Source organism: Megalobrama amblycephala, linkage group LG3, assembly GCF_018812025.1.
Source record: "Megalobrama amblycephala isolate DHTTF-2021 linkage group LG3, ASM1881202v1, whole genome shotgun sequence".
NCBI classification, from domain to species: Eukaryota; Metazoa; Chordata; class Actinopteri; order Cypriniformes; family Xenocyprididae; genus Megalobrama; species Megalobrama amblycephala.
Window position 1 is genome coordinate 18,892,066 of NC_063046.1, and position 267,658 is coordinate 19,159,723.

At 37.0% G+C, this 267,658-nt stretch overlaps 9 protein-coding genes and 2 long non-coding RNA genes across 26 annotated transcripts; 5 read left to right on the forward strand and 6 right to left on the reverse strand.

Moving 5' to 3' along the window:
• Positions 1-13,713: 13,713 nt before the first annotated feature.
• On the reverse strand, positions 13,714-30,043 carry slc17a6b (solute carrier family 17 member 6b). Its single transcript, XM_048184432.1, has 12 exons — positions 29,277-30,043; positions 27,589-27,844; positions 26,919-27,037; positions 24,749-24,863; positions 24,210-24,297; positions 23,794-23,880; positions 23,290-23,432; positions 18,627-18,776; positions 17,897-18,029; positions 17,574-17,684; positions 16,651-16,778; positions 13,714-16,321 (listed from the first exon to the last, which is right to left on the reverse strand). Exons 1-12 carry the CDS (start codon positions 29,360-29,362, stop codon positions 15,980-15,982), a joined length of 1,758 nt encoding a protein of 585 aa, XP_048040389.1. The 5' UTR covers positions 29,363-30,043; the 3' UTR covers positions 13,714-15,979.
• A 781-nt stretch (positions 30,044-30,824) lies between these two features.
• On the reverse strand, positions 30,825-71,322 carry ano5b (anoctamin 5b). Of its 2 annotated transcripts, XM_048184433.1 has the most exons (19): positions 70,986-71,322; positions 60,705-60,766; positions 47,334-47,441; positions 46,063-46,131; positions 43,682-44,086; positions 41,470-41,585; positions 41,122-41,256; positions 40,467-40,572; positions 40,329-40,389; positions 39,431-39,582; positions 37,796-37,870; positions 37,472-37,700; positions 36,930-37,108; positions 36,738-36,835; positions 36,469-36,599; positions 35,646-35,851; positions 35,257-35,459; positions 33,694-33,799; positions 30,825-33,093 (listed from the first exon to the last, which is right to left on the reverse strand). In XM_048184433.1, the coding sequence occupies exons 1-19, from the start codon at positions 71,059-71,061 to the stop codon at positions 32,863-32,865; spliced, it is 2,748 nt and encodes a 915-aa protein (XP_048040390.1). In that variant the 5' UTR covers positions 71,062-71,322; the 3' UTR covers positions 30,825-32,862. The 2 variants fall into 2 exon arrangements, with proteins under 2 accessions (XP_048040390.1, XP_048040391.1); XM_048184434.1 differs by lacking the exons at positions 60,705-60,766; positions 70,986-71,322 and adding an exon at positions 55,224-55,348.
• Positions 71,323-72,292: 970 nt separating this feature from the next.
• tssc4 (tumor suppressing subtransferable candidate 4) lies at positions 72,293-75,056 on the forward strand. 7 transcript variants are annotated; one of them, XM_048184439.1, is made up of 4 exons: positions 72,293-72,352; positions 72,695-72,819; positions 73,092-73,155; positions 73,331-75,056. In XM_048184439.1, the coding sequence occupies exon 4, from the start codon at positions 73,411-73,413 to the stop codon at positions 74,296-74,298; it is 888 nt and encodes a 295-aa protein (XP_048040396.1). In that variant the 5' UTR covers positions 72,293-72,352; positions 72,695-72,819; positions 73,092-73,155; positions 73,331-73,410; the 3' UTR covers positions 74,299-75,056. The 7 variants fall into 7 exon arrangements, with proteins under 7 accessions (XP_048040396.1, XP_048040393.1, XP_048040400.1 ...); XM_048184436.1 differs by having other exon boundaries at positions 72,294-72,352; positions 73,092-73,110; XM_048184443.1 differs by having other exon boundaries at positions 72,294-72,352; positions 72,695-72,802.
• A 304-nt stretch (positions 75,057-75,360) lies between these two features.
• Positions 75,361-89,984, forward strand: ano9b (anoctamin 9b). The gene is made up of 24 exons (XM_048184435.1): positions 75,361-75,658; positions 78,577-78,633; positions 78,952-79,083; positions 79,168-79,313; positions 80,862-80,911; positions 82,349-82,407; positions 82,528-82,613; positions 82,694-82,828; positions 82,971-83,064; positions 85,686-85,746; positions 85,828-85,910; positions 85,997-86,101; positions 86,966-87,130; positions 87,225-87,261; positions 87,372-87,483; positions 87,566-87,623; positions 87,778-87,875; positions 87,969-88,165; positions 88,367-88,519; positions 88,633-88,780; positions 88,918-89,034; positions 89,173-89,266; positions 89,357-89,469; positions 89,605-89,984. The coding sequence occupies exons 1-24, from the start codon at positions 75,632-75,634 to the stop codon at positions 89,645-89,647; spliced, it is 2,370 nt and encodes a 789-aa protein (XP_048040392.1). The 5' UTR covers positions 75,361-75,631; the 3' UTR covers positions 89,648-89,984.
• An 870-nt stretch (positions 89,985-90,854) lies between these two features.
• On the forward strand, positions 90,855-121,614 carry LOC125264767. Of its 2 annotated transcripts, XR_007184118.1 has the most exons (6): positions 90,855-91,172; positions 98,204-98,357; positions 98,635-98,764; positions 98,861-98,906; positions 100,569-100,660; positions 120,604-121,614. It is a non-coding gene; the product is annotated as an uncharacterized LOC125264767 (long non-coding RNA). The 2 variants fall into 2 exon arrangements; XR_007184117.1 differs by lacking the exon at positions 98,861-98,906 and having other exon boundaries at positions 90,986-91,172.
• pkp3b (plakophilin 3b) lies at positions 93,235-126,018 on the reverse strand. 2 transcript variants are annotated; one of them, XM_048184445.1, is made up of 14 exons: positions 125,891-126,018; positions 124,795-124,942; positions 120,579-120,673; positions 115,955-116,595; positions 114,332-114,455; positions 104,046-104,250; positions 102,593-102,767; positions 100,935-101,052; positions 100,538-100,702; positions 98,605-98,784; positions 98,181-98,334; positions 97,546-97,741; positions 96,230-96,317; positions 93,235-94,025 (listed from the first exon to the last, which is right to left on the reverse strand). In XM_048184445.1, exons 1-14 carry the CDS (start codon positions 125,918-125,920, stop codon positions 93,984-93,986), a joined length of 2,361 nt encoding a protein of 786 aa, XP_048040402.1. In that variant the 5' UTR covers positions 125,921-126,018; the 3' UTR covers positions 93,235-93,983. The 2 variants fall into 2 exon arrangements, with proteins under 2 accessions (XP_048040402.1, XP_048040401.1); XM_048184444.1 differs by lacking the exon at positions 125,891-126,018 and having other exon boundaries at positions 124,795-125,236.
• A 2,086-nt stretch (positions 126,019-128,104) lies between these two features.
• On the reverse strand, positions 128,105-160,644 carry cd81a (CD81 molecule a). The gene is made up of 8 exons (XM_048184446.1): positions 160,402-160,644; positions 152,960-153,074; positions 132,872-132,969; positions 132,471-132,545; positions 131,210-131,326; positions 131,004-131,093; positions 130,832-130,915; positions 128,105-130,739 (listed from the first exon to the last, which is right to left on the reverse strand). Exons 1-8 carry the CDS (start codon positions 160,465-160,467, stop codon positions 130,677-130,679), a joined length of 708 nt encoding a protein of 235 aa, XP_048040403.1. The 5' UTR covers positions 160,468-160,644; the 3' UTR covers positions 128,105-130,676.
• A 2,541-nt stretch (positions 160,645-163,185) lies between these two features.
• kcnc1a (potassium voltage-gated channel, Shaw-related subfamily, member 1a) lies at positions 163,186-218,806 on the forward strand. Of its 5 annotated transcripts, none has more exons than XM_048184450.1 (4): positions 163,186-165,275; positions 201,426-202,263; positions 212,239-212,424; positions 213,046-217,530. In XM_048184450.1, the coding sequence occupies exons 1-4, from the start codon at positions 164,706-164,708 to the stop codon at positions 213,171-213,173; spliced, it is 1,722 nt and encodes a 573-aa protein (XP_048040407.1). In that variant the 5' UTR covers positions 163,186-164,705; the 3' UTR covers positions 213,174-217,530. The 5 variants fall into 5 exon arrangements, with proteins under 5 accessions (XP_048040407.1, XP_048040405.1, XP_048040409.1 ...); XM_048184448.1 differs by lacking the exon at positions 213,046-217,530 and adding an exon at positions 218,077-218,806 and having other exon boundaries at positions 163,201-165,275; positions 201,426-202,356; XM_048184452.1 differs by having other exon boundaries at positions 163,297-165,275; positions 201,426-202,356; positions 215,307-217,530.
• Positions 218,807-226,598: 7,792 nt separating this feature from the next.
• On the reverse strand, positions 226,599-236,642 carry tph1b (tryptophan hydroxylase 1b). The gene is made up of 11 exons (XM_048184453.1): positions 235,641-236,642; positions 234,868-235,002; positions 234,271-234,454; positions 234,083-234,180; positions 233,879-233,946; positions 231,915-232,111; positions 231,641-231,776; positions 230,092-230,218; positions 229,895-229,990; positions 228,378-228,511; positions 226,599-228,291 (listed from the first exon to the last, which is right to left on the reverse strand). Exons 1-11 carry the CDS (start codon positions 235,728-235,730, stop codon positions 228,117-228,119), a joined length of 1,440 nt encoding a protein of 479 aa, XP_048040410.1. The 5' UTR covers positions 235,731-236,642; the 3' UTR covers positions 226,599-228,116.
• Positions 229,327-230,036, forward strand: LOC125264771. Its single transcript, XR_007184119.1, has 3 exons — positions 229,327-229,487; positions 229,724-229,775; positions 229,901-230,036. It is a non-coding gene; the product is annotated as an uncharacterized LOC125264771 (long non-coding RNA).
• A 3,863-nt stretch (positions 236,643-240,505) lies between the features above and the next one.
• On the reverse strand, positions 240,506-247,838 carry mns1 (meiosis-specific nuclear structural 1). Of its 3 annotated transcripts, none has more exons than XM_048184455.1 (10): positions 247,684-247,838; positions 247,269-247,478; positions 243,290-243,417; positions 243,091-243,193; positions 242,785-243,014; positions 242,431-242,647; positions 242,231-242,338; positions 241,507-241,764; positions 241,253-241,378; positions 240,506-241,122 (listed from the first exon to the last, which is right to left on the reverse strand). In XM_048184455.1, the coding sequence occupies exons 1-10, from the start codon at positions 247,684-247,686 to the stop codon at positions 241,015-241,017; spliced, it is 1,491 nt and encodes a 496-aa protein (XP_048040412.1). In that variant the 5' UTR covers positions 247,687-247,838; the 3' UTR covers positions 240,506-241,014. The 3 variants fall into 3 exon arrangements, with proteins under 3 accessions (XP_048040412.1, XP_048040413.1, XP_048040411.1); XM_048184456.1 differs by having other exon boundaries at positions 247,269-247,482; positions 247,684-247,837; XM_048184454.1 differs by having other exon boundaries at positions 247,269-247,493; positions 247,684-247,833.
• Between the last annotated feature and the right edge of the window lie 19,820 nt (positions 247,839-267,658).

The window sequence follows — 267,658 nt, forward strand, 5'->3', positions numbered from 1 at the left end:
GCAAACCCATATCACTTTAATCAGATTTATGTTTTCAGCAGCGTGAATACTGATGATATCTAATCTCATTTTAGTTTGTGCTAGAAAGATCTCCACTGCACAAAACAAGCCAGAAAAACAGGAACATATTCTTCTGATCCCTCTGGTCCTGATGCAACATCTCGACTTTCTCTCTCTTTCGCTCCCGCTCTGTGTGTACAATAATACGATTACTTGTGAGCGGTGATGGGATCAAGTGTAGCTGTAATGTTATTATCACATGATCGAGAACTAGCTATCAGTGCATTATCAGCTTTCATCATCAGGTCTGTAACAATGTCCAAACGCTGGAGCCTTATATAGGCGAACAAACACTCAAGTTAAACAAAACAGATGCCTGCACTTTGTAATTATTGATCTGATCAGAATGATCTCTCTCCCTACTTTCTTTCTCTCTTTTCATAGTCGCCTCACGTTTGTGTTCTTGCACAGTCTCAATAATTAATTGATTTTCTTCTATTTTACAAATATTCCATGACAACCACATTCCTTCTTTACTACTATAAGCATCTCTGTCTCTATGGCAACCTTCTGTCCTCTCTAAAGATTCAGAGAGAAAAGACACAGGACAAAGAGACAGAAAAAGAATGAGATGGAGAGAGCCAAGGCCAGACGGATGTTCTGTCTGGTATGAGCGTACACAGCATCTCATACAGAGTACAGGATGACAAATTGTAATTCTCTCTCTGTGTCTCTTTCATATTCACTCATTTGCAGTTCTATCTATCTATCTATCTATCTATCTATCTATCTATCTATCTATCTATCTATCTATCTATCTATCTATCTATCTATCTATCTATCTATCTATTCTATAGATGCAGGTGTTTGGGATAGATGTCAGTGTGGTACGATATAGCCATGCTCAGTGTTTCTGCAGCCATTCCGTGGGACAACATATAGGAAGAGAGAGCATATGGAATTTCATTGGTTCAGGTATGGTTGGTGGGTGGGGCTAGAAAGCCCCAGCGACGACTGCGTCAGAATGTGCGTCAAATTCTCACGTTTCAGAATAGTAACCTTGAGGGAGGGGGTAAATGGAGGAGCTATTTTTCTCCTGCATGAATTTGATATCACACTACTCAAAGTTGAATACACACAAACCCACGCGCACACATCCATACTCGAACTATCATTGTTGTAGCAGTGGTATACTTCTCTTCCAGTCCATGCAAGCAAGTGCGTGTGAGTTCTCCTACACCTCTCTGTGTGACCTTGATTTGTTCATTGAATCTGGGGACGGCTACATCTCTTGGGTGCTGTAGCTGAGGAAACAGGTGTACGTGTCTCCAGGTTCAGGATGACTCATCACATGGACATACAGCCACATCTATTCCTCTTTACTGAAACATTGAAATACATGAACTTGTTCATTCAAACCTTTTCTTAAATAGACTTAAAGGGTTAGTTCACCCAAAAATGAAAATTTCTGTCATTAATTACCCTCATGTCGTTCCACACCTGTAAGACCTTCGTTTAGCTTCGGAACACAAATTAATATATTTTTGATGAAATCCGATGGCTCAGTGAGGCCTCCATTGACAGCAAGATAATTACACATTCAAATGCTTAGAAAGGTACTAAAGACGCATGATGTGACTACAGTGGTTCAATCTTAATGTTATGAAGCGACAAGAATACTTTTTGTGTGCCGAAAAAAAAAAAAAAATGACTTTATTCAACAATATCTGGTGATGGGTAATTTCAAAACACTGCTTCATGAAGTTTTGAAGATTTACGAATCTTTTGTTTTGAATCAGAGGTTCGGAGTGTGTATCAAACTGCCTCACCGAGCCATCGGATTTTATCAAAAACATCTTAATTTGTGTTCCGAAGATGAACAAAGGTCTTACGGGTGTGGAACGACATGAGGGTGAGTAATTAATGACAGAATTTTCATTTTTGGTGAACTAACCCTTTAAAGGATGTTAAAATAATTCCAAAAATCAGTTAAATACTCTATATCAGTTTCAGAAGTGTGTCTGTCTGTTCCATCCAGGGAATCACAAGACCAACAGGACGCACACAAAGACACAAACATGCACCTGCTTAGACAGGTAAACCTGCATTGACATAGACTGTCTGTCTGTCTGTCTGTGTCTCAATATGTATCCAGACTTGTGTGTTGTGTTAGATATAAATCAGCGTTTTTTTTTTCTCCAGAAAGAAACATGACAGCTACTTTGATCAGTTAAGCAGCTCTTCTGACTATCTGTCTTCCAGTCTTTCTCTCTCATTATCTTACTATCTGTTTATCACTCAATCTGTCTCAAAGCCTTCCCTCTTCTGTTGTTCTGCCCACTTGAGTGACAGTTAGCTGGTTACATCCAGACTGCTGTATACTGAAATAATTGGCCAGAAAGTGCTGTTTAGACCAGTCTATCTGCAAAGGAATGAGTGACAGACAGTAGCAGTGCAGTGAACATTTGTGCACACAATATTGGAATGGAAAGATAATTATCCAATGATCAAAACAATAGAAACAGGAATGGAGGTGTAGAGCAGTATATTAAACGCTGGCTAGAAAAACAATGTGCTGAGTGAGAGCATGTGTGTGATAATGAGTCACCAGCCACATCACCTCGATCACACCATACTGCGGTGTGTGAGTCACCTATAGGTAAAATGACAAATGAGTAAAGGTGTATGTGATAAGTAAGGACAGACCTCTATCAGGTTTATCCAGATAGTTTTCTCTGTCAGGATTCATTCAGGACAGACAAACCTTTCTTAAAGGGGACTTATTATGCTCTTTTTGAAAGTCTCGATTGTGTTTTTTTGGGTCTTCTAGAAGAGGTTTCCATGCTTGAATGTTCAAAAAACATAATATTTTACATTGTTGCAGCACCTCTCTTCCCAGTCTGTCAGTAACGCTCTCTTAGTTCTCATCTCTATGAAATTCCTCCCTCCTTGATTGGTTGGCTGGACCAGTGTGTTGTGATTGGTCAACCACCTTGCCCCTTTTTTGCATATGCCTTATTTAAATTAGGGATATTGTGACATGTACACTTCCAGAAGAAAAATGAGTTTTTACAAATGTGAAATTAGAAATTAATTCTGAAATTATGGGACTTTGAAAATAAAGACCTTGCAATATCAACATTTCCAAAATAGTCATATCCAATTAAGCATATTTAAATCTGCTTAAACTAAATATCTGTCCTGGGAGTGCAGGGCAAAATGTGTTTGCTGATAAACAGCCCACACCTCTTTACTTACTCTTGGTCATCATTACATTTTCTTTATTTAGCTCAAATTGCTACCAAACTGTCCTCACTTTGCTAGTTCTTTGAAAGCTGGTTCCAGATCTAATGGTAATGGCATTATCTAAACCCAGCTGGATGGTCTCTCCAGATTTTTCTGTATTCCATGACATGTTAACTAAAAGAAGAGTGTTAAGGACAAGCATTCTCCCGAGAGCTTTCTAAGATGTGTGCTCATACTTACAGATTTTATTTTCACTTTTAGGTTTTTACAGGGTGTGTGATTTAGCACTCTTTCACTGTGAAACCTGCGTAAGCACAAACACGCACGGGGAAATGCTATTTAAAGAAATATTCCACAATAATGTGTATATGTGTGTGTTTTTAAAAGACACATTAGTAAGAAAGCAGTTAGTCAGTTCATCAGTGCATTAGACAGCAAGGTGCCATGAAGAAATTAATGATGACATCAAACCCGAAAAACCAGCAGGTATCATAATGTGATCTCTCACTTCCCGCAAAACACTTTAAAGCATTGGATGTATTCCGACAGCATATTCAAATGAAGAAGAACATGCAGATTAATTTAAGCACAAAAAATAATATCAGATTCTCGTTATTTCAGAATATTACTCCAAAATTAGACACATGCACAAAGTCATCAATCAGAGGAAAGTTTGTGCCCTTTTTCCTTATTTTTCCACCCTTTTGTAAGCTGTCTTCTCATCTTCTCTCTTTCTCTCTGTCATCACTCTCTCTAATCTAAGAGCTTTACTTCCCCTCTGTCACCTCTGTGTGACTAATCAAATCTGCAGAGGAGGTGTCTACACAACAGGAGTGAAATCAATAATCAGGCCCATGAGGTGGGGGAGTCAGGGCACCATGTGTACATGTGTGTTTTTGTGTGGGTATATATATTTAAGCAACAGTGGGGGAAAAAAAACATGAAAGATATTATATCTATTAACTAATCTATGTAATATAACTGTATTTATTCAGACATATTTAGATGTAATTTATATATTTTTAAAATATTTTAAATATAAGGAAAGAACAAAACACTAAACCTGGTATTTATCTGAAAATTATTTGACAAAAAAGCCAGATGAAGCTCCAGTGGACATGACAGATTGAGCACAATATTATATCTACAATGCAGTTCTTATTCACAGAGATTAAAGATGATTAAACCAAACCATTGAAAAATGATTGCACAAGCACCAAATAGGTGGCGATATGCACTGATAGCCATTAAACAAAAGAAGAAGAAATAAGAAGTAAGGCACACTTTTTCTTAGCGTCCGTTTCTATGGTGAATCATCGATTCGTCATTCTGTTGTTGAGAATGTCTTGTGTGTTAACAGTGAACATACTCTGGGTTGACTGAACCTACTCCCGGATGCGTTTTTGGAACCAGCATACCTCTAGTAAGCAAGGTTTGGGTTAATCAACCGAGAGTTCAGGGTATGTTTGACGGTAAGATAACCTTGCTTTCTGGAAAACCCCCCAGATCTATTCGCAGCAGTTTTACATTTTATCAACAAAGACGCCAAACAAAATCCTTAAAGGGTTAGTTCACCCAAAAATTAAAATTCTGTCATTTATTAGGCCTCATGCCATTCCACACCCGTAAAGGCTGATTTATAGACCTCTTTGGAGCAGACGTCACAATTACGTCACTTGCAGCTGCGCGCGCATAGTGGTTGCAGAAAAATAGCGTAGCAATTGGAGGAAAATGTGCAAAATCCACAGAATAAGAGAAAAACGTTTTGTTGTGCCTCTGGATGTTGGAATCGGAATGCAAAAAAAATATAGTCTTCATTTTTAAAGAAAACCATCGTTGAAAACGTCCTTTGAAGCTAAACGGAGACGTTTCACAGACTGGACTGATGACACCTGCAAGGATTAGTCTACTATTAAAGCAGGAATTTGATGTAAACAGTAAGTCTACATAATATTCACATATACAGTTCAGAGGACATACATACATAGCAGTTACAGCATGAAATAATATTTAAACCTATAACATTTTACATAGATAACTTTTAAACATAGTCTATACAATTTTTATTTCACAATTCTGACTTTTTTTCTTGCATTTGCGTGTTTATGACTCCCAGTTGGGCCATTATAAATCGCAATTGTGAGTTTATTTCACAATTCTGAGGGGAAAAAAGTCAGAATTGCGGGATAAATTGCAATTCAGAAAACGAGTATAACGAGTTACAGGATAACGAGCATATCTCACAATTCTGTTTTTCTTTGTAAGAAATGTGAGATATAAACTCAGGTTTGTGAGAAATAAAAGTCAGAATTGTGAGATATAAACTCAAAATTAACTTTTTTTAATTCTTTTATTTCGTGGGTTCCATAGACTGCTACTGCTCAACTGTCATTTTCTGCAACCAGGTAGGCTCCGCCCATAAAAAACGTCATCGCTGTTTGCAAACACCAAATTGGTCTATACTTCTGCGTCGAGTGTAGCACGCGTAGCATACGACGTAGCCTGACCTGCACCTCTTCAAAAATGTAACAACGCGTCAATTCTACATGGACCGCAAGCGCTCTGATTGGTCTGCTAGACCCCTCCCTCGGGTCAAAAAACTGTCGCGGAGCACTCGGAGAAGAGCGAGCACTTTCAACTTCACTATGAATGAAAAACAGAGAATATTTTTGGAGAATATTTTTGGAGCGCCAAAAAAAACAAAATAATGACTTATTTAGTGATGGCCGATTTCAAAACACTGCTTCATGAAGCATCGGAGCATAAATGAATCAGTGTGTCGAATCATGATTAAGATCGCGTGTCAAATTGCCAACGGCTGAAATCACGTGACTTTGGCGCTCCGAACAGCAGATTCGACACACTGATTCATCTGTGCTCCGATGCTTCCTGAAGCAGTGTTTCGGCCGTCACTAAATAAGTCGCTATTTTGTTTTTTTTTGGCACTCCAAAAATATTCTCGTCACTTTATAATATTAACATTGAACCACTGTACTCACATGAACCGATTTAAATATGTTTTTAGTACCTTTATGGATCCTGAGAGAGGAAGTCTCCATTGCTCCCTATGGAGGCCTCATGGAACCATCGGATTTCAACTAAAATATCTTAATTTGTGTTCTGAAGATTAACGAAGGTCTTACGGGTGTGGAACAGCATGAGGGCAAGTAATAAATGACAGAATTTTCATTTTTGGGTGAACTAACCCTTTAAGATAGCCTACATATACTAGAAACAGGAACAGAACAATCGTGAAAAATATGACAAGAGCAGACAATGAACCAAAAGAAACACAGAGCTTAAATACAACCAAACCAATTAACAAAATGAAAGACAGGTGCAACTGATAATCAAAACAACTAGAAATCATAAACAAACATTTCAGTTTGTTTATGGTTTCTAGTTAATTTGATTATCAGGAAACTGAAGTAAAACATGTGACAAAACCCACCCAAAACAGAAACAAACACAGATCACCCATAACATTTGGCATATGTTATTGTGTTATCACAAATAAAACAATTGACTCCAAGCACAACTATATGCAATATGCTTACAAAATCTTTAACCAATTTTTAAGAATATTTGAATAAAGGGTGAAGATGTTAATTTTCCTAGTCACTTTTTCCCCATCACTTTTGACCACTATATATGCACATATCTTCTGTTTTTTTTTTATGTTTTTCCCCCTTTTCTTTTGATTATTTTAGGTATTTATTAAATTATTTATTCTTTTAGAATGCTCTGCTCTCTCTTGGAGACCATTTTCAGCTTTTCTGTATTTTGTTTTTGATACAATTCAAGCTTTTTTCTCTGATGTTTCTGTACATGCATGTTGACAGGAGTCCACAACGCTGAATGACTGAAGTCTGTATGTCGACGTCTTAATGGGATCTCAAGCCCTCTTGAGGCCGGTCTCTCTCTCTCTTTCTTTTAATGAGATTTTACAGCCAGCCTGTGTCACCCTGCCATGCTGCAATAGGGGTCTGATGAGGAACAAAGGAGTCCTCATGGCTCTGAGTATGGGGCACACACCTCCCACTCCTCTCTTTCCCTCTGTTTCCTCTCTCTCTGTGTCTCTTTTCCTCTCTCTTTCCCCCTTCACTCTGTTGGTTCCCATCTGGTGAAGGGGTATTGTGAGAGCTGAGTAAATAAAGCCCAGTCTGGCAGCATTGACACACACACACATACTCACCACCACACACAAAGAATGACTCCACTAATTGATTGCTAATTCTCTCCCTCTGTCATTAATTTTCGTAATTCTGTCATTTATATGTGGAAAAGTTCTCTTGTTATGAATATAACTAAAAAAAAAATATATTTGACCAAGTGGGGAAAACAAGTAAAACATTTGTTGAGCATTTGCAGTTTTACAGCACTTCAAAATATTAAAGAATTCCACAAAATGTTTAAAAACATACATAAGGTGTATGGTATTGCATGAAATATTGTTAACTGATGCACACAACATAATGCCCATTTCCTATGCACCGTCTCCACTGTGTCTTGCCTCTCTGTGGGACGCACGTCTCATTGTGGACTGGTAGCCAGCTCTGTTTAAAGGTCAGGCTTCTCCCCTGAGTCCTTCAGTCGCTCTCTCTTCTCTCTGTCACTCACTCTGCTATTCAAATGATGGTGAGGAGCGCCATTGCATATAGAGATGCACAATGTACCACATCAGTTAATGGCTGATATCAGTTTTTAGGTAATGACTGAAATTTGATATTTAATTGTGCATCTTCATTTGCATTATCAATTACATTTGCAGTCATCTATTCATATAAATTAATCTTTAGAAGAACACTAGTAATTTAATGAATTTAATATTAATGACAACTGTACATTACAATATGTTACAGTCTAAAAAATGCTAGGTTAAAAACAACCCAAGTTGGGTTGAAAATGGATAAACCCAGCAATTGGGTTGTTTTAACCCAGCGATTGGGTTAAATGTTTGCTCAATGTGCTGGGCAGTTTTTTTTAACCCAACTATTTAAAAAAAAAAAATGACTATATGGCTGGCTAAAAATGAACCTAAAATAGGTTGGAAAATTAAAAATCAGACACATAACTATAAAAAAGGTAAACATTTATTAATAAGCAATTTAATAAATGATAATTGTTTAATTATTATTCATTAAACTTATTTATAAATGTTAATTTATTAAACATTAACATATTTTGGGTTCATTTTAAGTGAGCAATACAGTAATTTTTAAACAATAGTTGAGTTAAATAGAACTACCCAGCAGGTTGGGCAAACATTTAACCCAATTGCTGGGTTAAAACGACCCAATCACTGGATTTGTCCATTTTCAACCCAACGTGGGTTGTTTTTAACCCAGCATTTTTTAGAGTGTACATAGCCCCTGAGATGGAGGAAAAAATATTTGTCAATGCTTTTGCTTTCTCCTGCAAAAATGTAAAGTTTCCTAGGAAAACGCAAAACATTTGCGAGAGAACGCAAAAGCATTGACTTATTATTTTTCCTCCCATCTCATATTTTTTTCCACCACCATATCCCTTTAGGGGCTCTGTAGCTATCAGCCATAATATTAAAATAATTATCATCTTATCCTTATTGCAGAAAACTCTATTTTCTTGTAGAATTTCTTAATAATGCACTTTGCAGAATAGTGTTAATAAACACAAGGTCATTCATGATCTCAGGTTGTGCTTTCAGTCTTGCTAATGCTACAAGACTTCTCATGCAATGCATTAAAATGATAAAAAATAGTGCATTAAAATGATAAAAATATTCTGCAACAGATTTCAACAGATGAATCTGTTGAATAATGCACAGCAGCAGATATTCATGTCCATAATCTGCTGAATTTTTTCAGCAGCTGTAATGGCTCCCTCTTTCTGTATCAAGACTTCTCCCGCCCACAAGATTTCCTCTTCCAGCACCTGAACATGATGTGAATCTTGATCACAGGATGTGAATATGAGACGTCAGCATGCAGTACTGACGCAAAAACCCACTCAAGGCTATAGACAAACACACACACCCCTGCAGTCAGGTGGTTTCTGGGTGGAGCTGAGTGGGAAAGCCCAGATTCTCCCAATGTATATGTTTAATTGAACAGTTACACTTTGAGATAGTGGTACCACACTCACCACATAAACAGCAACATAAATACATTAAAAAAATATTCATTTGCATTTGCTTATACGCTCCTTTGCTGGAATAGATGAGAATTTAATGACTGTGGAATAATTGATGAGGATACTGAGAGCTGGGCCAGTGGGGGAAGGGACTTACTCGGTTTTAATATGAGAGCTCATTCATTCACTGTTTTTCCCCCTCACACATGAGATGGATTACATAGACATCTACCCTCACCTCTCCCTCTCTCTCCCAGTGGAGAACGAAACATTGGATACGCCAAGCAGTCGCCTGCCCCTGTCCATGAGGGGATCAAGGGATATTTATGGGTTGAGGCGAGTCTTCAGGGTCCTCGCGCATGCCCCTGTCATCAAAGAGTGATTCCAGTCTCACTACACCACCCCTCCACGCCCCAAGAGACCACTGCAACACCTGCCCCCCAATCGTGGATGCACACCCGCCCCCACACACCAACAAAAACACATACACAAGCAGAAACGCACAAGTTTATGTTTACAGTGATGCTTCTAAATAAGTATTTACACATGTTAATATTAAGCTATTATGCCAGGATAGTCTGTGCACGCTCTCGTCTTTATTCTTAGTGTGACGTTAGAACAGAGAAGCTTGAATGAACACTAAGTGAGGAGGGCGTGGACTGCGATCTGTGCTGGACATCCATGACGGTTACGGCTGAGAGAACCAGAGTAAACATGAGTAATAGGGTCACAAGTGATGTCTCATTGTGGTTGTCTAATTAGCAAAAGCAATAGCTCAACATGAAACCTGCTTACAAATGAGTTGTCAAGATGAAGACTGGTTACTTTATTCTTGGGTTTACATTCATGTTTTAAAAATATATGAATATTATTAAAATATTATTATAGATGTACTGAAATATTATATTAAAATAAATTATATTATAGAAGTTAATAATTATTATTTTTTTAAAAGTTACTAAATTTAACTATTGTGCTATTATTAAATGGTTAGTTCACCCAAAAATGAAAATGACTCACCCTCATGTCGTTCCAAACCCGTAAGACCTTCGTTCATCTTCAGAACACAAATTAAGATATTTTTGATGAAATCCGAGTTGTATGTGACTTGTCCATAGACAGCAATATAATCAACACTTTCAAGGTCCAGAAAGGTACTAAAGTCATTGTTAAAATAGTCCATGTGACTGCAGTGATTCAACCTTCAACCAGTATTGGACGATGCTGCACACATGAGCTACACGACACATGCACGTGATGCTGACGCAGGAGCCGGCCAATAATGAGTTGCCGTTCTGAAGTAGAACCTGGTAAGCGCTGGACGTAAACAACGTATGAGAATGATACAGAAAAGAAGATAGGTGCGTTCCATTCGCCTGTAAGTGGACTGCGAAGTGGACTTCACAGGGTATTTCGCCATCTTAAGTGAGATTCCATTCCGAAGGGAGCGAACATGTTCAGTTCGAAGGGCACTGCGAACGGCATAGGGAATAAGGGAACATCGATACATCACTTCACAGGAAGTACAGAGGTAAAATCCCCCAACTGTCATTGCGCACCGCGTGACCAGTCAGAACTACGATGGAGAAGAGCCATTGAAAGAGTTTTTAAATGGCTCTCAGATTGAGGAATTTTCATTGAGCATTCATACATTTTGTTATTCTTTTACAAAAGTATTAATGGTTATGACAATGAGTGTAACATTTGCATATTTTATTGTATGAATAGGCATGACAAAGTAATAGTGTTGAAAAGCAGCTGAGTCATTTTTTATTTTACTTTATTTACCTCAGAAGTGTTTACTATGTGGCTGCGCGTGGAAACGAGATGAGACCCATGGATTAAGAATACATTTCTACAGTTAACCAAATGAGAATTTATTTTCATATTGCATGACAGTTACAGCTTCAAATATGTTCAGTCAATTTTGAATTAGAAAGTAAATTAAAATATCTATTTATTTATGTTATAGAGTACCCCATGGATGACGTGTTTTTGTAGGCCAACCCTGAAGTTAGCGGCGCACGGGTTCCCTCGGTTGAAAGCCTATGCATTTTTCCCATAGACTTTTGGAAAATCGCAGAAAATAAGCTCTGTGTTTAACAAAGGGTTATGGCACTTTCACATTTTGTCTATCAAGATAATCTTTACAAGTTAACACAACATTTATAGATTTTGAAGCCTAAAGATATAAAAGGCTAACAGTAGGCTATAAATGGACTACAGCACACCATGGTCGCGGATCAACGTCACCACCAAGCTTCCTCAAACTTTATTTAGAAAACAACTTTATTTATAAACATGCTCGCTGATTATGATCTGTGCTGTTATGAATACTTATCCACTTTTTCATGAGAAATGCTGTCCAAATGTCCCGTTTTTAATGATGACGTCTAAAGTTCCCGCCAAAGGAAGTAGTCCCTTTTAGCAATTTGTTAGCAACCGCCGTTTTTAAGACACAATAAAGGTTTAAAAAATCACAAGTGGGTTATAACTGGTGTATTTTATGTCATAGATCAAAACGTGAAAGTATTTAGAGGCTTTGTTAACCACAGACCTTAATTCAGGCGATTTAGCAAAAACCCATAGACTTCACGGCGTTGGAACCGGAAGTCCTAAAATGCTATCTCGCTTCCGGGTTTTGCCTACAAAAATGTGTCATCCCTGAGGCACTCTATATCATAATCTGAGCGACACCGTCGTTGACTTTCTTTGATGACGTTTGCAGGGCGTTCCAAATGAGCGATTATTGTCAGCGAAGTCCACTTCATCGGATATACCGTGCTAAGGGAGTAGGGAGCAGTGAACAGTGCGTAGGGACCCTGTCGAATGGAACGCAGCTATTGTTGAATAAAGTCGTTATTTTTGTTTTGTTTTTGCACACATGCCGCACAAAAAGTATTCTTGTCGCTTCATAAAATTAAGGTTGAAACACTGCAGTCACGTCAACGGTTTTAACAATGTCTTTAGTACCTTTCTGGACCTTGAAAGTGGTGGTTATATTGCTGTCTATGGACGAGTCATATATTTCATCAAAAATTTCTTAATTTGTGTTCCAAAAATGAACAAAGGTCTTACGGGTTTGGACCAACATGAGGGTGAGTAATTAATGACAGAATTTTCATTTTTGGGTGAACTAACCCTTTAAAGTCTCCAAATAGTAACGTGTGCATCTTTGTTTGTGGCCTTTGAACAAAACCTCACTCAGAGCAATTACACGTCCACACTCAATTGACAAGCTTTCAATTACGTTCACCCGAGTGTGAACGCATTTCTTCAGTCAATCTGATAATGTAAATCAGCTGCTGAAGGAAAGGTTATCCAATTAGTAACTGACTTACACAATGTAACAGAGAGAAAGGGTAAAGCTGGACGTAGTCCAGACTGTGACGGTTTCCTACAGCTAGACTGTAGCTTGACTTTGACTGCTGTAGTGAATGCACAGAGCCACTGGGCTGTGTTCCAGGCTGTGGAGGATGTTTGTGACATCTGAAACTCGTAACTCGTACAAAAATCCTTTTTTCCTTTGCTGTATACTCCAATATAATAGCCAAATAATTATCTCCCGATGGTTTGTATAGATAGATAGTTAGATAGATAACGCTGAGACATAAAAATACTGCTAAGGTCACAACCTCTAAAGCTAGTGGGAAGGACATTTTCTGGCCGTGTCTGGCAGGCGAGTGTCTCATTTGCACCTCTCTTACTGTGTGATGTTCTGCAGGGATGCGGATGTGTCAGAATCAGAGGACTGTGGATTTTCATCTATCTGAAAGTACTGGCATAGGCTCAAACAGACTTAGACTGTCCATATAACCAAATCGACCATACTTTTGTAAAAGATCAAATGTTTGAGGGAAATTTGCAGGCACTGGATGCTAAAAAAAATTCTAAACTTAGTTAATAATACCATTCAAAATATTCATTAAAAAAAATTTTTTTTCTTTTTTTTTTTGCCAACGATACACAATACTGTATCTGAGGGCAGTAGGTTTCCTGCATGAGTGATGTTGATGAGTCTGAGTCTGAACACATCCTCTAAACAGCTTCTAAGTGCAGCCCCTCCTTCCTGCCTCCATTAGGAGGTTTGTGTGGTCAATAGGTTTTGCTAATCTCGAGGGGCACTTATATTGATTTTACTAGAGCAGGGAAAGGACACAGATGCTATATGACTGACAGATAACCAATGTTGGGGCTAAAAACTTGGATATGATTTACCAACATGCAGACATGTAACAGTTGGACAAAATACATTGTGCTTGACGACTGTAATCAGACACCAACATACTGGCAGTAAATTTTCCATAATTTGGCCTGCAAAGCTTAATAGAGTCACAGTAAAAGAACACAGGCGAGTACAATTTTGTTATAATTTTATATAAAAAAGGCTATATAGAGCATTTTAATTTCACATCAACAAACCTCTCCATTTACAGTAAGACAGCAAAAGGAAGCCATATATTCACACTTCACTCATAGGCAGGAAACAAGAATAAGGTACCTCAACATCATCAGGCAAATTACTGTCATTTTTGAAGATATTTGAATACCTTTACACACAATCCTGGTGTCACTGAATATTGTAACAGTAATGGGAAAATGCAAGGAGAAAAGAGGGAAGAGGGGAGCAAGGAAGCGCTTCTCTAGCCACAGACAAAACACAGACCAGAAACAATGGGGAAGGACAAAAAGAGAGGATTAACGTAAAAGATACCCGACAACAACATACTCTCAAAAAGCAACCACTGGCAACCATACAGGACGACTACAGAGGTGCGGCCACCTGCGGGAGCTGAGGACCCGGTAAAAGTTTCACACGGGAAGCAGCTGCAGGTGACACTTAAGAATCATTCTCTTCTGGTGAGTGGGTCCAGCACACAAACTCTTCACAGTAAAGAGAGTTGCACTGGACTCTTACTAAATCTAAATATATTTTCATATATATATATATATATTTATATACTTTAACAGTAAGTAATTGTTTAATCTTTTCTTTTCTTTTTTTTAATTGTCATCACAAAACATTTAAACCAAAATGATTACAGTTAAATGTGCTAACGTGTTTCATATTTTTGGATGAAGTGACTGTTAAGTAACTGTTACCATGGCTTTATTGCTTTGTACATTGAATATGGTTATTACCTGCTGCTAGGACTATATCAGCCCTTACACAGGTTCTCCCTTGTTTTCCCAATGGACACTTTTTACCCCCATCCCAGCTAAAATCCCACACTACAGGTTACCTTTGGTTAATTGTGCAAAGAAATGGACATATCAGTAACAGTTTAGTGAAGTAAAAGAACATAGTTATAGTAAAATAATAATAAAAAGACAAAATTTATAAAAACAAAAACAATTTTATCCCATGCATAACTAACAATCACAGATGTCAAAATGGCATGGAGTTAAAAGAATGGAATTTAAAGAGTCTGTAGCTTTGACACTCTGTGCTTTTGCTTTTTGTTGCTCTTGCGATAATGTTCCCAGGCATTTCCAATTATCTAAAATCGAACCCCTTCCCAAGTTTCATCTATTACATCAAACACCAAATTCAACAGCACCATCCGATTGAAACAACCTGCTAAGCTTGAGAAACATTTTTTTTGTTGCTTTTATGTTATCATCTAATAAAAACTGTGCTTTTTTATCTGCAGTGTCAAAGACCAAAGTCCTCTTTAATCTCTCAGAAACACGACATATACGATGGACAAGTAACACATCATCATGAGTTATAAACAAACTCGCTTTGTTGTGCTGTTCAAATGACATTGTACAGCTCTCTCAGTGCAATCAGAAAAAAAAAAAGACAGTGGAAACCAGTTGCTTGGTTGGAATTCTCTACAGCAGTATTTCTCCATTGATGACTCCAGACAGGTTCATTATCTGAGCCTCAGTTCTGGAAGCCAGTTGCCGGACTAACTCTAAAGGCTTCTCTATTTTGCAAAGGCTCAGAATAATGAGGTGAAAAATGTGTGATTGCACTTGAAATGAAGTTTCTCTTTTTTAATACGTAGAACATTTAAAGTTAACCAATTTTGATATGTAATATCTCCTTTGTATAATTGACACATTTAAATCCATATTTAAATGTAAGATTTGTTCATTTAAATTTGTGCAAACAACCAACAATTTTTAGGGTTTTGTACATGTTAATCGATAAACTCACAGACACTACAAAATCTACAGTGTGGGCATATATTTTTTATACTGTGCTGTATGTAGAGCGGCTCAAAAAGTATCTGGATGTTTAAGTCATAGTTAAAATGTATAAATGTCATTACATTAGATTTTTTTTTTAAAGCTAAACATCTTACAAAAACAAGTTTGTTAGGTTGATGATATAACGATATATCATATACATTATTTATATGTAACTACATACATATACATTTTTTTTCTTTTCAAAATGAAGACACTTCAAATGGACACTTCATACATCCACTAAAGAAAAGCTGATTTGCTGCAGATTGCACTTGGTTTGATATCTTGTTATTTAATGCAATGGAATTTATACGTTTTTCAACTGTGACTTGTGTCCAAGTGTATCCAAATCCTTTTTTTGTGCCACTGTATGTTTATGTGTGCATCAGACTGTGTGTGTGATAGTGTGTATTTGCAAGGTCTAAGAGTAATCCCCACCCTGCCTGTATCCATAACCCTCTTCTTCCACACCATCCTGTACAAACACCTCTCGTTTATCCCATCCTTCTGCCCATCCTCCGTTCAACTGCGTGGTGGCACCGTAGGTCTTGGCTGGACCTCCCAGGGCACCGTAGCTCTGGGTGATGTCCCCCGTTTCCTCAGCCAGCTCATCTTCATCAATGAAACCACACTTCTCGTCACTGGTCAGCTCCGGATCTGCCCACGGCTGCTTCTCCCCCGAGGCGAAGATGCCATAGAAGATTACACCACCATAATGCACCAGGGAAGCGATAAGGAACACATACTGCCACTCTTCTCGGGTCTGAAAGGATAAAAGAGTTGTCAGGAATTCATTGACGTAAAGAAACTCACAAGAATAACACATGAAATAAACATGCAGGAGCACTTTTGACAATCAGTAGGGAGAGAGATCTAAAAATTTGTCATACAAAACCTTTTAAAATCACAATATAATGTATATTTCATATACATAATAGAAACAAATCAAGATAACAAATATGCTGTGCTGCTCAAACCACTTAAGTGTTCTTCTTATAGCAACATCAGCCATTCAAGGCATTATCCATCCAGTCCAAACATACAGCACTAGAATTCAAATGAAAAAATCCTGACAATTCAAAGTGGTCTTACCTTGTGTTTGGTCATGGCACCCACTATAAGAGGACACACCATTCCTGACAGAGTTCCCACTCCATTAGAGATTCCCATGAGGATACTGGCATAGCGAGGAGCGATGTCTAAATGATTGACATTAAAACCTGATGGAAAATAGAGGTTTACATTTTATTAACATCTGACAATTGTGACAAGTTTTGGCACTGCATTAATTACAACAAACCAGGGATATTATCATTAAAACTAAAACCATTAAAAATATTTTCATTACATTAAACAAACATTAACTGAAATAAAATAAAATATAAAAAAACATTAACTTTATCTCAGCTAGTTTCCAACATTTCTCATTTTCGTGAAGTTGAAGTATAAAATAACTAAAACTAAAATCTAAGACTTAATAAAATTATATAGACTGATCTTATTCAAAATATGAACACAAACTATAATAGTATATCAGTGATACTAAAATAACACTGCAACAAACAACATTACAGAATAACATTTTCAAACACTACGTTCCTGTTCTGTACTGTTCTGCATCAAGAGTGCACATTTTATTTCAGTATCTCTAACATGATGTTGGATATTCAGACTAAAAATAGAAAGAGCAGCCATCTTGTAGAGCAGAGATGTCTCTAGCTCCTCCCTCACTGAGAGCTCTGTCTGGATGTGCTGCTTGTAAGGCTGCTCTCAGGGGACAGTGTGTATGAATTATTTAAAAAGTCCAGCAGAACGATTTATTCCTTCCTAGCTGCAGTGGAGGAAGAGCGTGTTTGAGTGATAAAAGGAGAACAAGGTATTTTGTTAAATAAGGCTGTTCCCTGGCTGTGTATGGTTGCTTTTTATTGCTGCTTTTTCTGGTCATTGTTGTTAATAAACGGCAGGTTTGCAAGGCAAAATATTAAATCAGAAATATTGTTTCCCCAAAGACTTGCCTGATATTGCAAATCCACTGAAGCCGACAGCCAACACAAGGAATGAAATGGCCATCCCTTTACTGTGAGAGTAACCAACAACCAATAATAGAGTGGCCTCCATACCAAAGCCTGTCAAAGGTAAAAACATGTGGATGATCAATTCACTAAGCTAAAATGGACAAATATACAACAATAAAAATATATTTAGTGGATATACTGAAAAAAGTGTGAATATTTAGGTTGATGAAAAAATCTCATTTAGTTCATATGGATTTAACCAAAATTGAGCCATGGAGGAGCTGTATGGCTCTGTGTGTGCTCCTGCAATAGGCTCCACTCACCTCCGCAGTTCATGATCTTCCGAACTGTGGTAGTTGACAGGATGTTTTTGCTGCGAAGGTAATCAGCTATCTGTCCCCCAATGGGTACTATAATGGTCATCACCAGATGGGGCAGGGCTGACAGCATGCCAACCTGAATAAGACAGCAGCCGTCAGGCTCAGAAGCATCTTATTGAAAACACACTACAGAATGAAAGCATTGACCAATGTTTTTCATTTAATAGAGAGAAAAGTCCAAAGTCTCATATAAAATAAAATTTAAATTTACATGGTCACAACCATTATGAAGCATTTATAGGAAATACTGGATAAACGTGATAAAAATAAATTGACATAATATTACTGTAATATGCAAGGCATCACTATTAAATAGTATGTTAATTCTATAACTAGATGTAAAGACATGATTGCAGGTTTAACTGTAGGAAGTGAGGAAACAAGAGCAAAATAAGATGCAAGCACAGACTTAAATCACCAATAAATGATTAATGAATAATTCATCATGAACTATTCACAATGAATTATTCATCAACCTATTTTAGACCTTAGGGAATGACAAAGGTCACCCATTTACTGATGCACACTGGAATTATAGACAAAAATCTTATGCAACTTAGACACTAAGGCTAGCCATTTTGACCCAATTGCTGATTAAATAATTGTTCATTTTTTAATCAGTCATGCAGTTTGTATAAAACAAATACCAATTTAAAAGGTAAACTGAAATTACCTTGCTAATCTCAAAGCCAAACACCTCCTCGAAGTATGCAGGTTGGCTGATGAGCAGCAAGTAGAAGGTCCAACTCCTGCAGAAGTTGGCCACAATGATTGCATAGACAGGCATGGATGTGAAAAATTTCTTCCAAGGTGTCTTGTATTTCTGTGGGAGAAATTAGTATTGCAGCACATGGAGTGAAGTGTTACAATAAAACCCATACTGCTAATGATTTTATCTGTCATGTCTTGATGCTGCAAGCATTAATCAACATTTCTGATTCTTGATGTTCTCAGGGAGTGCATTGCATTTACACCAAAGTCAAAGAAATCAAAATAGCTGACTGAAATTTTATAGAATCAAAACAACTGATGTGCAAAACTTCTCTGATATGTCTTTGTTGGTACTTTAAACTTTTAATTATTTAATTAGATGTCTTCATATGATGACAAAATCACTTTTTAGTGACCTGTAGTGACACTAAATATCTCAGCCTCTAAAATCTTAAAATCCACAATAGATTTGCAAAATAAGTTTATACGTAAAAAGCATAATTTTTTGGTGGCCACACTTTTATTTCCTCATTGTTTTCAACACATCCTTGACTTAAAGTGCCCCTATTATGCTTTTTCGAATATTACCTTTCATGCAATGTGTACTGTATCTGTCTGTGAATGTAAATGATCTGCAAAGTTGTGAAGATAAATAAAGTTATAGAAAGAATTGACTCTGAACAGCCTAAACGAGTCATCAGAAATTCAAATCCATGTTCTACATTGTCTGCCTGAGAACAACTTGACTCGGCCTCAAACACTGTAGCTTTTTCGTATGGTTCGTGAGTTCACACTTACATATAATTAAGTAGAGTAAAGGTTATGCGTATTTGGCGTGCTGTCCGGGGGGAGGGCTCCAGAGGTAAGTCTGCTGTATATATACCTCTTATCGCTAATTGAGTTGATTAACTGAATTCTCTCCACTCGTGTTAATTAGGATAATTATCTGAATGTGCTCCTCCCAAACTTTATTAATAAAAAATAATTTAACATCATGTCGAGAAGACACTGTCCTACTCTGTGAAAGTAAATTTGTTTTATTTTCACTTCTGAATGATGAGGCTGTGAAGAATCAGTGGTTAATAGGGGTGTGACGAGACCAGTATCTCACGAGACGAGACGAGACTCGAGATTGAGTTCACGAGACGAGACAAGATGGCGAAATACATGACTAGAAAAAATATTCTGCAGGTGTATTTGAAATGTTTTAACTAATCATTTTGTAATGAATGTCAATTCAGTTCTACTTTCTGAGACTGAATTATCATATGCAGTAAAAGACAACAATACTCAAGTAATGTTAAAGGTTTTGCCACTAACTCAACTGACTGACTTCTCTTCTGTATGATTTCAGTCTCTTCAGATCTTACTGTACATGAATTATGAGCTTCTACAGCTTTTGACCTCCTAACTGAACTCCTCTCCACAATCTGATCACAGAAATAAAAACAGTATAAATAAAAATTGTAACACTTTACAATAAGGTCTCATTTATTAACATTAATGTATTAACCAACATCAACTAACAACAAGCAATATATTTGCTACAGTATTTATTAATCTTTGTTAGTTGATAAAAATAGTAATTCATTGTTAGTTCATGATAGTTCACAGTGCATTAACTAATGTTAACAAATGAAACCTTATTGTTTGTACTAGTAAATAATAAGAAGAGAAAACTGTTATTCATTTTTATGGTAACACTTTACAATAAGTGCAACCATAATCGCACTCTCTCAATATTCAAAGATCAAATAAGACCACATTTTTCTTTGATACAGAGCTGAGAGATGGTTACAACTACACTGCCCAGCCTAAAATAGCTTTCATATTGAGAGATAACTTATCTGTATTCATCAGTGAGCCGCTTTCAAAATGCGGGGTATTGAAATCACGTTTGAATGCGCGCGCGCGTTTACTTTCACTTTTAAACGGTCGCGCGTACTCTGTAAATGTGGAGCGGCGGCGACCGTTATCCAACTGAATTAAATGTTTTTTTTTTATTTAAATACAAAGCAAAAAGACAGTGGAGGCAAAATGTAAACGTAGCGGTGGCATATTCTTTCCTAATCATCCTAACACTCTGTCATGGCAACATCACGAGACTACTTTTCGCCTCGACGAGAAATCTCGTCACAGTTTAGTCTCGCGAGATCTCGTGCCACGAGATCTCGTCACACCCCTAGTGGTTAAAATTAATTTTTTCAACGATACCACAGCAGTACAATCCCAATCTTTTGTTGTGTTCTCGTCATTTTACTGTCAACTGTTTCTTAAATTTCGGCGAGTTCAATGTGGGATTTGTAAAACACTTGCTCTTGAAAGATGGGTCAGTACCCAGTTTGGACCAGCTTGCTCTTTGCTGTCCATACATTGTATACAATCCAACATGGCTCCGGAGCTGTAATTCAGTATGCGCTGTACATTGTAGACCAATCACAACAGATTGGGCCATCTGACCAATAAGAGTATAGTAGGCTCATGGGTTTAGAGAGACTGAATATTCAAACTACTTCGAATGAATCTTTCAAAAGAATCTTTGGGAAATTAGGTGATTTAAATGTATAATAAGAGAAAACTTTGCATGCATGTAGGGGAATCCCAAAGCAATATTAAGAACCTTAAAAATGGCATAATAGGGGCACTTTGAAGTTCAGCTATTATGCTTTTTCAAATATTACTTTTCATGCAGTGTGTGTAATATAGCTGTTTGTGAATGTAAAAGGTCTGCAAAGTTTGAAAGATCAAAGTGCACAACAAATAGTTATTGTGTCTTGAAAGAAAATGTGACCGAAGTCAAAATGAGTTATCACCAATTCCAGTCTCACTTCCGTAACATATCTACGTAGGTTTGTAACAAATTTGCATAACACCAGCCTATGGTCTTCACTGCCGCGAACAGTGTCTACTTAGTACTTTGTAACAACATGTGGTGTTGTCAACGTGACTAGAAGATGCTGTTTTCTGCACTGAAAATCCACATTGCATGTACTTCTAATGGATGAGGACCTGTGCTGGAATTGATACGGTAAAACCGACACCATTGTTACGGTTCATGTATACAAGAGCTGAGGTAGTTTCTGGAGCTAAATTTCAGATATGGTAATAGACGTTTAGTTTCCGACACTCACTGTAAGCGGTAGACCAATCACAATAAACTGGGCCGTCTGACCAATCAGAGCAGAAAAAGCTCTTGTAAAGGAGCAGTTAAGAGAGACTGAATCCTTTATCGAGCCATTTCAAACACTGTGAAAAAAGAGGTGATGTGCAAATGTAATGTATATTATGAGAAAATTAAACTGGTTTTGACCTTGGATGCATGTAAAGCTATTGTAGGAGACCTTAAATAAAATTAGAAACCTTTAAAATAGCATAATAGGAGCACTTTAAATAGTTTTATGGTTCCATTTACCCTCTATCAAATTGCAAATCACTCAAAACCAGTTTTTAAAAAATCCCAGTAAAATTTACGGTAAAAAACCGGCAGCTGTGGTTGCCAGAACTTTACCGTAAAAAATACAGTAGCAACGTAAAAAAAATCTGTTAAATTTACGGTAAAATAACATATTTCATTAACTGATATAATGTTAATTTACCAACCTAATGAAGTACTAATATCTGTTTTGTAGTCAGTCACCAAACACAGTGGTGATAAGAGTCACATGATGAATCAAAGTTCATCACAAGCAGCTTTTCCACAAGCTGAGGAGGACAATACTAATATATAGAAGGTGCACAGAGTGTCATTCACACACACACTAAACACCATCATGGTAACATGCATGAAATTTTAAAAATGCAATAAACATTAATTTAACAACATTAGATGTAACATAAAACCATAATGTACATAACTGATTAGAAAAATGAGAAAAACTAAGAAGAAACAGAGTTATTTCAACGAAAATATATCAAATGTGAAGTGTCAAGCAGGGAATTGTGGGAATGTCAATTTACGTTTTTTCACTGTAAATTTTACAATGAATTGTTATTTTTCACTTCCAAAAACGGTGAATTTAACGGTATTTTACCGTAAAATTACATTAAATGTACTGTTAGATCTATTACAGTTATTCACCGTATATAGTACGGAAACTTTCTGTAAACCAATAGACAGTTTTTCACCGCAGCATTTTTACAGTCTTTTACTGTTAAAATCATGGTCATTTTTTACAGTGTACAGCAATGTCATAATTTGCTTGTCTCAGCTTGTCTCAGCTCTCTCCATCAAAGCTCCCAATCTTAAGGAAGATCAGAATCTTTGTGTTAATTTTAGTCTGATGTCAAGTGAAATGGACAATGCCATATCATTATGCTCTTTACTGTTAAACTCTAAAATCTTTCAAAGCACAACCATAATATGTGAATTAGATTTGTGTCAAGCAACAAATGAGTATTAGAATTACAGATCATTATAGAGTGGTGCTTAATTATAGGTTTGCATGAGAGGGGATGTTATTCCATTAGTCAAGCCGTCTCTTCTTAAAAAGAGGACTTGAATCATTCAGTCAAGCATTTTGTGCTGTGATATTTTCTTCTGAGCCATCCAACTCCACAATATCCCTGAGATAACCCTGCCTATCCAGCCAGACGTTTGGAGTACGATTATGTTTGGGGTCACTCACTTCTGCAGGACCTAGCAGCTTAGCGCTCTCTCCGATGCTCTCCTCAATGAAGCAGCGTTCTTCAGCACTGATGGTGGGATGTACGGCTGGGCTCTCATATGACACCAAGATCCAAAACATATACCAGAATATCCCAAAACACCCTAAAGAGAAACAAACAATTCTTAGATGCTGATCTTAAAAGACAACATCATAAAATTATGCCAGATAAGAAGCGGACAGGAAGATCAGCTGACTGAAAACTCCTCATATAACTAAATTACAGTTCATTGCTTTCCAGACAGAGTGTACTAATTCTTGGCAGAGGGACAGGCAGATTCAGTGTCAGCACAGAGGATAGACACATGGCAGCATCAGAGGAAAAATCAATACTCAGCATCAGTGAGTTAATCCATACTACACTTACTAAAATACACTCATCAAGACCGTTAAGCACACTCATACAATGATGCTTTACACTATAACCATGGCTCATACATCATTGTGCACACAAACCACTCGTACCATAGACATAGAAAACAGATGACCAGCCAGTGTACTGCACCAGGATCCCAGCTAGAGGCATGGCAATGACAGCTCCAGCATAGGAACCTACAGAACGAGAGAGGAAGAGAGCCATGGGAGAACTCAAAAAACTCTGAAATAAATTGTCTTTAAACAAAGAAACAAAAAAGCTTTCTGAATGTACTTTCAACTGCTGAATATATGCATTAAAACAACACAGGAAAGTACAGTTCATGCATAAATAATGTTTCCTAGAGTTCTTGAGGATAAACAACAAATGTATATTTAAATTTTAACATGCACACAATAATGAGGTGCCAAGATAGCAACTAAACAAAATATGATGACGCATGGTTTTCTTTAGTGTCCACTGACTAATCTATATTTGTTTTAAAGAGAATAAAGATGGAAATTACCACAGAAAGAGGTTGTGGCTAGACGGCTTCTTTCCAGTGGAGGGGCCCATTTACTCCAGATCCCATGACAGGCTGGGTAGGTCACACCCTAGGGAACAATAATACTACACATCAGTTTTATATCACAAAGAAATTTGCTTAGACAGATTTTCAAATTATAAAAATGTTACATCACATAATTCTATTTAAATTCATATTAATATTCCATTGGTTATAAATAAAAGGTAAATAATAATATATACATTGTTGCCAAGATGGAAGTATAGGCACATGTGCCTCTAGATCAATACAGCTGTGCTAAAGACAAAGCCTGGGTTATAATTCTCTATATCCTCAGGCCATAACTGATTGTTGCAGGACTGTGGACTTTCTCTAGTAAGGATTTCCACAAATGGCACAAATAGAAAATTATCCACCACATTATGTAAGTGTCCACATTTTAGATATGAATACCTATAGAGGGTTATGATAGGCCTATTAGATCGTTATTAGCAAACAAGCGATTAAAATCAAATGAGAGAAAAATCGTATTTTCTTACCTCTACAAGCCCTTGTAATATCCTGACGAATATGACGCAACCATAGTGAGCACGTGCAGCTGTGGGGATGAACATATTCAGTGTGGACGTGAGGAAAATGGCTGCGCCAAATACCCTGAATAACAGATGGAAACATGTTTTCATTATAGAATGAAAAAAACATAATTCTTTTATTTTTAGGCTACATTATTTCTCGTTTTTAAGGCTGATCTATTCAGCTACGTGCAATTCATATCTTCTTTCTGCGTTCTGTTCTTTATTAATTGTAAAAATGAAAAAAAGAAAAAACAGGGATATTGGTCGCGCGGGGTGATGCCAGCACCTACGGCAGCAGAAGAAATAAGGGCTTCCATTTATTTCCAATTTTCCTGACGTCTTGTAGCGCTCGAGACCCTCTCACCTCTCTCCCACCGGCACTCGCTAATCGGATTGAGGGAGTTCTCCTGCACGAGACTCGCTGATTCTATTAGATCTCAATCTCGTCAACCATTATGAACTGAGAACTGTTGTATAATTTCAGCAACGACAGTTATGTCAAAGATTTGACGTACTGAGTTAATAACTATAATTGCACAGCATTTTAATTTGTAGATTCTTGGTTTAAAAAAAAAAAAAAAGGTTCGTTCACTGTTAGCCAATCATCAAACATAGATGTTTTAGTGAAAACACATTGCGTCCAATGTTCAAAATATTTCCAGGTACCGAGATGGCAGTATTATTTTTGATAAATTGTTGTGTGATATATGAGGCACGGCCAAACCCTCTGGCAACATGTCCGAGGCTGGTTGCCATGCCCCCCTCATTGAGCAGATTAGACACGGTTTCCCCCGGGATCTCATTAACAGGTGGAGAATGCCCCACAGACCCGCTCCCACAGTCTAATCCTACAACTCACACGACGGGTCAGCGTTCAGTCTGCCACTCACGCAACACTGGAACACAAGCAGACTGATCAACCATAGCAATGAACTCTCCACCTCTCTGCCTGTCTGGAGCGTTGATTTATTTATTTGATTTCCTTTCACCTTGAAAGCTTGAATAAAAATAGTATTGCTAAGGTTTATATTATAATAATAAAATTACAGCACTGATTTATTAGCCTATTTTCCTTCTTTACAATTGACCATTGCCTTCAAATAAAAACGTTTTGAGACGTTTTCCAAAATAAAATGTTCGTATTAGAGATCTTTCTCCTTTCTTCGTTTTTCTATGACAAAATTGAATCAATATGCATTAAAATAAAGCATAAAATAAAGTTAGATATAAAATTTATGCAAATAATTTCACACTCAGTGCGTGTCATTTACAAGTCTTTAAACAATCAATCAGTCAATCAATCAATAAAACATAGGAGGTTGGGTTGAACTTGTGCTAAATTAGCTCCTCCCATCATCCTCTTCTTCTTCCAATGACAGGTACAGATTGAATAATAGGCTACACGGTAGTCACCACTATAGGCTTATAGCTAGTTCCTGTGTAGTCCTCAAACAAAATGAGAAACGCACCACGTTTCTCAAGCCAATCTTTGCAGCTCGGTTTTGCAAATGCAAATTCGATTCCATTGTTTAAATATTAGGTTTATTTTAAAATTTATATTTTTAATGTTTTATGACTAAAACTATCCAATAATTATTTTTCCTATTGCATTCAATAATGTTTAATAAATTTAAACGTCTCGACAAGAGAACGAAATTCCTTGTCAGGCAGTATAGGCTTTCGCACCGCTTTCGTGTTGGCTTGACAAACACCTGGAGATGCTGGCGACAGTTTCTACCTTCAGCGGAGGCAGAATCCTGATATATGCTTAAACTCTATGCGAACCTGCTGCTTTGAGACGACACCTATGACATAAGCTGCAATGATTTTAATGGCTTAGTTTAGGGACAAACATATGATCCATTTAAAACGTAATAATATAATTTATCAATAAAATAAAGTATAATTATAGAATATTTATTTTTGTAAACGTGTTAGCTAATAATTAATTATTAATGTTTTTTCGTTACCATTAGGCTTTTACCTTAGTAGGCCTATCTTATGTTCTATTGCAATGTGGAAAGTAGCCTAATATAAACCAAATGCGACTTTAAATGCAATCAATTACGGTAGATAATAATACGTCTAATGATAATAATAATCTGAATAAAATATTATATTTCTAATGATTTACCTGTTTGCCGCCAGTCTAGAGGAAATGTATCCTCCGGGAATTTGTGTCACAATATAACCCCAGAAAAACGAGCCATGAATCATTCCAACTATTTCCGGGTCCCAGTTGAACTTTGCCTTCTATGGGAGAGAAATAACAGAAAATATCAGGTTGCTAATCCTGTCTGCAAAAGGAGAGACAACTGAAAATGTGAATATCCTCATATGCGCGCGCGTTTCCACACACCTCTAATAACAGGTTAAAATATAGACATTCGTTATTTGTGAAAACATAAAACTTTTATTTTTGTAAACCCATAGCAAACAAAATATTTATTGATTATTGTGCACAAAAAATGAAATGACAAGAGCGAAGGATTAGTTTCCAGCTGAAGAGTTAATCAATTTGAGGCCGATATAACCAAGGTCAATTTTTTTGCATGAGTAGCCTACTTGTTTTCAATATTTTCCAGGCTAGTATGTGGGGCCTTTTTTTTCTAACAAACACAAATCATTATGCTTTTTGAATATTTCCTTTATTATATTTATTTTCCATAAATTGATTTCAGACGGAGACTGTGCATGTGTGTGTGTGTGTGTGTGTGTGTGTGTGTGTGTAAGCTGTTTGTGGGGGTGTCACTAAGCTGACGTGGACATACAGTATAAAATCCAAGCGTGCCACGCGCACAAACCTCTTTGATGACGATCTTTCCGTTCAGGTGAACGGTGCTGTTGTTCACCATGCTCACTATTGCCACGCCTAAGTTGCACCGAATACCGAAGGAGATGCAGAACCCGAGGCCGCTCATTATGGCGATGATGTAGCGGCGCGGAAGTCCAAAGCACGTGCAGTCGCACAAAGGTGGCTTTTTCTCGCTGGTCTGTGTAGGCCGTCCATCCTCGGTCAATTCAATGTTGTCGCCAGGTTTTTGCCTCCTTTCTAGCACTCTGCATATGTCAGAAGAAAACTGTCAGACTCCTTGTAGGACACTAACAGCAAAACGACTGATTCCGGAAGAACCAATTATTAGGAATTGTATCCACTCTTTTATTGAAGCAACAATCATCGTTATGTACAAACGAATCAAAATATTATTCATTTCATTTAATTTAGATATTCTCACTGGTAGGCCTACTCTAAACTGCACGGACAGATTTAGACAATAGTTATTAAAATGGCCTGCAGGAATAATTTGCATTATTTCTTTTTTTTTTCCCCCCACAGATATTTTTTTTAATGTAAACTCCATATAGGCTTCGTGTGCTGCTGTAAAGCGCACTGTACCGCATTGCAGCATTCCCTTCACCTTCACCTTATTTACATTCACACAGCTTAAGGTCCACTGATATTCACTAACACGATATTAATATTATTATAGGCTACCAGTGCCATAGGTATCCAAAAAGAGAGTTAGGTTACTTGCTTACATTTATTTACTATTATTTAATGAAAACACATAGGCTATTATGTGAAGATAGATTCAATAAATTAATGCGCAAAAATGTAGATTTATATTTTTTAAAGAAATAAAAAATGTCATACATTTCGATTCATGCATATGATTTCATTAGCACATGTGACGGAATTAAATGCATTTCATTTTGTAATATTTTGCACGTATAAACTGCATAAAATGCACATTAACTGCATTATGATTGTCAATTCAGTTTTTCAATTCCAGTAGACAAATAAAAGAAAATGTCCTAGTATTCTGGAAAATACTCAGAAACTACAAAAATTTCTATGCGTAAACGAAAAATGAAATATGAGGAGACGTGTGTATTAGAGGCAGTGATGGGGGAAAGGTAAAGAACAATTCGTTCATATGGTCGAGGCGGTTGATCTTTCATCCCCCCTTTTCATAGATTACAAAAAGTTTTTATTTTGAAGTTTTTATTTTTTAAAAGACACGCGCACAAAAAATACCACATTTCGAGGAGCAGCTCTAAATAATTATTTTCTCATATGATTTCAGTCGTGGTCTTTTTGCAGGTATTATGTGAATGAGAAGAAACACTCAAGGGGATTCTCTAATTGAACGATTACTATCCAGTCGAAAATGCATTTTAATAGCCGGATTACAGTGACAACCTTTAAAGATTAAAAAAACTTGCATGCTTCCATCCCCTCCTCCCAAGATTATGCAGAATTACATAATTTTATGCACGTCTCAGTGAGGCGTGACGCCAAAACCGACTGGGGAAACTCGTTATTGAACAGATCAAACTAGCAACAAATTCGTGATTTTCTGTTCAGTTATAGCTATAGTTAGAGTTTATATGTAGGCTATTTAGAGGCACAACACGCACATATGCAGGCCTATATTAGCCTATTATTATAAAATAACTAAATCAATTGGATAATGTTAAAATATCTTACTTGTACACGTGCCCCAGTGTCTTCCCCGCTAGTTGCTTCAGCCCCTCTTTGCTGGGCATAAAACCAGGCTCCCTCTGAGTCTCCATGTCCAAATGTGATAATCCCTCGTTTTTTCCCGGTAATGTTAAAGTACCATGTCACAGTGTGTGATGACAGAGCATACCGGACCGATACCCAGCGGATCAATGATTCAGTAAGACGGATGAGGAAAATTCACGACGGTGTTCACAGGGCGAAGAGAAAAATCCGCCTACACAAGAGAGATATCAGAAGTGGTCTGGCTCTGTCTACTCATAATTATAAACTCAAAAACTGCCCTGCGCGCGATAAGGGCACGCGATGCCATCTCAGATTTGAGTAAACAAATTAATGTTCGCTTCAAAACGAGTTGAAAAAACAAATAATAATAATAAAAAACGATGTATGATCAAATAAGAGGGAAAAGGAAAAACTGGTCCTGTTCCCTGTCAAAGTGCAAAGTGCAAAGTGACAGTTAAAGGAGGTGAAAAGCTTCCAGCACCAAGGTCAGCGACAGTCTCGCGTTCAGAGCGGCGCGAGCTCCCGCCGCCACTCCTTTGCCAACTAGCAGTGTGCTGTGCGCGAGGCGGATCACTCCCGTCAGAGTGCCAGCAGCGGTTCACCGCTTTGGGAGGGGTTAGAGAGGGCGGATAATGTAGCCTACACATTCCATTCACATTTTCTTTGATTTTGTCCTTAGATGCAGTGAATTATGTTCCACGTGCGGCAAATGATAGTTTTTCGAGGTGCATATGAAAGACACGTGACGTGACATTCGAAGTTTCTACATTTGTGCTTTATATACCTATTGCTTGTTTTCCATCAAAGGCCGTGCAAGCCTCCTGGGGGCGGTGCTATGGAAACCGAATGAGGGGTGTTTCCCCCCTCCAAGTGCGTGTGCTGGTGTGAAGGAAAGCGTATTAATAATTCACACATACATCGCAGTCCCACTCCCTCTCTCTGTTTCACTGTCCCCCACAGCAAAACATAAAAATTGCTATTGTCTGTACGAGTGCCAAATTCGTAGCCAATACAGATCATTTTGAATTTAAGTCTGTTTCTAATGACATTTAGAAAGACATTTTGATGTTACTTTGATAAAATCGTAATTATTATTTTGATATCCTGCTAAATCAGAGCTCTACGTAGGAAATTAACTGCGCTGCTGCGACACTGTGCGTTCTTGAAAGCGGCACACAACAGGTTGATGATGGCGCGCTAAGTGAGGCGCAGGCGCCATCTGGTGCTCATTTACCGTACTGCAGAGGACGAGTATGAGGTCTCTGCGGAACAAAAGCGGGCGTTTCTGTATTTGTGGGTGTTTTCAAACTGGTGGGTGTTTATATATCATGCAATGAAAATGATCCCCTTCACCCGACCCCACCCCTAAACCCTACCCACACTCTGACATGGGCAAATCAGGTAACGCTCTCAAAAACGCCCCTCTGTTTATGGCCTCGCCCATCAATCATTAATGTCCTACAGAGACCTGTACTTGCAGAGGACGCCCAACAAGTGCTAAACACGTGATATACTTCAATCACTTTATTTTGGCACGTTCTAGTCATTGGAATGCAAACAAGAATTTCTTTTAAAGTCTTGATTCATGATTATTCACACTTCCCTTTTCACACGGCTTTCATGCAACTCATTCTGTAAACATTTGTAGGCCAAATAAAAATACACATACACAAGTATCATTGTCAAAGAAAATAATTAAGGCAAAGGCATGGATGACATGGTCTCATCTGAACACACAAAAAATCCTAAACTAAGTGCAATTTTTATTATTATTTTTAGATATTTTTTAAAATATCCCTGCCACATTCATTAAATAGTCACACTAATTATGTATATTGTGTATTGGTTTGTATAGCAACAGATAATAATCAGAATAATTCTGTAAACTGTAATTGTATTATCCATAAAAGATTTTTGAAAGACAGCATGAATCACTCAACAGGCTAAAAAAAAAAACAACAGAATTTATAACAGATTTCTGTGAAATGAACAGGTATGGCTCAATGTTGTGTACACGTGTAGTTGAATTGATAAGACACTTTAAAAACAGAGTCAATCACCTGGGACATAATATTAACATTGTTTTCAAACTGTTCCAAGTCCATGTAAAGGATGGTTGGTGCTGAGTGAATAGTGTTCAGAATGTAGTAAACAAACATCTGAAATGTTGATGGGGCAGTTCAAAATTTTTAAACCAAACTCTCTTTGCACCAGGTCAGTAATACAGCAGGAAACACTTGATTTCTTCAATTCACTCACTTCAAAACTGATATAATTTTTTTTTTGTCCTTTTGCATGTATAAACCAACAGGTGTTATTCTAGGTCTTACATGGGAATCTCTTTCACTGAATTAATTTGTCCCATCATTGCCGTAATATCAAATGTAGTTATCAGAGTGAATATCTCACTGATGCACAGAGAACTGATTACAAAAATCTGAACTAATCCTGTTAAGTGCATTTGTGCAGAAATCAGTTACAGTGAAAAAAAAAAAAAGACTAGTTCTTCTAGTCATGATTAAAAAGCCTCATATATACGATATGTGCAAACATTGACAGACTCTTGCAGAATGAGGTGATGCATAATGGCTTGAGTTTCTGTATCAGAAAATACATAGCAAGTCATTACAGAGCTTAATCTGGTGAAAACACAATTCTTCCACAATCCATCCTTCCAGCCATATAATAAATCAGTTATATGATTACTCTGAAGTAATAAATGCATCTTTGAAGAAAGCTAATAATAATAATATTAATAATAACAAAAAAAAATCATCACATTTTAATATTACACTGAACAAAATGTGTGGGTGACCAATTTTCTACAAGGTACAGCATTAATTAGCAACAATAAAATATAAATACTCTGAGAAACATGATAATACAAGTACTACAGGAATGATTATGCGATTCTGTGTTTCTTAAGGGAAAATAACCACAGTGGTAAAATCCACTGGATAAAAACAAATATTAACTTAAATCTCACATGCCCCCCAAAAAACAACAAAACAAACCCCCCGATATATCAGAAAATGAAAAGCAAAAAAGACAATACATACAGTCTACATGTACCTCTTTCACAGTCAGACATACAGGGCAAAACATGCAGATTACATCTGCAAAAGAAAAATGGAATGGCAACAAGCTGGACGTACGTAAAAGCTTTATTGCCTTCTAAAAACATGTCATATCTGATTATTCTTAAGTTGCCTTCGCAGCAACTTGCTCTCGAGGCAACATGAGCAGCATCAGGTTGCATTCCAGAGGGATTGCTGTTTAAATCACTGTGATCCGTCTCCAAGCCTTTCTCCACTGAAAAAGTGCAGTTATATAAGTGCACCCCGGACATGTAAAAGAAACTGTATTGTTCTCCTATAAACTGCAAGCAGAAAAAAGCTGCAGATTTGTTTAACTGTTAGGCGTGTGGTTCCTTGTAAAAGTTCTGGCAGTTGTTTTTAATAAATGTTTGAAGAGGTCCTGAAGATCTGATTCCTCCATGCTTTGCAGGGTACAGTGCATTTGCGTAGTCCTGAGGACTCAGGGATGTTCAAATACATTCAGAAACCACCTGGTGTTTACTAGGACTAGAGGGCAGCAGTGAGGCTGTTTCTGTGGACAGGCAGAAACTCTGGCTCAGCTGCATCTTGAGTTTCTCCACTTCGTAGTTGTGCAGATATTCCTGAACCAGAAAGCGTTCGCGCTTTATACGTGCTTTCACGTCTGACGGCACATCTGGAATCAGCCACGCCACGAAGAATTTCACCACAAATACAACGTGCTGAGAAACGAGGGGAAACAAAAGGAACAGTCATCATGTGCACATACTGCAGAACCAAATTTAAACAAATTAAAAGCCTGTTAAAGCTTCACTAAGATCAGAATACTGCTGTGCTAAATCATCATATGCAGTTCTAATCATCCAAGTTTCAGTGTCTCTCCAGTCTTCACTGTCACATGATCCAGAAATAATTCTGATATGCTGATTTTCTACTCAAAAAACATGATTATTATTCAAGTTAAAAACAGTTGTGTAAACCATGATGCATTTTTTCCAGGATTCAGTTCCAAAAAACAGCATTTATTTGATCAATTTAACATGTTCTTGCTAAATTAATTTCTTTAAAAAAATAAAAAAAAATCTTACTGACTGAAACCTTTGATTAGTAGTGTAAGATACTGAACATAAAGATTACTTACTTTCTCTTACTTGCGTTTCCTATTCCTTACTTTACCTTGCTTATCATAGGCTACTCTATTAAAGCTTATATCCCAATACAAAAAATAAGTTATTTTAAATTTTCCTGCATATTCCACTTTATTAATTATAGATTACGTCAAAAACAAAATTAAGAGTAGATTGGAATATGCAGCTGCTTACTTCCATAATGATGATGAAGGCTAGCTTAGCAGCCAGGATGTGCCAGAACTGCATTGTGTGTGTGTATTGCCTCTTATGGCCGGGTGGATATCTGTAGTCCCGATAACTGGAAAAAAATAAATTCATCATGCTGTTCATTTAGTATATAGATGTGTATGTCTAATACAGACTATAGTTCTGTCATAACAACTGGCATGGGAATGGATATGACAGTATTGATATGTTTGGTCTTGGCGGAATAGATCTGCTACTCTGCTGCTGCTGTTGAGCAAGTATGTGACTTGCTACTGCTGTACAATATAGCATACATGAATTACCCATAACAGATCTATACAGGTGGAGCATGCTGCACTGCTACAGCGAATGCTAACCAAGTATTTGAAGGATGAGCAGCGAGCTCATTGGCTATTGATACAGCAGGAACCAATCAACTGTGCCATATTGAGAATGATGTAATTGCAAGCAGACTGAGTTAAAGGGTTAGTTCACCCAAAAATGAAAATTATGTCATTAATGACTCACCCTCATGACGTTCCAAACCCGTAAGACCTCCGTTCATCTTCAGAACACAGTTTAAGATATTTTAGATTTAGTCCGAGAGCTTTCTGTCCCTCCATTGAAAATGTATGTACGGTAGACTGTCCATGTCCAGAAAGGTAATAAAAACATCATCAAAGTAGTCCATGTGACATCAGAGGGTCAGTTAGAATTTGATGAAGCATCGAAAATACATTTTGGTCCAAAAATAACAAAAACTACGACTTTATTCAGCATTGTATTCTCTTCCGGAATCCTTTGATTCCATTGAATTGATTCCATTGAATCCTTTCATCTGTCGGCGTTGGTAATGCACTTTTACGTCGCCGTGGTTGTTTTTGGCGATTAGGTCATCCGCGACATGCACATTTATGCACCATTTTAAAAAATATAGCAATACCAAAATACAAACAATGTAGAATAGCTTGAATACAACGTGCGTCTCCCTCAGACTGTAAACGAAGCTCTGGCGCACCAGATAACACGCCAGCAGCGTCTTACATCAGCAGCGTCACTGCGGAGTCGTGAACCACACTCCGGAGCAGAAGGGGGCGGTAATGCACCAATAAGCTGGATGCCAACCGCCGTAAAACAGGAAAGAAGAAGAAGCGGAGTCGTGAACACGGATTGACAACAGACCCGGAAGAGAATACAATGCTGAATAAAGTCGTAGTTTTTGTTATTTTTGGACCAAAATGTATTTTCGATGCTTCAAAAACTTCTAACTAACCCACTGATGTCACATGGACTACTTTGATGATGTTTTTATTACCTTTCTGGACATGGACAGTCTACCGTACATACATTTTCAATGGAGGGACAGAAAGCTCTCGGACTAAATCTAAAATATCTTAAACTGTGTTCCGAAGATGAACGGAGGTCTTACGGGTTTGGAACGACATGAGGGTGAGTCATTAATGACATAATTTTCATTTTTGGGTGAACTAACCCTTTAAGGATCTATTAGCCTGTACCATCTAGAGTTTCATGACAGAACTTTGTATTTCCCACTAGGCGATAACAAACCTGCATGTTGTGATGGTAGAGCTGTTAAACCAGGATGGGTTTTCTCCAGGTTCGGGTAGGTTATCTTCAGGGATCTGAGAGATGTTGTAAACGGAGAGGCTGTTGGTGATGTAACCTTCCATAGTGGGCTCGGTGCCTGGATGGTAGGCGTACAGATAGACAAGACGAGGAATCATATCTGAGGTGAATGCCATGATGAAGGCCTCGAGTGCAAATGAGAGGAGAAAAGAAATGACAACAGATTTTAACTATGGTGGAAACAGTGCTTGATTTCACTAAAAATGAGCTTTTATTTGCTGACCAGTTAACTATATTTAGACTGAGCAAGTTAAGCAAGCCACATTCAATTTTACACAAATAGAAAGCAGAACAAAACAATTTGCATTTACATTTGTGACAACGGACAAGATGGCCACCACATTGAGGATCTCTTCCCATGCTCCAATGTTGCGTGCCTTTGCTGCCACTGGCCTTCTAAACTGTGTGGTAAACTTCCAAGCATCGACTCGCACTTCTAGGATGTTGTTGAAGAGGGCAAGAAGAGGGGCCAGTGGAAAAGAGGCTACGAAAAGTGTTATGAAGCCAAACTGGATCACTGTTCAAAACACAGGAAAAAAACTGGTTTAAGTGATGAAGGACTGAAAATGCTCACAGAAAACCCCCTTTTAATATTTAATATGCACAACTGTTCAAATGTTTGGGGTCAGTAAGATTTCTTAATTTTTTTCGAAAGTCTCCTATGCTCACCAAGGCTGCATTTACATGATCAGAAATACAGTAAAACATCAATATTGTGAAAAATTGTTACAACTGTTAATGTTATTTATTCCTGTGATGTAAAGCTGAATTCCCAGCATCATTACTCCAGTCTTCAGTGCACATGATCCTTCAGAAATGATTTTAATATTCTGATTTGGAGCGCAAGAAAAATTTATTATTATGATCAATGGTGAAACAGTTGTGCTGCTTAATATTTTTGAAATATTAAAAGAAAATTCTAATGAACTTGAAGATTTGTAATAAAGTAAAAGTCTTTACTGTCACTTTTGATCAATAATTTCTTTAAAAGTGTATTATAAAATATAGTATGATTTAGCACAACTACATAAACTATAAAAATAAATGATCTTTCATTCCATTTAAAAGTAATTCACTAATGTTTTGGTATATCAACACCAAATAAGTCCAGCATGTATACGAGTAAAATCGTACCCATCTCCAGATACTCATAGAAGAGTCCAAACTGGCTGAAGTTCTGCAGATCATGGTCCTGCTCCCATCTACTGTATGTACTTTCTGGATGACTCCGCCCTTTCCTGCTGCCCCACCAGTTTCGGAGAAGTCTGTGACACAGACACATTACGTGTTTTCTTGGATTTGAAAATTGCTACATTTTGACCTTCTAAAAATACATATGTGAAATAAATATGCAAGCATAAAACAAACACCAAGTGCTGGAAGTCAAAGTTTATAACTCTTACGGCAGCAGAGCCTCCTGGACGTTCCCAACCATCTGTTTTCCAGCCATAACGATGAGCAGCTGTGTGGTCAGCTCAATCAGACACCCCCCAGGGGCACACTAAATATTAAAATGCATGTTGTAACTACTTATTTTGAGATTCACCTGAAGAACATTAGGTCCTCTGGAGTATTGATGTTTCAGACTGTCTCACCTCTTCATTTCTCAGAGAGGTCCACTTTCCAAACATATAACTGTAGTTTCCCGGATAACCCACAAACTTCCCTTTAAAGAAGGCCACATAGAAGCAGGAAGAGTAGTAGTTCACAAACTGGAACATAAACATCTTCATGGTCAGCTTGTTCTCGTACTCCAGATGGGTCTTGGGGATCTCTGAGAGTTAAAAATAGATGAAGTTCATAAAATATTTTCCATACAGCTTAGCTGTACAGATGAACAAATATGTGAAGGATCATAATGTACAGTCAAAATGGTCATTATCGGAAAATAGGCACCCCTGTCTTATTTTGTGATAGTCACAGTCTAACTGTACATTATCTAGCTTAGTATACAGCTACTCACCAAGCAAACAAACAAACAAATAAATAAAGTAATTTATTACAAACTGTACAAACAGTGATTTTCCAGAGCTTGAGATGCATTTAACATGTCAAACAAACTCAATGAAATATATTTTGAAACCAATATTTTTAAATATCTTTTCTTGTGTGAAATGAGGATGTGGTTTTCGCTCACCCATATCAGTGATCCAGATGGCCACTTGCTCATAGAGGAAGTTGAGGATGAGGATAATGACAAAGTTGATGCAGGAAGCAGTGACAGAGGTGGCAAGTTGAGGGGTGATGAGAGAGCCCACCAGCTGGATCTTACTGGTGGGGCTGTCCTTCATGACGCTGGCGAATGCTGCATAAACCGCTAATCTGTAAGCGATCACCCCCATTATACAGGCCACTATCAGAAACGTCTGATAAAACAGAGAGAAGGAAGGACTTTTAAACAGATTGAACTTTGTTTAAATTAACTGGCTAGCAGTGTTTAGGAAATTGGTAGGAAACTCACCCAGAAGAGAACAGTTGCTCCCGACAGGCAGAATCGAGCACACTTGCTGGGGAAAGAAAGATAAGGCTCCATTTCCTGTTGGAATAAAGAGTGTGTCAGCAAGCCAAGTGGCACAATTACTATTATAGGTACTATTACAATTGATATATAAATTAATTTGTAATGAACTCCAGAATTCTCAAAGTAAACATGAAATCCAAAATTACCCCATTTACGTTATCAATTCATGTTCTAGGTCAGTGTATAACAGGACTCTTCTGCTGCAGACTTGTTCAACTGTGTTCTGCAGACTTCAGTTCCAACCCTTATTTTAGACACTTGTCTGTGATTTAAAAATAATTCTGAACACCATGATTATCTTGTTTAGGGTGTATGCTAAATTTAGTAAAACACTGGCTCTCCAGGACTGGAGTTGAAGAGCCTAAAGCAAAGTATATTGGAATATTTGAAGTTTTTGAGTACATTTACACTACCATTCAAAAGTTCCAGGATTCTTTGATGAATAGAATGTTCAAAAGCTTCACAGCATTTATTTGAAATATAATTTTTTTGTAGCAATATAAAAGTCTTTACTGTCACTTTTGATCAATTTAATGCATCCTTGCTGAATAAAACAATTACTTTTTTCATTTAAAAAAAATGAAGTAGTGTAAGTAGCAAATCATGACCAAGACAGCATGTAGAGTTTTGAATGCTTGAGAAACAAAATCTCTGACATAAATTTGAATTTAAATGAAGTATTTGTGACATGGAACAATAACTAAAATGGATGACTTCACAGCAGAAGACTCATCTTTGCCATGTTTATGATGATGTGTGTTACTGTTAAATGATGTGGCAAAAACCGGTTCGGGCAGAAGACAAATGCAAATATTTACTTGGATCATGCAAACTATTTCAAAGATATCAGGCAGATTCTCAGTGCCGAATCAACATGTGTCAAAGACTGTAAGATTTAATAAGAGTTAACTGCATGCATTTGCAATCTGATAAAGCAGTATGCTTGAAATGTCCTGTTAACACAAACTCTTTGAAGTGTTCAGGTTTCATTCTTCACCCTGCTCTTCATTTTCATGTCTCCAGTTATATTCTCATTTAACCAATTCTACCAATATTCTACTTCTATGACATTATATTCTACTTAGATTCTGTCATAGATATTATTACAATTTAAAATAAATGTTTTCCATTACAAATTTTAAAAAATGTAATTTATTCCTGTGATGGCAAAGCTGAATTTTCAGCATCATTACTCCAGTCTTCAGTGTCACATGATCCTTCAGAAATCATTCTAATATGCTGGTTTACTGCTCAAGAAACATTTCTTAGTATTATAAATATTGTGCTGCTTGATATTTTTGTGAATACCGTGAGACATTTTTTTAGGATTCTTTGTGGAATAGAAGGTCAAAAGAATGGCATTTATTTTAAATAAAGATCTTTTATGTCACTATACATGCTTTACTATTAATTTTGATCACTTTAATGTGTTGCTGGATAAAAGTATTAATTTTATTAATGAGTTATGATTAGAGTCAGACTTATGATTGTTTGAAGGGTATGTTGCTCCAGGACTAACAAAGGTTGCTGAAGCAAGAACAGGTTCTTAAATCACACTGTGGTGTTTTCCAGTACCTGCGTGAAGCGGTTGAGTCTGCGGCCCGTGCACTTCTGCTCATACTCTGGCCTGATCTGTAGCTGCTGCTGTTCCTCCTCAAAGTCCACAAGGTCCCACTCATATTCCAGACGGGCCTGCCGCCGTTTCCAGAACTCTAGGAACAGAGTCACTGCAAAGCACCCAGTATCATTTCTATCATTTCTATTTAAATCTAACCAGCCTCACCCATGCTGTCACACAGTGTTGTTCTCTCCTTATTAAAATAATTGTACTTAAAGGCCTGGTTTCACAGACAGGGCTTAGATTAAGCCAGGATTAGCAGTAGTAGTAGTAGTAGTAGTAGACATTTAAGCAGCTTTTCTAAATGTGCTTCAGAAAAAAACATTACTGGTGTGCATCTTGAGACAAAACAAATGTAACTGACACATTTTAAGATATGTCAGTGCAAGTTGATTAAGACAGCTCAAACATGCATGTTAGTCTGGGACTGGGCTTAAGACTTGTCTGTGAAACCAGGCAAAATTCTTACAAAATTTTAGAATATTTTCTAAATGATGAATACACAGTGCACTGGGTGCAGGAATATTCACACAGCGCTGATTAACGAAATCACTGCTTAAGCAAATCTCATTTTGAGCCCTGTGTGAAATTAATTAAGCATTCGGTAATGAATCATTAGCATGCACCACTACCCTAAAGTGATTACAGATACATTTTCAAAAAGCATACATAAATTATTCTCCTTCATTGCAGATTTATTTAGTAAACAAATTCTGTGACCAATTATTTGACAATATGAATACTTCATGCACAGTTACTAATCTCTCATTAGATCTTGAGTCTGGCTTGAGATATCTTGCTGACCACTAGATGGACCTATTGAGCTAGTATTTTAAACAATAGAAGCGCGCTCACCCCAAATGCCCATGAACATGGCAAAGAACACAGTCCCCTCGTTATCAAATAGATGGGATTGCTGAGAAAAAAAGGCATCACAAATGAGGAAAATCTGTCTATGATGAAGAGACAGTGCATCTAAAACTTCTTTCTCACCCAGGAGGACACGCATGTTGAGTTGAGTTTCCAGTAGCTGCACTTTTTATCACAGAGCGGACACATGACAATATTCCCTCCAATGTCTGGGTCACAGATCTCCTTACTGAAAACAGGGAGGGGAAGAGAGAGAGATGGATAGAAATATTAATTATAAGAATAGAGGTAGTAGAAAACGCTATTACCACAAATGCTATTGTTTCACAAACATCTTTAGTTCTGATGATAAAAACAAATGTATCAAGCCTCTAGAGTCCCCCTGTCCTCACATTACATTATTGTATGTGATTGTATTGTATGGCAAATCTTAACACACTGACTCATTCTTTTCTCATTTTCAAGTAATTTGACGTTCTTTAGACAGTGAAAAACATATGACCGATATATATAGCTGCTATCAGAGGTTACGGTCTACAAAAGAATACAGTTATTGCATCTCATTCAATATAACAACATTTAGTGTTCAACTGCAAAAACACACTCTGTACACACAATAATCAAGAAACAAAGGCTTTAACAGTTATCTGCCACTTTTAGTTACAAATAGCAAAGGGCTATAAAAAAATAATGCATGTAACCACACAGTATGGGACTCCAGAGGCTCAGGTAAAGATGTGTGTTCATATGACCCATATAACCTGCCAGTGCCACTAACCTTGTGATGTTGTCATCGTAACTGAGTAGGCCATACACAAAACAGATCACACCCATGACTGCAGCAAAAAACAGCATTTCTGTGTAAAAGCCCAGCCAGGCAAAGTAGATACCAATCTTCTCACCATAATACTTCCTATTAGAAAATACAAACAGGAAATGCAACGCTATGGTTTGATATCCTGCACTATAAATGTGAGGTTAATTATGCACTGCTTTGTCTATACTAATTTGTAATCTTGTACTCAGCAGTCTAATTAGAATGCATAAGACTATCTGCTCCAGATTTGGTAATTACACTCTTTTTTAGATGTCATGCATGTATACAGAGTGTCTGCAGCGTCCTCACTTGATCAGATTGAGTGGCTGCTCCTTGTAGAAGCAGAGGAATCGAGCCCAGTGCCTATACAGGTGATACCTCTCACTCTCACACTGCACATCTTGGGCTTTCTTCCAATACCGACACTGAGGAACAAACAGCAGATAGATGTTAACCAAAGACATACACAAACATTTAAAAAGGTCATGAACTGCATTTTTTAAAAAATGTATTTTATACATTTTCTCTGAGGTCCACATATAATGTTATCAAGATTTTTACATTAAAAAACATCCTAATTTAGCAGAAATAAGCTATTAAATTTCTTGTTTTTGAACCTCTCATTCAAACACTCTTTTGGTGGGCGTGCCGCATTCAAGACTTGGAAGTAAACGCCCACTGCTCTGATTGGGTAACAGATTTGCATATCAAAATCATTATAACTTTTTGTTGTAATTGACAAAGAATGACTTGCGGTGTTTCGTTTAAATGGAATTATGAATGATTGTACATTGTTTGTTATTCTACTTTATCCTTTTCGATAAAAAGAAAAATGTTCACATCGTCATTGTGCCAAAATCATTCTTTGAAAATCTGCTTTGATAAAACTTTAAATAATCAAAAATTATTTGTTATAAAAAAATATGAAAGGAAACATTTTATTTAACTTTTGTTTAGAATTTTAATGGATTCAAAATTAACCGCTCACCCTCCGACATTACTTTAAGTTTGTCCCATGACCAAAATGGATAGAGGTGGGAAGCGTTCGGGGGAGTAGAACATAAAAAGGAAAGGGGAAAATGATAAGCTTATCATTTTTATCACTGTAAGTTTTCGCCAAGTTTAAACTGGTGTCACGCCAGTTACACTTTTTCTGTAAATTGAATAGGGAAGGTGTAGGACGTAGCGCAAGCTTTTGAAACGGCAAGAGTTTTCTAAGCTAGATATTTTACTTCATAACTTGTTACATTTTTTTTTTTTTTACTCGAAAACATCGCTTCGCTTCAGAAGGCAGGCCTTGGATGGATGGATTTGGATGGAAACTCTTTCTTTAGCTCAGACTCGTTTGGTAATGACTTTATAATGGTCACTGCCATTATAAAGCTCAGATGCGTCAGGATATTTATTAATATTTCTCTGATTTTGTTCATCAGAAAAAAGAAAGTCATATACACTAGGATGGCTTGAGGGTGAGTAAAGCTTAGGGTAATTTTCATTTGAAAGTGAACTAATCCATTAATGGGCACTTGATATACATTCGAGAGAAACTGTGGAAATCATTAAAAATGTAAGCTTAGCCTCTCACCACCAAGCACAACCTTATTGGGCTTTTCACCTCATCCTCTATTAATGCAGACAGGAACGTTACTACGTTTGTACGTAACACATGTTCAGGGGGTGCATTAATGCACGGGCTTCCATGGGCTGAAGCCTGGGGTGTAGGCTACTGGCTGCTCGAATATGTTTTAAATAATTCAGCATATTTGGGGATAATTAGGAGGCCATGATAGACAGAGGCCAATGGGCAAATTTGGCCAGGATGCCAGGGTTACACCCCTACTCCTTTCTGGGATTTTTAATGACCACAGAGAGTCAGGATCTCGGTTTAATGTCTCATCCGAAGGACAGTGCTTTTTGACACTTATACCCCCAGTTTCACAGACAAGGCTTAAGCTAGTCCTAGACTAATATGCATGTTTGAGCCGTTTTAACTGAAAGCAACTTGTACTGACATATCTCAAAGTATGCCAGTGCCCTTGTTTTGTTTCAAGATGCACACCAGTAATGTTTTTTTCTAGTGAAAGTTTATAAAAGCTACTTAAATGCCCTAATTGAACTAAGGCTTAATCCTGGCTTAGGCCAAGCCCTGTCTGTGAAACCGGGCCATAGTGTCCCCATTATTATTATGGGCAGTTAGGACCCACACAGACCACAGGGTGAGCACCCCTGCTATTCTCACTAACACCTCTTCAAGCAGCAACCTAGTTTTCCCAGGAGATCTCCCATCCAGGTACTAACCAGGCTCAGCTCTGCTAAGCTTCAGTGGGCAGCCAGTCTTGGGCTACAGGGTGATATGGCTGCTGGCTCAAACTTTATGGAAGATGTATTCAAAATCCACTGGAATGCACAATCAACTTCTGCTAGATAACATTAAAAATGAATGGAGCTCTAGATGGAGCTATACCAAAGTGAAAACAAGTCACAGCACAAAAATGCAAAAGTGCATAAATCTCTCACTCACGTCATGAAGGGGATAAGCTGAGGTATAAGTGCCGTTGTTCAGCAGTCGTTTAATTCCTGTCTTATCTTTCTCTTTTCGGTCTTCCTTGTAGTAAGCGCAGCGAGTCAGGATGTAGTACACGATCCTGTTGCGTGTGGAGGGAGGAAAAAACGTGTCCTTATCATCAATGAGGAAGAAGTCAACTTTGCTCTTGTCAAAAGGTGCAGTGAAGTAGTCCGGCTCTGGCCTCATGATGTTGTCTGGCAGACGAAAAGGGTTAGTGAGCCACTCCAGAGGAACTTCTCGAGCTTTGGGAATATCGCTCGCTTTAAAGGGCACTTTGATCTTTAGCACATCTGCATAGGTGGCCAACACCTCCCATGGAGCGTGAATCTTCAGATAATACGTCTTACGATCATCTGACTCCTGCAGTGGGAGATTAAATTAAATTATATTTGGTATATATATATATATATATATATATATATATATATATATATATATATACACATACACACACACACACACACACACACACACACACACACACACACATATTAGGGCTGTCAATAGATTAATTTTTTTTATTTCAATTAATCGCACACTTATCATGTACTGTACAAAACTGTATTTTGCAGCATTTTTTTCAAGGTAAATTTAGATGTCTTTCCAAAATAGGACACCAAATAACCAAATGATATTTCATATAATTCATACATTTATGTAGGCTACACTAAAGCACCCATAAAAAAATAAAATAAAAAAACAACAACAAAGTTTCAGAATACACAGTGTATAGTATGTGCAACAGCAATGAGCTTGTTTAAATTTTAGACAAGTCAAGTTGCGATACTGAACAGGACCACATGGAGATGCCAAAAAAAACCTTAAACCAACCGCCTTGACCTGCATATATACTAAAGTGCACAGCAACATACACCGGACAAATCCAAACATTATCCTGAAAAAAAAACAACGTGAATATACTGAAATGTGTCTGTGCATAAATACGTGAGATCAGTGCGTCGAGAGCGCTCATTCATGATTTGTTTGCACATCAATATAACAGACTCATGCATGCTGCTGTACGTCACCACAATCTTCTTTACTTTGATTACAATCCTCATCCATCAAAACTTTCATAGCAAGAAGCTGGTTTGCTTTATCCAACCGAGAAACATAGTTTTCATATCATCTGGCCAAACAGCGGTGGGATATTTCGACGTTCCGTTCAGACAGGAGCAACGCGATGTCGGAGGGCTAGCGCTCTTCAGATACAATGACAGAATATGACAGAGAGTTTGTGATTTAAAGAGAAACAGACACTGGAATGAACAATTCTCTCTGCCATCTCTGATATAATCAGCATGGACTTTAAAGGGATAGTTCACCCAAAAATGAAAATTTGATGTTTATCTGCTTACCCCCAGCGCATCCAAGATGTAGGTGACTTTGTTTCTTCGGTAGAACACAAATGATGATTTTTAACTCCAACCGTTGCCATCTGTCAGTCAAATAATGCGAGTGGATGGGAACCTCTACTATAAGAGTAAATAAAACATGCACAGACACGTCCAAATTAAACCCTGCGGCTCGTGACGACACATTGAGTGAGGTCTGATCGCGCTCTGACAGCGGCAGTGATGTCTTGCGCATATACTTCAACGAGAGCTAGACATCACTTCCGCTGTCAGAGCTCGATTAGACCTTACTAACGAGTGCTGAACGCAGTTGGACATAGTGGTGTATTAAAGTTAAAAAATGATATAAATACTGTTCGGTTTCTCGCACAAACCGATAGTTTCGTGTTTTAGGACATCAATGTGTCGTCACGATCCGCAGGGTTTAATTTGGACTTGTCTATGCAAGTTTTATTTACTCTTATAGTAGAAGTTCCCATCCACTAGCATTATTTGACTGACAGACGGCAGCGGTTGGAGTTAAAAAATCATCATTTGTGTTCTACTGAAGAAACAAAGTCACCTACATCTTGGATGCGCTGGGGGTAAGCAGATAAACATTAAATTTTCATTTTTGGGTGAACTATCCCTTTAAGGCCCCATTTAAGGTCATCTAACTGCGTGACGTAAATTACGTTATGACGCAATTTCACATGCTTCTGTAACTTTTTCGCGTTAAATGCGCCAAATTATTTTAAAACGTTAAGGATTTTGAATTAATCGCATGCGTTAACATTGACAGCCTTAATATATATATATATATATATATATATATATATATATATATATATATATATATATATATATATAGATATATATATATATATATATATATATATATATATATATATATATATATATATATATATAAAAATAAAAATAAAATAAAATAAAATAAATAATAGAAGTGCATGATAGGGCATTTGAGGCTCAGAACCTCACCGATTTATCTTCAGTCTCCAGCTCAAGACCAGACTTTTCCAGGTTGGCTTCAAACTCTCTTCTTCTTTCCTGGAAGAAAGACCACACAAAAACATAAGTTTTTATTTTAACTTTATCATTGCACTATACCATTCATGGTCTCTTTCTCTTTTTTTATCAATAGTAGTTTTAAGTCACCAATTCATTCAGCTTTGTATATGGGAACCCTGAGGGTTGTAAACAAGCTTTGGACTACGTCTTTAGAGAAAACTCGTATTTCCCACAAGCACTGGTGAGCTATGGCTACCACATCTTATCTTATGGAACACCATCTCAATTGGTTGACTCAAGGGATATGACCTTCATTAAGCAGAGAGCCTGACCGCGCATCAACCTCTGCATACAGGAGAAAACAGAGGATCAAACAGGTTCACCAGCGAACCCTTCAGTGTTCTTGGCGATTGAACTGAATGAAGGGTCTGACGAGAGAGAAGTGGTTGACCCCTGCTCTCATTTTATGTAATCACTGTTCGGCATTCAGTTTATTGTGCAACAGCTTCAATCTGACTCTGACTCACTGCTTCTCACTGTGCCTTATGACCCATCAGACATCTCACCCCATCTCACCACCACTGCACGCCTACGTACAGGTCCCATCAAACTATTTTTGTACACAGTGAGCAATATTAATCATCAGTCATTGTTTGATTGCTTAACAAGGCCAAGTACATAGCATTTTGGAGAGAAAACACAATTAATTAAAATTCCTGCATCAATAGTAATTACAGATGATGGAGCAGTAACAGAACAAATGAATGAAAGAACAGATCTGTGGAAAACAAACAATTAATGAGAGGAGCAGGAAATGTATGCATGAGTCTGTGTTTGTGTCATTGTCAAAGTGTGCATGAAAAGGAAATGAAAGAATGTAGAAACACTCTTTGTATTTATGCTGGCTTCATATGATTTTGAAAGACTAAAAGAAATCAACTGAATCAAAGTTTTTTCTCATACACCTGTGGGTTTACTCATATTTATGAGTACATCACTATTTTCAATAATGTTCTTAAATGATTAATTCATTAATATAAGTATTGGGGGATCTGCACCACATTTTGCAACCTTTTTTAGCATTAAAAACATTATCATAGATGAGGTATATTCAAGTCATTTTATGAGTGAATTGCATTATGCATCTTTGAATAAATTAACACATAGGGCAAATAAATGACTGTCATGTCTTTAAAGTGTTATTAATATTACTATAAAACTCATGTATATTAGTATCATACCGCTTTTTTGTCTCCCTCCTTGTCGTCAACGTAGGACAGGACGAAATCGATGCGCCGTACACCATCCTTGAAGTACACAGAGTCCCTGTTCTGCTCAAACTTGTCTATCTACAGAAGAAACATTCAGAATATTCAAATCAACAACATTCCCACTCTCATACACAACTACATGACCATATACAGCCTTTGAGAGTTGCCTTCTGTCACAATAAACAAACGTGACATGACACATGAGACTTTTTATTAACAGTGCTTATCTTTTTATTTGACAAAACCCCAATGGACCCATTATATCAGTGGAGGTGATGCTCATGAAACATACTGCTAAATCACTTCAGTGCTCAGGGTATTAGAGAGCAGAAATTTACTGCAGAGTAAAACATCATCCCACTAACACAGCAGAAATAGTATCATGACAGCAAGAGAGGCTCCAGGAAGAGCTATAGTGAGATGTGCAGAGAAAACCACAGGTACAGTATGAAGAGAGCAGTTGATTTATTTAACTAATTTCATTCAAAAAAGTGAAACTTGTATTCATTCATTACACACAGACTGATATATTTCAAATGTTTATTTCTTTTAATTTTGATGATTATAACTGACAAATAAGGAAAATCCCAAATTCAGTATCTCAGAAAATTAGAATATTATTTAAGACCAATACAAAGAAAGGATTTTTAGAAATTTTGGCCAACTGAAAAGTATGAACATGAAAAGTATGAGCATGTACAGCACTCAATACTTAGTTGGGGCTCCTGTTGCCTGAATTACTGCAGCAATGCGGCGTGGCATGGAGTCGATCAGTCTGTGGCACTGCTCAGGTGTTATGAGAGCCCAGGTTGCTCTGATAGTGGCCTTCAGCTCTTCTGCATTGTTGGGTCTGGCATATTGAATCTTCCTCTTCACAATACCCCATAGATTTACTATGGAGTTAAGGTCAGGCGAGTTTGCTGGCCAATTAAGAACTGTGATACCATGGTCCTTAAACCAGGTACTGGTAGCTTTGGCACTGTGTGCAGGTGCCAAGTCCTGTTGGAAAATAAAATCTGCATCTCCATAAAGTTGGTCGGCAGCAGGAAGCATGAAGTGCTCTAAAACTTCATGGTAGATGGCTGCATTGACCTTGGACCTCAGAAAACACAGTGGACCAACACCAGCAGATGACATGGCACCCCAAACCATCACTGACTGTGGAAACTTTACACTGGACCTCAAGCAACGTGGATTGTGTGCCTCTCCTCTCTTCCTCCAGACTCTGGGACCCTGATTTCCAAAGGAAATGCAAAATTTACTTTCATCAGCGAACATAACTTTGGACCACTCAGCAGCAGTCCAATCCTTTTTGTCTTTAGCCCAGGCGAGACGCTTCTGATGCTGTCTGTTGTTCAAGAGTGGCTTGACACGGAATGTGACAGCTGAAACCCATGTCTTGCATACGTCTGTGCGTAGTGGTTCTTGAAGCACTGACTCCAGCTGCAGTCCACTCTTTGTGAATCTCCCCCACATATTTGAATGGGTTTTGTTTCACAATCCTCTCCAGGGTGCGGTTATCCCTATTGCTTGTACACTTTTTTTATACCACATCTTTTCCTTCCCTTCACCTCTTTATTAATGTGCTTGGACACAGAGCTCTGTGAACAGCCAGCCTCTTTTGCAATGACCTTTTGTGTCTTGCCCTCCTTGTGCAAGGTGTCAATGGTCGTCTTTTGGACAACTGTCAAGTCAGCAGTCTTCCCCATGATTGTGTAGCCTACAGAACTAGACTGAGAGACCATTTAAATGCCTTTTGCAGGTGTTTTGAGTCAATTAGCTGATTAGAGTGTGGCACCAGGTGTCTTCAATATTGAACCTTTTCACAGTATTCTAATTTTCTGAGATACTGAATTTGGGATTTTCCTTAGTTGTCAGTTATAATCATCAAAATGAAAAGAAATAAACATTTGAAATATATCAGTCTGTGTGTAATGAATAAATATAATTTACAAGTTTCACTTTTTGAATGGAATTAGTGAAATAAATCAACTTTTTGATGATATTCTAATTATATGACCAGCACCTGTATATTGTTTTTTATATACAGCTAGTTACAAACACTGTAACCTAAGATTAACAGAAAACTTTAACATTTTACATTTTTAAAATAACAATAAATAATAATAATAATAAATATAGCTGCGAGCAGCGATGGCGGGCCCAAGCCCGGTGGCACCGCCACCCCGGTGGCTTCAGGGCAACTGTGCACAGCGGGCAATAGGCATTTAAAACGGTTAAACATCAAAGGACTATGTCAAATTCGCTCCACATTTACTGCACTACAAGGTGCTGCTATAGAGCCCCTCCTCCCTGCCCATTTTCAAAGTATTACATGTGCCAAGTTTTAACATTATTCTGATGAATTTTGAAGCAAATCAGGTAAAAATAAGAGGGTGATCTCAATGTATGCTAAAAGTGACACATTTTCTGCTTCCAGTTGGTGGCGCTATTACTTTGAATCACAATAGTCACATCCATGTGATCAGCCTTGTACAACGAAGACTAAGCCGAAGTTTCATCAAAATCAATTAATGTATGCAGAAGTTATAACACTTTGTTTCCCTTTTCTTGCCATAAATTCGTTGCCTCGCCACGGCCAAACCGTTTGAGATATCCAAAATCCGTTTGCAATTAAACAACTTCAATGTGTTAGCAACAAGTTAAAAAAAGTTTGGTGTAAATTGGATAAACCCTGTAGGAGCAGTAGTATAAAATTCATAGCCTGTTTTTTCAAAAAATTAACATTCAAACCAAAATAGCTGACTTCCTGTTGGTCGGAGCTAATGAATGTAAATTAGAAAATTGTCCGGCTTGATGAGAACAATATGTGTACCGAGTTTGGTGATTGTAGGAAAAACTAACCCCCCCACTTTTGTCAAAAGGTGGCGCTACTGAGCCCCTCCACCACGCCCATTTCTATGGCTTTGTCCATGTCTACTGGTTGACAATATTGATGTGTGTGTCGAGTTTCATGCAATTTGAAGCATGTTAAGAGCCTCAAAAACACTCAAGAATATTATTACAGTTTGACCTGTTGCCATGGCAACAATATTTCAAATATCAAAAATCCTGTCATAGGTCTACATCTGCTGTGTATTGACATTACACTGATGAAGTTTGAAGCAAATCAGGTAAAAATAAGAGGGTGATCTCAAAACATTTCAAAAAGTGATACACTTCCTGCTGCCAGTTGGTGGCGCTATAACTTTGACTCACAATAGTCACATCCATGTGATCAGACTCCTATAACGAACACACTCGTGAAGTTTCATAAAGATCAATATATGTATGCAGACGTTATAACACATTTCCTGTTTCCTTTTTCTCGCCATAAATTCGTTGCCTCGCCACGGCCAAACCGTTCGAGATATCAAAAATCCCCTGGCAATTTTTAATCATCAGTGTCTTGACTTCATGCTGACCGAGTTTGGTGGCGATCGGATTAATCGTCTAGGAGGAGTATATCAAATTCCAGAGCATGCGTTTTTCAAACAACCCTTAATAGCTGACTTCCTGTTGGCGTGGTGTTTAACTTAGAGCACGAAAGTTGTTCGGCCCGATGAGGTCTATATGTGTACTGAGTTTCATACTAATACGTGCAAGCGTGTTTAATATATGGACCAAATTTTCAGACTTTTTTCAAGGGGGCGCTGTCGAGCCCCCCTGCCACGCCCGGGTACCAGCCTCTCCGGCGTCCTAATGGCCGCGGATTCCAATGTGTGTGCCAATTTTCAAGAGTTTTTGAGCATGTTAAGGCCCCCAAAAAGCCCCGGAAGACGGAAAAAAAATAAAAAAAAAAAAAAAAAAAAAATAAATATAGCTGCGAGCAGCGATGGCGGGCCCAAGCCCGGTGGCACCGCCACCCCGGTGGCTTCAGGGCAACTGTGCACAGCGGGCAATAGGCACTTAAAACGGTTAAACATCAAAGGACTATGTCAAATTCACTCCACATTTACTGCACTACAAGGTGCCACTATAGAGCCCCTCCTCCCTGCCCATTTTCAAAGGATTACATGTGCCAAGTTTTAACATTATTCTGATGAATTTTGAAGCAAATCAGGTAAAAATAAGAGGGTGATCTCAATGTATGCTGAAAGTGACACATTTTCTGCTTCCAGTTGGTGGCGCTATTACTTTGAATCACAATAGTCACATCCATGTGATCAGCCTTGTACAACGAAGACTAAGCCGAAGTTTCATCAAAATCAATTAATGTATGCAGAAGTTATAACACTTTGTTTCCCTTTTCTTGCCATAAATTCGTTGCCTCGCCACGGCCAAACCGTTTGAGATATCCAAAATCCGTTTGCAATTAAACAACTTCAATGTGTTAGCAACAAGTTAAAAAAAGTTTGGTGTAAATTGGATAAACCCTGTAGGAGCAGTAGTATAAAATTCATAGCCTGTTTTTTCAAAAAATTAACATTCAAACCAAAATAGCTGACTTCCTGTTGGTCGGAGCTAATGAATGTAAATTAGAAAATTGTCCGGCTTGATGAGAACAATATGTGTACCGAGTTTGGTGATTGTAGGAAAAACTAACCCCCCCACTTTTGTCAAAAGGTGGCGCTACTGAGCCCCTCCACCACGCCCATTTCTATGGCTTTGTCCATGTCTACTGGTTGACAATATTGATGTGTGTGTCGAGTTTCATGCAATTTGAAGCATGTTAAGAGCCTCAAAAACACTCAAGAATATTATTACAGTTTGACCTGTTGCCATGGCAACAATATTTCAAATATCAAAAATCCTGTCATAGGTCTACATCTGCTGTGTATTGACATTACACTGATGAAGTTTGAAGCAAATCAGGTAAAAATAAGAGGGTGATCTCAAAACATTTCAAAAAGTGATACACTTCCTGCTGCCAGTTGGTGGCGCTATAACTTTGACTCACAATAGTCACATCCATGTGATCAGACTCCTATAACGAACACACTCGTGAAGTTTCATAAAGATCAATATATGTATGCAGACGTTATAACACATTTCCTGTTTCCTTTTTCTCGCCATAAATTCGTTGCCTCGCCACGGCCAAACCGTTCGAGATATCAAAAATCCCCTGGCAATTTTTAATCATCAGTGTCTTGACTTCATGCTGACCGAGTTTGGTGGCGATCGGATTAATCGTCTAGGAGGAGTATATCAAATTCCAGAGCATGCGTTTTTCAAACAACCCTTAATAGCTGACTTCCTGTTGGCGTGGTGTTTAACTTAGAGCACGAAAGTTGTTCGGCCCGATGAGGTCTATATGTGTACTGAGTTTCATACTAATACGTGCAAGCGTGTTTAATATATGGACCAAATTTTCAGACTTTTTTCAAGGGGGCGCTGTCGAGCCCCCCTGCCACGCCCGGGTACCAGCCTCTCCGGCGTCCTAATGGCCGCGGATTCCAATGTGTGTGCCAATTTTCAAGAGTTTTTGAGCATGTTAAGGCCCCCAAAAAGCCCCGGAAGACGGAAAAAAAATAAAAAAAAATAAAAAAAAAAAATAATAATAATAATCCTTAGAAGAACAAGAGGGCCCTGCGCGAATTTTCGCTTGGGCCCTAATAATAATCCTAATAGAAGAACAAGAGGGCAATTCCAATGCGGTCGAATTTTCGCTTGGGCCCTAATAATGATGATTAAAATAATTTATTTTAATTTTGTTTATTTATTTTTCAAATGAGAATGTCCCCAAAAGAAGGTTGTGTCAGGTTTAACTTACTTCTGGGTACAAATTTGTCCCCATAATAGGGTTATATGGAGCCAGATCAGTCTCAAAAATAACATAAATGCACAGCACAATTCACATTTACAAAATCCGATTCATAAATTCAAAACACAAAAGCATAAATATTTTCCCTAAATGCTCACACAAATGCCTAAATAAATTTAAAATGTTTACACATATGTATACATCAAGTTTTTGAATTAATTACAATCACACATTTATGAATGATGTTTCATGTATTTAAGGATTGTTGAATCTGCATTTTTAAATCATCACACGTGCGTGGACTGCTTTGAATTTGTGTGGTATTTTTGAGACCTTCCTGGAAGGTTAAGATTCATAAATATATTTTTTGAAGGATGTTCTGTTTAGCCATTCGTGATGAGCTTTTAATCCACTAATCAAAATGCTCCTTACTGAACAGACTCAAGAAGTTCAACGCTGCGCTTGTACTGTGCATTGTTACATGCAAGGTCCTTTATGTAAAGATTTCATAAAGAGATTTCAGCATGGATGATGGCATCTGATGGCATATTCTTAAGATTAAAGGTTGTTTTAGTTAATGAAGTGTGTAGTCCACACCAGCTTTCTATGAATTTTGTTTTGTAAATGTGTTATTTTTGAGACTGATCTGACTCGATAGGGTTAAGCAGTCACACACACACACACACACACACACACACACACACACACACACACACACACACACACACACCCACTTATTAATTAATGTATCTTATATACCAAGACATTTCAAGCAATGCCAAGGTTTTTATCCAGACACGTCCATAAAAAAAATATGCTAATAATATGGTACCTTTTTGTAAATGTTTTAAGCAAAAAAATCTTATTTAATTATATTTATTTATTTATTTATATTTCTTGTATGACAATTAATTTTCCATTTATCTCATGTCTCATTGCATTAAAAAAAACACACACAAACAAACAAAAACACCCCAGCCATCAAAAACATCAATACCAAAACTACCAGCATTAATAAAATTATGTAAATAGAGCATAACAAAATCTCAGGAAACATCAGATTAACAGTACATCAAACGTCATACTTGTACAAACATGCCTTTGACATACCCGTTTTACTAGAAACATACACTGTATCTACATCATGCATAAAAAAATCCCACAGGCATAGAGGAGGAGAAAATACCAGCTGGACCTACAAATATGCTGCTCCAGACAGTAAAACATTCCAAAACAGATAAGTCACAAAAACAGTTGCCTGCTTGGCACATCTGTCTAAAAAAGGCCATTCAGAGACTGAACCAGGGAAAGTCATTATACTAATAAAGTGAAGGCTATATGCCATTTGTGAAGAAATTTTATTGCGGACCACTAATTAAATGTGAGAGAGCTGACAGGAGCACTTATTTTTAAACAAGGTACTTTGTTAATCAGCACTACTGGTCAGATGGGACCTTTGTACGCTGCTCCATTAGGAAATGACATGGAGAGTTATTGATCACTACTGATGTCAAAATGACAATCAAAGACTTCCAAGCAATCTATAAAGCAACAACAAATCAAACTCCAGGAATTCTCAAGGACATCTATGGAGTTTCACATTATCTAATATCTACCCTCATATGAATTAATTTCTACTAAGCTGAATAATTTAAGCTCTAGACTTTGAGTGTTCATATCAAGGCCAAGCAGATGAGAAAGCACTAGTCATACTTCAACAGAGCTGTTGAAGTGCTGAAACAGTGACAAAGCATTGTTTGTGTTTAAGACAGATACTGAAGGTCCATCCCTTCCTGTTATAACTCACCTCTCTCTCAAAAACACACTTACACAAATCAAAATGAAATATAGCATGATGTGGTCCACTTTAAATGTTCAGCAAAAATGTACTATCAATGAAATAAGATAATATAAAAATATGCACTAAATACAAACTATACACTATTAATTTAAACATTACATATTTTAGATATTTCATATATAATAAGAATACATGTGATTTAAAGTTTTGTTGTGAACAATAACGATGAACTATTCATATAGCAGTCAGTACTGAAAATAAATTTTCAAAAAAGCATTTAAAAAAAAAAAAAAAAGCTCTACCAAAGTAAGCAACAATCTCTCCTAGGTCCTGAACATGAATGTTGTATCCATACCTCAGTTCGAGCTGTCATAATTTTATTTAAGTGCTCCAATAGTGTTATGTCACCAAGAGCATGTACAAAATGTCCATGTCAAAAGCAGTGCTAGCAAATGCTAACAGTGAGCTGCACACTCTCTCACACAGAGACCTCTGATAAGAGTAGGTCACTCCCCCTTACTGCAGAGAGCTGGGGGAAACATGCTTTGGCCTGGAGACTCTCCTGTGACAAACTGGTTTATACTGTTATGTGACTGAGATCACAATCACATGCTCATTGTAATATTTCATTATTTACAAAAAGCAGAGCTACAGTTTCAACTCTGGATGCCCCCTTAATAAACTGATATTATAAGGGTGAGTAATTCCATAACCTTGCAGTTATTTTTTATTAGCATCCAAGTTTAGTTAGATATTAAGACAAAAATGTACCATTGCACATGGCTTGCCAAAACACTTCTTTATTGCTGAGTGCACGAAGTTGAGGAAATTATCATTAGCAAAGTGCACCAGCAAAAGAAACAGAGCAAAGGCATAATCTATTGATGCCTGCTTACATAGCTTCATGTAAAAATGCCAAAAACAATGCTTAAGACTTTTATATTGAAATGGAACAATAAACTAAAAGGTCCTATGTCCATATCAGAAAAAAACAGCATCTATATAATAAGCATTTCCTAAACATATTAGAGTTTGAATATGTTCAGGGATGCTTCAGTCATGGAAATATTTCCAGGCCAAGAAATGTCATTATTGCAATTAAATGAATGCAATCTTAAAAATCATACAAAATTCAAGGAAATGTCTGCAGTGATTTTTTTTCTATTTATGTTCTGCTAGAATATTCCTCCTTATAGAGAAAAAAACATTTTGCATGTCATAATAAAGTTTGATTTGTGGGTGAACTGTTTTTTTAAAGGGTTAGCTCAGCCAAAAATGAAAATTCTGTCATTAATTACTCACCCTCATGTCGTTCCAAACTCTTAAGACTTTCATTTTGTCTTCGGGAGCACAAATGAATATCTTTTTAAAGAAATCTGAGAGCTTTCTGTCCCTCCATAGACACAGGGCTGGGTGATATGACGATATTGTCGTATATTGACGATGTCTTGCAAGTATCGCGATGTCGATAATAAAAGCTGTCAGGGTTTTACAGCCGTTACTTCATTGTTCCAAAGAAGGATGGAGGGTTGAGTCCCATTCTAGATTTACGTGTATTAAATCGCTCTGTTCAGAAGCTCAAGTTCAAGATGCTTACACTCAAATAGATCATCCCACAGATCAGGTCCGAGGACTGGTTTGTGACAATAGATCTGAAAGACGCTTACTTTCATGTATCCATCCATCCTCAGCACAGGAAGTTCCTCAGATTTGCTTTCGGGGGTGAAGCTTATCAATACCGGGTTCTTACTTTCGGCCAAGCACTTTCACCCCACACCTTTATAAAATGCGAGGATGCAGCTATGGCTCCTCTGAGACTACAGGGCATTCGCGTATTGAATTATATCGATGATTGTTTGATTTTAGCTCAATCCGAGCGCATGGCAGTTCAACATCGAGATGTTGTTCTGTCTCACATGAGAAGGTTAAGGCTGAGACTCAATGCCAAGAAGAGTGTGCTTCTTCCAGCTCAAACTACCAGCTATCTAGGGGTAGTCTGGGATTCAACTATGATGCAGGCACATCCATCTCCTGCTCGTGTGAATTCCATTCTCTCAGCCATGAATGGGGTGAAACTAGGCCAGTCACTTACTGTAAAAACAGTTTCAGAGACTGTTGGGTCTGATGGCAGCTGCATCCAACGTGATACCTTTTGGCCTGCTGCACATGAGACCCTTACAGTGGTGGCTCAGGACCAAGAGGTTTTCTCCGAGGGGAAATCCGTTTCGAATGATCAAGGTAATGCGGCGATGCCTTCGTGCTTTAGTCATGTGGAAAAAGCCTTGGTTCCTGTCCCAAGGGTGGCCTGTGTTGGGAGCTCCTTGTCGTCGTGTAATGCTAACGACCGATGCATCCCTCACAGGTTGGGGGGCGATCATGAGTGGTCGCTTGGCTCAGGGTCTCTGGGAGGACCATCTACTTTCCTGGCACATAAATCGTCTGGAAATCCTCCTGTGGGCCCAGGGGAAGCTCCTCTCCCTCAGAGTGGCTTACATCCCGTGGCATCAAAATGTGGGGGCAGACATCCTGTCATGGCAGGGGCCGAGGCCCGGGGAATGGAGACTCCACCCCGAGGAGGTGGAGCTCACATGGAAAAACTTTGGTTGAGCAGAAGTCGACCTATTTGCTTCGAAAGAAACGACTCATTGCCCAATGTGGTTCTCTCTCACTCATCCAGCCCCTCTGGGTCTGGACACCATGATGCAGAAGTGGATAAGGCTACGTCTGTACGCATTTCCCCCGATCGCTCTGCTCACAGGAGTTCTGGAGAGGGTTCGCCGGGACAGGGTCCGTCTCATATTGGTAGCCCCGTTCTGGCCAACCCGAGTTTGGTTTGCGGACCTTGTGTCTCTTCTCGACGGCTCTCCTCTGGAGATCCCTGTCAGACAGGAACTCCTGTCTCAAGCGGGCATCACGATACTTCACCCCCGCCTGGAGTCATGATAACTGTGGGCCTGGCCTCTAAGGGGGCTAGGCTCATAGAATCCGGTCTCTCAACCAAGGTTGTAGAGACTATACTCCACTCCAGAGCTCCCTCCACAAGGAAGTTGTATGCCTATAAATGGAAGTTGTTTTCTACCAGGTGTAGACAATGTCAGTTGGACCCTGTCCATTCTCCTGTCAGCTAAGTGCTGTAATTTCTTCAAGAAAAGTTCTTTGATGGTTTGTCTCCTTCCACCTTAAAAGTTTATATGGCGGCTATTTCCTCCTATCATGCTTCCTTGGGTCAATCTTCCGTGGGAAGAGATCCCTTAGTCATACGCTTTCTTCGTGGTGCTCTGAGGCTTAGGCCTTCACTATGTACAAGGACTCCGGCCTGGGACCTGACGTTCGTTTTGGAAGGGTTAGCATCTGCTCCCTCTGAACCTCTAGAGGAAGTTTCGGAAAAATTCCTTACTTTAAAAACTATCTTCCTGCTAGCTTTTTCATCTCTCAAAAGAATTGGAGATCTTCAAGCTCTTTCGGTTGATCCTTCATGTCTGGAATTTGCGCCTGGTATGGTTAAGGCTTTTCTTCATCCTAGACCAGGTTATATACCCAAGGTCCCCACCAACATCCCAGGGCCGATTGTACTGCAGGCCTTTTGTCCTCCTCCATTTTCCAATCCAGTTCAAGAAAAACTCAATCTGCTTTGCCCGGTTAGGGCACTAGACACGTATGTCCACAGAGCTGCCCTGTGGCGTTAAACTGAACAACTTTTTGTCTGTTATGGGTCTCCTAAGAAGGGAGGCCCTGCGTCTAAGCAGAGAATGAGCAAGTGGGTGGTCGAGGCTATCTCACTTGCTTACGAATCTACCGGACAGCCTTCTCCTTTGGCTGTCAGGGCACACTCTACTAGGGGTAGGGCTGCCTCAAAGGCTTTAATCTCGGGGGTCCCCCTCCATGATATATGTGATGTGGCTGTGTCTCGATGCAGCTCGAAGTTCCCATGAAAGAGAACATCTTGGGTTACTTGTGTAACCTTGCCTTGCCATACTTCCTGCGTGCCTGCGAGTGCATTGCTTCAGCCAATCAGAAGCTAGCATTCTTTGTTCTGGGTATGCTTTTAGTTTCCTGGTCTGTGACGTCACCTGCCTCTGACTTTCCGTCATGCCATTGGTTCGATTTCACAAGTGCTTCATGACGCAATCACACAGGAGCGTTCCCAATGCGTCTCGACGCAGCGTCTCTTTCCCTATTCAGGGAACCAGGGTTACACAAGTAACCCGAGATGTTTTGTCACGCATGTGTTTAACAGACTATATTGGATTCGTGCATTTACATCAACTTAGGCCTAGCCTATACCCACGGTGCAGAATGTTAATTTCTGTTTAAACCGACAAGATTGTTAAATTAGAATTAAAAGGCTAAATTAAATTAGAATGGATAGCCTAAATGTCTATGACTCATTAAAAATAACAAAATTTGTTTTCCAGTGGTTTCGTTTTACACGCGCAAACAACAGAAAAGGAGGATTCACATCACGCACCTGCAACTCATATAGCCTAAATAAAAGGAATAAATACACAAAATGTATTCACTTAAAACAATTAACAGATTAACAAAACGAAAAAAAAAAAAAAAAAAAAAAAAATGAAGCCATATGCTGTTTTAATTGATTTATTTTTTTGCAACGCTCTCCACACAACGTTCAAAAGGAAACTAAGACGGAATAAAGCGGTATCTGTTTTCTTTATTTTACAAAAACAAAATGTTTTGTTTTTATTGTAAGTGTACACAGATATTATAAAAGATATAACTCTTTACAGTTTATGTATGACCAAAAATTACTATTTTAAGTTGTTTTCATTGGTGTAAGGAAGCAGTTCAAGTGATCACGCCGGCACCTCATGCACACACATCAGTAGCACTGCTTGACATTGCAGCCTGTTCATTATCGAAATAAATGAAAAATAAAATTCACAAACAACATTTGTAATTACTTATTTTTCCAAATAAATAATTATAATTTTTTATTTCTTTATAATAAGGAAACGTCGGAGCTCTAAAACATGAGAAAAAAAAAAAAAACTTCAGTGCATGCTGGCTATGTTGTCTCCAATGGGGGCGGGGCGGGGCTCGGGTAGACGATATTTTCGGATATTGCAATATTTTTTTAAGGCGATTATCGAAAAAGTATTTTTTACATATCGCCCAGCCCTAATAGACAGCTACATAACTACCACATTGACGCTTCAAAAAGTTCATAAAGAGATTGTAAAACTAATCCATATGAATTGAGTGTTTTAAGCCAAATTTTCTGAAGAGACTCCATCACTTTAAATGATGGATAGATTTAATTTAGGCTTCTATTCACATATAAACATAGATCAGCAAACATAAACAGAAGCTCAACTGAAACTGCTTAATGCGTGAGAACAAACTTCTTCCAGAAGCTCAAACGTGCTGCGTAACACAAGAACAAATCTCATTGAATCTTGCACGCATCAAGCAAACATGCTTGAGCTTCCGTTTACCACAACTGATGTGTGAGTTAATGAATGTTCATCTGTGAATATAAGCCTAAATTCAATCTGTTCATCATATAAAGGCGATCGAGTCTCTTCAGAAAATTTGGACTAAACCAAGAGCTATAATTAGACATTTATAAGTTCAAATCGGCCAACCATAAATATTTAAAACACAGTTGTAAATGTTCTCCAGTACTCAGTTGGGAGGACTCATGGTCTGAGTACATTCACACATATTTAAACTACCACAACCTCAAAATGTGACCTATTTTCCACATTACATATACCAATCACAGCAGTAATCTGTTACTTTTTCAAACATAGTAGAGCTAAACCACAAACTATGACAAGATATCTGAATGAGATGAAAAAATCTGATATGTTACCTCTCGGTGACCAGGCAGTTGTGTCCCTCGGTCAGAAATGGAGTTAATGCTGCCATTATTACCTGCAAAAGACACAGGGGAAATGACATCAATATATATCAGAACCACAAATGCTATAGTCTTATTGGAAACATCATATGCCAGCCCAGATGAATTCATGCTCTTCCAAAATCTCAGGAAAAAACAACAAAAAAAAACAGAAAAAGTTGTACATTTAGGGGTACGTCACTGGGGAAGTACTGTTAAATGGACAACTTTGTGCTTTATTTACCCATAAAAGGTTCATATTAGAACCTTAAGGGTAAATAGCAGTACACAATGGTACAACTTTTTGCACCTTTAGATGAGGTACAAAGCTTTCTCTTTAAGAGTACTGCCCAGTGACAAGCTGTTGTACTGTTAAAAGGTACCATTTTTGCATTTTTTTTAAGACGGTGTATAAAAACAAGAAAAATTGTGTTACATAAAAATAGGGCTTTTTCAGCACAGTAGTTCCTGCCCACATATATCGCAGGTCGCAGACCAAAGGTGGACAGTATTAATGTAAACTACAGACTAGAGGTATTTAAATGACATTCATTCCACTATGTTTCAAGAGACACATATGTTTTCAGAATATTTTATTTAAATTTTCCTTTGCTGAACAGCAGCTCCAACTTAAATAAATTCAGCGTTATACAGCGTGTTCGATTCTACAGCCGCTGAAGTGAAATATCACATCATTTGACAAAAAGGTTTACATATGTACGTGTCATTTCTATCTTTGCTGTGCTTTCTCCCCCACATACTTTGGCAGAAATTCCATTGGTTAGTCAGCCAACGACTTAAATGCTGAGCAGCCAACTTTGTGGGATAACAGCACTTCCTGTGGGGAACAGTCAGGCATAGTGTTCTCTTTTTGTACCAGGATACACTTTACACAATGTCTGGCTAGTGCATGATTAGTGAGCACTCTTGTCACTCAGTCATATTTCAGATGGTTAACACATGGACAGATTAGATTACAGTCTCAGACTGGTCGTTCTGTTAATTCGATTGTGCTTTATTAAATTTTGAATGTGCTGCCTTAATTCTATAATTTTTTCAGAACACCACAAATCAATACGTACAACAAAAACAAAGTTACACAACACTTCAGTCACCAAACTCACACATCTCTCACACATTCAAGCCGAAATGGTGGTGCATTTCTGATAAAAGTAGCTTTAAAGACACACTCATATCCAGCCGTAAAGCACAGGCATGAACCTTAACAAGTTGACAAAGGTTACAGCTATGAGGCAACGGAATGAAAGAATAAAGACGTCAACATTTTATTAAAAATCTTCAGCATTTGGAGCAAGGTTTACATCCCCAAATATGTGGTACCACAGACAAGCACACTTGTCACAATATGGTTTCTGAGATGCTGATGAAGCACAATAAAATAATAATGAAAACGAATATAAAGCAGAGGATGAGAAAACGGCAGAGTGGGGGACGGACAGACAAGTGGCACACGTAGCTCTGTCCGTACCTGCCTGAAAGGTCCTCCGGTAGCCCGTCAGAACCGCACAGCCATCTTAACCCAAGAGACAGTTAGGGGTGTAAAGATGGAAATAAAATTTTAAATGCACTCAAGCAACTTTTTACATGCATTTATTTCAGAGGGAAAAGAACACGTGTGTGGGTTAACACTTTAAACCATTACAAAAATCCCAAAAAACTGCATTTGTAGGTCTGGTCTCTATCGTTTCCGTTCTATGAGAAGACCAATATTTGCTCCGAGCAGAACCAACAGGTGCTGTGGTCTCGCAGGCTTCCTCTGATCGTGTTATTATGAGTGATGATTAGGCCTACTGGGAAAACAAGGCTTTGATAATGGCACCTTTGTGTAATACTTTGAAGCAGAGAGGGAAAAAGCAGCAGTAGTGTTGATAAAACCTGTCTGAGTACAGACCTGTGGCCCCCACAGTAATTTCCTAGTAAACAAATCAACAGTTTAACTGAATCTGTGTGCTAAAGCATACATTTTCTGTTCAGCAGATAGAGACAGAGATGGGCTCAGCTTGTTCAGCAGATGGGCTGAAAATATATTCACAATTCCGATTCACCCTCACCAGTCACATGACTCGCTATAGTAGGAATATAAAGTGAACTGAATTTATCGGCTGAATGAATCAAGCTTATATCATTGCACTCTTAATGCATGACAAAACACACAACTCTCAACAGGAAAAGTGTGCCAGGAAACATCATCAGAGAACATTCACGGAATAGCTATTTCACATTAATGGCAACTAAACCACAATTCCAAACCACCACATCTTGTGTTCAGGGAACAATGATAATAAAAAAGCTGCACAGTAACACAGGAACTGTCTCTTTATCAACAGGATGCAATGCTGTCTCAGATGAATTGGGGAGCTCCAGCAAAGTCTTAAATTAGCAAAGCAAATAATGACTATACTGTGAAGTCAGGAGAAGGACTGTTTATAGATGTACAGATAATATTCATAATTCAAATTAAATGGATACAAACATCTTTGTGTCACGCACACAAACAAATAGATGCATAAATATTCATACAGATCTCTGAACTGAAGCACTTATCTAGCTTCTTTTTTTAAAATGAAATGTATCTTATCACTCTGTTGATATTTAAGGGCCATGATCATTCATAGAAATATATATATAATATATTTTATATATTTATTTGATCATGGCCCTTGAACATCAACAGATTATATATATATATATATATATATATATATATATATATATATATATATATATTATATATATATATATATATATTATATTATATTATATTATATTATATATATATATATATATATATATATATATATATATATATATATATATATAACATTTCCATAAAACAGAGTGATCCCTTTAAGAGTTTATTTATGACTTACTGGGTCAACTACTTGTTCATACAGTATGGCTATCAAAGAGAAAACTAAATTAAAGAGCCTGTTGCTATAGCAACAACTCTTGCTTTCTTTCTCACTTTCTCCTGGTTACCAACAAGTGTAACCTCAAGTGTGTGTTGTCTGCAAGTGGTGTGACAATTAAAGAGTTTTAATTCAGTTGTGTTCTTTCGAAAAACAACAACAAAAACAAGTAATTTCATATTATGCTATTTTAATAAAACATTTTAGTAATTCTGTAACTGAATTCATTTCTTTATTACTTTAGAGATCAAGGAAACTCATTCATGCACATACAAACATAGCAGGCATGGTGTGGCAGGGAGGGCTTAGAAATCTATTCAGGGTCCACACGAGTGTCTATAAGATGCATTCTCTAAAGAGGATACCATGAGGTCTGCCCTGATAAGAGAGACTGTCTTCTGAATGACAGCCCAGGGTGACAATGCACTGATAAACACTGAAGAGACAGCAGGACCATTCACACTGTCAGACACGATACAGTTTACTATACAATCCCTTGGAAAAGCAAGAGTCAATAAAAGTTTTTCTATAGGACAGAAATAACACCACTTCACAATTAACAATCATTAACAACTGTAATATGTGCATTCTGCTGTAAAAATTATGGGTTTGAGATTCTGCTGGTTACAGAGCTATGCCTATGGAAGTTTGCCGAGGCCCCTGGTGGTCACCAGCTCCCTGGTTAAGAACCACTGTTTTAGATCTCACTGACAAACATAAGATATTTTATGTCAAACATAAACAATTACTGTAAAGTATTATTATTTTATATTACTATTTTGATTTTATCCTGTTATTCTTTTATTTGTTTGTTTCACAAAACACATTCATAAATTAGGCTTTTCCCCAAATTTCAACTGGCCCTAGTTCTGTAACCTGAACAACCTCAAACATTTATACAGCAGAATGCTACCACAGAGGACTGCACATTTTTGCAAAATTTAGGGTTGAGAGACTTGAATCCCTAAAAGTGGAATTTTGAGCAATCTTTATCATTAAAGGGTTAGTTCACCCAAAAATGAAAATTCTGTCATAATTTACTCACCCTCATGTCATCCCAAACCCGTAAGACTTTTGTTAATCTTCGGAACACAAATTAAGTTCTTTTTGATGAAATCTGAGAGCTTTCTGTCCCTCCATCGACAGCTACAAGACTACCACTTTGAAGCTTTAAAAAGTTCATAATGAGATCGTAAAACTAAACCATATTAATTGAGTGGTTTAAAATTTTCTGAAAAGACTCGATCACTTTATATGATGAACAGATTGAATTTAGGCTTATATTCACATATAAACAATCATAAACTCACACATCAGTGTGTTATGCAGCACGTTTGAGCTTCTGGAAGAGGATTTCTGGATCAAGCAGGTTAGGTTACGCTTCTGTTTATCGCCGATCGATGTTTATAAGTGGTAGTTATCTAGCTGTCTATGGAAGGACACAAAGCTCCCAGATTTCATCAAAAGAGATCTTCATATGTGTTCTGAAGATGAATGAAAGCCTTACGGATTTGGAACAACACGAACATATTTAAATCGGTTCATGTGAGTACAGTGGTTCAATATTAATATTATAAAGTGATGAGAATATTTTTGGTGCGCCACATGAACCAATTTAAATATGTTTTTAGTACCTTTATGGATCTTGAGAGAGGAAATGTCTATTGCTCCCTATGGAGGCCTCACAGAGCTATCGGATTTCAACTAAAATATCTTAATTTGTGTTCCGAAGATTAATGAAGGTCTTACGGGTGTGGAACGGCATGAGGGTGAGTAATAAATGACAGAATTTTCATTTTTGGGTGAACTAACCCTTTAATGTGTGTATAATGGAAGTAATTGAGAAATTTTCATTTTTGGGTGAACTAAGCCTTTAAATCTGGATTCTAAGTCTAAGGAACAAGAATGTGCAAAAATGAATTGTGCTCTAGAGCAACGTTTGCCAACCATTTTTTTGGACATAAATGGCAAAATGGCATAAATAGATATTGTAATAAAAATAGTACTTACATTTAATGTGAAACTTAAGCTTAAGTCATGTATGAACATAAGGTCATATAGGTTGCTATATGATGTTGTTGGTGATGATGGTGATAAAACAAATATAGTTTTAAAACAAATTTACATATAGCCTTTGTCGGCCAGAAACCTCGTAACACAGTGTCATCAAAATTGGTATTGTGGCTTCATATATGACTCTTCAAATACAAAAAACCTTTATAAAAAGTGTTTCTGTTTGAGCAAAGAAAATGTTGTACTAATTCAAACATCAGTTCTTTATTTACCTCACTTCGTTCACGATAGAGGCGGGTGGAGTTGTTTGAGGATCCAATAGTTATGAGGTTTAGTCACAAGCTCTTTCAAATCCTTTTCATTGGTTAAATATTTGTACAACCCACATAAAGTCATAAAGGGTGACCAATAGGATTCATTTTTAAAAATAAAATAAAACAAAACAAAATACAAAAATGATGAAATATAAAGATATGTGGTTTCCGCCTGAGAGTGACAATATATTCTTATTTGTAGCATTTATTTATTTATTTTTTCGCATTTGATAATTTTCCACGGCACACCTGACAACATGTCTCAGCAAACAAGTGTGCCACGGCACAGTGGTTGGGAAACACTGTTCTAGAAATCAGTTTCTGTTCCAAAGAGCTCAGACCATCCCGAGCTGAGATATTGAAGTTTCCGTAAACATCTGTATAACCAAAATTTGTTGTGGGCCATGACACAAAGAAGGCTGCTGTGATCACACCAAGTAAAATAAAAATAATAAATGGTGGTTTTATAATACTAATTGCAACTCTAAAAAAACATTGAGGTAATCATGCAATCAAAATTAGAAGAAATGGTCAAGCGACCTCTATTTGGACCACTTGAGATTGATTAATAGTCCATCTCAGTGTTTACAAAAAAGTAATTGGATTTAATTATTAATTAAAGAAAATTAAAACAGGCTATCTAAAACTAAACAATTAAATTAATGCTTAGTCATGATACTATATTGGTATTCCTGCAATAATGATGATGATGATGATAAAATGCAATATATTACCATGCTTCAATTACTGCAGCAACAGGAAGCTTTATAGCTAAAATGAAAAGCTGTGTGAGAAGGGCATTATGTCATGCAGATGTAATGAGCTGGCAATTAGCTGTGGGTTCTGGGTTGATTTTCTGTTTTAGAGCTGCTTAAACAATGTATTAATCTCGCTGTGAATTAGGTACCTATGAATCAAACGTAGGCTATATTAAACTCATAAATCTCTTAGTGCACCTGTTACCGCTAAGCATCTGGCTAATATAAAACTAATTAAAAATAATTCACTTTGAGTTTTAATGCATTTCAGTCTGATATATTTCCTTACATTAATCAAAGAGTGCAAGTAAGATACACATACATACATACATACATACATACATACATACAGGTATATATATATATATATATATATATATATATATATATACAGTCCAAAAGTTTGGAACCACTAAGATTTTTAATGTTTTTAAAAGAAGTTTCGTCTGCTCACCAAGGCTACATTTATTTAATTAAAAATACAGTAAAAAACAGTAATATTGTGAAATATTATTACAATTTAAAATAACTGTGTACTATTTAAATATATTTGACAAAGTAATTTATTCCTGTGATGCAAAGCTGAATTTTCAGCATCGTTACTCCAGTCTTCAGTGTCACATGATCCTTCAGAAATCATTCTAATATGCTGATTTGCTGCTCAATAAACATTTATGATTATTTTCAATGTTGAAAACAGTTGTGTACTTTTTTTTCAGGATTCCTTGATGAATAGAAAGTTCAAAAGAACAGCATTTATCTGAAATACAAAGCTTCTGTAGCATTATACACTACCGTTCAAAAGTTTGGGGTCAGTAAAAATTTTTATTTTTATTTTTTTTGAAAAGAAATTAAAGAAATGAATACTTTTATTCAGCAAGGATGCATTAAATCAATCAAAAGTGGCAGTAAAGACATTTATAATGTTACAAAAGATTAGATTTCAGATAAACACTGTTCTTTTGAACTTTCTATTCATCAAATAATCCTGAAAAAAAATATTGTACACAAATATTTTGTACAATTGTACACATTAAATGTTTCTTGAGCAGCAGATCAGCATATTAGAATGATTTCTGAAGGATCATGTGACACTGAAGACTGGAGTAATGATGCTGAAAATTCAGCTTTGCCATCACAGGAATAAATTACTTTGTGAAATATATTAAAATAGAAAACAGTTATTTTAAATTGTAATAATATTTCACAATATTACTGTTTTTACTGTATTTTTAATTAAATAAATGTAGCCTTGGTGAGCAGACGAAACTTCTTTTAAAAACATTAAAAATCTTAGTGGTTCCAAACTTTTGGACTGTACTGTATATATATATATATATATATATATATATATATATATATATATATATATATATATATATATATATATATATATATATATATATATATATATATATATATATACAGTGCACAGCATTAATGATTACACTACCTCTGAAACTTAAATTCAGCAATTACTCTTTACTTGAAAAACATGTTAGGGTTCTTTAGAGATATAATGTTCCAGAAAGTCTGCTTGATCAATTACCAAAGAAGCGTGTCAAAATTATTTAGGAAAATAAGATTCTCTTATCAAAGTGTATTGAAATGTTGTGTTGCAAAAATGAGTACACCTTGCTGACAACAATGGAACCACTTGGGAGAGAACTGGAGACTTATTTCTTAACACAAAATAAGACAGTGCTACAAAAGGATTACCAAATCATTGTTTTCAGTTTGAAAATATAGCAAATGTAACACAGAAATTCAAAAACAATGGACTTGTGATAAGGCCCCTGAATAATCAGGCCTTCATTTTAAGCTTTCATTTAGTGATTTTTTTGCTAGACAAAGAGCAGGAGAAATACCAAGCTAGTGTCTCAGAGCCAGCAAAAGCTATGAAAAGAGTGACTGTTTATCATACAGTGAGATGCAGCCTTCGGAAGTGACATGAATGCTTGTTGTTCTCACTGGAACTACCTACTGTAGCCAAAGCACAATAAAGTCAGTTAGCCTTTTCCAAGGCCCATATTTACAAAATGACTTCTGGGAATCAATACTCTGGTCTCATGAGACCAAGTCAATCTTTTTGGATCTAACAGCATCCAAAATGTTATGGTGTTGCTAGAGGAGGAGTACAATGAGAAGTGCCTGGTTCCCACAGTAAAGTTCAGTAGTAGTAAAGCTCTTACATAGGGATGTATGAGTGCTGAAGGTGTGAGGGAGTTGTGTTTTATCAATGCTGCCATGAATTCACACACCACTGTGTGATGTAATACATAAACTTGAAACAGAAGATGCTACCCTCTCCTAATTCCCTACGTTATTGGCATTTTTTTTCAACATGACAATGAGGATGTGCATTCTCCCAAGGTGAAAAACCTTCTGTGGACACGCATTTCACCCAGTCTTAACACTCTTGAGCACCTGTGGGGGATTCTGTAGAGACGAGTTAAGCAACACATTTTAACATATTTTATAGCTATTAATGACATATATTTCTCTGTTTTTATTAAGTATATGTTTAATACATTTCAATTTTGCCATCTTTCCATGAATTGTATAAAGTGATCATACATCTTTTGTATTCGTTCAGAGGCGGTGTACGCATTTATGCTGTGCACTGTATATACACACAAATTCAGAGTCACTGTAAATCCCTCTGTTGTTTAATCACACATTGCAGACATAATGTGAGCCATGGCTTTGCCACAGTCCTGGTCGAGAAGCATAATCAAATTATTATCCAGTGAATCACCTATGATCAGTACATGATTAAATAGTTGCAGTGAAAAGCAAAGCTGGAGGAACAGAGAGAGATTAGGCTGGGGTTTCCCTGAAATATATATTTTTCCAAACAAACAGCCACTTCTCTTATATTCTATGATTTCTCTTTCCTCTGAACCACTCCCTCCTACAAAACACACATTCATGACACTGGAAAACCTTGGCATTAGTCAGAACAACTGCAGAGCAAATATTAATGATGATAATAATAATAATAATGTCACTTGGGCATACAAACCCACACACCTATGTGAACACGAGTCGAGGACATAAACTTACACCTACATGCCTCACTTAATATAAATCTCCCTCTAGCCTTACTTTAAGCTTAACAACTATTACTCAACCTGTGCAACAAAAAGCTTCATGGTGACAAGAGCTAAGCATCAGACCCAGTACTGATTTATTTCAGCTCAATTATTCATTTTACATTATTAAAAAAACAAGCCGAGTAATATCAAATGTGGGATCAAACTACACTGCTGCATGACACATCTGTCACATCCCTGAGCTAAAACATCAGCACAGGATATTCTGTTTAGATAATACCGTTATGTTGTCAGAGGGTTAAACCAGGAACATTTTCCTAAGGCCATGTCAAAGGGGGCCCACTAAGGTCCTCCATGATAAAGCTTATTCATTGGGTATCATCCTATAAAATAATGATTTTGCTCTTTGTTTTGGTGCAATACTACAAAATCGAGTAACTAATATGCTACTCTGATACAAAGAGAATTCAGTCCACTTCTTCCTTTATTCCACATTCTTTGAGGAGGAGCCTGGTGTTTTCTAGTCTAAAAATGTCCTGTGTGCAGGGGCACTGAATGAACTCTGAATGAGTCACAAAGACACCAGACATTTAACTGAATCAACATAAGGTCTGTTTGATTCCCAAGTTAAGCTGGGACTGAGGCCAAACCATGTGGCAAGACGGAGTAGCGTGAAAGCTAATAAAAAGGGGTGGTCCAAACTGCTCTTAAAACAACAATTCATACAAATAAATATCACCTTTCTCTGTTCTTTTTCAAAAATCCATAGGTCACGTAGATAAATGACCACCAGGGCTCTTTTTGTGGATTTAAACCATTATAAAAACACGATTTCGTAATGCACGGTACCAGGTAACAACAGTCTTTGGGTGTAGACCGCAACTTTTCCATGGCTTTGCCATTTCAGGAACTTATTTCAATTTCAGCCAACACCGCTTATTTGAATACATGTACTGTTTATACGTTTTTATTTTGTTAAGGGGACCTGACCTAGTGAATATGTTGCAGTGTTGTTGCTTTTTTGTCATCATCATTCTTTGTCTTTGAAGTGATCCTGTCAGCTGATTTAACACAGCGGTTACATTCATTTATCTTTTCATTTACTCCCAATAGACTGACCTTCTCATTACGATTTTGAACAGTGCATATAAGGTTTACATAACTGTTGAAGCAGTTTCCTTACCTTCAATCTGAGAATCCAGAGTATTGGACATTTCTATTAAAGTAGCTTCTTTCGTCTTCCCCGTTATTCTCTTCATGTTAAGTTCGTGCGGTTCTTTTCTCCCACGGGACAATGAAACAAAAAAATCTGTAAATCAGTCAGTTCAGTCTCCTTTTTGGCTTGAGTAAGGTGCCGAAGAAGATTTCCGCTTTCAAGCTTTAAGATGTTAGTATGGAGAATGTAGTGGCTAAACAGTGAATCCCTTTCTTCTCCATAACATCAAATTACTACATCGGCGGCGAGCTGAGGAGATGTGATGGTGATGATGATGATGTCTTAAAGGGGAGTGGCTTTCGGTCGGCATACTGACATAAAATTAGTGAGAAGTATTACGGGGTCTGAACTGTCACGTTCTTTATTTCTTATGTGTTCAGTCACATTACTAAATTGTTTTAATGAATTCAAGAAGAATCTGTAAAAGTATACATATTAATTTATCATTTTTGTCCTGTACTCTTATAAGCACATTGTGCTCCTTACTATATGTTCTTCGACATATCCATTACCTCAATTAATTTTTAATGAAAGCACACTGAGCAAAATTGCACGTGCTTCTTAGAGCGTTTGCGCCCTCTGCTGGTTATCAGACAGACAGACGTGTGTCCCAATCCTCCATAGTACCCTGTAAAGTGGACTTCAAAGGTATTCAGATATGTCGTAATTGCCGTAAATAAGAGATGACAGCACGTGACGCTGTACTTGGAGCAGTTCACGTCTGCAGTGGTTGCGTGGTACATGCTTTTCACAAGTCAGAGTAGTTACGGAAATGGCGTGAATCAAATCTTTTTTTTTTTTTTACTACAGTCTATGGAATCAAATCGTAGTGAGCAGGGCAAACGGAGTAGCCATTTGTTTTTAATAATAGTGAAATTAACCACATATATTTTCATATTAAACATCACAACATTAGCAATAAATTTAGTGGTTTTTTGTGTGACAAATTATTAGGTTATTCATTAAAAAAATAGTATAATATTTTCTATCATATCTCAGACATATCTACATATCTACATTTTCTACATATCTCAGATTCATTTGAACGTAAATGACTCTGAACTGACATATATTATATTATATTATATTATATTATATTATATTATATTATATTATATTATATTATATTATATTATATTATATTATATTATATACACCCCTTGCTATGCATGTTGGGAGCAGTGAAGAACTAGACTTTTTCTTTCTTTCTTTCTTTCTTTCTTTCTTTCTTTCTTTCTTTCTTTCTTTCTTTCTTTTTTTTTTTTTTTTACAGATAAACTACATTACCCACAAAGCATCTCTTCGTGGATTATGCGCACTCACTGCAGCTAAAGGTATGCTACTGCTGCTTATGTGGACAACTAGATACGAGTCAACTAACTAAGTAACTTTCAAAATTATGGTTTTTATATTTAAATCAGCGTGTTACTGTAAATGTCGTTGGTCCTAAGGGGGTTTTGAGAAATTTTGATTACGTTTATCATCACAGCTAGGCCGGATAGCTGCGTTAGCTGGCTTAACGTGTGATTAGAGAAGATAATGTTTTGGTCACTGACATTTCATTAATATAATGATTTGTTTTAAATGCATGCAATTTTTTTTAAATGTTTTGATTTCTTCTTCTTTGATAAGTAGACATATACAGATATGCTGATGTTGGTTTTGTTTTATACAAGCTTACATAGGCAGAAGAGGACAACCGCCAGACTAAACGCTATGGCCATAACTTTGATCAATACTGTGGAATCAGTGATTTTAGCTAAACTGACCAGCACGCAGTACTTGTGAGTCTTCAACCGCAGTAAGATACCTCTATGCACCCAAGCATTGTTCCAGCTGTATAATAATTTTTTTTACGTTCTTCAGATTAGTGCCATTATGAAGCATGTAACAAACGCATTAATAACCACAGCATCACAAGATCTGTAATAAATAAATATGGATTTTAATAATTAATCATGATTTGAGATACATGTCCTTAAGTATTATTAGATCACTGTATAATGCTGTTATGTAATTGTATGTTTACTGAGTGAAGATCTCACTGCTTGTTTCTCATTCTTGTTCCTACAGGTGTCTCAAGAGACTTTTGGTGAGCGAATAATTCCTCATCTTTGCTTTTCTCTCCATAGTTCATGTCAGTTGTTTATGAGTTTGTCAAAATATAAAGTTCAAGATCACCATTCTATGAAGTTTATTAGCACTAGTGATAATTTAATTTACTTGATGTGTTACACTTTGAAGAAACTGTCAGGAGATTCTGGTTTACTGCATCAGTAATACAAGTTTTTCTTCATTTCTTTCTTCTTTAGATCTTTCACACAGTATCTCAGCATAAATATCCAGCTTCTAATCATATCTCTTGACCTAACCTCAGATTAGTAGTAGCACAATGAGTGACCCAAACTGCAAAGAAAAGGATGCTCCCAACAGTCTGTCTAATAGAGATACGATTGAACTTCCAGATGATCTCTCCTTGAGCGACTCTGACTCTGATGAGCCCACAGAGCATTTCGGCAGAAAGGTTGAGGACTTGTCATCGTCCTCAGAGGAAGAAGGTGAGACGCAGCAGCATGTCCTGTCTGTTCCTCAAGAAAATCCCACCTTCAGACTGATAGGTGGGAGCTCTGGTTTCTGTGATCGGAGCAAGGACATCTTTGCACAGTTGGATAGTGCTGCAAAGATAACATCTAAGGATCTAGGTGAAGACAACATTCTTGATGGCACGTTTGCCCGTCCTGCTCCACCGTCACCTCCACAGGGACCTCAAAGAAAGTGTGGTGTTGATCAAGAGGCAACCAAAAAACAACCTCCAGTTAAAAAACTCCCAGACTACCTTGCACACCCTGAGCGCTGGACCCGCTACAGTCTTGAAGATATCGCTGAAACCAGTGATAAAAAGAATAGTCAGGTCGCTCATCAGTACATTCAGGGGCTTCAAGACAGCCGGAGGTCTCAGAAAGCCACGCTGGAGACCTTCACTCCAGCATTCAACCAGGATCACAGCAGCAGCAGCGAGAATAAGATTGTGTTCACTAAACCCAAAAGCAAAGAACAAAGTGGGAGCAAACTCGACCATGCTAAGAAGGAAGAAGTTGGCCTTCAACACTTGGATGATCCCCACATTTCATGTGTGAAAGAAGAGAAAAAAAGGAAGTGGGGGACTGAGAAAAAGGATGAAGACAAAATGATGTCCAGTATTGTCTTCAACAGTAGCAAGAAAGTAAATCGCAAACACTTCCGTAAAACACTGGAAGATGATGAAGGTGGCACAGAGTGAGCACTTTGAACTTTAATACTTAAAACTACTGTTTTAATGTTTAACATTGTTTTGTATAAAGTGGTTTGACTATCCAAATATCTTGGTTTGGCTGTATAATCCATGAAAAGCTCTTGCTGTCATACTGTACAGGCTACTTCTCAAAGGATAGCATAATAAAATGACCCATTATCTGTAGACTGTTAACCTGTATGCAGTGGTATCAGTGTTTTAGTGTCTATACCTTTATTTTGTGTCTTTATGATCACTTTTCATGAATAAATTTGACTCCGTTGTGTACTTTGAGATCACGTTAAATAAGTGTGCTTTGTCTTAATGTTGGTGGAAATGTTCGCTCAATGTTTTGCATGGCCATGTGATGATTGATTGATGATGAACAATGCAAATTAGGGAATTAATTCCACTTCTGGTACAGCAGCACAAGGCTAGAAGAACCATGGACTTGAGGACATCTGCTTTCAGCCGAATCCCACTGTAAACCATCCTTGGACTCAGCCGTTTTCCCCCTCCTCTGTAGAGCATGTGTGTTTTAGTAAATTATTACAGTTTAAAGTCTTGAGGATGATATTCAGGTTTTTTCAGAGAAACCAAATGTTTGGGGGTTTGACCATGAATAAACTTGGAAAATTCAGGATATTGCAAAAGTATAATTTGCGCACCTAGAAAAGTCATTTAGCTTTATGTAGTCTATCGGTTTTAGTAGTTGTACTCAGTTATAAAGTATTTCTTTGGATTAAAAATACGTTTTGTGAATGCAAGCCCTGTGTTTTGTAGTTATTATTTTGTGTTTTTATGGAAACAATTTTGCTTATAATGTGTAGCCTTCATTTTTTTGACTGAGATGCAAATATATTGATTAAATATTTTTTCCAATTTTATCTATAATGTTTCTTACGCACTAAACATAATGACGTGAAATAATTATGGTTCCAAAAGATTTATTTTTTGCTCAATTAAAGAAAGTATTTGCATATAATAATTTTGATACCAGGGACCATTCAGAGCTTAAACTGTTGGCACTGAGTTTCGATCTCAAGCTATCAGTATTGATGTCTGTTTATTGACAGTAAAGAAATCTCGGGACCGCCCTTCAGATGACGTCTGTGCTCTCACCTGTAAATGCACAAGTCAAGATCATACCGTCGAGCTCGCAGATGTCTCAAATATGAGATGGGCAATGCGGAAGTGTAGGCTACATTGCTTTCGTTCGGTCTTTAGTCAGAGAATTTCTCTCATTAGTTAAAGCTGGTCTTCGGCTATGTGAGTATAAGAAGAGAGACTGACGACGGTCTGCCTGAACTGAACTGAACTGAACTGCTTTGAAAACTTTGATATGACGATGTTCTTCACTGATCGAGAGGTACAATGTGTGTGTTGGTGTGTATGTGTGTGTGTGTGTGTCTTCCAGGTTTCGCAGGTGCATAGGTCAGTGCCTGTCTGATTGATTTTGAGGTGTTTATTCATTTAACTTGTCAATGTGAGACATTTGTAATAATGTGAGACATAGCTCACGTGGAGAAAAGACTATTTTAAGGCTGTTTAGTAATTTTAAATGTGCAGTTTATACCGTATATATAATATTTAGTACAGTGGAGTAGTTTCTGTGTTACACTCACCCTGTCATAAACATCACTGGCATTCACTACTAATATTGATCTAACAAGATATCCTTGTTACACATAAAGAGAGGCAAATTACAGTAACAGTAACGTTTAAAATTTTTATTTTATTTCTATTTTATTTTTTGACTTTGTCTTGGGATGTAAATAACTGTCTCATTTGTATTATTAAAATTTGTGTATTATAGTTGTTTCAACTGCATTATTTAGGAGGGATTTATGTCCTCAGAAAAGGACGAACTATTCTGAGGAACACTTACCTGACCTGAACATCTTGTTGCTGAGATCTTTCAGGTGTATGTTTCAGAAGGGAGACTTTGCTGTGAACGTAAACATAAATGTTGATGTACAGCTCATGTTTTACTTAGACAACTCAGTAATTTGCTTGTGATGTCCTTAAACTTGATTAATACAAAAGCTTTATTAGGGATTAGATTTTTTTAGACTCATTATTGATGAATCTGTTTTGGTAGAGTAAAATGATCAGGTATGTGTTCACATTACGTAAATGTACGCAAAAACTGAATGAATAATGGTTCTGTTGTGGTTAAACTGGTTATTTGTCATGAGACTGTGCTGCTTCTTTAAATGTCATAGACTAGAGCAAGAACACATTTTAATGACTGTGGCTTCAGTTAATGATTGAGGCAGAGGTGAGGAATCACAATCCATGTTCTTAGTGATTCCTCTGTCTTTCTGACACTCACAAACACACACTCGGCAAACAATTGTAGTTCTATAAAATGTCACCCAAAGGCATGCCTTGACCTGCCATCATACCAGAAAGAGTAGCTACTGTCAAAGTGAAACAAGGACGTAGGAAAATAAAAGGGAAAGAAAGCTTTTAAATGCCACCAGAATTTATCATACAAATTCTTATTTTATGTTTTACGTCTTTAAAAGATTGGCATAATAATGTAAACGTATATCTACTACAATCAACTACAACATATTAGCATACTACAACATACTATCGACATAACAATACAAGTGAAAAACTTAAAAAAGACATTTGGATCCTGCTGTATTTGGTCATTTTGCTTTATATAAAGCAGGTTAGTTATTAAAGGGATAGTTCATCCAAAAATGTAAATTCTGTCATCATTTACTCACCCTCAAGTTGTTCCAATCCTGTATGAATTTCTTTCGTCTGCTGAACACTTCTTTTGTGTTTCATAAAAAAAATCATACAGGTTTGGAACAACTTGAGGGTGAGTAAATGATGGAGGAATTTTCATTTTTAGGTGAACTATCCCTTTAATTATTACTAGTAAGATAGTTGTCGCTGTATGGCTTGCACACTCAAAAAAATGATTCTAGCTGCTTGTTCAGTTTATTTAAATAAAATAAGCTGAACCAACACAAATCTTTAGTTTTTTACTTAATTGGCATTTGCACTCAATTGTATTATGTTAAATGAAATTAAATTTGCAAAATGTTAGGTTAACCTAAACCATTTGTGTTGGGACGACATGAATCATTTATGTTGCATTGATTGAAACTGGGCAGTGGATTTCTAGTTCCCAGCATGCTTTGCGTAGGGAAAGATCAGGACAGTAAATTATGAACTTAAGTGCTGTTTAATGTGTTTTTAGTAAAGGGAAATACCTTTTAAAGTTTGATGTTCAGTTATATTTGACATTTAAAAGAGTTTGTTATGTCGATTTTTTTTGAGGTTACCATTATGCTGAAGTGTAGACCTTGTGGTTAGGCTATGGGTGGCTGCATGAAATAAATCTATGTTGTTCTCAACAAGCTTTAACTGTGCTAAAGCCAGTGATGAGAAGTTCTTTACCTGATCATTACTTGCATGCTATAAATGTTACTTAGCATATGAAAAGTGATATTTTAGTTTAGTTTTTATAGAAATATAAATAAATTAGTTTGAGGGCCAGCACATAATTTACACAGTCTACATATGGTCATCAGCTTTATCCCTCTCAATGGTCATGAAACATGTATGTCTGTGTACAACAGCTATTCACAACCTAAGCACAAGCGCACATCTTCACCATGATGGTAACAAAATTTTTTTTATATATATACGCTACAAACTCTTTTAAATGTTCAAAATAACTAAACATTAAACACTTAAACACTAACAGGTCTTTCCATTTCCTTAAAAGTGCAGAAAACTTGAGCAACACTGCACAAGGGCACCAGTCTGAATTGCATTAGCACTGGTTGGATCAACAAGAATGAATTATGTTCAGGAAACATTCACAGAATATGTCAAATGAAACTGGTGTGATCTCATTCAATTACCATGAATTTTACTCATCAGTACAATTAACCTATCTTAAGTTCAAATAAATCAGTTCAACTGTGTGGAAATAGGTGTCATAATTGAATTAAGTTAGACCAACAAGTTATTTTTTTGAGTGCATTAGGACAGGTTAGAAATTTGTGTTTGAATTGTGATAAGGTTTGGCATCACATTTTGTACTGTGTCATTTAAAGGGTGATACTGGGTTGATTTATTGTAAGTACATAGATACATTTTGTGATGTCCTCAATACATGAATGACAGTGGCAGTAGATGTAGAATCCTGATTCTGACAGATGGAGTTTACATATACGGTGAAATCAAATTTTTGTGCATTGCCCAATAAACCTTTTTTACCTATTTATAGTTCTCTGTTATTTCTATGTATTGTAGGAAGATGTGGCTATGTACGAGCTGGACAATACAAATGAGACCTTACTTCCAGCACAGGTAGGAAAAGGAACGACACGTGTCTTTTTATGCATTTGTTGATCAATTGGATTCAATACCACAGTCATATTTCTACACAAGCACATGTTCAGTTATGATAACTGCTAACTACACATGCAAAGCGCATGATGATGGTGTGGTTCTTACCACACTATGGTCATAATGTCACATTCACATCACTTCTTGCCCAGCATGACCTAAGCTTCTGGAAAAAAAAAAGGGACAGACACAAACACTCAACCAACCAAACCACAAAAAATGGTATGTGTGCAAGCAGTTTCCTTCTTTTTTGGTCATTTCTGCATTTGTTTCATTCAGCGTAACTCGTACCTTCCTCGATTATGTGACTATGTCCTGGTGGCTGAAAAAGTGGAGGACATGGAGGATCAAATCTTCAAGAAACAGGATGCTTTTATCAGCGAACTGAAACAGAAGAACTTTAAAGTGACTGTATGTTGTCACCGTCACACACATTAGTATTGTGTCTTTCAGTTACATTCTGTCTTACTCAAGGCTCTCATTACTGTTGAACAGAGAATTGAACATGCTGAAAAGGTGTTCTTCGGTATCTGTGCACCTGAGGAGATATTTGCAAAGTACAAATACTTGCTAAAGGTGTCCGATGCCTGTAACTGGAGTGGGGAGCAAAAGTGCGAATCATCTGTGTCATTCTGCACCAGGTAAAGGTCACAGAAAGCATCTTCACACTGCTTAAAACTAGGGATGCACAGATACCATTTTTAAGAACAGAGTACGAGTACCGATATTTTTTTTTCCTGGTACTCGCTGATACCAATGCCGATGCCTATACATTTATTAATTTCTCTCTCTCTGTCTTTTTTGGTGATGTTGCAGTTTTCCAAGCACAACACAGTGAGACTAATGAATGTAGGACAGCTTCTTTATTATTAATCTAATGAAAAAAGTAAAACATTTTTATGTGCTTGTCACAGACTTAAAGAACAAAAATTTCACAGTGTCCAATAACCTTCAAAGGGCATAATTACCAATATATATAATTGTTTTTATATGAAAAGAAATTTACAAACAATACAACAAATACTATGTTAATACTATACTACTTTTGTTGTTTTATTAACATTAATGACAAATTTTTAATTAGTCTACGGAATCCATGGATACTGACACATATCCTGTTTTCACCCACGTTTATGTTCACTTAAGCCATAACCGACTCTATTTATGTGAGATACTCCACACGATGGACATTTTGACAACTATGTGTGCATTTGACCATTCAGGCGCAAGGAGAACTGATCGTGTGCAAGAAAGAGAGAGAGAGAGAGCGCTGTCATTCAGTGCAATTCCGCTTATCCCGCCTTCACTAATCGATAAAGAATTGTGATTGAAAGCATGCAGTTCGCAATGTGTGGGTCGTCATCATTAAAGGTGCTAAAGAGGATCTTTTCGTCGACTGAGAAACCAAAGACTGTTACTGAGTTTTTGAAATGAGCGCATGCGTAAGAACAACCCCCCTCCTTCACAGCTCATTTCGAGGGAACGCCTCCCAAAACTCATGCACGAGTATTGGAACACGAGTGTTTACCACCGGCATTCGCTGTGTCGTGTTAGTGGATTCATTATGTCGGACTCACCGCAGGTAACTCATAATCTGCAGTTGTTATTCCTGTCTCCTGACAAAAACATTGCATGCGGTGCCTGTGGAGTGTGGAAAGTTACTGGAGCGCGCAGCCGCGCACGTCTCTCACAAGGATCGTCACGGCAGTGATTGACAAGCCAGAGGGCCAATCGTTTACGCGATGATCGCGTAAACGATTGGCTGATGTTTTTAAGGCCCTACCTCGTGCCCAGATGATGTATATTAATATTCCTTTCAGTGCACCTAATAAATCTTTTATCAGTTAGTAAAGACAGTTTCAAGTAATATTGCAAAAATGTATAAAACAAAACATCCTCTTTAGCACCTTTAATTCTGAAGTATTTCCACACCTCTGAGGCTGACATTGTTTCTGCTGCCGCCGCCGGTGTCTCTGTGCACAGAAAATTCTGTCAGTTACGTCACGTGAGGTATCAGTCTTTGGTATGGGGGGTATTTTTACGAGTACGAGTACAAGTAGGCTACATGAGCTTGGTATCGGCCAATACTGGTATCAGTATCGGCGCATCCCTACTTAAAAATAAAACCTGCTGCATGAGATGTTCCTTTCATAGCTTTTGTAATGAGTTTCTTTTCCTTTGTTTCATAGAATCAGGATTGTCCACTTTGTCTTGAACAATACGTTTATAGGATCAGGAGGTACACTTTTTCTCTTGCAGACCTCCCACTCTCTGTCTTTCCTATTCACTTTCACTTCATCATTTTTTCTCATTGTTGTCGTGACTAAAAACCTATCCAACTGTTCAAAAGTTTGGGGTCTGAAGGCTGAATTTATTTAAAGGATTAGTTCACATTAAAATGAATATTACCCCAATCTTTACTCACCCTTGTGGTTGTGGGTAATAAAGGCCATCTGAAGTAAAGCGATGCGTTTGTGTAAGAAAAATATCCATATTTAAGATGTTATGAAAGTAAAATATCTATTCTGCCAAACCGCCTTCCGTATTCTACTTAGGAAGAAAGTAAAATGCCTCCAGCAGTTCAAAATGCTTAATGCTACATCCTACGCCTTCCATATTCAACACTGTGTCAGTTGCGCTTCCTCCCTAAGTTGAATACGGAAGGCGGTCTGGTGGAAGCTAGATATTTTACCTTATATCTTGTTAAATATGGATATTTTTCTTACACAAATGCATCGCTTTCACTTCAGAAGGCCTTTATTAACCCCCTGGAGCCGTGTGGAGTACGTTTATAATGGATGGATGCACTTTCTTCAGCTTTATACTTGTTGGTCCCGTTCACTGCCATTATAAAGCTTGGATGTGTCAGGATATTTATTAATATAATTCCGATTGTGTTCATCAGAAAGAAAAAATTCATACCTAGGATTTCATGAGGTTGAGTAAAACTGGGGGTAATTTTTCTTTGAAAGTGAACTAATCCTTAACACATTAAAAGCAGTACTTTTGTGAAATATTATTACCATTTAAAATGACTGTTTTATGTTATATTATATTTTAAAATGTCAAAATGTCATATATCCCTGTTATGGCAAAGCTGAATTTTCAGCATCATTAATCCAGTCTTCTCAGTGTCACATGATCCTTCAGAAATCATTCTTATATGCTGATTGGTGCTGAAGAAACATTTCTTATTATAATCAGCGCTGAAAAAATATTTTTAATACAGTGTTTTCAGGTTTCTTTGATAGGCCTAAATACATTTTAAAAGAACAGCATTTATTTGAAATAGAATTTTTTAGCATTATAAATGTCTTTACTGGCACTTTTGATCAATTTAGTGCATTCTCTCTGAATAAAAGTATTAATTTCTTTCAAATATCTTACTTTCCCCCAAATTTTTAACAGTAGTGTAACTTGAGTCTGTTGTAACATTTTCATCTTTAAGCCTTTCGAACACTCTGTCTACAAAAAGCTATACATAAAATGTATGTAATTTGAAACTGCATTGAATCTAAAAGTGTTTAAATTTGCCTATGCATGTATTAAAATGGCTCAGAAGTAAATAATATAGATACCCATTCATGTTCATTTTTTTTAAAGAAATATTAAAAGGGACCAGGACTGAGCCTGTGTAATATTATCAATGTCTCTATCCACTATTTTATTCTGTAAGAGGGCCTGAAAGAGCTGCTGAGTCAAGGTGCTTTTGAGTCCATCTTCTGTCTGCACGAGGTAAAAGCTCTTATTTGTTAAAGTATATTTACATAGACTGTAGCCAAGGAAATCATGAAATATATCTAAGCTTTTTCTTTCTAAAAGGTCATGTTAAACATTGTTGACTTGTCTCTTCAGAAACAAGAGCAGAAAAAACTAAGGAAGAAGTGGGCAAGCTGGCTTTCAGTATTTAAGCTTTTTAAACAGCCTGTCACTGATGTCAAGTAAGTTCTACTGTTTTTTCTTCTTCTCTTTTCCTTTTTTTTTTTTTTTTACACTGTATGTTCACATATGTAATTTTTAGGGACTATTTTGGGGAGAAAGTGGCACTGTATTACCTGTGGCTGGGCTGTTACACACGGATGCTCGTTCCTGCTGCTGTTATTGGTATTGTCGTGTTCTTGTACGGCCTTGCGTTCTTCAATACCAGTCCACTCATGTGAGTATACTTAGAGCAAGCAAATTCACGTGAGTTTTGAGGTGTAGAGACAGATGACTGATCAGATGCAGACAGACTAATCTGATTTTAATTTACACTTAATTATGTCTTAAGTTGTGGTCTGGTTATTGTGTTCTTATAGTCATGAAGTCTGTGATTCCAACACCATCATGTGTCCAAGATGTGACATAAGATGCAAGGCGTGGAACCTGTCTGACACCTGTACATATGCCAAGGTCAGTGAATAAACATGTTACTGTTTTATTATAATTGAGCATTTTTCAACACCATTAATTGTTGTTAATGATATACAACTGTTCAAAAGTTTGGGGTTGGTAAGATTTTTAAATGTTTTTGAAAGATGTCTCTTATGCTGACCAATATTTATTTGATCACAAAATACAGCAAAAATAGTAATATTGTGAATTAATACATTTAATACTATTAATACAATTTAATATAACATTTTTAAAAATATTTAGGGCGTGAGCACCGCTGGTGTGAGGACCCTATTGTAATTGCTCAGTCAAGTATTCTTATTCTCCGAAATGAATCACATTTTTGAAGGCCTAAACATGCTCATGAAACTTTACACACATGTCAGAAGTGGTGAAAATTTACATCTGATATGGGTTTCTGAATTAGGTGTGGCAAAATGGCTCAATAGCGCCACCTACAAAATTTCAATTAAGCGCCCTTTGAGCTACGTTTCACATACAAGTATGAAATTCGGTAGATGGATGTAACAGCCCAATACCTACAAAAAAGTCCATGGGAGCAAAATCTGAAAACTCAACAGGAAGTGAGATACTTTGAATTTGCTCTGCAAAAATGTTTTTTGCAATTTTTGCCATTTCCAGATATTGTACTTTAACAAACTCCTTCTAGAGATTTTATCAGATCAACATAATATTTGGTCAGTCAAATCTAAAGGTCTTTGCAACGTAAAATTGCGAAGATCTTGAATTTTCACTGAATGAAACAGGAAGTTGTTGTAACTCGGGCATACAATGTCAGATCTGCCCCATACTTCACATGTTTTATTAGAGTAGTGACCTGAAGACATCTACATGGCAATATTCAGTTACAGTCAAAGCGCCACCTGCGGTCAACAGGAAATAGCATGTTTTACACTGTGATTAACTCGCCATATAGTTTTAACCAGATCGACATCATATATGGTCAGTCTAATCTTAAAGGATTAGTTCACTTTCAAATTAAAATTTCCTGATAATTTACTCACCCCCATGTCATCCAAGATGTCCATGTCCTTTCTTCAGTCGAAAAGAAATTAAGGTTTTTGATGAAAACATTCCAGGATTAATTTCCTTATAGTGGACTTCAATAGACCCTAAAGGGTTGAAGGTCAAAATTACAGTTTCATTTCAGCTTCAAAGGGCTTTAAACGATAACAGACGGGGAATAAGGGTCTTATCTAGTGAAATGATCGGTCAATTTCTAAAACAACAATAAAAATTGATATGCTTTATAAACACAAATGAATGCCTCAAAAATGCCAGACCGCCTTTCGTATTCTTCAAAAACCTTACGCTCTATGTCCTACATCTTCCCTATTCAACTTATGGAAAAAACGGAACTGGCGCCGCGTTCATTCCTTAATTTGAATAGGAATGTTTTCCATCATTTATTTTCGATTGAAGAAAGAAGGACATGAACATCTTGGATGACATGGGGGTGAGTAAATTATCAGGAAATTTTCATTTGAAAGTCAACTAATCCTTTAAGGCCTTAGTGATGTTAAATTGTCAAGATCTTGAGTTTTTGTTGAAGGGCGTCTCTGTGGCAGCCTGACAAAGCTGTTGTAAGTCAGACATATAATGTCCATACCTGCCCCAAACTTTTTGATAAGAAGAAAATGTTTGATAAGAGTCATGCAAGATATCTACATGCAAATATTCAGTTAGTGGCAAGCTTTCACTGTAATTCACTCGCAGAAACCGATTTACATATGCCATGAAGTACATCTTAGAAACATGTTAAATCATGCAACACTTAGCTAAGTGCTAATGTATGCGGTTAATGCCACGAAACAGGAAGTTGTTGTAACTCAAGCATGCAATATCCAATCTGCCCAAAACTTCACATGTTTGATAAGTGCCCTGGCCTGAAGAGATCTACATGACAATATTCAGTTATAGTCATAGCACCACCAGCTGATAGCAGGAAGTGTGGCAAATACAAATGACTGACATAGTCCTCCTATATTTATGTACTTAATTAAATATTGCCCACTGTGCTCTGTTTTCCTAAACCACGGGGTGGCGGTGGCACGGTTGTGAGGGCCCTTTCATCACTGCTTGCAGCTTTAATTTAAAATGTAATTTAATCCTGTGATGGTTAAGCTGCAGTTTCAGTCTTTAGTGTCACATATTCCTTCAGAAATCATTCTAATATGCTGATGCTCAAGAAACATTTCTTATATTTTGAAAACAGTTGTGCTGCTTAATGTTTCTGTGAAAATCGTGATGCATTTTTTCAGTATTTTTTGATGAAAAAATAGAAAGTTGAAAATGAAAATAACAGCATTTCAAATAAATTAAATGTTCTTTAACATTATAAATGTATTTCCTTTTACTTTTGATCAATGTAGTGCATCCTTGCTGAATGAAAGTATTAATTTCTTAAAATAAATAAATAAATAAATAAATATATATATATATATATATATATATATATATATATATATATATATATATATATATATATATCTTACTGACCCCAGACTTTTGAGTGGTAGTGTATATTCAAAATAAATGAGGACTGAATGCCACTATATTTTCTGCCTGTGCTTCTCTGTGCCATCTTGACTAGTTGTATTAACAGTAAATGCTTACAGGTGAGCCAACTATTTGACAATGAAGGGACTGTTGTTTTTTCCATGTTCATGGCGATTTGGGGTAAGTTTTTGCCTTTCAGCTTAAGCAAAGTACATACTTCTATGCCATATGACAAATGCTAAGTTAGTGTTTTTTGACTAGCAACCCTGTTCTTGGAGGTGTGGAAGAGACATCGAGCTCTGTATGTGTCAAAGTGGAAAGTGTATGACTGGTGCGAGGAGGAGGTAGACTCATTACGTTTTTCTTATCATTACTTTTGGCATATTTAATATGCATCTTCTGATGGAGCCGAATGTCTGTTTGTCCACAGGAAGAATTGATTTTGGAGATTGTAAATAACCCTCAGTGTAAGCCTAAAGAGTTCAGACATTCTTACCTTCGCAGCATCGTGGTGCTTCTGTTGGTCACATTAGTGGTGAGAAACACATTTTCACAGATTCTCCAAGGTGTTCACAAACTTTCAAGCAGCACTGAAACACATTTTCACAGATTCTGCAAGGTGTTCACAAACTTTCAAGCAGCACTGTATATATACATATAAATATACACACACACACACACACACACATATATATATATATATATATATATATAATATACATATGTGTGTATATATATATATATATACACATAATAAAACATAATATAAACAAAACTCTATTGGCTAAATTAAAAAATTGGAGGAGCTGTTCAATATGCCCTGCCCTGTCTTCCTGTTTCCATTGAAATTACGTCAACACATTGAATAATGCTGTGTTCCAAGGCACTTCATTGGGCTTTAAGGAAAGGAAGGTGAATGTCCTTGAGTGGCCAAGTCAGAGCCCTGGCTTTCACCACGGAATTTGTCTCAACTTGAGCAATTCTGTAAGAAAGAATGGGCAAATACTCCCCAATCTAGGTGTGCAAAGCTAGTACACACATATCCAAAAAGATTAATGGCTATAATGAAAGCAAAAGGTGGCTCTGCAAAGTATTAAATCAGGGGACTGATGACTTTTCCAACCTTATTTTAGTTTTTCAGTTTAAGTTTATTTTATTATTATTACTATTATTATTATTAGTTTGTTATTATTTTTTAGAGCTGTCACCTTTTGTTGTTGTTTATTTCAAACTGTATGACAAATAAAGTAACTATTTTAAAGGGATATGATGATTTTCTATAGGCATTGTATACTGGATGTGCATTAACATTATTATTACTTCAAAAGTAATTGTTTAAAAGGATCTACACTTATAAACATATTATATAATACAACTATATCTCCTTCATTGTGCTCAGCTGTTGGTGATCATCGGTCTGACCCATGCTCTGGTCATCTGCCGTGTTTTAACTGCAATATTGCTGTCCCAAAAAGAGTTTGAGTTTCTGCGTGATCATGCCACCACAATAGCCATGTTGTCTGGAGCAGTGCTACACTACATTACTATTCAGGTTATGACTCGGGTAAGAACTGACAGATACACTGTCTAACTGGCATAAAACATCTGCTTGTTAAAAAAAAACATAGCACCTTTCTAATTAATATAATTCTTTTCAGGTCAACAAATTTGTGGCCTTCAAACTGTGTGAGTTTGGTGGGTAATACATGTAAATAATAATAATAATAATTGCATGAAATTCATTACATCAGTAAATAGGCAAAGTACTTAAAATGTCTGTCTGTTTTTTTGTTTTGTTTTTGTAGAGAAGCCCCGCTCCTTTGCAGCCACAGAGAAGCGTTTCACAGTGAAGATGTTCACATTTCAATTCTTTACTCTCTTCTCATCACTATTTTATGTGGCGTTCTTTCTGGGAAGGTAATTGTGTACGTGTGTGTGCTTATCTAGTTATTTACTCTAAAAACGGTCTATTCAAACTGTCTCTTTATGCTGTGCTTAGGATCAATGGCTATCCAGGAAACTATGTACGAATTTTAGGGGAATGGAGACTAGAAGAGGTATGATTCATGTAGGAATCATTGTACATTTATATTTACAAATGCATATTTACATGTGTGCATTTGGCAGATGCTATTATCCAAAGCTGAATCAATTCTTCAAATCTAATTGTAAAAAAATAATTGTTAACAGTCATTTTTCTCTCTGGTTTAGTGTCATCCAAGCGGCTGCCTTACAGATCTCTTCATCCAGATGGCTGTTATTCTGGTGCTCAAACAAACAATCAACAACATATTTGAGTTCACAGTGCCGTAAGTGTTGTCTAAATAAGATCTTCTTTTGCTGTTCGCTCTTATTGGACTGCTCTCTCACTTTCCATCTCTGGCTCTGTCATTTCTCTGCAGTTGGTTAAAGCTGTGTTTTAGGCGCACAAAAGCTAAGACGATTCGCAGAAAGTGTGGTAACTGTTACCGGAAGGCATGTCGAGAGGAGGGGAGTAACATCTACCCATGTGACCTCTGCAACCTTCGTAATTGGCTGGAAAACTATGACCTGAGTGATGTTAATGCTTTCACCTTGTTTAATGAGTTTTTGGAAATGGGTTTGTATCTTTCTCTGTTACCTGTCTTCAGCACAAACTAATTTTAGATCAAGTTTTAAATTGTAATATCATATTTGGATTGTAAAGATGCATTTTATATATTTTGACATTTGTTGGAGTGATGTTTAGTGCAAATAAAATAAGTGTGGCTAATGTGCTAAAATATTGTCCACTAACACATGTTCTTTCCTGTGTCATTAGTTCTTCAGTTCAGTTTTACCACCATCTTTGTGGCTGCGTTTCCTCTGGCTCCTTTATTGGCTCTCATCAATAACATTTTTGAGATCAGACTGGATGCCATCAAGATGGTCAGCCTTGAGCGCCGCCTAGTGCCCAAAAAGACAAATGACATTGGTGAATATCTACTGTATTTGCTGTTTTGCACATGTATTTGTGTAGTTGTAATGTGTCAGTTATCATCATGGCGTAAACCATTGCATAATGTGCCGTGTGTTCTCTGGTGGCAGGTGTGTGGACTAGAATATTAGAAGCTGTTGGTGTGATGGCTGTCATTGCTAATGGACTAGTGATTGGGATTTCCTCTGACTTCATACCCCGTCTGGTGTATCGATACCATTATGGACCTTGTGCTGTCAGCAATAGTACAAACCTGGAGTGAGTATCTGAGCCACAAGCCATCAGACCAAATAAGCTGTTTTTGTCCACCGTTATCTCTATTGGTAAAAAGTGTCATATACAAAAACTGTATTTTTTTTTAAGCATACATGATGGACATTAATTTTGTCTGATAGCTGTATGACAGGGTATATCAACAACACACTGGCAACAGCGTTCATGTCCAATGAGGCAGTGAGACGTGACTTCAAGGAACTGATCACAGACAGTGGATATAATGTTACTCAATGCAGGTGTGACAACTTTTTACTACTACATCTAAATATAAAACGGATGAATTTGACTGGCTGTTTCATACTGTATGGGCTGATGAGGAAATGTTTCATGTGATACCGTGTCATTGCATTGAATGTGTATTATGTGTCGTACAGTTACAAAGACTACCGCAGTGATGAAGACCAGAGTCTCACCTCTCAGTTTTGGCTCATTCTGGCACTCCGCTTTGCCTTTGTTATTCTGTTTGAGGTACAAATGTCAGAGCTATTTCTGTTTTGTATTCTATTTTAAGTTATTAAATATTGTCTGAGATATTTTGTTTTTTTTTCCTCCGCTCAGCATGTGGTGGTGATGTGCAAATTTATTGCTGCCTGGTTTATACCTGACAGTCCCATCAGAGTGAAGAATTCCAGGCTCAATGACAAACTGAGAAGACTGAAAAAAGAACTTGAGTAAGTATTTTTATGCATCAGACATATAACTTCTCGCTGCTTTGTATTCATGATGTAGATTTATATTAAAATATTTAGGAGCATAATTACAAGCCTCTCTGTGATGCTTATTTATTGATGTTGATTTTCTAACAGGACAGCAAATGCAATATATGACAGCAGATCTACTGAGGTGTGAACGATGAAGGTTTTGAAAACGTTCTGACTTCTGTGTGCAAATAAGACTTGACACAAGCAAGATTTCTGTATTTGACTGAGATCATTATCTCACTTGAATCAGTACATGGGACGGATCTCTTCGCTTCACTACTTCCAGAGCCTTCAGAATCTTACTGGAGCTTTGCTCTCTTTGCAGTTTACAGTTTTCCCTCAAGATGAGTCAAATATGTTCTGCTTCAGAGGAATACACCATACATATTTGTGGTTGCATCATAAATGAATTATATTTCTGAGCAATGAAAGACGATTTGACTTTTTTTTTTTTTTTTTTTTTTTTTGGGAGAATGGGAGAATGTCAAATCAGACAGCTGATGTCTATGATTTTATTTAGTGTGTGCTTCTAAAAGAATGTCCAATAAGCCTAAAAAAAAAAAATCCATTAAATTTGTTGCCAAAAAACATTCTGTGACGATGTATGTTCCCTAGAAGTTTTTATCAATGTAACTGTTTTTTTAATGTTTACTCTTAAAGTAAAGAAAGCTATATTTGGCTTTACTGTTAAAAACCTAGTTTCATGAGGATTTTTACTTAAATGTGAAGACAAAGGAATTATGCCAGTGTGTGTTATACTCTTTACTATGCTGTCCATGGCTTTTCTAAACAACTGTCTTTCTTGGTACATATATTTTGATATTGTATTTTTGATACTGTTGTTTTAAAATCATTGTATTCCAGGAATGAATATGGTGAAATAAATGTTGAAAGTGTGGTTGAAATAAAACTGTCAACCCTTTTGTCATCCACAAGATGTCAGTAAAAATGCATGTTTACACTGCTGAGTAGCTTCAGACCAACAATGAATACTTGTGTTCCACAGAGATTCCATAGTTACTTTTGGACCATGCATTTTGTCTTATTCTGTCAGTTGCTTAAAGTGTGGTAAGTTATACTAGGTTACTTTAATCCAGTGGTTCTCAAACTTTTTGACTTGAAGCCCCCCATTGTTCAACAATTATTCAAAGGCCCCCCCATACTGGCAAAGATATTTACTCTGGTATTTCTGCTGTAATTTTGAAAATGCTGGTTAATTTTATTAAACAAAACCTTAAGTGTTCAATTTAATTAACCATGACTTTTTGATTCAAGAAAGAAGCAGGGCGGGTTGAACGATTTCAGATTAGATCTTGTCTTTTAAAGTTCCCCTATTGTGGATTTTTGAAAATTACCTTTCATGTAGTGTGTAACATAGCTCTAAGTGAATGAAAACATCCTGCAAAGTTTTAAATCTGAAATTGCACCATATATAAAGTAATTGTCTCTTAAAAGTAAGAGTCGACTCTGAGTCAATTAAACGAGTCGTTTGTAAAATGAATCCCAAGCCGTTTCGTTGTGACGTCAAAACGAAACATTAGCATATCGCCCGCCCACGTATTGCGCGCGCAGACACCAGGGAAAACTTCAACCTAAATGCGTTCAATGAAGGATGGGTCAGTACCCAGTTTATTTGGACCAGCTTCTTTCTCCGCCGAATCACAACCTGTCCTGTAAGTATGATTAGTAATTGTTGCTGTTATGGTCTCCATAGCATGCACATACTTATTTAGTTTTGTGTGTTGTGTACATTCTAGACAGCTGGTAGGTCTCAGACTTAACCAGCCTGACGGCAATATGTGTTCGCTCGCAATTGTCTAGAAATGTGTCAAACGTTTGTCTTTGTTATTACTTGGAGTTATGATAAAGAATAGAACAATACGTTGACGATGCTTTATCAATACGTTTCTGCGTTGAGCTAATGCATATACAATGAATGTTTTGTGTTTACCACCGCGCAGTGAGCTTTGGGCTAGTTTCGCTAACATAAACACAAAACTTATTTCCTTGTGTTTATTTTTAGAACAGAGCGGAGCAAAATCATTATTATAATACAATGTAAGTGCTGCAAGCACTGTATACTGTACTCCTGTATACAACTGAATAGGTCATCAGACCAATCACTGCAGATTAGCATCACGCAAATGAGGGGTTTGGAAAAATGAATCATTGAGCGAATCGTTTGGGAGTCGTTGAGCAAATAAGGTAAAAATAAATGCATATTATAAGACAATAAAAGTATTTTTTGACCTTGCTTGCTTGTAATCTTGTTGTTGGGGACTCCCAAAACAAAATAGGAACATTTCAAATGCCATAATAGGGGCACTTTAAGCATTTTTTTTTTTTTTTTTTTAATATACAATTGAATCATTTTAAGTCGGAAATTTGTTGAGGCCTGCCAATGGGCCCCTGCCCTCATGTTGAAAACGTTCTATTGTGTTGCAATCATTGGGTTATTCATAAGCTAATATTTATTTTAATAATATTATTTTTTATATATAAATACAATGTGAAGAAATGTTTTGCTCTTTCCTTGTTTGTTGGAATTGGGGGGAAACATCTGCTGAAGTCATTTTCAGCCTTTTGGTGCCTTTTATCCACCCTTTTTATTTTTCTTCTAATAATATTCCTTGAAGATTAACAGAAATGTTGAACTTTGAGATCAGGCAGCTGTGAATCTTGTGTCAGAGAGTGTGTGCATTCACATATTTTCTTAGTCTTGTACTGCTTCCTCTAAGTGTTGCTGGGCCACATACGGGGAACTGAGTAGTTTCATGTGTGCATATTTCTGTGGCTGCTTTGGGCTTTTCCATTCAGCCAAACATACTTGGCTCATACCACGCAAACCAGATATGCATAAAATGTGGAGTGACTTTGTAATTTGGTAACATTAAAACTCTTAATCTTCCTTTTTAATTACCATTTTTCTCTTGTGGATAAACTGTGTTGGATTTTACTTCTACTTTTTTTCTTTCTTTTTTTTATTGTTTAGAGAGTAAACAGAACAATTTCTCTGGGCAGGAGATTTGTAAAAACTAACATTGCACTCTGTTTATCTACCTCTCTTCATCCAGTCAGGCCAAAGTGCTTTGTCAGCATTTTACAATTCTCTATATTGAAGAGAGAGAGCTGTTTTTGGTCAGTGGTTGCTCAGAATATTCCCATGTACTCAACTAAAGGCCACAACAATTGTACACTGACCCATAACACATTCTAACCTATCAGTCATTAGCCTCAAGAAACCTACCAAAAAAGAACAAGAGCTGAGCATGTATGCACAAGACTTTTTGTGTCAGTTCCTTTTCTGTAAAGTGTGTACTTTTCAACTTTCATGAACCTCTTTATTCAGAATTACCATCAGAAGCATTTTAATAAACAGCATAAAAGTTATATGAATATGCTCTGATGCATAAATGGATTAGAGGGAGAGAGGGAAGGAGATGAAGTACATGAAATCACACAAATCACTCAAAGCCATTTAGTTCATGTGTTAAATTTGGGTGCTGACTGCACATCAAACATGAAAAAAAAAAAAAAAAAACTTTTTTCCAAGATATATCGAAATTATTGGTGTTTTAGTTTAATCTTTAGAAATGGCACACAAATTCTTTGAATATATCCTCTGGAAATTACTTGTACTTATAATAAAAATGTTCAAATATGCATTTCTATCTGTTTCTAAAGACAATAGGTGTGTAATATTTGTGCTTTTAGAATAAGGCTTTTACACGATACTTAGTTTCAAAAGTTTATTTGAGGTGCAATGTTATTTGTAAGCTCATTTGCACTCAAAATCCAAGGCTATTATAGCTGTAACAACTACAAAAGCCTGCAGAAATGTTACATGAAAAGCAAAAATCTCAAATATTTATTGCAAAACCAGCAAATCTGTTTCTTTAGTTATAAACAACTACAACATTTTAGTTCACAGTCCACTTCAGTCTCTCTTTCTGTAAAGGTCATGATTTCAGCCTATGAACTGTGAATATATGCGTGCAAAATAAAAAAATAATATATGTATGAATGTTTATGATAAGACGGAGAGGCTAGACAAGCTTAAACTTCAAATCTATGTAAAAGAAGCAGGTCTGATGAAAAGAATTAGTCTTTGACTTGTTGCTGCAGTATGTACTGTAATGGAACTAATGGATGTTAATGGCTTCTCTCAAACAGGCTTCTGGCTTACAGTATATCATTAATTTAACCATGACAAACACATGCTTATCAGCCTGTCTGTTAGACTAAGCGCTCCACAAGCATTCCTCTACATCTCTGGCGTGTTGTAATACTTTAAGGGTGCTGTTAACTAAAATGTATTCTATAGTAAAAACATTAGAATTCACTCTCTTCGCTACTGGTCACAATATGTGTGTGTTTGAGAGAAGCAGGCTGGTCGCATTCCCTTTGGTGGTAGACGTATAAAATCCCATCGATGTCAAATGCAATCTTGTCCACTGAGTTTAGCCTTGAGTCATGGACACGGATTAGATGGTCGCATCAGTGAAATCTCGTCTTGTGAACCCTTTCTGTAAAATTGAAAACAGAAAAAGATCATTCTAAATTAGTAGTATATAATAGTCTGAATATAAAAGGTAGTAATGAAGAAATATACTGGTATATTGCATCTAGATGATGGAAAGGCAAGAAGTTGGCCCAAACTTTGATCAAAAAGGAACTTCCTGCATTCCAGTCACATTCCACATGGACCACTGATCTGACCAACGCCATTCTGAACACCACAGACACAACAGACTTTAACTAGTCTCAGCCTCAAACTGTTAGTCCATGGACCGCCCACAGTATGTGATGCACATAAAAATGGCAAGAGCTGCTGAAAAATGTCCTCTTTTGAAACTTGTAACAATGAGCACTTCTGAAGAAGAATAAATCACTGGATTGCACATTTTGTGAGGTACTTGGCATTCAAACGTTTAGTTTAGACACTACTTGATATCTATGAGCGAACATCTCACTTTACTTGTATTCAGATCACAAATGAAAACTTTTAATTTTTTTCTGTACATTATTTTTATATTATATATATTTTTTTATTATTATTTATTTGTTTATTATTGTTATAATCATTTTGGATTTGTATATCATGCTGTACATTTACAAGAATGTATGATTGGTCAGTCACATACACCGATCAGGCATAACGTTATGACCACTGACAGGTGAAGTGAATAACACTGTTTATCTCTTCATCACGGCACCTGTTAGTGGGTGGGATATATTAGGCAGCAAGTGAACATTTTGTCCTCAAAGTTGATAAGCAGGAAAAATGGGCACGTGTAAGGATTTGAGTGAGTCTGACAAGGGCCAAATTGTGATGGCTAGACAACTGGGTCAGAGCATCTCCAAAACTGCAGCTCTTGTGAGGTGTTCCCTGTCTGCAGTGGTCAGTATCTATCAAAAGTGGTCCAAGGAGGAAACAGAGGTGAACCGGCGACAGGGACAGGGCTTTCCTGGGGAACACATGGCACCAGGATGCACTATGGGAAGAAGGCAAGCCGGCGGAGGCAGTGTGATGCTTTGGGCAATGTTCTGCTGGGAAACTTCTATCCATGTGGTCCTTCTGTCCATGTGGATGTTACTTTGACACGTATCACCTACCTAAGCATTGTTGCAGACCATGTACACCATTTCAAGGAAACGGTATTCCCTGGTGGCTGTGGCCTCTTTTAGCAGAATAATGTGTCCTGCCACAAAGCAAAAATGGTTCAGGAATGGTTTGAGGAGCACAACAAGTTTGAGGTGTGGACTTGGCCTCCAAATTCCCCAGATCTCAATCCAATCGAGCATCTGTGGGATGTGCTGAACAAACAAGTCCAATCCATGGAGGCCCCACCTCGCAACTTACAGGACTTGAAGGATCTGCTGCTAACATCTTGGAGCCAGATACCACAGCACACCTTCAGAGGTCTTGACGGGTCAGGGCTGTTTTGGCAGCGAAAGGGGGACCAACACAATATTAGGAAGGTGGTCATAATGTTATGCCTGATCAGTGTAAGTCAGATGGTCTCTTCCTGTATAATTGACCATTAGGCTTTAACTATTTAATACAATAGAACCACTTTGGGGAAAAATCCTTTCAGTGAGTTCAAAATCAGTTCAAATGTATCTTGTGTGATGCTAGAGAAACAATAACCTGACCAATATGGCCTTCAGCTCGAGTGTTAAATTGTTGCTTTTGTCAGAAGTTTTTGGTAGTGTGCTTGCCATCCTTACTGAGTAAATTCATTTTTGTTGTAAATATAAAGCAATATAATTTAAGGTATGAGAAAAGAAAACTCATTTTAACAGTAAAAACATAAAATACAATATGTTTGCTTTAATTAAAGTCAAGTCTGGTAATAAGTAACAGGTTGTGGGTAAATATTTTTCTAGTTCAGTTATATAACTGACTAACATGGCTGATATCACATTGGAGAGCAAAGTAATGGGCAATTGGACATCTTTACAGTATACTTAAGGAGCCATTCATACACTCTAACCGCCCATATTTATTGACTTGACATAATAAAATAGCTGACCATTGGCCAAGCAGGCTGATACTTGGTAAGCAAATGCACACAATATACATCAGTGCAAAGTCTGTATACAGTAAGGTATCCATTTTCATATCAGATTACAGAGAACAGGCCTTTTGTCACACGCCTACTACTGGCAACTCTGAACAGTAACACATTCATTTGAGCTTTTAGCTGGGTTTTATACTGAGACTCACCTGTTTGTAGTCTTTGTGAAGTTTGCTGTACTGAAACATGTTGGACAGAACCGTAGAGGCGGCCCTAGCTGCTTTCAGCTTCCCAGGACTAAGACAGAATAAGAAGGGAGCAACATGAGAAGCAATGCTGGGACATTGTGCTCTTGATTAAACAGCTAAATAATGAAACAGCATGTAGGCTATATTACAACAGTAGTGCTATGAGAACTGGTGAGTGAGTTTCAATATAAATGGGTCATTTAGAGTGCCTGAAAAAAAAAATTCTTATATCAGTTGGGTTACAGCTTAACTTTAAAGAAATTATGCTTTCTCACATTAGGTTTAAAGTAACAGGTCTGTAAGCACCATAAACATTGGGGGACCACCATGAAAGAAACTTTTTGTTTTTTTCAAAGGCCAATTCTTACACTAGCCACCCCAATCCTGAATATGTGATTAGTTTTAACATTACTAACCTTAAGCTTAATCCTAAAAGATAACCCTAAAGATAATTCTATTTTATTTCAAATGTGTTTTCTATTACAAATTAAACAGTTACAGTAAATCTATGAAAGAATTTCTTTTATTTCCCATTATCAAGTCTATTATATCAATATTCCTGAGAATAACCCAAATGTAGCATACAAACTAAAGCATTTACATTTGTGACAAGCTCTTAAATAATGCACACTATTAAAAATATTTAAAAGTGGTTGGTACAATTTAATTTTTCTGAAAGAAGTCTCTTATGTTCACCAATACTGCATTAATTAGCAAAACTGTATTAGTATGAAATATTATTAAAATTTAAAAAAATAATAAAATATAATTTTTCTATTTTAAAATGTATTTTATTATTGGTGCTCAAGAAGAATTTCTTATTATCAATGTTGCTTAGTATTTTTGTGGAAACTGTGATACATTTTTTCGGGATTCTTTGATAAATAGAAAGTTCAAAAACCACTTATTTGAAATAGAAATCTTTTGTAACAAACGTATTCACTGTCACATTTGATCAATTTAATGCAAAAAATATTAATTTATTTTGAATGTTAGTGAATGTTTAAAAATAAATAAATAAAAATCAGGAAATTTTTTGGAATCTTTAGAGGTCATTTTTGATCAAATGTTTATGACAGCCACCATTTAAATTATTATATTTTTTGAGGTTTGATGTAGAGACATATCAATGATTATATCATTAGAGAGCAGAAACTTTCAGTTTTTCAGTTCAGTGTCAAAACCAGGATTCAGAAATTATAATGTTTTTAGTTTTCATCTCTGAAACATTTCCAATATTAAAGAATAAAGCTTTAGTAGCATTGCAACTGTTTTACCTGTTGTCATGAGATGTCTTAATGCTGACCAGTTTGGGTAGTCCATCAAAGTAAGTGATATCTCTTGCAGCAAGAGAGCTTCCTGTAACCAGATTGTTGAGAACCCCACAGATGTTGACCACCACGTCACTAGAAGGTTCTTTCTGATACCCATCACTGGGGAGTTTGTTCACCAGAATATTCACCACTTTGGTAGCTATGAATAAGAAGCAAAAACAAATTTAACTGGAATTACACAAACAAAAAAAGTGAATGATATATGTGTAGTTTGATGAAGGAGGCGCCCTGTGGCCCAGCGTGGGTGGATTATAGTGAAACAGAGAGCTGAGGTCAGGGTGGGGATGAATGGGCGGCAGTACAGCGGATATTGGGAATGATACAAGTATGAGTCTGATGGGAACTGAAAAGAATGTGTGGGAGTAAAAATGTGTAAGAAATTCGTCTAAGGGGGAAAAGAGAACACTGGGCAGTGTGAAGAGTGTTTTTTATAGTTATCAGCTTGCGCAATAACTTTATGTAGCTTTTTACTGATCTCGACATTTTCTTTGCCAGAATGTTGAAATCTTGGCTGGGGTGTTTTACACAATAAAATGTAATTAAAGACAGAGAGCTGGGGCAGAAAGAGATTCACTAACCCATATCAGCTTTGTTTTTGCAGTGTCGGGAAAGGTTCCTCAGCAGACCCGTGAGAGAACGGAGCTCAGCGTCCGTAGGGCTTCGCAACAGGTCAAGAATCACCGGCAACATCCGCTCCTGCTCCAGCGCCACACGACTCAACACAGAGGCCCACTAAGAGAGAAAAAAGGAAAATGGTGAGTGAAGGAAAACAAAAGAGAAAGACAGCAATTAGTTAGACATCCAGCCAGATAAAACACAAAGAGACATAACTGAGAAATTAAAGCAATGGAAAAACAAAGAAGGGAGAACATACAGATGGAATAAGTAGGAGAGGTGAAGAAAACACTGAACTTTACAAACAGCACTAAAAGTGATAAATAAAAGAAATAAAGAGTAAATAAATATGATTAAGTCAGTGCCGTGTCAGATCTGGTATCTCACCCTGCTGTCGCCCGCTGTGATGTTCTGCAGGGCTCCCGCTGTTGCCTCACGTGTCGCTGTGCTTGTCTCGCAGCTCTGCAGGATGCGGTTGTACAGACCGACTATCTGAGGGTGCCACAGCCATTCTGCTCCCTTAGGGACTCTTGCCACTTCAGAGAAGGTGGACAGCTCTTGATTCCTCTAAAGGGACACATTATAAACTCATTAAAGACAAACAGCAGGAAGTTAACTAGATGATCTATAATTACTCTTTCAGTACGCTGCTGAGAGCACATAATTACACTAATGTTCAAAAGTTTGGGGTAAGTAAGATTTTTTTTTTTCTTTTTGAAAGACATTAATACTTTTGTTCAGTAAGGATGCATTAAATTGATCAAAAGAGAGAGTAAAGACTTTTACATTGATACAAAAAAAATACTTCTGAACTTTCTAATCCTGAAAAAATGGATCGTGGTTTCCACAAAAATCTTAAGCAGCACGATCATTCAAATTCATCAAGGACACATTAAACTGATCAACAACTTGTGACAGTATGTAGATAATAATGAAACCGCATGTAGGCTGTATTACAACAGTAGTGCTATGAGAGCTGGTGGGTGAGGTCCAATATAAATAGGTCATTTAGTGTGCCTGAAAAAATGATTTCTTATCATATCAGTTGGGTTACAGCTGAACTTTAAAGAAATTATGCTTTCTCACATTAGGTTTAAAGTAACAGGCCTATAAGCGCCATAAACATTGGGGGACCAGTGTAAAAAAAACTTTTTTTTTGTTCAAAGTCCTATTCTTACACTAGCAAGAATTGGCCTTTGAAGAAACATTAACATTATTAAAGACATTAATAATGTTAAAAACATTTCTATTTCAAATAAATGCTGTTCTTTTGAACTTTCTATTAATCAAAGAATCTAGAAATGTTTAACCTAATCAGAATAACAGGATGTTCATGTGACTGGACTGGAGTAATGATGCTGAAAATTCACATGAATAAATTATATATTTTTTTAAAAATATTAAAGGGTTAGTTCAACCAAAAATGAAATTTCTGTCATTAATCACTCACCCTCATGTCGTTCCACACCCGTAAGACCTCCGTTCATCTTCGGAACACAAATTAAGATATTTTTGATGAAATCGGAGAGCTTTTTCTCTTCTCTTCCCTGTCAGTCTCCTACGCAGTAAGCACAGTACAGGCTTCTGTGTTTATGTCCGAATGCCGGCTCAGTATTGGCCGATGCTGTTCACGTAAGGAGCACGACGCATGTGTGTGATGCATACTGAGTCTGCGTTCAATAATGTCAACTGCACAGAAGAGTGACATGGAAGAGAAGAGATTGTTGAATAGTTGAATAGTTGTTTTTGTTTTGTTTTTAAGCACAAAAAGTATTCTTGTTGCTTCATAAAATTAAGCTTTAACCACTGCAGTCACATGGACTGTTGTAACGATGTCTTTTGTACCTTTCTGGGCCTTGGCAGTGGTGGTTAAATTGCTGTCTATGGAGGAGTCAGAGCTCAAAAAATATCAATTTTGTGTTCCGAAGATGAACGAAGGTCTTATGGGTTTGGAACGACATGAGGGTGAGTAATTAATGACATAATTTTCATTTCGGAGTGAACTAACCCTTTAAAAAAATTTTAAAAACAATATTAATATTTTACAGCATTTCTGATCAAATAAATGGAGCCTTGGTAAGCATAGGAGACTTCTTTAAAAAACAAACAAAAAAAATCTTACTGACCCCAAACAATAGCGTATGTATTATTATCACTATACTGTATATACAAAGAATATCCTATTTTGAAACAAGTCTGCAAATAAGTTCAGGAAATATCTGATTAAGTTTGGGAAAAATAATATATGAACAATATTAAATATAATTTGTGTAGGAGAGAAAGGACAATAATATTGCATATATATGGATGAGTGACTGACATCTTTTGCTTTCTTGCTCTGTGGTGTGAAGCAGCTGATGGGGTCATTGTGCCGCGTGTCCTGTGCTCGAGTGGGTCCTTCCAGACGCATCTGAACTGAAGCAGGGATCTCAGAGTACAGCTGGTACGACAGGTTGCGCAGGACACATACACAGTTTTCTACACCCTGGAGGCACAGAAGTATAGAATTAGGATTTCAAACGGTTTTGGAAATGATGTTGTAGATTATAGCAACAGATGTTCCTGAATTAATACTGATTTAATAAGAATAGTTTTCTAATTTCCATCTGAAAATGGATCTAGAATGCTTTTCACTTTGTAAATGCCACTCTATCGCACCGGCTCAAGGCTAGCATATTAGCAAGCACAACGTTTGAATGTTGATTCTCAGGTCTGACCTTGTCGTCCACTTTCCCCTCCTGGAGGGAGTTTTCGATGTATCCGACCAGAGAGTCTACCAGCCCCCGAGTTTCCCGCATCTGCTGCCTGGTTCTTTCATTTACTGAGCTCAGGTTCCTTTTGAATACATATTAATGGGTGATGTTAACATGTCAAGTTTTTTTTTTTCATGCATTTGTGTTGAAATATTTAAAGGTGCCGTAGAACGTCTTTTTAAAAGATGTAATATAAGTCTAAGGTGTCCCCTGAATGTGTCTGTGAAGTTTCAGCTCAAAATACCCCATAGATTTTTTTTAACTGCCTATTTTGGGGCATCATTAGAAATTCAGGCTGCGGCCCCTTTAAATGCTCGCGCTCCCCGCCCCCAGAGCTCGCGCTTGCCTTAAACAGCATAAACAAAGTTCACACAGCTAATATAACCCTCAAAACGGATCTTTACAAAGTGTTCATCATGCAGCATGTCTAATCGCGTAAGTATGGTATTTATTTTGATGTTTACATTGATTCTGAATGAGTTTGATGGTGCTCCGTGGCTAAAGCTAACATTACACACTATTGGAGAGATTTATAAAGAATGAAGATGTGTTTATGAATTATACAGACTGCAAGTGTTTAAAAAATGAAAATAACGACAGTCTTGTCTCCGTGAATACAGTAAGAAACGATGGTAACTTTAACCACATTTAACAGTACATTAGCAACATGCTAATGAAACATTTAGAAAGACAATTTACAAATATCACTAAAAATATCATGTTATCATGGATCATTTTTTACTATTGTTCTTGCTTGCTTACCTAGTCTGATGATTCAGCTGTGCACAGATCCAGACGTTAATACTGGCTGCCCTTGTGTAATGCCTTTGAACATGAGCTGGCATATGCAAATATTGGGGGCGTACATATTAATGATCCCGACTGTTACGTAACAGTTGGTGTTATGTTGAGATTCGCCTGTTTTTCGGAGGTCTTTTAAACAAATGAGATTTATATAAGAAGGAGGAAACAATGGTGTTTGAGACTCACTGTATGTCATTTCTATGTACTGAACTCTTGTTATTCAACTATGCCAAGGTAAATTAAGTTTTTAATTCTAGGGCACCTTTAAAGCAGGTTAATCTTTATTGTGTCTACAAATCTTTCCAGCTGAAAATCTGATACATTGTATAATCTTTGTCTGGTGTCTTTTACAACTTGCAAATTACAAACACAATTCCAACCAGTCATAAACATTCAGATTTGTGATTGTTACCCAATGAAAGCATAAAAGTGATGGTGTGTACAGTGTGTCTGTGGATCAGTGTCAGAACCGAAGTCTTTATTTTAATTTGCATTATTTCTGGTAGTTTTTAATCAAATAAACAAGTACCTGACAGAATGGACAATATCAGGTATAGCCCTATAATATGATACTATGAAATATACAATATATAATTTCATGCAATGTTTTTTTATGTTAAAAAAGAGGCATTCATTATGGATACATTTTACACCCCCACATTTTAAATATCTCAGACTAGTTACTATATTTATTTACATTTTTGCCCCATGCTTTGGTTAATTTTTGACCATGCTGTGCATGCATGTGTATAGGTATGCATGCAGGTATTAGAACATGAATACATTTAAATACAGGCATGTATATGTGATGGCTGTACCTGAGGCAGCCTGTGGTGTTGTAGAATATATCAGCCTCAGACGCGCTCTGTTGAATGACACCAGCATCTCCTCCTCCAGACAGAGGCACCAGCACTCTTTCCGTCAGCTCAGACAAACTCTCTCTGGCCAGCCTCTCCTTCAGACTGTCTTTAGAAGACAGGTTCCACAAAATGCCTACAGAAGAGAGAGAGAGAATTTTGTGAAAGACACTCTCTTTACCTTTTTACCCATAAATATAATATACATTCACACTTGCTGATGAAGTATAACTAATATATTATATTGTAGTTAATAACTTTTTTAAAAAATCTTATCTTCCACTACAGTATACTTTGTATGAACTCGAATATGTGTTGCATCCCCAAAAAAAAGCATGATATCCCGCCCTCCCTTCACAACGCTCTCTGTAGCCACACCTCCTTCAAAACACATGGCAGATTCTGCAAATTGTCACGAGAGACAGCGTTAAATTACCTCATGTCTCAAAGCACATAACAATACAATAATAATGAATGTAAACAACTTGTACCACCTGACTGCTGCAGATTCATTTCAGCGTTGATAATTCGGCGTCAAATATTTGTCTCGTGACATTCATTTATGAATTACATGAATCATGAATCACGCATATTTTCAATTCAAAATGGCGAATTTTTTACAAAAAGTTGAGTTTGCATCACTACAGAGTTTATTACTGTTGTTCGCTGTACATTTCTATTGTAAAACATTTGTCTACTAATACTTATATCTACTTATATCTTTCCACAAACTCTCATTGCATTGTGACAGTGACAGTAAGACCCGCCTTCTTTGATTTGAAGATCATTTTGACATTGAAAAGCAGTGTTAGACCACTGAGGTAGAGCAGCCTAAAAATGTAATCAGCCTAAAACTCAAAACTTCAACATCTTTGTAAAAAAACTTTGTACATTTAGAGTCTGAATTCTTCATTGTGTATGTAATGGTTGTTTAGTACACAGATCGCTAAGCTGCTAGAGTCTTGTGAGGTTTTAAACTCATCACAAATAAGAGTACAAGTCATAAAATGTCACTAAGAGATCTGGCAACCCTGAGTCCCGCAGGAAAGAATGTCAAGGATTGTTTACTAAGTGAGTGTGAGTGTGTGAGGGGGTGGGGGTGATAGCAGAGCTCACAAAGCACAAAGGCCTCTGGGAGTCTACTTCCCACTGCATCTGAGACTTGGAGTAATTCCAGGTAACAGCCAGACCGTTTTTTCTTTTATGCTCTCTCTCTCTGTGTTTCTCTGAATATGCTCGCTGCCTAACTTAACTCTCCACCTGTCTGCACTGACAAATCTGCTCTAAATTGACATCTAAAAATCACCTGACCTGGTGGACTTTTGCACTAAATCAATATTGATATACTGCCATTCTTTATTTCCAAATTAAAGTTCATAGTCCAAAACACTTGGCAAAACGCAAACATACGTACCTGTGATGTTTTTGCGTAGTTCATCATCTGGTTCTCTTAAAGCACCAATTAGTTTGCTAATGCCACCGGCTTCAATAAGTGCTGCCTTGTTGTCCATATTCTCATAGATGAGGTTGCGTGTAGCACCTGTCGCATAGCGCTGCACCTCCTGGTTCTCACTGCTGAACAGCTGTACTAATGCTGAAATGCCCTTCAAACTGCGCACCTGTGGAAGAATAAAACATCTGGTTTAGTTTAGCAAGAAAGAAATATCATTTTTTAATCAGTTCATTACTTATATTGATTCCTAAATGATCCCATGTCTCTGAATCGTATTTCTGTGCTTCACAGTTAGCAGATAAAAATAGTTAATCTTTTCCAGCCCGACATGGCAACCTGCTAAGACATCTGTCTATGTTTTGCCATGATGTGCTCTCAGGCGGAATGTTCTGCTCCCTGAGGTTCAGGATAAAGATTAAGGGCAGGGTGAAGGTATTCTCTCCATCTGGCTTGAGTATAAAATTTAACAATAGTGAAGAAAAAGCAGCTTAGCCTAGAGCTTGACCATGATCAATCAACTATGCGAATAAAAATTTAGCTGACATCTAAAAGGGCCAGTAGATTTTTTTTAAGCAAACTTAACATAATTTACTTATTTATTGTAAAGCTCTCTCATTGACTTATTTTTCCCTTAACTATATATAAAAAAAAAAAAAAAAACGTGGTTTATTTTTATAGACTTTGAAAGGGTTTTTAGTCATTGTCATGTAAAAAAAAATATCTTGCAATTTTTACTTTTTTTCACAGGTGCAAGTTTTTATCTCACAATCAGGATTTTTTCTCAGAATTTTGAGTTATAATCTTGTAATTGAGAGAAAGATAGTCAGAATTGTGAGTTATAATTTTATAATTGAGAGAAAGAAAGTCAGAAATGTGAGTTATAATCTTGGAATTGTGACAAATAAAGTTAGAATTGTGAGTTATAACCTTGGAATTGTGACAAATAAAGTTAGAATTGTGAGTTATAATCTTGGAATTGAGAGAAATAAAGTTAGAATTGTGAGTTATAATCTTGGGATTGAGAGAAATAAAGTCAGAATTGTGAGTTATAATCTTGGAATTGAGAGAAAGAAAGTCAGAATTGTGAGTTATAATCTTGGAATTGAGAGAAATAAAGTCAGAATTGTGAGTTATAATCTTGGAATTGTGACAAATAAAGTCAGAATTGTGAGTTATAATCTTGGAATTGAGAGAAATAAAGTCAGAATTGTGAGTTATAATCTTGGAATTGAGAGAAAGAAAGTCAGAATTGTGAGTTATAATCTTGAAATTGTGACAAATAAAGTCAGAATTGTGAGTTATAATCTTGAAATTGTGACAAATAAAGTCAGAATTGTGAGTTATAATCTTGGAATTGAGAGAAAGAAAGTCAGAATTGTGAGTTATAATCTTAGAATTGAGAGAAATAAAGTCAGAATTGTGAGTTATAATCTTGAAATTGAGAGAAATAAAGTCAGAATTTTGAGTTATAATCTTGTAATTGAGAGAAAGATAGTCAGAATTGTGAGTTATAATTTTATAATTGAGAGAAAGAAAGTCAGAATTGTGAGTTATAATTTTGGAATTTTGAGAAAGAGTCAGAACTGTGAGTTATAATCTTGGAATTGTGACAAATAAAGTTAGAATTGTGAGTTATAACCTTGGAATTGTGACAAATAAAGTTAGAATTGTGAGTTATAATCTTGGAATTGAGAGAAATAAAGTCAGAATTGTGAGTTATAATCTTGGAATTGAGAGAAAGAAAGTCAGAATTGTGAGTTATAATCTTGGAATTGAGAGAAAGAAAGTCAGAATTGTGAGTTATAATCTTGAAATTGTGACAAATAAAGTCAGAATTGTGAGTTATAATCTTGGAATTGAGAGAAATAAAGTCAGAATTGTGAGTTATAATCTTGGAATTGAGAGAAATAAAGTCAGAATTGTGAGTTATAATCTTGAAATTGTGACAAATAAAGTCAGAATTGTGAGTTATAATCTTGGAATTGAGAGAAAGAAAGTCAGAATTGTGAGTTATAATCTTAGAATTGAGAGAAAGAAAGTCAGAATTGTAATCTTGAAATTGAAAGTCAGAATTGTGAGTTATAATCTTGGAATTGTGACAAATAAAGTCAGAATTGTGAGTTATAATCTTGGAATTATGACAAATAAAGTCAGAATTGTGAGTTATAATCTTGGAATTATGACAAATAAAGTCAGAATTGTGAGTTATAATCTTGGAATTATGACAAATAAAGTCAGAATTGTGAGTTATAATCTTGGAATTGAGAGAAATAAAGTCAGACTTGTGAGTTATAATCTTGGAATTGAGAGAAATAAAGTCAGAATTGTGAGTTATAATCTTGAAATTGTGACAAATAAAGTCAGAATTGTGAGTTATAATCTTGGAATTGAGAGAAAGAAAGTCAGAATTTTGAGTTATAATCTTAGAATTGAGAGAAAGAAAGTCAGAATTGTAATCTTGAAATTGAAAGTCAGAATTGTGAGTTATAATCTTGGAATTGTGACAAATAAAGTCAGAATTGTGAGTTATAATCTTGGAATTATGACAAATAAAGTCAGAATTGTGAGTTATAATCTTGGAATTATGACAAATAAAGTCAGAATTGTGAGTTATAATCTTGGAATTATGACAAATAAAGTCAGAATTGTGAGTTATAATCTTGGAATTGTGACAAAGTCAGAATTGTGAGTTATAATCTTGAAATTGTGACAAATAAAGTCATAATTGTTAGTTATAATCTTGAAATTGTGACAAATAAAGTCAGAATTGTGAGTTATAATCTTGGAATTGTGACAAATAAAGTCAGAATTGTGAGTTATAATCTTGAAATTGTGACAAATAAAGTCATAATTGTTAGTTATAATCTTGAAATTGTGACAAATAAAGTCAGAATTGTGAGTTATAATCTTGGAATTATGACAAATAAAGTCAGAATTGTGAGTTATAATCTTGGAATTATGACAAATAAAGTCAGAATTGTGAGTTATAATCTTGGAATTGTGACAAATAAAGTCAGAATTGTGAGTTATAATCTTGGAATTATGACAAATAAAGTCAGAATTGTGAGTTATAATCTTGGAATTGAGAGAAATAAAGTCAGAATTGTGAGTTATAATCTTGGAATTGAGAGAAAGAAAGTCAGAATTGTGAGTTATAATCTTGAAATTGTGACAAATAAAGTCAGAATTGTGAGTTATAATCTTGAAATTGTGACAAATAAAGTCAGAATTGTGAGTTATAATCTTGGAATTGAGAGAAAGAAAGTCAGAATTGTGAGTTATAATCTTAGAATTGAGAGAAATAAAGTCAGAATTGTGAGTTATAATCTTGAAATTGAGAGAAATAAAGTCAGAATTTTGAGTTATAATCTTGTAATTGAGAGAAAGATAGTCAGAATTGTGAGTTATAATTTTATAATTGAGAGAAAGAAAGTCAGAATTGTGAGTTATAATTTTGGAATTTTGAGAAAGAGTCAGAACTGTGAGTTATAATCTTGGAATTGTGACAAATAAAGTTAGAATTGTGAGTTATAACCTTGGAATTGTGACAAATAAAGTTAGAATTGTGAGTTATAATCTTGGAATTGAGAGAAATAAAGTCAGAATTGTGAGTTATAATCTTGGAATTGAGAGAAATAAAGTCAGAATTGTGAGTTATAATCTTGGAATTGAGAGAAAGAAAGTCAGAATTGTGAGTTATAATCTTGGAATTGAGAGAAAGAAAGTCAGAATTGTGAGTTATAATCTTGAAATTGTGACAAATAAAGTCAGAATTGTGAGTTATAATCTTGGAATTGAGAGAAATAAAGTCAGAATTGTGAGTTATAATCTTGGAATTGAGAGAAATAAAGTCAGAATTGTGAGTTATAATCTTGAAATTGTGACAAATAAAGTCAGAATTGTGAGTTATAATCTTGGAATTGAGAGAAAGAAAGTCAGAATTGTGAGTTATAATCTTAGAATTGAGAGAAAGAAAGTCAGAATTGTAATCTTGAAATTGAAAGTCAGAATTGTGAGTTATAATCTTGGAATTGTGACAAATAAAGTCAGAATTGTGAGTTATAATCTTGGAATTATGACAAATAAAGTCAGAATTGTGAGTTATAATCTTGGAATTATGACAAATAAAGTCAGAATTGTGAGTTATAATCTTGGAATTATGACAAATAAAGTCAGAATTGTGAGTTATAATCTTGGAATTGAGAGAAATAAAGTCAGAATTGTGAGTTATAATCTTGGAATTGAGAGAAATAAAGTCAGAATTGTGAGTTATAATCTTGAAATTGTGACAAATAAAGTCAGAATTGTGAGTTATAATCTTGGAATTGAGAGAAAGAAAGTCAGAACTTGTGAGTTATAATCTTAGAATTGAGAGAAAGAAAGTCAGAATTGTAATCTTGAAATTGAAAGTCAGAATTGTGAGTTATAATCTTGGAATTGTGACAAATAAAGTCAGAATTGTGAGTTATAATCTTGGAATTATGACAAATAAAGTCAGAATTGTGAGTTATAATCTTGGAATTATGACAAATAAAGTCAGAATTGTGAGTTATAATCTTGGAATTATGACAAATAAAGTCAGAATTGTGAGTTATAATCTTGGAATTGTGACAGTCAGAATTGTGAGTTATAATCTTGGAATTATGACAAATAAAGTCAGAATTGTGAGTTATAATCTTGGAATTATGACAAATAAAGTCAGAATTGTGAGTTATAATCTTGGAATTGAGAGAAATAAAGTCATAATTGTGAGTTATAATCTTGAAATTGTGACAAATAAAGTCATAATTGTGAGTTATAATCTTGAAATTGTGACAAATAAAGTCAGAATTGTGAGTTATAATCTTGGAATTGTGACAAATAAAGTTAGAATTGTGAGTTATAATCTTGGAATTGAGAGAAATAAAGTCAGAATTGTGAGTTATAATCTTGGAATTGAGAGAAATAAAGTCAGAATTGTGAGTTATAATCTTGGAATTGAGAGAAAGAAAGTCAGAATTGTGAGTTATAATCTTGGAATTGAGAGAAAGAAAGTCAGAATTGTGAGTTATAATCTTGAAATTGTGACAAATAAAGTCAGAATTGTAATCTTGAAATTGAAAGTCAGAATTGTGAGTTATAATCTTGGAATTGTGACAAATAAAGTCAGAATTGTGAGTTATAATCTTGGAATTATGACAAATAAAGTCAGAATTGTGAGTTATAATCTTGGAATTATGACAAATAAAGTCAGAATTGTGAGTTATAATCTTGGAATTGTGACAAAGAAAGTCAGAATTGTGAGTTATAATCTTGGAATTGAGAGAAAGAAAGTCAGAATTGTGAGTTATAATCTTGGAATTGAGAGAAAGAAAGTCAGAATTGTGAGTTATAATCTTGAAATTGTGACAAATAAAGTCAGAATTGTGAGTTATAATCTTGAAATTGTGACAAATAAAGTCAGAATTGTGAGTTATAATCTTGGAATTGAGAGAAAGAAAGTCAGAATTGTGAGTTATAATCTTAGAATTGAGAGAAATAAAGTCAGAATTGTGAGTTATAATCTTGAAATTGAGAGAAATAAAGTCAGAATTTTGAGTTATAATCTTGTAATTGAGAGAAAGATAGTCAGAATTGTGAGTTATAATTTTATAATTGAGAGAAAGAAAGTCAGAATTGTGAGTTATAATTTTGGAATTTTGAGAAAGAGTCAGAACTGTGAGTTATAATCTTGGAATTGTGACAAATAAAGTTAGAATTGTGAGTTATAACCTTGGAATTGTGACAAATAAAGTTAGAATTGTGAGTTATAATCTTGGAATTGAGAGAAATAAAGTCAGAATTGTGAGTTATAATCTTGGAATTGAGAGAAATAAAGTCAGAATTGTGAGTTATAATCTTGGAATTGAGAGAAAGAAAGTCAGAATTGTGAGTTATAATCTTGGAATTGAGAGAAAGAAAGTCAGAATTGTGAGTTATAATCTTGAAATTGTGACAAATAAAGTCAGAATTGTGAGTTATAATCTTGGAATTGAGAGAAATAAAGTCAGAATTGTGAGTTATAATCTTGGAATTGAGAGAAATAAAGTCAGAATTGTGAGTTATAATCTTGAAATTGTGACAAATAAAGTCAGAATTGTGAGTTATAATCTTGGAATTGAGAGAAAGAAAGTCAGAATTGTGAGTTATAATCTTAGAATTGAGAGAAAGAAAGTCAGAATTGTAATCTTGAAATTGAAAGTCAGAATTGTGAGTTATAATCTTGGAATTGTGACAAATAAAGTCAGAATTGTGAGTTATAATCTTGGAATTATGACAAATAAAGTCAGAATTGTGAGTTATAATCTTGGAATTATGACAAATAAAGTCAGAATTGTGAGTTATAATCTTGGAATTGAGAGAAATAAAGTCAGAATTGTGAGTTATAATCTTGGAATTGAGAGAAATAAAGTCAGAATTGTGAGTTATAATCTTGGAATTGTGACAAATAAAGTCAGAATTGTGAGTTATAATCTTGGAATTGAGAGAAAGAAAGTCAGAATTGTGAGTTATAATCTTAGAATTGAGAGAAAGAAAGTCAGAATTGTAATCTTGAAATTGAAAGTCAGAATTGTGAGTTATAATCTTGGAATTGTGACAAATAAAGTCAGAATTGTGAGTTATAATCTTGGAATTATGACAAATAAAGTCAGAATTGTGAGTTATAATCTTGGAATTATGACAAATAAAGTCAGAATTGTGAGTTATAATCTTGGAATTATGACAAATAAAGTCAGAATTGTGAGTTATAATCTTGGAATTGTGACAAAGTCAGAATTGTGAGTTATAATCTTGAAATTGTGACAAATAAAGTCATGAATTGTTAGTTATAATCTTGAAATTGTGACAAATAAAGTCAGAATTGTGAGTTATAATCTTGGAATTGTGACAAATAAAGTCAGAATTGTGAGTTATAATCTTGGAATTATGACAAATAAAGTCAGAATTGTGAGTTATAATCTTGGAATTATGACAAATAAAGTCAGAATTGTGAGTTATAATCTTGGAATTATGACAAATAAAGTCAGAATTGTGAGTTATAATCTTGGAATTGAGAGAAATAAAGTCAGAATTGTGAGTTATAATCTTGAAATTGTGACAAATAAAGTCATAATTGTTAGTTATAATCTTGAAATTGTGACAAATAAAGTCAGAATTGTGAGTTATAATCTTGGAATTGTGACAAATAAAGTTAGAATTGTGAGTTATAATCTTGGAATTGAGAGAAATAAAGTCAGAATTGTGAGTTATAATCTTGGAATTGAGAGAAATAAAGTCAGAATTGTGAGTTATAATCTTGGAATTGAGAGAAATAAAGTCAGAATTGTGAGTTATAATCTTGGAATTGAGAGAAAGAAAGTCAGAATTGTGAGTTATAATCTTGAAATTGTGACAAATAAAGTCAGAATTGTAATCTTGAAATTGAAAGTCAGAATTGTGAGTTATAATCTTGGAATTGTGACAAATAAAGTCAGAATTGTGAGTTATAATCTTGGAATTATGACAAATAAAGTCAGAATTGTGAGTTATAATCTTGGAATTATGACAAATAAAGTCAGAATTGTGAGTTATAATCTTGGAATTGTGACAAAGAAAGTCAGAATTGTGAGTTATAATCTTGGAATTGAGAGAAAGAAAGTCAGAATTGTGAGTTATAATCTTGGAATTGAGAGAAAGAAAGTCAGAATTGTGAGTTATAATCTTGAAATTGTGACAAATAAAGTCAGAATTGTGAGTTATAATCTTAGAATTGAGAGAAAGAAAGTCAGAATTGTGAGTTATAATATTGGAATTGAGAGAAAGAAAGTCAGAATTGTGAGTTATAATCTTAGAATTGAGAGAAAGAAAGTCAGAATTGTGAGTTATAATATTGGAATTGAGAGAAAGAAAGTCAGAATTGTGAGTTATAATCTTAGAATTGAGAGAAAGAAAGTCAGAATTGTGAGTTATAATCTTGGAATTGAGCGAAAGAAAGTCAGAATTGTGAGTTATAATCTTGGAATTGAGCGAAAGAAAGTCAGAATTGTGAGTTATAATCTTGGAATTGAGACAAAATCAGAATTGTGAGTTATAATCTTGGAATTGAGAGAAAGAAAGTCAGAATTGTGAGTTATAATCTTGGAATTGAGAGAAAGAAAGTCAGAATTGTGAGTTATAATCTTGGAATTGAGAGAAAGAAAGTCAGAATTGAGAGTTATAATCTTGGAATTGAGCGAAAGAAAGTCAGAATTGTGAGTTATAATCTTGGAATTGAGCGAAAGAAAGTCAGAATTGTGAGTTATAATCTTGGAATTGAGAGAAAGAAAGTCAGAATTGAGAGTTATAATCTTGGAATTGAGAGAAAGAAAGTCAGAATTGTGAGTTATAATCTTGGAATTGAGCGAAAGAAAGTCAGAATTGTGAGTTATAATTTTGGAATTGAGACAAAATCAGAATTGTGAGTTATAATCTTGGAATTGAGAGAAAGAAAGTCAGAATTGTGAGTTATAATCTTGGAATTGAGAGAAAGAAAGTCAGAATTGTGAGTTATAATCTTGGAATTGAGAGAAAGAAAGTCAGAATTGAGAGTTATAATCTTGGAATTGAGCGAAAGAAAGTCAGAATTGTGAGTTATAATCTTGGAATTGAGCGAAAGAAAGTCAGAATTGTGAGTTATAATCTTGGAATTGAGAGAAAGAAAGTCAGAATTGAGAGTTATAATCTTGGAATTGAGAGAAAGAAAGTCAGAATTGTGAGTTATAATCTTGGAATTGAGAGAAAGAAAGTCAGAATTGAGAGTTATAATCTTGGAATTGAGCGAAAGAAAGTCAGAATTGTGAGTTATAATCTTGGAATTGAGACAAAATCAGAATTGTGAGTTATAATCTTGGAATTGAGAGAAAGAAAGTCAGAATTGTGAGTTTTAATCCTTGGAATTGAGACAAAGTCAGAATTGTGAGTTATAATCTTGAAATTGAGAGAAAGAAAGCCAGAATTGTGAGTTATAATCTTGAAATTGAGACAATGTCAGAATTGTGAGTTATAATCTTGGAATTGAGACAAAGTCAGAATTGTGAGTTATAATCTTGGAATTGTGACAAAGTCAGAATTGTGAGTTATAATCTTAGAATTGAGAGAAAGAAAGTCAGAATTGTGAGTTATAATCTTGGAATTGAAAGAAATAAAGAAAGTCAGAATTGTGAGTTATAATCTTGAAATTGAGAGAAAGTCAGAATTGTGAGTTATAATCTTAGAATTGAGAGAAATAAAGTCAGAATTGTGAGTTATAATCTTGAAATTGAGAGAAATAAAGAAAGTCAGAATTGTGAGTTATAATCTTAGAATTGAGAGAAAGAAAGTCAGAATTGTGAGTTATAATCTTGAAATTGAGAGAAAGTCAGAATTGTGAGTTATAATCTTGGAATTGTGAGAAAGTCAGAATTGTGAGTTATAATCTTGGAATTGTGAGAAAGTCAGAATTGTGAGTTATAATCTTGAAATTGAGAGAAAGTCAGAATTGTGAGTTATAATCTTGAAATTGAGAGAAAGTCAGAATTGTGAGTTATAATCTTGGAATTGTGAGAAAGTCAGAATTGTGAGAAATAAGCTCGCAACTACAATAAGAAAAGTCAGAATTGTGAATAAAAAGTAGCAATTATCTTCATTATTTTTTATTCCGTGGCGGAAAAAAGCTGTCATTTTGTCTACTCGACCACTCGAGTTTTCACCTGTGCTGTTTTTAAAATGATTGGTTTTTGTGCTTATGTATCAGTCATTGGTCACTGACCATGTCTGTTTCTTCAGTGTCTCGCAGAATGAGCTTTGCACTTTTTAAGATGGTGTATAAAGTTCAAAAAAGTTCGACTTTAAAAAAACGTCACTAGACCCTGGAATTCTGTTCCTGTCGGATGCACTTCATCTGGCTGTTTTTGAAAGGAAGAACACATCCTGTGTTTACGCCCTCTAATCCTGTCCAAAAGGAGCTCTGTTGCTGCCCAGGACTAAAAGTCACCATGTACAACACTTGCAAATTCTGCTCTGGTTGGACTCCAAAGTACCAGAAAATATAACACCATAAATAATCACAAAATTAAAAATATGATCTCACTTTGTTGTTGATTGAAATAAAAGTTGCAAGTGGATATCCCAAGATTTTCCTTAGTTCTTGCATCATATTTGTTATTTCCATAGTGCCCATTGTTTCAGATGTTTACTGCTGAACTAATATAATGTTTTTGTATTGTTTTTACCATGGTCTTGGCTTCATTGCTGTGGTAACACTGATGCTGTATGTAGGCTGCTCCCAACATCTGCATGGCAACATCAGTGGAAGAGAGGTAACTGACTGCCGTAGTCATGTCCAGGTTATGGATTCTGCTCATTCACACAAACAAAATGGAAAATGTGTTATAAAAATATAATATGCTTAAAATAAGTCATACAATAATATGTTTAAACACAAATATAATATTTAATTTATAAGTCTAATACACTACTATTCAAAAGTTTAGGTAAATAAGAGTAAGGTTTTTTTTTTTTTTTTAAAGAAACTCTTATTCAGCAAGTATGCATTAAGTTGACAGTAGACTTTTACAGTACAATGTTACAAATGATTTATATTTTAAATAAATACTGTTCTTGTAAACTTTCTATTCATCAAAGGATCCAGAAAAAAATTTATCATGGTTCCCACAGAAAACATTAAGTGGCACAACTGTTTTCAACATTGATGATAAAATGTTGAAATGTTTCTTGAAAAATAAATAAACAAATAAATTCAGCCTTGGTGAGCATAATAGACTTTTTTTTTGAAGAATCATAACAATCCCAAATTTTTGAACAGCAGTGTGTTAAGATTTGCTAATAACTGATGATATATCAAGTGTTAAAGGGTTAGTTCACCCAAAAATGAAATTTCTGTCATTAATTACTCACCCTCATGTCGTTCCACACCCTTAAGACCTTCGGTCATATTCAGAACACAAATTAAGATATTTTTGATGAAATTGAGAGGTATATGACTCAGCAATATAATCAACACTTTCAAGGTCCAGAAAGGTACTGTTTTGTTAAACAACTGTATTGTTAAAACAGTTGAAGTGACTGCAGTGTTTCAACCTTAATTTTAGGAAGTGACGAGAACACTTTTTGTGCGCAAAAACAAGGCAAAAATAATGACTTTATTCAACAATATCTTCTCTTCCCTGTCATTATCCTTAAGCATAGTGCAGGCTTCCATGTTTACGTACGTTACGGCTCAGTATTGGCCAAAGCTGTACATGCGTGTGATGCTGACGCAGGAGCCGGCCAATAATGAGCCGCCGTTCTGAAGTAGAACCTGGAAGCGCTGGATGTAAACAATGTATGAGAATGACACAGAAGAGAAGATATTGTTGAATAAAGTTGTTATTTTTGTTTTGTTTGTTTTTGCACAACAAGTATTGCCGTCGCTTCATAAAATTAAGGTTAAACCACATCAGTCATGTCAACTATTTTAACGATGTCTTTAATACCTTTCTGGACCTTGAAAGTGTTGATTATATTGCTGTCAATGGACAAGTCATATACCTCTCAGATTTCATCAAAAATATCTTAATTTGTGTTCCGAAGATATACGAAGGTCTTACAGGTGTGGGTGAGTAATTAATGAGAGAATTTTCATTTTTGGGTGAACTAACCCTTTAAACAAAAGCTCTTATTATGTACACTGCATTGTACGAATACTTTTAAGTTGTATAACTATTAAACGAGTCCTTAATGGTCAAATATATCAAGAATTTTGTAAACATGGCATAAGAACATGGCTAAATTGTATAGAATACAATTAGAATACAATCTTTTTTGTAGTGTATTGAAAGATAATTTTACATTACCCGCCAAGAGCATCCGCGGTTCCATCAGCCAATCCATCATAAACGTCCACACCGCGACCGACACTCTTCATACTATGCACAGACCCTGCTCTCCTTATGGTGCCTTGGTAATGCCCAGCACCCATCAGACTGGTGCCCCCAGTGGTCATCTGTTGCCACTGCAGTGAGCTACCGCTCAGTCTTTGCTGCTGCTGTTGCTGCTGCACCTGACGATTATTTATGCGGTTGATGGTCCGGTGGGAAGGGCCTTTAAATGAATATTGATTAGCCAACTCTGCCTCCCTCCATCCTGTGTTGAAACCGTCCCGTGCCAGGGTCCCACTGAGGGTGCGTTGCCTGTGCACCGCGTTGGGTGAAGGGCTGTGGCCATAGGATGTCATCCAGTTCGCCACAGGAGATGGCTGCCTTTGCAATGTGAGCCCACCCATTGCTGACATCTCCTGCTCGGTCCGATTCAGTGTCCTCGATTCTGATGTTTGCATCTGGTTGTAACAGCCACTCAGATGTGAATCATCGTGGTACATGTATGGGCGGCCCACTATGGCAGGCATGGGCACACCATGGCTGATTCTCTGCCGTGTGCCCGTTTCTACCGCAGAGCGAGAAGAAAATTCCCCTGCACACTGAGACAGTCGGGGCGTCTGTAAAAACCAAGTCATAAAGTCATATGAATATGAAAATTATACAAAAGTAACATTGTCTTATATGAGTGATTAAGCACATGCTAACTGCTCCTGCAGGCTCACTGCTATCTCACAGAAGGGGTAACGTGGCCTCTGGTCCACCATTTGGCACATGAGGTCTTGGGTTAGGAATGTTTCAGATGCACATTGGACTCTGAGCTCAATTCCACAGCTTGCTAGAACTGCACTTCACTTTCTAAACACAGCTCCCACAGGAGAATGCAAAATACCACATCATTGTGTGTGCAGGGTGCAGCCACACAGAGTGTAATTGTCAAGGGATTTTGGACTTTGCGAATTAATCCAATAAAAAAAAACATTCATAGTAGGCTGTTCTGCCCTGATTTTAGGAGTGCTATCAGTGCAAAATGTCAAATGTAAGAATTTTACTTATGCACTTCTCAGAAATATACTTAAAATTGCACTTAAGTATACTTGACTTAAACATACTTGACTTAAACTGACAGAAAAGTATATTTGGCCTATACTTGTACTCAATCTATTGATCGAAATATACTTAAAGGTCCGTTCTTCGTGATCCCATGTTTCAAACTTTAGTTAGTGTGTAATGTTGTTGTTAGAGTATAAATAAAATCTGTAAAATTTTAAAGCTCAAAGTTCAATGCCAAGCGAGATATTTTATTTAACAGAAGTCGCCTACATCTAACGGCCAGTTTGGACTACATCCCTCTACTTCCTTCTTTAATGACGTCACTAAAACAGTTTTTTGACTAACCTCCGCCCACAGGAATACACAAAAAAGGGGGGTGTGGTCTTGTTGCGCTCCCACAGAGAAGAGCAAGAGTTGCGTTTGTAGAGTGTGTTTGTCGCCATGTCGTCGAAACGCTGTTATTTTCATCCCGCAGTCCAATCACCTTTGTTTGGCCTTCCCAGGGACGCTGTACTTAGAGATCAATGGTTACAATTTATGTTTAACTCGGTTCCCGAAAATTATAATCCACATGTAAAACTATGTGCAGCACATGTTTACAATAACACTGAGCGCATGCATCTCCACGTTATGGTAAGAGGCGTGACCTTTCCGGGCAAGGTGCACTAAGCTGCTGTCGAATCACAACACAGGAACCGCTGGCACAATCAGAACTCGTTACGTATTTCTGAAGGAGGGACTTCATAGAACAAGGAAGTCATCAGCCCGTTTTTATGACAGTGGAAACAGCGGTATACAGATAAGTAAATTATGTGAAAAATACTGTGTTTTTTTACATGCGAAACATGAACACATGTTATATTGCACACTATAAACACAATCAAAGCTTCAAAAAACCACGAAGAACGGGACCTTTAAAAGTATAATTAATTATTCTATGTATACTTTGCTTGTAGTTGTGTTTATTGATTGAGTTGCCTATTAAATATACTTTTTTTCACATAGTTTTAGATACTGTCTTATAAACTTACATTGTTTGAAAATATTGATTTATTAAAAAAAGATATGTTGCTAATTCTGAGTATATGACTTTTTTTTTTTGTCTAGTCCACTGGTAGTGTATGTAGGAATTTACTTCGAATCTACTTTACTCTTTCCCCATCACTGACTGAATTTTCCGGCTATCCATGTTCGCACTGTTATACAGAAGGAGGCGCTATTACACACCTTCTAGTACTAAATCTCCAGATCAAAACACACGTGAAGAAGCAGCAGAAACAGGTGATAGAAGATTGCTTGCGCAAATATAAATAACGTGATCATCAATAATAATAATAATTTTATTTTATATAGCGCCTTTAAAAGCAGCTTCTCAAAGCGCTGTACATAAGAACATAAAATCACAACAGAATATAACAACAATTAAAAAAAAAACGAATAAGCAACTTAACAAAATAAAATTACATAAAAGCTTCCCTAAAAAAGAATGTTTTTAACTGGATTTAAAAATGTGCAAGGATTCTGCATTTCGTATCTCTACAGGCAAGGAATTCCAGAGTTTAGGTGCAAGATTTGAAAAAGCCCTATCACCCATAGATCTCAGGCGAGTTACAGGGACGGTTAAAAGACCAGTATTGACGGATCTAAGATTTCGAACTGGGGTGTAGGGTGTCAATAGGTCAGCCAAATATTGAGGTTTAATTATTTAATGCTTTGTAAGTCAGTAGTAAAACTTTAAAATCAATACGGAATTTAACTGCCAGCCAGTGCAGTGATTTAAGAATAGGTGTAATATGCTCTCTTGCACTGGTTCTAGTTAAGATGCGTGCAGCGGAATTTTGTACCAACTGTAATTTGTTGAGAGTAGTCTTGGAAATTCCAGCCAGCAAAGAGTTACAGTAGTCAATGCGAGAAAAGACAAATGTGTTAATTAGCTTTTCTGCCACAGTAAAAGTTAACATTGGGCGCAATCTGGCAATATTTCTGAGGTGAAAGAAAGATACTTTAACAGTGTTTCTAACCTGTAATTCGAATGTTAGGTTGGGATCAAATATCACCCCCAGATTTTTAATTTGTCTTTAAAATGTACAATGGAGTCATCCACCTGTAAGGATGGCGGCTCCATTCTACGTAACTGATGTGGTGAACCAATAAGCATGACGTATTATCACTGTTAAGGCAGAGAAAGTTCTCAGACATCCACTTCTTTGCCTCAGAGATACTTTGAGACAGAGTAGAGATATCAACATTTACATCTGATTTTGAATATACATATATCTGTGTGTCATCAGCATAAAAATGAAAGTTAAGACCAAGCGACCTTAAAAGCTGACCAAGGGGAAATATATACAGACTTAAATACAGTAGTCAACATTTGAAGTGGATCAAAACCTTTTATCAAAGTTGTCCTAAAACCTTCTTCTTAGGACAACTTTGATGAATTTTTTTGATCCACTTCAAATGTTGACTACTATAGTAATGGACCAAGTACTGATCCTTGAGGAACACCTGATTTCACAACTCCGACTTCAGATCTTGAACCCCCCAGAGAGATAAGACTTGAACCAGTTCAGAGCAATCTCAGAAACACCAAAAACATACTCAAGACGTGAGAGTAAAGTACAATGATCAATGGTATCAAATGCTGCACTGAGATCAAGTAGAATCAATGTAGATATATAACCAGAATCTGAGGCAATTAATAAATCATTTAAAACTTTTACCAGTGCTGTTTCAGTACTGTGCAACTTATGGAAACCAGACTGAAGAGGCTCAAATAGTTTGTTAACAGTCAGGTGAGCTCTTAATTGAGAAGCCACAACTTGTCATCAAACATTAAACACCATATAAATCAAAACTGCCTAACATTACTGAATGAAATGTCGAACCCATGAAGAGGAAATGACTGTGAAACGTTGGGGGGTGTTGATGGACTACTCCATCTGTGTTTCGATCATCGTTCTGAATCTGATCCAGATCTGTTGTAGTCTTTGACAGAAATGCAATTTTTCTCAGATTTGTTTTTTTTTAGATGTTTTTAATGAAATGTACCCACGTTCAAGTGTTGATAAAAAAGGATGCATGAAGCTAGAATAAAATGTTTTTAAAATGGAAAGTGTTAAAGTACAGTTAAAGGTATAGTTTAAGTATAGAAAATAATACCTAAATAGTAAATAGGAAATAGGAACGTAGTAGTATACTTAAACTTTAAGTATGATGTTATGTTCACTTAAAGAAAAGTATACTTTTATATACTAAAAAGTTGGCCAATTTTGTCCCAAGCAGCATTGAAATAGTACACTTACAAGTTTACTACTGTACATTGATATTAGTGTGCTTACTACATGAAGTATACTCAAAATATACTTGAATATTACTTACGTATACTTCATAAAATGAACTTGAAGTATACTTCTTTTTCATAAGGGGGGTCTTAAATGGAAATGTTGCAGCTGGCAAGGCTAAATCCATCACTAAAACAAGCTCAAGTAATATTGTTTCAAATAAGTGAGGGTTCAGTTGAAAATGTTGTGAATGTGGTCACACTTACCGCCATTGTTCTGTTGCCATTGTAGATAAGAGACTTGGAACTGAATCCAGGGCTTTTGGATTGGTATCTCACAGTGGATGAGTGGCCGTTAAATTCTGGAAAAGAGGACCATTAAGTACAATGTTAAAACAATGTATTTGTTTATGAGCATATTTGTGTCTAATTTGTGTGTATATTATTTCCATTAAAAAAAAAAAAAAAAAAGGAAATTCTATCATCATTTGACTTACAAAAAAAAAAAAAGACTTTCTTCTCCGGAACAGAAAATACAATATTATAAAGAATGTCCCACCTCTTTTTGTCTACAATTAAAGCCTGCGGGATTCAATACAACACTGAGACATTTGTTCACAATATTTTCTTTTGTGTTCCACAGAAAAAGGTTTTTTTTTCTTTTCTATTTTGCTATCAAGATAATTATTTTCAAGAGAAACAAGAACTACTTCTCTTCCAGATGGCTTTAATTTTGATGGAATTTCTTCCAAGCATTACATTGGTCAACAGTGACACAAGACCCAGCTGTGTCACCTGATCTTTGTTTGGCATTCAGCTCTCTGACTTTGTGCTTCAGCAAATTTTAAGAGATCGGGTTTCTATCAGTGCTTGGCTTCTCAACCCAGTCTGCTGCAAACAGTGCTGATTACCTGTCTACATCTAATAGATATGTGAACATACATTAGATTTAAATCTATGAAACAAGGAAGTTATTACATGGCTGAGAGGGGAAGTCTGCAATAGCAATCACACCGTAAAAGAATGAAACAGAAGGAAAAGAAGATGACATCATAGGGAGGTCCTTTGTCTTATTTTCAAAGTTTTTTGGAGGTACTTCAGTGCTCTATTTTCTTTCTTTTATGTTCTTTATTGTCTTACTCTCTTTTTTCTCTTTCTTTCCTCTGTACACTAACTTTTGTAGACAGACAAACAACTTGAGTGGTTGATCCCTGTATGAAAGCAATGGGACAATAAGAAACAGAAATTGTCTACATTCAACAAACCAAAGTGAGTCAGCAATCCATTCCAGTACCACTGGATATAAGGAAAAGCAACAAACCCAGGCTGGATTAAGAGGACTGGAATAGGTTCAGTCTTTGTGATGACTGAAAGTTGAGGTCAACCATATATTGCTCCTCAGCTTGAGCTCCATAAATGTGATAGGGGATGAAACTCAGTCTGACATTGGATGTTACTAAAGAGCAGATTGACAATATTTTTCTGAAGAAGTTTATTAGACTAATGTGGGTTAACCATCTATCTTAATATTTTTATTAAATTCTGCAATCTAATTAAAACATTATGTAAGACTATTTTAAGTGCTCCCTTAAGAAGAGCTATTCTTTTTTTGGAAATAATAGTGTAGAAAATGCTGTAGTGCAATCTGCATTTCCATAATCGTTTAAAATTTTCAAAAGTTCTTCATTAGCTTCATCATCGCACCCTTCTCCACAAACTGTCTTATCATAAAACTTTTTTTCTAGTTAACTCCTGTTTACATTGAAGTTTCTAATCTGTCTGTGGGAAGCCTGACAGGAAGCACAAATTAAAGTCTTGGCAAGAATGACTAAAGGTTCAAGTCATGACCAAAGCTGTCTTTATCTTGATTAACTGTGACTATAATTTTTGAAGAAATCAGCATTTTCTTGAACTGGCACGATTTCACCCCTTTGAAGTGTACTGTATTGACATGGTTCCCTGGTAGCCAGTAGATACAGGAGTTTATTAAATGCTAAATTCTTTTATATTGGGTGGAAGAGAGTGTTTAGGGAAGATTACTTCTAAAATTGAAACATCTGTTTTGTTTTAGAGATACTTGGCGTTACATGCATGTCTTAACTCATCTCCTTCTGTTTTTCAGTGGATTAATAGTACCACTACCTTAATTAATTCCTTAACTGATATGCAGGCTGTGTTGATATATACTTTAATGATGGTGATGTTTTTAAATACATATATTATCAGACTACAGAATTTGTTTTATTGTTTTGTTTTCTACAAAACATTTGCAAAATGTAAAAATAAAAAAATATATATATATAAAATAAAATAGAAACTATACATTTTTACAAAACGTAAATCTGCCCTGTGACCACAAAGCTTACAAGTGCTGTAGCTGGACCATCTAAAAATGTTCTATTATAAACCCAAGTGCAGTAACAACACAACACAATGCTGCTGGTATTGATAAAGTGTGAGATTTGAATTGCACATGCTCGATAAATCACCAGAATGATTCTGTGGATGACTAAACCCATGCAATCCCCACATTCCCTGACATCTTGGTTACAAAATCTGAGTAACAAAGCATAAATCTTGATAATTGATAATTCAAAAGCAGGCACTGTGCGGCATATTTTTAGGATAATTGCAAAGCAGTAGCTGTCTGTTGCATGCGAATGAATGCGTCTTAAAGGCAAGACTGTTTTTCTTCTCTGAAATGGTTTAACATCACACATCCTCCCATTCAAGTCTCCCATAAGCTAAAATAGACCTGCCCTATACTGATAAAACACTCTGAATCAAATGGCAGGAAACTCTTCTGCAAAGGACGTGGAGGTGTGACCAATTGTGTGACAAACCAGGTCAAACTGAGATCATGTGTAAGCTGACTTAAAAAAAAAAAAAAGATTAAAAATAGATCAAGCTGATTAAAAGTATGTATTCAAATTATTTCTTCTGTTGTAGTTCATTCTGTATTTGGGAAAAATCACTCAAGAACAGCAGCTTGGTCATTTCGTCTTCTTTTCAAAAGGTCACTTCCAAACTCGTTCTCTAACATAGACCAGATAGAAGCTCTACAAGTCACTTACTGTGATTAAGCTGAACAATAGGGTCAAAGTTTAAATGCCTAACATTCCTTTTGCTAACAGGCACCCCAAAGGCTAGAGTTTCTGCCAGATTTTATTTAATGTATTACTGATTAGCAACGTTTTTTCTATTCATATTAATCAGACTTCACAATTTTAGTAAAATATTAAGAAACAGACTTTGCTTTAATTTGCACGAGATCTGTCAACTTCTTTAAGTATGAAATACTATACTATGTAATAGCTTATTCCCTTAGGATCCTATTCTTGTTAATTTGTGATTTTTAATATAATGTTTGACCACCTAAGTGCTTCTGTCAAGCATTAGTTAAGTTACATTTCAGCCGCCTTCTTGACAAGAGAAAGTTTCACTTATACAGGGCAGTGGCGGTGGGGTGTTGGCGAGGTGGAGAGTGAGGTTTGCCCTAATTTCTACCTTTCTAAGCCAGAGAAGAAAGTGATACCTTTCCCACGGGTTATCTACACTCCTCCTCCTCCACAAACATCCACACATACACTGCTCACAATGCCTTACATCTCTAAATCACATGTGCTGGGTGATCCATTTTACACATTTGCATTTGAAAGACTCTATATATCTTGTCAAGGTTTCATTGTAGAACAATGGGTCGATTTTCCATTCATACACGCTTATGTAACATTTACAAGTTTAACTCAGTGGGCCAAATGACTGTCTAGTTTTCAGGAAAATGTCAGGATATCAGTTGTTCCACAATAAGTGTCCTGTTTGTTGGGGTTTCCCAGCAGCCAAACTCAGCCAAATGCAAAACAAAATGAATGAAAATGACCACTCACAAAAGTCAGTGTTTTATCCAAGATTCAAAGCAACACAACAAGCATGATGGAGAACTAGTGTGCACACCTACACACTTGACTGTGACCAACACATGAAGACCAAACAGATATTTGCATACTGATGCAAAACAAATCCTATCAGAGTCTATGCAGAGCTATTGTGTTCACAAGTTCAGCTGTTGAAGGAATGTTGTAAAGTTTTGCTTAAGCATTATTGACACTGTTTTCTTTAATGTCACAATATAATAGAATTATACACATTATAGTATTCATGTTATGATATTTACATATCTTGGCATTGCTAATTATTGGACAAAACCAATAAAAGAGAGGTATTTTAAAATGTAACATTTGAAAACATCAAAATTAGTATAAGTCATTTAAAGAAGACATAAAACGTTTACATTTTTAAACTTTTTCAAAATTAGACTCGTTTAGTTTTACAAAATTCCCCTACTGTAGGCTATACTACAGTGTTACGTACTATGTATGTCTCCTAAAATGTTTAAAATTGTACATTGTATTTTACTTAATGAACTTGAAAAGGAAAGTTGTGACGAGCACAAGGTAACGGATAATCAGCAGGTTTTACTCACCTGTAGAGGCGTTAATTCGGGATGAGGATGAGGATTTCTCCGCCATTCGCTGCTGGACCTGCTGCTGGACGCGTCTGGCTTTGGATAGCTGATCTTTCCTGGGGCAGTCATCAGCCGGGATCGCATATGTTGTGACCGAGGTGCTGGGCTGTAAGGCGGAGAAGAACAGGCCGTCAGTGGCCATAACAGCACTCATCGTGAAGTCCGAAAACTCACTCCAAAAATTACACAATTCAAACTAGTTTTTATTCGCGCGTTGATTTTTTTTTTCTCCGAAATCCGTATTCCGAGAGAACTCTGTTTTTTTTCTTTCCCACGAATGTTCTTCTAAAAGAATTCCAATATCAAATAAAAGTAATTTGCCCGGAGCGCAGGTCAAATGAAAAGCGCCTCGTACACTTGATCTGTCCAGCTCTACGTAGGCAGCTGTGCTCTAACTACTGTCGCCAATAGATACAGAGAGAGCGCAGTCGGGCGGGGGCGGGGCCTCCTCATTCACTGTGCTCTCAGCACTGAGATATGCATTTATCAGCCAGTTTAGAGTTACACTGGCAATATGAGATCCACCCCACCGTGTAGATTCTGTCTGAATGCTGTGAAGAGCTATCTACCAGTTTAGTCATTCCTCACCTAAAAGTAGTTTGATGTTTTTGGCATGGTATCATGGGAATAATGGTTTTCTCTGAGTAATTGCAACTTGAATATGCAAAACATTCAGGTCCATGTTGAGACAATCATGGTACTACCACAGTGTATGCAGTGTTTAATTCCTTATATCACATTCTTTTTAATAAACTGTTTTAAGTGACCAAGTTATTTTAGGGTAGCTTAATAGTTTTTTGAATTAATGTATCACTTACAAAAAAGTGCCATCATAGATTTTTTTTTTTCTTAAGGGATTTCAAACTATAAGGTTTCATTTGTTAACATTAGTTAATGTATTTAACTAACATGAACAAAACATTTGTGACAGTATTAATTGATCTTTGTTAATAATAGTACAAATCCAGAAGTTCATTGTTTGTTCAATTTAGTCCACACTGTGTTACCTAATGTTAACAAAATATATAAAAACATGACAAAAATGATTCCTCACCTCCAATACAGAAGATGGTTCTGGTTTCATCTTTTGTTGGTTTTAGGGAACGTAGCCTCACAATATCCTTTTATAAGCCCCTCTTGCTCGTCTCTTTCTTCTCTTGTCTTTAACTATTCTGTTTAAAGAGGAGTATCTTAAAATGTGTGTTACCCACCCAAATACTGACCTTGCATCATCCCTCCTCCCAGAAACTTTAGTTAATCCTTAAAAAAAAAGACCGGAGGAAAAATGCAGGGTTACAAAAAATCCTACTTTAAGGAGGAGAGGATGTGCAAACTGTATAGTCAACATGAGATTTCAGGGTTTTTTTCAGTTCATTTGGTCTAAATGTGATTATGTTGTGTATACGATTAGAACGATCACTGACTCATACAGTAGTGAATGCATTAATTCCGCTGATTGCTTTATCCACTTACTGAAATGACTCTTGCCTTTTGTTTTGAACAAAGGGAGGCCTAGAAAGACACACCCAATGCAGCAGTCCAGCAACTGACCAGGGAGGTCACTGTATCTCAAAACACTGAGAACTAAAACGACACCTTTGGTGTCTATGTTTGAAGGTAATTTAAAATAAAATAAAAGGTTTTTTTTTTAGCAATTGGATTTGGCTGACAATAGAAGAATGTGCCAACGCACAAAGCATTATTCATGATGAAATATACCGAATTCATTCTAAATAAGTCTGTTAAAGAGGAACAGCTGAAGAACAAATAATGTTGAAACTATGTATCTTGTTTTTTTTTCTATCCACACAATTGCATAGAATATACCTATCTGAGTATCTATTGTTTTTCCAATAGTAGAGTTCCATAAATATTGTTTTTGTGCCTGCAACTCAAAAAGTATTAAAGAAATCTCAATGTGATATTAAATTCTGGTTCTAGTATTAAATTGTTGAATTTTACCCATTCTCAATGGTCGAAAACCAAATGTGAGATACTTTGCATACAGCTGATACTTATTGCATTTAAAGGTGAATGTTTGAAGAATAAATAACTATAAATGTATCTTGTTTCCCTCTATCAAAACAACTGCATACAACACACCTCTCTGAGTGCCAAAAATACACTGAAATGGTCACGTTGATGCACATTAGCTTGCTCTCAGAAGTGTATTTATAATAATCTATATTTAATCATATTAACAAGAATCTAAAATGATGTTAAGATATCTTTAATATTGTATAATATTTCAAGTTACAGACATGCAAACTTTGGGAAAATAACTTTTTTGACAGGTATGTTGTAGTTTTGATAGAAGGAAAACAACATACATTTCTGGTTTGAACATTATTTGTTTGTCAGACATTCTTCTTTAAACACAAAAACTATTAGCTGTTTGAAGGTTTTCAACCATTGAAAATGGGCAAAATCCAACCATCTAGACATGGAGTTGAATTGGTTTCCCCATATCTATGGGATTGAACCATACAGGGCCCTTAAAAATGAGGATTACAAAGAAAAATAAAATTATTAAAAATGAGAATGATATTAAGATATCCTTAAAACTTTGGAAAAACAATATTTAGGCCTGTGGGATTAAGAGGTGTGTTCTGTGCAATTGTGTTGATAGAAAAAATGAGATACATTTAAACATTATTTGTTCATAAGCTGTTCCTCTTTGAAAGAAAAAAGTATTAGCTATATGAAAAGTGATCCACATTTAGGTTTTGACGACTAAAAATGTGTACAATTTACCAGTTCACTCATTTAGCCACATTGAGAACCCTTTATCTCTGGAAATGAACCATATTGGGCCTTAAAATACCAAAAGAAAAGAATCTAAAAGGATGTTAAGAGATTCTTAATACTTCCGGAGTTACAAGCATGCAAACTTTGGGCAAAAAAATGCAAGAAGTGCTTCTTCCAATTTTTGAACTGTCAGCATTAGCATATAATGCAACAAAGATTACTAAGGTCAACAGATTTTATTAATAGACCTACCAATCTCTCTGTAAAAATAAAATAAGGATGCTGCCATTTTTCTAAAGTCATTTTACCCTCCTGTAATCTGGCTCCAAATCAAATGAAAATTATCATTTTGACCCTCCTCAATAAAATTGTGTATTACTCAGTAAACATTCATCCATGACATTTAATATTTTGGCTTTCTTCTTCATCATATAATGGTATTTGATGACAACAACTTTTAGATCTCATATTTACAACTGGCAAGGCAAAAATGAAGACACAAGAACAACATGAAGACATGTTATTTGTAAAATACATTTAATTCCTGAATATTTGGGCAACAAAACCAGACCAAAATCTATAATTGGTGCATTAGGGTATTTGAGTTGAGATTTGAGTGACAGCTGTCAATTTGGGTATCAAATAAGTATGAGATCCTTACAACACAAAGGTTATATTTGATAGCGTTCAAATACCTTAATGTGTTTTTACTATAAGTTATTTTCATAAACAACTGTTTCGCCTTCATAATATTGAATAGTTAGAAGATCATGCTCGACCTATCAGGACCCCCTAAAATTCTTACATGCTTCAACTGAAATCATTGCTGAGGTTCTTTTTTTTTTTTTTTTGACAAGTACCAGGAAAAAGATACCACAATTAAAGGCATACATTGTCTTTACATTGTAATTAGTATACTATATAGCTGTACAAGACACTTTTTAAGCATATCAGCATAGGCAATATGTGTTAACAAGACAGGTTTGCATAATGCATGTACTAGCCTAAATCACAAATCTGATGGTATTTATACCTCAATGATGGGGGTGCTTCATATTAGTGCGGTCTAGAAGAATAAGTGCACAATAGACATGTACACAGGCATAGAAAGGGTGTAATCACCAGTTGTCAAAGTGAATAGTCTTTGCGCCACCTAGTGAAAATGGCACGGTATTACAGCAACTACATCTGTGATAGAGGTGGCAGTGAAGAGTAAAGAGCTTCTATAACCATTAAAGCCTGTCCATCTGAATTCACTGTCAACAAATATCACACATTTTCATTCACACAAACTTTTTCAGTTGAATGATATTACACATTACAGCTATGACAGCATAGACAATTCCATTAGGAATCAATCTGGATTTTCTATCTAAGTGACTAAGGGATAGGGTGTTTCATTTATAAGGCTAGTAGGTATGTACGAATCCTCTCCATGGCTGCGATCACTGTAAAGTGTAAAGAGAGGCAGAACTTAAGTGATGGTGGCAGTATTTCTTAACGTGTCCAACTCCTTGTATGACGGGCATGCAGGAAAATACATTACATAATATTAGTCTTATAGAGCATAAAAAGATAGTAGATTGTAGTAGCCATTAGGAGCTCTGTGGTTACCGTTTTCTACGTAAGGAGTGCTGATCTAAGATCAGCTCTCTCATCCATGTGATCTGACATGCAAGAAAAAATGATCATAGATCAGCACTCTTTCTGCCATTAAAGGAATATTCCAGGTTCAGTACAATTCACAAGTTAAGCTCAACTGACAGCATTTGTGGCCTGCTGTTGCCACAAAAACTAATCCTGACTCTTGGGGAAAAAAAAAAAAATGCTGTGACGAGACACTTAAAATGGAAGTGAATGGGCACATTTCTGAAGAAATGTGAAGCTTGTGCACTTTCATAAAAGCACTAATGTTTATGTTATAAATTTTAAAGTAGTTCTAATAATTTTACCGGTCATTTTAAGGTTTTAGATTTAATTTCAAATGGCAACTAAGTTGTAAAATTGGATATAACTTTACACAGAAAAAAAAGTTTTTACGCTAAAATCATGTCCGCATGCATATTCTCATCATGTGCCTATAATATTGAAACAGTGAGTATTTAAATTTTTATGAATCAGCTCCATTTACCCCCATTATAAGTACTTTTATGTTACCCAGACTGTTGCTGTTTTCGAAGAAAATGAGAGACAGTTCATTAGAAAAAGTGCTTTCTACTGGACCCGGAATATATCTTTAAGTTTTGCACCGATTGAGCTCTACTGAATGGCATACAGTGTAAGAAGGAAACGCAGTGCTCGTCAACACTGCAAAGTATACTTCCATTGTCCGTGCGTAGCCCGATTTTTCTGATTTGAGCACTTGAAAACAAAGGTCCAATAGGTAGGTAGTGCGCGCTGTCAATAGAGTGTACTTTCTCGCTCAACTGTGCACTAGACGGAGCAGAACGCGAAAAATGAAGTATATCCGGGCTTTTAGACATTGTTAAATCTTTGCATTCTCACTTCCAATAAACACTGTATTCTGACTTTCTCTGTCACCTAGCTAACATTGTTTATTTAGTGGTTTCTCAAGAAGAAACGTGTACATACAAGCAGCAGTCTCAGAGAGGAAGATGGACAGGATTGTTCAATACGAGATTCATGCTTATTCAGCCATACAGGGCTGCAAATATATACAGTTTATACATGTACATACGAAAAGAATGATAGTAACCGATAGCAATAGCAGTACTTAACAGTTAACACAATAAAAACTACAAGCAAATAAATGTATTCATTCTTCATGTGATAATGTACTGTGTGTGTGTGTGTGTGTGTGTGTGTGTTTACAAGTCTACTGCTATAGCTACAGATCGCAACTAGTCATCACCAACTACAGCGTAAACCGTAGCAGACTAGTTGTTGATGATTCCACTGCCACATTTGAACAAAAATGCACAAAAATTCTTCTGAGACTTCAGGAACTGGACAGAGTGACTATATTATAAAACGATGGAAGATACAAAACAAAATAGGAGATGGTAGATATAAAAACAAAATGATTTTTTTTTTTTTGGCTGATGTTTTAAAGGACATATCTTGCCCGTGTTTTAGTAAACAGGGCTGTTCCTGATTCCGCAGCAGAGCACCATGCTGAAGATCATCTCGAAGATCTAGAAAGAAAAAAGTGCAGAATAAGGGTAACATTTGATGCAAGCAATTGAATGATAGTAGAATGTAACTTGACACACTCAGAATCCCTCACCATGATTACAGCAACAACCAGGGCAGCGATGCCAATCAGGTAGATCTTCTCTGTGAAAAGGTCTTTGATCTTGGTGTGACAGTTCTGAAAAACAGAGAAAAAGATTGGTGTTTGGTATGATTTGGACGAGAATTTCCCATCTTGAGGGTTTAAGACTTGAGGGGAGACTTACTACAGCATTAATTTTCAAGTCTCCAGGACACACGTCTGAGAGCAACTTGTCAGCAAATCCAAATACGCCTCCTTTGCCACAGCACTGAAGCTGAAAGCCAGAGATGACACTGATTAGAGATGTGTCTTTACAACATCATTTGGTTTGAGTGGAGTTTGTGTTAGCTTGATTATTATTGTGCCCCTCAGTATCTGAGGAATACTTACAGTCTCATGAAAGACCTTCAAAACAGCGCCGGCAGCCTGATTTTGGTCTTCTTGCAAGCCTTTATTTGAAGCTTTGTCATACACAGAGTCATAGAAGGTGATCATCTCTTTGGAGATCTGATAGAAGAAAAAAAAAAGATATAATTACAAATATGTATAAACAGATGTGTATGTGTCAACCGGGAGTGACTCATACGTCCTGAAAAGTGAAGCTGCGGGCTCTTTGATCGCCCCCTGGTGGCTGGATGCAGTACAGGTCATAAACCCCGCCCTCTCCATTCAAACGAACGAAACTTGAGTCAAAACATAAAAATAAATTACGCTTTAAATAAAATTTTCCAAAAGATGGTTTTGGTCATTTAAGGTAGATGTTATTACGCTGATATATTTTCAATTGTTCGTTTTTGTGATAAGTTTGATTTTAGCTAGCAATTTGATGCTATAGAAATGGGACGTGTCATCATGATTCACAATTGATTGACAGCTTGTCAAGGGGAGCTTCGAAGGGAGATTGAGGATATATAACTAACTATTAATTTTCGATTTCTGTGTTATTTCACACCTACAAAATTAGCTGTTCAGCAGTAAACTGTACTAACCGACCTACAGGATCTGACGGATCACCGAACTTTTTTCGGTAACGTTAAATGTGGGATTTATAAGCTAATTAATAAATGTCATTAGTTAAGATAACACGTCTACGTTAGCCATGACGAGAAAAAGCAGGTGATCGTTATCTGGCAGTTACTACTTATTTTTATGGGTATAAAATAATAATTAGCAGGACAAAACTAATGATAGCTTACTCTAATTACAGCAATCGATCTCCTGTAATGTTAGTTCAACTTGATTTAAAATGGCAGGACCGTTTCTGACATTTTAGAGTTGTTTCTAGTGGCATATTATATTGAGTTTATCTACTGAATTTGCTGTTTCAAAAATATTATTGCTCTAGAAACAGAATAGCCTATTATTTTATAGGTAGAATTTTAAATTGTGTATAATTTATATAGCCTATTTAAAATACATCAGTGATGACGCAGTCGTCTGGTTTGATACCGCGACTCCGCCTTCGGGCTCCACTGACGATTCCTTCTGCGCGTGCCCAGGCTCCAAACTGAGGTTTATGCGTAACAGGTCAACGTCCATCGTCGAATGTTTTACGTTCAGTTCATTACAATGGAAGGAAGTGGCGTCGCGTCGTCCATCTTTTTTTACAGTCTATGGTGTGAACTTGACATGGTGTTTACATGAAACCAACCTTGTCTTTGTGCATGAATCCCCAGATTCCAGCAGCAACCTCACAGGCAAACAGAATGACCAGGCAGGCAAAGAACTGTAGGACAGACACAAAAAAAGGATGTGTGCTGTATACGGGCAGGAGTCTGTTCTCCGTACAGTGCAAGACCTCACACTTACTAACAGTAGTGTAAAATGATTTAAAATAATGACAAAGTCACAGCACCATAACAAGTTCAGTGAATACTTCAAATAATTTGATGAAATCAACTAAAAAGCAATGCAGACTTCAGTGTTGCCTTCATTTTTTTTTTTTTCTACAGAGGGATTTTACAGTCATTCCATTAATATATTATTCCGGTTATTGTTAGGCATCATGTGATTTGAGGAATTTGCTGATTAGTCACAGGATTTGTTACTCACTGTTCCGAGAAGACACTGGGATTCCTGTATGGCTCCATAGCAACCGAGGAATCCAACAAACATCATCACAGCACCAACAGCAATCAAGATGTAGACACCTACAAGAAGAAAGGAACATCCAAGATCTTTAAACAAAACTGGGATCAAAGAGGGAGCCAAGAAGCTCAGTTGTATTTATGCTTAATTAAACTGAACCACCAAACTAGATTTGACAAGTCATCCAATCAAAACATTGGATTTAATCAGTTTATATATCGAGGGTGCAGTACCTCATTGTGACCAGCAGGAGTCACTGTGTGTTCACTTTGATAGGTAAGTTTACTTTAAGCAGAGGGAAAACTGCAGAACATTTGGAAGTCATACTAAGAGGCCCAAATTAACTTTTTGTTTCCATTCCCTCATTCACATAAAAAAAGGAGCCTTGAGTTAACAGCAAATCAGGGTTCTTATGTAACATGACGTGCACTGCTAGAAGGAAAAAAAGAAAGCTGTGGAGTTTAAGATTCTACAGCTTTCTCAGAAAGAGAGAAAGAAAGAATTCTTTTTCCAGTGTTTACATCGGTTAGTAACACAGACTCAGTGATAACTGCTGTAACCATAGTAACCCCGGTAGGCCTTAGGGCGCAGCAGCAGTGTTTTTGCATGGATGTTCAAATGGCAGCGAACAGAGGGACACAGAGAGAAAGAGACAGAGAAAGAGAACAGAAAACTCTCTCTCTCTTAAGGAACAATCAGCCACACACACAAACTGAAATCGTTGTGACTCAGCACGCAGAATATGAGTGAGCGTGAATTATCTTTAAAATGTATCTTCCTCTGACGTCATACCTGTTCACTCTTGCAAGATAGATTCTGTTTTTTTTTTTTTTTGTTCATTTACCATCGATATTTAAATGTTTTCTTTATTTTTGTTATTAACATTGTTATTTCTTCACTCCAGCAATAAATAAACACATACATAAACAAAACAACAATAATCCAATTTGGTGAATGTTCATTGACTGATTCTAACTTGTCAATCTCTCCATGCAGAGGCATATGGAAATATGGCGCACGCATTCTTACTTCTACACAAACTTTTTTTGTTTTGTTTTGTTTTTTAGATTCCCTACCCAAATCAAGGTTTTTGTTATCATTTTTTTTTTTCAGTGTACAAACAACAGCCTTTATTTTTGTGTTACAATCCTTATACATCAATAATAAATTGTATAATTTATAAACAAGCCTATATGTCAACAAAAACTATTTTTCATCTAAATGAACTGAAAATTATTTAATATTACTGGATCAAACTACATACATCAGGGTTACAATGACAAAGTAATTTTAACAATCAGATTAAGCAAAAGCAAAAAAAAAAAAAAAAGTTAATCCACAGAAAAATGTTCTTGCAATTTGAAATCAAAATGTAAAAATGTGAAAATGTGTCAGGTTTAATAAATTCACTGATTGATTATATCTTGTCAGTCACTTTATGCAGGGACGTACAGCACACACATTCTTCCTCTGTAGGAACCTGTTAATTTGTCTATTTTATTATTTATTTAATGTAATTTTAATCTAAACCATTTACAATTTTAAAAGTACATAATTAATATTGCATTGTTAATGTCTGAATGCTCATGATTATATATTTTACACAAACTTCATGAAGCTTTTAAAGAAACAACTGTTCAAAATGTCTTGAATTACTTTCTCTACAAGTGAAATGCACCTTATTTGTTTCCCTATCTCTTATTCAAATTCTCTCTTTGCTCATCCTCCGGCCTGCATACAGACAAGCCAAGGCACTTCTAGCTCTGATGCTGCTGGTAACACAAACTGAATCTCCACAGCATAATTAGATCCAGTTTTTAAAATGTCTAAAGGTCTCACTGTCATTTAGCAACTGTGCCCATTCCCTTGCAATAGAATTTAAAAAAATCAATGCAATGTGGGCTGGTGCGGGAGGGGACCGTCTGAGTCCTGGTTCCATTTACTTAATTGCAGTGGGTAAGGGGTTCAAGGAACCGCCACCAGGCCATTTCTCAGTGTGACAGGTCTGAATGGAGCTCTACGATGTGACTAGCATACTGAACAGCTGCATAATACACTCCAACTCTCCCTCTGTCACACTTTTACTTTCTCTTTAAACAACCCTCTTTCTGATTTGATTCTGATGTCTTTGGATGTCCATCTCCAATTACCAAGTCTATAACTACTCTACGACTACTACTGACTAGCTGTGCAGAGTGTTATTACTTTGAGATGAACTTCTTGTATAGTCCAAAAATAACTGATGTGAATATGGAGAAGAATGTAAGGATATTTCTATAGCCAGGTGCTTCCTGTATGAGTGTCTTATGACACAATTCACTGAAGAAACCCCCGTCTCCCTGGATCTGGGCACTGACTCCGCTGTCTGTGTCTCTGTCTGTGTATGTGAGTCTCTCAAAGAGCATCTGAATTCATGTGCGATTGCAAAGAAAATTGCCAAATGCAGCTGCTATTTCCATTAATTCGAAGAGCAGATGACGAGATATAAAGAGAGGAACAAAGAGCTGCGCATGTCACATGAGGAAATGAGCAAAAAAAAAAAAAAAAACAGGAAAATATGATGGAGGGGAACAGGAAAAGGAGGATTGAGTGGACAAAAGAATTATGAGAAGAATGAGACAAAGATGTCAAGAAGGAAAAAGAGGTGAAGGAGTGCACAGGGGTAAAGGTGTGGACAAGTTTATCCTTGTTTGACAAATTTTCATGGGCGAAATTCAGTCATTTTAATAGGAATCCACTGAATTTCACATGAGAACGGAAAATTTCTCAACGGGTTCAAGTTGTTCACGCGGATTTGCCGCATTGACCAGCTGCTTGAAAGTGACTTCTGTGTGAGCTGTGCATCATACACCGCCACACTATTGACAAGATATAATTGACCTTTTTTGTTAGCAAAACTTCACAGAAATTCACGCAATCAGGTATTTAGTGTGAGAGCGCAACATTTCCCAATGCAGATTTTGCAACGGATTCAAGTTGGTCACTCGGATTCGCCACAGTGAAGGACAGAAAGCTGCTTGGTTTGAAAGTGACTTTCGTGTGAGCTGTGCTTCATACATCAGCACACTATTCACAAGATACAACTGACATTTTTTGCTCACACATCTTGTAAACGTGACTGCACCTTAAGTGAGAAAAAGGAATGGGAAAGTCAGTGCACACACTGCAAACTTTAAGCACAAACAGATGATGCCAGAGTTCAGAGTTGAACCACAATGGAAGTAATGGTGAGTGGAAAAGCTGCACGGAGAGAGAGTGGGAGGGAGGTAGAGTGGCATGTTCTCAGACAGCAGGCGGAGCTGTAGTGGAGGAGGGGTGCTGGGATGTGTGAGCAGATTTTTCCTCTTGTTGTTTTTTTTCTCGAGAGACTGCTTTCTGTAACTTATGTCCTTTGAACACACAGCAACATCTCTGCTTTTTAAAGTCCAAAAATGCACATTTGATTTGAGCTTTTTCTACCCTTACATTTAGTTTTGTTGGTGTAACCAGGGCTTGACATTAACACCCGCCAACCCGCCAAATGCGGGTAGATTTCAGCTGTGGCGGGTAAGACAGCCACTCCCACTAGCCACTTTGGCGGGTTGAATATAATTTCAGCCTACAGCCAAATGAAAAGTAGCCAAGCTCGTCAGAGCTCGTCGTTCAGTCACAATTCTTTATCGATTAACTTGCGGTTAGTGAAGGTGGGATAGACGGAATCGCGCTAAATGACACAACAGAAGCGCTCGCGTGCGCGCTCTCTCTGTCGCGCGCGATTCAGTTCTCCTTGCGCCTGAATACACGCACACACAGATGTCAAAATGCATCGTGTGGAGTATCTCGCGTGAATACAGTCGTCTATGGCTTACGGCTAAGTGGACGTAAACAGGTGGGTAAAAACTGGATATGTGTCAGTATATGACGTCCATGCATTCAGCAGCCCCCAAATAAATACCCCTCTGTCATTAATGTTAATCAAACATCAAAAAATGTTAAATACATGTATACATGTATGCTAAATAAACATATGTATCTGAAAAAAAAAATAAATAAAATAAATAAATTACTATTTGTAATTTGATTCTTTGTTCTTTTTATATAGCCTAACAAAAATAACTGTACATACCTGATATATACAATGTATAGTCTTGATTTGGGTGGTCAATCTGCATTTGTAAGTTTGAAAGGGTTTTAAATCTTGTAAATCAAGTAAAATGACTCAAAATCAAGTAATTTAAGCATGCCAGAGTCAACTTTAATCATATAAAATGTAATTTCCCAACAGCAAAATTGTGGCCAGTGAAAATGCTGAGTGGCTAGTAACTTTGGAAAACCACTAGCCACATTGGCTGGTGAGCAAAAAAGTTAATGTCAAACCCTGGGTGTAACCCAACATATTCAGGTTGATTAAGTGATGTTAAATAACATTTTTGACTTGAATAAAATATATTTAGATGTTACCACATTTAAGCACATTTTAGGGGAACTTTTTTTTTTTTTTTAGCGTACAAACACCCTATTTTTGATGCTTTAACATCAATCATGATTTGTGGTATTTATCAACTAGCCTACAAAAGCTATTTTTGTGTCAGGAAAAAATAATATTATTAAATATTAATGAATCTTAAAAACATAAAGTAACTGATAAATGTAATTTTAAGGGCCAGATCAAGTGGAAATAGTTCCTTGAGGAAACAATTGCATGTTAGCTCAAGATGTAGGCTGTGGCTGGTGTTACTCTGGAAGTACACTTTGTTGATTCTCTAAGGATAATTACTTCCTTTTCCTGTTTTCCTCATTAATCTTGCCTTTGTTTTGTTTGTTTTTTTGTCTGATGATGCTGCCAGCTCCTTTTCCTCAGTCTCAATCATCATCATTCATTTAGTCTCAAACATGTGATATTATCTGGACTTTTGTGTCCCCAGTCTTACATCTCTGACTGATTTCAAGATTCACACACTCACTCACACACCTTCATCTCGGTTCCCAAAGCTTATTTTAAGACACTGACTGTCTATATTTGATAGCATGTTATCTAGAAACTATGAAAGTAAGTTCTACAGTGGTAGAGCAAAGAGAGGGTTGGAAAAATCTTGGTTAGTACTCTTCTTTCACCGGCGTAAAAAATAAACTTTGTTTTAGAAAGTCAGGAAGTAACAGCCCAAACTGGATTCTTAAGATGTGTTATTCAAATTTGAAGAAACTAGAGAAATCCAATGCAGAAAACAATGAAAAAATGTCACAATACTTCAAGGTCACTTCCTCAGAAGGAAGTGTAATGTTTGCTAAGCTAAGTAACAGTTTGACAAATGCATGTCTGCAGCCGTCTGTTAAGCAAGAGCATACCGGAGCAAACTGCATTCGTTTTGCATTCCACAGAAGGCTATACAACATACTGACTGCTTAAAAAAATTGAACATCAATGTATTTTAAGTTTTTTTCCATTAAGTCAAATGCGATATAGTGATTTTCAAGCTAATGACATTTTGTACACTGTACAATATAGGAACCAAAAACAAGAAACATTATTAACACAAAAATTAAACATGCTAATTTTTTTTTTTTTTTTTTTTTAAACGTTAAAATTAAATTAGGATGATATATGTCAATAAGGTCTGATGATTATTTTTTGATATTTCTCATCACAAAGCACTTCTACATGGTAACCAGTAAAACTCTTAAAATTAACATTAGTACACTTGAACAGGCTTTTAGCATAAACCCACATGAGTTCTGTGGTACAAATAACTTAAGACTATGAGCTGCAAAGCTAATGGTGAGTGCTGATGGATTTTCTAAGTGACTGTAATCATAGGAACAGGAAACCATTTGAGCTAACTAAATATAAATGAATTTTAAGTATTGACTAAAAACATTTTAGCTAAGTGTCTCATGAGGCCTCTTGACACTGGTATGCTATCACATGTGGTAAGCCAAAGGGTGATGACTATTAAAATGACAACATTAAACAAATAATGTTAATCTTACTTTTTTTTTCAGTATCATGCTGGTAAACAAGGTTTATCTTTGTAATCCATGCAGGAGTACTTGAGTTTTTCTTTCAGAATCATAGCTCCCACTGGGGATCTCCATAGGATGTTTTTATTAGATTGCCATTGAGTTTATAGTTTGCCATGTGTCTGGTATTGGTCGAAAAATACATTATCACTTTAGCCACAATCAGCTTGTGGCTGACAGAGTAGAGTTGGCTACTAAAGGAGGAACCTATAAGACATTCATTCATTATGTTTTCTTTAATAAAAGGAAAATGTGGGGATTTCTCTGGTGAGTGAATCACAAAAACATCCTTTCCAGAAAAAACATGAGACTGTGTTATATACAATAACAAACCTTTGTGTGCGGTTACACTACACATTGGTTTAGTGGTTAGTGATTTACTGTCAGTAATGAATGCTATGAGACTTTCAATGTAAAATTTACTATAGATTTGAAAAAAAGAGAGAGCTGTATATGGTGCCTACGAAAATACTGCTATTATACTCACCAATGGTGCTTTCAAACTGATCTTGCATTTACACACTCATGAACTGTGGAATAAGTGAACCACGCTCCACTTATAATGTTATCAAGATTTTTACATAAAAAAACACCCAATTTAGAAGTAATAAGCTATTTTCTCTCCAGTTTTTGACCCTCTTTTTTTAAACACTCCTAGGCTGATAGGCTTGCCACATTCAAGACTCGGAAGTAAATGCCCACTGCTATGATTAGGAAACAGTTTTGAATATTAAAATAATTTTCAACTTCCCCACCATTACACGTGTGGAATTTTTCCTAAACTTCCAATATTGAAAAATAGAGTTAAAGTAAAATTTGATTTCTCAATTCATGACCCCTTTAAAATCTGAAACATTTACAGTAAATGTTTACAGTAAAAACAGCAACATTGTGAAATATTATTACAATTGAAAATGACTTCATTGTTTTAATATATTTTACAATGTAATATTTTTTAATATTCTGATTTGTTCAACAAACATTTCTTATTTTCAATGTTGAAAACAGCTGTGTTGTTTAATATCCGTTGTGGAAATGGTGACATTTTCAGGATTCTTTGACAAATATAAATTAAAAAATTTAAAACAAAATGTATTTAAAATAGAAATATTTTGAATCTTTATGAATGTCTTTGCCACATTTGGTTAATTTAATGCACCCTTGGTGAATAAAAGTATTCTTAAAAAAAACGAAAAAAAAAAAAAAAAAAAACGTACCAGCCCCAAACTTTTGAACAGCAGTGTATAACTTACAGTGCACAGCATAAATGAGTACACCCCCTCTGAACAATTACAAAAGATGTATTTTCTTAATGATCACTAATACAATTCATGGAAAGATGGCAAAACTTGAAATGTATTAAACATATACTTAATAAAGACAGAGAAATGTATGTAATTAATATCCATAAAATGAGTAAATTAGCCAATTTTGTTTAAAAGAAAGATTGCAGAAATAAGTACACCCTAGATTTAATTCAATATTCTAGTACTTAGTATGTCCTCCATAATTTTACCCTTCTTGGCACGGAGTGTACAAGTTCGTGACAAATTGTCATATCTGTCCTGTTTAACTCCAGGCTGCATCTTACTCTGTGCGATAAACAGTCACTCTTTTCATAGCTTTTGCATAAGAGACTCACTTGGTATTTCTCTTGCTCTTTGTCTAGGAAAAAAAAAATAATAATAATTTCAAAGCTTAAAATGAAGGCCTGATAATTTGAGGGGCCTTGTCACAAGTCCATTGTTTTTGAATTTCTGTGTTACTTTTGCTATATTTTCACACTTAAAACAATGATTTGGTAATCCTCTTGTACCACTGTCCTCTTTTGTGCAAAGAAATCAGTCTCCAGACAGTTCTCTCCCAAGTGGTTCAGTTGTTGTCAGTATCAAGTCTGAGAATGATTCAGCGGGCTATATAACACTTTTAACTGTCAAGAAATTACTTTAAATGTTTTGATTCAACAACATACCTCCTTTCAGGAGGGTGTACTCATTTTTGCAACTCAACATTATTGTTGGGCCCTATGATTGGTTGGCAATTATGTGAATGAGCCAAGACAGCAAGAAGATGCACTAATGGCACTAAAGAAATTTTTGTTTGAATTGTGAATCCAATCTTATTCAAACTGTAGTGTTTAAGTACAGCAGAAGCCACTCATCTAATTTTGTTGCTATGGATACATCCCTCCCTTGCCAATATGGAATAATTGAGTCACCCGGGCAGCACCATTCCCCTCACACTCAGCAGCAGGCATTTTCAGGGAAAGGCTGACCTGACCACACACCACCATGAAATTACACAATGGCTGATGGGAAATTCTCAAGTAAAGATAAGCAAAGGAAAAGAGTCTCAAAAGTTTGCATACAACAAAAACAATGATGAGTCTTTAGATACTTTTATCCATTGAGCTCGTGTTTACCTACAGTATATCACATCCTTACATTGTTTCCATAATATAATGTATTAGTAAATATCACAACAATGACTTATGGAAATTAATGATTGACTTACTATATATTATTTATGAGTGCTCATTCTTTAATCGCATACTATATTGTAGCTGTGAGATGAAGTGATGACTTTTAAAGGGACTATTAAAGCAAGCACAATGCTTTATCCTATTCAGAGCAAAAAGCTTCCCCACCTGGAGCCGTCCACTGCTCTTTCTCTGATGGACTTCTGAGCTCTAGTTGTGTTCTCTCACATTACACTCCATAAAGAGCAAGGCAGAGTGTATAGAGCTTCTGGCTGCAGGCCATTTCCTCACATTAAGATGTTGAGAGCTGTAATGTTTCATCTGCAGCTCCTTACATGGCATCTTTGCACTTTGCAGACAGACAATAGATCACAGTATGCTCGTTCTGTTTCAGTCTGAGCTCCAAAACACATTCTGTCATTCATCACTTGTATTGTGTCATTCCCTTAAATCTCTATTACACTGTTCTGCACTGTACAACTGTTGCATTTGCTGATTCTCTGCCTTTTGCATTGAGATCTGCTAACTTACTGTTTTTTCCTGACAGTATTCTTTATTAGGTTACCATGTGTTTGGGTGCCACAAATCTGAGTTTCACCTCTCGCCTTCATGCCAACCTCCCCCCACACTAACCTCTGCCACTCCCATAATGCCTGAGCCTCCAGTCAAGCCCTCAGCTGTTCCCGGACATCACGCAGGCCACCCGCTGGGCTTTTATAATAGTGGCTGTGTACCACTGAAGCGCTGGACCTATAGGCACCCACACACTACAAGGTAATCGGGCTGATTTATGGCCCAGTTCTCCCCTTTAGACAATCCTAGGTAAAGTCCTGATTATTTCGATGGTTCTACTAGTTCTACAGGTTATCTTACCAGATTTTCCTGTGGACTGAGGTGTGTTAAGTGTGATTGAATCTGCTCGGAAGAACGTCGGGCCCACACCAATCTAAAATCATAAATATTCAACATGAAATGTTATGTGGGGGAAACCCAGTGGAGAAAAGTGAGAAGGCGAGCTGACGGACAATGGAAGCATAACACAACTTAATTCGAACCTTCTTCTTTTTTGTATTTTTGTAAAAATCAGTCCAAACACTATTATTGCCATTTCTTTTTGCCCGTCGTACGGCATATTTGTTTACTCTATATTTAATGAGATTTTGCGAGATTTCCCGTTTTCAGGACTCTGGTTGTTTGTGAATGAAATCTTTTTAGTTTGTGGTCAAGTTTGTTGTCTTTGTCACATTGCGGCACTCCACACTCTATAGCAGGGGTCGGCAAGTAAGTTTGGCATCGGGCCAAAACATTTTCCGCCACATAGTCAAAGGACAATTTAAGAAATGAATTTATGAGAAATGCAAAGAATTGCCTGTGACGGACTGTTACAGTGTCTTTTGTAACTGGTATTGAGCTGTTACTCTGTGTTAAATCCTTGCAACACAGACCGCATTGCTAAAAAACATATGTGGGAGATGCGGAATGGATAAAAATAACTCAAAAAATAAAAGAGGACCCATTAATGGCATGTTTGAGTCATGCACTTAAACTATGTTTTATTTCCTCTTTCCATATAGTGAATAATAAATGTGTATCATTTTAATTTGCTTGTTCAATGAATGGAGCCTAACTTATTGTAATAATTATTTGACGTAGCCTACTTTTACTCTCAGAATTATGCCTTGGCATGACGTGAAAAAAGTTGTGTCTGGTGTAGACACAGTGATAATGAGATGAAGCACCATGAGATGAAGATCCATTTCAGAACCAGCCGATATTAAAATAATCTGGCTGCGGGCGTGGGCCTGATATTATTGCTGGCAGGCCAGTTGTGGCCCGCGGGCCGCCTGTTGCCGACCACTGCACTATAGGAACAAAACTGCTAAATCTATGATTTTTATTTTTGGGTAAACTATCCCTTTATGGCTGGTCAACACTAAAAGATTTTTTTTTAAATCTTATCAGATTTTCAAAATGTGAGAGACCACAAACGTGATGATAAAAAAAAAAAATAAAAAAAATCATAGATTTAATAGTTTTGTTCCTATAGTGCAGTGGTCGGCAACAGGCACCCGAAGCCAGATTATTTTGATATCGGCTGGTTCTGAAATAGATCTTCATCTCATGGTGCCTTCTAATATTATCACTGTGTCTACACCAGACGCGACTTTTTTCACATCATGCCCAGGCATAATTCTGAGTGTTCAAAACCTGTATGAGTTCCTGTCTTCAGTTTAACAAACAAATTTAAAGAATGAAAGAATGTTGGTAATCAAACAGTTGAAGGTAGCCATTGACTTCCATAGAAGGAAAAAAAATACTATAGAAGTCAAATGCTACTGTCAACTGTCTGGTTACCTGAATTCTTTAAAATATCTTATTATGTGTTCAACAAAAGTAACTTATACAGGTTTGGAACAACATGAGGGTGAGTAAATGATGACAACATTTTTATTTTTGGGTGAACTATCCCTTTAAACAGACAGTGAGTGAAAGAGAGATCGACTGAGCATGTACAATTACCTGCGTCTGTCCTTCTTCAGGTCAAGTCATATATTTGTGAAAAAAATAAGTTTGCCATGTCTGAGGAGGAAAGCAATCTTTGTCATAGCATCCTTTCAACATTTAAGGCAGGGGTGTCCAAAGTCCGCCCCGTGGGCTCGGGGATGAATTTCAAACGGCCCACAGCTTGTCAATTAAAATATATTTTATGATTACGATTAATGAACGATTATTTTGTTTTTGTTTTGCCCTTATAGTTCACTGACAAGATTTGTACTGTAAATATGCTTGACTATTAAAGGTGCCCTAGAATTAAAAATTTAATTTACCTTGGCACAGTTGAATAACAAGAGTTCAGTACATGGAAATGACATACAGTGAGTCTCAAACTCCATTGTTTCCTCCTTCTTGTGTAAATCTCATTTGTTTAAAATACCTCCGAAGAACAGGCGAATCTCAACACAACAACAATTGTTACATAACAGTCGGGATCATTAATATGTACGCCCCCAATATTTGCATATGCCAACTCATGTTCAAGGCATTACACAAGGGCAGGACGTCTGGATATGCAAAGCTGAATCATCAGACTAGGTAAGCAAGCAAGGACAACAGCGAAAAATGGCAGATAGAGCAATAATAACTGACATGATCCATGATATTTTTAGTGATATTTATAAATTGTCTTTCTAAATGTTTCGTTAGCATGTTGCTAATGTACTGTTAAATGTGGTTAAAGTTACCATCGTTTCTTACTGTATTCATTTTTTAAACACTTGCAATCTGTATAATTCATAAACACAACTTTCTTTATAAATCTCTCCAACAGTGTGTAATGTTAGCTTTAGCCACGAAGCACTATCAAACTTGTTCAGAATCAAATGTAAACATCCAAATAAATACCATACTTACACGATTAGACATGTTGCATGACGAACACTTTGTAAAGATCCATTTTGAGGGTTATATTAGCTGTGTGAACTTTGTTTATGCTGTTTAAGGCAGTCGCGAGCTCAGGGGCGGGGAGCACGAGAATTTAAAGGGGCCGCAGCCTGAATCGGCGCATATTTAATGATGCCCCAAAATAGGCAGTTAAAAAAATGAATAAAAAAAAATCTATGTGGTATTTTGAGCTGAAATTTCACAGACACATTCAGGGGACACCTTAGACTTATATTACATCTTTTGAAAACACGTTCTACGGCACCTCTGAAGGTGGGATATTGCTCCAACTTAACAGCTCACTTTCAGCAGTTATTGTGTCTACAGGTTGTAACATTTCTTACAGATTTCTGCTTGTTGTAAATCAGATACAGATGAATTAGCACGGTACATTTATTTTAATGCATGAGAGAGCGATTGCGTGTGAATTAGTCATACCGTCTCTCCATTAAATGTGAAGCTGTGGGTTGTAAGTTGTTACTTCAAAAGTAGCAAAAATAAATGCTATAAGTTTTGCGTTTCTAAGCTACTTTAATGATAAATCACAGGACAGTGTTGACAACGAGTTTCTGCAGAAGCTGAAACTGTCCGACTTCACGTCTCCATTTTCAGCTCCTCCCTGCCTGTATGCAACTGATCTACTCTCGTCGATCAGTTGCATTAAGCCGCAGCCAATATCGAACACACCTTGAGTGTTTGTGTGACAATGTATAAGCGCAGTAGCTCAATATAATAATACACACCTGAGGGTCTAAAATCACATTAAAATCACAAGCTTTAAATCACATTCAACTGACAAAGTTTATTGAAGATTAAAATGAAAGTGATCTCACTGAGGGCTCGCGCTATCTGACTGTTCACTCAGCGTTTAAGTTCGCCTCTGTGTTGATTCCATGGTGCTGACTGGATGGGGTGGAGTCACATGACCACACACGTGGTAGTATGTTTATAAGGAGAAAGTATTAACAGGATTAAAAACAAACAAAATAACCGACATGGGAAAATTACGTCGGTTATAGGTTCTGGATTTCGGTTTCGATTACTTTTTGATTAATCATCCAGCCCTAATTCAAATCATGCAGTTTTACAATGTCAACACAAGGTGATGGCACTAAATTTTAGGCCAAGTTTAGTAGTAAACTGTGACAACAATTTGATAACTGATAAGAGCTGTCATTTATGTTTTGTATAAAAACAAACCTTAAAAGCACCAAATCAAAGCTCTTTTAAAACGCGCCACACGGACAATTAATTAGCCAATAATAAGTTTGTAAACAGGACTTTAACACAAGCCAGAACCGGGACATGCTGAAGATGGATGCAAAGAGGAGTACACAGATGTTCCAGGAGAGAAAATACTGTACCAGGCACAGCAAGCTCATGTTGCTTTGTTTACAGCGATATAAATGCTATATCGCTACTGTTTCATAAGCACCACCTACTGACAGAGAGTGAATTTGCATTTTCATTCTGCCCGTTTTGTGCAGGTATGTAATTTCACAAAGATAAAGTCATACCATTCTGTTTTTGCTTTAAATCTTGAAATTCTACAATCTAATTTAAATAAAAAACAACTGCTCATGCTACAGTACATGTGTATTGTTCGGATCATGATTAAAATGCAGTGGTTGCCTAATTTCAAATGGCTACAGATATTTTATGGCCAGTTTGGCCTGTAATAGAGCAAATAAACAACAAATACAAAGAAAAAATATCAGAATTAGCCCATTTGCTTGTAAAAAATTGGCAATCATAATCGGCCATGAAAAATCATGATCGGTGCATCCCTACCCGAAACAAACTTCATTTTGGCCTGTTTTTGTTCGAAATGACGTCACACCAGTCCATTCTTCGATTCTGATTTAGGTATATTGGGGCCTTTAAGGCCTTCTTTAACCACTATTTCACATGTTCTCATGTTTATATAATCATTTACTGAGGAACTAAAAAGGAAAGGAAACTGTATTTGAATTAAAAAGCTTGGGACTTCATACATGAATTATAAAATTGACACAAAGTTGGTGATGAAGATGTGGTGAAATGATGCCTGAAGAATTGTCATTGTGAAGCAGAAGTTACACAAGACTCTGAACAATTTTTGCAAGGGCATTGCAACAGTCCTAATATGATGACACTCTCTCTGGTGATTTTTAAAAACATTCATCAAAATTCATCATATAATATATCCAAAATTTAAAAATGTGCAATCTAGTCCACTTCACTGCACTGCTGCAATCCTGCATATTTCAAGTTTGCTGTCTTTTAATTTAGTAGCAGTCACGCATGATGTATCTTCTGTTGGTTGCAAGTCTACATGTGATATGAAATTTACATGTCAGTGTGAGTTTACCAAAGTTGAGCTTTGGAACATACAGACATTTGCTTGAGTTTCTGTTTCCCGACTCCTGCATTTGCATGCAATGGAAGTCAATTGATTGAAAAATGTAGTGTGACTGCACCAAGAGGTAAGCAGCCATTTACTCTTGCAATGTGATTGGCAGGGTTAGGTGATCATGCTCCTTCCAAACTTTTAAAAGTCCTTTTGGAAACTTGTGCCAAATAGCTGTTCAAAATTAGTTTCAAATGGTATGAAACGCAAACATTTTGTTTCAGGCAATCCAGGCAGGGGTGTTAGTAGTACTATTTAAGCTATACCCGCGTATACACGCAAGACATACACACACAGTTAGTCACATCTGTAGCCAGCCCTAAATGTTCACTGGGAATTTAACATTTTCCAAACCCTAAGCAGGACCACACGTATTAAACTCCTCCCTTTGCAAAAAATATCTCCAATTAAGCATAATATATATAATATTCTGCATTCCAGAAGAAAGAAATGTATGTTATTGAGTCAATGCGTTTATGTGTGTTTGGGGGAGGGGATGGGGAAAGGGGCACAGAGAAGGAGAACATACAGTGCAAACCCTTTGTGGCTCTTTAAAGCAATTTTCCTGTTTCCATTAGTTATAAGCTCATTAACAAACATGTTGAAAATACTAGGTTTCACTTTTGGATGAGTGTGAGCCACGTGTTTTCCATATTGCAGGCAAAGTGATCAAGCTGAAAAATACCTTTGAGACCAACGGATAAGAGAAAGGAAAAGGGAAAGAGAACAATGTTTTCACAAAAAGCGACAGTGAGGGTTTTTTTTTCACAGCATGAGAAAGCAGACACCTGCGCTTAAACATTACAGTTTCCATGTATCACAAGATAAAACACACAGCTGAGCTAAAAATAAAATGACAAAGAGATTTTTATATTGAATGTATATTGCAACAAAACATAAGAATGGATAAACACCACTCTATTTCCTCCTTTCTCTTTTCTAATATGCTCTTCAGTCCCTAGTATCAATTTAGTTGGTTTGCTTTAGCTGCAGAGCTCAATAATACAATATTTTTTTTTTGTTGCTGCCCCGGGCTACTCGTTCAGATTCCCTTTCGAATGGGATCTAGGGCTGTGTGATATGGATATCACGATTCTTTCATCAATATGCGATTTAGATTTTAATCACGATTTTAAAACATTTTTTTCTTATAGATATACTTGTATGTATCATTTTTTGGAAGCCAGCTTTATTGCAGATATTTGCAATCACTATATATTTGCATAAATGATAAGTGACATTATCAGTTATTTCTTTATGACTTTTTGAACTCTTTTCATATGTTGTGCAGTTCGCAATTGTCTGTATTGTCTATTTTTGTATACCTGGTTTGGAATATGCCATCGTTTTTGGAAATTAAAGTAAATGCACATGGCTGCACGTGCATTCCTAGTGGTGCGTGTCCACTGCCTCAGAGCGGAGCGAGCGTTTTCAATTTATTGCTATGGAAGCTCAACTTATATGGGAATGAACTGAAAATGCTCACTCTGCGCCAGTGGACACGCACCATTATGAATGCATGTGCGGCCGGCCTTTTGAATTAGAGGCAATTCGAAGACGGCAATTGCTTGAATGGTGGGTTCATTATTATTCTTAATGAAAAAACAAAACAACAAAACAGTACAATGTTACTGTGTAACACACTTAAATACGCACTTTTTAATTTCGCTTTGAAACCATCTTCCGCCATCATCTTGTCAGTCAAGAGTGAGGCGAGTGAGGTGAAATCTGACTCTTGCTGCTGATCTGTGCTGCGACTCTTGTTTGGCTCACGTGGAATTGAGCACATGCATTCAGTTTTTAACTGTTGTGTGTTATCTAACTGAACTAAATGATTTTTATTACTATAAAATATCAAAACGACAGTGGGAGCAGTGCCACTGTGGGCAAATGATGTAACTTTGCGTCTTTTGCAGCATCTCGCACATGGCACATCATTCTACATGGCGCTCTTAGTGAAAGACATTTTAAATTTTTTTTTTTTTTTAAATGTACCTCTAGAACTGCTCGGGTTTTACTGATACATTATCTTTCCTGTATCCAAAATATTCCCAAACCACAATTCACCTTTCCTTTTTCTGTTCTGTCCTTGAGCTACGCTGCATTCAGATTGCAGACTGATGGAGAAAAATCGTGCTTTCTGCGGTTTAGAAATCACACTTGCTCACATCGTGATTTTATTGCGATTTCGATCAATCACACGGCCCTAATGGGAACTCGCACTGTGTCCTCCAGAGGACTCTATTGGGGACTGCCTCCAGTGTGACCGGTGTCTGAAGCATGTGATTCAAATGCGACAATGTTACTGGACGGCGACAGTCCACGTCATCAATTTCTTTTGTCTTCAGGATCTGTTTGTTTGTGTACGAGTGAACATAAATATCATGAAGAAACACTCTGCCAAGCGTTTTCTGGAAGCGTGTGCGTCTGGTGCGTTTTTTGCATGAGTGAGGAGCACGCACGTTTAGTTCTCGAGGAAACTGAATGCGTGCATTGTAAGGATTTCTCAATGAAAGCTCCATTCACGTCGCCCTTGTTCTATTGATGTGGGACGTGATTTTGGGTGGAATGCCTTCAACTCATCAAGGAGGCTGGATGTGCTGGGTAGGATGCAGTCGCAAAAATATCTAGGAGCTTTGTCTTTTCTGTTCTCACTTGAGGGATAGTAGTTAGCATTTGCACGAGCGCTTTCATCTCTTGACTTGAAGGCACTCGTAGTAGTGCATTCGTGGCTGTTCTTGCATGATTCTTTTCAGAGTTACAGAATCTGTCGTTTGAACTTAGGCCGGAGAGCGAAAGGAGTCGAACAGGAATGTTTGTTTAAGCTCCTCTTGCTAGCTCTGGTACTGCTACTGAAAGATTTGCTAGATCTAATTTTGAGGAATTAAATGAAGAAATAAGGTTAAATAGGCAACATCCTTATGTTTTCTGAGGTTGCAGCCACTTCCCCCTGAGGCTGAGGTTTAAGCAGATGACTCATTTATGAGCCTTTAAATTATAGCATTTTGCTGAGGCCACCTTGGTAAACTGTCTTTGAGGCTGAATATGGTTGGCCTCCTCTCGCTATAGAGATTCTTTCTGCGAGGCCTCCACTCACCTGAGCTCCAGCTAAACAGTAGCTGGGTGCTGGCACTCTGTGAGCTGCTGTAATAAGCTGTCCTTAAGGTTGAGTAGTTGTAGTTGTAGTTTTGCCTCCTCTTGCATTAGAGAGTCATAATTGCTAGACCTCTGCTCTCCAAAATACCCTTCTCAGGCCCTATGAGTAATATTTGGCTCTGAAATCCTGGCTTAGAGTCATTTCATTAACAGCTCCCCTGAGGTTTTTAGGGGTTGAACCAGATCCCCCTAGTATAGTGATAGGCAAAGGAACTTATGTTTCTTTACGCCAGCATTCCCTTGAAGGTAATGCCTGGCACTAAGGCTGGCACTACCAGACCTTTGAGCTCTGCCCTTAGAACAGGTTCTGACACCCACTCCGGTAAGTAAGGCAGAAAGGATTTGATGCCGGGATTTCCTTGCTCTTTGTCGCCATCTCTGTTTGAAACCTGCAATTGCAGTCATATGCGGAACATTTATCTGTACGTGCGTTGTGCCTCGGCACAGCTCGTCAGCACGGATGAATCTAATGTTTGCTGTCAATCACTACACCGGTGTGGATACTGTACTTCAGAATCACAGATTCTACGTCTTGAAAGTATGACCAATATAAGAATTTTCACTGGAAAATATCATCTGTACAAGCAAGTAACATGTCTGCCACATTTGTTCTGACCAACTGAGGAAAAAAGCATTAGGCCTACAATAAATCACGCTGCCAATGATGATTAAATCTAACGATCACTTAGCTCGGATCACGCCAAACCGTGCAAATTATTATTACTGTTATACTTTGTTCTCAAATTGTTAATGTTAACAACAACAGCATTACGTGACTATGTGTATTTAGTGTATATTAGCGTTACCTGTAGATTTCATTTTCTGTAGCCACTCCAAAGTCTTTTGCTTTTTGACTACGGGTGAATCTCCAGTTGTCACTGATGATTGTCATTTGGATCTTTCTGGATTACAATCCGCCATCAAAATGATAAGTTTAATTATTTAAGATGCTGTGAGAAAAGGCTATAAATGTGCCGCTACCAGCAGCGTCCTCACGTGATAAAACCGACTAGCCTGGACGGACTCCTTCCTTTCGGTTTACGGATGTGATGTAATGACGCACAGACGAACTGCTGCATGCTTGCAGAAATCCACCAGGTCACTCTTATTTTGAAACATTATTACAAACTTACCGTTATGAATTGATCTAAGATAATGAGATAGTTTTGAACACTGGCTGGTTATGTACTTGCTCAAAAATTTATTTTGGATAATTTTTAACCAAAAAGGTTACGGACTGCAGCTTTAATTTAATTTTTAGTCTTTATATTTTTCATTGACCCTTAAATAAAAATAATAATAATTCATACTGACTAATTGTAAATAATAGCTGTAAGCTATAATAAATGTCTATGAAATCTATATTCAAAAACACTACAGCTGGAAAACAATGGCCTACAATGCAAAACATATCTGCATTCTATCCCAGTCCAAGACTATCACAAGCTATTCTTACTATTTCCACAAAACTTCAAATATGTCAAGCCAACCTTGGTTCCACATTTAAATCAGCACAATTTGCAATAACAATATTACAATAAAATGCAATGTTTTCATTTTCAAGGCATTAAAAGACATCTAGAATAAAAGAAATTCATAACAATGTGGAAAAGGATGAATAAATGATGACAAAATTTTCTTTTTAGGTTTACTTCAAAAAGTTTTTGTTCACATATAAGGTATAGATAAGATATTTCTCTTTTAAAATCCACTCCTCAATAAATATTAGGGCTTACAATACCACTGAAATGAACTGAAGAACTGTTTACCCAGTTGTTAAACTCTGTGTCTAAACAGGCACAAGGCCTTCCTGAATAAACAAGGCTTTTAACAGTTGCCATCAGAAACAGCCCACTTGTGCATCTGTAAGAGTCCTTGACAGTAACCTCTGACCTCACAAATGTCCATGTGAACCAACCAATCAGTTTTCCCTGAAGCCAAATGATCTTGTGTTTGATTTTCTTGTCATCAATCACTGGGAAGAAATGGAACCATCTGTACTAGGGGTGTGACGAGATCTCATGCCATGAGATCTTGTGATATTAAAATGAGCTACAGTATAGAGTCTCATACATTACGGTCTCCGTAATGTTGTGATATGTCATATTCACAGGGCAGCAATGGTGATGAGAGAATATGCTTGGAAAACAAGAAGAAATCAATCTATATTTAAAAATATTTGTCACAAATTATTGGTCACATCTACTAATAATTCTATATTAATAAATCGTTTTTTACCGATGCAATTAGTCCATGTTAGAACTGATGCATTGCGATACAAATGCCAACTTGTATCCGATGCACACTTTTTTAAATCAACCCATCGCATCATTAACTTTTATACCGATGCACCGATATGAATAAGTGAATCTTACCATCCCTAGTGTGTGTGTGTGTGTGTGTGTGTGTGTATCACTCAAATAAATCCTATGTAAAGAAATGTAAGAAATACAATTATTCATAGACTTAGTCAAAGACTTTATGTGATACGATTTATGGATGGGTTGAGAGACTGAGGAATGAGAGATGGAAAAAAAAGACTAAGTGAGTATAGAGGGTAATAATGGGAAAGAGAAAGTGATGTACTTACTGATGTAGAAGGTGCTGGGTGGTTCTGCGTCCTGATACCTCAGCTCCAGTAGACTGCTTGTTTTAGTGTCATGACGAAGCCAGAGTGAAACCCCCAAGATTACACAACCAGCCAGCTAAAAAAAACAAAAAAAAGACAAAAAAGGAGAGAGGAAGAGAAATTATGCAACTTGAACACTTTTGATCACTGTTATGAAATGCACAAAAGAAACCAGCAAGACTTTTTACATGTCATTTTTTTCTAGACTTTTAAAGAAAGGTGTATCTACATATTTACTACACCTTTCTTTTTCATCTCGACTCTTAAAGTGGTGCGTGGATGCATTTTGTTAATCTCCTTGGATCTATCTCTTGTAGTCTGCTTATTTTCCATTCAACAAAGAGAAAGAGAGACACATTCTGTGAGGCAGGGTGGAGGGAAGGATCTTGTTACAGACCCCATTCTAGAGGCCCACAGTGCCGAGGGTTAAGAATATCAAAACATCACTGTACGCCACAGCAGTATGGTTCAGCCCGCTTTTCTCTTTACATGGCTCACAGTGATGAGCATTCAGTTGAGTGAGGCCCATAAACACATGGCATATTCACGAGAGAGGGTGCTCACAGACTCTTGCGTCTAGGGGGAGGGAGAGATAGAAAATGGGGGAAAAGGAAAGAGGGTGTAGGCAGTTCAGAAGACCATTTAAAGTAGCTCTACAATGTGTGGTATTGTATGCACAAGCGGATAAGAAGCGGGAAAGTTAATGTGGGGGAGGGGCAACTGCGTGACAAGCAGCAGAGGTTTATTTGGCTTTGTTTATACGGCTTTATTTACAGCGAAATTACTGTCAAATCGGACAAGAGCTGGGCCCTGCGAGAGCAGCTGGATCTCGTCAGGAATGCGTAGGCTCTGTGGAGGAATGCAGAGTGCAGATAAAGAGCACTGGAGACCGCCAAGAACCTGGTGGGTGCCGTTAGAAGCAAGGAGATCCAGCTACACCGCACAGGGGAGAGTAACGGGAATGTGAGACGAAGCAAAGACCATTAGCAGGAATGCTGGGATGGGCAGAACGCACAGCTCTGGCTGTGAAAACAATGGACTCATACTTCCTTCCTTTCCTTTATCTCGTTCTGCTACTCTTTTCCAATCAAGAATCCAACACTCGCACCAGTTCTACAAATGCGAACAGCTGCATCGCCAAAGATATTCGCTTCAAGTCAAACCAAAAAGCATTTGTTGGTGCAGTTCTCACACACCACACCCCTCATAAAGGGATCACGAGGAAAACACTGGGCACTTTCTCCTCTCTCTAAATGGTTTTTTCCCACCATTACTGGTCTTTCACACCTGTTGATGTAAAAAAGAAATCACAGCCTCTGCTCTACAAAATCAATTTTGAGCATTTATAACCATTGTTGTTATCGTTGACTGAAACTAAAACTATCAAAAATCATTTTCGTTAATTGAAATAAAGCTGAAATAAAAAAAATATATAAATAGTAGATTAAAAAAAAACTTAAAATGTATAAAAAATTGTTGCCTTGGGAACTGAAAAAAAAAGTTTGTTGAAATTGATGTACTAAAATTACTATTACTAAAACTGGACTAAATTAAAGGTAAATAGAAATAGTAAAGATATGACAAAAGCACATAACAAAATTACTCAAATTTAAACTCAAATTAAAATAAAAATCCAATTCAAAATGTCATTTCTTGAACCATGTCATGTTTTATCTAATGCAAATGGTATTTCTGGATATTTTAATTATTTTCCCAAATTTGCATGCTGAATAATAAACAATTTCTCAATGAGGAACATTCTCTCCAGCTAAACACAGGGGAGAAAATCGTTTCCAGAGAGGGTAAAAGTGTGAGAGAAAGAGTTCTTTCCATTTCTCTTTCTGTCTTTCTCACTCTCTCCAAAGGCCAGATAGGCCCATTCCAGAGCTCAGGCAGCCCGCTGCTTAGCAACTGAGTAAACAGAGGGCCAGCCAAAGGGAGAGGTTCTAAAGTGATGGTTCATGGAGAAGCTCTGTCACTTAAAGCAACCCATTCTCGATGGATTACACATTCACTCATAATGAATATCTGAGTAAACAGAGATTCCCCTAAACACAGGAGTTTCCAGTTGACCAGAGGTGTCAGGGGGAGTTATAAGCAGAATAAGCCATAATTCTTGTGGGGCGATCTGGGGGCATCCTCCCTTCTCAGTTTCCATACTTTAACTGAATTTATGTAGAAAAAGGCAGGAAATGCCATTCATTTTTTAGAGCCAAACACAAGGATTAATTTAATAATAATCTATTTGCCATACAGGATATTTGGCCCTATTACAAGCTATTACAGGCAATAATATTGCAATCCCTGTTATAATGCTTTTAAATAAAAGCTAAGTATGCTCACAAAAACTTTAACTGATTGAATTACAACTTTGTTTTGTCATTTTATTGTAAATTTAAAAAAAAATCAAATGGCCTATTTACACAGAAAAAAGCATGGGTGGTGACTACTCAATCATTGCAGAACTGCACAAAATGCTACAGGTTTATTCTGTTGTATGCAAAGTAAGCACAAAAAAATCCCTCTAATTCACATGCTCTAAATATTCTAAGGCAAATATAGTCAATACTGTTTTTTTTTTTGTTTTGTTTTTTTTACTGCATTTCTGCAGAGCAAACATCAATATTTTGAGAAATACCTTCCTGATAGGGAAGGAAGTTTGACCCTGAGGAATGGAGGACAGTCACAAGGTTTGTGAACACATACACAAATGTAACAATTCTGAATGTTAATAACAAGTCTCAGGCTAAGTAGGTGTAATGATTAGGCTATTATTACAGAACAAACACTTCCTCAAATGAATGTTCTCAAATGCAAAGGCTTATTAAAGTAATTTGCAAGTTCTGTATTACCAGCAACAGCATGTCCATGCAAACTATACTAGACTTACTTACTACACACAGTTAGAGACTATAATAATAGACATACATACATCACTAATTTGAGTAACTTTGTCATTTTTATCTTATAAATATAAGCAATCTGTGATACCAGGGGGCGTTTTCTTCATTAGGGCGAGAGAGCGATGCTCCACCACAGATTTTTTTCAATCACATTCAACCACAGCACATTCAACCACAACGCTAGCTGTCACTGCTCTGTTTGTTCTGCCTCTGGATATAGGCTATAGTCCAGTCAGTGTCAAGTCACTGTCTTCGGAGTACCGCTCTCATAGACTTCCATTTAAAGACCTTTTTTTTCGAACTGCAGGCACTGCAGTGCAATCTCTATGGGTTCCGGGAGGGCTCGCCCTAACGTGCTTTCGTTATCATACGTAACCTTAAAGCTGCAGTCTGCGATTTTTCCTCTTTGTCGCCATCTCTTGTTTGAAACCTGCAATTGCAGTCATATGCGGAACAGTTATCTGTACGTGCGTTGTGCCTCGGCACAGCTCGTCAGCGCGGATGAATCTAATGCTTGCTGTCAGTCACCGCATCGGTGTGGATCACAGATAGAATCACAGATTCTCCGTCTTGAAAGTATGACCAATTTAAGAATTTTCACTGGAAAATATCATCTGAACAAGTGGAATGGAATCTCCAGTTGTCACTGATGATTGTCATTTGGATCTTTCTGGATTACAATCCACCATCAAAATGATAAGTTTAATTATTTCAGCTGCTGTGAGAAAAGGCTATGAATGATCCGCTACCAGCAGCATCCTCACGTGATAAAACCGACTAGCCTGGACTCCTTCCTTTCTGTTTACGAACGTGATGTAATGACGCACAGAGGAACTGCTGCATGCTCAAATTTCCCGCGGAAATCCACCATGTCGCTCTTATTATAAAACATTATTACAAGTTTACCGTTGTGAATCGAGACAAGATAAAGAGATAGTTTTGAACACTGGCTGGTTATGTACTTGCTCAAAAATGGATTTTGGATAATTTTTAACCAAGAAAAGTTACAGACTGCAGCTTTAACTTGTGCAGCGATTGGTGGAAACAAACATTCCTCTATTAATAACTTTTTAAGCTAAAGTGACATCCAATAATTTCCTCAGTGCATAACTTACATTTCAGACATATTCTCCATCTGTAAATGTTAGAAAGTCGATTTTGCTGTCAGGAATGGATCAGCCTTCTGCAATTGCTAAAATATTTGTTGAATATTTGTTTTTGTTGGCGAACATAAATGTGCCATATGTGGAATTTCGAACCTACAACTAAGTGTATTTTTATGATAGCACTAACTGTAAAGTGACTATTGTAGGGTAATCAAATTAGCCTAACAATTAGTCTGTGCTTTTATTTTTAGTGTATTTAACTTCTGCTTTAAAAAACATTTTGTTCTTAGATTGTAGTGTTACAATGTTAGAAATGTAGGCCTAATGTGATTTGACCCCTTTTTTGCACATAATATAGCATAGACTACACGGTTACATTCATGTTGGTTTTCATAGCCTTCAATATGAACATCGGCCCATCACTATATTGTTGAAAAGCCGTTATTTTGTTTTTTTTGACGCACAAAAAGGCCTCACTGAGCCATCGGATTTAATCAAAATATCTTATTTTGTGTTCCAAAGATGAATGAAGGCCTTACGGGTGTGGAACGACATGAGGGTGAGTAATAAATTACATTATTTTCATTTTTGGGTGAACTAACCCTTTAAAATGTTTGTTTTTTTGCACCCTTCCAAAATTTTTTAGCACCAGCCACCACTGGATACAACGGCCTTAAAAAACATACATGAAGCAATTTTACTCAGCACAAGAAGTCAGCCATGAACTAATTTTCACCTTTAAAAGTGGGCTGTCAAGGGAACACAAATAATAGCCAATGCCCTAGATTGAATATACAAAAAAATTTTTTTGCACCATCATGTCACTTAATATTTTCTGCAACATGACGAAATTAGCACTTCTCTCTATCTCTCATACACTGATATCATCCTGTGTAAGGGTCTTAGAAATAAAGCCCCCTCTCAGACCTCTTCCTTCTGTTGCCAGTAGTCTGGTGCGGCAGGTTCTATTTTTGACCCATGACCCAGTGTGAGGTGGTTGTAGAATGTTTGGCATGTCAAAGCAGGAGGCTCAGAAGGCCCAGACCTTCTGTGAAACCTCCGCACCCATTCTGCATTAACCACAACTTACTGTCAAACTCGTCCTATCAGCTTGGCAATGGACTCTTAGATCTAACACCTTCTGTATAGGTATTTTTTCATCACCATCTCTATGAGTCAGTTCTCAAACCAAAGTTCCTCAAAATAAGAAGCCACCATGCTGTTTTGTCATGTTCATTCACACATGAGTGGTCTCAGCACCTGTTGGGTCTGTAGAGAAATGAGCATGGGTGTTAAACTCATTAGCCAGCTGGAAAATAGGCTTCTGTTTTATGGCTGATGATGGTTTCGTGTTTCATCTCAATGGCAATAGGATTTAGCTTCTCAATGTGCCTAAAGGCCCATTCACGACAAGAGCAATAACCTTAAAGATAACTATATCGATAACTATATTTGCATCCACACCAACGGACAATAACTTTTTCATTATCCTAAGTGTACAATGCAGTTTAGTCATCTGCCGCTTTAAATGCACAAGCTCTCTAAAGGATTAGTTCACCCAAAAATGAAAATAATGTCTTTATTACTCACCCTCATGTTGTTCCACACCCATAAGACCTTGATTCATCTTTGGAACACAAATTAAGATATTTTGTTGAAATCCGATGGCTCAGTGAGGCCTGCATTCAAAGCAATGACACTCCCTCTCTCAAGATCCAGAAAGGTGCTAAAAACATATTTAAAACAGTTAAAATATGAGTGTGAGTTCAGTGGTTCGATTCGTAAAGCTCCGAAGCAGTGTTTTGAAATCGGCCCATCACTATATTGTTGAAAAGTCGTTTTTTTTTTTTTTTTTTTTTGGCGCACAAAAAGTATTGTCAACGCTTTATAATATTAAGGTAAAACCAATGAACTCACATGAACTGTTTTAAATAGGTTTTTAGTACCTTTCTGGATCTTGAGAGAGGAAGTGTCATTGCTGTGAATGCAGGCCTCACTGAGCCATCGGATTTAATCAAAATATCTTAATTTGTGCTCCGAATATGAATGAAAGGCTTACGGGTGTAGAACGACATGAGGATGAGTAATAAATTACATTATTTTCATTTTTGGGTGAACTAACCTTTTAAAAAAATTGTTCTGAAATCAATTCAAACAATATTGTTCCTCTGTGTTGTTATCGTATATAGCTGTGGTGTGGACTTTGCTATTCTCATAGAATTAGAACAATTATTAAAACTTTATCGCTATCAATAATATTAAAACTTTATTATTAAATTCTGAATTATTTATTATAAAACTTTATCATTAGTTATCATCCTTGGTGTGACCAGGCCTAAACACTGCAACTGTATTGAATTCCAGTTGTATTGTTCATGATGCCACTTTCTGGGAAGAAAAAGAAGAACATTTTAGTTTTAGCACTTATCAACCTTCTTACGTAATTATCAACGCAGTTAACCGATGTACTTCTTATTTCTTTGGTTTAGAAATAACCAATGTAGAGACAAAATGTAAATTGAGACCTGATTAATTGACCAGCCATTTTGAGAGGACACTGTCTGTGAATGCTTGACTAACAACTTAGAAAGAGCTGTAGATGAAACCTACGCAAGAACATTGTGCATTTGTCAAAAAATATGCGTCATGAATGATTGCTTATCAAGGCTGTTTAGTAAGAGTAAGTTCCTAAAAGGAAATGAGTAAAAAAAAAAACTGAAATTAAAGACACAGGCAATGTGACTATTACACACAGGCATGATGAGCTACAACTCTCAACTCAATCTGGCTATGGTGGAATATTGTCATTCACTTTTCCAGGTTCTTTTCCAAATTACAGCGAGTGGGAGCGACCAGACAACGCCAATTTTATTACTGCGCTATTTTATTACTTCAACACGTCGCCAAGTGTGAATTGGGAAACTATTAGTTAGTAGCGTAGTTTTGTGAAATTAAAAACATAATAAGAAAAAGAAAATGGTAAGTTTGACAAGTAACGTTATAATAAACATAAGACTAGTCTTTGTGGGAGTTTTAACAGACGAGAGCAGTGACGAAATCTTGTTGCTGGACTCCTCCGCCCCATGCCCGTTATGTTCGCCCTGAGAGCTCCTTTTATAGCATTTTACTGCCTTTATCACTTTGTCTTTAGCCATTCTACAATCTTCTACATAAAACATCTGTATTTAAAATAATTGCATGTTCAGCGAATAAGTCATAGCCTACCAGAAGTTATCAGTTCATTTGCGTTTCCGTAATGAAAATTAAGTCTACGATTTAAATTCCTGTTCATAACGGAAAACATGAAGGGTAAACAGTCCTCTTAATACCAAATACCAATGGCGGTTTCTCAGGCCAGACACAGGACCATCGCACAGAATGAATGACCACTTACCCAGAAGATGAAATTGAAGAAGAAGAGCATGTATTTGATACATTTCGTGCAGCCTTCAACGCCCATGGTGTCGGTTATTGGAGGGTCTTTTTAAAGCCGGTTAGCGAAGAAGTGTCTCGATGAAGCCGCTGTTACGCAGTGTTCGTGCAGACTGAACTCCAATCTCCGTGTGTGTTGCTGCTGCTGCTGCTGCTGCTTGGACTCAGACGACGTAAAAAAACGGGCAACACCCAGTTTCCTCCCCCTTAGAGAGTCCCCCTAAACAGAGCCAAATAACATCATAGAAACCGTGCAAAAATATTCATTATTAAATCAATGAGGAGATTACATACTCGCTCAGAATAGAATAGCTGCCTGATTAACGGATAATCATAAATCCTCTGAATTCAAGGTTCATCCAAATTATTGCTGAACATTTCGATTTTGATGCGCTTAAGTCACACCGCCTTTGAAATCGTTTTGGGATGTTAAAAATAACTATATCAATGCCCTTTGTTACAGATGGAAAATGTAAATAATGGCAAGGGATAAATTACACCGTCTAACACAGACATGTTTACAAGTCTCACTCATCCAGAATTAGTGAATGTCTCCATCTTGTGGCTGAAAAGGTAACTTTTAAACTGTGAAAAGTAAAGCTGGATTCACTGCAATAATCGTCACCACAGAAACTGTATGATAGCCTAACCTTTTATTAAGGAGCAAGACAAAGATAACTGTGTTATTTTGTGTTATTCTCACGTAAATAACAAGGCCATTATTATAAACATAATGATAAAATAGGCTACCATAAATCAAATACATTTTGATCCATATTTTCTATGCCCTTGTTTTAAATCAAATATAATGTTATTTATACCCTACACACTTATTATTGTAAGTACAAAATGCTATAATCACAAACATTTCCAGCAGTTAGCAGTATACGCATATAAAGAAGAACTTTGTGGAGAATATTTACAATCAATCAAGAAAGAAAGAAAGAAAGAAAGAACACTTTCTGCCACTAGATGTCAGTATTTCAATATAGGCCTACAGCATCACCACTAGAAAAGCTTAAAGGTGCCCTAGATTATGTTTTTAAAAGATGTAATATAAGTCTAAGGTGTCCCCTGAATGTGTCTGTGAAGTTTCAGACCAAAATACCCCATAGATTTTTTTTTATTAATTTTTTTAACTGCATTTTGGGGCATCATTATAAACGCGCCACTGCGGCCACTTTAAATCCCGTGGTCCACGCCCACAGAGCTCGCGCTTGCCTTGAACAGTGCCTTAAAGTTTACACAGCTAATATAACCCTCAAAATGGATCTTTACAAAGTGTTCGTCATGCATGCGGCATGCATGCGTCGGATTATGTGAGTATTGTATACTGTTATATTGTTTACTTCTGATTTTGAATGAGTTTGATAGTGCTCCGTGGCTAACGGCTAATGCTACACTGTTGGAGAGATTTATAAAGAATGAAGTTGTGTTTATGCATTATACAGACTGCAAGTGTTTAAAAATGAAAATAGCGACGGCTCTCTTGTCTCCGTGAATACAGTAATAACCGATGGTAACTTTAACCACATTTAACAGTACATTAGCAACATGCTAACGAAACATTTAGAAAGACAGTTTACAAATATCACTAAAAATATCATGTTATCATGGATCATGTCAGTTATTATTGCTCCATCTGCCTTTTTTCGCTATTGTTCTTGCTTGCTTACCTAGTCTGATGATTTGGTTGTGCACATCCAGACGTTAATACTGGCTGCCCTTGTCTAATGCCTTTTATAATGTTGGAAACGTGGGCTGGCATATGCAAATATTGGGGGCGTACACCCCGACTGTTACGCAACAGTCGGTGTTATGTTGAGATTCGCCTGTTCTTTGGAGGCCTTGTAAACAAATGAGATTTATATAAGAAGGAGGAAACAATGGAGTTTGAGACTCGCTGTATGTCATTTCCATGTACTGAACTCTTGTTATTTAACAATGCCAAGATAAATTCAATTTTTCATTCGAGGGCACCTTTAAGTCTCTAATAAATATATAGCCTACAGCCTATTTTAGACAACTTTTTTTGTCTGATTTCTACTAGATCCAACACTGAAATCAATCCTTAGCCTACTCCTTTTTTTAATATTAAAGGTTAAATCATAAAAACGGTTTGTGATACAAGAATCAATTTGATTGCTATTACAAGCATTAGACGAATGCTGAGGTTGTTTAAACATTCTGGCTGACAATCATAATTCCTACACTAAGGGTTAATGGGTTTCTGACAGTGGAGTTGATGCCCATGGGACCATGCATGTACCAAGAACCCACCATTGTGAGTGGACATTATCTATCCTTTGAAGCCTAATTGCTTTTCCTCCTCAACAGAACAGGATAATTTGGGATAAATCCCATTATGTGTTTTCTGAGATGAAGCATACTGTAATCTGCCTTTAAATTGTCAGGAAAGATGATTAGAAAAAGAAACAGATAACAGCAAAACATCAACTGAAAACAGACCAAGTGTCCAATAATGTGATTTCCTAATAAGTTTATGCACTTTGTTAAAAATAATGCATGATTTGAAGTTATTTTGATGCTTTTTAAAATTACAAGACCTGATTGGTTATCTGACATTTAATGGACTGATATTATTATACGTATTAATAAACAAATACATTCAAATTAGTGTTAGAAATTAACCTTTTTATTAAAATGATATATTTGCTCTCTATAATTTATTTTTATTTCAGGGTTGTATGAAAAGGCCCGTGCATTGTATGTCAAATAGCCTTTAAATACATTTTGAACAATTACAGCTGTTATGAATGAACTTCAAATACAGTCTATCTGCAAATAAATAATAAAATAAACAGACTTGTAAATTATTTTGGGAAATTGTCAGTCACATTTACACACAGCACATAGGCTAGGCCTGTGCTGTTTATTTCAGAGCTGATTTTATTTTATTTTATTCATGAAAACACTTCATATTATAGACAGGCCTACTGTACATTCAACAACAGTGAATTCATGTAAGCCATCTGGCAGCTTTAGGTTAGGATACAGTGTCTTCAGAAGCCAAATTTAAATCTGGGGTATTTCACCTTTTTTACCCCAAACCCTATTTGATTTCTGACCCTAAATCACATTTAATTTATTGTTTATTCTGGACTTCCAATTTAGCAAATATGTTTTGTATAACTACTGTGTAGTGTGTAAGCTATACTACATCTCACGAAGAGACCTGCAGAAACGAGATAATGAGGGAAAGCACAGCATGGCGCAGCGCTTTTGCAAGCTTTGTCTTCTCCATAATATTGCATGTCGCTCTGAATAGAGCTTTCCACCGTCTGAAACCATCCCAATATCTGATCTCGTGCACGCGTCGACTGAGCCACTCAGCAATTGCGCACGCGCGTCGGTGGGCTCTAGAGAAGGCTCATGTTGTCTCTCCGCAGGAATGACGAGTCTCGCTCCACTCTCATCGACAGGCACGCGCGGAAAATGAGAACATATTCATATGGTGGAAATAGAGAGGATACGATCAATTACTTCTAAACAAACACCGGAGGACCTCGCCAAACTGGACATTGTGGAGACAAAAGAAGGACCCCTCCTCTTCCACTTCAAAGCTGACGTCTCCTGTGTTAAGTATAGCTACACATCCAGTGGCAAAAACATTTTCTAGATGTGATGTCTGTCGTGTTTGTCAACAAACGGCTTCTGGTCTTGGGCATCTGGACTTGCTTTGAAGAAAACGACTGATGTCAGATCGAAAAAACGCTTAAAATGTGACCGTTTCCGTGTAGCCTCGATCCCTCCACTTTGTCGGATTTGAGGAGTCGTCTTACTGGGAATCAGGGCAGTGCACGTGTCTCGTTTTGGAGAGAGGGGAAAAAAGCGTGCGTCCTGGAGCTGTCCGTTCAGAACCACACACACACACACACACACACACACGCAGGCATTACTCTGCCACCAGCGGTGCACCACAAGCCATCAGCCTCGCACCTCATCTGGACCTGATGGTATGGAGCGCAGATTTATGACATTCTCTGCACGAATTTGTTTTGTTTAACGTCTTTATTTTCTAATTTTCTCTCGGCATCTGGAGGCAATCTCTTATTCACCTGACAAGAACATCAAACGCTCATGCACCGATTTGCTGCAGCTGAGTTGCCTTTGCGCACCTGTTTTTTCTGCGTTTATTCATTTCAGTGTCCTTTTTCCGTTGCCTAACAATTGCGCACATGTATCCTCCGGGTCTTTCAGCATTTTAATGCCTGGCCCGGGCTCGAGACATGCCTAAGCGACGAGATGGGCCAGGGCGACGAGAAAGACCGTGTTGTGATTAACGTGGGAGGGATTCGACACCAGACCTACCGCAGCACCCTGCGCACTCTTCCCGGCACTCGTTTAGCCTGGCTCGCCGAGCCCGATGCCCACAGTCACTTTGACTATGACGCCCAGATCGACGAGTTTTTCTTTGACCGCCACCCCGGAGTTTTTGCACACATTCTCAATTATTATAGGACTGGCAAGTTGCATTGCCCCGCTGATGTTTGTGGCCCTCTTTATGAGGAAGAGCTGGCCTTCTGGGGCATCGATGAGACAGATGTGGAGCCCTGCTGCTGGATGACGTACCGGCAGCACCGGGAAGCCGAAGAGGCACTGGACAGTTTCGGTGGAGGGCCAGCTGAAATGGGCAACGATGACATGGACACCGAAGTTTTGGGTGATCCAGGGGATGGAGACGAGGAACTTGAGATGACTAAACGCCTGGCCCTCGGCGACTCACCTGACGCCAAAGGTGCAGGGTTGTGGCAACGTTGGCAGCGTCGTGTTTGGGCTCTCTTTGAAGATCCATATTCTTCGAAATATGCAAGGGTGAGTTATGAACACGTTTTAAAGTGGCAGCCCTGTCTTTAGCCCACTATTCGTAACACATCTAAGCACATGTTGCATTGGATAAGAATAGCCTGTCTATATTAACGTTTTCTTGAGTTTATGTTATGAATTAGGCCTAATAAAAAAGTTGAGTTTGACGTAATGTTTTATTATCTCTTGAAAACGAACAGTGAAGCATATAAATATATATATTAACATTTAAAAACATTTGTCCGCCAAATCCAAGTCGTTATGGTTTAACCAACATGGAGGTGGCCATTTTGTCATGTGACAAGAAAAACATAAAAACAGAGAAGACCTCTTTAGTTGTGACCTTTTATTCCGAAGGTCAAATTAAGTGACCCCATAAGAAAATATACTCCATAAATCAGTTAAAATATATATTTAATCTTAAAAAAATATGTTGAAAATATTACGTTATTTATTGGAAAATAATCAAGTTGCATGTACATGTATTCAAGGTGCAAAGAAAGTATTTTATTACGTTTAACTTGATACTTGCAGTTATGCCATCATTCATTCAAAAAATTGTCATTAATTCAAAATGTTTATAGTTATAAACTATAGCTTGAAACCAAATACAAGTAACTTGGTGCATGTTTTAATACAGATTTTTAAGGGAATTATTTTTATAATTTATATCCTTATTTGAACCATGAAACACTATGCATTTTGATGTCACTTTCACGACCAATCTGCTAAAAGGCTAAAAAGCGGATCACTCTGTAGCTGTTGAAACAAACAAGAAGCAACTGTTCATCTATATATTTGACAATGTGTTTGACTGAATTATATTCCTTGCTTGCTATTCCTTGTTATTAGTGATAGGCCTATATCAAACTGAAGTGACTAAATTCAGTCACCCTGGGGAAAACATGTGCAGTCATTCCAGGCGTCTTGCATGTAGCATTGATCGACAGCTCCTCTGACTGCAATACTGCTGTTCCACGCGCCGTGAGATCCCTTCCCCGCCGCGGGCGTGCTCGTGCACAAATTAATCACTCTGGGAGAACATTAAAGAGAATACATCACGAAGCAAAGGCTTTTCTTTATTTATGTGCCCATGCTGCTTTGAGATAAGACACACAAGGCCGATAACATCATTCTGATCAGCAGGTCTGAGTGACAGCACTTGAGATGCTAGATGATTTAGTGTTACGTGTCAAGCATTAGTTTGGTCCTGTCAGACTTTTATAGTGGGCATTAGCTGTTGTAATGTGTAAGGTATTTGCCGTATGCTGTAGCTCAAACAGCAAGGCTCTAGCAAAGCCAAGGGCATGGTTTCGATTCCAGGGAATGCTAAAACTGATAAAATGTATACCTACCTTCAATGCGATTTAAGTTGATTTAGATAAAAGTGTCAGCTAAATCTGTTCAGTATGCAGTCTATTTATGCCAATTACAAGGCCAGTCTGATTTGGACAATTATGCGATTGTCCTGTTTGTTTTATGCCTGTTTAATAGGAGTAAAATGGACCAGGACCACTGCCAAGATCTGGGTATTGCACCCTAGGCTACAAGACACTGATAAACAAGTCAAGGAATGTCGATGTACAGTTAGAAGTAGAGTAGATTTATGTCAGGAATCAATCAATCAGATGAAATTTTTCTGTGATTAGACAACATTGAACTTCTCAAAGCCAGAGGCAAGGGTGATCAAAGTGTGCTATTACTAACAAGGGAGTATGCATTTTTTTGCAACAAGGAATATACAGTCAAACCAAAAATGACATTTTTTATATATTTTTACTAGTGGGTGCAGGACACTATAGTTCATTTATGTAAGTGAGGATAGCAAAATAAAGTAAACTGTGACATATTATACCCAAATATTCTTCATACAGTGGACTACCAGCACAAATGATAAAAATTTGGAACAAAAAATTATTCAGACACTTTGACCTGACCATGTTTTGCTTAAGTGTCATCTGACATAAGTTTGACTCTGAGATCTTGTCATATTGTATTACCATTTTTTTAAACTATAGTGAATAAATTGTATTAATGAATTAAATGTTCAAGGTGTCTGAATAAATTTTGGTTTGACTGTATATATACAATTAAAATACAAATAATCTACAAACAAGTGGTACCATATGGTCATATATTTGTATTGTTTGTAGATTATTTGTATTTTAATTGTAAACAATATTCCCAAAACATTAATTTATTTGATGTTATATTTAAAGATGACAGGTTTCCATCTTCACATTTTGTCAAAATATGCAGCAAATGTATGTTTCGTCATTTTTATTTCAGTTATTTCATTTGGATGATGAAAACACTCACCAACATTTTTTAATAATGTGGCACATAATATTGTTTTGGATATTAATAATTTAAATATTATTAATTTCTGAAAAATTATTTGTATATTGATTAATAATGTGGTAAAGTATTTGTGACCTGCTCTGAATCAGATCTGAGCAAGTCAGCCTTATAGCATTTTCAGCAATCAGTGAATCAGCTATTCAGCACATCTGAATTAATAATAAAAAAACAATGAGTCATGCATCTGAATGAACTGCAGGCTTTACCCAACACACGATGGACATGCCTCAGACATTCTTTATGTTTATTGTTCCTGCACGTGTGTGGGAGCATGGGATTGAGAGACAAAGACTTGAAAAGAGAGACAGAGTTGTTATCCTGTTGTCATCTGGCAGATGTTTGCACTGGTTCCCAAAGGCACCTGATATTTTCATGTCCTTGGCAGGCAAGATGCTGCTTTTTACAGTGTATGTCTTGGGAATAAGTTGTCATGGCAACGGTTTCAGAGCTCTGTCGAAACTGATGAAAGCTGGTCTTCCTCGGGAGATGTCAGGAACACGCGACAAACTTCTCTGGAGGCTTTTGGATGATGATTTGCTATGTACATGTTTGTCCCATGTGTCGGTGTTGTATTTCATCCAATTCCATCATTTAGTGTGCAGTTTTGTTTATCCAGTGACAAAATATATGCTAATATATGAATAAAACACTGGAATGAAATAAAAATATTCAAGGACATTAGAGAAAGTGAGAGTTGTTATTAGTTCCCAAAGGTTTACCTAGTTTGGAGGCTAAAAATGATTAACAAAATAGTTAACCAGGCTGTCTGGGTAAACACAAACCTCAACTTATACCACATATCATTCATATACCAGATGAATTATACAAACAACAAAGGCAGTTTTCTTAAAATGCAGCCCATACTCAGGTGTCTTCCCAGTTATGCTATGCGATATTCCCATAATATCCCATTCTCCCATGAGGCCATCTCGGCCATTACATGCTCCAGTGGGCCTTGCCTTGTACAACAACAGGAAAAGTGTTGGTAATTAATGCACTGGTCGATATGTGAATGCACCTGCTGGCTGATTCCTGGATGAGGGAATTGGCATGTCTCCCAGACTTCCTTCCAGGCTCTCCCAATGGAAGTCCCACCATTGTGGGACAGAGAATGGTTGCTGCTAGGGATTTATCTTGTTTTCTCATCACACTTGTCTTGTGAGAAACAAAGCACTTCTCACTTTCCCCCACTGTGGTTAGCAACAACTTTTTTAAACATAGATAAAAAAATAGTTAAATAAGAAGACTTTAGCTTTTTTCATGAGCAATATAATGAAAGATGGATTTATTTAGGAGATACATTTATTCCAAAGTAACTTGCATATAAAGGTAAAATCCAAAACAAGCAATGAATTATTAAAAGTGCTGCAATCCAAAATTTTAAGATGTAATTAGATGAGAAAAAGCTAGTTGCAGGTCTATATGGAACATTTGATTTAGTAAAAAAATACAGGTCATTGGGGTTGTAAAAATACAGATCCAGTTAAAAGCTTTTAGTGGAACAAGAAAGTATCAGCGACACCTACAGCTGTTTAGGATAAACAGTAAGATTTAATTTCTGATTGTACAGCATAAAAAAAAAAATACATGGAAATAACTTGAATATGCGTCATGTGCATACTGCATATGGGAATTAAAATCACAATAAAAAAGAAATAATGACAGATCTTTTCTTCTGTATTGTGACATATGTCAAAGTGTAACTAATTATCAAAAAGGAAAAAATTAAGGGCGAGGATTTGGTTCTATCCATTAGTTGTTGATTGGTTTTTGAAATGTGGGTGTTGGCCTCAAAAATGAACGGAAATGGAAGTTTGCAGTCATTTCAGGAGGGGAACTGGTTTAAATGGACTAAATGATTGGAGAAGTCCTGCAGAGAAGTCTGTCAGTTTTCTCTTTGTCATGATGTACAGAAAATCTGACTCCATGCTGTCCTGCAGGTCAGGCATTCCAACTGTCTTTTTCATTTTTTTCTGTTTTGGCCTGGCCGTGTTGAGTTTGTCTCAGTAAGATCACATGACCTCCCACCTCCGAATCTTGTTTCTTTACCTGCAGAGAGGGAGGATTCACACATTATCACCTTCACCTCAACACCTTGACTCCCTCCTGCCCCGACCCTCTCACCCACTGTTCCGATACTGTCACAAACATAGAGCAGAAAGCACTTTCCTGCCTCTCCACACTAAATCACTACAACACTGTCCTACATGCCCCTTGGCAGATCTCGAAACAGCCTAATTAGGAACAAAACAAGTTCTTAGATGCCTTGTTTTTGCTAATAGAGCGTCATTTGAATGGATCATGACTGGCTCTGCATACAGTTCGTAACAGAGAAATGTTTAAAAAGAAATTAGTATAGAAGGTGATGGGGTATGGACATAGAGTGTTGGGGCAAACTTTCATTTTAAACTTGCGTAGCATGAAATCTGAAAGATGCTCATCAAATTCATCTTGTTTGCCATCATTTGCCATTAAAAGAGGGTTTAGGAATCATTTGGGAGAGGAAACCCACCACAGAACCAACAAAGTTGACCAGATTAACTGTTATCATGACTTTCAATAATTAAAATGTTTATCAAAAAGACAGGGCTCTTCAATTATGTTCTTGCATGGGCCGCAGATGAAAATTTAAGAGGATCAAGCATTTTCCAAAGTCAATTTAATTTTTTTTTTCTTTTACAAAAATATTAAAACTGAGAAAAAATATTTAAAAAATATGGGTATATGTTTGAGAATATTAATCCACAAGGAAATATCCATCGTAGAGTACACAGAACTATACAGTGTTACGTGTTACAGTTTTTCTATAACCATCCCAATCACTGAGGATAATTCTTCCTTTGTCCTGCAAATATTGCACATTTGGATAAGACACAATTGAAAGCGCCTATGTGCTAGTTCATATTTAAAAAATAATGTCGCTGAAATCTGGCCAGAAATGTCTTAAACATGCTTGGCTAGGTCCAGATCAGGAACAAAGGACCACTAACTGATGGCAACTGAATGGTACTGAGCTCACCTTTGACTTCTCTAGTCACAGAAAAATATACACTCACCAAAGGTTAAACACGTCAAATCAAATGACAATAGTTTTTTGTACCTTTTACATAATCATTATAATGTGCACAATAATGTATTGTGCTGTTTGGTCACATTACAAGTCAAGCACACCATCTGTTATAATAAACTGGGTGTTTTTGTTCAGGCCAAGTTGCACACTGTGTGTGCTTTGCTGGGTCTACCAGGGCTCCAGAAGCTTGGACAGAGAATGTTTAGGTATATAACAGGTCCCTCTGTGTGTTATTTGTTGTTCCTTTATGCTGAGTCATTAATCATGGCTGTGATTTAAGTGGAAAGAGACTTAACTGATGCCTGGTCCAGCTTTTAAACTGAACACATCAGCTAAATCTGAAGATTTCTGCTACCTGTGTCTTTCATAGGACAAAAAACTCTCTAAAGGGTTAGTTCACCCAAAAATGAAATTTCTGTCATTAATTACTCACCCTCATGTTGTTCCACACCCGTAAGACCTTTGTTCATCTTCGGAACACAAATTAAGATATTTTTGATTAAATCCAATACGTTTTTTTTTTTATCCTTCATAGAAATCAACGCAATTATCACATTCAAGGTCCAGAAAAGTAGTAAAGACATCGTTAAAATAGTCGAGATGACTACAGTGGTTCAAACTTAATGTTATTAAGTGATGAGAATACTTTTTATGCACAAAAACAAAACAAAAATAACAAATGTATTCAACAATTTCTTGTTGAATTTCTCTCCCCTGTCATTCTCCTGCACTGTTTACATTGTATAGACGGTGCAGGCTTCCGGGATCTACGTCAGAATGCCGACTCAGTATTGGCCGATGCTGTACATGTGAGCATCACAACGCATACATGTGCTGCTGATGCAGGAGCCGGCCAATAGTGAGTCAGCGTTCTGATGTAGAACCTGGAAGCGCTGCAACATAAACAGCATAGGAGACTGACACGGAAGAGAAGAAATTGTTGAATAAAGTCATTATTTTTGTTTTGTTTTTGCGCACAAAAAGTATTCTCGTCGCTTCATAACATTAAGGTTGAACCACTGTAGTCACGTTGATTATTTTATTGATGTCTTTACTACCTTTCTGGACCTTGAATGTGGGAATTACATTGCTTTCTATGGAGGATAAAAAAACTCATTTCATGTCGTGAGGAAAAAGCCGTTTTCAAGTTGAATATACAAAGCTTCTAGTGTCAAACACTTCCAGGTATTTTAGCTGTACAAAAACATTCCTTTATGCTGCATAATGTTACAAACTGATATTCGTTTAAATTTATTACAGTAATCATAAACGTGCTGCATAATCGTGCATTTAGTTAACTTAGATATTCTTCTAGTTATTTACCTGTTTCAGCCAATGATTCAGAAGTCTCACACTTTCACAGGAAATAGCTTACTTCTGCTTTGAAAAATAAGGTGGATAAGTGCTGGAATATTTCAAGACAGAATAAGAAATTGGGAACATATTCGTAATAGAGCATTTTGGTACACACTTAAGTGGATTTATGTAATATGTTTTTTTTTTTTTTTATGTAATGTATAAGTCAGCATGAAAAATTGAAACAGGACTGGAAGAGGTTTCCCAATCCCTGAATTCATTTTTATTTAATAGAACACTTTTCTTTGGCCTTGTGGCCACAGGCACATTTCTTTCTTTCTCCTTAGTAATTATTCCCCTCTCTGTTACTTTTAGTGAGTCATTTGTTTACATGCTCATTTTCATTATTATGGTACAGTTCTTCTCTTGGAGACAGTATTCCAAGACATCGGACGTTAGCACCGACAGCCATGGAATGATTAGAGGGCAAGGCTTGTAATAAGACAGACCTATTCCTGTTGTGAGACGTCTTACCCTTCTCTCATCTGAACTGGCAGCTGATCCTTGGAGTGAGACTCGCACAGATTCTTGCTATATAAATGCAGAACAGAAGTCAGCCCCAGAGGAAGCCTACGGTGATTAACGTTAATTAGACTGCAGTAGCAGAGCAGAGCCCAGACCCCCTTAATTACCGGAGAGAGTGGAGTACCTTGACACAGCATGCATGCCAACCTCTGGCTCATTCCACTCAACATGATCTGCTGTGAAAGGGACAGAGTAAGGTAATCCTTATCTATAGCAAAAACAGGTTCAAATTACCTAACCAATCAGCAAGGGCCTATATATATATATATATATATATAAACAGTTTTCAGCATCCCTCCACCACCCTGTCTCCTCACACTTGCCTGGTTGCTATCCTAACCAGAGATACGGGAGAAGTATTCTGGGTTCAAGCCAAAATACAGAGCATAGATTATTTGTAAGTGTGAACTCATGAAACACAAAAAAGCAAGGCAACATGTACTGTAATATACAGATTCTGCTGTCCCATTCCTCATAATTTTTAGGACACCCTTTATTTTTGACTACCCCCACCATCTCTCCCAGTTCTGTCTATGAGGAGTAAGTAGAGCAGGACACCCTTTTAAAAAGCTGCAGAACAGTGGCTCTAGAGACCCAGCAACTGTGAATAGCCTTGATACCATGAGCCATGAGAATTAGGTGATAGATGTTCAAACTGGGGCACCCAAATGCGAAGAGTTCTGGTTTTATGGTGGATTTTGCTCAAAGCAGGTGGAGCATTTAAGCTCTAGAGGATTTTGCTCCTGTGCTCACAAACAGTTTTAAAGGCATTGTTCCACCAAAAATACACTTTCTGTTATTTACTCACCCCCATGTTATCCCAAACCTTTATTACTTTCTTTTTTATGTGCAACACAAAAGATATTTTAAAAGTCAGTGGGGTCCAAATAACAATGGATATATTTTAGGGCTGTTACAATACATTGATTTAGATCAATGATCTGATCAAATGATATATTTATAAGATACACTAGAGGATTTGTTTGGTTATAAAAAGATGTCAAATTGTCAAACTTTTAAAAATTTCTTTGGATAAATGTTTTTTTTTTTTTTTTTTTTTTTTCAACAACTGGAGTACCTCATTGTGTGTATATCCTAATTTGATTACTAGATTTGCACATTTAACAGATGTCACTGTTATCTCATTGCACAAGCCTAATTATGAGCTCTCATTAGGTGATTGATGATCTTGTGTGATATTTTCCATCATTTATTTTTCTATATTATTTAAAATACTAAAATTATTTATTTATTTATTTTATCAGGCCCCTGAATCAAATCATATCATGGCATGTTTTGAGGCATCAGCAAATATCATATTGCTGACTAGGAGACCGTTCCACCACGTCCCAAAGGTGCTCTATTGGATTGAGAGCTTGTGACTGTGGAGGCCATTTGAGTTTATTGAATTGTCATGTTCAAGAAACCAGTTTGAGATGATATGAGCCTTGTGACATGGCACATTATCCTGCTGGAAATAGCCATCAGATAATGGGTACACTGTGGTCATAAAGGGATGGACATGGTCAGCAACAATACTCAGATAGGCTGTGGTGTTTAATCGATGCTCAGTTGGTACTAAGGGGCCCAAAGTGCGCCAAAAAATTACCCTCCACACAATTACACCACCAGCACCAGCCTAAACCGTTGCTTTAGGACAGAATGGATACATGCTTTCATATTGTTTACGTCAGTTTCTGACCCTGCCATCTGAATGTTGCAGCAGAAAGTGAGACTCATCAGACCAGGCAAGGCAACACTTTCCAGTCTTCTGTTGTCCAAGTTTGGTGAACATGTGTGAAATTGTAGGCTCAGTTTCCTGTTCTTAACTGACAGTAGTGGCACCTGGTGCACCCTGGGGGTAAGCAGATAAACATCAAATTTTCATTTTTGGGTGAACTATCCCTTTAAATGAAGGCATTTAAGTAGCTTTTATAAATGTGCCTTAGAAAAAAAACAAAAAAACAAACAAACATGCATTTTAGTCTGGGACTAGACTTAAGCCTTGTCTGTGAAACCGGGGTATAAAATTAATTTTTGGGGCAAGTTCCTTGGAGTACCATGCAAGTTAATCAGAATGAGTTGCACTTTATGTCCATGGTCAATGGCTTTGCCCGTGTCATTGTTGTGGCATAGATTTTTTATCTCTTCTCTGTATTCAGATAAAATATTGTTGCTGCTGTTTTGGTTGAGTGAATATAACCTTGCTTATTGACTGAAAAACAGACAGCTGGCTCTGCCTCAATAAAGCACACAACGTTGTGGTCAACAGTGGTCTGACTAATCTGCAAAGGAAGCAGAACAGTCAGCATACCATAAAGTCCATTAAAAAGAAAGGTATCAGTTATCTTCTCTTGTTTACCCAAATGCCTTTCGGCTATATGCATAATAAGCCACCCCTCAATAGCCATTAGAACATTAATTTCTGTGAGGCTGACAGGTGGCTGAATCTGAATGACCAGTTCATGCACTGTTGAATGGCTTTGTCAGCACAAATGTTTACCTGTGATATTGATTCTTTTCTTTTTCCATATTCAAACAGATGAATTACCCCTGCTGGACAATTTGGGTTGAGAATCATGTTAACCCATTGTTTGCGGTAGTCACAGAAACAAAGGTAGAAACTCTCTCAGAACAACAAACAGTGGTCCGACTAATAGAGTGCACTAAAAAGAAAGGTATCAGGTATCTTCCTGTTTTCACAAACAAGCTGCCATGTTTCTCGCAGTGAAACCACTTTTCCAGCCCCTCCTCCAGTACTTTATACCCCAAGCTCTCACTGTGTGCTTTGTTTTAAGCTCTGCTTAATGTGTTGTTCTATTCTGGGATGTCCCTTCAGGATAAAATAGGATTTTAAATTTACCATGAATTCAATGGCTACATTTTAAAGGTGCCATCGAACGTTTTTTTACAAGATGTAATATAAGTCTAAGGTGTCTGTGAAATTTCAACTCAAAATACCCCATAGATTTTTTTAATAAATTTTTTTAACTGCCTATTTTGGGGCATAATTAGAAATGCACCGATTCAGGCTGCGGCCCCTTTAATTCCTCACGCTCCCCACCCCTGGAGCTCGCGCTTGCCTTAAACAGCATAAACAAAGTTCACACAGCTAATATAACCCTCAAAATGGATCTTTATAAGTGTTCGTCATGCATGCTGCATGCATACATCAGATCACATCTGAACGAGTTTGATAGTGGCTAACGGGCTAAAGCTAACATTACACACTGTTGGAGAGATTTATAAAGAATTAAGTTGTGTTTATGAATTATACAGACTGCAAGTGTTTAAAAATGAAAATAGCGACGGCTCTCTTGTCTCCGTGAATACAGTAATAAATGATGGTAACTGTAACCACATTTACAGTACATTAGCAACATGCTAACGAAACATTTAGAAAGACAATTTACAAATATCACTAAAATTATCATGATATCATGGATCATGTCAGTTATTATCGCTCCATCTGCCATTTTTCGCTATTGTTCTTGCTTGCTTACCTAGTCTGATGATTCAGCTGTGCACAGATCCAGACGTTAATACTGGCTGCCCTTGTCTAATGCCTTGAACATGAGCTGGCATATGCAAATATTGGGGGCGTACATATTAATGAGCCTGACTGTTACGTAACAGTCGATGTTATGTTGAGATTCGCCTGTTCTTCGGAGGTCTTTTAAACAAATGAGATTTATATAAGAAGGAGGAAACAATGGTGTTTGAGACTCACTGTATGTCATTTCCATGTTCTAAACTCTTGTTATTCAACTATGCCAAGGTAAATTCAATTTTCCATTCGATGGCACCTTTAAATGAACACTGCTATAGACTTTTTTTTTATAGACTAAAATTAACTTTTTTTCTGATTTAGAAAAAGTGCAGATTTTATGCAAAGTTCAAGTTACCTTAAAGCTACATTTTTTACAGTAAAATATCCAAAAACCACTCAGCCAGTGTTATATATTTTGTTCTGTTGAGTACTTCAAATATCCCAAATGTTTCCAACTATTTGTAAATCGTGAGAAAATCGTGATTTTAACCAAGGATATGGGAGTCGCCTGTCAATGGCGTCATATCCGTGTTACCCTCGGTTTCCGGTTTTATTTTGTAGAAACCATGGAAACACTAAAGACGCTTTAATATATTACATGTTTTATTAGACAAGGGAACAGCTGTTTGGTTACATTTGTAGACAGAAATCAAATTATTGTTATATAGCTCAACATGTTTAGTCTTATTGTTTAAATCTAGTTTTCTTGATTTTCCGAGAGTACCATGCTTTGACCATGCCTCAGAGAAAAACACTATTTTGTCAAGTAGCTAAATAATACAGCATTTCCTCCATCACATAATACGTTTTAAAATTAATTGCATGCCATTTATCAACACAAGCCACCCAGCATTTATTATTATGATATTCTAAAATCGAGCAGTGTGCAACAAGTGTCTCACAGCAGCAGAGTAACGTCATAACATCATTTTCAACACACACAAATGTCTCTAATATGATAAACAGCGCTGTGTTACCTCGTACGCTTGACCCGAAGAAGCGGCTGCGGCGACTGCATAATAAAATATAAGAAAATAAATATAATATAATATAATAAAAGTTCAGCTGATCGCGAGGCGTGTGTTGCGTTTGTCTTTCATTAGCAATCTCTCCAGCAGTCTCGTTCAGCTCCAACATCAACTGCAACTGCAACTCCAACTGCTTCCTACTACAGTAATGTTAATAATCTCATCCATGAACATGATTTCTGCTCGAGTTCCGTCCTGATTCTTTTCCACTAGCTGTGAGGTGAAGACGACATCTCCCAAGATTCCGCGCTCAAACTTGGCGTCATCAAGCTATTCCTTTGTTTTGAATAGGCAACCTCTAGTGGTGAAAAATGTACATACTGTAGTTTTAATAAACATATTTGCTTGTTTGAATTATTAAGATACAGTATTGAACTGTTGTTGTCAAGTAAGCTTCATTCATAATGCTTCCTCTGTTGTACACCTGTGCACCCTCTAAACTGTCTAAACTGTCTAAGCTGCACTCTCACAGTTGACTGCCATCTTCTTTGTTTTGACAACATTACATTATTAACAGAAAATCAACTTTTAAAATTTGTGAATCGTTTAGAATCGGTAGAAGATAGAATCGCGATTCAAATGTGAATCTGTTTTTTTCACCACACCTACTGTTTGCTGAGATGGACCTGTGTTTTATACCTTTATATGCAGTTGGTGATTTTGCACGTGGATAAATATAGATATTTAGAAAGTGATGTGTGCTCAGTTGTGTAGATACGAGTTGCCCCATTAATAATCGTTTGGACAATGCTGTTGTCATTGTGATCTAATGGTGATAACATGAACAAATTCAAACTTGATGTATGAAGTATTCAACCCTGGTTAATTAACTGACTGACTTCAAAATCTGTTTACTGTGGATGTTAATTTTGAATAGTGTGTATACTAGGGGTGCAACGGTTCAAATTATTCAAGGTTCGGTTTGTATCTGTTACGTATGTGCAGTAGAGATGAAGCAAAATACGGAAATCCATAATATACGGGCTTTATTAATAATCCAGGAACAGAGAGACAGCTTCACATACATGTATCAAACAATATAACAGACAAGGAGTGCAGGGAGTGAGTCCAACTTAAAGGGAGTGCTGACGAGGACAAACAGGTGCTGGGAATCCGGGAAGATGGTGGAAAGACTGATGAGGGAAGTGCAGACAGGTGTGAAGAACAGGAGGATGCTGGGAACTGGAGTCCGGGAAGCGTGATTGTAACAGCATCACAGTTTTAGGGTCACGGTTTTGGTGTGGTTCGGTATGTGCTATGTTCAGGGAAAAAAGGACTATTGTCAAATAAAAATAAAGAAAATAAAAACAAATAATCAAACTACAAGCAACAGCACAAATAAATACAGTAGAGCAAAGATACAAATAAAATAAACAGTGCTTTACAGGTTTTTAAGGTATCAACAGTAGTTTTCAGGTCCAGAAACTGAATAAAGTAATCAAATGTAAAACATCATTGAATGTAATCTTCACTGTATAAATTAAATAAAAATTAATCATTATTAATTATTATAATTAAGTTACAAAAGCTATTCCGTCAAGAGTAATGAGTGATTTCCTTGTCCTGGTTTTTTATTGTTTGATTAACATTAAAAACATTCAGACAGCAGGAATATTAGGCTGCTGTCACTTTAAGACATAATGACCGAATCCAGTACACTGATACTGAACACATGCGTTCTTTCTCGAGTGTTCTTTCTCAAGTTCACTTAAGACATAACCTACTGTTTGAGACTTGAAAGAGAACTCAGTGTTTGCGCACTGTACACGCACTTCCGTGTGCATGCTTCAGATTAGTGCACAAAATGTTTTGCACTCAAATGTTTAAATTAGCAAGGCTTAAATGAGTTTATTTTAAACACAGATAGCAAGGTGTGCTGTTCAGGTCTTACCTGCGCTCAGCCTTTATTGCTTCAGTAAAGCGATCCTGGAACAACATTCCAATCAACCAATCAGATTTGAGGGACAAGTTTACCATTTATGTCAAGTTTAGGCTTACAACCTGGGTTAGGTGCTTCCACAACAGTGTTATTCAACTATCATTTCCCTCTGATTTTAGGGATAAGTTATGGGTAGGGTTAGGTTTAGGGGTTGGGAAAAGGTTAGGACTAAATTTTCGGATAGGAATGTTGTTCCAGGATCAACAAAATGTGTTGATCCGGGAACATGTCTTACTTGGCAAAATCACGGTGACCGACAAGAAACAGAGACAGGAAATTAGTTTGTGATTTTGCATCCTGCTTCTGTTTGCATACTTTTTAAACGACAAAGCACATTTGCACTTAGTAGCGGTGGGTTTCACTCTTGGATCAATATCCAGAGCTTTTAAAAAGACAGGGTGTGTCCCTGTATACTGCACGCAATGAGCAAGAACAGGCATCTTTACACATTTACAAATTAAATTCTGTATTGACCTTCGGTAGCCCCACCCCTTTTCAGTGCTGCATTCTGTCTTCTGGTTTGTATTTCCACAGCATGAAGGTAAGATCTTACACCATTATGAATGAACCTTTCCTATTAAAATCTTCCCGCCTTTAAACATTACAATGCTCATGATAACTTTCGTAAACTCTACAATAAGTAAATCCACTTCACCAGCTAATTACTCTTCAACAGCGATGCCATAGAATTATACAGTACTACCGCAAAAATGAAAGTTCAAAGACAAAATTCTGAAGATGGCATTCGCTTCTTTCTCTGGCGCATAAGGTCTATAAAGACGCAATGCTGCATCTGTAGGTGTACCAAAGCAAGCATCTGACTCACTTCATGACCTAGTATTAGAGGCAGCTCAAATTATAATTTCACCCCATTCAAATATGTAATCCAACCCCAAATTCACGCTATTGGTTGAGCCAGTGTTCTTTCATCCCCAGCAGGTCACTCAAACAAATAAATTACAATTCTGATTGATGTAGAAATTTCACACTTCACCTTTAAGCATGTACATATCATACAGTAATGCTCCTTTCATATTCAAAAGTATCTTTCGAACCACTCTGCTGCTAGCCATGAATGCAGAAAACCCAACAAACACAGAGAACCCAACAAACCAGATGAAAGAGTGTCGGTTGACCACTGTTTGAGGAAGTCAAGGGAGAGGATGTGTTTACATTTTGAGAGCAGAGTGTTGGTTTGGGTGTTGCTGTGAATAAAAGAGTGTGAAAAAGGCTGAGCTATATTGGCAGCCTTTAAGGCTGTAAAAAATTACAGTTGAGGCTTGTGATGTAGTCTGTTTAAATAAACTGCTGTCAGTTCTAGCATCTACAATGGGCTTCTTGACAGTTAGTTTGAAGTTGAAGTAATTGTGGTTACTAAATTAGCGGAATGTCTTACTGCATCTCAGCCATTTGTAATGCGCAATGGATGAGGATAAAGAGGTTAGCCATTCTTAAATATTTGAATGAATTGTTAAATATTTAATGAGATGAATTGCTACCTCTCGCTCCTTCAAGAATGGCCAGCACCATGTTTTCCATTAATCTCCCATCAGTGGAGAGGGCCACTTATTTCTGCTTTGAGTAGAGGAACTTCACTGTACATTAATGGCATAACAGTGTAATGTACATTTAACAGCCCTCCTCCTATCTGTACACGTCATCTTCACTGACCAGGAAAACTGGGCAATCTGAGGCTTGAGTGGAATATATTTATGAATTATTGCAAGCTAATGGAATTTTGTTGTGTGGATTCAATGTCAAGCATTGATAACACACATACACAGGAAGTTTGTGTTAACATGGCCCACAACCACTTGCCTGTGAGTGTTTTTATTTTCTGTTAAAATATTTAACATACATAATTTAGAGAAATGTGGTTTGCAAACATCATAGTTTGAAAAGACTGTCCATGGTTAAGTGTGCTTATGAAATATTAACTGATAGATACATGCTTATGAAAAAGATAGAGACTGGATTTGGCAAAAACACAAAAGTAAAGATAAGGAAATGTTAACTGCCTATAAGAACCCTATAGTTTTGTCTAATGCTAATACTAATACTAAGCTTCTAATACTAAGCTTCAGAAATTAACGGGGGCTCGGGACAAAATGTCCCAACGTTAAAAAAGTATGATTGATTGATTGATTGATTAATTGTTACATAATTTTTTATGTATATACATTTTTAGGACAGGCTAATTACTTAAAATTAAAATATTCATAATACATTCAAAAATGAATCCATTACCCTTAACCCTTGTGCTGTGTTAAAAACATCTCAGGTTACGTATGTATTCATGGTTCCTTGAGAGGGAACAAAACGCTGCATCCAAAGCGCTGTGAGAACGCCTCTGCGTGATTTCGTCTTGAAGCACATGTGAAATCAGTCCAATGGCGTGATGGAACATCATAGGCAGGTGACGTCATGACCAGGGGTCTCATTTATAAAACTGTGCGTAGGATCCCTACTAAAATTGTACGTACGCGCAAAAGCTAGATTCTGCGTACGCACAAAAAAAATCAGATTTATAAAACCATGCGTACGCCAGAACCTGCGCACAAATCCCTTTATAAATCCCAGTCAGCAGAAGATTGTGCGTACGTGCATCTCCACCCTGTCTCCTCCCCGAAATCACCATATATGGAGCTTATGACGCCTAGTTTTACTATGCATAACCTCATCTGCATATCATTTCCATACACGTTCCCATCCACGTGACATCCACGCCATCAAAGGTACAAGACAATGGAAAATATTAGATATGGATTATAAATGCCATTTGTGCCACATTATATTGATAAAGACCATCCAATATCCTTTTTATGTTTTAGAATAAATATGTCAAAATAAAAACAAAATTATATAAAATACTAAAGATAAAGGTTTTAGAATAGAGCTGATTCATTCATTTCCACTGGCCAAATAGTATTTTAATAGTTTTAAACAATTCAAATTTATACAGTTTTGCTGTTAAGGTGAACACATCTTTTAGGAAGTTTATAGGCTATTTTTAGTGGAAACAGATCGGCCTACTTATTTATTGCAGTCGTCTGATCTCGGTGCGTCACTGACAAAGTATTTTAAAAAGAAAACATGCAAATCTTACCGTTTTCCTCATATTATATCCTTCAAATGGTAATTGTTTAAAGATCCTTCACACGACATCAACACCTTATTATTGGACATATTCAAACTGGACAACGGACCGTTCGACCAGCAGTGTCTTCCATAATATCGAAGTTAAGTGTGCATTGATCATCGTTCTCGCTAAAATATTTTGTCATACCATCTGCAGTTTAGTTTAAAGAGGAATTATTGTGCTCCCAGCGCTCCTCGCTGTCATTAAAACAGCGTGTCACAGGAAAAGTGAAGCACTCTAAAGTAGCACATCTACTATCTGAATTCATATCACTTTTGTTTAACTTCTGCGTAATGTAATTTCAGTGCTTATCGGCAATAGTGAAGTGTAATATTAATGTAAATGTTTATCAAATGAAAATGTGTTTCCACGCGAGTTTAAATAATTCTTTTATTTATTTAAACTGTTATTGTGGACATGAACTGTATTTATGATTATGACTCAGAATGAGGATTTAAAGTGGTTTTCCTTCATCTGCCGTCAGTCCCTCAGCTCACCATCAGTGTCGCCAAACTGCTCTGTCTCCAAAATGTTCGTACGCACGGCTCAAAGTTTGCTTAAAGGTGCGCACATTCTCCCGTCAAGTTTATTTTTATAGATCACAACCTTTGCGTGGGAACTGGCGTGCGCACGTTTCCAGCCCGTTTTGTGCGTACGCACGCTTTATAAATGAGACCCCAGGAAACTATAAAGCACCCTTGAACCAAACAGTGTTAGCTTCTGATAGGTCAAAACAAGTTTTTCACAGGAATGCTGGGAGTATGGCAAAGTGACACAGTGTCTCGTTCCCTCTCAGGGAACCATGGTTACATACATAACCTGAGACGTTCCCTTTCAAGGGAACTCGTGCTGTGTCCAAAGCGCTGTGGAAACAAGATTCCCATGCAGCCACAGTACCAAGAGCCTGTCTGTGTGAAATCGTGTGCGCACACTAAGACAACAGCACCCAAGACCCCGGGGTCGAGGCCAAATCTAGGTTATAAACCTCACAAATGTGTGCGGCGAGGACCAACCTGCAGCATCACACACTTCTTGAAGGGAAACTGAAAGCAAAGCTTTAGAAGCAAGCTTGGACCATAAGAGGTGAAGGTTGGCCGGCCGACTTATAAGCAAGTGATATAGCCTCAACTATCCACTTACTCAAAGTCTGCTTAGATGCAGGGTACCCTTTCCGCTGGCACCCGAAACACACAAATAATTGTTCTGTTTCATGCCACAGGGCAGCTCTGTGGACGTAAGCATCTAAGGCCCTAACTGGGCAAAGGAGATTTAGTTTCTCCTGGTTTGTGAAATGGAGTCGGACAAAAGGCCTCAGAGTGCCATGGAGGAAGCAAGTTTTCGATGGGTGTCTCCCAATTGAAGTACCATCTAAAGGAGTGTGGTAAGCAGCTATGGCAGCCATATACACCTTCAAGGTGGACGGGGATGACTCTGCAGAAAATTGGTCTTGCAAGAACTCCAGTACTGTACCAGCTGGGCAGTTACCTGGGTCCATACAGCATACAGCCTACTCGTGGAGGGAGCTCTGGAATGGAGTATGGCCTCTACAATCTCGGTTGAGAGACCTGAACCTATGAGCTGGGCCCCCTCAGAGGTGAAGCCCACAGTTTCCATAACTCCGGCCATGGGTGAAGAAGTGAACCCCCCGCAGGGTTGACAGAACTACCCCCTGAGGGCACGGAGAGGAGACAAGCATCGTATAATGAGGTGTAATCCGACTCAACTCGGAGGGGACTGCCCTTAGAAGCCCGGCACATCTGGCATCAGGGCTTCTTTGCTGAAGCCATCTTTGCAATAAGGATGGCCCTCAGATTCGGCCTATCAAGAGAAGACTTCAGCTGTGAGCGCCCACCTTAGGTGGCAACGTTCACTTTTTGCTGCGTCCTGTGAGAGGAGCTCGCTCTCGGCTGGGGCTGCTCCCGCCCAGCAGACCCAGAGATCTTTCAGCAGGTCAGCTTGATAAGCTTGCAAGATAGACATCGTATACAAGCCCGCAGCTGCCTGACCTGCTACCGAAAAAGCTTTGCCCACTAAAGCCGACGTTGTTCTGACCAGCTTAGTGGGAAGCTTTGGGGCTTTCAGTTACGATGCTGACTCGGGAGAGAAAGCTACAAATGTCTTTTCTACCCGAGGCATCGCCCCATAACCGTAGTATTTTAGACCCACTAAGTTTGAACACACAATTTCAAACTGACCTCCTCCATGATCTCGATACCTCAGTATGGAGATCGGTAAAAAAGACAAGCCCCCTCGAGGGCTGCCTGAGCATGTTCTGCTCCCAAACAAACAACATAAAGCTTGTGTGTATCCCCACCCATGATGAAATGAGGGCAAGGAGGAATGCACTGTTTAATTGTTGTTTGTTCACCATAATAACTGTCTATATATAATGTAACTGATATAGAGATAGACAACACCAAATAAGTTTCACAGAGAGCACTTGCTGAAGACAGAAGCTAACACTGTTTGTTTTAAGTGTGCTTTATAGTCTCCTGGGGTCTCATTTATAAAGCGTGCGTACGCACAAAACGGGGCTGGAAACGTGCGCACGCCAGTTCCCACGCAAAGGTTGTGATCTATAAAAATAAACTTGACGGGAGAATGTGCGCACCTTTAAGCAAACTTTGAGCCGTGCGTACAAACATTTTGGAGACAGAGCAGTTTGGCGACACTGATGGTGAGCTGAGGGACTGACGGCAGATGAAGGAAAACCACTTTAAATCCTCATTCTGAGTCATAATCATAAATACAGTTCATGTCCACAATAACAGTTTAAATAAATAAAAGAATTATTTAAACTCGCGTGGAAACACGTTTTCATTTGATAAACATTTACATTAATATTACACTTCACTATTGCCGATAAGCACTGAAATTACATTACGCAGAAGTTAAACAAAAGTGATATGAATTCAGATAGTAGATGTGCTACTTTAGATCACTTTTCCTGTGACACGCTGTTTTAATGACAGCGAGGAGCGCTGGGAGCACAATAATTCCTCTTTAAACTAAACTGCAGATGGTATGACAAAATATTTTAGCGAGAACGATGATCAATGCACACTTAACTTCGATATTATGGAAGACACTGCTGGTCGAACGGTCCGTTGTCCAGTTTGAATATGTCCAATAATAAGGTGTTGATGTCGTGTGAAGGATCTTCAAACAATTACCATTTGAAGGATATAATATGAGGAAAACGGTAAGATTTGCATGTTTTCTTTTTAAAATACTTTGTCAGTGACGCGCCGAGATCAGACGACTGCAATAGTAACAAGTAGGCCGATCTGTTTCCACTAAAAATAGCCTATAAACTTCCTAAAAGATGTGTTCACCTTATCAGCAAAACTGTATAAATTTGATTTGAATTGTTTAAAACTATTAAAATACTATTTGGCCAGTGGAAATGAATGAATCAGCTCTATTCTAAAACCTTTATCTTTAGTATTTTATATAATTTTGTTTTTATCGATATTTTGATATATTTATTCTAAAACATAAAGAGGATATTGGATGATCTTTATCAATATAATGTGGCACAAATGGCATTTATAATCCATATCTAATATTTTCCATTGTCTTGTACCTTTGATGGCGTGGATGTCACGTGGATGGGAACGTGTATGGAAATGATATGCAGATGAGGTTATGCATAGTAAAATTAGGCGTCATAAGCTCCATATATGGTGATTTCGGGGAGGAGACAGGGTGGAGATGCACCTACGCACAATCTTCTGCTGACTGGGATTTATAAAGGGATTTGTGCGCAGGTTCTGGCGTACGCATGGTTTTATACAGTTTTTCTCAGTCGCTTTGGTGCATTTCTCACATCACTATTTACATTTGCACAACAGTTAATGCAGTTCTCAAAACAATTAGTACAAACTGCAAAACCTAGTTGATAACCTGCAAAAGCATGTCACTTGCTCAAAATGGGTAGGTCATTCCTCAAAAGCAAGTATTCATGTCAATGAAAGTGTCAGTGTCATCAAGATGAAAAGTCCTGACACCATTGTTTATGAACAAGATAGTCAAATGGCTTTGTCATGTTTTCATTATGACAGTTTACTCTGTCAATGTTTTCCAATGCAAAAAAGTCAGATCTTGGTGACACTACCTGAAAATGCTCAAGACAGCACTATATACTATTTGCACAGCCATTTGAAAAATACAGTAAAGTTACACATTACTGTATTTAGTGAGGTAACTGTGTACAAGACACTGAATATGTATGTTTCACATTTTTACTGCATATGCTCTTTGCAATTCTAATTTGTTCACAGCATTGTGCAAAAGAAAAAATACACCCATATTTACAACAAACATAAACTCCCTTTGGGTAGAGCTGTGCACAACTGTAAACAATACTGCAGTACATATTGGAACTGAACATACAACATACATAGTACTCTAATCATTCATGCACATCCAGACGTTCCTCTCTGTCTGGCCACATAATTTCATCTACATCACAACGACCTTCCATTTCTGGGTCACAGTATTGTAGAAATGGTACACACTATGTCCTGCTCTTGGTTCATGTATGCTTGTAAAGTGGGGGTTTATGGGATTCAGCTCTGACAGTGATTGTAGAGAAGTGGCTTATCATTGGTTGCAACTAATGCTTCACACACCCCTTCTCATCAGTGAAAGTTGAGATTCACCTGAGAGAAATTGTTCAATTTAGGAGACATTTTCAGGAAAAAAAAAAAAGATTTAAAAAAATGTGTAAAATTTGCTTGACAGATTTTGACAACTAGTTCAACATTTTTGTATGTAATGACTCAAGCAATGACATGAGGACTATTAGTTTTATATGGAATGACTATTCAGCATTCACAAGTATAGTTAATTTTGACTGACATGACATAAGCAAATGATAATGTTATAAAACAGCAGAGAGTTGTATGAAAGCAATTGATGCATGTCCAAAAGCATTTGAAATTTGTTCGAAGGAATGAGAAACTGCTATTATGATGTGCACAAATGACTAAATGTTGTGGAGGTTGAACTAACTGTTGTGCAAATGTAAATAGTGATGTGAGAAATGCACCAAAGTGACTGAGAAAAACTGTAAATCTGATTTTTATTGTGCGTACGCAGAATCTAGCTTTTGCGCGTACGTACAATTTTAGTAGGGATCCTACGCACAGTTTTATAAATGAGACCCCTGGTCCTGACGTTACCCGCCTATGACGTTCCGTCACGCCTTTGGACTGATTTCAGATGTGCTTCATGACGCAATCACACAGAGGCATTCCACAGTGCTTTTGGCACAGCACGAATTCCCTTTAAAGGAAACCCTATCACACTTGTGGTGTTCCCGGTCAAAAATGACCATCCTGCAAAAATTGCTTATAAATCTCTCGTTATGCTACATTATCACCAAATATTGGATTCAATCTTTTTGTCCGCTTGTTTTTTTTTTCAGTTAGGACAGGTTTTGTATTTATTTTTGGAATTGATTGATAGTAGGCTTTATTTATCTGAGCTTATGTACCTGAGTGAAAAAATAGTTTTTTGAGGATAATTTTGTCAATTAATAATTGCACAAAATATGAAAACAAATTGCACTGTTTGTCACACTAGTGTGCTTTAATGTTTAAACAGGAAATTTGTGTTGAAATGGTTTTATTTTGTTTTTATTTATTACAAAATGGCAAAAAGGACAGCGTTTTCAAACTATGCTATGTTTGCCAACCGCATTTCTCAAAATTATGTATGTTAAATATTTTAACAGAAAATAAAAACACACAAGCAAGTGGTTGTGGGCCATGTTAACACAAACTTCCTGTGTATGTGTGTTATCAATGCTTGACATTGAATCCACACAACAAAATTCCATTAGCTTGCAGTAATTCATAAATATATTCCACTCAAGCCTCAGATTGCCCAGTTTTTCTGGTCAGTGAAGATGACGTGTACAGATAGGAGAAGGGCTGTTAAATGTACATTACACTGTTATGCCATTAATGTACAATGAAGTTCCTCTACTCAAAGCAGAAATAAGTGGCCCTCTCCACTGATGGGAGATTAATGGAAAACATGGTGCTGGCCATTCTTGAAGGAGCGAGAGGTAGCAATTCATCTCTTCAAATATTTATCATCACCCCCAGTGGTGAAACATTGAAATTTCGAAACACTTATGACGTAACGAAGCCTTATTTGCTGAAATCACGTGACTTTGGCAGTTTGATACACGCTCTGAACCACTGATTTGAAACAAAAGATTCGAAAAGCTGTGAAGCTTCATGATGCAGTGTTTTGAAATCGCCCATCACTAGATATTGTTGAATAAAGTCGTTATTTTGTTTTTTTGGCGCACGAAACGTATTCTCGTCGCTTCATAACATTAAGGTTGAACCACTGTAGTTACATCAACCGTTTTAAATTATGTCTTTAGTAGCTTTCTGGCCATTGAAAGTGTAAATTAACTTGCTGTCAATGGACGCCTCACTGAGCCATTGGATTTTATCAAAAATATCTTAATTTGTGTTAAAAGGTCTTAAGGGTGTGGAACTATGGAGTTTCTTTTGTGTCTTTTTTACTCAAACAAACATATTGTGTTTGAGAGTAAAACTAATTATTTTGTAATTAAAAAATATATATATTGCAAAAAAAGTCTTCTTAAGGCTCAAAAATAAAGAAGTTGATAACAGAATTATTTGCAGTGCGTGTAAATCTTTGAAAACCTTTATTTTTCCTTGTGCACTTCGAGAACTTTTCATCCCAAACCCACACATTTTGCTCTCTTTTCTGCTGTCTTTTTTGCGGGTCAAAATATTTTGCTTGCGAGGTGAATAGGTTTGCAAGCTGAAAAGTTTTGCAAGTTGAAAAGTTTTGCGAATTGAAAAGTTTTGTTTGCACGTGAAGCTGTAGCTCAGTGGGCGGTCTCTACCAACCAGGATGAAAGGCATTTTTCTATTGGTCACCCTCGATTGAAGTGACAAGTTGGCCACGCCCACTACGGTTTCCAGCCTCTGCTGCTGCCACCGAGAAGATAAGAGAAGCGAGAATGGCGAGCAACAGGTCGTTTACTGGGTAAGATAACTAATATCATAAACGCAGTGACAAGTGAACTGAATGATTCTCTCTTCTTATGCTGCCGTTGACTAGATTTTATTAACGTTAGCCAACACTAGCAGCCAGAGCCACCATTAGTAACGTTTGCCGTGTGGTCGATGTCCAGTGTTGCTAGCTGAGCTGACATTCATAATCACATTTGGATTTTCTCAGCGTAAAGGTTGAGAGGCACTATTTTCGATGTTCGTAGAGTTGGGCCTAGGTTCTGGGGTAAAAATATCCGCTTGTTAACTCGTGACGTAAGGAACGCCGTTTCTGGGTCCAAGCCCCGGCTAGTTTGACTTGAGAATGCCATCTCCGCGGCCGTTTATGAGCGCTATTTATTCATAATAAACATTTATCATTTTAAAGTTACACGTTTAAAATACTTACAGTCTATACAACAGTCTCCATGGTCACAGCGTCACAGACATTAATATTTTAACGATTTATAAAAGATGAATCACTGTCTGGCCATCTGGGATTTTGGTATGGAGATAAAGGTTATGATTATAAATTTTTTTTTTTGTAGTATTACACCACATTATGTCAACATTTACGCTGAGAAAATCCAAATGTGATTATGAATGTCAGCTCAGCTAGCAACACTGGACATCGACCACACGGCAAACGTTACTAATGGTGGCTCTGGCTGCTAGTGTTGGCTAACGTTAATAAAATCTAGTCAACGGCAGCATAAGAAGAGAGAATCATTCAGTTCACTTGTCACTGCGTTTATGATATTAGTTATCTTACCCAGTAAACGACCTGTTGCTCGCCATTCTCGCTTCTCTTATCTTCTCGGTGGCAGCAGCAGAGGCTGGAAACCGTAGTGGGCGTGGCCAACTTGTCACTTCAATCGAGGGTGACCAATAGAAAAATGCCTTTCATCCTGGTTGGTAGAGACCGCCCACTGAGCTACAGCTTCACGTGCAAACAAAACTTTTCAATTCGCAAAACTTTTCAACTTGCAAAACTTTTCAGCTTGCAAACCTATTCACCTCGCAAGCAAAATATTTTGACCCGCAAAAAAGACAGCAGAAAAGAGAGCAAAATGTGTGGGTTTGGGATGAAAAGTTCTCGAAGTGCACAAGGAAAAATAAAGGTTTTCAAAGATTTACACGCACTGCAAATAATTCTGTTATCAACTTCTTTATTTTTGAGCCTTAAGAAGACTTTTTTTGCAATATATATATTTTTTTAATTACAAAATAATTAGTTTTACTCTCAAACACAATATGTTTGTTTGAATAAAAAAGACACAAAAGAAACTCCATATACATGAGGGTGAGTAATTAATGACAGTATTTTCATTTTTGGATGAACTAACCTTTTAAGTTCTAAGGTGGCACCAGCCCCTGATTTGTGAGGACTGACAGAAAAGCACTGAGCTTGAGTTGAGATGCAGATAATATTAACTTTTTTTTAATTATTATTAGTAAATATTAAAAATATATACTAGGGTGTGGAAATGGCTAATAAGCCAATAAGTGCTACTCTGCAGCATCTACTACAGTGATAATTTATTCTTTTTTATTTCTAAATAAGTGTTTGTTTTCCTACATCATGAAATTAGTTTTACAAATGGGGACAAACTATAAAGTATGAACAAATAATGTTTTGGACATCACATTAAAAAAAAAACATTCAAACTGGGCAATATTTAAAGCTTTGAAGTGCTAGGAAAAGTTGTGTGAAGCACTTAAAAGCACTCGAAAACATTAGACCATTTCTGTCACAAGTTATTTCTGTTAGTGTCACAATGGTTCTCATGGTTTCCAGATTACACGTGCACTGGGAAGAAACCGCTTGAATTCACCACAGAATTAATTTAAACCACAGATATTAGATCAAATATCAGATATCAGATCAGATCAAACAGTCTCCACACAGTGTGGTTTAACAGAGAATTCTGTGACGAATGTGAACGCTTCTCACAAGATTTCACAGCGATAAAATTGCTGTGAATTCAAGTGGTTTCTTCTCAGCACATATGTAGAAATGTTGTCGTGTGATCAAGATTGCCCACTGCTCTGAACTCCAGTCGCGTTGTCTATTATTGGTCCGAGCTGTGCAGCTCAAACATGCATGATGCGATGACATCACGGGACGTGTCTAAGCCCAAAATCTGCAGAAAATCTGCGGCAATTAAGAAAAAATGCAGGATCCTCTGATTACTGCGGAGTTTACTTGATTTTGCGATAAATTCAGTGATTGCAGAATCGCAAAATCTTGGAGGGACTGATGTACATATGTGAACATGAACATGATGAACACGCTTCATTTTCAATGGCCGGTCATTTTTGACCAAAATCAGCTCAGATCAATCAGTTTCAAAAATAAATACAAAACCTGTCCTAATTTAAACAAAACATGTTGACAAAAAGATTGAATCCAATCTTTGGTGATAAAGTAGCATAACAAGTGACTCATAAGCTATTTTTGTAGGCCGGTCATTTTTGATGTGGAACACCAAAAGTGTGACTTTATGCCTTTTTGTAATCAATAAAAATAAAAATAAAAACATTTCAAAACACATTTCCTGCTTAAATATTAAAGCACACTAGTGTGATAAACAATGATAATTTTTTTCATATTTTTTTTAAAGGTGCCCTAGAATTAAAAATCGAATTTACCATGGCATAGTTAAATAACAAGAGTTCAGTACATGGAAATGACATGCAGTGAGTCTCAAACTCCATTGTTTCCTCCTTCTTATATAAATCTCATTTGTTTAAAAGACCTCCGAAGAACAGGCGAATTTCAACATAACACCGACAGTTATGTAACAGTCGGGATCATTAATATGTACGCCCCCCAATATTTGCATATGCCAACTCATGTTCAAAGGCATTACACAAGGGCAGCCAGTATTAACGTCTGGATCTGTGCACAGCTGAATCATCAGACTAGGTAATCAAGCAAGAACAATAGCGAAAAATGGCAGATGGAGCAATAATAACTGACATGATCCATGATAACATGATATTTTTAGTGATATTTGTAAACTGTCTTTCTAAATGTTTCGTTAGCATGTTGCTAATGTACTGTTAAATGTGGTTAAAGTTACCATCCTTTCTTACTGTATTCACAGAGACAAGAGCCGTCATTATTTTCATTTTTAAACACTTGCAGTCTGTATAATTCATAAACACAACTTCATTCTTTATAACTCTCTCCAACAGTGTAGCATTAGCCGTTAGCCACGGAGCACTGCCTCAAATTAATTCAGAATCAAATGTAAACATCCAAATAAATACAATACTCACATAATCCGATGTATGCATGCAGCAGGCATGACGAACACTTTGTAAAGATTCATTTTGAGGGTTATATTAGCTGTGTGAACTTTGTTTATGCAATGATAGAGAACTCGGGAGGGGGCGGAGAGCGCGAGCAATTAAAGGGGCCGCAGCCTGAATCGGCGCATTTCTAATTATGCCCCAAAATAGGCAGTTAAAAAAATGAATTTAAAAAAATCTATGGGGTATTTTGAGCTGAAACTTCACAGACACATTCAGGGGACACCTTAGACTTATATTACATCTTGTAAAAAACGTTCGATAGCACCTTTAAAATTGACAAAATTATCCACAAAAAAACACTTTTTTCACTTAAAAACTGAGGTACATGAGCTCAGATAAATAAGGCCTATGATCGATCAATTACAAAAATAAAAATAAAACTTGTCCTAATTGAAAGAAAACAAGTTGACAAAAAGACTGAATTCAATATTTAGTGATAATGTAGCATAATGAGAGATTTATAAGCAATGTTTTGAAGGCCGGTTATTTTTGACCGGGAACACCACACAAGTGTTACAATGTGGGAAAAACCCACAAAAAATTACAAAAATGATCAACATTTTTTTGAAAATTGTTAGACTCTGGGTGAGTAAAGTCAGTAAATTTTAGTCCAATGTGATAACATCAACTAGCATTTTTGGGTATGGGAAAATCCCCTTCGGGTCAAAATGACCTGAACACAACATGAGGGTTAATCCCTAAATTTACTCTCCTAATGCCATTCTTTGCAAAGCATGCTGGGAACTGCTGATCTACTACCCAGTTGAATGTGAAAGGGACATGTGAAAGCCAAGTATGGTAACCCCTACTCGGAATTTGTCCTCTGCATTTAACCTATCCAAGTTAGTGCACACACATTAGGAGTAGTGAACACACACACACACTACAAACCATGGACACACACCCAACCCCGGAGCAGTGAGCAGCCATTTTGCTGTGGTGCCCTGGGAGCGATTGGGTGTTAATAGCCTTGCTCAAGGTCACCTCAGTCATTTCCTGCTGGTATTGAGACTCGAACCCATAACCTTCGGGTTACCAGTCTGACTCTCTAGCCCAGAGGTGGGGAATGTTGAGAACCTGCAGAGTTTAGCTCCAAACCCACCTGAAGCTAATGAAGGTCTTCAGGATTTGGTGTTTTCAGCTGTTTTCAGGGTTGTCTGGTTTTTGGTTTTAAGTAGGTGGATTGAACATAAAGAGATCAAGAAGTTGTAACAATTTTTTCAAAAATCGTGTTGGTGTGTTTTTGGTATTTTTAGCAAAGCAAGAAACCAACTTTGCCACCAGCTCCTTTATAATTAATACAGATGGTCATAAACAGGTAGGAATTAACTAGAAGTCCCCAACTCTTTTCTGTCAAGCCCCAGTGGGACATTATTGTTCAAAAATGAAAGCACAGCAGAGGCAACACTCATAGCCATGTACAAAAAAAACAAATAGCCAGGCCCTCCCCATAGACGCAAAACACATGAATCCACAAATACAGACGCAGTCCCAAATGTGGGTGCACTGCGTTAGGCAGTGTTTGGTTACATAAGAGAACGTGACAAGCTTTCATCTCCAGGAAGAGAGGTACAACCATAGAATGAGAGCAGGTGATGTAAGGGAGAAGAGGGAGGATTTTGTGCTATTTCTGAGACACTTGAATGAGACTCTTTCCTTCTCTTTCACTCCGTCTCTCTCTCTTGCACCCTCTCCATTTTTGCCCATGCAGTGCAGCAGAAAAGCTTTGGCAAAGGGATCACTTTGAACTTTTCATCTAATCTTTTACTCACATCATCTTTGTCTGCAAAATGAATGAATGAGGCATTTTATATAGCACTTTCATATGTACTACTGTACACCCAAAGCGCATTACAATTATATCGGGGTCTCTCCTCATCCACCACCTGTGTGCAGCATCCACTTGGATGATGCGACAACAGCCACAGTACAACGGCACCAGTGCGCTCACCACACACCAGCTGCAGGTGGAGAGGAGAGAGAGAGTGATAGAGCCAATTCAATGGATGGGGATTATTAGGAGGCCATGATTGGTAAGGGCCAATGGAGGGAATTTGGCCAAGACGAGGTTACACTCAAGTGCCATGGGAATTTTAATGACCACAGAGAGTCAGGACCTCGGTTTAATGTGTCATCCGAAGGACAGTGCTTGTTACAGTACAGTGTCCCCATCAATATACTGGGGCATTAAGACCCACACAGACCATAGGGTGAGCACCCCCTGGCAAAACAAAGATGATGTGACTTGAAGATGATTTGTCTGAGTGTGTATTTTATTGTATTACTCCAATTTGTTTATTGTAGTGATTTTAACTTTCATATTTATTATAGCAATAAAATAACAGCTTGTTTCATGTGGGCTGAGTGAGTACATACAAAAATAAAACAGCTACTCTGCCATTTGCCTGAATGAAGCAAAAAGAAAGAAGTTCATATATTTTTTCATCCATTGTGTGTTTTGTTGAGGTAGAGAGTTTCGGGTAACTAGTCTTTAATCTGTTGATGACAGTGTAGGGAGTAACATGACTCTCAACCCAAACAGTCCAGCAGGGGTAATTCATCTGTTTGTATAGAAAGAGAATATAATCAATATCACGGGTAAACAATTGTGCTGACAAAGCCATTTAACATGGACATCGCATGAACTGGTCATCAAGATTCAGCCACCTGTCAGCCCCACAGAAATTGATTTCTAATGTTTTAATGGCCATTGTGTTGCTGAATTATAACTGCTAATGAGAAATTATAGTAATTCAGAAATTCTAGCCTGTGATTTCAATCTGTGAAAGAAGTTTTTTTTTTTTTTTAATATTATGTACAAAACAGTTGTGCTGCAAATTATGATATTGATTCTTTGATAAATAGAAAGTTCATTCAAACATTTCTTTCACAACATTTATTTGCTAAATAAAACTATTAATTTCTTTCAAATAAATAAAAGCACTTAATAAATTTCCTGGAAACTACAGCCAGATGTGAAAAAGAAATACAAGTGACATTATGGACTAATTTATAATGCAAGCAAATTTAAATTCCAATGTTTAGAAAACTCAATGCCCATCATAAGACTTCAGCTTTATGTTACAGGGCTAATGTCAGTCAGGGGTCAAAGGTCATCATTAGGGCTAGTTTTTCCCTCCTTTGATGTTTGTCTGCTGCTATGCACTGCACCATAACACCTCACTCATTATTGAGATCCTTCTGCTGAGCTGTGGTATTGCTCTATTGAGTTTCATCTCTGAGATTGGAAGTGTTGCTCAAGCATGTGGTCTTGGTGTAAGACTTTATGCGTGGGCCTTGCTGTAGGAGGTTTGCACAAGGCCATGTTATGCGGACCATTCTGCTCACCTGTAAAGAAATGTAAGGACACGCTAACAGGCGGAGAACTTATTTGCTTCAAAGAGGACAGCTTAAGGATATATTCATGAGGTTATTTTTACTAGTAGAAATCAAATGCGCATGGTCAAATCGTTCCTTTAATTATCAAGAAATTTATTTGGGAATAATAAAATTTAGCTTGGATATACAATACAGTGTATGATAGCATACATTTTGTTAGCTTGGTGAGCTTACATTTTGTAAACTCAGTTCACCATCACCTTTCAGAGAAGAGCAATGGAGTAACAGTCCGTATTTATTTGGGACTAATAGACTAATAGGGCATAAAAGATTAAATAAAACAAAGAAACAGAGAAGCGACATGTCATATTGCTATTTTCATTGTAGTGTGCAGTATAGCATAGTGAGTGAACAAGCGAGAGGGTGTGAGAGAAAGAAAAAGTGATTCAGGTCCCATGATCTGTCTGCAACAGAGTTGTTTGTTTATTGTTCCTTCATTGTGCTCATCACAACACTTCTAAAGCATCTTTGAGAGCCCTTAGCTCCTGAAATTACTGCTAATATCTTTCTTGCTTAGTTTTATCATCGCTGGTTTTGTTTAGATGGTTAGATACATTGTTTCCAACTTCTATATAGAAAACATCTGGGTTACTGTTGTACCCCCCATTCCCTGAAGGAGGGTACCAAGACAGTGACTGATGAATTCGGAACTTGCCTGAGAGCCTCAATCACCTTTGAGTGGTAACAAAACAAGCCAATGCAGATTGGCAAGTGACATCTGCATGGCAGCCGCTCCCCTGTATCCGGGTATATAAGGCAGCATGCAGATACTCAAATTAAGTTTTCTCTCCTTCAGGGAATGGGGGTTACAATAGTAACCCAGATGTTCCCTTTCAGTCAGTCACGTTTGACAGGTAATGTGGAAAATACTCATATGGATCGACAAGGGCAGTACTAAATATGTAAGATCCCGCCTATGCAGGGGTGGAGTCAATACTGTAACATAGATGGCTGAGTGAACTCTGCCAAGGGAAAGACAAGCGGTCACCAACCGGGAAGCCGTACCGTGGAAAACACATATGGGGTCACCCAGAGGGGGGAACCACAACATATGGGCATCTAGTCTAATATAGGGGCTGATCAACCGGGCATAACACACAAGTACTAGACCAGTGGTTCCCAAAGTGGGGGTCGCGAGACAGCGAGGGAGGGGTCCCGAGATGATTTCCAGAAATAAAAAAAACATTATTAGAACAAAACTATTAGAAATGGCATATTTTATCAATAATTGTAACAAAATACTAAAAATAGTAGTTAAACCATGCAAATAAAAAAAGCCATCAACCTTTCGATTTTCCTTCCTCTCAACCGTGACTCCTGAGGTGATTACGTCAGATTAACGACATATTAGCAACAGCATCAGTTGCAGCAGGTCAATTTACAGCACCATGTTAAACATTCAGACATGTGCACGTAGGTAATTCTTTAGGCTTTAAGCTTTGGATATTATTTTTTTCTAAATGAAATGTTGGTTAATATCGACCAAAAAAGACAACACAGGGAAGCCAGCAGAGGAGAGCAGAGAAGCACCACCGTCATATGTCTTTGCAGTACATAATATGCAGCACACGCTATTGTGTTTTCACATATGCCGCGTTTGCAGTGCGCAGCTGAACCATGGCTGTATATCACAGAAACAACATTTACTTATTTTTATTTCAAATCCAAAAGTTGTTACTGAACATGGCGTGTCAGCTTTGCGATTCTCTTTGATGTCACGTTTAAACGCACTACATTTAAACGTTTTATTCATTTCATTACTTTATATTTATATAAAGTAATACTTTATATTTATATTATGTTGCTCATGCAAGTGGCAAAACATTTAAACATAAGATTTATGTTAAAATCAAATTAAAAACAAATTAAAACTTAAAATAGACAAAAACAGGCGACTCTCGTCTCTTCTTTCCATTAAAATCTTTTTACAAGAAATCCCACAGGTCATAAAGAACTTTGTTTTTCCACCTTCATGAAGAGACGAGTGCTATCGTTTATGTCTCCTTGTTCACCTAAATGTCAGGTAAGGTGCCATTTTCCTTGCTTTACCCAAAGCAAAAAAAAAGCCATGTGTAAACTGTGTAACAGAGACTTTAAATTATATGCATCTATAGTGACATTACTATTTTATTCGTGTCAATACATGTTTATTTTAATGCGAACAATGCGCTATCGTTTTAATTCAGCACTGTGCAGCACAGCAAAAATAGACTCGGCATGGAAACGATCGCTGCATTGCTGCAGATACACCGCTCCTGGAACACACTGCTGGACTACATCCCCGTGCAGTATGAACGCTCTAATCCGTTAATATAGGCACAGAAAAAAAATGTGCACTGCAAACAGAGTATGTGTGAAACAGGCGTTAGTGCATGTGTGCCATTGCGCACAATGTTTCTATACTTTAACCACCTCCAAGGATAGTGGGGGTCGTGTGGCATTGTTATTTTGGGGGTCGTGGGCTGAAAAGTTTGGGAACCCCTGTACTAGACATGGCGTCAAATGCCTCCACCACATCTGACTGCTGAGGATTCTGGAGGAACTCTCCAGGGTTCACCAGCCAGGGAAGTCAACATAAGCGTTCATACTCATCCTGAGTGGGTAATGGCGCAGCAAGCGAGACACAGAGCCATCCTTCCCGCACATTACCTGTTTGTACACAACACACTGGGAAAACAATGGCTCCACTCTGAGATTGTAGAATCTCGCAAATGTTTTAGGTATCGCCCAGCCTGCAGCTCTATATATGTCTGCCAGAGAGGTGCTGTGTGCCAACGCCCAGAAGGAAGCAACACTTCCTGTTGAGTGAGCTCCCACTCCAAGGGGGCACGTGATTGGTACGCCAAGACGATGGCATCCACTATCCAGTTGGCCAACCTCTGTTTGGAGACAGCCTTTCACCACCTGGTCTCTGAAAGGAGTGGTGGGAATTTTGGACATGTATCCAGGCCGGGTTCTCGTGATGATGTGAAAGTCAGCCAGCCCGATTTCTAGGCATACTTTGTTGACCGAAAATGCCTTCAGGTGCCCCACCCTACTGATGGATGTGAGCGCAGTTAGGAGCGCTGTCTTAAGGGACAGGATCTTTATGTCCACTGACTGTAAAGGCACAAAGGGAGCTCTCTGCAGGGCTGTCAAGACCAGAGAGAGATCTCAAGAGGTGAGGAGATTTGGCCAAGGAGGGTTCAGTCTCCTGGCACCTCTCATGAACCTGACCACCAAGTCGTGTTTCCCCAAAGACTTACTGTCTACTGCAAAGTAATGTGCAGCAATAGTGGCAACATACACTGGAGGGAGGCAGCTTTCACTCCAACCCATCTTGTAAAAAATAAAACATTGATTGGGCATCTACGGGGGTCTTCCGTACGGGAAGAAAACCAAGCAACAAAGAGGTTCCACTTCAAAGCGTAAAGGCGCCTTGTTGAGGGGACTCTCACTGACTACCCCTGGAGGTAGGTGCCTTGATGTATGCAACAGTCTATGTGTTATCCGTATGGACCTGCACATGTTTGCCCCACAGCAATGGCAGAAACTGGTGGAGGGCAAGTTGTACTGCTAGCAAATCGAGGAAACTGATATGCCACTGCAGGCGAGGTCCTGTCCAGGCGCCCGCTGCTTGCTCACTGCATACAGCATTCCAGCCCGTAGAATAGCAAGGTCCGACCACAGGCTGAATGTATGGCGACAGATTGGAGTGATTTCCACTCAATGTGTGCCACAGTGCCATGCCCATCTCGGGACACGGTCATGAAGCCAGAGCTGAAGCGGCCTCATATGAAGCAATTCGAATAGTGGGACCATGGCTGCAGATGCCATATGCCCCAGGAGCCTCTGAAACAGTTCTAGTGGAACCGCTGTCCTGCCTCTGAACAAATTCAAGCAGTTCAGCACTGACTGGGCTTGCTCATTCATGAGGCATGCTGTCATGTTGACTGAGTCCAATTCCACACCAAGAAAAGAGATTCTCTGCACTTCCCTCCATCTCTGGGTTGCCGCTTGGACATTGCGGAGGGCTCAACGTTGCAGCCTAGGTGAAGGCTGCTGCTGAGGCTGCAACAGAGTGGAGGAAGAGGCCGCAGGGGGATGCCCTGCGTTAAGTAGTGTCACAGAATTGGAGTGTGTGTTTTTTCCTGGCTAACATTGCTATAACAATAAACACATAGGGTCTAAATATTATAAAACATAAAACCTTTTCTTTTTTTATAAATACACCTTTGATTTTTATATCTGTGTTGTTATATGAATAGAATTGACAATCATATCAAAATCATAATAGAAGTGGTGCTCTGTTGGATCTGTCTATTCGTTTGCTTTTCACTAGCTTGTGTTTGAGAGTGTTTTTTCAATAGATGTCAGGATGTCAGACTGAGCTTTTCAGTAATCTTTTGACAATAAGCAGAATTACAGGTTCAGTAAGTAAATTAATAATTTTTTTTTTCTGCAAGGATGCATACAATTGATCAGAAGTGATAGAAATAACATTTATACTGCTACAAAATATGTATTTAAATTAAATTTAAATTTTGAACAAATCCTGAAAAAAAAGTTTTCACAAGATAAACAGCACAATTGTTTTCAATGTTGATAATAATAAATGTTCTACCAGAAAGACTCGGGGAGGTAAGATAACGTGACAACCATATTTATTAATGAAAGAAAGTTCTTTGGCGTAGGCCCCGTCCATAGCTCAGATCCTAAAGGGTTGCAGACTCTGCATTTCCTGCCTGAAGATGAAGGCAGGGGCATAGTCGACCCCCCTGGGAGGTATGGACAGGGACCATCCTGGTGGTGGTGGGGAGGATGGAGGTGAAGGTTTGCGTCAGCATCTGCAGACTCAAACATGTGTCAGCAATCTTATATACTCCAAATGCAAGATAATGATTGGTTAGCTCTAAACTAATTGGTGACGTAACATTGAGTCTTCCTGGCAGAACTTACGCTAGAGCTTTCATTTTCTTGAGCACCAAATCAGCATATTAGAATGCTTTCTGAAGAATCGTGACACTGAAGACTGCTGAAAATTCACCTGTGCCATTACAGGAATAAATTACATATTAAAGTATATTCAAATAGAAAATTCTAATTATTTCAAATTGTAATAATATTGCACAGTGTTACTGTTTTGACTATTTTTGATCAAATAAATGCAGACTTGAGAGACTTCTTTCAAAAACATTTTTAAAAATCTTACCAACCTCAAAGCCCCTATCAGACACCTTTGGCTAGTGTATGCCTGTCAGCTCTAAGCTAAAAAATAAAAACACCTATTCAAATCAATTAGTGTTGTATGGCACTGACAGTGGTCATAACCAGTAAAGGTATAGTATGTACACTCCTGCCTCTTTGGGAAGTTGTTTTTGGATGCAAACAAAATGTTTTTAAATTAACATTATGTTTTTCCATTCTCTCTCTTTCTCCGCTGCAGTGGGTGGCATTTGCCTCGCTGTTCTTCATACTGGTTTCCATAACCACATTCTGCCTGGAGACACACGAGGCCTTCAATCCCATCATTAACCGCACATCAATTAACCCTCAAGACAACAGCTCCAAGTTTCACCTGGAGACAGAGACGGTGGTCTACCTAACCTACATCGAGGGAGTGTGTGTGGTGTGGTTCACCTTTGAGTTCCTCATGCGTGTCACCTTCTGTCCAGACAAAAAGAAATTCATCAAAAACACTCTAAACATCATAGACTTTGTGGCCATCCTGCCATTTTACCTGGAGGTGGGCCTGAGCGGGCTGTCTGGTTCCGAAGCAAAGGACGTTTTGGGTTTCCTCAGAGTGGTGCGATTTGTTCGGATCCTCCGAATCTTCAAGCTGACGCGACACTTTGTGGGTCTGCGTGTACTGGGACACACTCTCCGCGCCAGCACCAATGAGTTCCTCCTGCTTATCATCTTTCTTGCACTCGGAGTGCTCATCTTTGCCACCATGATCTACTACGCCGAGCGAATCGGTGCCAATCCCAATGACCCTCGTGCCAGCGAGCACACCCACTTCAAAAACATCCCAATTGGCTTCTGGTGGGCTGTTGTGACTATGACCACGTTGGGCTATGGAGACATGTATCCTCAGACTTGGTCAGGCATGTTGGTGGGTGCTTTGTGTGCTCTGGCGGGTGTATTAACCATTGCCATGCCTGTGCCTGTCATCGTCAATAACTTTGGGATGTACTACTCTCTAGCCATGGCTAAGCAGAAGCTACCAAAGAAAAAGAACAAGCATATCCCCCGTGCCCCCCAGCTTGGCTCACCAAATTACTGTAAGTCTGCTATGAACTCACCCCATCACAGTCCACAAAGTGAGCATTGCGCTCTCGCTGCCCAGGAGGAGATTTTAGAAATGAACAGAGCAGGTAGGACACTTGTTTTAGTAATATCCTTCTGAATTAATATCATAGAACACATTTAAGCACAGAAATTAGATTTAACTCACCTTTTCTTCCCTTCCACCTCACCATGTTTCTAGACCAGCCTGAAATCACACATGTAACCTGTTTTCAAAATCTCTCATTTGGGAATCGTTCAAATACAGCTCAACCATCTGGAGACATTATAAAATCTCATTGCACTGCATTCTATTCAGCCTCTTTACAAAGATACGCAAAGAAACAAACAGTCTTCACCATGGTTGCATAACGACCAATACCCCGTGCAACATTTTGCATATCTTTATGTTTTTCCATTAGACTCCTGTGAGGATCAATTATATTCACCTAGACAAACAGGAGCACACTCATTCAACAGCTTGCTTTTGTTTTTGTCCATCAGATTGCCCTAATTACATATTATTTAAATGTCATTATGCAATATTTTTTGTTTGCTTCTGTGACATTAAGCATGTTTGACTGCTATGGCTTTCACTAAATAGCTGAATGGTTTTAAGCAAGTGAAAATTCCACAGAAGAATATAGTAGGGCTGCAACAACTAATCTGTAATAAAAACACAACAATGAATTTCGTTATCGAATAGTTTAGTTTGTGTCGCACATTTAAAAGGTGGCAGAGTGAGCTGCTATGTGAAAAGTGCACATCCTAAGATGTGCAAAGCAGGAACTTTATTAAATGGTTCAAAGCAGTTTCAGGTGGGTTGCCCTGTCAGGTGCTTATGCTGTTTAACCACTTGAGAGGTGTTTTCCCCATTGCATAACCTTTTACTAGAGCATCTAAGTGCTATTTTCGTATCTGTACTAGATATATTTATATTTCCATAAAAGTGTGTCCAGACAGCGAGTCTCAATGTAGACACAGTTTTTTAAATAATGTAATATTTATATTTTAAACCTTTTCTATGCACTTAATGTATAACCTATAGCTTGCATTTTTACATTTATATTTGTGTTTGTAGCCTAGTTAATAGCCTTTTAGAGGAGGACAGGATGTGGATTAACATGTTTTTTTTTTTTCTCAATATAAACAGTAAGCATTATAATCAGAAATACTTTGTTAATGTTCACCACTGATGGATACTGATTTTAATGCTATGGTACTTAAGTACATTTTCCAAGTATCTATATTTATCAGAGTGTTTTTATTTTGGGAAAACTTTTATTTTTACTTCACTACATTCCAAAGCATAATATTGTACTTTTTACTCCACTACACTCCATAAAAACGTATTATTCCTTTTGAACTAAAGCGATCGCCTCCTCCTCTGAGACGCAAGAGTGCTGTCCAATTTGTGATCGAGTTCATTCTTTCCAATGAACCTGTTGAATTGGTTCACAAAAATAACACTGAATAATTAATTTGTGAATTGGACTGATCCAAATGCAGCTGTTCTTGAGTCATCGTTTCACTGATTCAACGATATGATCAGAATGAGCCAAGAACAACAAGGATATCATTGGAGCTGCCTATGCATCTTCCCCGCTGCTGTAGCAGTTTTCATAGTGTTATTCTTGAAATGTTAATGCATTTTGCCCCATGTGACATCTGTACATTATATTTTTTCTTTTTTAGTATTTGTCACCACATATTTGCTCAAAATTTATTTAATTTAAAAACCCTATAAGGTATATTATTTCACTAGTTTGCACACTTGAATTATCAGTAACTTACACTGATATTTTATTTGTGTAGTATAGCTTAATGTTTTGTTTTGATCGTGTATAATAAGTGTACGCAGTAAAATAAAACATTTGCTTATTAGCATACATTTTAAATGTATGCATTAATCTTTCTTATTAGTTGTCTGGCTAGAATAAATATATGGTTCACTGATCAGAACTTTTTAGTGTTAATACTTTACATTAGTATGTTAAAAATCAAGTACTTTTGCACTTTTACTCAAGTAAAAATATTTAAAAGGTGAGGTAGGTCATTTTTCAAAAACATTGTTTGGAAGTTAGTCGGGCCGACACCAACAACAAATGTGTAACCAGTCAGCATTAGGGGGCGTATGATGGTCGAGGAAACCGAACGAGCAAGAGGGAGATTCGAAGAAAAACAGTAAGAGAGAAGCAGAAAGAGAGATGAGACACAATACAAAAGACTTTAAAGTCCCTGTAAAGTCATTTTAAAGTATGTGTTCTGAGTTTGTCACACCACAGAAAAATGTGTTATTAACCACCCAGCCAAATTTGAATGATTAAAAATATCTGCAAGTAAATGAAATAAGTTATCAAAATCTCGAAAAAATAGGCAGCACTCTCTGCTCTCAAACGCTGGGGGCGTGTCCGCTGTCGGCGCTGAAACCACACCCACTCGCGAGAGCTGCCGTCTCAAATGACTTGAGTCTAATAATGAGTCAATCATACTGATGCATATAAAAAGAATCATTTAGAGAGCTGCAAATTTTAGTAGAGTTATTGTGGACTACCTACTAATTATAACATAAGCAAACTCGGCAACTTACACTCATTGGTGGGCATGTACTGCCGACTGTTGTCGAGTTGACAAATGACGGTGCCGCGAGACGGGAGGATGAAGGCCGGGACAGGAGAGACTCTGTCCAGCCCCATATATCATCGGTTATCGGTGGGACGATAGGAAGGCCGAGGCGGGAGGGGGGCCGAGTTCTGTTCAGCCCCATTCACCAAAAACAGTGGATTATCTGTGAATCCCAGCTGTCTGATGAAAGTTTGTAAAATTATCCGGTGTAGAACGATCACTTTAGAATCCTTCATATCATCGTTTTAGGAAATTTAAATAAGGAGACCGAGCATATTGTATAACAACCATGTAAAATGCATTTGCGTGACGAAGGCATTACTAGCTTAATGTGCAAAGGGCTGTATAACTGTAATGACACTCGAGATTGAGCGAGTGAACCGCTGTAGAGTTAGACTCGAGTCATCGACAGTTATATAGTGTTAGGGGCGGGGCTATGGTCGGGGGTCCAAGTGCGTCATCAGACCCCCGTTTTAGCTCCGCCCAAAAAATCCTGAGCAGAGACTTGGTGAAAAACTGTTTAATGCTCTAACTTCACAATTGAGCATTACACAATTCACAGTCTTTGTAATGTGTTTCAGCAATACATTTGTAACATTTATAAAGTGTTTAGAAAGAATTCTCAGAATTGACTTTACTGGGACTTTGAAAGAATATCACTGGAACAAAGGTTTAATACTGGGCAAGTGCTTTAGGACCCGCGTTAATATTAGAAAAGCTTTCCTGCACTGGAGAGCTAAGCAGGAAGGCCTGAAATCAGACACGGAGGCTGCTTTGATTCCGCTTCACATGTGAGTAACACTGGGTTTGAGTGTCAATTTATTGACTGGAGCTGCTGTGCTGTTGGCGACTAACAACACACTCTTGTTTGTATTTACTATTATGTACTGTACGTTCATTTTGTGTGCTTCCTTGTCGTTCGTTCATCATCTGCGCTTTATTTTTTGTGAAGCATTATTTTGTTGTGGTTTGTAAACCACTGTGCACTGACGACCGCTATAGAGAATGCAATGTTTAGCGTCATTGTTAGTGCACTCGCCTCGCATTCCAGGAGTGATCGGGGTTCGAGACCGACTCGGAGCAGGGTGGTTAGGATTGGAGGGTGAGTTTTGGAGGCAGATCAATGAAGGGAGGGGTGGGTTTGATTGGGTTGATTTCAAATATCAACAATGTCCTACAGCGTTTTTGAAAATTGGCTTACCCCACCTTTAATAGTATCTGTACTTTTACTCAAGTAGCCTACTTGATTTGTGTACTTCGTCCACCACTGGTATGGAATCCATGTTACCTAATGTTGGTTTGAGTTCAGTTTTGTGGTAAAATTACAAATTAGATAAATAAATAAGAATTAAATTCATTGTTGCCTATCCACCACATGCACTCACATGTGAATGTGACACAGTAAGAGGGCCTGACCAGCATAAATAAGATATTCCAAACCACTCCACTCAGCATTCTCACCATGAGTAAGTGGTGGTGAGTGCCTTAATTTGGAGCACTCATTCAGAGATTATATGGATAGCTGTAAAAGAGAAGTGAAGAGATGGGCTTGTTGGCTGTGTCTGATCAGACTGGGTAAAGAATCTCTCATTAATCTGTGAGAGAGTAATTGTGAGTGACTCCTTCATAAGTCTGACTGGAGGGTTTCCCCTATTTCTAAATGGCATAATTACATCTTGGCTTCACATGGAATAATCAATGGGCTTTCAAGCTTTTACTGCCAAGGACCCCCAAATATTATATACCTTTGTGAGTGACCCATTTCCTAAAATATAAAACTAAAGACAAAGGCAGAAAGGAGTTACTCCATTGAAAGCTTTCTAGCTTTAGCATGTAAGGTGGATCATTGGCCTCAGGATCATCCCATTGTTGTGAGAGTTTGTGACAAACACTTAACTTTGAGAACTCACTCAGTGAATAATGATGCTATTAGAGACAGAGCTCAAGTATGTCAGTTATTTATACAAGGCAGAAAAGGAGAGTCCTTCCTTTAGTTTAAGACAAAGCTTTGTTATGAAGTGAAAGGATGGGTTTTCACACAATCTCTTTATTATTTCAATCTCTGTATTTTTACACTGCACTAGAGCCTGTTGCTATGGCAACAGTGTCCAAGCAACCGCACAATAGGAATCGCGCTCTGCAATGAGCTGCAGTCATTCACTCGCCTTGCACGACTCCTGTGCTGTTCACACGGTACTGCAAAAACACACACAGTTAGATTGTCTGAGGATGAATGCAGTATAAATCAATGCGTGACCTACTGTTAATTGGTGCTCTGGTTTTTAGGAATAAAATGTCTCTGGTTGTTTTTTAGGGATTCATCTGCACCATTTGTAATGTTTAGAATTTAGATGAGAGCGAGACGCCTAATACATATTGAAACCAATTCAATTTTGGTCTTTATATTCTTTACTTTAAAAAAAATTCTTCCTTTCCTTTATTGTCTCTCTCTCTCTCCCTCTCTCTTTAGAGGAGCTTTTCTAAATCTCTCTTGTAAATGAGTTTACAGATGGCACAAAGGCCTTGATTATCAGCTCCATCCATTTGACTTTGGGCAGAGAACCGTAAGAATCACCAGCACATAGAGCGAAAGCATCTGTTGAATTGGCCACGGCCGCAGAGAAACACAGCAAACACTCTCACTGCCGCACATACACGCACACTCACGCACACACACACTGTTTGAGATGAGTCAACACTCTGTCCTCTATAGACAGTGCCTATATCCATCCCTGTCGTATAGTTATTTCTAAATCTGAGGTCTCTTGAGAAATATGAATTGTGTAATTATCATTATGCTTTTGGCCCTGTTTTTTATTCAAAATGGTCCACTCACACTTAACACATCCAGCATAATGGTATTTTAAGAGCTGCTCTTGATTTAGCTGAAAATGGTGTCATTCATAGATTTAAAGATAACACAGAATATAAATATTGTAATATTTATCATTAATATATAGTTTGGGTTCGACATAGTGTATATAATCAGTATATAACCCCTGTATATTTTAAGGAATAGTTGCATCATTTTAATAATGTTCCTCCACTGACTCATTCTCTCTCTTTCTCTCTCTCTCTGTATGTTCTTATATGGCTTATTAAGACGCAAGTGTGTATAATGACATTTCAACGTAAACGCTTCCTGTGTCCTCATAAACCAAATGGCTTAAAAAAACAGTAACCAGTGTTTTTTGAAATTCAAAATTTTGTAAAATTTTGTGATGGATAGGGTTTGTGTAGAGGGATAGAATATACAGTTAATGTACAGAATAAAACCACAAATGTTCTGTATGATACCCTCAGTTTTCTTCTAAGCATGTCCAAAAGATCTTAAAATCATACAGTCAATGCTAGAAAAGAATCAAAGAAGATGCTATGCACATATATGTGATCCTACACAATCTACAATTTTTTTTTTTTATTGTAAATGTGCTTGTGAATTTTTCAATACTGAATTTGGTTGTAGAATAGTTGTTCCCAGTAATCCATAAACAACTGAACAGAACAGAACAACATAAAACCATTATGTACTATGTATGTGGCCAATGATATGAATTGATGCCTAAACTTTATGGTCTGTCATATGAAAGGGGTTTATAAATGGATAAAAATGAGGGAAGTGCAGAAAGTGAGGGGACTGGTGAAGAGAAGGATTTGATGGTGTTAAACACTCGGAGCAGAAATAGCAGTGAGGAAGTAGGGCAGGTGCAGCAGGGTCCCAGCAGATCTGTCCTTCACTGGGGCTCTACCTCAAATATGTAATTAACAATGACCGTGTGTGTACTTAAAGTGAGCAGGCTCTCATTCATTCAAAAATAGAGCTGAATATTCCTGCTTGAGAAGATAACACGATGTCTGAGGCTAGAAGTCTGGTCCCACTTTATATTAAGTGGCCTTAACTACTATGTACTTACATCGAAAAATAAGTACAATGTACTTATTGGGTTCATATTGAATTGCACAACACTTTTGCTGCTATTGAGGTGGGATACAGGTAAGGTTAGGGAAAGCTTTGTTGGTATGGGTAGGTTTAAGGGTGGTAAGGGTTAAGGGATGGGTCAACAGTGTAATTATAAATGTAATTACAGAAATGAATTACAGATGTAATTACATGCAGGTGTTTTTAAAATGTAAGTACAATGTAAAAACATGTATGTACACAATAAGTGCATTGTATCAAATGATTAATTGAAATGTAAGTACATAATAGTTAAGGCCACTTAATATAAAGTGGGACCAGAAGTCTTTGGATTTTTATTTCAGCAGAAAGACAGTCATTACTGCAGTTATCATGTAGCCATTTTCATGTATTCATACACTTTGTTTAACCACACATACTGTACACACAATATTGAATTGAGAATCATTATTGGATGAATTGGATGATTTTTTTTTCTATATTCTATACACTAACCAGCTGAAAACAATGTCTCAAACGCCTTTGAGATTTTAGTTATATTTAATGGTACTATATTTGGTACTGTTATATTCTTATACATTTCATACATTTTTTAACAAGTTACAAATTATTCATGTGTTGTGACTAGGAACTTGACAGACATCAAAAATGTGACTGCAAAACCATAGCAGCACCAAACACTACAGAATCAGTAACCAGCATTCAGACATGACAATTTATGTGGATACAGAAAATATAGACTAATACTTTGGATCTTTCTACTAATGCATTTTACATGAGAAAAAAAAGTATACTGTGTATGGAAATTAAAATAACTTTACAAACAATATTTGAAACTTTTTAAGTCAAACACCTGAGCTGTAAATGCCATGTGACCAGTCACTCCACAAAATATCTGTTAATATAACAGTGAAATAGAGACTTTATATTTGCTTGATTTTTTTCTTTTGTTATACAATACTTCTTGACCATTAAATGGCCATCATGGAGAAACTTTTTTTTTTTTTTTGCCTGCAGTGGGAAAGTGTAAAAAAAAAACAGAAACAACAGTAGAGAGAGTGAGAGGAATGCCTGTTCATCAGATTATTCATAAAGATGAGTCATCCATCTAAGAGGCTTGTATCACTTCACAACTTTTCCTTTGTGTGTGTGTATGTTTTTAAGTTAGCTCATACTATAAATGCGCACACACCATGAACCATGAATAAACACACTCAGAAAATACAAATACAAATATCAGCAGCCTTGAAATTTCTTAGAATTCTCTATTCTCTATTCACAGTTGCAGAGTTAAACCTGCAAAACTGGACAAATGATAATATGAGATCATGCTTAGCCTCATGTTTTATTTTCTGGAAGAACATGACCTAAAGGGAATTAAAACACCAATTAATGGGATAGTTCACTGCCATCATTTACTCACCCTCATGCCATCCCAAACCTGTATGACTTTCTTCTGTTATTTTTGAAGAATATCCTGACCGCTCTTTTATGTATAATAAAAGTGAAAAAGACCTGGGGCTGTTTAATAAAGTATCATGAAAGTGGTTCATATGACTTGTGCTCTATATATATTTAAAGTCCTAGCCAGAAGCTTAATGATAGCTTTGTGTGAAGAACAGACTCCTTGGTGCAATTATCAGAGTTTATACAAGAATTGGTGATGTCAAATTGTTGAACAAATCATTCTTTTAAATCTTTCCAGTTGATTCAGTTTCTGTTTGTTCATCACAAAACTTTTGTATGGCTTTGGAAGACTTGAAATATAGTGTACAAGTCATATGGACTACTTTAATGATATCTTTATGATACTTTTGCTATGCCTTTAGAAGTTTAAAAGCTCCAGCCCCCATGCACTGAGAAAAGAATAACCAGTACGTACATTTTTTCCTGTTGTATTCCACGGAAGAAGTCATACAGGTTTGGAACGACATGATGGTGAGTGAATGATGATAGAATTTTTATTTTTGGGTGAAATGACCCTTCAAGCAGTTATTAATAATTTGTTGAGTCACCGTCGTCATGTACACCATAGTGCACATGTGTCTACAGGTTATGCATGTTGTACTATCTATCAATAGACCATAATGAAATGTAGCCCAGCTAATATAACCAACAGGACTCCTGTCCCATTTGAATAACCGCAAAGTTGAAGCCTGACGTACTTGCTGATAGATGCTCTTTTGTTGACACTAAAATGTTAGCAAGAGCCTGCTTGAATCAGTGTTGGGGATACAATGGAAAGCCCAGGTAGGAGAAATGATAGTTCACAGCGCTCTTTCCTCTGAGGAGCTTTGGCAGAGCCCTTCCCAGGTCTGATCGATGAGGCGTAAATCGACTGAGCAGAAGCTTCTGGCTGCCAGAGAGCTCACAGGTGAAAAGGCAGGTTGCCATGAGCTGTTTCTATATATTACACCATGGCTAGGGGCTATAATTCATTGCTCCTCCTTTTTTTTTTTTTTTTTTTTTTTTTGGAACAAAACCAGAGCTGCACCCTGCTGTTTGGTCAAATGTAGTGCTGAAAACAAGAGAGGTTTGCATTTTTTTTTTCTAATTCTCAGCTAAATTTATTCCCATACGATAAATATATGGATAAAAACTTGGGCTACAGTTAGATTATATTATTTACATTTTTCACTTTTATCAAATACAAAACATGATTTACAACTATGTATTTTATCAGTTCATTCTTTTCTTAGGAATTGAACCACTGACCTTGGTGTTACTCCACCAAGTTGGTAATAATTTGAAAATTTAGATTTAATTTGGTTGATAATTTAGATTACATAGAATATATAAGATGGAAATTATGAAAACAACAAAAAAAAAAACTAATTTTTACTTTTGCACATTATTATTTTGCACCCATATTTACTAGTTAACAATATGCAATAGTAAATTTTACTATTGCATATTATTAACTGCATATTATGAAAACAGTTAGTTTACATGATCAAAGACAACTTAACAAATTCCTGGGACCTTTTAGGTTTTAATATTAGTTTGAACTGGATTTTACTTAAAAATGACTTTTAACCTAAACAATGGATAGAGATAGAGTGAAGTGAAGGCCTATGTGGCCTAGCCTGTGAAAAGCATGTGAAAAAAAGCAAATTTAGTGGTTCTCAGACATTAACCAATTTTATTTTTGGAGTGTATTTTACCAGAAACGTTTAAGCATCATAGTTAAACCAGAACCCCTACTGAAACACTGTATCAGGTGAACATTACTTTTGTTGTTGAATGAGTATGCTTCAAAACCACTAGTTGCTTATTTACACCTCAAAATAAATGCATGCATACATAACAGATTTACATCCATGTCACAAGCTGGGCTTCCCATTACCCTCTTTCGTCCTCGCTTGCATCAGCCTTGGTGTATTGCCATGGCTACATGTTGTTCTTACATGTGCTTGTGTGTTTGAAGATCCCAAAGTGAACGGTGAGGCAGCTAAAGCAGCGCTGGCCAATGAGGACTGTCCCCACATAGACCAAGCCATTTCCCCTGAGGACGGCCAGCTCTTTAACCCAAGCGAGTCACGGGGAGACACTCCATGTTTTCTGCTGAACGTCGGCAGACGATCTACAAACACGGGCACCCGAGTGAGGAAGGGTATGTTATCTCTGCGTGAGGCTGTTGTCTGACATACACATGCACACGAACAAATGTATATCAGGTGCATTACACAATAAATAAAGACAGTCCATACAGACATACAGACAAGCAGAGCGCGCCCACAACAGACAGGTAACAATGATGCAAAGCTGCCATTTTTATCACAAATGAAATAAAAGACCAAATTTATACTTAAATTTCCTCAGTCACAAACTGCATCTTTTGTTTAAAGTTTCATTTCCATTAGTTCTTTTATAATATCAAACACTTTTCATATGTAAATAAGATTAGACAGGGAATATCCAATAAAGACCCTTCCCTGCACGCTCAGATCCTTCCACAAGCCACATTTCTTCAACCTTCTTCTCTTTTAACATATTGTAAATAAGTTTTTTTTCCACACCACGCTGCATTATGTCAAACTCATATTAACACACATACAACTGCCTTCTGGGGCCAACCTTAATATTCCCTTTTTTCTGTTTTTCTTTGTTGTTTGTTTGTTTTTTTACTTGTTTCTTCCACCACTGTACATGCCTGTCGTCTGTCTCTATGTTTGTACCTCCTTCCATCTCTCCCTCTCTCCCGACTTCCTTATGCTACCCGATTGGCTCATAGCCGGAATGTTCTCAGGGAGGTCAGGGGCGGAGCCGGCTGGCCCGACGCATGGCACACAGGGTTACCCACTGCTGCAGCTAGGCTGGGCGCACAGCCCAGAAGACGGCCATGCCAGGGTCACCACCTGATATCCATCCCTGTTTCGCTGTCATACGTCATAGCATTCAAACCTCTCACAGCAGCCTTAGATAAATCAAAGGCCCCTACACGCTATGTAGCTTCACAGGCTGTCAATTAACATCAGCAAATGTAGTGATATTAAGATAAACACGTTTTCATGTCATCTGACATCACTGTTCTAGTTTATGTATAGACTTCAGATCGCACACAGAGGGAACTTTCCACCTACAGCATCAACATAAACCGGCCATTTCTGATTACATTCAAAAGAATATCCTGCTACCGTCCACCAATTTGTCACATGGTCATTTTCTAACCAGTAACGCTGTCTGTCTGTGTCTTATGACATGTTGCTCTGTGTGAGCATGCTCTGTTTGACTCCAGATCTTACCCGCAGCCAAAAGCACCACAAGATGGTCAATATCATCACCGAGCAAAACTACACACACTGTTCCCAACAAATGTGTTTCTTTGTCTTTGTGTTTTTTATATGTTTGTGTAAGTTTATGAGTGTTTTTAGAGATGCGTGTGAGGTGTGTGTGTGTGCGTGCGTGCACGCATGTAGTGCTTTTTCGGAGTGCTGTTTTCTTTCCGTAGCATTATGTTGTGCATGTGTTGGGACAGTCTTACGATCCTTGCTGCACAATCTGTCCTGATGCCTATGTGGTATTGGATGAGAAAGGGAAGACTTGGTTTTGCACAAAGGCAAAGAATATGTTGGAGATGGTGTACAGTATACACCACTGACATACGTGACACACTCTTTCATTTTGAGTCAAATGTCGCAATGAGCCATTAGTGGAGAAAAGTGATAAGCCAAAAATTCTTCATTTTTAATAAAACAATGCTTCTGCTTTCAAATTATGTACATTTTAAGATTCAAACAATTACGGAATGCACGTAAACTGATCATCTCTTTCTTTTTACTAATAGTTGTAGCGCACAAAATAAGCGAAAATGAATGAACATCAGAGGTATGTTCAGTTTATCTATTATTTCATAATCTCTCAAGTAATCTCCCAATAAACGCAGAAAGATGTCAACAAAACGACTCGTGTCACCAGATGATACAGTTTCCCCAGTAAATTCATTCACTGCCCATAGCTTGCTACACTCAAAAAAATAACTCTTTGAACGAACATAAAAAAAATCATGCATTATGCAATTCTGTTATTCCAATTTAATGTACTTACGTTGGGTCAACTTAATTTTTTAAGGTTGATTCAACTTATTTACTATAGTTGGGTACAGCTTAATTTAATAGTGTCAGCCCAACTAATTTGCAATGTTTTGGACCAACTCATTTACTTAAGTTGATCCAATCTGTGCAATTTAAGTTAGCCTAACAAAAGTGCTTAATGCAGAAAGAAAGCCATTTAATCACGCGGAAATCCTTTCCATGATTTAATTACATTAATTCAAAGAATAGCTTTTGAGTGTTAATAAATTAAAACCTTTTTACCATAAAAAAATAACATAGCTTTTAAATTGTAAATATATTGTTAAATATATGCAGTACATTAGCATTATGTTTTTTTTATGCTACTGATGTCTTAATAGTTTATTGTATGTTTGAATAAATGTCCTATTTCTGGAAAAACAAGTTTGAAAAGAAACAGTTTTTCATGACAGGCACAATTTTAAATGATTATATCTCGATAACAGTTTGTAAACATAAAAACGATATCATTTGAAAGCAGAGATTGTGCATTTCATTGTGCATATAATCAAAATGTTTTTGGTCAAAATGACTCAAAATGATAGCGTAAGTCATTTATATAGACTATGGAAAAGTGCCTGAAACTGAGAGTCTGACCCTGACAAATCAATGGACTGGATTCTCGGTTGCCTTAATTTCAAATTCATGAGTTAATTTGATTTTCTAGATCAACAAATCTGTGAACTGCTAAATTCAACTTGAAACCTTTGCCTTGCAATCCACAGCCTTCTTTGCTCGCTCTAATGCCAGATTAACCAACCGATCTTTCTGCATGCCCTCACACAGAGATTGCATGCAATCTTAAACCCTTTAAACCTGACCCATAGCAGCAAACATGGTGTGGAGAAAACTGACAGATGTCAAGACTAAAGCTTTGAGTCTCAGCAACTGCCATGTGCACATTTCTCTCCAATAAACCAAGGTTATCAAAAGTCCCGAAGCCTGGGCACCATAACCAGCAAGGCCCGAACACTGGCCGAGGTAGTATCGATGTCCACCGGGTCCTGCGGCCCACCTGTTCTCCTGCGGCGGTCCCATTCTCCAATCCCCTCCATTCTCTAAGAAATGGAGCAGTGGTGTAGTTAGAGCTGTCTCCCTGGGTCTTCCTCCTGCTCTGCTGCCTTCTGTTCTCTGCGGTGTTTGATTTGGTCTGGTTTGTCTTGTTCTCTGGTCCTTGTCTTCTGGAGCTGTGTTTTTGTCTCCTCCTCTCCTCTTCCGTCCGTTTTGCTTGTTTCTTGTCTTTACATACACCGACTCTTGACTCATGCAAAGCCATCAGAGAAAGAAAACCTCCAAAAGATCTCAGGGAAATTTTTAAGGATTCCCTAGTTACGAGTGTTTATCAGACATAATAAAAGAACTGGGATGAGGAAGGTAAACCTTTCTTTAAGAGCACATTATTTTTCCAGGGACCACTTCAGAACTGGAAACTTCTGATAGAAAAACTGCCATCTAATGAGGGAAAACCTCCCTATAAATCATGACATTTTTAAGGATTTGCTATGAATATTTACTTATAAATCCTCTCCCGTCTGAGTACATTCTTGCATAAAATGCTTTCTGACATCTGGAAGACAAAACAATAGCCATCCCTATCCTCTCTCAGTTTCATTTTTGTTTAGGTTCCCCATTTAATTTTTGCTGTACTTCCTTTGCTCTAGTGGAGTCTTGCTCCCTTCTTTCTTCATCACTTGTTTAATGAGACCCCAGGTAGGAGGTATCAGGACTCCCTTTTCCTCTCCTCCGCTGTCTCCGGCAAATGTCTCTCCTTCCTCTGCAGTTCTTTCATTCTCCCTGTGCATTTCTGTCCATCTCTCTTTCTCCAAACTTTTTAGCCCTGGATTGCGAAAGCAACCCAAATGAACGTTTTTACCATACAGAAAAAAAAGGAAGTCTTATTTTCTCAGCCCATTTCTTCCTCATTCTGTGAGCTGAATGAAAACAAGGCCCAATGGCTGGATGACCCTGAGCAATCCCATCCTCCCCTGTATTTTCTACTGCAGATCCCTGCAAAGAGGAAACTGCCCTAGTTAAGTATATGCAGTCAGAGGTGCTCAAAGTGACCTGAGAAGGCAGCAGCATCTCAAAACCTTGGGTTCCCTTCTCCAGCCTTGCTGGACTCCAGAATGGCCGGAGGGATTTCAGGCTGGAATTCAAAGGAGGGACGTACATGTAGAGAGAAAAAGAGCACAATTGAGGATGTTGCCAGTCGACGCGGTGGCAAGCGTTTTTATTCAGATTCCGACTGTGTGTGGGATCTCATGGACCAGGACTTTTTTTAAGGAAGACCTTAAGGACCATCGACTGCAGAGTGACACGAATGGATGGCTTTAAAGCCAGCAAAATGAGTTTTATAATCATAATACTAATGATAGTACCTGCAGTGACAGATGTAGTGGACTCTTACCTGTTCATTTTAGCATGAGCTGCATGGTGTTACATTAAAAAAAAAAAGAGGAAAATATTCTATATCTGTTATGAATATCTGTATAAAACGAATATTTTCTTTCAAGAGTTCTTGACTTTTGCAGAATTGACATGTAGCCATGAATAATGAGATGTTCAGACACGATGTTCTTTATTTCAGCAACAGATTTCTTTCGTTTCATTCTGTCTTTGTTGTTAACCACATGACTCAGCTCTGGTCACATTGACCTCACATTCTGAATGAGACACTAGTGGTTACTGTCATGAGATAGATTGTAAATTCCACCTTTTTCGACTTTGTTTCTGTCTGGCATGCTTGTGATTCTGGATCTTATAGAGAAAAAAAAACTGAGCAAAATGAGTCATTTTTCTGTTTTATGTCATAATTATCAGTGAATAGATCCTGTGGAAACTGTCGTGAGCAACTGTTTATTTCACATATCAAGTGCAAACTTTTGACAGTGTTATTTTTGGAGAAAAAACATCAAAAATAAGAAAAATGCCATCCTGTCGAGATGTTTTCGCTCATTACTTTTAGGTACTAAAACAGAGAAAAGCAAAAAAGACAGATGTATATTTACATTATAAGAGAATTGTATGCAATTTAGAACTTTGGGGGAAAACAAATGCATGCACTATGTTATGCAACAATAACTGCATAGAAAAACAGGAAAACATGACTACGATCATAGCATGAAATAAATTTTGTATGAAACTTGTTAGCGTGCTTGTTTTTTGTTTCAGTTTTTTTCTTTCTTTCTTTTTTTCCCATTGATTCCCATTGATGTTTCTCTGTACCAATACTCTCTTTGACCTGAAGTTGACAGGCACAAAGAGCTGGATTGGAAGGTGAAAAAGCAAGTGAAAAGGAACAAAAAAAAAAATGTGTCTCCAGGTGGAGCAGCATGGCAGACTGCACTGATGAGCATGGTGATGAATTAAACCATTAACATTTGAAGGAAACAGTGAAACACCTGCATGCTGTGAACAAGCTGAAGTTTTGAACAAGCGGTGTCAACATACTCTCTGCTCAATGAGGTATGATGCTAAAGCCTGCCTTATGCCTGCTAAACGTGCCTGCTAGCAGACCGCATTAACGTCACCCTCTGCTCTCCTTTCATCCCTTCCTCCTACTCCTCCTGACCCTTTCCATCTCTCCTCTGCGCTGGCTCGCACGTCATCTCGCACCCTCTTCACCCGTCTTTGTTCTCTAGGTGTCTGGGTAATAACTCGTCTGTTGTCTCTCTTCTTTTTCATGTCTGTAGAGGCTTCCCGGCTGGGCCGGCACAAACCGCCTGCAGACTCTGTGTGTGTCATGAATCGTGGTGTTCCAACCACTGTGTGCATGGCCCAGAACACCCCTCCCACTTCCTGATAGAGCTCTATAAGCCTGTTTGTTGTTCAAGAATAGATGGAAGACCCATTTTGACACGTCTAAATGTATTTCAGAGGGACATTTTTGTTGGTGGCTGACAGTTTTGTCAACTTGAAGTGGTGTGTAAAATGTGTATTTGAGTGCATGCGTGTTTAATATGTGTGTGTTTTGTACATGTGTCTGTACTGTAAATCTGCTTTTCGTGTTGCCCACGCTTGCGAATGAATATTTAGAGTATCTAGTAATGTTTACAGGGTTATAAGGTCAAACCTATCCATTAACTTTTTGTTGTTTTTGTGGATCACAACAAATATTCACAGAGCTGCCTTTAAATTAGAATGGGCTCAAACTAATGATGTTGTTCTCTGTTTTGCTGCTGCTGCTGCTGTAAGTCATCAGTTGCCTTTGTTTGCTGTTTGCACTTCAGGACTCAACAATAAGAATTTTTCCCGCTGGCGCCATCACAGATAAATGTTATTACTTTTAGTAACGTTATTAAATATGTGACCCTGGACCACAACACCAGTCATAAGTCGCACGGGTATATTTGTAGCAATAGCCAACAATGCATTGTATGGGTCAAAATTATACATTTTTCTTTTATGCCAAAAATCTTTAGGATATTAAGTAAAGATCATGTTCCATGAAGATATTTTGTAAATTTCCTACTGTAAACATATCAAAAATGTATTTTTGTGAGTGGATATGTGTTGCTAAGGACTTCATTTCGACAACTTTAAAGGCGTTTTTTTTCACCCTCAGATTCCAGATTTTCAAATAGTTGTATCTCAGCAAAATATTTTAACAAAACATACATCAGTGGAAAGCTTATTTATTAAAGTTTCATATGATGTATAAATCTCAATTCCAAAAAAAAAAAAATAGCCTTATCACTGGTTTTGTGGTCCAGGGTCATATATGTTAGAAAAACAGATTTATATATTTGAACATTTAAGTTTTAAGTTTACATTTTTACATCAAATAATTTATAAGGTTTTTATTGCTACTTGTTATGTTAAAGGGATATTTCCCCCAAAAATGAAATCTCTTTCATAATTTACTCACTGTCATGTTTTGCTAAACCTGCATGTCTTTCTTTCTTCTGTGGAACATGAAAGAGGATATTTCGAAGAATGCTGGTAACCAAACTGTTTCTTTTCCCATTGATTTACATTTTTTGTTCATATAATGGAAGTCAATGGGAAGCAAATGGATAGTGAGTAAATTATGACATTTTTTTTTATTTTTGGGTTAATTTGCAGCATTCAAAGAAACTTCACATTTTGTGCATAAGCCGTATAACCTTGATCTTGGTGGCATTTTTCAGCAGAATTTGCAACTGCAATGTTCAGTACATCACACAGATGCACAGAAAAAATTTGGAAGGCATAAAAAAAATGATCAATGAACATCTGTGACAATACAACACTTGCCCTAGCATCTGACAGCTGACCCGAAACTCTTTCACTCTGGCCCTGTGCAATCATGCAGTCCTTATTGTTAAGTCCTGTGTCCGTTTAGGGTATAAATGTTAGTGGACAAATTGTATCTCGAATTGGTATTCATAATGTTCTTAATTGCTTTCTAACACTTTATTTTCCCAGCAAGGACATCAGTACACTCAAGGACATCAGTACAAATGAAGTGAGATTCTAAACTTGTCAAACAGAAAGTGGACTGCATTGATGATTTATTTTAGAATCATGCAGCAGAAACTATCAAATTGATGTGTCAAAATGTGCAAAACATTTTAACCAACCAATAAGTATATCTATGCCCAGTTAGTCTGAAGTGAACTCACTGCCAATAAGTTTTTTATGGAGTTTTTACAATCTACAGGTGGAGAAACTAGATTGACAAGTAGCAATACTTCCTCAGAAGCTTTGTTGCAAATGTTATGTTCAATAATGATGCCAAGATAGACACTACTAAAATTTTTAATTTAACACAATGTCAAATTTTCATAAATACTTTGCATCTTTTTATATTTTTTTTTGTACATTATAGCTACTCTTTGAGTGGTTCTCTCTACACTGAAGAGAAGCTCACAGATTAATGTATTTATATTTTAAGAACCAAGGTTGAACCTAAATCTGTCACCAAGCATTTATATGTTTGTAAATATTACAGTAAAATATTATATATTACAATATGTAGCTAAACTTTGCAAGGTTATTCTTAGGTAAATTTTCCTCCCATCCATAGGTAGCTACTGTACAATCTGCATTTGTTAGGTGGATTAAGAGTTATTAATGAATGCAAACTGCATGATGTTGATGGTAAATAATAAATATACCTCAGTTCCAAAAATAATAATAATAATTTTGTGGAAACAAACAATATTGGCATGATTCCACTTACACAATGAGCTAAATATAACCGAATTCTGTTAGTTGATGCTTCAAAGGCTGTTTTATTGCTTCCAACAGATTTTTGTTGTTAACAAATTGCAATTAACCGTTAGTTGTCAGAAAGGCTGCGTTATGATAACCTACTATTTAGTAAACCAACAACAACAACAAAAAAAATTAGGGGAACTTCTAATGATTTCAATCAAGACAAATTAAGTATAAGAAACAATAAATAAATGAAACATTTAAATAACTTGTTGTATTTCTCCTATTTTTGTCCTTTTATTTTTTATACTGTATAACATGTCTGTCATACAGCACATTTGAATTATTACCAAAAATGCCACTTCCTAAGAAATATTCCCAAGGTTTGTTTTATGGTTTTGTTTTCATGTTTTTATATCCATATTGACTGATAAGAAACTAAGTGCGTATGTGGCCTTGTGTGAGCGCGTGTACGGGTGCAAGGGTGTGTGTTTTCTCTGTTTGAGTGCATGTACCCCCAGTTCTTTGCTCTGTTGCTGAGCTTTGATCTTTTCAAACACTATGGCAACCTAGTTACCTAATAGGGACTGTAACCATAGCAACACAAGTATGTGATCTGCTTTTAAGGGCAGCCCATTTCTCCCATGCCTCCCTGCTGCCTGGTTACATTTGTACGTGCTATTTGGGTCCACAATTCATCAGACACGTTTACACATCAGAACACAAAGTTCTTCACATAATTATCACTGGTGCTATTCTATGTCAGTAACGGTATCATTACAATCTGCTGCATCTGCCTACATAGATCCAGTGCTGTTCATGAGGTACATAAACAAAACTAGACCCTGTGATATTTGGGATATTTACAGTGATAATTACCTCACCAGTAATTACACACCTGTGTTTATGTGTCTGTGTGAAATCAAAACCCTGGTTATTCACCTCCTCCTTCTGCAGTTATAATAAATTAGCATACATACCCTCACACACAGGAAGCTGAACACCTGTAAAGTTCTGTAGGGCGGTCCAAGTCGGGGTAAGAAGACAAAGGGTGCATCTCAATCAGCTCCCTAGCTTCCGAGGTTGTGAATCAGTATATTGTGTATGAATTTGTGCACTGATAAAGGACAGTAAGGACTCACTACACATTGGGACATTGATGACTCTTTTTCCGGAGACATGGCTATGTCCTCATCGTACAACATCACTACTGTTATTTATGAACAACAGCACAACTGATATCTTTCTGACATTATTTTTGTTATTATGTTATTTAAATTTTATTGATACTTTGCTTGTTACACATTCGTGCAACATTTCAGCCTTAGGCTAAATATATTATAAATGTTAACTAGATTATGATCATTACTTGTCTAGCGATGTATGTTTATTAGGGGTGTGACGAGACAGGTATCTCACGAGACGAGACGAGACAAGATTTTTACACACTATTTTTAAGAAATCCTCAATGGCGAAATACATGACTAGAAAAAGTACTCTGCAGGTGTATTTGAAATGTTTTAACTAATCATCTTATAATGAATGTCATTCAGTTCTACTTTCTGAGTATGAATTATCATATTCAGTAAAAGACAACCATACTCAAGTACTGTAAAAGGTTTTGCCACTAACTCAACTGACTGGCTTCTCTTCTGTATGATTTCAGTCTCTTCAGACCTTACTGTACATGATTTATAAACTTCTACAGCTTTTGACCTCCTAACTGAACTCCTTTCCACAAACTGATCATAGAAATAAAAACAGTATAAATAAAAATGGTAACACTTTACAATAAGGTCTCATTTATTAACATTAACATATTAACCAACATCAACTAACAATGAGCAATATATTTGCTACAGTATTTATTAATCTTTGTTTATGTTAATAAAAATAGTCATTCATTGTTAGTTCATGATAGTTCACAGTGCATTAACTAATGTTAACAAATGAAACCTTACTGTTTGTGCTTAATAAGATTAAGAGAAAACTTGTTATTCATTTTTATGGTAACACTTTACAAGTTGAAACCATAATCACACAAATAAGACCAACAGTGCAAATAAGACCAACTTTTTCTTTGATACAGAGCTAAGAGATGGTTACTACACTGCCCAGCCTAAAATAGCTTTCATATTGAGAGATATTTGCATTCATCAGGGAGCCGCTTTCAAAATGTGGGGTATTGAAATCGCGTTTGAATGCGCGCTCGCGTTTACTTTCACTTTCAGCGATCGTGCGTATCTCTGTAAATATGCAGCGGCGGCGACCGTTATCCAACTGAATTAAATGTTTTTTTTTTTATTTAAATACAAAACAAAATGACAGTGGAGGCGTAATGTAAACGTAGCGGTGGCATATTCTTTCCTAATCATCCTAACACTCTGTCATGGCAACATCACGAGACTACTTTTTGCCTCGACGAGAAATCTCGTCACACTTTAGTCTCGCGAGATCTCGTGACACGAGATCTCGTCACACCCCTAATGTTTATGCTGAAATACAATGAAATAATGGTTTGTATAAACATCTATCATGTATCATTATGTGTAGTGAGTTTGGTCACGCAATTTATGTTTTGTGTTTCAGAACATCCGTTAAGGGAACAAAGTGAGCATCAGTGCTCCCTGGTTTTCACAGTGCATTGTGAGATTTTTTAGGGAGTGAATGTTTCAGTGCACTGGAAGGATTTTGCGATTGAGGCAGCCCTTAAAATGGCCGACTCTGAACTAGAGAGCTGATTGAGTCACACCCAAACACTGTCCTGCAGAGCTTAGCTCCTGGAAGTTTCTAGTATGCCTAGTAGGCTAAGACCTTGATTGGCTAGTCCAGGTGTGTTTAATTGCGATTGGAGCTAAATTTTGCAGGATAGTGGCTGTCCAGGAGCAAGATTGGGCACCCCTGCTGTAGAGATTAATAAAATGTTTAATGAAGTAGCATGGTAGTGGTACATTTTTAATACACTGCCTGGTTAAAAGAAAAGTCACTAATTTATTAATAGATTTTTTTAACGATTTAAATAGGCAAATACTTAAGAGTCTATGACTGGATCATTATTACTGTGATTATTATGTTTCTAGCATGTTATATGTTTGGCAACAGTTCTTTTAACCCTAATTAACAAAGTGTTCACTTCTTAACCAACCATGTAGGAAGACATATCATGGCCTTATTCCAGGATGACAAAGCCAAGATTCATCAGGCTCAAATTGTGAAAGAATGGTTCAGAGAGCATGAAGAATAATTTTCACACATGAATTGGCAGCTCCGGGTCTAGACCTTAAATTCATTGAAAGGCTCTGGGATGTGCTGGAGAAGACTTTATAGAGTGCTCACCTCTTGCATTGTCAATACAGGACCTTGACCAAAAATTGATGCACCTCTTGATGGAAATAACATCACAACATTTATTTCCATTAAGAGGTGCATGATCCAATCATACACTCTTAAGCATTTGCCTTAAATCTAAACAGTGACTTTTTATATAACTTATTTTTATATAACTGTAACTTTATATTCATCGAAGAATCTTGAAAAAAATATCATTTCAGGATCACTTGAAAATCATATAGGGTTCTTCTCAAAAAGAAGGCTGTATCCTAGTGAAGCTGTGTCTTAGTCTAGTCTTTTGGAGGCTTGTATGCTAGAGTCCTCTTCAGAATTAAGCGCTAGAATGAGATGGTCTAGTAAGTGTGCCATGGCTAACACATTCCTGCCCATATTATGAAAGATTTTGTCTTACTTTTCATAATGAACACAGACAAGTTCAGTGCCAACTCAGTTCTTTTTTTGTAAATTGGAATATTTGCAAAGGATTGTCTGTAATTTAAAGATAGGCTACACTTAAGCTGAATGAAGGATGTGAAACCAAGGATGATGACGTGGCAGCTGAGATACGCAGCCTTACTAGGACGCGGCCTCCCGTTTGAGAAGCATCCATTGGTGTGAAATTCAATTGTGCTGAATCAGGCTGTCATTAAGGTTGTCATTCTTTAAATAATACATTACAAGGAAGAGAAACCTTTTCAATGAAGGTCAATGCTGTGTATTGGAATAGGGCAGGGTTTCACTTGCAGGTTGAACTTCAATTGGAACTGAAATCAGGAAAGCCCTGGAGGGTCTTACTTCTGTTTGGAACGGTCATATTTCACAGAGGGAATCAGAGTGTGAGAGAGACAGAGATTCCAAAAGGTCTATAGGACATAAGAGTTTTAAAATAATTGCTGTTTATATAGCTCTGTTTCTCTAAGTGAAACCAGGGCAATGACAGTTACATGTTTGATGACAGGACTTCTTCCTGTAGGACATAACCTCCTCTGCTGCTCACTGGAGGTGAGTAATGAGCTAAACTACCTGTAACTGTGCTGATGATGAGGCTGAAGGCCACTGAGCATGTGCAGTAAGTCTGCTCAGGGCCTTCTGCTGCTCATGCAGTTACTTCATCTTCCTGTGCTGTCACAGGACAGCCTGCCATCGAGCAGCCAGCTCTGAAAGTTTAATGAACACCAATTAAGCCTTCACAATTGCTTAAGTGGTTGGGACTACTGGCAGTGGATATAGAGGAGCACTAGGATGAGATAATGAGGAGAGAGGAGAAAAGGAATGGAGTAGAAAACAAAAAGATGTTGCTTAGAAAAGACTACAAATAAAACTTAACCTCAAGAGCTTTTAACTTTAAAATAGTTTATGTTCTTGTTAATATTATTTAGAATTATGATGAAATTAAACTTATGTGTCACAATATTTAATAAATTCATTAACATTGCAGCTCATGTGATATTCCAATATGCCCTTTAATATTTCTCTTTTCCATTACTGTCATCCTGTGATCTTTATATCAATGCTGAGTTCAGAGCAGCTCTGACTGCATGCCCACATGAAACATCGACACATGCATTTCATCTAGACAGCTCTTTGCTGTCTGCCCTTTCATAACTTTTCCGGTGGGAACCCTGTAAAGCAGCCAAGTCCCCTTCAACTCTCTCTCATTCTCATTCTCATTCTCATTCTACGACTACAAAAGGAGGACTAGAGTGTGTGTATACAGATCTTTTACTGCCCCAATGGAATAAGCTTGAAATGCACTAGGAAAACCTAGTGTGGCCTAACAACCAGTGAAAATTTGAAGCCTGTTGCTGCAACTGACACAGACTCAGGCATCATAGAGGAGTTGAACTGGATCCAACAACAAATACTTATAACTGCATGATGAACATTCCCAGTCTGTGGGCAATTCACACATATAATACAAAATCTAAATATCCCCATACAGATCTGAATGTCTATTAATAGCAATATGTTTTACAGTATTGTCATGGTGCATGACATTTTTATGATGTTGCATGAGGATTCAAAGATGTAATCTGAAGATCATTGATTTTTTTAAATATTATGTCTACCAGAAATCTCCAGAGGACTTTGAATGTTCTGTTGTTGGAAGCGGTTCTGGAAGCGGTTAGTGCTCCTCCATTAAATCAAGCATCTCCTTCAGTGATCATAATATATTATGTGCATGAAATCAAATCTTGAAATGTAGGCTACTTCAGCTGTTAATCTAATTATACTGTGCATCTTCATATTTGTAATGAAGAGGGATCTTGGAAATATCCCAACGTCGTGCTTTTCTTTTTAGACCTCAGTAGCTACCTCAACAGTGTAAGTCAGTGCTAGGCTAACTGTGGCCTGTTGCATGAAGCCAGTTTCAGTTGCTACCCAGGTAAGTTTAAGATTAGTCTGAGCAAACTAATTTTTTGGGCTCAAGAAGGTGGATTGGTTTTTAGCGGTGTTCATCGCCATGTTAACTTACGCTACACGGCTAACCTGCTCCAGAGTAGGTTTTATTCTGGGTTAGAGATAGCAAACCCAAACTGGACCAATCAGCTGTGAGTAAAGTGACATGAATCTGATGCAATAAAGCCACAGTTTATAGTGGCAAAAACAAAAAAAAAAAAATTAGAAATAAAATTGCTAATCTTTTGCTGCTAATTATTTTTTATATAAATTATAATTATGTATAACTTCCTAAGTGTGTATGACTTTCTTCTTTCAAGAAGCACAGCAGTAATGTTTTTTTTTCTTTTTCTAGTGAACGTTTATAAAAGCTACTTAATTGCACTAATTGAACTAATTCACTGGCTTAGGCTAAGCCTTGTCTGTGAAACTGGGCCAATATGTTAAGCAGTCATTAGAAATCTTACCATAGCATTAGGCTACATGTTCTTAGTTTGCTTATGTATTTCAGTAATAATTGTAATTTTCTCATAACTGTAAACACAAAACTACAAACAATAAATGCAAAATACATCAAACCTAAAATGAATGCAATCAACACTAGGCCTATGCTTTGCTCAAAAGAATTTTTTTTGCTCAATGACAGAATGCACCATATAGCCTAATGACCGCGATTATGAAAATGTTTGCAAACAATTAAAATATGCCTGGATTTTTGCAAACATTGTGTTACTTGAATTTCAGAGTGTATTGATTGTGTAAAGTGTCAGTTTTAGTCATTTGAGTAATCACTTTAATAGAACAACATTGCCCTCTGCTGGTAAATGTGATTTTTGAGGGGTATTTTTTAACTTAATGTCTAAAAACTTGATGAGAAATATTCATGAAGATGATGATTAAAGGCCAACAAACAAGTTTTTGTTTTGTTGTTGTTTTTTTTTAGCTACTTTGTTTCAATAATTCCACCTGAATCATTTGTGTGATTCAGATTAAGTTTTCTGATAAATTATTTAATTTATGCATTAATTTATTACATTTTGATCTACTTATTCACTATAATTCAGCAAAACATAAATGGCCACAGACAAGCAGCAAACAGGCTATTACAGTCTTCAGAACAAACACAATATACACACCACAGCCTCAGATTCACATCAGGGTAATTAGAAAAAGGTGAAACATTTTGGTTATAAGGCTTATTTTTATATCACAAACGCCAAAAAATAAATTATTCAGCTCATGGTAAGAAATAGGTACATTTACTTGATTATACAGTAGGTTTGATGTTGGGGAAAAACCTTTAACTGGTTGAGAATACACAACAAATTACGAATTTAGAGTTAAGTCTAAGTTTTAGTTTATAGAGTTTGATCCTTTTACACCTATAACACAAATGTGTGAAAGTCTCAAGATATAATGTCTGTAGGAGTGTTTTTCAAACCTGAGCTTTGTCTTTGAAGATCAGACAAGGATGAACAATTTCCATGTTTCTTGTGTATTTACAGAGACTGAAGTCAGAGTGGTACAGTATATACACTTTATGAATATAGCGATCATGAGATAATGTGGTGGCTGTAGTTTTTGCGGTGGTGCTGTTTGAATAGCAGTGAAGGACTCTGAGCTTAGCACTTAAAGACTCTCCTGAAAGCAGTGCTTGGATATTTAAATGCTTTGTGGTATTTGGCAGATTTTCAGTAGCAGAGGAAAGGAGCTCACAGAGACATTAAGAGTGATTCACCTCTGCAGTCAGAGAAGGCAGATAACGAGATAATATTATGGCAGTGCTGCATGTTGAGTAACGTGCTCTGATATAAGAGATAGTAGGAATAAAAGCCTATTAATATGAGCGAGAGTCATAATGGTTTCAGACACCAAGGTGTGTGCTGAGTCGACAGAGGGCGTCTCCTACAATGTCCAGCTCGTGTCTGAGCTCCTCAACCACATCGTTGATGCTGGGCATGTCCTTCAGCACACATACGCTCTGTGTGTACGGGTTATAACGCAGGGAGAATGGACGCTGGATTGTCTTTGCAAACTCACTGTGAAGGATAAAATATATGTGGTTAAAACAAATTACTAATGATATAGAAATATAACGGGTCACATATAAAATAAATAGATTTACCGCATTCTAAATTTAGCTTCCTCAAAGCTCTCTGAAACAAAGTAAACATCTTGAAAGGTGGTGATGAGACACTCCTGCTTACAGGTGACCTTGGGCTCAAAGGGCAGGATTTTAGCAGCGCCTGAGAGAGAGTGCTTTAAAACAAAACATGTGTTTCAGAGTCATGCCTTCATTAACTGCCGTTACACTATACCAAAAGTTTGGGCTCAGTATGATTTTTTTGAAAGAAATTAATACTTTTTATTCAGCAAGAATGCATTAAATTGATCAAAAGTGACAATATTAAATGCTATTCTTTTGAACTTTCTATTCATCAAAGAATCTTTTTTTTTTTTTAAACTGTGATAAAAAATGTTTCTTAAGGGTTAGTTCACCCAAAAATGAAAATTCTGTCATTTATTACTTACCCTCATACCGTTCCACACCCGTAAGACCTTCGTTAATCTTCAGAACACAAATTAAGATATTTTTTGTTGAAATTCGATAGCTCCGTGAGACCTCCATAGGGAGCGATGGACACTTCCTCTCTCAAGATCCATAACGGTAACGTTACTAAAAACATATTTAAATCGGTTCATGTGGGTACAGTGGTTCAATATTAATATTATAAAGCGACGAGAATATTTTTGGAGCGCCAAAAAAAACTAAATAACGACTTATTTAGTGATGGCCGATTTCAAAACAATGCTTCAGAAGCATCGGAGCATAAATGAATCAGTGTGTCGAAATGCTGTTCGGAGCGCCAAAGTCATGTGAGTTCAGCCGTTGGCAGTTTGACACGCGATCCGAATCATGATTCGACACACACTGATTCATAACGCTCTGAAGCTTCATGAAGCAGTCTTTTGAAATCGGTCATCACTAAATAAGTCGTTATTTTGTTTTTTTGGCGCTCCAAAAATATTCTCGTCGCTTTATAATATTAATATTGAACCACTGTACTCGCATGAACTGATTTAAATATGTTTTTAGTACCTTTATGGATCTTGAGAGAGGAAGTGTCCATTGTTCCCTATGGAGGCCTCACGGTGCCATCGGATTTTCATCGGAGCCACTTAATTTGTGTTCTGAAGATTAACTAAGGTCTTACGGGTGTGGAACGACATGAGGGTGAGTAATATATTACATTATTTTCATTTTTGGGTGAACTAACCCTTTAAGCACCAAATCAGCATTTAGAATGATTTCTGACTGATCATGTGACACTGAAAACTGGAGTAATGATGCTTTGCCATTACATGAATGAATGAATTACATTTTTAAAAATATATTAAAATAGAAAACAGATATATTAAATTGTAATAATATTTCACAATGTTACTGTTTTCACTGTATTTTCGATCAAGTAAATGAGGACTTGGTGAGCATAAGAGACTTCTTTCAAGAAACATTAAAAAGGTAAATAGGAAACAAAATGGTTAGATTACACAAGATTACCTAAACTAGTGGTTAGATTACACATAAAAAGATTATTGTTCTAATCTTTTATTCTGAAACTGATAATGTGTATGGTGTACCTTAAGTTCACTGATGGATGAGAGAAGTCCAGCACCGTATGCTCGGAGTGAACCCTCCTGCTTGCACAGGCCAAACTCTACCGTGAAGAAATAGCACTGCAATGGCACCAACATAACCATCAAAACTACTGCAAAAAATATCAAGGCTTTATGCCTATATAAGAACACCAGGAAGCAAAATGAACTGAAATACATACTGTTGCTAATTTCTGCACAGCATCATCAGACGCCCCGAGAGAAGCCAGTCCTAATTCCTGAGAGAACTGTGCAAAACTTGGTTCAGCCAACAGAGGAACATGACCCAGCAGCTCATGACATGTGTCCCTGAAAGACACAAACATGAAGAATTTATTAATGTATTTGTATGTGCCTATTTCACATGACTCATACAAACAGTGTTTATGTGAAACAGGAGCAAGCTTCTGCTGCATAACAGAGCTGCAGCTTTTTGCAGAAAATATGGTTATTTCTGGGTTGCTACATTATTAGTATTTCCTTTAACATTTATTGTTTTTTTGTTTTTTTATCTTACCTTTCCCTTAGTATGCAATAGCTGTTTGTGCATGTACGATTGTGCATGTGTGAAGATACAAAGTTAATCTCTCTAACAGAAAACATTTGCCTGAAACACTTCGTTTGTTGGCCTGCCATTATTTCCATGACTTAGCTACGACACCATGTTACACCTTTGCATAATGCCCACCTGTACTGGCTGCTTTGACCCGTATTTTTCTTTCAATCCTGACGCCATAATATTTCATAGACAAAATACTGTTTACATCTGCTCACAAAGCCTTGGGATCTGAAACCCGATTATGTTAAGGGGTGTTACATTATCGACACAAAACAGACTGGGACTGAGCTGACCAATCAGAACAGACTGGAATGATGGAGTTCACAGAGACAGTAAAGTCCTGGGTATACTTTATCATTCCGCCTTCCGCTCCATCTCGTGCACAGTTGAATGTCCTTTCAAAGCATGCGCACTGTCTAGTGGACTTTTTTTTCAAGTGCGGATGGAGAGAGTGGACATACTGACACGGAGCATTTCAGGCAGAGGGTGAAATGAGGTGCAGTGTACAGTATGAGATGTTTTTTAAACTTTACATTATGTAAATGTATTCTAGCAGACCCCCCCCCCCCAAATTATGAAGTTGTAAATGAGCATAATATGGGTGCTTTAATAACTTCCATGAATAATAAATGATTATTTTGAGAACATTATTCTGAAATCCACTCAGCTGGCATGTGACTGAGCTTCAACATTCAAATGTGTTTGAGTTGTTGTTTCAATGCTAAAAAAACACTGAAAATATGATAAATAGTTGTAAAAAGGTTAACAAAATCAATGTTGAAATTTGATCAAGATCTGTATTAAAAATGCTGCAATATATCAACATTGAAGCGATTTTCAAAATCGAAATAAAATTCAACAGTGATTTAACTTGATTCATGACGTTGATTCATCCATGAAGAAATGTTAAAATGAGGCAACATGAAATGGAGCCCAAACCCCAAAGTACAAAATATAAACTACTTAAATAATCTGGATTTCCTTTGATTTATTGAATAAAAGGTGCTGTGTTTATTTCCATCCTTGCATGATGTGTAACTTTTTCATGCATCAAGTGTGACAGACAGTGGGTGTTGCTTCAACAAAGGGTGCTGCTTCATAAAAGGTTATTTTAAAAGATTGTGTTGATAAATAGTCCTGAAGAGATAAAGGGATATGTGCTTTGTACTCACGGTTCAGGAGTGTAGAGAGGATCTGAGCTGTGACGCACATATTGTGTACAGTGAAACACTCTGAAGGCCAGACCAGCCAGAAAGTCTCTCGGTGACAAGTACCCAGCAACAGGGCGAATGGTAAAGCCAGTTCGCTCTGAAACACACATACGCAGCCACACATCTACTGTCCTCTGCTCGTGACGCAACTAATATTTCTCTTTAGTTCCTCTTGTACTTGTAAGGTTAAAATATATCTTTTTAAAAAACTGTGTGTGTTTTGATCATGTCTCACCTCTCAGGAAGTTGGACACGTCCTCCAGCTGCGGTATGTTGTCTTCTCTGTAGCCACAGTACTGGGTGAGAAGAGGCAGGTTCTGCAGGTACTCTCTACAGGCATGTGTGGGGTACAGCTTATTCAGCTCCCGAAACACTACACCCCACGTCTTCACCTCTTCCTCTGTAAACTCCACACGTGGTATGGGATCTCCACTGCAGAGTGAGATAGAACCACGTGAATAAATAAAGATATATATATATATATATATATATATATATATATATATATATATATATATACACACACACACAAAAACATACAGTATTGTGCAAAAGTCTTAGGCATGTCAGTATTTTCACCAAAAAAAAAAAAAGGTTTTAAGTCAGTTATTTATATCTTTAGCTGTAGTGTCACTAGAAAATATCAGTTTACATTTCCAAACATTCCTTTTGCCAATTAAAACGAACACCGCGCTCTCCCAACTAATGAGGGGCCAGGACTTATATTTCAAATTAAGAATACCAAAGAGGTCTGCACTCTAAAAAACAGATCTCCTGTATATCTCAATTAAAGTTTTTTAGAGTGCAGACTTCTTTGGTATTCTCAAACATTCCTTTTGCCATTAATTGTAATAATCCAGTGAGATTTTTGTATACACGAGGATTCTGACAACAGCCGGTATGATCCACATGGAGATCATCATCGAGTCCATCTGTGATTACATGAGGAAACAGAAAAAAATGGAGACAAATTAAATCCAGAAGAATTGTGGCAACGTCTCCAAGATGCTTGAAGAAACCTGCCTGCAAAGCTACCTGAAAAACTACAGTATGTGCAACCTAGGACAAAAGCTGTTTTAAACGCAAAGGGTGGTCACACCAAATATTGATTTGATTTAGTTAATAGAAGTTAATTGATAAATAAAATGTATTTATGACATTATTTTTGAAAGCATCCTCACTTTACAGTATTTTTACACAAGTGCCTAAATCTTTTCACAGTAGCTTTGCAGGCAGGTTCTTCAAGCGTCTTGGAGACGTTGCCACAGTTCTTCTGGATTTAGTCTGTCACAGTTTTCTCTGTTTCTTCATGTAATCCCTGATGGACTCGATGATGGTGAGATCAGATCTCCGTGTGGATCATACCGGCTGTTGTCAGACTCCTTGTGCATACAAAAAATGTCACTTGATTATTATAAATAATGGCAAAATGAATGTTTGGAAATGTAAACTGATATCTCTTACTGACACACTACAGCAAAAGATATAAATAACTGACCTGAAACCTTTATTTATTTATTTATTTATTTTTATTTTTTTATTTTTTGGTAAAAAGAGTAACTTGCCTAAGACTTTTGAACAGTACTGTATAATAAAATATTTGGAATTAAAGGTGATAGAGAGGATTTTTTCGTCGACTGAGAATACAAAGACTGTTACTGAGTTTTTGAAATGAGCGCATGCGTAAGAACAACCCCCCTCCTTCACAACACATTTCAAAAGGAACGCCTCCCAAAACTCGTAAACACTCGTATTTGAACACAAGTGTTTACCACCGGCATTCGCTGTGTCGTGTTTTTTGGATTCATTATGTCGGACTCACCGCAGGTAACTCATAATCTGCAGCTGTTACTCCTGTCTCCTGACAAAAACATTGCATGCGGCGCCTGTAGAGTGTGGAAAGTTACTGGAGCGCGCAGCCGTGCACGTCTCTCAAAAGGAACGTCACGGCAGTGATTGACAAGCCAGAGGGCCAATCGTTTACGCGATGATCGCGTAAATGATTGGCTGATGTTTTTAAGGCCCTACCTCGTGCACAGATGATGTATATTAATATTATTACTTTCAGTGCACCTAATAAATAGTCTTTTATCAGTTAGTAAAGACAGTTTCAAGTAATATTGCAAAAATGTATAAAACAAAACATCCTCTTTAGCACCTTTAATCCAGTTATTGTTAAAACCCTATTATTAAACGTACTGTTTGTAACTCATGGCAAGATCAGCAAAATATTTCCTTCTCTTACGGTAAATGTTGTCTTTGAATCCCTGAAATCATATAAGCACACACAGTCACAACTCAAACACTGAAGATTATTACATTATCAGTATGACATAAATACTACTGATTATTAATAACCAGTGAATTTTCTATTGCCTAATCTCTGTGGCAGACAATACTGACCGGATGATCCGCATCCAAATCTGAACCATACATCAGAACACGACAGGCACTCTTATCCAAATCTGAGATCTTCTTAGGGAACCAAGGCACCTCAGCATCTGAAAAATGTATTAACACAGGTTTACACATGATTTTTACTTATTTATTTATTTATTTATTTTTTATTATGAAGGAATAAAGCACAGTACCATTTACAGGAGTCCAGAATTTATCAGGTGAGTCCATTTCTATAATGCTTGTTTGTTTGCGTAGCAGCTGAACAATATCTTTCAGAGTTTCTCGATCACTGTCACAATCCACTAGTACTTCCAACTCCGAGTTGCGCCGTCGGGACTTACGTGACTCAATATGCAAAAGGTTTACCTGGTTGTCCTGTTTATAACAAATGAAAATATGTCATTTAGCCCACTTTAACTGAGTAATAATTATATAAAGAATATATATATATATATATATATATATATATATATATATATATATATATATATATAGGAGATGTATTAGTGAGAAGGTCTTTGAATTTAAACATATCACCAGCATTTTTTTCATTCAAAGACATTGTCCATACTTTCCATGATTTAATACTCACTCACGATTTGACAATTATTCTAAATTAGAAGTTAAATAATAAATTAACTTCTATTTATTGTACATATGTTTAACTTCTGTTTATTGTATATATGTTTTAAGCTGGAATTACTAAACAATTAGTGTATAACATGATTCTACTAAAGCTAAGAATAACCAAATAATACAGAGAGATAGAACAGAAAACATTTATGTACCTGAAATAGTTTTAAAGCCTTCACCAGCCCTCCGACTTCATTCTTCAGAGAGAAGACAATAGCGGCATGTTCCCTCTTGGAGGAAAGTATCTTGTCTTTGTTCTCGTCTGTCTTATGAAAAGTAGTTTTCTTCAGCTTAATAAAAAAGAGAGAGAAATACCTATATTCAGTACTCAGGTGTTTCTTCACATTACCATGACAATCTCTCTACTACAGAGCAGATAATATCATGCATGAGTGAACTTATGTTTGTTTTGGACCTGCTTTTAAAACAGGAAATTGGTATTCAAATGCAAATAACATGTAAAGAACATTATAGTAAACAGGTTGGGTAGGGTCCATAGTGATAATAAATATTTATATGACTAGACCAGCACTATGTGGTGGACAGCGACTTTAAAGTCAAGTGAAAGCCAATGACATCAACAAATCACCTTTTTTTCTGTTATATTAACAATGCACAATGCATAACAGATCATAAATGAATGTGTAAAAAATATATGAAAGTTTTGTTATATTTAAATGAACATTAATGATATGTTAAGCACAAAATATACTTAATCATATATTATTAATGAAAGAGATAGAATAAATATCAAAATATATCAGTTATTTTATTCCTTTCTTTGAACCTCAACAATTCACGATTGCATACAAGTCTATTGGAACTCGTCCAAAGTTCTAATAAAGCAATACAAGAATACATCTGTCTCTCCATATTCAAACATGTTTAAGCATATTGAATTGGCCTACATGTAAAAAGTTGTTCTTACCTCATTGTTGAGTTGCTTCTCTTCGTAACTCTTATTGATGGAGTCAAAAGACCGTCCTCGACGAGGTCCGTCAAGCTTGTTGGCGAGCATGGATGTGTGCTCTTGATTTTATAGTAGAATATGGAGAGGTGCGTGGATCAGACAGACGCTGCTATCAGTCTGATAATGATGTTTTCTCTTTGGATTTATAAAGAGATCCGACGGAGGAGGGGGAGGAGCGCGACCAGCCCGACCAGAAGATTTCAGAGGCTATTGGAAAGAGGTTCAGCAAGTGAAAACTATGAAACAATTAAAAATGAATTGTAATAGCAATAATAGTAGAAGGCTAATAATAATAATGTTATTGATAGGAGCGCAAAACTGGAGAACGGGGTCACATTTTTGTTTACTACTTTTTGTTTTACTATTTATGTTTTGTCCAGTATACTACTAGCCTACTTCTGACAGTCACGTACTGTACTTTAAAGTTTCCTGTCTGAGTGTAAGTTTGCTTTTATTGTGTTCAATTGTTTTCCTTCAAATAGGCCTGTAATGTGGAAATGTATTTATTAATTCACAAAAATTGATATAATGTAAGGTTGTTTTGAACTATATGTTCGAAAAACACATACAAAACCCATGCTAGAAGATTACTTGACTCAAAATCTTACAATTACTGAGATATCCCTGTGACAATGAGCCCTTGTCTCTTATGTTTACTTCTATTTTGCTTACATATTGATAATTATCTAAATAATTTTGGATATCACCCTGAAAGTGCAAAGAGTCAGGACATAATATGCATTTACATAAGCTATTCATACTGTGCATTAATTTATTATACTGATATTTAATATTGATTCACAACATGCCACATTAAACACCAGCCTTTCAGATCACAAGGAAAAAAGAAGAAGAAAAAAAACCTTAGAACAAAAAGGAAAGGAAATTGAAATAAAATTGAAAATCGAGTGTCATGACCTCTGCTGATATGTTTCAGCACTATTGCCAAACGAACAGCTCCGACAATGCATTAAAAGATTCATAAAAATCGAGTCGTAGACCTTGGCATTTAAACACACCCAATCTTTCATTTGGTTCATATTGTTGATTTATTTACTCTTTCCAAGGTTGGTCTGGGATCAGTGAGCTTTATTTCCACGCCTCTGTGGAAAAATCAGTGATGAAAGTGATGTGGATAACGGTCTAATAAGACACGGCAGCAGGTCTAGATTAACTGGTGATGACTGATTCGGAATGTTGTCACTGGTTTCTGTTGTCTCCAAACCAAAGGCCCCAATCCACACTATAGTTCCAGTCCGGGGGTGATTTGTTCCAAAGGGAGAAACATGGAAAATAATAAAAGCACGTCAATGAGCGCGGCTCGGATTAATAATGATGTGGTAGTTATGAGCAATGGCTGTTTACAAGCTCACACCAGCATTAATTAGCTCAAAACGCAATATAATTAGGTACTGCTGTACGTCCATTTCCAAACAAGATGACTAATCTTTTATTCAGACGTTCTCACGCTACTTCTGTGCTTTATTGGTCCATTGTCTGTGCCTCCCACTGTTTGGTCATTGATCTGAAAGACCTCCATACCCTTCCTCAGGGGGACAGACAGTCTTTTGTGTGGCAGCCCATAAGTACACATCTCATTAGGCTTCATGAAGTGAGAGATTCACCATCTATTGAAACACAGCCAGTTTATACCAGTTCCAACAGCAGGCCGAGATTTTTTGCACTTTTTAGTGCAAATGTAGAATATCTTTAGCTTTGCAAAAAAACTTCCCATAATATTAAAATGATGAAAACCAAAATGTGTGTGAATCGAAACGCTTTGAACTTTATGACTCAGAAAATCTCATTCATATAACCACAACTCATTTAGAGGTAAGGCACAGGAAATGCTTCAACTTTTTTGTGGTAATAGCCATCAGGAAAAAAAAAAGCATACACCTTAAAGGGTTAGTTCACCCAAAAATGAAAATTCTGTCATTTATTACTCATCCTCATGCTGTTCCACACCCGTAAGAGCTTCGTTAATCTTCAGAACACAAATTAAGATATTTTTCTGTAGTTGAAATCCGATGGCTCAGTGAGGCCTGCATAGGGAGAAATGACATTTCCTCTCTCAAGATCCATAAATGTACTAAAAACATATCTAAATCAGTTCATGTGAGTACAGTGGCTCAATATTAATATTATAAAGTGACAAGAATATTTTTGGTGCACCAAAAAAAAAAAAAAAAAAAAACGACTTATTTAGTGATGGCCGATTTCAAAACACTGCTTCATGAAGCTTCAGAGCATTATGAATCAGCTTATCGAATCATAATTCGGATCGCGTGTCAAACAGTCAAACTGCTGAAATCACGTGACTTTGGCGCTCCGAACAGCTGATTCGACACGCTGATTCATAATGCTCCGAAGCTTCCTGAAGCAGTGTTTTGAAATCAGCCATCACTAAATAAGTCGTTATTTTGGTTTTTTTGGTGCACCAAAAATATTCTCGTCGCTTTGTAATATTAATATTGAACCACTGTACTCACATGAACTGATTTAGATGTGTTTTTAGTACATTAATGGATCTTGAGAGAGGAAATGTCATTGCTCCCTATGGAGGCCTCACGGAGCCATCGGATTTCAACTAAAATATCTTAATTTGTGTTCCGAAGTTCCGTGTTCCGAAGATTAATGAAGGTGGAACGGCATGAGGGTAAGTAATAAATGACAGAATTTTTGGGTGAACTAACCCTTTATTATGGTTAGCATGTGTACCTTATATGTATGTATGAGATTTACATTCATTTCCTTTTGGACATATATAGTAATGATGTTTATGCAGAACCGGTGACGTACAGTGTGATTGAGCCAAGTCAAATCATGCTCAGACTAATCGAATGCAGCACTGGAGTCTGGTCTATTAGCATACAGTAAGCTTCACAGAAGGCACACAGCTTCTGCAATCAGAGACTTCATTCTGAGACAATTCAATCTACAGTCAGTCTCAGCAACAGGAAGTTCCCTTCAATCTATGTCATGGAAAAAAAGCCATTATAGAATAAGTGATGATACATGCTGTAAGAGTTCATTGGTCTGTCAAACAACCTGAAGTTCCTTCAAGGCATTAGTGCTTCCTGTCCTCCCATGTGAGCAAGACAAGGTATGTGATGCAGAACAATGTCAGGAAAGATTAAGTCAGGTCATGTTCACTGAAAGATGACAATCGTAAGAAATATTTGGCCAGTCTATAAAACCTATTACAGTATACAGGTGGACCAAATAAGATTTGCTCCAATGCAAGGAAAAAAAAACTAGGCAACCCTCATTAGTGGTTTAACTGAGCTGCAAGGCACCTGAGTCAAGTTTTGGCATGGTCTACAAATTTTATGAGACTTTAGATTTTCTTGCTGACCTTTTATATCTTTTACTTAACTGTAAAGGTCTCCTTTCATTGATATACAAAGGAAGGAAGAAATGAATGTGTATGGACCAGTGTTCAAAAGCTCTAAGAGCTAATTCTGGCATGAACGTACGTCAGCATGCTGTATGCGGATCTGGCACTTTCAACAACCTGTGATCTCTTCATCATCCTGTATATATATTTCTAATCTCTCTCTCTCTCTCTCTCTCTCTCTCTCTCTCTCTCTCTCTCTATATATATATATATATATATATATATATATATATATATATATACATATATATATATACATATACATATATATATATATATATACATATACATATATATATATATATATATATATATATATATACATATACATATATATATATATATATATATATATATATATATATATATATATATATATATATACATATACATATATATACATATATATATATATATATATACACGTGTGTGTATAATAAAAGCTCAATTTTATGAAAGGTCAGTTTTCTACATACAAATTCTACATTTCTACAAAAATATTAAGCTGCACGTTTTCAACATTGACAATAATAAATGTTTCTTGAGCACTAAATCAGTATATATGAATGATTTCTGAAGGAACATGTAACACTGAAGACTGGAGTAGTCAGTTATTTTAACAGTTAAAATGGAATAATTAACAAAATAAGAGACTTCTTTCACATATAAAAACTGACTTGACCCCACTCTTTTGAACATTAGTGTAAGTATTTATGACAGTAGCTTTTTATGCTCATTCAAAACAACACCGCTTTTCTAAGAAACTTTCCACAATCATAATGAGTTATTGACTCACCAGTGTTAGCGTGGTATTGACATTAAACACTATGACTCAGGAAATTAGCTGCAATACACATTAAAAGGTTTACTTACTGTTAATTTTTTTAACATTATACCTCTCAGCTACTCTGAGGTCATTTTTAGAATATCATTAAGAGAATGGGATGTGTTATGGAAAGAGGTCAGGAGCTTTTGATGTAATAAAACTGAATTTGCAAGGCTTAGAATTAATATTGAACTACCTAATGCTGTGTTAAAGTATGTGGGATCAGTTATTTGACATTTCCAATGAAAATGATTTTATGATTAGTTTGAAATGTGTTGCATTGTAGCATATTTCTTACAGTGACTGCCTTTTTAGAGGGATTTCATCAGAGCAGAATCAAGAGAGGCTTGACATTTTCACAACGCAGGTATGGATAACAGTAAACACATACAGATGGAAGAATTTTACAACCATGACAGCAGCCAGACCAATGTAATGGACTAACTGAACAGAATGACTGACAGCTGTTGAGACACTGACAGACTGGACTGTACATGAGCAGTCACATCTGATTAAATTCTTGTTGTATGATATACTGCCGGCCAACCATCGACCATATCCAGTTCTTTCTTAGGAAGCAAAGATCTCACTCAGAGAAAAGGAAATCCTTGTTTTATTTTTAATGATTGAGAAAGGCTAACCAAGTCTACAAAACAACATGGACATGAACATGGTTTGTATCACCACTAAACATTTTCCCAAGTGAAATTTACCTTTAAAGGTTCAGATAATAAGGGAAAAAACAATGTATTGCCCAGTATGAACATTAAATACATACAGAGAATGTGATTAATTCATCTTAGGCGATTCAGATTTTCACATCTGTTTAATAGGTAGCATCGTTTGAGGCCAATGTTTTTTCATAAACCAAAATCACTAGCCTAAATGAGTTTGTCGTTAGAGTAACACACTATACAATATAGTTTGAATATACTGTATACATTTATTCAAGACAAAGTTCAATTATGTATGAAATTTGTTCCAATAGCTTGTGGAAGTGGCAGACGGACTTAACAACTCAAAATGCATTGCCAAGTATATCAGCACCAACAGATTTGAATTAAAAAGAGCGCCATCTGGTGGTCATGACAGTAATTACCCTACTGCTATTCATCTCCCCAACCCTCATCTGAGAAAATATCAGCCTGTCGTTGTTTGAAACTGTTTTTGAAATCCTCATCAAAGTGCTCCAGATCATCTTCTTTGAAAATACCCTAGTAAAAAGGGAAAATAAGAAAAACAGATGTGTGATAACAAATACATGCTCTAAATAATGATGAATCTGAGCATGCGAGATGGCTAACAAACAACGAGTATCTGTGTACAATGGTGTGGTGTTCTCACCTTTGGTAGGTATCCCAGCAGTTTTGTCGCATGCTGTTTTAGGAGCCTCTGTCTCTCCTCTTCGATGATCTTCCGACGCTGAGCCTCCCTCTCCTGCTCCATTGCCCTCTCCTCTTCCTCCCTCTCCTGTTGAATATTTAGATTCATTCATTCCACATTATCAGCAGTTACTGGTATAGTCTGAATCAGAATGAACTAATGACTGAACTGCATATTTACATGTTTTTTGGTTGATTTGTGTGTTTGAGTCTTACTTGTTCAGCCAGATACTGCTGTCTCCTGTCTTCCAGCAGCTTCTCCACAGCCCGTTTGTGTTCCAACTGTTTCATACGGCGCTTCTGGGCATTCATCTGCTCAATTCGGTCATCCTCTGCAAACTTGGCCATCATCATCTGTCTGAAGGCCTCCTCTTCCTCTTTCTCGGCTTGTATGCGCAACTGCTTGAAAGCCATCATCTCCCGACGCGTCTGCTGCAGCTCCAAGCGTTGCCGGATCCTCTTCTCCATCTCTTCCTGTGAGTGACATGATGGTAAAGAGATAGTAAACTTTTACATGGTGCTATTGAATTCACAAAGCATTGATAAATAATACAAATTTTTACAAATAATTATCATTACAAATTACAAATAAGTATTACAAATTATTATTAATATAAAAGATAAAACTGTATTTGGTTCACACATTATATGTTGTTACTATACTAATAATTACTATAAATTGTGCATAATTGCATGCAACTAACCCTAAACCACACCCTAATCCTATGTAGTAATTCATAATTTAATTACACAAATAACAATCATCATTGGTTGATCATAAAGTCACAAAATAGGAAATCTTAAAGGTCCCTTTTTTTGGGGTTATTTGAAATATGACTGGGACATTTTCATGACAGGAATCATGAGATTGACCTTTGACCTCTTTGGAAAATATTCAAAGTGCATCCAGTAAAGTGTGATGTAGTAAGACAGTTCTCACAATTTCTTGTTGTCTTGCAGCCTCTGCCTGCTCTTCCAAGTAGAGTTCCTCACGGACACGCTCCATCTTCTCACGCTGTCTTTTTTCCATCTCGATCTGCTCAGAGAGCTAAACCAGAAGGAAGGAAAAAAACATATTAATATTTGAATCCTGATTACTTGCCTGTACTTGATGGCCCAGAGGGGTAAGGTGTCACATACCATTTTGTGCAGGGTTTCTTTCGCCTGCTCTCGCTCTCTAACTTTGGCCATCCTGTCCTCCTCCTTCCTTTGCTGGTATTGGGCAAACTCAATGATGCGCCTGTTCTCTGCCTCCACCTTTTCTCGTTCCATTCGTCTCCACTCTGCTTGCTGCTTTTTAAAATCTTCAATATATCTCTGAGTGGCCGTCACTTTCTCAAGTCGCAACTGAAGCTCCCTGTAAAATAAACTTGCCAGTTTCAAACCATCCTAGAACCATCTTACCAGCTCATCTAAAACAGATGTTGTGATAGTCTGTTTTCTCCAGAATTTCAAAAAAAGAAAATAATACGTTTAAGAAAAATGAACACTTACATCTGATCCTCCTCATAGATCTTACGCACTATTTCGTCCACCATGAGTTTCTCTTTAAGAAACTCGTCATAGGCCTCCTGCCTCTTGCGCTCCTTCTCCTCAAGCTGTCGCTCAAGTTCTTGCTGGTAACGCACCACCTCCTCATACTTCTTCTGCTCCTGCTTCTCCTTTTCCATTTCTGAACGCTCATGCTCGTCCTTCATCTTACGGGCAATAGTAGCCTCTTGTCGCTGGTAATAAGTAAATTCACAATAAGAAAAACCACATAATAGATGGCCAAATGTAAGAGCGTTGATTCACACTCACCATGGTCTCATATCGCATGGCCTCCTTTTCTGCCATCTGTGCTGCCCGTTCTCTGTTCAGGTATGCAGATTTGAGCTTCAACTCTAGCTCTCGAAGCTCAACGCTGACAATAAAACACAGAGTTTAATAAATGGCAAACCTATAAAAAACATTATATAGGGCTACGGAGTGCCATTAAACTACAAAACTGGTCTGTTACCTGTTCTCTTTAATGTACTGCCTCATCTTCTCATCTCGGAGTTTCTCATTATTAATTCTCGCCAGCTCCTTTGCCATCCTCTCTTCTTGTTCAAGCTGCCTCTCTTTGAACTTCCTGTCCTCTTCTGCCTAAAAACATACATTTTGCAATATGAGTCATATATGAGTATATATATATGAGTATATATATATATATATATATATATATATATATATATATATATATATATATATATATATATATATATATATATATATATTCACATTTAATAGTAAAAAATATATGTTAAATCTGTTGATTCAGAATAGATGTTCGGTGTATTAAAAAAAAAGTAATGTTTCATGTATGTTCTTAAATGTATGTTTTTTTTGTTTTTTGTTTTTTGGACCCCAGGAAGACTGGCAGTGCCATAGAGCACAGCTAATGTGGATCCAAACAAATAAACAAAAATGAGACCACACATCTTTTTTTTCTTTTTTTTGAGCATACCCTTACAAAAAAGAAATTTATTCAAGTGTGCCATTAATATACTTCTTATAAGATAAAAAATAAGAAAGTATATTTTCAGTCTACATTTTATATACTTCTTATAAATATACTTTATGTACTTCTTATAAATATACTTAATATTATACTTAAGTATACTTGACACATAAGCGGTTTCCCAATTCAGAGGCTGCATGCTTTTGCATCACAGCTCCGCGACAAGCGCTGTGCCATTTCCAGGCTCCTTCAAATGCGGCCTCCAAATGTGTCCTTCATTACCATGCAATGAAGGATACAACAGCTGTGTCCCAATTCAGAGGTTTCATCCTTTAAAGGACTCAGACTTCAAAGGCCACACCTTCGAAGGTTGCAAAGGATGGAATGAGCATTCCACTAGCCTACGGCCTACAACTGTTTTTGTCACCTAGCAACTGTGACAGCTGCCCTTGACGAGTGGCAGTAACATTTGTTCTGGACTTTAAGTTATAAACTGTCTGAAAACAAAACAGGGTTTACAAACTATCTAAATATGTTCACCATGGTCCATTTCTGCATATAATAAAGAGCATAAACTATATATAATTGCATTGCAAGATATGTCAACATTTGAAAAAAAGGTTTATTTATTTTTACATTTGTATCATTAGATATTTTAGTAACCCAGTACTTGCGTACTTGCATTCAAAAGTGTTATTTGGTCATTTCTCTCAAAGAGATTTCTCTCACTCTACAGGTGCCACATGCAATGTTTTTGTCAGGAGACAGGAGTAACAACTGCAGATTATGAGTTACCTGCGGTGAGTCCGACATAATGAATCCACTAACACGACACAGCGAATGCCGGTGGTAAACACTCGTGTTCCAATACTCGTGCACGAGTTTTGGGAGGCGTTCCCTCGAAATGAGCTGTGAAGGAGGGGGGTTGTTCTTACGCATGCGCTCATTTCAAAAACTCACTAACAGTCTTTGGTCTCTCAGTCGACGAAAAAATCCTCTTTAGCACCTTTAAAGGGGCCTTCAAATTGGGACAGTCTTTATTATATACAGAAATGGACCATGGTGAACATAAACTGTCACAACAGTTTATAAACCCTGTTTTGTTTTCAGACAATTTAATATAACTTTCAAAAAAGTCCAGTACAAACGTTACTGCCACTCATCAACGGTGGCCGTCACAGTTGCTAGGTGACAAGGACCGTCACGCTCAGTCTGACCTTGTGGCCTTTGAAGGATGCAGCCTCTAAATTGGCCACTGATGTTCAAAGTCACAGCATAGAAAAAAGTTTATTCTCCTCAGTTTGTTAAAGATAGCAATGGTGACGATCTGATCTGGATGTAAACACCATTCTCTCAGCTTTTTGTTCAAATTGTTGCTTTTTTTTATGAAACACATTCAAGTGTTGTTAAAAAAAAAAAAAAGAATACTGGAAGCTTTTTTCTCATTTTTTAAAGCAGAGGCTATGTTCTTTCTTTTGATATAGCCTATTGTATTTTCAGATTTCATACAACAAAATATTCTGGGGGCCATGAAAGTTGTGTGAAAAAAGCTAGTGGGGAAAAATTTGAAGTACAGTTAAATAAATATTTCAAGTATAAAAATTAATACCTTAATAAGAACATTGGGGGGGGGGGGGTGAGAACATTGCATGGGGCAGGGGCATGCTCCGAACATCTTTTTTTTTTAAAAGATATTTGCTTTACATGCTTATTTGTAGTTTGCATCTATGCAGTATACCTAAAGCCCAGTTTCACAGACAGGGCTTAGATTAAGTCAGGAAAAAAAAACATTACTGGTGTGCATTTTGAGACAAAACAATGGCAGTGACATATTTTAAGATATTTCAGTGCAAGTTACTTTCAGTTAACAAACATACATTTTAGTCTGGGACTAGGCTTAAAGGATTAGTTCACTTTCTAGTTCACCATCCTAAGTGCATATGACTTTCTTCTTTCTGATGAGCACAATCGGAGAAATATTAATAAATATCCTGACGCATCCAAGCTTTATAATTGCAGTGAACAGGGTCACAAGTATGAGTCTCCATCCACATCCATCCATCATAAACATATTACACACGGCTCTCTCTATACGTCCTACGCCTTCCCTATTTAACTTACGTAAAAAGCTTAACTGACGCGACACCAGTTTACACTTTCTGCGTAAGTTGAATACGGAACGTGGTCTGGCAGAAGCTAGATATTTTACTTCATAACTTGTTAAAAATTGATTTTTTTTTTTACACAAATGCATCAGTTTGCGTCAGGATATTTATTAATAAATCTCCGATTGCGTTCATCAGATGGTGAGTAAAGCTTGGGGTAATTTTTTTTTAAAGGTCCCGTTCTTCGTGATCCCATGTTTCAAACTTTAGTTAGTGTGTAATGTTGTTGTTAGAGTATAAATAAAATCTGTAAAATTTTAAAGCTCAAAGTTCAATGCCAAGCGAGATATTTTATTTAACAGAAGTCGCCTACATCGAACGGCCAGTTTGGACTACATCCCTCTACTTCCTTCTTTAATGACGTCACTAAAACAGTTTTTTGACTAACCTCCACCCACAGGAATACACAAGAGTTGCGTTTGTAGAGTGTGTTTGTCGCCATGTCGTCGAAACGCTGTTATTTTCATCCCGCAGTCCAATCACCGGGTCTGATTCCGGCTCAAATTGATAGGGTAAAATTAAAGATATGTTTACAATAACACTGAGTGCGTGCATCTCCACCTTATGGTAAGAGGCGTGACCTTTCCGGGCAAGATGCTCTAAACTGCTGTCGAATCACAACACAGGAACCGCTGGCACAATCAGAACTCGTTACGTATTTCTGAAGGAGGGACTTCATAGAACAAGGAAGTCATCAGCCCGTTTTTATGACAGTGGAAACAGCGGTATACAGATAAGTAAATTATGTGAAAAATACTGTGTTTTTTTACACGCGAAACATGAACACATGTTATATTGCACACTATAAACACAATCAAAGCTTCAAAAAACCACGAAAAACAGGACCTTTAAAAGTGAACTAATCCTTTAAGCCTTGTCTGTGAAACCAGGGGTATGATGCTAAGTTCACTTAAAGAAAACAAGTATATTTGCAGTATAAAACTACTAAACTAGTAGTTTAATTAGAGCATACTTCAGAGTGCATTTTCATAAACTAAAAAAAAATGTGCTACAAGTATTTAACTAGTAAACTATCAGTATCTATGAATTCACTTGTAGTATAGTTGTAGTACAAATTAAAAATGTAGTTGTAAACTAGTTGTGTACTCAAGTTTACTACTGTAACATTTAAAGTATACTTAAATTCACTAAAAAGTGGCCCAATTTAGTCCCAAGTATTACACTTACAAGTATACTATTAGTACAGTACATTGATATTAGTATACTAACTACATACTTAAAATATACTTGAACTTAAGTATACTTGATACAATTAACTTGAAGTATACTTCTTTTTGTAAGGGTACGCTGAAGTATTTTATAAAACCAACCCTGAGAAGTGACTCCTCGATTTGTTTGCCATACTCCTCATCTTGCATCTTGCGCAGGAAGCGCTTTTTCTCGACTCTCTCTTCGCACTGGAGGTTGGCTTGCAGCTGCCGCTCTTTGGCGATGCGTTTGGTCTGATCTTCACGCATTTCCTCCTGTTTGCGGTAGTCCAGGATCATCTTCTGATGGTGGTTGTGAGAGATGTTGCGCCGCTGGCTCATGAAAGATTGCAAAGACACGGTGACTTATAAGCTCTACAACACAACCTCGCTAATTAATGACTTAAACCGGGTCTTACATGTCATCTTTTATTTGCGCACTGTCTGTAAGTTAGCATTTATATAAAACGATTAACGTTAGTTCGTTACAGCAAATTGTTCATGGCTTTTTAACTATTAAAATCTGCGTCATATTTACCATTCCTCAGGTGTGCTCGACAGCTCCGTCGAATTTGTGATATAAATGCTTTTGTTTCTATCCAAACAAAGTGGGAAACACCACGCTCATTTGTTTATGAGCCGTTGTCCTAGAAACGCCGGGCTTTCAGACCTGGGAATAAAGACGACTTTTATTGGGCGGCGCAACTCTTGCACAGCCAATAAAGCTCAACAGGTTCCGGAAGTAAACATTCCATTTATTTTGTCAGAGGAGAAATTTTAACAACCTTTACAACAACCTAAGGATTCTTTAACAACCTTTGACGACAGACCTACTATATGTTATTCATCTATGATAGGCTATATGTTTCTGCTAATGCGTTAATTTAACTTAATTTATAACAATAAAGCGGTTGTGCTCGGCCAGCCAGATTCATGTACAGTTTCTCCTCTCTTGGCTGCACTTGCCCTGCCTTTTCTTCACTGTTCTATATAATAAAGGCAAAGACAAAATTATTTTAAAACATAAGGATATATAAACGAAATGTGTTTTAATATAACCATTAAAGATATATATATATGTGTGTGTGTGTGTGTGTGTTGCTTATGATAGTGTAAGGTGAATGTTGTGCCAGAAACTGAGAACATCAAATGGAAAGGGGTAATTCGGTAATATTTTAAATTGGATTTAAAACTAAATAAATAAATAAAATAACTACATTTTAATTAATTTTCTAAATACCCCACATCATTAGGCACATATAAAACCTTCAAAAAAATCATACTTTCTCACCCCAGGAATTAAAGACCTTTTATTGTTTTTTTTGTTTTTTTGTTTTTTCTTTGTTCAGGTATAAGCACCTTTTATTCTCGACCCCGTAATGGACAAAATGGAATTGGTTTAAAAAAGATTTTTATACAAAACTTGCTATGAAAAAAAAAAAAAATCTACCTATTGCTCACGTGTCCCACATAACAATTTAATAACTACAAATGTAACATTTATCATCATTTTCACATTTTTATAGGACTGAATTTAAAAATAAATTGTGTGTCTGTGGTCTCTTTATTTTTTGTAAAAATAAAAATGTTGTTAATTTAGATGTTTAACTAAAACTACAATTTTATTGTGTTAGCCATTAACATGTCAGGTTGTAATCAGCAAGAAATGCTTTAATTTTTAAATGTCTTCCCTATTTTTTCCAAAAAAAAAAATAACATGACAAGGTTGAGAATAGTGTGATGGGGTTGAAGACTAACCAGTTTGAAGAGAGACATTGCCTTCAATTTTATATTTTTAATTTAGTCTCTCTCTCATTTGTGCCCTTTTTTCTGGGTCAACATATCTGCATGCACAACACAGTCTTTCTGCTGCTGATGTGGCTGCCATTTCTGACATAGGATGCTTGTCAAGGATGCTCTCATTTGTGACAGGGTTGAGTTTTTCAACCCCATCATGACATTGTATATACTTATGGATTAAAATAAAAAAAATTTAAAAAATAATTTTTCATCTTAATTGTACTGTATGTGATGAGGTTGTGTTGTTAAGTTTGACAGTAACCTTCCTGACTATAATACGCCTATAAAATATAAATAAAAAGTATGATACTACTTCTTCTGCAAAAAAAAGAGCTGAATGATGTCATTTCTGGTAAATGATTTCAAATATGGGTAGAGTCTAAATTATTATGGGTGGAGAATGGTTGGGTTGAGTTCAGATGGAGGGACATAACTTTATAGTCTGTTTTATTAAATAACAAATATTTTGCTTTTTTTTTTTTTAGAAAAATATTTTTCACAACAAAGTATCACAAATAGATACTTACAATACTGTCAAAAATTATAGACACTGCACATTTTATAAAAATTCATTTGAAGTGCCTCAGGGATAAAATGCTTAGTGTACAATAGAAATAAGACATTATTTTATGATGTTAATGCAATAAATATTTTTATTCATAATAATGAACAGACCAAAAGTTTTGTGAAAAGCTTTTAACAGTACATCTTGGTGAACCACCACTTTAAAGAGTCTGGGGGACTGCAATATTACTGAATCCCAGGAATGACAGAAATAAGTAGGAGTGTCACAGTCTCTGCATGTGTTCCCTGTGTCTGTCGTGGACTCTTATTTTGAAGTTAAGTTTTGTGCTGTTTCCATTGTTGCTTTGTTCACCTCATGTTTCCCTGCTACCCTGTTCCCTTGTTTGTTGCCATGGACACTCATTTGACCAAACCCATTTCCTTGTCTGTTTTTATAGTAATTCATTCACTGTAAAAAAAAAAAATCAGACCTCTTCAACTCAAAATTTTCTAGTGACTGGCTCAACATATTATTTCTGATTGAGCCAATGTTAACAGATTGTTGCCACAATTGATAAAATTCAATTCAGTTAGGCCAATTTAAATTTTTTGATGTGACCAGTCACTAGAAAAAATTGAGTTATTAAAATGTTATTGGTTTATTGACTAAAATTAGACTAAATGTCATCAGTTTTCGTCGACTAAAACTAGACTAAAATGTCATCAGTTTTCATCAACTAAAACTAGACAAAAATAGTCATGGATAATTCTGACTAAAATAAGACTAAAATGCTCAGACTTTTAGTCGACTGAAACTTGACTAGACTAAAAAGAGTATGAACATGACTAAAACTAATAAAAACTAAAATGACCGCTTGACACAAAGACTAGACTAAAACTAAAATTAAAACAGGCCGCCAAAAACAACACTATATTTGATTGATTTAAGTAGACGGTGGGTGGAGTCGACTATCTGTGGACTATTTGTGGATTTGTCTGCACATCTTCATGCTAGAAATGTTCAAAATTGACAAATGTGTGCGAGAATCTACAGATGCACAGGAACAATTCACAAATGCATGCAGCAATTGACAAACGCACAGAAACCACTTCACAAATGCACGGAAGTGATTCACAAATGAATGTCATGCAGATTTGTGTTTGTTGTGGGGGGGGGGGGGGGGGTTATTTAGCCTACATTTATTTGTGGATCTTAATCTATTTATTTGTGAATGATTAATTTTTGTGAATCTCTTTACATTTATTTGTGAATCTCAATTTATTTATTTGGAATAACACAACAATTCTAACCCCATAGTTTCCCCTTCAGAGTGCATGAGCAACATCACATCGGATCATGTGCTTTTTCATTGCGTGTCAGTATACCATGTTATAACCTACTCTCCATCACCATAAGGTACATTTCACATCGTTTGTTAGATAATTTGCAATTACATACAGGCTTTAAAGTATAGAATGTATTGTTTTCAGATGTTCTATTGCTCAGTCGTTAGTCAGGTGTACCTGCTAATTCTAGCTTTTGCCCCGTTTTCTCTGTATCCCAATTAGAACTGTAAATTTCTAGTTTTTCAGAGGCATTCTCTTGTTCAGATGGTCATTTACATTTAGTTAATTATTATTATTATTATTATTATTACTGTGTGTGTGTGTGTGTGTTTGTGTTTTTATCATACAACCTTAAGTTTTGTTGCAGACATAATGTTACGGTTACTAACGTAACCTTGGTTCCTTGAGATAACGGGAATGAGCAATGTGTAAGAGTTATTCCTGATGCTTAGGGGGGAATTGGTTGGTTCACGTCTGTGCACTTGATAAATTGCTTTTCAGCCCACTAAAATGGCCTGTGCCTATTTAATTCCCACTCAGAGTCAGTTTGAGTCAGATTTTTTTTTTACTGAATAGCAGTAGTATCAACTCAACTCGAGCATATGTGCAGTAGCGTGGCAAACTATGCAATGCTCGTTCCTGTTATATTAGGGAACCAAGGGTACGTTAGTAACCGGAACGTTCCCTTTTGATACGGTTCACTCGCATTGTATCAGAGTTATTCCTGATGCCTATGGGGAACGTACTGCAAAACGCTGTGCTACTAGTGCAGAACGGAGGCCATCCTGCGCAGGCTACTAAAGTCGGACTTAGCATGTCCAAAAATGGGAGCCTGTGGGAATGATATCACTCGGAGAAACCCCTAGGGTAGCTGATTAGGCAGAAAGGATATGTGCCTGAAGGGAAGGGATGTCTAAGTTATAAAACCTGGCAAAAGTGGACAGCGAGGACCAACCAGTCGGTGCACAGGTGTCATTAATGGATATTCCTCTAGAGCAAGCCCAAGAGGAGGCCATTCCCCTGGTGGAATGGGCCTTTACCCCAATAGAGCACTGCAAGTCCAAGGACTTGTAAGCTAGTGCTATTGCGTCCACTATCCAGTGGGACATTCTCTGATTCGTAACTGGTAGCTCTTTAGAGTGGCCTCAGAAGCACACGAACAGCTGCTCTGTTTGCCTGAATTGGCTAGAGGGCTCAATGTACACCCTAATGGCCTGAACCATGCAAAGTGGGTGTGGCGTCTACTCACCTTCGAAAGGGACTGTCTTGGGGCAAGACGGATTCAGCCTCCTGGTCCCTCTGAGAATCCTAACCACCAGGTCGTGTTTCCCAACAGACTGACCAGCTATAGGAGCATGGTACGTCAAGGATTTGTTTTAAAGTTAACAGCAGTGGCAGGTCTTAAAGTGACAGTAGCCTAATAAACCAGTTGCTGTGATGTCTGTCATTAATGTTAATCAAAGAACAAAGGTAACAAAGAAAACAGTGTCTTTAATAAGGATTAATATATATTTAATTTATACATTGCTCAAAAAAATTAAAGGAACACTTTGAAAACACATCAGATCTCAATGGGGAAAAATATCATGCTGGCTTTTTATACTGATATGGACTGGGTAATGTGTTAGGAATGAAAGGATGCCACATTGTTTGATGGAAATGAAAATTTTCAACCTACAGAGGACTGAATTCAAAGACACCCCGAAAATCAAAGTGAAAAAATTATGCAGCAGGATAATTAATTTTGCTGAAATTTCATTGCAGCAACTCAAAATGGTACTCAGTAGTTTGCATGGCCCCCACGTGCTTGTATGCATGCCTGACAATGTCGGGGCATGCTCCTAATGAGACGATGGATGGTGTCCTGGGGTATTTCCTCCCAGATCTGGACCAGAGCATCACTGAGCTCCTGGACAGGTGCAACCTGGCAGCATCAGATGGACTGAAATATAATGTCCCAGAGATGTTCTATTGGATTTTGGTCAGGCGAGCGTGGGGACCATTCAGTGGTATCCTTCATCCTCCAAGAACTGCCTGCATACTCTCGCCACATGAGGCTGGGCATTGTCGTGCACCAGGAGGAACCCAGGACCCACTGCACCAGCGTAAGGTCTGACAATGGGTCCAAGGATTTTATACTGATACCTAATGGCAGTCAGGGTGCCATTGTCTAGCCTGTAGAGGTCTGTGCGTCCCTCCATGGATGTGCCTCCCCAGACCATCACTGTCCCACCACCAAACCGGTCATGCTGAACGATGTTACAGGCAGCATACCATTCTCCACAGCTTCTCCAGACCCTTTCACGTCTGTCACATGTGTTCAGGGTGAACCTGCTCTCATCTGTGAAAAGCACAGGGCACCAGTGGCGGACCTGCCAATTCTGGTGTTCAATGGCAAATGCCAATCAAGCTCCATGGTGCCGGGCAGTGAGCACAGGCCCACTAGAGGACATCGGGCCCTCAGGCCACCCTCATGAAGTCTGTTTCTGATTGTTTGGTCAGAGGAAAAGCTTCTAATGAATCATTTACGAATAATTGAGAACTGAGGTGAAATGAAATGTATATTATGAGAAAACAAAAGTGTTTTTTGACCTTGCATGCATGTAAACCTGTTGTAAGAGACCACCAAAACAATATTAGGAACCTTAAAAAAAGCATAATAGGCTATTTGACCCAAATTACAAGTGGATACATGGAACAAGGAAGGAGAGGGGTCGGTGAGCGGACTGCCCGGCTCCGAGTTTGTACAGCCAGGAAGTAGCTACCAAGTCACCGGGTGGAATTAGAGCGGGGGTGTTCGGAGAATTCAGCGGAGCAGGGGTGCATCAGAGCGGATCAGATCGCGACTGAAACCTGGCACAATACTGCACACAATACCACGACAACGGAGGTACGACATGACTTTTTTTCAGACACTTAACCATGCTAAAGTCATTTGGGACACAAGATCAAAATTATATAATTATTATATATATAATTATATAATTATATTAGGAGTATTGTCTCAAAAACTGACCAAGTGGATAAACTCCTCACCGACTCAAATCTGGACTTTATTTGTCTATCAGAGACATGGTTAACAAAGACATCCCCACAGGCAGCTTTTAGTATTCCAGGCTACAACATATTCAGAAGGGACAGGAAGACTGGAAAAGGTGGCAGATTACTCTTTTATATTAAGGACAATTACAATGTAAACAGATACATGTACAGGAAAAATTGGACATGGAAATCGAATGTATTGCATTAACTATAACTCTGTCACCTCAAATGTCATTTATTTTAGTTGGTATTTATAGGCCACCCTCTGCAGATATAAATTTTTACATTTCATTTAATGATATTTTAAGAGAACTAAATAACCTTGATAAAGAAGTGATTGTAATGGGAGATTTTAACGTGAATTGGACAGACAAAATCTGTAGAAAATGATTAAAGGTGCCCTAGATTCAAAAATTGAATTTATCTTGGCATAGTTAAATAACAAGAGTTCAGTACATGGAAAAGGCATACAGTGAGTCTCAAACTCCATTGTTTCCTCCTTCTTATATAAATCTAATTTGTTTAAAAGACCTCCGAAGAACAGGCGAATCTTAACATAACACCGACTGTTACGTAACAGTCGGGGAGTACGCCCCCAATATTTGCATATGCCAGCCCATGATCGAGGCATTACACAAGGGCAGCCAGTATTAATGTCTGGATGTGTCTGAATCAACAGACTAGGTAAGCAAGCAAGGACAATAGCAAAAAATTGCAGATGGAGCAATAATAACTGACATGATGCATGATATCATGATATTTTTAGTGATATTTTTAAATTGTCTTTCTAAATGTTTCATTAGCATGTTGCTAATGTACTGTTAAATGTGGTTAAAGCACGAGAATTAAAGGGCCACACACCCTGAATCGGCTCATTTCTAATTATGCCCCAAAATAGGCAGTTAAAAAAATTAATTAAAAAAAATATATGGGGTATTTTGAGCTGAAACTTCACAGACACATTCAGGGGACACCTTAGACTTATATTACATCTTTTAAAAAAAAGTTCTAGGGCACCTTTAAAAGAAATAACAGGTTTATATAGTTTCACACAGCTAATAAATGGGCCCACTAGAATAATCAAGTCCTCTAAAACACAAATTGACCTTGTATTTTCAAATAAACCAGGTAGAATAATGAAATCTTTCGATTTTATTACAGGCATTTCAGATCACAATTTAGTTCTTATCCCTCGAAAGCTAAATAAGAATAGATTCACATTTAGAAAAGGTAAGAAGGAAATTTTTTATACAATACCAAAAAAAGATCTGGTCCATTTTGACTCAAATGCAAAAGGTAAACTGGAATGATCTATCTCATAATGATGGCATTAATCAATTTTGCACACAGTTTATAGATACAATTAATAATGTAAAGGATAAATTTGTTAAAAAGATGTGTAACAAAAACAAAAAGGCACATTCACCCTGGTTGACTGATGAGATTTGGAACTTGATGAAGAGAAGAGACTATTTGCTCAAGAAAGCCCTAAAAACTGGCATTGATACTGATATGCGGCTATTTAAAGATTGTCGGAATAAAGTAGTTAAGCATGTCAGGACTGCTAAAGCAAACTTCTTTATTGAATTGATTACACAAGCTAAAGTTAGTTTGGAAACATGTAAAAGAGATTACCCGCAAAGAAAAATGTAATAAAAAATATGAAATCAACATTAATTGTGTATTAACCCATGAAGAAAATGAAGTAGTAAACACTTTTAATATGTATTTCAGAGATTCTGTACAGGAGCTTGAGGTGGTTTTTGGAAACAGAATAACTGAAATCAGTCCTGCAGACTCGAACAAACCAGTTTTACATTGAAGTGAGGTCTCGGAGCAAGAAGTCCTTAAAATTTTACAAGGACTTAAAAATTCTAAATCACAAGATGCTTATGGGTTAGATTCCTGTATGATCAAAAGGAATGATTTCACCTTATGTGGGCCAATCACACAGTTAATAAACAGATCCATTAAAGAAGCTGTCTTCCCTGAATGTCTAAAAGAATGTCACCTTTGCATAAAGGAGGAGACCAGGCTGAAATTGCCAACTACAGACCTGTTAACATCCTACCTGTAATATCCAAGGTAGTGGAAAAAAGTTGTAGCCAAGCAATTAATGGATCATTTAAATTATGGATGTCACCCCCTGAATCCAATGCAATTTGGCTTTCGAAGAAACCATTCAACAGAAACAGCTCTCTGTTATTTTGTTGAACAGCTAAAATGTAGGTTGGATAAAGGGCCCCCCCTTTATCCAACCTACATTTTAGCTGTTCAACAAAGGTAGGAGGGAGCCATATTTAGGAGCCATATTTTTAGATCTTAAAAAGGCGTTTGACACAGTAAATCTGAACATTCTTTTCTCAAAATTATCAGCTCATAACATCTCAGAAAAGACACTGCAATGGTTTGATTCATATTTAAAGAACAGAAAACACTGTACACGAATAAAGAGTGTAGGAACTGTGGACGAACCAGACAAATGAATCATTCAGATGATTCTTTCAAAACATAATTCTAATTCAGAATTGAGGTTCCGGCTCCGGCCCGTCTGCAGATAAAGCCAGGCTGATTACTTTTACGACACATGCTTCCTGATAGCAGAAGCGACATACCAAAGGGTCACCCAAGAAGACAGAGAGACAATCCAGACCCTTTTGTTTCCTTACTTCACAGGAAAGCCAAAGAGACTGTTGAACAAATAAATCTGCCTCAAAATTGTTCCAACAATTTTAACGGACTTATCAAACATCTTTTAACTACATACATTTTGCATTATGTGTCCACAAGTACTACCTGTAAACAGTTAGGCTTTAGAACACTCACAATTCATGTAAATGTGTTAACTCTTGACTGAATGACTGAAAGTATGCCTTATTTGGACTTAATTTGATTCTTTCCCCCTTTCCTATATCCTGACTTGAATGAAATCTGTTTAAAATCTATTGTATTCCATTTAATAGAAATTATGTTAAAATGGCACTCTCTGCTGAAGCAGAAACAGGATGTAACACTTATGTTTTATTGGGGGCAGAGGAAGGCCCTCTTGAAACAGGACAATGTCTGATTGGCCAGGACTCCTCAGAGGGGTGACAAACAACTAAGTTTAAATGATAATATTGCAAGATAGTGAACGGGAGAAGTTGGTTAGTAAACGAACAGGGAGTTGGTTCTGTTCTGGGAAAAGAAGCCAAGACAAGTACCAAGAACAATGGAGTAACAAGAAAGAACAGACAAGCAGCTCATTCAAGCCATTCAACCTTCACTCACTTTTCTTTTCTTTTACTTAATTCTCCTTTACCGCTGAAAGTCTTGTGTCCTAAGTTTCGCCGCAAAATTCAACCAACGACTTTTGCCGCTTCAACTCCAGCGACAAAGAGACTTCCTTCATTGTTCCACACGGACCTGATCTGGACCAATCATCGACTTGGGAAACCCCTCTCTGCACGACGAGGGAAATTCACCTTTAAGTCAACGCAAGCAAGTACCTCCAGATGAAAACTGAACTGGTGCATTTAAATGAATGATTCATGGTTCGTTCTGGTCTTTGAAATGCATTGATAGGAATTCGGATAATTAGATCACTCTCTCTCTCTCTCTCTCTCTCTCTCTCTCTCTTTCAAAACTCTTTCTCTCTCATTTCCTTCTTACTGCAACGCGTATGAATGTATGTGTGTGTGTGTGTGTGTGTGTGTGTGTGTGTGTGTGCGTGCCTTTGTGTTAGATTAGTTTGTGTTCGAATAAATAAAATCTCTTGTAGATTTTAAAAGAAAAGTGTCTTGTATTATGTGCTTTATGATTTAATGTCTTAAACTGTCGATTTCAAGTTACCATGCTCTAATCAGTGTTTTCACGATTGTTGGATATTTATATCCGTTACAAGAGCTTATTACGGCTCGAGCAAATGAACGCTGGACGAATCAGTTGCTCGGTCGTAATCTAAACAACTCTTTATTCATTTGAGCTAATTTTACTTCCTAGGGTGTTTTCCCTACAAGAGCACAATGTCCTCTTTTTTAGACAGCTCGGTGGGGGTGCCTCAAGGCTCCATATTGGGCCCCCTCTTATTCAGTGTTTATATCAATGATCTCCCTGACATCTGACCTTAGGTTAACACCCAATTGTACGCAGATGATGCCGTTATTTATGTACATGCAAAATCAAAACAGAGAGCTGCATCTGTACTCAAAGGTGCTATGGAAAAAATTGCAGATTGGATGGAGCACTCATGCTTGACATTAAATTTAAAAAAAACTGTCAGCATGATTTTCTCCATAAGAAAGAACTCTCATCCTACATCAGATATCATTATTAATGGAGAAAAGTTGCAAGAAGTAGATTCTGTTAAATATTTAGGTGTTGTTCTGGATTAGTACATTGTCATTTAAAAAGCACATTTCGAAAAATTGCTAAAACTGTTAAATTTAGTTTAGCTCAGTTCAGATTTACTCGCCATCAAATGAGTACGGATGCAGCCAAGCTTTTCATGCATTCCATGATCTTTTCCCATTTTACTTACTGCATAACAATTTGGGGTCAATCAAACAGCACAGCTTTACAACCACTTCAAAGTTTGCACAAGCAGGCACTCAAAATATTAGATCAGAAACCGGTATCCTATCATTATTGTAACATTGTTAAGAAATATAAATTGTTAACACTTGATCATTTTATTCCCCTGGCTGATGTCAGTTTAGTGTATAAGATCCTACATGACCTGGCACCACCACCTCTTAAAGTTTATTGGCCAGCTCCTGCATCAGCATCACACACGTGTCGTGCTGCTCACGTGACCAGTGTCGGCCAATACTGAGCCAGTGTTCTGACGCAGAAGCTGGAAGCTCTGAACGTAAACTGTGTAGGAGAATGACACTGAAGAGAAAATAATGTTGAATAAAGTCGTTATTTTTGTTTTGTTTTTGTGCACAAAAATTATTCTTGTCGCTTCATAAAATTAAGGTTGAACCACTGTAGTCACGTGGACTATTTTAATGATGTTTTTAGTACCTTTCCGGACCTTGAAAGTGGTGGTTAAATTGCTGTCTATGGAGGAGTCAGAGACCTCTCGAATCAAAAATATCTTAATTTGTGTTCTGAAGATTGGAAAGACATGAGGGTGAGTAATTAATGACAGAAATTTCATTTTTGGGTGAACTAACCCTTTAAAGTAGCCCAATTCCAAGGGAAAACTGTGGACTTGGCAACACTGTGCTGGAGTTTGTTTTTGTTTCTGGACAAAAAAAAAGGCAGGGACTGTTTACAAAATATTTATTTTAAAAAAATCTAAACAACAACAACCAAAGCTCAATATTGCCTAAGTAATATTACAAAATATAATAATTTATTCAAACACACACACACAAAAAAAGTAGGTTTAAAGGTGGGGTAAGCCATATTTCAAAAACGCTGTTGGACATTGTTGATATTTGAAATCAACTCAAACAAACACACCCCTCTCTTCATTGCTCTGCCTCCAAAACTAACCCTCCAACCCTAACCACCCTGCTCCGAGTCGGTCTCAAACCCCGATTACTCCTGGCATGCGAGGTGAGTGCACTAACACTAAACATTGCATTCTCTAGTGGCCGTCAGTCTCTCACTATCTGGCCACTGTTACACACGCAATGTGAGAGTGGATGTCTATCACAGCTGACGCGCAACAAAATAATGCTTCAGAAAAAATAAAGCGCAAATGAATGAATGACACGGAAGCACAAAAAAATGAACGTACAGTACACAATAGTAAATATAAACAAGAGTTTGTTGTTAGTCGCCAACAGCACAGCAGCTCCAGACAATCAATGACACTCAAACCCGGTTTTACTCACACGTGGAGTGGAATCAAAGCAGCCTCCACGTCTGATTTCAGGCCTTCCTGCTTAGCTCCTTCCATTGCTGGAAAGCTTTTCTATTATTAACATGGGTCCTAAAGCACTTACCCAGTCATAAACCTTCATTCCAGTGATATTCTTTTGAGCTCTTTTGTATTGTGTCTCATCTCTCTTTCTGCAGTCATTCTTCATATATTTCTCTTGCTCGTTCTCTCTCCTCGACAGTCATACGCCCCCTAATACTGATTGGCTACGCGTTTGTTCTTGGTGTCGGTCTATCTAACTTCCCACCTTTAAACGGGTATGCACACTCTCCGACATGCCCAGAAGCTTGCAGTCAGCAGTGATTGCTAAATCAAAGAAGAGTAACACAGACAACAAACTTAAGTATTCTTGAACCATACAAATGAAATTTAAGAAAATAAATGAAGTGAACTAAGCAGATGATACCTGTCTATTTAATCTATTCATGGTTTTGAAATAAACTTAAAAGTGACAACAACGTAAACAAGCTGTGCGTTCACTGGTAATATGACCCTACACCCAAATAGGGGAGAGCGGGGTAAGTTGTCACATGGGTAAGTTGTCACTCTTCATAACTCCAAAACTAGAGGCTCTATCTCAAAAATCAAATAGCCACTTTGTGTGACTTCTTCTTCTATAGTCAACTTCCTGTTCACATGTGGTCAAGATCGCTCTAATCTGAGGTTAGCACAATTTTCTTATTTTTTGGCTTAAAAAGTAAACAATTTGCACTTCAAATTTTATGCAATACAACTTTGTTAGATATGAATGTTAAAAATTATTATTTTGCACAACATAGAGGAGACAATAACATGTTTTTTGATACTTTAGCTGACGTGCTATGTTGAGCTCACCTTGAGATTTAGCCAACATTAGCACACATGTCAGTTTGGGGCAAGTCATCACATGTGACAACTTTCCTCAGTACAAATAAACACATAGAACATGCTCAAAAAAGAGGTTCAACATGTTAAGTCAGTTATGTTCAGAGATTAACCATGTTAAGTTAAGCGAGTTATTTGCAGTATTCCATTCAGTTATCATGGATCTATGTGCAAGCCAGAGAAAGTTTGAGTTTAAAGTTCAAAGTAAAGTGGTCTTAATGTGTTTTGATTGAAATGTGTATTGTTTTGATTGAAATAATTGTTTTTCCAAATTCTCTAGGCATGATTGTTTATATTTCCAGTTCTGGTTTGAATTTAAAAATTAAAATCAATAATAACAATTAAGTAGTTGTGTTCTTATTTTTAAATAATCTAGTGTGACAACTTACCCGCCGATGGGCAAATTGTCACAAGTGCACATTCTCTATTCAACAGTCTACAACTCCGTAATGAGTTAAGATATGAAAATGTAATGAATACAACATACTGTATGTGCCCAAGACTTCCTTCTTTCATTTGGTATGGCATTTATAACATGTGATGTATGGTGCTCAGTAAATGTTAGACAATGTGAAAAGTGTGACAACTTACCCTGCTCTCCCCTACTATATAACCTGTATTTCTGTTACAGTTTCTCGAATCATCCATAACATTTAGAAACCAGTGCTTTTCACAAAACGATTTGTAAAAAACAGCACCACACAATTTCAACACACCTGTTTTGCTTAAAATCCTCTCTCATCTCTCAACGTAAATATTTGATAATGAACACCAGTGCCATTAGAATGACAAGTTCTTGTGTCATTGTTCACAAACAAGATAGTCAAAATGCTTGACCATGTTGTTGTCAATATAACAATGCACTCTGTCAGTATTTCCAGATGTAAACTATGGCTATGGTTTTGATAATGATATAAAATGATGATTGAAATGTACAAGGCTGCACTTCTTCTCAGTGACATAGACCTATATCAGTTTCAATAGTACAAAATTACACATTACTTGTATGTGGGATATTGATTGCAAAAGAATGAACAGGAGTCACATTTATGCTTTTACTGTTGGGCAGTCAAGAAATTACAATACAATGTCATTGCAATACAGAAGAAAAGACTGGATTATTTTACAGCAATACAAAACGTTGGAGACCACCTCGGCAGATTAGGTAAAACTGAAACAGGTTAGCATTGGCCACAGGGGCAGTATCAAAACAGGCAGGGAGCTTGAGGGCATCCGCCATGGACATAACAGGCCTGGCAAGGTGTCTCAGGTTGACCACAAGTTCATGTTCGACCTCTGCGGTCACGATAAGGCAGAAGGTTGCGACCAGCTGCTCGCATCAACATCAGCGGTGTGTCCTGCAGACTTAAAGCCAATCTCAAACGCCTAGGGGCTGCTCTGCTGGAGGCTCTAGCATGGTGGCCATGTTGACTGGGGACTCTGGTATGGCAGCCATGTTGTGAACAGGCTCTGGCGTGGGAACCACAGGGCAGGAAGGTAAATATAACATAGGGCTAGCAACCATTAAAACAAGACATGCTGGTGACCGAGTTCCGTGGCCACTGGCGACTATCTTGGCATAGCTGGATAATTTAAACTGCTGGATTCATAATGGGGTGAAGTCTTCTTTCATGAAACTTCTCTGAGACACAAAGGTTGAGGAACCAAACACAGTATTTATTGAAAGGGTAATCCACAGGTAGACAGGGTATATCCAGGAAACAGTGTCAAAAGCAGGGAACAGATAATCAATGGCGCACTCAGAAATGCAATATAGACACATACAAGACTTCGCAAGGAATGAATGAGAAAACCAGCCTCATATAGGTAATGAGCTAATGAGCAACAGCTGAATGCAATGAATACTGATGAGTCCAGGAAAGAGAATTATAGGAAATGTCGTTTGTGAGCGAATGACAATAGTCTCATGTGGAGTGCCCTCTGGTGGCTCTCAAGGGCACTCCAGTCGGTGATCATAACAATTGTCTCACATAGAGCTGCTTTATAGCTGAATCAAATTTGTTTCATGATTGATAAACTTTGCAACATTCACACTGTTATTGAACTGTATTGAATCAACATAAATTGGGCGGAATAATTCCACTATATTGTAGAGCTGCATTATTGCTGAATCTGAAGTCACTTCATAAATCTAATTTTGCAACATTATCACTATTTTTCTTTTTATTATTGTAAAGCTGCTTTGAAAAAAGTCTGCATTTTATAAAGCACTATATGAATAAATATGACTTGACTTGACAGAATCCTGGATATTTGACATTACGACACAGGATGTGTCTGTGTGAAATGTTCCTAATAATATGGATTTGGACCACTGGACCACTGCCTCCATCCTGCGATACCACACTGAAAATCACTTCTTAACTCTACATGGAGGAAACCTTTTAAAATTATTTAAAAAAGTGGAAATTAACTAAGATAATAAATGCTTTACTTTGAAGTACTGGGCATTCTTAGTTCATGTAAACTAAAGTAGTTACCATCTAGGTTACTAACCCCTGTTCCCTGAAGGAGGGAATGGAGATGTTACGTCAGAACTGAACAGGCGAATTGAGATCTCGCCTGAGAGGTCAATCACCTTCACTTAGACAGGTGATGATTAACATAACTTAGGAACACATGCGAACTCAATGAATTACCATGGAAACAAACTAAAAAAGAGAGCACGGGCAAAACAGGAACAGAACATAGAGAAAATTAAACCAATTACAGGTGAACAGGTTGGATGAACTGGAACGAAGATTATGAGCCAGGCCTTCTCATCCAACATCAGTGCCTGACATCACAAATGCTCTACTGGATGAATGGGCAAAAATTCAGAACACTCAAAAATCTTGTGGAAAGCCTTCCCAGAAGAGTGGAAGCTGTTATAGCTGCAAAATACATAGACATTAATATGGAATCCCCTTTTGCCTTCAAAACTGCCTTAATTCTTAATGGCATAGATTCAACAAGGTGTTGGAAACATTCCTCAGATATTTTGGTCCATATTGACATGATAGCATAATGCAGTTGCTACAGATACGTCAGAACAACCATGATGCCAATCTCCCATTCTACCACATCCCAAAGGAGTTCTATTGGATTGAGAGCTGGTGACTGTGGAGGTCATGTGGATGGGTACACTCTGTGGTCATAATGGGGCGGAAATATCAGCAACTATACTCAGGTATGCTGGGGTGTTTATGTTGGTACAGTTGGTTAAAAGGAGCCCAGAATGTGCCATGAAAATACCCCCCATACCATTACATCTCCACCACCAGCCTGAACTGTTGATGCAAGGCAGGATGGATCTGTGCTTTCATGTTATTTACTATCTGAATGTCACAGCGGACATTGAGACTTATCAGACCAGACAACGTTTTTTCCAATCCTCTATTGTCCAGTTTTGGTGAGCCAGTGCGAATTTTAGCCTCAATTTCCTGTTCTTAGCTGACAGGAGTGGCACCCGCTGTGGTCTTCTGCTGCTGTAGCCCATCTGCTTCAAGGTTCAATGCAGTGTGTTCAGAGATGCTATTCTGCATACCTTGGTTATAAAAAGTGATTATCAACAAGGCATTTTTGCCCACAAAACTGCTGCTCACTGGATGTTATCTCTTTCTCAGACTATTCATTGGAGATTATTTCAAAAGTGCTCAGACCATGCCACGTTCAAAGTCACTTAAATCACCTTTCTTTCCCATTCTGATGCTCAGTTTGGACTTCAGCAGATCATATTTACCATGACTACATGTGTAAGTCCACTGAGTTGCTGCCATGTGATTGGCAGATTAGATATTTGCGTTAACAAGAACAGGTAATAAAGTGGCTGGTGCATGTGTGTGTAAATAGGCCTATATCATGTTTCCTCCAAACAAGCAGACACATGAAAGGTCAATGAACAACATTTATGAATTGCGTGTGGCACAAACATGTTCATTCAACAGAATCTTTGCTTGGAGAAAATTACCTGTTTAATTTTGGCCAAATTAAAGATACATTGTCTAGGAATTTGCATATGTTCAATTCAGTATGCATATTTCATACTGAATTGAACAGGTCACAAACATTTTAAATACCTTAGGTTAAAGAAAACTGAATGTTTTGGATGGCTACCTCTCAGTTTAGCATACTTTGAAAATCAACAATTAAACACATTTAAAGGGGAATCCAGTTTTAATGCAAAAGCAGTGCATACAAAAAATGATATATTCACTCATCTCTTTTCTTAAACAATGGTTAAAAGGGTTGAAAAAACGTTTTGTTTGAGGATGTTACCATAGACATGGAGATTTTGAAAACACTGATACCTGAACATGCGCAGTTAATACCCCCCCCCCCCCCCCACACAACAACTACATTTTTAACAATCATTTGTCGCCACTGGTGTAACGATGTAATTGACGCAATATTTATTTGAAGTATCAAGTTACTTTCAAAGGGTGATTTACTCTATTTTCTTCACTTTCATTTGGGATGGGGAACTGGTTGCCTTCCTCGGTTGCGAGAAGTTTGGGTTTGCTCCTTCGTGAGGTTTATTTATTTGTTTGTTGCTTTACTTTTGTAAAATGGTCCACACATGCAAAATTGGTTGATAACACAACTGCAATAAAGTAACAGCCTATAGTTAACAATTACTTGTTTACAAAGTGCCATGCAAGTCAAACTATTTTTACTTAAAATGCTCTTATACTGAACATGTTATTTCTTGGAATACAGCCAGGTTTTTTCCTAATGGCCATGTCATATTAGCAGAACACATTTTACACATGAGGAAAACTAATGTTTAGTCAATAATTCAAGAAGATCCATGATTCTAACCTGTACTTGGCCTTATGAAAAAGTGGTTCTTGTAATTGTTTAACCATATAGAATTTGTTACAATAAGGATATAATTAAAGATAGACCATAGACTACAGTTTTTTTCAGTTGCTAACAAGCATTGTTCAATACTAAAACCACATTTTCAAAACTCTTCACACAGTCTGCGAAACAGAAGTCAAGGCAGACCAAACTGTGAACCATTTTTTATTGCTTTCAGACAAAATGCATTCAGTGACCACACTTTTCAAAATTCAGGAACTCTTTTCCCATTCGTACTCCACAACATGCAAAATACTATGTAGCCTATTTTCAGCACATTTTTCTAATGCTAACACACTGGATTCAAAATGATTAAAAACACATTCAAAACAGAATGATGGCAAATTCCAAGCATTTATGCAGTAATTATTTTAAAATATTCTCAATTTCATAGCCAAAAATAAAAAAATAATCATCACAAGCTCGTTTTTTGTTTCTAAATGACCTACATATTCGACTTGTGCCAGCAGAGGAGAGAAGCCAAAGGGCATCAAACTCCCCTTCCTTCATTGTTGTGTGGGATAATGAGGCAGTCACAGAGTGGTTTGTGGCACATTCCAGGATGTCAGTATTATACCTGCCTCCATACTCCCCTTTCTTAAACCCCATAGAGGAGTTATTTTCTGCTTGGAGGTGGAAGGTTTATGACCACCATCCACATGACCAGATGACTTTACTGGAGGCAATGAATGCGGGGTGTGGAGACATTTCTCCTGAAGACTGCCAGGGATGGATTAGACATTCCAGGAGGTACTTTCCAAGATGCATTGCCAGAGACAACATCAGATGTGATGTTGATGAGAACTTGTGGCCAAATGCAAGAGAAAGAGCAGACTAGAACCATCACTGTAATTTACTATAATGAACAACTACACATGTTGTTACAGTAATGTGTAGAATGTATTTTATTTATTCTTTTTTATTATCATTGCAGCCCTGCTGAGAGTTTTTTCCCTTTTTTTTAACCTTTTGGTTATAATTTTCAAGTACTATTTCATATAAAAAAAAATGAAATTGATTAATTTCTGATTCATTCGTGTTACAAATGCTTTCAATAAAGTGAAATTGTGTTACAGTATTCTATATGAAGAACTGATTTATGTGGAAAATCATTGAAACTTTAAAAAAGAAAAGTTCATCAATTATGTAATGCTTCCTGTTGTTAGTGTTTTTTAGGTCAGTGTGTTGTGAATGAAATGTGTGTTTTCTGAATGAGAATTGTTGCCAGTGTTGGTCTGAGTGAGTTTTGTAGGTGAGATTAACTGTTTGGCCAACATTCATGCTGGTAATGTAGACTGTGTGAAGAGTTTTGAAAATGTGGTTTCGGTATTGAACAATGCTTGTTAGCAACTGAAAAAAACTGTAATGGCATGCATGCTCATGGCAATGTTAACTTTTTTTCTCTCTTTTTTAAAATCTATAATCTTAATAGATTAGATATTATAAATTATTTAACAAGTTAGTTAAAATGTACCACAATAAATACAATAGAACGTGATAAATTCTAGGAAAGATGGTCATGAGAAGTTTAAAAAGCTTGCCAGATCATAATGTTTTCTTTTTAGTGGATGTCTTTAGATCATGTTTGACTTTCTCCATAGCGTTTTACTACATTCTCAATAGAATTCAAATGGGTTTCACATTTTATCATAGGAACGGCTCGCGCAAAACTTATCACACTTTTGGAGTGCGCTGGTGAACGCGCGTGCGGTGCGCCACTCATGCTTATAAAAGCTCCGAATGCGCGATTTATACAGTTAATTAACAGCCTGATTCTATGTTTCGGTGTTGTGGTTAGAGTACCAGAGTACCCACTTTGAGCACTGAGTAAGATCGCGTGGGTGTTTCAATCCAGATAGCTATCTTTTTATGATTAACCATGCAATTTTATTGCGCTATGTTTTTGCACTGTTTCGGTTTCGTTTTCGTAGGCTATTGAGTGAATAAATACAGAAATCCCTTGATTCTATATATAAAAAAAAAAATCGAACCAATTTGAACTGGAACGTGTGAATATATATATATATATATATTCACACTTGAGTTATAGAATCATTTATTTATCAGATTCTTTCAAACCAGCTTCTTCAAAAGCAAGTAACCTCTGTTTTTATGAATCATTAAATCATTGACTCACCTGGTTATTTAAAAAATGCTGAACCGTGCAAAAACGATACACCACTCTGTGTTGTGTTGCAACTGTTCTGCTTTGTTTGAA

Excerpts from the sequence above, each read along its gene's own strand:
- slc17a6b (XM_048184432.1), bottom strand. The coding sequence starts at position 29,362 with ATGGAGACTCAGAGGGAGCCTGGTTTTATGCCCAGCAAAGAGGGGCTG. Across the intron at positions 24,864-26,918 it reads TCTAGACTGGCGGCAAACAG|GGTATTTGGCGCAGCCATTT; the intron begins GTAAATCATTAG and ends TCTGTTATTCAG. Across the intron at positions 18,777-23,289 it reads AGCTGCTAGGTCCTGCAGAA|AAATACAAGACACCTTGGAA; the intron begins GTGAGTGACCCC and ends TTTCTCCCACAG.
- ano5b (XM_048184433.1), bottom strand. The coding sequence starts at position 71,061 with ATGAAGAGAATAACGGGGAAGACGAAAGAAGCTACTTTAATAGAAATG. Across the intron at positions 40,390-40,466 it reads CAACATGCGTGTCCTCCTGG|CAATCCCATCTATTTGATAA; the intron begins GTGAGAAAGAAG and ends TTTTTTTCTCAG. Across the intron at positions 36,600-36,737 it reads GTCCAGGAGGCTCTGCTGCC|ACTTCTCCGAAACTGGTGGG; the intron begins GTAAGAGTTATA and ends TCTGTGTCACAG.
- tssc4 (XM_048184439.1), top strand. The coding sequence starts at position 73,411 with ATGAGTGACCCAAACTGCAAAGAAAAGGATGCTCCCAACAGTCTGTCT.
- ano9b (XM_048184435.1), top strand. The coding sequence starts at position 75,632 with ATGACGATGTTCTTCACTGATCGAGAG. Across the intron at positions 79,084-79,167 it reads AGAAGAACTTTAAAGTGACT|AGAATTGAACATGCTGAAAA; the intron begins GTATGTTGTCAC and ends ACTGTTGAACAG. Across the intron at positions 82,408-82,527 it reads CCATCTTCTGTCTGCACGAG|AAACAAGAGCAGAAAAAACT; the intron begins GTAAAAGCTCTT and ends TTGTCTCTTCAG.
- pkp3b (XM_048184444.1), bottom strand. The coding sequence starts at position 124,990 with ATGAGTGCTGTTATGGCCACTGACGGCCTGTTCTTCTCCGCCTTACAG. Across the intron at positions 101,053-102,592 it reads AACACCACAGGCTGCCTCAG|GAACCTGAGCTCAGTAAATG; the intron begins GTACAGCCATCA and ends TGTATTCAAAAG. Across the intron at positions 100,703-100,934 it reads AGGGGAAAGTGGACGACAAG|GGTGTAGAAAACTGTGTATG; the intron begins GTCAGACCTGAG and ends CTGTGCCTCCAG.
- cd81a (XM_048184446.1), bottom strand. The coding sequence starts at position 160,467 with ATGGGCGTTGAAGGCTGCACGAAATGTATCAAATACATGCTCTTCTTC. Across the intron at positions 132,546-132,871 it reads CCCAGTGTCTTCTCGGAACA|TTCTTTGCCTGCCTGGTCAT; the intron begins GTGAGTAACAAA and ends TCTGTCCTACAG. Across the intron at positions 130,916-131,003 it reads ACTTGAAAATTAATGCTGTA|AACTGTCACACCAAGATCAA; the intron begins GTAAGTCTCCCC and ends TCTGTTTTTCAG.
- kcnc1a (XM_048184452.1), top strand. The coding sequence starts at position 164,706 with ATGGGCCAGGGCGACGAGAAAGACCGTGTTGTGATTAACGTGGGAGGG. Across the intron at positions 202,357-212,238 it reads TTTAGAAATGAACAGAGCAG|ATCCCAAAGTGAACGGTGAG; the intron begins GTAGGACACTTG and ends GTGTGTTTGAAG. Across the intron at positions 212,425-215,306 it reads GGGCACCCGAGTGAGGAAGG|GTTATCAAAAGTCCCGAAGC; the intron begins GTATGTTATCTC and ends CAATAAACCAAG.
- tph1b (XM_048184453.1), bottom strand. The coding sequence starts at position 235,730 with ATGCTCGCCAACAAGCTTGACGGACCTCGTCGAGGACGGTCTTTTGAC. Across the intron at positions 231,777-231,914 it reads CGTGTCCAACTTCCTGAGAG|AGCGAACTGGCTTTACCATT; the intron begins GTGAGACATGAT and ends TGTGTGTTTCAG. Across the intron at positions 228,512-229,894 it reads CATCCATCAGTGAACTTAAG|CACTCTCTCTCAGGCGCTGC; the intron begins GTACACCATACA and ends TTTGTTTTAAAG.
- mns1 (XM_048184454.1), bottom strand. Across the intron at positions 242,648-242,784 it reads ATCTATGAGGAGGATCAGAT|GGAGCTTCAGTTGCGACTTG; the intron begins GTAAGTGTTCAT and ends TTTATTTTACAG. Across the intron at positions 242,339-242,430 it reads AAGAAACCCTGCACAAAATG|CTCTCTGAGCAGATCGAGAT; the intron begins GTATGTGACACC and ends CTTCTGGTTTAG.